General features: G+C 44.7%; 7 protein-coding genes and 1 long non-coding RNA gene across 9 annotated transcripts in view; 5 read left to right on the top strand and 3 right to left on the bottom strand.

Annotated features, from left to right (window-relative positions):
• The window catches only part of Arhgap31 (Rho GTPase activating protein 31), a 114,199-nt gene extending 28,633 nt beyond the window's left edge, over positions 1–85,566 (top strand). Inside the window, exons 2-12 of the mRNA XM_052740684.1 lie at positions 40,635–40,737; positions 44,144–44,288; positions 58,776–58,858; positions 59,804–59,911; positions 60,512–60,654; positions 63,380–63,578; positions 66,181–66,305; positions 72,048–72,110; positions 73,664–74,212; positions 75,881–76,158; positions 79,775–85,566. Coding sequence (XP_052596644.1) covers positions 40,635–40,737; positions 44,144–44,288; positions 58,776–58,858; positions 59,804–59,911; positions 60,512–60,654; positions 63,380–63,578; positions 66,181–66,305; positions 72,048–72,110; positions 73,664–74,212; positions 75,881–76,158; positions 79,775–82,165 — 4,187 coding nt within the window. The 3' untranslated portion in view covers positions 82,166–85,566. The remainder of the gene's footprint in view (positions 1–40,634; positions 40,738–44,143; positions 44,289–58,775; positions 58,859–59,803; positions 59,912–60,511; positions 60,655–63,379; positions 63,579–66,180; positions 66,306–72,047; positions 72,111–73,663; positions 74,213–75,880; positions 76,159–79,774) is intronic.
• Positions 85,567–92,883: 7,317 nt separating this feature from the next.
• Tmem39a (transmembrane protein 39A) lies at positions 92,884–121,466 on the bottom strand. The gene is made up of 9 exons (XM_052740685.1): positions 121,166–121,466; positions 119,971–120,157; positions 112,251–112,473; positions 109,384–109,467; positions 103,177–103,331; positions 98,846–99,188; positions 97,879–98,066; positions 95,948–96,068; positions 92,884–93,406 (listed from the first exon to the last, which is right to left on the bottom strand). Exons 2-9 carry the CDS (start codon positions 120,081–120,083, stop codon positions 93,173–93,175), a joined length of 1,461 nt encoding a protein of 486 aa, XP_052596645.1. The 5' UTR covers positions 120,084–120,157; positions 121,166–121,466; the 3' UTR covers positions 92,884–93,172.
• Positions 121,467–130,307: 8,841 nt separating this feature from the next.
• On the top strand, positions 130,308–154,986 carry Poglut1 (protein O-glucosyltransferase 1). The gene is made up of 11 exons (XM_052740682.1): positions 130,308–130,458; positions 131,124–131,214; positions 132,564–132,707; positions 134,197–134,332; positions 137,213–137,334; positions 141,481–141,540; positions 145,063–145,162; positions 147,690–147,748; positions 149,747–149,914; positions 152,299–152,355; positions 153,147–154,986. The coding sequence occupies exons 1-11, from the start codon at positions 130,374–130,376 to the stop codon at positions 153,301–153,303; spliced, it is 1,179 nt and encodes a 392-aa protein (XP_052596642.1). The 5' UTR covers positions 130,308–130,373; the 3' UTR covers positions 153,304–154,986.
• Positions 154,987–156,013: 1,027 nt separating this feature from the next.
• On the bottom strand, positions 156,014–157,543 carry LOC128112026 (uncharacterized). Its single transcript, XR_008218820.1, has 2 exons — positions 157,216–157,543; positions 156,014–156,112 (listed from the first exon to the last, which is right to left on the bottom strand). It is a non-coding gene; the product is annotated as an uncharacterized LOC128112026 (long non-coding RNA).
• A 143-nt stretch (positions 157,544–157,686) lies between these two features.
• On the top strand, positions 157,687–183,086 carry Timmdc1 (translocase of inner mitochondrial membrane domain containing 1). Its single transcript, XM_052740683.1, has 7 exons — positions 157,687–158,009; positions 159,608–159,773; positions 166,062–166,150; positions 167,351–167,418; positions 174,775–174,853; positions 180,319–180,429; positions 182,541–183,086. Exons 1-7 carry the CDS (start codon positions 157,816–157,818, stop codon positions 182,689–182,691), a joined length of 858 nt encoding a protein of 285 aa, XP_052596643.1. The 5' UTR covers positions 157,687–157,815; the 3' UTR covers positions 182,692–183,086.
• Positions 183,087–185,579: 2,493 nt separating this feature from the next.
• Cd80 (CD80 molecule) lies at positions 185,580–224,850 on the bottom strand. The gene is made up of 6 exons (XM_052740681.1): positions 224,195–224,850; positions 202,837–203,154; positions 199,439–199,720; positions 196,851–196,955; positions 195,442–195,535; positions 185,580–187,691 (listed from the first exon to the last, which is right to left on the bottom strand). The coding sequence occupies exons 1-5, from the start codon at positions 224,295–224,297 to the stop codon at positions 195,444–195,446; spliced, it is 900 nt and encodes a 299-aa protein (XP_052596641.1). The 5' UTR covers positions 224,298–224,850; the 3' UTR covers positions 185,580–187,691; positions 195,442–195,443.
• An 8,883-nt stretch (positions 224,851–233,733) lies between these two features.
• On the top strand, positions 233,734–241,671 carry Adprh (ADP-ribosylarginine hydrolase). 2 transcript variants are annotated; one of them, XM_052740678.1, is made up of 5 exons: positions 233,734–233,897; positions 234,626–234,720; positions 236,186–236,538; positions 239,420–239,780; positions 240,934–241,671. In XM_052740678.1, exons 3-5 carry the CDS (start codon positions 236,226–236,228, stop codon positions 241,343–241,345), a joined length of 1,086 nt encoding a protein of 361 aa, XP_052596638.1. In that variant the 5' UTR covers positions 233,734–233,897; positions 234,626–234,720; positions 236,186–236,225; the 3' UTR covers positions 241,346–241,671. The 2 variants fall into 2 exon arrangements, with proteins under 2 accessions (XP_052596638.1, XP_052596640.1); XM_052740680.1 differs by lacking the exon at positions 233,734–233,897 and adding an exon at positions 233,906–234,016.
• Positions 241,672–248,451: 6,780 nt separating this feature from the next.
• On the top strand, positions 248,452–283,929 carry Pla1a (phospholipase A1 member A). The gene is made up of 11 exons (XM_052740677.1): positions 248,452–248,793; positions 264,263–264,464; positions 266,058–266,235; positions 266,677–266,785; positions 267,208–267,309; positions 269,446–269,535; positions 272,124–272,291; positions 274,759–274,848; positions 279,317–279,425; positions 282,765–282,929; positions 283,501–283,929. Exons 1-11 carry the CDS (start codon positions 248,721–248,723, stop codon positions 283,583–283,585), a joined length of 1,371 nt encoding a protein of 456 aa, XP_052596637.1. The 5' UTR covers positions 248,452–248,720; the 3' UTR covers positions 283,586–283,929.
• The last annotated feature ends 3,661 nt before the right edge of the window (positions 283,930–287,590 follow it).

The following is a 287,590-nucleotide window of genomic DNA, read 5'->3' as shown; positions in this document are numbered from 1 at the left end:
AACCTAGTGAGTCCTCTGGGTTTATCCCTAGTGAAAACAGCAGAGCTTTCAGTAGGCGGAAGAGGGAAAATGATAAAGGAAGAAAAAAAGGAAAGGACCTTTAGTTCCTACATATGTGTGCACAGAGATGCACTGCACATGCATGCACACACACACACACACACACACACACACACACAATTAGTGTAAAAAGATTAAGAGGGGAGGGAGAGAGGTAGGGAAAAGGAAAGGAAGGCGGGCTGGCCCACACTTGGTGAGATCGCTGCGAGAAGGGAAGTCGGGGAAGGGATTTCCCTCTTTCGTGTGCTCTTTTAAATGATGTAAAATTGTTTAAGTAATGGGGGAATCGCCCAAGTACAACTTCTCCTCTCTCCCCCAGGAGAAGAAAGGGAGGGGAATTGGAACCACTGGGAGTTCCTGACAACTAAAAGAGAGCTCTATATATGGCCTGGTAAATTCTACATGTACCACCCAGAGACACTGAGACCTTGGTCCCATTCCTGAAACACGAGACTTCAGCACAGTATATGCTTCATAAATCATTCAAAGTATGATAGGCAGTGTGAGGTTACTTGAGGGACATGCTCCCTTCTCTGTATTCCATCAGACCTTCACAAAAGATGAAATAGTTCTTAAACAAGGTAAAACCTATTAAGTAGTATAGACTCCCGCTGCCACTCTGTGCAGACTTGAAGCCCTCCTGATTTCTCCTCCCCCCCCCCCCGCCCACCCCGTAGAATAGGAATAGGCCCTAAATATGGTGACCGCTAGCTTGATAGGCCCTTTCCAACCTCAAATGGGCATGACCATCATCTTGCTTGGGTTGGGATAAAAATACTTGAATCATGGGTTGGGGAGATAGTTCAGTTGGAAGGACAAGTACCTGAGTTCAGATCCCCAGCACTCCCTTTAAAAGCCAGTTGCTACATCTTTAATCCCAACACTGGGGAGGCAGGGGTAGAAAGATCCCTGGAGACTTCTAGCCAGTCTAGCCAAATCGGTGAGCTCCAGCCTTAGTAAGATTGCCTGACTCCAAAATTAAGGCCGAGGGCCAGGGACATTGCTCCACTAGCAAGAGCACTCGCTTGCTGACAAGCCGGAAGACCTGAGTTTCCTCCCTGAGCCCCACGAGGCAAAAGGAGAGACCTGGGTCCTGCAAGTTGACCTCTGACTTCCACCTGCAGGCCACGGAAGGAGTGCGCGTGCGCTCTCACACACAAGTAAATAAATGTGAAAGAAAAAAAGACAAGGGTAAAAGTTGGAGAGCGACTGAGGAAGACACTTACATGCACCTATACCCAAGAACACATGCACACGTGTGTGCAAATACAGCAGCAACTCCCGGTTAAATGTGAACTCATTCAATGAAGTTCATTGATTTTGAGGTTAGAAAGTATTCTGATGTTTTTGTTTTGTTTTGTTTTTTTTAATCTTCTGATACCATCTCCTTGCTCAGCATGCCCTTTCTTCCTTTCTTAAGTCACGTTGTGACGTATTCTTTGTCGTTAAAGGCTCCATCCCAGTCTCTTCTGCCCATGAACGGGCACGTCCTTGCCAATAAGGAATTAGCTAAAATCTCACCATTTCCTTTTTATGTGTTTAAATCTGAAAGATTTCTCCATGCTTGGTACACCGTGGCGTGTGCTTCCTTTTCGGTTATGCCTCAGACATATAAAAATTAGCATATCCTTCTTAATGTCCATGTGCTCTTTTAAGATACAGAAAAAATGCTCAAAGACAACTTCATTTTTTGCCCAAGGATTAGTGAGGTTCCTTTTCAGCAGTGATTTCAATATATATATATATAATTTTTAAATCATGCTTTCCTATTTTAACTAATAATACATACTTATTCTGAGTGTAGAAAGTCTGAAAAGCATGTCATAGAAAGGAAAAGTGGGCATAATTATATCATTTATAGATGTTCTGTGGGGCGATTCTATTACTGTTTATATGTGTGTGTTCTATATATTGTGATTGTGCTATATAACTTATTATTGTGCTATGTAACTTATTATTTTGAGTCTATGTTTTTTTTATTATGGCCTGTCTTTTTTTATAAGATCACAAATAAAACATTAAGACCTAATAATATTTTTTATATAAGTACCTGTTTTTTCTCCCTGTTACTAGATATTTCACTTATAGACATTTTAATATCATAAATAAGGCCACAGCATATATTTTGTAAGTGTGTGGCTCTTTTGTTATAATAGTTCTTTAGAATATATTGTCCCAAGCAAAATTACTGGATTTAAAGTTATACTATTAGTCTGGACTTTTCTTGGTTATGAATGAAAGAATTCTAACATGAGAGAAAAAATGGGTGGTGGTGGTCACTAACAGAGACAATCCCTTGGTATTACGGGGTCTGGGATTAGGAAGATGGGACCAGAGACCAGAATTTAGATTTCTTTTTTTCTGTATCTACAATGGGATAGCAGCATTTATCTTCGAGATAAACGAAAACTAAGAGTATGCAAAGCGCAAATGCCCCTCGCCTAGTTTTATAGTCAAGGCTTCATTAATGAGCTTGCTTTGCCTAGTAGGTAAGCCTCGGGAGCAATCGCTCTTCCAGGCCTAGTTCCCATACTGCCCTGCTTGCGCCTAAGGGTTAGTTTTGGAAGTCTCCCTGTGCCAGGGTGCACCCAGCACCCCCTCTTTGTCCCCACTACTGCTCAGCCTAGCCATCTCCCCACGGCCCTGGAGAGGCCCACGGTGAAGACAAAACAGTTTCTGGTGGAGAAGCGGCTGAGATAGGAGGGTCGGTCCTGGGCTGAGGGAGCATCCCTTCCCTGCTCCTAGGTCGTCAGCCACATGAGGCCCCTCAGCCTGCCATGGCCTGTGCCTCCCTCATGGTACCCAGGCCCTGCTTTTCCTGCCTGCCCGCTGTGCTGGATCTGTCCTGAGCCAGGGGTGGGGGTGGGGCCGTGCACCCCAGGGACCCTGCCCGCTGCTCCACTACAGTTCAGGCCTGGCAAGGCTGCGCTGCAAAAATGTAGAGTTTTGACTTAGTTGGAGGGGTTTTTGTTGTTGTTGTTGTTGTTGTTTTGTTTTGTTTTGGTTTTGGTTTTTTTTTTTGTTTTTTTGTTTTTTGTTGTTTTTTTTGGTTTTTTGTTTTGGGTTTTTGTTTTTTTGTTTTTTTGTTTTTTGGGGTTTTTTTTTTTTTGCCATATCCAAGGAGAGTCGAAACCTGCCTGGTCACAGAAAGAGAGAGGATGCATCATAATTTAAGGAAATTGTTTAACTGCCTCATGGGACATATGATGAACTGCGGGAGGGAAGGCCAAAGGAAACCACTGGTGTGGCCTTGGGAGCTGAGACTGGGGCCAGGCTGTGAGCTCACCAGGTGCACGGCCTGGAGAGGGTCCTAACAGTGTCGGTCTCCCCGCCAGAAGGAGATCGTCTATACCAGAGAACGTTGTCTGGCCCTTCGGGCAGGGATTCTTTTCATTGTGAAAGTGTTCAAGTTCAGAGCCTGCCTCCTCCACCCTTCCTTGCATGGAAACCGCGTTTCTAGTTTATGTTGGGGCTGCGCGCTGTTTCCACTTCCTCTTCCCTCCTGGGTCCTGGAAGAAAGTGAGACATGAGCTCATGAATCAAAGAAAAGTTAGCACGAGGAGGGCTCTGCCACTGACATGTCTCTTTTTCAGATATCAGTGGGTGGGGCTCCTGGCATCCCTGCTCAGTGACCAAGGACTGGCATCCCCCTTTGCCCACACCGAAGCATTCTGTGGTCTGTACCTGTAGGTGATCCTGGGTAAAATAACAGCTGTAGTTCACTTCTCTGCCCTTTCAGATTACCCTTTTAGAATATGCCTTCCACTTTAGCCCTGGTTCTATCTATAGGACGCCAGACCTTTTCAACTCGATTCAGCCCCTCCTGAACTTTTGAATAGTGGCGCTCAGATGCAGACCTTTATGCAATCTAGAGCCACAGTATATGCTCACCTGACTGTATTCTCACGATTTTAGGTTAGGGTTGCCCTTCCATAGAAAGAGCAGCTCTTTATGCTGAGAATGAGTGTCTTCATAGCTTTATTTATCTTGAACTGTCCATTCTATTATGAAATGGTGGCCATTGTCATTATTGTGGGTTGATGTTCTTTCTCAAAAAAAGCGGGAGAAAAGTCTAGCAATCCTGTATGGGTCCCCCAAATCTTTCAAACTTGATTTGTGAAATCAAAAAGGCGTAAGCACAGTGGTCCCGTTCACCATCTGGTTCAGATGTAAGCAGAAGAGCCTTTCTGTGTCTCCTCAATTCCTTAGTTTAGATCACAGATTCTTAAAGTGGGGTCACATAACTGAATTGGGGGGTCCCCAGAAACCTTGACAACAGTGAAAAATTTCTGAGCACACAGCCACACAAAAATTAATTCAAAATCAAACATGTAACAAATCCAAGGCGTTTCTGGTAACACTCACCAGGGTCCCATCAAGGGACTTTATTGCAGCCTTGGTTCTGAACACACAGCCTGCAAGGCTTGCCCTTTGAGTACTATATCAGACAGAACCAATGGAGACTGCCTGAAACACTTCACCTCAGAGTCAAGAACGCTGTGTGTTGTGAGTTGCAGTGTTTTTACTGTACACAGCACAGTCTTCTGCTCTTACAGAAATATGATGGTTTAACTGCAGGAAACAAAGAGTTTTTTTAATATTTACCTACTATCATGACCCTAAAAGATAGTTCTGCTATTCTAAACTAAGTATTTACAAAGAAGCATTCTCAGGATTGATAATTATAAAATCAAATATCAGTAAACTTGAAAACCCGCTGGAGAGGATCTATATCAGGCATATCAATATTCAGCCAAGATTGAATTCTTCATGTAAAAATAAGTACACCATCTCATCAGTATGGAAATGTGCTTCCATCTTTAATAAATGTTAAAATTATTTGTATAGTCAATAATTGTTTTTAAATTATTAAATGACCAGTCAATGGTTGCTTTGTATGCCTATTTTATATACTTAGATATACCTGGAGTCAAGTAAAAATTTCTCAGGCAAAAAGGAATCATGAGCAGAAAAAGAAACTCAAGAAGCCCTGGTCTAAATTAGAGTAGTACAATTGTAGCTATCCTAACTTCTGGCATACAGCACTGTATGGTGATTTTTTTTAATCCTGTACCAAGGATTGTATCCAGAGTCTCAAGCTTGCTAGGCAAGGGCTCTACCACTAAATTATATCCTCAGCTTTGAAAGGTAAATTTTAATGGACAACTGCTTGTAGTAAAACAGAAATCCTGCTTTAAATAAACCAGAGTCTCTTGGTCTTTCAGTTAGCAGATCAACAGAATAGCTAACTGAAAATGCCGTGCTTTTCCTTAAAAGAAAAAGCTAGGTAATGTGGGTAAGCAGTCTTCAGTAGAGTAGCATGAGAACTAATTTGGTACCATCTTAAATTGAACCTCATTGGTTAATATTGAATACTCTCCTAGTGTTTGGTGCTAATTTAAATCACTTTCAGGTCATACAATTACTTCCAACTAATAATGAACGGATGAAGTATTGATTATTGACTATTGCATGGCTTCTACCCTGCCAATATGGAGACCATATGTATATACTTCCTCTTTGGATGCTATGATAAAATTTTGCTTAAAATTCTTGCTTCTACCTCTAGGGTAGGAGCTACGATGGTTTTAAAATTTGAAACAAGTGTCCTAGGACTATTAAATAAGAGTCCATCCAAACTTCCATGTCTATTAATGCCCTACTAATAAAAATAAATAACACATTCATATATGTTCGCTAATGGTCTTCCCAAGATTGTGTTCACGAGGTGGACTGGAAAGACATCACCATTCCTCCTTTACAGAGAAGGTATTGAAGTGACTTGCCAAAGTGGCCATGAGTCTACCTCCTGCCTCTGCCCACTGCTGCTGTTCCTCATTCTGTGAAGGCTTCTACGAGACCAGTCTCAGAGCCTTGAGCCAGAGGAGGAAGGGTGGAGAGGAAACCAGCCTTTGCTGCCATATACCTAAGACTCTAACTCAGGGGAAGAATAAATGATGTGGCTTTCAGACAGGCTGTTTCCCAGCCTCAGCAAACACAGGTGGGGAGAATTGGAGGGAAATGAAAGAGCTGCTGCTGGTCATTCTCAGACTTTGCTTGCAAAGTGGAATCACCTGGAAAGTTTTGGGGAAAAAACCTCGATGCCCAGTTTCATCGAGACTGACTAATTGGAATCTCAGAAGGTAGGAGCAGGCACAGGAATTTTGAAAGTTTCCCTGGCCTTTACAGGGGCAGTGACATTTGACAATGCGTGCAGAGCTTCTCAGATTTCGGGGTGCACACCTGATCCCTTGTGAGTGTGTTGTAGCTGGAGTTCTGGTTCTGTAGGTTGTATGAGACCCACTACCTCCTAAAGTCAGAAAAAAAAAAAAAAAAGAAACACTGGGTGCTGTGTGGTCAGAAAATGCATAACAAAGAAGGGGGAGTTTGGGTGGGTTTCAAAGGGTACCTGAGATCTAACGCACATGTGTAGGGAGAGGGGTTCTAGACTAGGAGGTGGTACAGTCAGAGTCCTGGGGGTGGGGGCATGTGAGGAGGGGTTCCTGGGACAATGGCTGGTCCAGCATAAATAAGGTGATCCGATCTACCCGATTTAGCACTTGGCAGTGAAGTGCCTATTGTGTGGGGTGCAGATGTGTTCTTTCCTCTTCAAGATCCTGGTGTTCAGGGGTGGGTGTTTCAGTTCTGTTTGTGACACACGATGCTAAAGCACTTGGCAGGGCTTCAGCACATGGCTGCAGCTTTGCTTCTGCTATCCTGCAGGCCTGATGCATGCTGGGACTGGTTAAGCCTATCACCTCCCAGAGGGGCTCCTCCTGTTTAAATAAGATCTCAAGGGACTTGCCCACCCCAGTTAAATGGCTATATCCTCTTTCTCTTCCTTCCCTCCTCCCACACACTCCTCCCTGCTGGAGCCTTCCCTTGTGAACTTGTCACCACGAACTCTATGTTTTAGCTTGTGTATATTTACCTCGTTGTCTTACTGCCTGTCTCCTCCATTAAATGCAACTCCATTTTATTGGTGAGAGAGAATTTTGCTGGTGATAGTCGCTGCTTTCCCTAGTGCCTAGAACAATCTAGATGCTCTGTCCCTGTTTGTTGAATGAATGAATGAGAGTGTGTATATATATGTGTGTGTGTGTGTGTGTGTGTGTGTGTGTGTGTGTGGTTGATGTCAGCACAAGTAAATTCAACATTCATGGACAGGAGAAACTAAGAGAATCCATTTTGCAACTGTTCCATCAAAGAAGAGGAAATTAAGACAGGATTTGGTCATTAGGGAGGAACATTTGAAATAGCCAGTGCATAAAAATAAATTGCCCTCCCCAAGGGCTGGAGATTTGCTTCTAGATGTTCTATGTCAGAAGCCCAGTGTGTGACGGAAGAGCTTCACTATTTAAATTACTTCAAGAACGTCTCATAAACCCCATCAGTGATTAGTATTAATGTATTTTAAAATATAATTATGTCTCAAAGGAAGATAAAAGGTAAAGGCCTTCATGCGACAGAATATAGTCAAATGAGACCTTGGGGAGAGAAAATGGAGAGGGAGGGGCCTTTCTCGTTGGGAATTAACTGATGACTGAGGAAGTCGCCATGCTTGACTCCAGCTAATCGCACATCACCCATTCCTGCCTCTGCTTGGACATCTCCAGCTCACTCCCTCACAAAGCTGACTGCTCGCTCGTGAACAGCTCCAAATACTGGCAAGGCCTTCCTTTGAACAGTTAGCAGTACCCTTCGGAGGGTCCAGGGCCATTCAACCTACCCCACTGGAGGACCTCACTCTTGGGACAACGTTTTTCAAACTTTGAAGACCTCCTTTTCCTCTCAGCCAGCCTACCTTAGCCACAACATGGACTCCGGCATCCAGACTCTTCTTGATGCCGAGGCACCTTGGTTCCTCAGTTTTTTTCAGCCTAGAAACGTCTCCACTTCGTTTTTCTGCACGTTTGCTGTCAAAGTCATATAGATGCCCCTTTAACATTTCAGATGGCTCTGAAATGCCAGGTTGTCTGTACCTCTCTTTAACTGTGTCCCCAAAAAAGCAGCCTGGATGGTGCAGGGTCTTCCACTCCCTCTTTTTAGATCCTGTATTTCTGTGGTAATGCAGCCTAAGATGTAGTGATATCATTGTCAACCACGTGTCATTTTAAACACAGTGTTCCTTGTAGCTGCTGTCATCTTTCAGACGATAGTTTGTGCCCCCAGAGACGAAGATATGATGGCAAAAATTGAATGTACATGTGTGACAGTAAGAGACGTATGAAGATAGTTTCAAATTGAACGCAGTATTTACGTACTACTTTTGCACCAACATATAATGCCGATACGAGCTTTGGAGACAGCCTCAAGTGAAAAAAAAAAAAAGAAGCAATTGCTGCTGCTCTTATTTAGTAAAGGAAATAATAATACCCATTCTAGGATTGCCATTGGAAGGATATGAAGCTATGTAAGCAATAACTGATATACAGTGAATGGGTGATTTAAACAGATGCCTAGAAGATAATAATCATCATTACCATCCCATGAACATGCTATTGGGCAATTACATTGCCCATGATGGGACCTCAAGACGTGATCATATACTTTGGGAAGGACCTAAAAAATCCTACAGAAAAGTAAGTGTGGAGATACAGGTGAGCCTAGAGTGTCCAGTCCCGAGAGAATCCCAGGAACTGGACACTGGGGGACCTGTCACTCTGTTGCCATTTAGGTCATGGTGGCAAACAGTTTCCAAGCTTGTCTGTCTATCTCCCCTACCTCCATGAGCCACATGTCAACCCATCCCACATCGCGTCACCAGAGCTCGCCTAGGTACTGTTGTATAACCAGAGCCACACGCCTTGCCACACAACAGCAACGGTGTTGGAGGGGACACTTGCTACAGTGGATCCACACCTGGTTCAGTCCCTTGCCATCCCTTTCCTCTCCGTGGCGGGCCCAGAAGCCAGCTGTCCATGGCCTCCTTCCACAGAGTCTTGGGGGACAAAGGCCTCTCACAGGCCTCCCACCCCCATGCAGCCGTATCCAAGGCTACCATGGGGAACTTGGGAACAGGCCTTGGCTCGCGGACAGAGGATGCCCTGCGTGCCCGCGCACAGAGCTGGCGCTCATTCCACCAGGCCATGAAAGGACAGCCTGTTCTGTGACCGAACATGAGCGGATTGAGAGGCGTCCATCCACAGCGCCCTCACTGGAGCACCGTCCAACTTCATTGTGCAAGGGCCTCCCTAGTGCTAAAGATCGGGGTAAATGAAGACCCTGTCTGGGTAAACAGGCAGACACTGACCAGTCAAAGAGGAGAAGAGAATGGAGCTGTGTCTTTGCAGGGTGCCTCTTCCGCCATCATCTGTGACTCAATGAACCAGTTGCTTCATATCATCAACTTGGGGGGGGAGGGGGGCGGGGGGTAAGGGGGGAGTACATACTTCAATTATCTGATTATTCCAACTGATCTCATAGTTCCAGCCAGTGTTGTGATGTGTGAAAAGAGCAAGCAATGCTGAAAGGGTAGGAGCTCACTCAGGGAAAATGTAGGAGATAGGATTATTTGTTTCCCTGAGTGCCGTTTCCTATCTTTAGAGGCTCCAGACACGCCACACACACCCCTACACGCCCGGTGATGAAAGATGGTATAGGTATATTTCTATTCTTTGTGAGCTGCTCAGCCTGCTGGCTTCCCAGGAAAGACCAAGGTTGTCACCTGACCCACTGTGAGCACCCCATGGTCTGGGTTGCAGTGGCTGAAACACGGGGTGCAGTGAGATGCTGCATGCCTTCTTCTGAGAGGTGGACCAGTATGCCCAGCCACCAGTGGCTTTGGCTGTCTGTAGGGTTGTTTCGTGTTATTTAGTGCAGATATTTGCTTTCTACAGCCACAGAGTAAACTCATCAGTATCAGAGACTCTAAGCCTGATTGTCTGATGACACTCAGTAAGTCACCTCCCCTCTCCCAGAACCCTAGCTTCTTTATCTGCAAAAAGATAAAGATGGAGACAGCCTCCAAGTACCTATGCTTGTACCAAATATCTGTGCTCAGGAAGGGGGTGGTTGGGGTTCTTGGTGTCTTTATCTTTCACACACTTAGAAGTCGGAACTAAATGGGTGTGCTGTGTGCATGGTATGTGTAGCAGCTCTGGCGGTCTGTGTTTCGATGTGTCTGTGGAGTATGTGCCTTTGAAAGCATTAAAAATAATCTCAGCTGTCAAACTCTCGCCTGGTTGGGGCCCTGGAAGCTGCCATCCTTATCAATGGCTCCTTCACATCCACCCCACTGTGCATTCCTCAGGAGGTGCCATGGCCAGTGGGAGGAGCGCAGTTGTTTGTCATTTTTCAGATTAAAATGTCATTGGGTGCGCCTCTGAAACTGCTGACATGTTTCAAATGTCCACTTCTGATAGTCTGCTCTTAACCAAACAAGCTAGACCACGGGGTCTTCGAACTGCCCCGGGGTCTCTGTGTTGAATAATGGAGCATTGTGTCTGCCCTCAGTCACATTTCTGCAGGGCTCCACGCTTGACAAGAGATAGCCAATGTAACCTTTACAGTTGTGTTTGTAAGAAAAAGGCAGTTGAAATGAGCCGTGTACTCTGTTTCCTTCTACGGTATATCCCTGTGTCCATGAGTGGTACTTGTGTCTGCCCAAATGAGCTCTGAACTTCATAAAGATGAGAGAAAAGACAAAAAATGGAAGGAGCTAAGCAAAGTGATATTAACTACTTAAAGGCTTTACATTTTTAAAAAAAAACTACATTTTAAAGTATTTTCATTTGGGATGAAAGAGTAAATAAACAGGACTATGACTCCATGGTGGGCTGGGGTAATTTGGAGGGTATGGTGGACAACTCCTGGGACCTTGTAAATATTAATTCTATATTAATGACAATTATCTGAGGTTTCTGAATCTACCAACAGTGTTCAGGGGTATTCATTGAACAATCATTTTGAAAAACTTGACATCTATAAAATATGATTTAACAGGGACCAATTTTCACAGGCTTGTAGAAACCAGGATTTTATTAAGGGTTAAGTGATGACAAAGACACCTCATAGGGTATCTGACCCTGTGAAAAATTTTGGAGTCAGGAGGCTGACGGCTTCTCTCAGTCACATGTAGTGACAGGATGCTGACCACCTCAGAGCAGCCTGTGCCCAGGGTGGAGGTGGGGGGGATGCGGTTGCCACGTGATTGAGCTAAACAGTAGCTTCACTAACCCTGACTTTGAGTTCTGTTTTGAGTTACAGAGTCACAGAAACTGTAGCTTCACCTACTTCTACTTAAAACCCTGAAATATTTGAAAACAGCATTCTGCAGTTAGAATTCTCTTTTTCCAGGCTAAATTTCCCAGAGCCCTTAACCCTTCTCCACATGAGGCAGTCTCTTAGTCAGTGGTTCTCAACCTGTGGATTGTGACCCCCCCTTTGGGGGTCAAATGGCCCTTTCATAGGGGTCGCATATCAGATATTTACATTACGATTCACAACAGTAGCAAAACTACAGTTATGAAGTAGCAACAAAAGTAATTTTATGCTTGGGGTGGGGGTGGGGGGTCACCACCACATGAGGAACTGTGCTAAAGGGTCACAGCATTAGGAAGGTTGAGAACCACTGCTGTAAGTAATCTGGTCTCTCCTTGATCCTTCAGTATTATAAAAAGCTTCCTCAAGCAGTGGAAGGGATTTTGCAGGCATTTCATACATAGCACACACACAGGCATCCACACGCATGCACGTTCCAGATCCTGTGCTTCCATTCGTGTGGATTGGCCGTGTTAGCTGTTTTAGCTTCCTAGCCCAGCTGCTCACTCACACTGATGAGTAGCAGATAATTGCCCTGGTCTTTGTCTCTGGCTTCCTGGCAAAGCTAGAAAAAGAGGTCACGGCCCTTCCATTAGGTTGATGAGAACCTGCGTTTCCTCGCGTCCTCTCCTGTGTCATAGAAAGCAGGCAGATGTTGCTTCATTTAACCTGAGAGGTCGACACAGCTGTCCCCATTTTCCACATGAGGACACAGGGGATGAGTGAGGCACTTGCCTAAGGTTTTACAGAAATCAGCCAGGGCCAACTTGGAGCAGAGCCAGGCTCATCAGATGGCAGAGCTCGGGCTCATTTTTGTGTAACATTACGACGCCCTGATCAAAGGCGCTCTTTGGTCAACATATTGGAAATCTATGACCCAAAACAACGTATCCTAGTGTTCTGGTTCAAACAAGATTTTCCTTTCTTCTTCAAAAGGAGGCTCTGAATTTCCACTGATATTAATATCCTATCGACTGGGGAAATGGTTCACTGGGTAAAGTGCTTGGTATACAGGCATGATGTCCTAAGTTCAGATCTCCAGCAACCCACATGTAATCTGGGTACAGCGGCTTGAATCTATAATGCGGTGCTGGGGAAATAGAGAAGGTGGGACCCCGGGGGGCTTTCTGGACAGCCAAATCAGCCAGATCAGGTTTATCGAGAAACCCCATCTCAAAAAAGAAGGTAGACGGGCTGGAGAGATGTCTCGGTAGTTAAGAGCACTTGTTGCTCTTGCAGAGGGCCAGGTTCGGTTCCCAGCATCCGCATGGTGGCTCACAACCATCCATAACCCCAGTTCCAGGGGATCCAATACTCTCTTCTGACCTCCATGGGCACTGTGCATGCATGTAGTACACATACACACATGTGTGCGAAGCACTCGTCCACATAAAATTAAACAAACAAATATTTATAAAAGGTAGAGAGCGATAGAGGAAGACATCCAATATTGACCTCTGACCTCCACACACATATGGGTGGGCGAGACACCTGCATATATGAATACGACTTCATACAGCTCCACACCCCTACACAAAATAGCAATATTATACCCTGAAGCTCTCACCCCCATAGCTGTCCCACACTTTGGGTTGAGATTTATCATTTCCTGTTTTGTATTTCCAGAAGAAGACAGAATCAGCAACTCTCACGGGCACACGACATTTAAAGAGATGATTTCTCAATATTTGGAGTCATCCTTCTTCAGAAAAAAATTAGAATTTGTCATATTTACCTGGACTACAGTCTTTTTAAAATACAACGTTATTTTTCTGGGCCTTTGTCTTATAAAGAATGATGACTTTAGTTTAGAAAGGATAGATACTTTGTTCACCGTCTGGGGGTCAGGGGGGCACTGTGTGGCAGCCCCTGTCTTTGGGATGCACAGTCTCCCTGTCTTCAGTGGACATCTGGGTTAGCAGATGAAGAAATGGACACAAGGGTGTGAAGCGAGTTGACTGAGGTTGCAGCAGCTGACGGGACCTTGCTCTGCCTGCCAGCCCCTGTTCCTTGTTCTCCCACGTCATGCCTTTTTAATGGGGCTTCTGACCGTGCGCGTCACTTGGGAGAAGTGATTCCTGCAGTTATTTAGTGAGACTCGGATCCTTGGAGAAAACAGTCCTCCCATTCTGTTTACAGAACGTAGCACTGGCGCAGATGGGAGACAGCCACGCGGTGGGAGGTTTATGCGGCTCTGCCACTCGGTGTTTGCTCCTTCTTAGCCCCCGACAGTCTCCTTGAGCGTCACTGTTCAACCCTGGCACATGGGCACAGCATCATAGAGGGTGTACCCGGATATATGCTAGACAATGCCTCAATCCTTTTAAAGATGAGGAAGGATGGAGCCAGGCCCCAGAGGAGGGACTGATGCCCGAGCTAGTGAAACCCATTGTCCTTCCGGCACCTTGGTGCCTTCCCTCACGAGTGTGTCCCGGACACCTTGTCTCCTGGCTTCCCTTCACCTCCTGTTTGGCTTGCTGTCTTGGCCCCCATTGCAGCCCCCACCCTACCATTATGTCCTGGCCCCTTGACAAGGCTTCTGCCTGACCAGAAACTGTGTGATCACTGGTTCCTTTGGCTGGGCTCCCTAGACCCTGGCAAGCTCTACCCTGGCTTCAGACTCTCAACAGGAACCTGGGCAATGCTTCTGGAAACATCCACACAGTAGCTCTCAGCTCACTGGTGATACTCTTGACAAAGGCTAGATTTCCCCGTGATTAAGGAGCACTGTCCTTGGATCTGTGTTGACCCTTTGAAGTCTCAACTCTTGGGGCCTGCCAGTCACCCATCTCTAGGTATAACTTACCATCCCCATTTTGGGGAACACTAAGAATGGAAGGGAATGCTCATAACCCCCTCTCACAACACTGCAGATAAACAAGAACTGCCCACTGGGGGAGTGTTCCAGGCGATTCTTACAGGTACCTATTTTCAAGTCAGTCAGGTTGAATTCCCATTTTACATAACAGCAGTATTCCACAATCCCTGCAAGCTGATCTTAGACCATGCAAGGTGCTTAGTACAAGCACGCATTGTTTATGTAATTCTTACAGTAATCTTTTTTTTTTTGTAATGTTGCCTATATTCTACAGAGGAAACAGGGGCTCCAAGAAATTAAGTAACTTGCTTATTAATAATGATTTTGAATGTTCCTAACATGAAAAATGCAGATATTTAGAGCTCTAGATGTACCTGTTACCTGTATCTGATCACTACCTATTACATGCGTGCATGGAAATGTCACATTGGGCCTCATAAATATGTGCAACCACTGAATATCCATTAAAATAAAACTAATTTTATTACATTTTAATTTGTATGTGTGTGGGCATGTGTGTGAGTGTGTGTGTGTGTGTGTGTGTGTGTGTGTGTGTGTGTGTGTGTGCGCACATGCAGGCCATGGTGTCACAGTCAGGGACATCTTGAAAGAGACAGTTCTCTCTTTCCACCATGTGGGTCCTTAGTTGATCCTCCTCTTCCCTCACATGGGTCCCAGAGGTCACATTCAGGTCACCAGGCTTAGTAGCTAGCACCCTTGCCTGCCGAGTCATCTCAACTACACTAAAAATGTATTTTTAAATAGATTCAATACATATTTATCAAGGACCTATTTCTTCCCCAACACTGAGATAACCCAAACAAGAGAAACCATATACTACAAACAAATCTTTCATTTAAATTTAAAGAAAAAAAAAAAAGTAACTTGAAGAAACATCTCATGAGTGATGGGCCTTTATTTTCCAATCCTCCCTTTGGGCCCTGACCAGTATGAGAGACACCAGACACAGCCCCAAATTCAAGATTGCTCCTTTTTAGAAGCACATTCGTATGTTGATTGTTTGGGATTCGAAATGCATTTTCCCATGGTTTAAAATTAAAAAAAAAGAAAGTCTAAAGTAGTGGTTAGGCTCCAAGCCCAACTCACAAAAGTTTGTGCAGACTATAATTTCACTGAGGTCTGCCCCTCTGTACAATACGAAACTGGAACAGGAAGCAGAGAGTAAAAGTTTCTGTCACAGTTCTTGTGTTGATCAACTGTTTGTCTTGAGACAAAGCTCTCTGAGCCATAGACTTTTCAAAGTCAAGACCATGTCTAGCTTCCAATTTTTGCAAGACTTGTAGATAATAATGTACTTAAGAGGTTCTCTTAAAACAGCATTTAGGGCTGGGGGTGGAGTTCAGTTGGTAGAGTATTTACCCAGCATGCAATGAAACCCTGAGAGTGGTCCCCGGCGCCACATAAAATCTGGTGTGGTGGTGCATGCCTGTAAGCCTAGCACTCAGGGGGTTGGGGTAGGAGACTCAGAAACTTAAGGTCATTTTCAGCTATGAGGCCAGCCTGGGATAAACGAGGTTTTGTCTCAAGAAAAAGAATAATAGTGCTTATGATGGTATAGGAACTGGCCACCATTTACAACATTGCCAAAGAGCAAGTAAGGTTCCCAGAGTGGAGACATATACCTCCCTAACCCAGTGGGGTTGCGGGAGAGGGTGGATGGTCAGAATAAGGCAGGGTTGGGAAACTCTGAGGAAATATGGCCTTCCTGGGTGGGGGAGGTGAGTTTGGGGAAAGAATTAAGGAGGAAAGGGGCTTATGGAGGAAGATTCATGGGCTCCAAGGCAGTGGCGTTGCACAGGGTCCAGATTCTGAAGTAAGGACACTGGTCTGTGGTCCAGAGCTGAGATAATTCTGGCTCATGATCTCCACCATTATGGAAATGGGAGCTCTGACTGCTTTGGAACTGGGAAGAACAGCAAGCATTCCCATCAGCATTTTGTTCCCAGGTCCCGAGCACAGAGCTCAGGGGTACAAGAGATCTAGAGGCTGGGTTAAGTGCACTTAGAAAGAGTGGGTTCTAGATCAAACGGGGACAAAGACTCCACGGCTCTCAACCCTCCCCCTTCCAGACAGGGAGCTCACTTTTTCATTCAAAATGTCTTATAGATCTCAAACTGGACTGTTTTCTGCATGTGAGTAACTTCTTCTATCATCCCATCACTAGATGAGCTGTGAAAATGAGAATAGTTCAATACGTAACAGATGGGGAGAGCCTCCCCACACACCTGAAATAAATAATACACACTTATCTGTAAGGAAGTTAAATATGACGGCGTAACCAACTAGGAAAAGCTCCACTTTCCATAATCCAACCGTGCACTCCTAATCCAACAATAACCATGATAAAATATTCTTTGTCTCCAAAATATTTTATTTGTCTGAATTCCAAACAGTTGCATTGTTAACTCTTGTTGCTTTTACAAGACTTTTGATTGAGTCTAATTTACACCCAACACAACTCTCCCACTGAAAGGGTACAGGGCAGTAGTGTGTAGCTGTGCAGGCCCCAACTGCAGACTATTTCAGAATGTTCCACCACCCTCACAGTGACTCCATTCCTGCCTTCCTACCTACTCTTTCCAGTCCTAGGTGACTACCAGTTTGCTGACTGATTCCGTAGATTTCCCTACTCTGGGCATGTCACATGAGTGGGATTATATGGTATGTGATATTTTCGATGTGAGCTCTTGCACATAACATAGTGTTTTCAAAATCCATTTATGCTGAAGCCTGTAATGGTACTTAAGTCGTTTAATAGCAAAGTTTGTATTCTACTGTGTGGATATACCAGAGGTTGTTTCTTCATCAGCTAATGGACATTTGAGTTTTTCCTGCTTTTGCTATTAGCATTTATGATAACACATATTTTGACAATAATATCATTAGTTATGATAATTTCTGTATGAGCATTTGGTTGGGTTTTGTTTCCGTTTTGTTTTTATGAGGTTCTAGGGATCAAATCCGTGGCCTTATGCATTCTAGGTAAACTCTCTACCCACTGCCCTGAACGTATGTTATTCTTTCTCTTGGATGGACATACCTAGGAATGGAATTGCTAGTCACATCTTAAAACTAGGTTAGGATTTTTAGAGCCCATGAATTCTAATAACATATGCAGATAAGATTAGCATATTGGTGTGTTTTTACTAGTACTTTAGGGAAGAGATGAGTAGACTCTTACCATTTATTCCTTAATAAGCTTTGCACTCTCTTCGACTGTGATTTGAAGACCTAGTTACAGTCCGCCCTGACACATGTGGGCTCATTTTAACTACGCACTCACTCATCCTGGCATGAATAGTTTGACGTCACTGCTGGTATGCTCGGTGCTTCCAATCCCTGCTCCCATATAGTATCCACGCAAATAATAATTGTGAAGTTAGCCAAAAGAGCACAATGGTTATAAACAGAGAGAAAAAGCAGAACACAAACTGGTGTGGGACTGCTTAAAGTATTTTTACATAAGCCAAAAACTTAGAACAATAAAACGATGGCAACTTAAAAATATTATATCTTTATTTCACAAATGCAAATCTTCACAGGTGAATTAACTATTTTGTTGAATTTACATAACTTTAAAATAGAATTGGGGGGCTGGTGAGATGACTCAGTCAGTAAAGGCACCTGTCACAAAAGCCCAGAAACCTGAAAATTCCTGGGACCCACGTAGAGGTAGATGGAGTGATCCAACTCCACAGAGTTGTCCTCTCACCTCCACATGTGAACCGCGGGAACAACACCCACACACGCAAGTCAGGCACAAGCCTACGACAATAACGTAGTAATTGGTTAAAGTCAAATTATATTATTTGTTAGCCAATTTGCTTAAAACTAAAAAATGAGATAATAAAATGTCAGTAATTACTGCTACTGGATGATACGCTTGTAACTGAGCATGATTTCATTCCACATTACAGATGATCTGCTCTAGCCCGGGCACAGTTGCACACACTCATAATCCCAGCACTTGGGAAGTGGGAAGAAGTATGGGATCAAGAGTTCAAAGCCAACCTTAGCTGCATAACAAGTGCAAGGGCTGCACTGAGACCTTCTGTCAAACAAAGAAGTAAACAAATGCCCTGCTCTGGGTGACAGATGTTCCGGGCCACCACTGTATACAAACATGCGCAAACCAAGGGAGCTATTTCCCAATTATTTTTTTGCACTGAGTGAGCTTGGGTTGGAAGGCAAGAAACAGACTGGAATTCCTGGCCAAGAAAAGTGTAGAGTCAGGAAGAACCTGAATTGTCAAGACTGAGAATTAGAAGCTCTATGAGCTTGAACAAGAGGGTAAAACCAGGCCTGAGTCTGGAGTAGAAAGCAGTTTGGGATTCCTGAATTTTAAAGCACCCTGTTGGAGGAGAGCTCGAGGTTCACACACATTTAGTGTGAATGGAGACAACAGATGACCACAATCCAAAGAGCAGTTATAAGACTGGCCAGGAAGTACAGGCATTGATTAGTTGCTTATACTCTCTTTCAGGGTGGTAGTTATAAGGATGGAGAAGGAACAGGTTGAAAAGATCTTATAAACTGAACATAGGCAAGGCATCAATTTTCCCTGAAATTGGCCTACTTTGTTGAATACAAGCAGTTTTTTTTTTAAATAAACACAATCTTATCCTACTATTCATGTGAAAAAAACACAGGCCGTGAGGTGGCGAGAACAACCTTAGACAAGAATAAAATATGAAGGATCAGTCTTCTCAATATTAAGGCCTAGTGTGTAGCTACCGTCTAAAGACAGTGTTGTATTAGCAAAGGGTAGATGTGTGGACCAGTGGAGGAGAATGGAAAACCTGGAACAAGCTCCCACACCATCCACCAAGCAATTTTTATAGGAGTATGTAAGTAATGCAGTTAAGGAGACCCTTTCCAAGAAATGGTGCTAGAGAAATTCGCATTGGTGGACTGAAATAAAGCTTGAGCTGGGCATGGTGAACAAATCTATAATTTAGAACTCAGGATGTGGAGACAGGAGGATCAGGAGTTCAAGGCCATTCTTAGATATAGAGGATGTTTGAGGCTAGACCTGGCTATGTGAGACTCTGTCTGAAAACAAAACAAGACAATCTTAATGTATAGTTTATGCTTTATATAAAAATTAGCTTTAAAGTGATTACAGATTTTTAAAATTTTTATTTTTAATAATGTCCGTGTGTCTGTGTGTGGGAAAGTGCACCTGCATGCGGGTTCTGGAGGAGGTCAGAAGCGGGTGTTGGATTCCCTGGAGTTATAGCTCCAGGAGGTTGTGAGCTGCCATTGTGGGTGCTGGGAACCAACTCAGGTTCAGCTCAAGAGGAGTTTGAGTGTACGGCCTTAACTGCCTAGCCATCTCTCCAGCCCTGAAAAGTGATCATAGACTTAAATATAAAATGTAAAACAGCAAAATTCTTACAAAAAATTTAAAGAAAATCTTTGGAACCCTTGGCTAGAAAAAGAAATTCTTAGAGTTGGTGCCAAAGGCATCATCTATAAACAGCAACACGGAGAAACTTGGCTTCACTGAAGATAAAACATTTTTGTTCAACAAAGGACTTTGCTAAGAGACAGAAAGATCATCTACAGAAAGGGAGGAAATATATGCAATATATGCAAGCCACAAACCTGACAAAGGACTAGTACATAGAATGTGGAAAGAAATGTTCAACCTCAGCAGAAAAAAAATAGAGCAATCCAATTAGAAAATGGACAAAAGATAAAAGCAGACATTTCACTGAAGAAGGTGTCCAGATGAGAAAAGACATTTGCTTCATCAGCCACTAGAAAATCAAATTTAAATCCACAGTGAGGCACATGTCTTATAGTATTCTTACTTTGGTTGAGCCATACTTTTGTAGCACATGTGTGGCGTGTCTGGTATGTGGAAATTAGTACTCTTCCCAGTGAAAGAGCTGACCCGGGAGGGGGCGCTCAGCTGCTAAGAGCTACTCTGACTTCGGTGGCCAGGCTAAAAGTCACGTGTTTTCTTGTCATGTTTTTGTAGAAATTAAGTGCTCTAGTAGCATCCTAAAACTGGAGACTCATAGGGGTCTCCCAGTGCATCTCTTCAAAAGCATCTAATTCCAGAAAGGCTTAGTGACTGATTTGATGAAAGAGTGCATTTAGTATTTGTGAAATTTGGCACCATTTGACCCAATGAGCAAGTCTTGTGGGATGGACAGAGCCTGGACCACTGCTCAGCTGTGTGGGAGGAAAAGGAACCCATTTTGCTGACAATTTTCACCTCTGAAAGTGAGAATAATAATTCCTGGTGTATTGGATGCTGTGAAGACTGCACCAACACTGTGGATGTGTGATGGCCTTCCAGATGTTCATTGCTTGCCATGTACACGGCTTCTGTACAAAAGCCAAGGGTGCAAGCTTCAGAAAGAAGTTCCATAAGTCTTTCTGGAGAAGCTCAATTTTGTTGACCGTCTGGCTGATAATATCTAGGATATTCTCAAATGTATTATTCCCCTCTGCTGTTTTCATAAGTCTGCTAATATGTGTCTGGGTATGTATCTTGATTATTTTTCAAAAATACAAGATCTTGCTTCTACCCCATTTCTTCCCTTGTTCATTTAGCTGGTGGATAGAGCTTTCCAAATGTCTGCCCGGGCTTTCCTTCAATGTGTGAATTGTATGGGAACATCGTAAGATTTCTCGCAAGTGCCTAGCAGGGTTTGCACAAAGCAGGCACCTGTAAATACTTGTTGAATGAAAAACAAAAGTTTTGACTTGTAAAAGACTACGAATTGAGAATGGGAAGACACAGATGTTATATTAGTTGGGAAGCCATTTGGAATCAAAGGCAGTCAAGGAGTAGGGAGTCAGGGCACATCCAAGCAGCATTTGGAGAGACTGGAATCAACTAGAAATTACCTACCAAGCAACTACTATATGCTGGGCACCAAGAACAGAACAGCGGTGTTGATGATAATTATTAGGGAAAAGGGAAATGAGTAGCAAGGATGTGAGAGTTTATATTTAGATGGAATAAGAAAGAAGCCCGTACCAGGATGGAGAGAGAAGGGTCATCTAATTGTGGGACACAGGAAAGATGCACAGAGGACACAGCATTCACAGTCACTTTAAGCTACTGCTGCTGCCACCAATGATGATGATAATGGTGGTGGTGACAATGATGATGGTGGTGATGATGATGGGGGTGGTGATGATGGTAATGATGGTGACAACGATGATGGTGGTGTTAGTGGTGGCAATTCTGGTGATGATGGTGATGATGATGGTAGTGGTGATGATGATGGTGGTGATGATAATGATGATGGTAGTGGTGATGATGATGATGGTGGTGGTGATGATGGTGATGGTGATGGCATTGATGGTGATAGCAAATCTGTGTACACAGTGCTGTGACATGCCAGGCACTCTGTTAACTCATTTTATCTACTCAGCAGCTGTGTGAGATGCTTACGCTTCCTCATTTGGCAGATGAGGGCACTAAGGCACTAAGAGGTCAAGAACTTTATTCAAGGTCACACAGACAGCAAGAAGAAACTATTCCCAGATTAGCCTTTCAAATGTGGTTCTAAGGATGAACAAGAAGATCCATCTGCTGAGAACAGCACGACTTCAAGTATATTCCTACAAAGATGAGCAATGTCTTTTAACTTTTTCAATTGACAAACTTTATTGTTTTGAAAAACTTGCAAATCAATAAAAACATCACACACCAAAATTAATCAGATCCAAAGTCTATACAGCTTAATGAACTTCTATACAGTTAGATTAGGCATACGGCACAGAAAGTGTGGAGCTTCCCATTAAATTTTACCCTTTCAGTGTTTAATGTGTTTTATGCACTTATCTACCACCAAACTCAAAAAATTTATGCCAGAATTAGAGTTAGAAAAACAGTTAGCTTTATGCCCTCTTTCATAACTTGTGACCATTACCTGCTTGCAGTTCTTCCTTGTCGGCTTATATTCAGTCTTTCTGGCAATGCCTTTTATGGAACCACTCTACTGCAGCTGTGCACTTGCCCTGGTGGTAGGGACATGTCATGCATGGGTGAAAAGTCCGTCACTGGTGTCATGAGACAACCAGAAATCTGTATGCGATCTATTCCTGCAACTCTCCAGGACCTCCCAGGGGTCCTCTCACTTTCTGTCAAGAGACTCAGGAGTTGTAAACACTCTTGGAATGTTGATCAAAACCATCCCAGACCTGATGTCACAGCTTGGAACCAACCTGGTCCTACTGCTCCTTTCTCAAGATGGTGGGCTTTTGCTTTTCATATTCCTTGTCACACTTCTTCAGAGTAGACCCTCTGTTTCACACCCTGCTGTCTTGGAACTTTCTCTCTCTCTCTCTCTCTCTCTCTCTCTCTCTCTCTCTCTCTCTCTCTCTCTCTCATTCTGTGTGTGTGTGTGTGTGTGTGTGTAAAACAGGATGTGCACAAACTGAGCTTTGAAAGAGCAGCTGTAACCGAGGCCTCAGCTTCAGGGGTTTTGGTTAGGAAGCTCTGCATCTTCATCCAGTCCTAGCTAAAACCCGACTGAGGTCATTCTTGTGTAAATGGAAACACACCAAGAAAAAATGAATACCAAATGTACAGTGAGATCAAAAGAAGAAATAAGTTTCTCAATGGGATACTCAGAACCGTGCAGAGACCATGGGTACCGCTGCTTCACATAAAATTGAAGATCAGAATGTGTTTCAATAAAATCCTTAAAAATGGAAGGACCAGCCAGAGGCTCTGAATTAAGAATTCCAAAAGGATGACCCCTCTCAGAAAACGAACAAACAAACAAAACCCTGTGAATCCTGAATTCCACAGAAAAGTGTTCCTCTTAAACACTTGTAGTGAGTGAGGTAGATGTTGAGAATATCAGCTATGGTACAGGCTCTGCAGGAAAAACATGCAAGGCACCAAATACTGTCACAAAACTGGCAGGCATGAAGCATCTCATCACACACTACTCTGCTAGCTATGTACGGATGTAATACCTGAAACCCCACGCTTGAGAGGCTGAGGCAGAAGAATTGCTTCAAATTCAAGGACACTCTATACTCTAAAAACTTTGATGAATTTTCAAAGCCAAGAATATGGGCTGGTAAGACGGCTCGGAAGGCCAAGGTACTTGTTGCTGAGCCCGATGACCTGAATTTGATCCCCAGGAACCACATGGCGGAAGGAAACAGCCAACTCCCAAAAGTTATCCTCTGACCTCTACATGCCCAACGTGCATGAGAATGTGTGTGTGTGTACGCGTGCACGCGCGTGTACACACACACACAAATTAATAGTGACTTTTTAAATCAAAACATGTAGATACAGTCTATCAATCGTTCCTCTGATAATGACTGTCAGATGAGCCTACAATGTAAACATGCCTCCCTGGGTCTGTTTACATTCATTTGTACATTCAATCGTGCATTCATTCAAAGAATATTTACTGATTGTTTAATCAGTACCAGGGTGGGTACGGGGGGAAAAGGTGGACTAGCAAGCTGGTTTGGAGTGGGATTGGGAGTCAGAGAGACAGTCCTAAAGACCTTCTCACATATGAGCTGTTCAGCAAGGGAGTAAAACTCACTCAGCCTTTGATTTCTTATCTGTAAAATGAAGATACTTATAGTTGCCATACGGTTTACACTGTAGGTTTACTTGACTGTAATTATCAAAGGAATGATTGATTAGATTCTATGTGGTGTGTGTTTGTGTGTGTGTGTGTGTGTGTGTGTGTGTGTGTGCGTGCACGTGTGTGCGTTTGTGTTTGTGTGTGTGGTATGGTGTGGTGTGAGGGGGTGGTTGTAGTATATGTATGATGTGGTGTTTGTGTGTGTGTGTGTGTGTGTGTGTGTGTGTGTGTGTGTGTGTGTGTGTGTGTGTGTGTGCTGTGTGATGTGTGTGTGTATGTGGTGTGTATGTGAGTGAAATCTTATCTATCAGACACGTAGCCCAAGTTTAGCACAGCATTAATATTTTAAGTGAGGGAAGAGGCAGGAAGGTACTTCAAAATGTAATCTCCTTCAACTTAGAGATAGCTCAGTAACTTTCTCCTCAACCCTTTTTCTAAGGCATAGATGTCGGTCTACACACTCCTATGATCAAATACATGCCTGGTAGCCGAGAAGAAACAGAAGCAGGGAGCATGCTGGGACAGGTGGGAGGCAGGGCTCCCATGGGAAGGGAAAGCCTGCTTGGGATGTCAAAGCTGTCTTCATCCTTGCTCTCTTCTCCTGGAGACCAAGTTGAGGACAGCTTCTCCTCCTCTGCATGGGAGGAAGTCCCGGGGCTCATCTGAGCACCCTGAAGGCCTGCTCGCTGAACACACACACATACACACATAGCACACACCACACAACACACACACATACACAACACACACCACCACACACACAACACATACACACACAAAAAAAAAAACACACACATACACAACACGCACACACAACACACACATACACAACACGCACAATACAACACACACACAACACATACACACACCACAACACACACACACACACACACACCAGTCCTTGTATCTGCCACTCTTTCATTCTCCAGTTCTTTTGGGAAGGAGCTACGTCATTTGAGAAGTGTCCAGTGTACAGGCTTGGGGCTGGCCTGTAGGGCAAGTAAGAGCCATTTACAGCTTTGTGAGATGAGACTTCTTGGAAACACTCCTATCTGTCTGGGACTAGATGAGTCCCAGCGTCTCGGGCTAGCCCACTGACCTGCTGTCTTACAGTTGCACCCCGTTATGACAGAGTCTTTCATGAAGCCCTTTGTGTAGGCAGGACCACCCTCCTTGTACAGGGCAGGTGCAGGGTGTGAGGAATACAGAGAAAAGCAAGGAAGTTGTTCACATCACTGAAATTCTAAGACAGTTTGGTTTTTTCTTATTATTTTATTTTTTATTGAAAATAGATTCTTTTCTCATACACTCTATCCTGTTTACAGTTTCCTCTCCCTTTACTTCTCTTAGTTCTTCTCCATTTCCCCTCCCTTCCGGATCCACTCCCTTTTGGTCTCTCGGTAGGCAAGAATGGGCTTCTAAGAGATAACAACCGTACATGACAAAATAGACTATAATAAGATAAAACAAAAAACCATCCCATCTAGGCTGGGCCAGGCAAACCAACGTATGGTAGAAAGCCCCAAGAGCCGGCACAAGAATCAGAGATCCACTCGTTCACACACTCAGGAATCCTGTAAAAACACTAAGCTGAAAGCTATGAGATATATATATATATCATATATATGATATATATATCATATATATGATATATATATATATATATATATATATCATACACACACACACACACACACACAGGGGACCTGGTACAGTCGTCAGCCTATGATTACTGCTTCAGTCTCGGTGAGTTCCTACCAGCCTTGCTTAGTTGACTGGGAGGGCCTTGTCTCCTGGTGTCCTCCATCCATCTTTGGCTCTTACACCCTTTCCACCTCTTCTGAAGGATTCCCTGAGCTCTGAGAGGAGAGATTTGATAGAGACATTCTTTTAGAGCTTGCGTGTTGCGCAAACTCTCTCTCTCTCTCTCTCTCTCTCTCTCTCTCTCTCTCTCTCTCTCTCTCTCTCTGCACATCTGCACATAATGTGTGGCTGTGGGCTATGATTTTCAGCATTTTCCCCAAATCCCAACAACTACCCTTAGGTAGATTTTTATTATTAACTCCAATTTACAAATAAGCAAACCAAACCTTCTCAGTAAGGTGATCATATGGTGTCTTTCCTCCAAATGGGAAGTGTTTGAAAGGGAAAGGAAGCTATCATAAACTGGACCTGCCCCTGCACAGTAGGAGGATGGTATTCTACCTACAGAATACATGCCCTGGTCTCAAGAGTGGAAGGAAGGGTTAAAAACCCAGGCAGATTGGCTCCCGAACTCATCTGCTTAACTGGAAACCAGAAAAATATTTATGTATGTGAACCTCTTCCCACAAGACCCGAGGTTCCCTGGAGGTGAGGATTCCACCCTTTGCTTCTAGCTATGTGCCAGTTCTCAGTCCCTAGGCATTGAGGAGGTGCCAAGAAGTACTTGATGGGTCAGTGAACCTGGGAAGCCTTTGAAGAAGGGTCGCATATGACCACAACTTGCCTCGTGCAGAGGACCTGAACAGTGACCTCTTTTCGCCCTGTTCTGTCCCCTTTCTCAGATCTTGACTAGCACTACAGAAGTTCACTAAGTGAGATCAGCACGTGGTTGCAAATCACAGGGCAGAAACTAGTGGTTTCTTTCCTCGGGTCAGGTCATAAAAGCTATCAGTCCTTGGACATCTCTCCTATGCTGTCACTCAAGGGCCCACCGCCTACTCTCCCCACGACCAGATCCTGTAGGTGGGGAATGGGTCACATCTCCTGGGGCCTGACCAGTCCCCTTGAGCCTCCACAGGGACCTTGGCCTGGGAATACCCTATGGCGCTGATCCCCAGGAATGTCCTGCGGATCTCCTCTTCTCTGCAGTCCTCGGAGCTCTTTCCCGGCACCTAACCTGAGGCCACGCCCTCCCAGCTGTGACCACACCCTACCACTTCCATCTCTCTGCGGGAACTTTAAGCCTAGGACAATCCATTGCCAGCCTACACCCTCCTCAAACAGGAATCCCCAGATCCTTACAAAAATAAACCAACTCCTCCTCTCTGCATGGGATCAGCGACTCGTCTTTTTTTTTTTTTTCTTCAGAACATCGCATATTTACAGAGGAGAGGCACTCTCTGGCAGCCTGCTCCCTTTCCTCTTCAGAAAGATGTCATTAAATCCAGTGACTCTGGCCCACAGCTATAGAATGAACAAGGGCTCTGCCTGACATTTTTGTTCTACCCACTGTTTAGCTGCATGTAATTAAACTAACTTGCAAGCCGAGGTCATGGGCAGTATCTCATAAGGTGTATCTTTGAATCATAGCACAGGGCGCAGCACTTTACATGTGGGGATCAGATAAACATGATTAATTTGATTTGACCACTAAGGGCGTGTCTAAACTTAAACACCCTGAATTACATCTACCATCAAAGTGTGTGTTAGTTTGGTCACAAAAAAAAAAAAAAGCCTACTGGGTAGTTAAGCCTTAATTCTGTAAATTACAGAGAAAGGAAATCTGAAGCACTTGGCAAACCATTCTTGCCCTTCTCAATCTCTCTCCAGCTCGGGGCTTTGCCACTGTTGGGTTGGGTGGCCTTGGATGGGGCCCTGAACTTGCTGGGGCCTCAGGTGCCTGGCACAGAGTGAAGCGTGTTTATCAAAGTCCTTTCCAAGTCATAATCTTTCCGCCTTATTCCTAAATATATCTGGCAAAAATCCCATCTGAAGATAGCCCTGACATCAGAAGAATAAGGGAGCGGATGAGGAGGAAGCAGTCATCAGGGCAGGCCTCTGGATGGGTGCTAGTCTTCAAAGAGGGTACAACCGATGTTTGGGCTGCAAAACTTCAGGACAGAAGCCTGAAAGTGGCCATCCCTCGTGGTTTGAACAAACCACAGATTGCTCCAAGGCTTTGCCTGGTTTTCCAGGACAGATAAGGGGCTCTCTGCTGAGGTGCAGGGCCGGCCCTTCTGCAAAAGCACACTGAGACCTAGTTAGTGATCTGGAGAGGGGGAAGGGTGCTCACCCTTAGCCTTCAGCTCTGTTCCCTAGGGCCACAAAACCAAGACTCAAACGACTCAGGTTCTCATGACTTGCACCAGACGCAAATGCTCAGAAACTTCAGCAAAGCCCAGGGATTGGAGTCACTTTGAAAATGACTTCTTCTTAAGTGGCAAGACTAGCCTTAGGGATGGCTTCTCTCGGGTGGGTATTGAAGAACACAGTCCCAGCAGCTGTTGGGGCTCTTTCAGTCTGGGAAAGGCGTGAGGGGTGGTTTTCCAGAGTCCTGCAAAAAGTTGGATGTAAGTAGAGTGATGTTGAGGGAGGGATCTAGAAGGTCTCTGCTACCTCAAGTGCATACGGACAGACAGACAGATGCTCTTTAAAGAAGATCTTTCCCCAAGGGTGCTCCTGAGACTTTTCAAGGCACTCTCCCTGAGTTAGCATTTTCTGTCAGCTCTGAGGAGACCCTTTTGTACACTGATATGCAGAATTTCCAGGAGGCTGTCCTTTCAGGACGCTGGTTCTGGACAGATTTCCCTGCCTCATTTTGACTCTTGGAAATAGTCCCTACTGCAAGGCCCAAGTCCCGTGGTAAAGTGTATGGCTGGAGACACATCTCTTAAGTCACAAACACCAAAGATGGTTTCATTGCTAATACAGAGGATGAGATTTGGTGGCTTTTTTCTTAATTCATCTGTAGTCTTTTTTTTTTCTTCTAGTAATTATTTGCAGTACTTGTACAATAATAATTTAAAATTTTTTAAATCCATTTTATTTATTTACTTGGGGCTTGGAGGGTACAGAGGTCAGAGGACAACTTATGGTAACTGGTTCTTTCCTATCGTTTGGGGCCTGGGGATGGAACTTAGGTCATCAGGGTTGGCAGCAGGTACCTTTACCCACTAAGTCAACTGGCCAGCCTCTAACAATAATTTTTTTAAAAATGTTAAATAAAATATGTATACTGAGCCCCCAGTATCCTCAATCACTGGACGCGCTTGCTGCCTGAAAAGGGTTACAGGCTGCAGGAAGGTGCCCTTGTTTTCAGCAGGAAAAAGAAGTCTTGTAACAACAGGAAGCACTGGGAGGCCTCCATACCAAGGCTTCCAAGCAGAGCTGTTCTGGAAACAATGGCTGCCTGTGGCTCAGGACTATTGGGCCGGAAATGAAAAAGGTGCTGGGGTGGGGGTGGGGGTGGGGGCACTGAGAAGCTGACAGACTGCTACCTGGCAGGCCTTCCCGGGATGACATCACATTCTCTGAATTCTCCCCATCTCCCCTCGGCAAAACTGATGTCAGAAAAGCTGCTGACATGACAGGAGCCCCGCAGTGCCAGGGATCTGGAAACCATTAGGAAGCTGTGCCACCCAGGAAACCAGAGGGCACAATAAGCAGGAGGGGACGGTGACATCGGTAGAGGGCGGGACCTTAGAAGAACTAAGGACCACGTCCAGTTAAGTCCCCGAAGGACTCCCACACTGGCAGAGTAAATATAGCGTTGGAGTTAATGGGAGTCCAGCCATACCAAAGCAGATACGTTTAAACCTTCTGAGACTGAAGTTTGTGTTTTATTTAGCAGAAATTTCCGTTCATATGGGTGGGGTGAGTTGGAGAGTCCCAGAGAATACAAATGAGAAACAAAAACAAAACGAGCAAACAAAAATAACTGTCGTCCTTTGTCCAGGAAGACCTTGATGTAAACCAGCATGAGCAAGGACCCAAACATCAGCAGGTGGACTGGACTCTAACGTTCTGACCCAGCCTGTCCTTCCAGCTTCATCCAGAAAGCTGACAGATCTTGGGACATTCGTTCAGAAGGGAACATCAGCTTCACTGTTGTTGGTTTTTGTGGCGCTCTTACCCAGCGAAGAAAAGTCACGAAACACGACAGAATCCACTAACAGAGTTTTATTAAGATAAGGGAGAGGGACAGATGTGCACAGGCCTGCAGAAAGACACATGAGTGAAGGGGGCCGGGGAATCATGGCACTGGCTTATAGAGGCTGGGCTGAGCCTGCACACACAGGCCCGTGTGACTATTCTACACATGTGCATAGATCACGTGGTTGTGTTACACACTTTATACAACTGCATAAAGCCACAGTCCTGGGTCACGTGAGACGTTTGACCCAGAAATGACTAGGTGGAAGTGACTAGGTCCCACCGGGCATGCGAGACCATGCCCAACTGTGGGGGCGTGTTGTGAATTCATATCACTCACTCCATCCAGAACTGGCTCCCAGCATAGATAAAAGTGTGAAGCTGGAAGTAGCTAATGGCCCAGGACCTCTGCTGACTCATGTTGCTGTTCTGAGAGTTTCTTGTCACAATTCAAAGAAGGGGTGACTTGTTCTCCTCAAAAGTGTGACTCCTGTGGGTCAGGAAGCATGCAGGCTTCCTAACTCCTCACCTAAGCCTTTGCCTTCATGACTCAAGAAATGCGGTGGTGGCGCACGCCTTTAATCCCAGTACTCGGGAGGCAGAGCCAGGTGGATCTCTGTGAGTTCGAGGCCAGCCTGGGCTACCAAGTGAGTTCCAGGAAAGGCGCAAAGCTACACAGAGAAACCCTGTCTCGAAAAACCAAAAAAAAAAAAAAAAAAAAAAAAAAAAAAAAAAAAAAGAAAGAAATGCCCCGCGTTGTTCTTTTTTCCATTCTGCCCATCCTTGGCCTGTGTCTAGGTTTCCCTGGGATGGGGTTATGCTAATTAAAACCTATTGAAAAGTCCAAGAACTTTAGATGCAGGCAGACTCGTCATGACATCCCAATGCCACTACTAGTTCTTTGGTCTATCATAGTCTTTGTTCCTACCTAGAAATAAGAATCACAGCCTGGGGAGCTGGCTTGGTGGGTGAGTGCTTCCTAGCAAGCATTGATCTCCAGAATCCATGTAAAAGTCAGACACAGTGGCAAATGCCTGTAACCCCAGCACTGAGGGGTGAAACCGGGGGATCCCAGAAGATCGCTGGCTTGCCAGTATGGCCAAACAGCAAGCTCCGGGTTCAGTGAGAGACCCTGTCTCAGAAAATAAAGTCGAGAAATTAGAGAAATGATGAGAACGTCCCCAGATCAACCTCTGTCCTTTACATGTGACCACACATGCACATGCACCCTTGAGCTCTGCTGCCAGGTAAGTCTTCCTAGAGCGCCTTCGGGATAATAACATTCTTCTTTGTCAGTGAGCTCCATGGCTTCCCCAGAGTAAGGTCCAATCCAGGCAGCTCTGGCTTTAAACCTGCTGCCACCTCCTGGGATAGACTTTGAAAGGACGGGACACACAGACACACAGTGTTTTCTTTTTTTTTTTTTAAAGGAAATAAGAATAGCAATGCCTCCTCCTCAGAGTTATGAGAATAAAATAAAATAATAACAAAGGTCATCCCTGCCCCAACCGCCCTGGGGACATGCAAGTAACAGTGGCCTGGACACGTGACCAAGGGAGAAGCTGGCTTCGTTGTCCTCCTGTTTAAGGTGACCGATGTCAGTTAAGCATCCTTTTGAGAAACAGATTTCTTTTCTTGGTTGACTCTCATTGGCCTCCTGGGTTTCTACTCCTCCTCTCCCTGAGACTTTTGGTCTGCAGGTATGTGTGACCACCTTCTATGTCCACTGCCAGGGAGGGCTTTAGCAAATGTGTGTGTGTGTGTGTGTGTGTGTGTGTGTGTGTATGTTTGTATACATATGTGTGTATGTGTATATATATATATATATCTGTATATCTGTGTGTGTGTGTGTGTGTGTATGTTTGTATACATATGTGTGTATGTGTATATATATATATATATATATATATATATATATATATCTGTATATCTGTGTGTGTGTGTGTGTGTGTGTGTGTGTGTGTGTGTGTGTGTGTGTACACATATGGAGACAGGATCTCCCAGGCAAGCTTTGAACTTGACATGCAGACAAGGATAACCTCTTGCCTCTGTCTCCCAAGTGCTGGGATTTTAGGCATGAGCCATCAGGCCTTTGCTTACGCAGTGCTGGACTAGGCCAACCCTCTACCAGCTGAGCCACATCCTCGGTCCCTGCAAGTACAGTCTCTGGCTGGTGGCTCAGAATGATTGTGCTCCTTTAAGCAGGGAAGCTGGGATTCTATGCATTTCACACGATCTGTTCTTGCTTACAAACGGGGCTTGGGGGTGTGTTGGAGGTTGAAAGAGCTCTCTCCCGTGAGCCACCCCAGCCTGGTAGAAAGGAGCCTGCCGTACACATCCCTTAAGAGACAGATAGTGGAAAGGATTTAAAAATAAATAATAATAATAATAATCTTTTCAAATTACACATAGGCTGGCAGCCTCCACTGTCAGCAAACAGACAGGAATCCTGGATTTCTGTGTGCAAGGTGAACTAGCCCAGCTCAAGGCCCCAAGCAGGGTACTTACCCTTACAGCCTCTTCGCTGCACTCCACACTTAGCTCAGCAGCATGCTTACACCCACCCCCACCCCGATACACACACCCGGAGGCGCCCTGTGTCGGTCCTGTCCTCTCAGAGTCTGCCCCTCGAGGCAGCCCGAGATCTAGCCTGGGAGCTGCCTGGATGAGAACTGACTCTAGAGAAGCCATGTGGCACGTTCACAAAGAGGAATACTGCCGTCGAGGTGGCGGTTTGGAAAGACTTACCTGGTTGTAGAGATCAAGATAGAATGCAATCTTTCCTGGCCATCATTATAAAACTCCCCTGTTAACCTGCACCCTTCCACCAGACTGGTCTAGGCCGCATTCCTGGGATTCGCAGCGTTATTTCTCTGGTTCTACCTTGTTTATACCACTCTCTGTTCACCATGCACCGAGTGCTTATTATGTGCCAGACAGTTGACCAAGCACTCTTCAGACACACAGTGCATATCCCATCACTTCAAATCAGTCCTGTTTCAGGGTTAGAATTCCATTGCATGGCTCGGACAGGGTCCGTCCGTCTGTCCATCCCGCCCCCCCCCCACCTTTCTCCCCCCACTTCCCTGCCATCCCATGCCCCGCCACCACCACCTTTATCCCACTTGTCTTAACACAGTAAGCCCCAAGTGTGAAGATCCAGGTTCAGCACTCTCTAACATGATCCCTCTCATACAGCTAGAGTACTGCAAATGCACATTATTTCCTGGACTTGACCAAAACCCTAAATCCCTGCCTATACCCCACCACTGTGCTCAGTCTTAAAAAAAAAAAGACAAAACAGCACCAGTTACAATTTTTTGTGCCTTTCTAAAGCCCTTAACATGTTTTGTTGGATATTTTCCCATTGGCCATGTTGCTCAATACCTCAAAGTTGTGCATTCATTTGTATAACAGGGTGAATAATTCCCTCCTAAAGTGGTTGTCCTGACTGCACCCAGCAATGGATGAAAAAGAGTGACAGTATCCAGGCCCATGTGGCTTGACTTGGCATCTGAGACCTTGGAGGTAGTGAGGGAAGGACCCAGTGAGCCCCCTGGTCCCTGAGCTCTAGGAACAGGCTCATGACTGGAATCTTTCCGGGAAGCCTGGGCAGAACAGGGCCGGCCAGTCCTTGGAGGTCTTGCCAGCAGGTTGGGCAAACACTTCTGCTTAATGAGGGCAGTCGCCTCATGGGATCACTGAGAAGCACTTCCGCAAACATGACATTGCCTCACTGGTCTCGGGAAGCCCTCCAGCTTCTTTTCAAACTTGCTCCTCAGAACCCCAGTTGTAGAAAGCACTGCTCCTTCAGAAAACTTGGAAAAGCAAGTCATTTATTCTCCACCATCTAGACTCTAGATTCTAGAGGCAGTCACTGTTAGTATCTTAGTGGTGTCCCTGTTCCCTTCTCCATCTCCCACCTGCACACCCCCCCCCCCCATTTAAAATATAAAACAAGGTAGGTTTTTTTTCCTTGGTTGGTTGGTTTGGGGTTTTGTTTTTGTTGGTAGTTGGTAGATACTGTTTCTCATACTCCAATCTACCCTTGACCTCCTGCCTCCAGCTTGAATTACAGGGGTGTACCACCACACCCAGTTCTGGAAGTATTTTTCATTTTTTAAAAGCCACTTGTATTCTTCTGCAACCTTTTCAAAGACACTTTAAGTGGTTCCTGAGTAGAGATGCTTAACACCTAGGGTGGCCTGTGGTGGTGGAATTTTTGTCACTCTGGCAGCCAAGGACCGCTCTTCTGTCCTCCCCAGGCAGCACGGCTAACAGGCCCTGTCCTGAAGAGAAAGACTTGGTAGGCCTGGGACTTTCTCCGTTCTGCATCACACCCCAGTGACGTCACAGAAGAGGCATGGCCTGTGGCATCAGACAAAGCTGGGGTTGGAGCCCAGCTCAGAACTGAGGAGCTGTGCGATGTGGGGCAACTGGCCTAGCCTCTCCTGAATCGACTTTCATGTTTCAAAACAGAGATGAACTTCGTCTGTTTGCTGGGCTGGCTCTGCTTCTAGAATAGAAAATGCTAGCCCGGTGGCAGTGGCGTACACCTTTAATCCCAGCACTCAGAAGGCAGAGGCAGGCGGATCTCTGAGAGTCCGAGGCCTTGAATGGAATACTAACAGATCCCAAAGGAGAACTCACCTCTGCGTTTGTGTGCCCTGATCTGTGACAAGCAGCAGTTTGCATTGCTGGCAGCATCGTTTCCTGTGCGTGTGTTAGCAGAGGACCAGGGCATACACACAACATACATTGGAGATAAATTTTCTGATTCCAAAATGCAAACAACAAAAGAAAACAATTAGATCAATTGGAAATTTAAATTTCATCCACAATTAAAACTTCTCTGCTTAGAAGAATACCATAAATATGTGCAAGTATTGCCAATGACAAATTGAGTTTTAAAATTTATATATCTATGTATGTGTCTTTGTATGCTAGCTTAAGACATTCATTTTATCTATTTATCTATTATTTTGAGACACTTGTTTTTGAGACATGGTCTTATTCTGTAGCCCCGGCTGTCTTGGAATTCTTTAAGTAGACCAGGCTAACCTTGAACACACAGATCTGCCTGCCTCAGTCTTCCCAATGCTGGATTAGAGGCTTATACCACTATGCTTGGAAAGATATTAATTTTTAAATGAAATAAATCAATTTTTAAAAACTTAAGTTACTCAATGCTCATGAAGTCATGAATCTTGGAGGAGAACCTACAACCACTACTTTACTAAACCAGCATCATCCCTAACTGCATTCCAAATATTTGTCTTTACACCCACAGACAAGTGTAGTCCTCACCCCTCACCAAGGAAATTTCTCTTTGCAACAGACAGAAACCACTACAGAAAACCACAGCCAGTCAAACTGCAGAGCTGTGGAGGCCGGTTCCAGTAGATACGTCTACAAGACACTCCCGCACCTAAGGCTCAGGGAACATTGTGGATGAGAGAGGTTAAGCCTGTGAGAGCCAGAGGGTCAGGGAGTTTGCAGTGATGCTGTATTTCCCTGTAAGGTTAGAAGCTACACCCATACACATGGCTGACTAGACATAATAAGTTGAACAAGGACAGCACCAACAGACATGCCCAAGTGAGTGAAGAGAAGACCACGAGACTTCAACCCTACCCAGAGAACTTCTGAGAGAGGGAGAAATAGCCTTCTCTGGGGAAGAGCACACCAGTTGGCTATCCGATACCACATTGCCAGCCCTGAAAACATATGTATGAGTTACATTATACAGACTGAGCCGGTTATATTTAGGAATATATATGGATATGCATATATGCATGTAACAATATATAAATGAAAAAAAGAGGCTGTGAATTTGAAAAAGAGCAAGGAGGGGTATGTGGAAGAGTCTGGAAGGAGGAAAGGGAAGAGGACAATGATGTAATTATATTATGACTTCAAAAATTTTAAATTAAAAAAATATTTAAGTATAAAGACAGCCCACCGCTTAGAAGAGAACATTTGCCAAAAGTGGATGCGATGATGGTTTCGCATCCAGAATATTTCAAGAACTATTATAACTGCACAAAAAGACAAGCAATTCAACTAAAAGCTGAGTTGAAAGACAGTCTCCAGAGAAGGTACACAAATGGCCGATCACCCCAGAGAAAGATGCTAAGCATCATTAGCCATCAGCAAAATGCAAATCAAAACCACAGTAAATACCAGCGCATCCCAGGAGGATGACCATGGGGAACGATAGACAATAACAAGTGTTGACAAGGTTGTGGAGTGATTGGAATCCTCCTCGATTGGCCAGTGGGAGCTGTTTTGAAGAACCCTTTGGCAGTTCCCCAAGAATGAAATGTAGAGTTACCCTCCCATTCCTGGATCTTTAGCCAAAAAAATAAAAAAAAACTTTCTGTATACACACACACACACACACACACACACACACACACACACACACACACGGAGGAATTTTCTTTGTTCATATTAGCCAAAGAATGGAAACAGCTGAATTTTCCACCAGCTGGTGAATGGATAAGCAAAATGAAGAATCTGGTTAGAATAATATTCAGTTACGGGAAGGAGCAGAGGGCCTACGCATGCTGCAGTGCAGAGGGCCAACGCATGCTGCAGTGCAGACGGACCTTGAGAATGTTATGCTAGGTGTGAAAAAGCTCATCCAGAGACTACACTTTGTAAGATTCCATTTTTGTAAAATGTCTGAAACAGGGAAACCCATGAAAATAGAAGACTGGCCAAGGGCTCCAGGGAGGGAGAATGGGTAGTAACTATTGAGGGGAGAGGGGTTAATGAACTGTTCTACAATAAGATAGTGTGACAGTTCCTTACATTGTAAATGTACTTTCAAAAAAAAAAACCACTTAATCCGACACGTTAAAAGATAACTTTTATGTAATTTGAGTTATATCTCAAGTTTTCTGCATTTATTTATTTTATTATTTGTCATTAGAGAAATGCAAATCAAAACCACAGTAAATAGCAGTGTGTCCCCAGAAGGATGACCATGAGGAAAGATAGAAAACAGTAAGTGTTGACAAAGGTGTGGAATGATGGGAACCCTCCTATATTGGGGGCTCTCTAGTCCCTATTTCTTGGGATTTTTTTATGTGTAGAATCCAGATGAATCCAGATGAATCCAGAATACCAGATGAACTCCATGGACTGACTTCTGTTACCCATCCTCATGTCCTTGAGATATAACCCTGGGCTTGTCACTTGTTGCTTATACTACATTTTGTTCATATTTATCTATATGTGTATTATATATTATATATAATATCTATAATACACATATATACACACATATATGTATATTAAGGAGTTTTATTGAGGTATAATCCATCACACTTTACTTGAAGATCAGGAATACAGAACCCAGAGAGTGATGACATCTGACCAAAAAGAACTAAGAACAGCGAAGGGACATGCCTGTGCCGCTAAAACACAAAGTCAATTTAATGTGCTCTGAAAGAATGTGGCTTCAACCACCCCACAGTGACCAAAGAGAACAGTGCTTGCTCCCATCTACCCAGACCCTAGCCACCTGGAAACTGAGGCTGTTCATGGTCACGACTTCTGGAGGGACATGGAAAGCTTTACTGTGGCCCTTCTGCTCTAAACCCTTGGAGGAGTGAGGGATCGCAGAGACTCACCACATCGTTTATCAGTGCAAACGTGTGTGTGACTTGTGCCAGGTTAGATGCAGAGAGACAAGGGACCCACGGTGCTCCATAAATAGGACATGTGGAAGACTTGCTCTTCTGTCAGAGCCATCTGCAGAAAACCTTTGTGCTGATTAGAAGTTAACTTCCAAGATTACTGGTCCAGGGAAAACAACGCAAACCAGGAAAGGGAGCTGGAGAAAAGTGCCCACGGAACAACTTAGAGATGGTAACGCCGTATCCTAGCAACTGTGTGGACCTGTGTGGGAGAGACTCAACGTTCTTTGGGACCCAGATAGATCTCACAGACCAAACTCAGTGGCCCCGACCTCCAGAGTCACTCCTCCCCATGCCTGTGTTGACAAGAGAGGCTTCCTATCCATCTGCAGCCACTCAGCTCACTTCTGTCAGCATTCTACCCTGATCAGAATCCTAAACTGTCCTTGAACCATGGAAACAGCAGTCTAAGGAATCCTGAGACTTGAACTCTTGGTGAAGTCGTTTGCGGTGTGTGTGTGTGTGTGTGTGTGTGTGTGTGTGTGTGTGTGTGTGTGTGTGTGAGTGTGTGTGCATGCCATGTGTGTGAGGGTGCCCACAGAGGCCAAAAGAGGGTGTCAGATCCCCTGGAGCCAGAGCTACAGGTGATTGTGAGCCACTCAATGTGGGTGCTGGGAACCAAACTCAGGTCCTCTGGGAAAGGAGTACGTTATAGTGATTGCTAAGCCATCTTTCCATCTCCATCTCTTGGTGGCCCCAGCAACACCATCCCCCCGAATACCATCTCTCTTTAAGCCCTCAATTGCCCTGGGTGTCACTGCTGATTGGCAGCCCAGTGTCACCTCAGAACTTATTCAAAAAGTAAATTCCTTGGCGCTCCCTGCACCCACCCTCTTCCTGAACTGGAACGTGCATGTTGACAAGAAGACTTTGGTGTGTGTGTATGTGCACATCTGTATTTCACAAGCTCTAAGCTAGGCCAGTGGCTTTTCAGTTGTGGTGGCTAAGGGGCACACTTGGCTGTCCTAAGTGGGGAAATGGAGTGATTCCTTTCCCATTGCTGAAAATGATGGAGACCTGCACCTTCCCACCTGGTCCAAGATGGGAATCCAGGACAGCTAACAAATTTGGGACTGGGGCCATGCCCTCTTTCTGGGAGGAATTATAATAGTACCTCCCTCTCACATAGAACTGTGAACAAGGGCTTCCCCTATCTCTAAAATGGACTTCCCCATCTCTAAAATATGTGATACCACTGTTTGTGGTGGTGCATGCTGGTAGGATTTGCTGAAGGAGGCATTTGCGGAGGCATCAGGATCATGAGTTTGAGGCCAGCCTGGACTACACATTTAAAAATAAATGAATAAATAAATAATAAAATATGCAATGTCTCTGTGCCTCAGGGTTACCTAAAGACACAGGGACTTCTCAGAAGCACAATTACTCTCAAATAGGACCAGCAGTCACTCCATGGAATGGAGATGAGTTTTGACAGTTCATTTGGCTGGGAGGGGCTAAGCTTTGTTGTCACCAAGAAAATACAAACTATAAATGCATGTCCTACATAAGCCACAAACAGAAATAACAGCTGTCATTCCAGAACACTTCTGATGTCCAGGATCTGGGCTAAATGGATAATTTCAGTCCTAGCATATGAGGGTAATGTCACTGATGCCTTCATTATATATTCTAATCCCAGGCCACAAAGGCAGTTTGGCATCTAAGTCTGCATTCTCAGCCCTACGCCACATGTGACAAGTTACAGAAGAGCTCTGAGTGGTGTCGGAAGAGTCAGCTGTTGCTTACACAACAGAAATTTCGTGTGTGTGTGTGTGTGTGTGTGTGTGTGTGTGTGTGTGTGTGTGTGTGGCACTGGAACTCTTTGTGTAAGACCCACAGACTTAGCGAAGTTCCTATGTAATAAAGCAGATCCAACTGTACCTTTTCTGCTTAAAGATGGGAGGAGGAAGGATCTGGGAGCCTGGCTTGCTCCCACACCCCACCCCTACCCTCTATTCACTCACAGGAAGTGGATCCACCTCTGTGATCTCTGGCCTCTGATATTTCCAATCCAAAATCCACTCCCTGACCTCTTTGTACCTGGGTTAACTGGAAGGTTCTCCCCAGTTCCCGTCTCGCAGGATAAGCCAGGGGCAAATTAAGGATGTGTTTTTGAAGGGAGAGGTCCTGGTATGTGTTAGCCTTTGAGGGATGGGCAGGATATTTTTAAGAATGATGAACTTGATTAAGTGCCTAGCTTACAATTATTGCAAAGCAGCAAGAGAAAGGAAATGCTTCGAGGACGTTGTAATGGAGAATTCAGTGGTGTGAGGTTGTGGACAGCGGTGCTGTGAGGTTGTGCACAGCGCAGTGAGAGAGTTCTTGCCTTGCATCCAGCAGCCCTGGGTTAGATCCTCCAGCACCCAGTAACAATAATGAGACTGTTGAAACCGAATACCTTGTGTCTAGGTAGAATGTTGGGTTTGAACACCCAGTATCTACCTAGACAAAGCTTCAATCTAAGCCGGATGTGGTGGTGGTGTTTGCCTAAGCCCAATATTTAGGAAGCTTGGTGAGTTCAAGGCTAACCTGAGCTATATATCAAAGCCCTATCTTAAAATGAGAAAGATCCAGTCCAGCATGGACTTGCATTTAGGAGTAAGCTTGTGTAATAAGTATGAATGAATTGGCATTAGTCCAATTCAAGAAAGGTTTGGGTGTGTGTTGGGAGTGCTGGCACAGCACTAACTGATCCTTAGTTCATGGAGGACCTGTGTACCCAGAAGCCAAAAAAAAAAAAAACTTTAGTCTGAGGCTTAGGCTGTCCCACACCCAGTCACCATTCACCACACTTTCACAAGGGGACCTCAGGCAGACTGGTAAAGGGACCCAAGTAGCAAATGACTTGCTGTGCATCTAAAAGACATGTGCCATTCTGTCCTTCTGACTATGCCCCTCAAGGTCAATCCAGGAGAGAACAACACAGCCATTCTCTACCACCAGCACTCTGAACCTGGGAGGGTGGGAATGCAAGAGGCTATATTAGAGTCTTTTAGATATGACCATGTAGTCAGACTTTTATTTGGGCCACCAGCTCACAAAAAAAAATGACATGGAGACTTATTATTAATTATGAAAGCTCAGCCTATAGCTTAGGCTTGTCCCACTACTCCAGACTACAGATGTACAACAGCAGGCCTCAAACGCAGGAGTATTTACAACCTCCAAGGAGCATTGACTCGCACTTATAAGCAACTGCTCCTACTTGTAACTCTTCTGAGTCCCACCCTGTTTCTCTTTGAACTTACCTGGATGGTAAGGGGGAAATCTTTACAGGACAGATTTACATCTAATACTTGGCTGTTTTTCTCTCCTTGTACCTAGTTCCATATGTGCTGAAGAGCTGTGCTGAGTTCATAGAGACTCACGGCATTGTCGATGGAATCTATCGTCTCTCAGGTATCACCTCAAACATCCAGCGGCTAAGGTAAGCCAAAGGAAGAGCCCAGACTTCTCCAGGGATCCTACCTTTCTTGTGTCTCTGCTGGCGCTTGTTGGGAGTCCTAGAAAACTGAAAGATGGCCTCTGTGAGGTGCAGCTGCCTGGCAATTCTAACTCTAATCAGGAGGCTCCCAGCCTGGTGGAATTCTTTCCAAGGAAAACGCCTTTTTCTTTGTCTTGGGTAGGGTTTATGCGTCTTTGACGGATTGGATTTACCTCACATGATCTAAATTACAAGTTAGGAAACATGTTTTTTTTCTAAAGCCCAGTCAGATTAGGGCCCCTCACACAGTGCTCAGAACTCTAAGGCCCTGAGGAGGTTTTCTTTGGATGCGCTCTTGATATTTCAGATGGTTGAGAAATTAGAAGCCTGCATAATCGTACATTTCTCTAATCAATGCTGATTTTTTAAGTTACTTGGGACCAGTGATATGGCGCCACAAGTAAAGATACTTGCTGAGCAAGCCCAGTGGTCTGAGTTTGATCCCTGGAACCTGCATAGGCAGGAGGAGAGAACTGACTCCACAAAGTTGTCCTCTGACCTCCATATACAACCAGTGGCAAGTGTGCCTTTCACCTCCCCCATACACCAGTAATTTTTTTAAATGGATGATGTATAAGAACCTTTAACTTAAAAAAAAAGATATGTATAGAGTGTATATAGAATATATGAAATAAGCTGGGCAGTGGTGGCACACGCCTTTAATCCCAGCACTCGGGAGGCAGAGCCAGGCAGATCTCTGTGAGTTCGAGGCCAGCCTGGGCTACAGAGTGAGTTCCAGGAAAGGCGCAAAGCTACACAGAGAAACCCTTTCTCGAAAAACCAAAAAAAAAAGAATATTTGAAATATATAGGTATTTTTCTGTGATTATTGCAATAGGCTTATTATTTTGCTTATTATTTATAATACCAATATTTAGTGGTTTAAAAAATATATTTATTATATATTTGTTAATTATAAATATCAATTCTAAAATGATAAGAATATACATTTAAAAAAAAAATTTTTTAAAGATTTATTTATTTATTATGTATACAGTGTTCTGTCTGCAGGCCAGAAGAGGGCACCAGATCTCATTACAGATGGTTGTGAGCCACCATGTGGTTGCTGGGAATTGAACACAGGACCTTTGGAAGAGCAAGCAGTGCTCTTAACCTCTGAGCCATCTCTCCAGCCCCCTAAAAATTTTTTGAGACAGGATCTTACTCTGTAGCCCAGGCTGGCCTGGAACTCAGGGCAATCCTCCTGCTTCTGTAGAACACTCACTGCAAAATCAATATGTAAATTGTGACATATTATGCATATTATATATTATATAATTCAGGTCTTGTCTTCTCCCTTCTCTTTGGTGCTTCATCTCCAAATCTCACTTTATAGCAAAGAATAAAACACTTTTATGGATGTTTAAAAAAAATCGGTTTATTACAAATATAGTTGTTTGTTTGTTTGTTTAATTTTGCAGTGCTGGGATGAAACCTAGGCCCTTGTGCATGCTAGCCAAGGGCGCCAATGTTGTGCTATACCCCAGCCTTATTGGGATTTCTTGACTCTGTGTACATGTAATTTAATTTACAAGTGTGCCTTTTGTTATTGTTGTTGCTAGGATTTTGTCTTGTTTGGTTTTGAAACAGGATGTCACTTTGTAGACTAGGCTGGCCTTAAACTCACAGGGATCCACCTGCCTCTGCCTCTGCCTCTGCCTCTGCCTCTGCCTCTGCCTCTGCCTCTGCCTCTGCCTCTGCCTCTGCCTCTGCCTCTGCCTCTGCCTCTGCCTCTGCCTCTGCCTCACAAGAGCTGGGAAGAAAGGTATGTGCCGCCACACCCACCCATTTGTGTGACTTCTTCATTTTTTAAGACAAGGTCTCACTCTATACCTCAGACTAGCTTTGAACTCACAACTCTCTTTCCTCATCCTCCAAAGTCCTGGGATTACAGGTGTGTGCCACCATGCATGGCATGAGTGTGCCATGCCTGAGAATTTCATTTACAGCATTTTTTTTCTTTCTTTCTTGTTGGGGACCAGCACTGGGCCTTGAGCTCAGTCAAGTGCTCCACACTGAGCTTCCCTCCCAGCCTCTACTCCTAGTAGTTACCTCGTAGGGGGTGACTCTTGGTCTGAAGTGCATGGCATGGTGACTGGCATCCCACAGAGACACAAGAGGGAAGTCCTATTCATTTAAAAACTGCCTTAGCCTTGACCAGGGAAAGTTTGGACAAAATGAATGAATATATTCTAGAATATATTCTCTTCTGCTCCCAGAAAAACACATGCACATGTGTTCACAGATTCATGAGACAGCTCTTCTCAAGGCCCATGAATTGCCTTGAGATTCTTACAGTATTAGAGAGAATTCTTTGAAGGGACAGAACCAGAGTAGGGGTAGGCAATGGGCTGATTTGAAAACACTGATTCTCAACATTGATCACTACCTTACTGACCAAGGAATATGCTTAGAAGCCTAACTTCTATATTAAAACTAAAACTTGTCATTTAAAAATCATATATGTAGTTTACAAGGATGTATTATTTGAGGCCGTGCATTCATGTAACCTTGTAAGGGGATAGTTTCTAATTTGACTCCGAGCCTAAACTGGGGCTGGTGACACAGGCCTGGGACCCAACACTCTGGAGGCTGAAGAAGCAATGATGTGAGTTCAGGACCAACCTGGCCTACACAGTGAGTCCCTGTTTCAAAAAAAAAAAAAAAAAAAAAAAAAAATGAAGCAAAAGAAAAGAAAATTAAATAAAAGGAAAGAAAGAAAGAAAACAGCACAGAACCTGGAGCCAGATTATCTTGGTGTTCCTAGGATCCCACTGTGAACTGCTTAGGATGGTCCCACACTCGTGGGACATGCCGGAGTCACCACCAAGCAACCCAGAAAGTTCCACTGAGCATCAGAGAGGTAGTTGAGTTAGGTCCTCAAGCCTTGGGTTTGACTACCCAGATAAAGCGAGTTTGTGACATGGCCGTGGAGCTCGGTGATAAGACATGACACCCACCCTACCCCACTTCCCGGTTTTAGGTCTCACTGATAAAAAGGAGTTTAATTTTGAGTAATGTCTTGAGAAAACTGAAATCTCAACAGGCTCTTTGGGCAAATTTTTCATACCCTTCCCAGTGCTCATTACCAAGGCACAGATATAGTGCCATTGGGAATTTCTGTTCCCAAATGAGTTTTCTGAGCTCAAGTCACAGCCTACTTCCAAGCAAGCTTCAGCCTCCAAAAGTGGTGTCCCTCCAATGGCCTCCTGGTGCCCATAGTAGAATGGAGGTCAAGAGGACAGGCAGATCAGCAATGTGGCCTCTTTTTACCCCCATACCTCCAAGCAGCTGCTGACATGGAGCACATGTTCCCTGGGATTGTTATGTCTCCGTCTGTGTTGTTTCAGGCAAGAGTTTGGCTCAGATCAATGTCCAGATCTGACAAGGGAAGTGTACCTCCAAGACATCCACTGTGTGGGCTCCCTGTGCAAGCTCTACTTCAGGGAGCTGCCCAACCCCCTCCTGACCTACGAGCTCTATGAGAAATTCACGGTGAGTGTTTGGATTTTCATTGTGGTTAGCGGGTGGGATACAGAGACCGGCCAAGGGCAGTTTCGACACTGAAATAACAATAATAAAACTCACCAGCTGGTTGGCATTATCTTAGCATAGTGGTGGACGTTAAGATGGCCAAGGGAAGGAGAGCTGTGGGTCTGTTTGCTAATTTCTTTCTTGGGTTTTTAGAATGATGCTGTTTGTTTTAAGAGCTGGGTGAAATTATTTCTTTGTTTATTCAACTGAATGCGCCTCATTGTACAGGGAGGAAACTGAGAACCAAAGAAGTAAAGTGGCTGGCCCAAGGTCACACAACAGAGGCAGGGCAGGAATCTGAGCAACCCCCTACCCACCATCCCCACTCCCACCCCCAACCCCGTACTTGCTAGATGCCATGATGGTTCATTTTCAAAAGAGTGTTCCTGCTGTGTTTGGGGTTGGGCTCAGGGAGAGAGACCAGTAGGTAGAAAAGGGAGAGAGAACCCCCAAACATCAAAAGATAGATCAGAAAGCTAAGAAGAGAAAGGAAATGGAAAAGTACCTGGACCGGGCCGAGAGAGGATGGGACGGGATGGTGGGCTGCTGAGCCAAGGGCAGAATAGCGGCATCCTAGCATCAGAGGTGGGCTTGACAAGGTAGCCAGACACAGGGAGACAAAGGCTGCATGTTTTCTCTCACATTCTGATGCACGCTCATGGTGTGTGTGTGTGTGTGTGTGTGTGTGTGTGTGTGTGTGTGTGTGTGTAAGTGAATGTAAGTGTAGGTACAGGCTAGGACACTAGAGTGTAGACCCAGAAAGGGGGAAAGAGGTATGCAGGAAGTGGTGGGCAACAGGACACATGGGACATGAATGTAGAAAGAGGCTTTGGTGGGTGGCAGGGGACAAGGGGAGCGCTCAGGCCGAGGGCAAAAAAAGGTGAGACTTGACAAGAACAGATTTTGTTTGACAGTATTATAATGAAAACTAATACCAAGCGCATAGTGATTAAAAGCTTTAATTGAGGGAACCAGCTCCCTCTTTCCCCCCCAGGGTACTCTTGAAGAGGGAGAAGTGAGAAATATTTAGATAGAAATATAGAGGAGAGAGACAGTTAGAAACATAGGATAGCCTCGGGAGGGCCTGGATCAAAACCCACTAGCCCCTTCTGTCTCTACTAAAGGGCTTTTAAGGGAATGCCAAGAGGTGGAGCAAAAGACCCCCCACCCCGCACAGCCAAGTGCAGACCATTCCAGACACCTGGTGACCTTGCACGTGGGCAAGCCATCCCCTAATGCAGCTCAGATCTCACTAGGAAACCATTGTGGGCTCCCACATTAATAAATAAGAAAGTGAAAATCTGGCTTAACTCATACGCCTACAGAGGTGGACTGCAGAACGGGGGGTTAATGGAAAAGCAAAAGAAGAGAGGGATGGGGGATGCTAAAATACTGGACCACATCATCCAGTCTGGGGAGGAAAGAAAGGAGAACAGATCAGAGGAGTACCGGGAAGGTACTTGCTCATCCCTGCAAGGCCTGTGCAGTGCTGGAGGGCAGGGGTCAGGGAATCGCTCGAATTAGCATCATAAATAGAAATGAACCAAATCTGGGCTCTAGTGGTGTGACAGGCTGTTTCTCAATATCCTGTAATAAACTTTTGACCACATGAAAAGTTACTTAGTTCAAAATCATGCAGAAATAAATGAATAATTATTCTTTTTTGGTGTTTTTGTTTTTGAGACAAGATCTTTCTGTGTAGCCCTGGCTGTCCTGGAACTCACTTTGTAGACCAGGCTGGCCTCGAACTCACACAGATCCACCTGCCTCTGTCCCCCAAGTGCTGGGATTAAAGGCGTGTGCCACCACTGCCTGGCATGAATAATTATTCTCAAGAGTTGGGCTTGGAACCTCACAATGGATTTAAGTATTTTCACTGATATAGGAACAAGGTCACAGTGATCATTGAAAAGCAGGGGGGAAAAAAACCAAGATACATAAATGTATATTAAGAAATGCTTGGGAGGGCTGGAAAGATGGTTCAGTCATTAAAAGCCACCTGTAGTTCCAGTTCCTGGAGGCTCGACACCCTCTGGCACCTTTGGGTACTGGCACACATATATAGTACACACAAACTCACAAAGGCACAGTTACATACATATACATGCATCTTAAAAGAAAGGCAGACTTGAGATGGTGCCCACCCTAACAACCCCAGCTCAAGTTCGGTCTCTGAGACCAACATGGTAGAGAGAGAGAGAGAGAGAACCGACTCCCACAGTGTCATGTGACATGCATACATGTGCCATGGTCCACGTGTATACACACGCGCACGCGTGCATTCACACACACACACACACACACACACACACACACACACACACACACACGCACATAATATTTTAAGAAAAAGATAATTTTTTAAAAGCCTGAAAGGAAGGAAATTCAAGAGTGGTGTTCATTTTAATGGTATGACTATAGTATTAGCTCTTTTGTATATTAATTTTCATAACCTGACCCACAGAATACATTGATTTCTAGTGAAAAATAGCCCAAAGCACATGAAAACCTTAATCATAAATGTTCAACTACACCAACCTGTAGTTGCTGGTGTAGAGTTGTGGGTGGCTAGGGGAATTCTTCATAAGAAACTTTAGAAACGATTTCTTCCTAATTCTGTCAATAGCCTAGGGTCAGCTCCTCCGTCCCGCTCCTGCCGTGACAAAATTCATTTTTTGGTCCTTTTACCAGGACTGGGAGAATAGGAAAAATAGAAAAAAGACATGCTGGAAGGCAACTTTTTGTCAGCTTTTCATCTGATTGAAGGAAATAACGTGAGTTTAGACAGTACTGGACACTAAAAAGTAAAATAGGAATGTTTTGTTTCGGTTGCTAATTTCTACAGAGCTAAGGCCTACTGATTAATTATGTTGCAGAATTTGTCCTTTAGTGGATTTATTTGACTCCAGTAATGAATTTGATGGTATAAGCAAACCTTGGGGATGTGAAAATTACAGCTCTATCACACTCTCACACTTTGTCTGACTTACTTGCATGGCTGAAGTCAAATACTACCTCATTGGATTAATAAGAGGATTTAAAAAATAATAATGGAATAATAATGATAATAGCTGCCATGTAACTGAGTGATTAGTCTGTCATAAACTCATGAGCAGCATCTCAATTAGTACCTTTTACTCCTAACTAGGATCTCATTTAGTGCCTTTTACTCCTAAGTAGAATCTCATTTAGTACCTGTTACTCATGAGTAGGATCTCATTTAGTACCTTTTACTCCTGAGTAGGATCTCATTTAGTACCTGTTACTCCTGAGTAGGATTTCATTTAGTACCTTTTACTCCTGAGTAGGATCTCATTTAGTACCTGTTACTCCTGAGTAGGATCTCATTTAGTACCTGTTACTCCTGAGTAGGACCTCATTTAGTACCCGTTACTCCTGAGTAGGACCTCATTTAGTACCTTATGAAGTAGTTCCTACTGTCACCCTCAGCTGAGTACCGGTCCTAGGTGGAGATAAAGATGCAAATTCTGCTCACAGCTCCCACACCACTCATATACAGTGTGGGTTCTGAAAGGTGTCAGCTATTAGTAACCTAACAGAAGACACAGTGAAAGATGATGTCCATGAGCCGTGTTGAGAGCCAGCTACCTATGGGGGAAAACGAGTTACCTTCTTACTGTTTAGCAGGCCTCAGAGTGTTGAAGAGTGTCCTCACAGAAAAAGCAGAGGGAAAAAAAACAAAAGCCAAATTTGACAAATTAAACCACATATACATTATCTTTTCCTATGCTAAAAAATACACTGATAAAATTAAAATGTAAAATATTAATATAAACATTAATAATAAAAACTATTTAGGTTGATGGAGAGATGGGGTGTGTGTGTGTGTGTGTGTGTGTGTGTGTGTGTGTGTGTGTGTGTGTGTATTTTTTCTCCCGTTGGGCTGGAAAAATGGCTTACTAGTTAAGAGCACTGGCTGCTCTTCCAGGAGACCCACATGGTGGTTCACAACCATCTGTAACTCCAGTTCCAAGGGATTCAACATACTTTTCTCACTTCCTCAAGCACCAGGTATCCATGTGGTGTGAGAACTTACATGCTGGCAAAAGCCCCATACACATAAAATAAAATAAAACTTATTATATATATTCTTAAGCAGGGCCTGATGGTGTCCCCGGGTAATCTCAGTGCTGGGAGATGAAGGCAAAGGATTGAGAATTCAGGACCAGCTGCAGCCATATGTCCAGTGAGAGGCCAGTCAGGGCTATATGGATCCATCTGTTAAAAATACACCATTCAGGCTGGAGAGATGACTCGGCAGTTAAGAGCACTGCCTGCTCCTCCAGAGGTCCTGAGTTCAATTCTCAGCAACCACATGGTGGCTCACAACCATCTGTAATGAGATCTGGTGCCCTCTTCTGGCCTGCAGGCATGCACGCAAATAGAGCACTCATGCATAAATAAATAAATATTTTAAAAAATACACTATTCTTAATAAATGACAAAGAGATTAATATTCCTTAATTATAGAGAACTACTGCTTATCAATAAAAAGAAAAAATACATAACACCTCACTTAATAAATGAGCAAAATACTTCAACAGACAATTCAGAGAAACATAATTATGTATAAGCTACTAGAAAGATATATTTGCATGTTAATCTGTTGTTGTTGTTGTTGTTGTTTTGAGATAGGCTTTCTCTGTGTAACAATCCCGGCTGTCCTGGAACTTGCTTTGTAGACCAGGCTGGCCTCAAACTCACACAGATACCCCTGCCTCTACCTCCCAAGTGCTGGAGTTAAAGGCATGCACCACCACCACCCAGCATGCATGTTACTTTTTTTAGAGATTTCTTTGGTCTAATTTATGTGTACATGTGTGCACCCACATGAGTGTATGTGCGCCCACATGAGTGTACATGCACCACACACATGTGCATGCCTAAGAGGGCATTGTGTCCCTGGAACTGGAGTTGCAGGTGGCGGGGAGCTTTATGTGAATGTTAGGAACCAAACCTGAGTTCTCTGCAAAACCAGTATGGGGTCTTAACTGATGATCTTAAAAATACATTTAAATATTACATTTCATGCTGGCAAGCCTGTGAGAAAACTCACTCTTTATAATCTTCTACTGGAAATGTAAATGGGGTGGGCAACCCAGAAAGTCATTTGAAATTATGATCAAGGATCTAAACACATGGTGCTCTTTAATCCAGTAACTCTAGAGCCCAATTTTAGGGTAATAATTAGAAGGTAACAAAAATAACTGATATACAACTATATCCATTGTGGTATTATACATAACATCCCAGTTTTGGAAAATAGCTACATCTCTACCATCAAAGACAAATAAATGGCAAATCTATTGTTTCAAAACTATGTAGACAGGAAAAGACACATTTCAGAAGAATGTTTTACTGGCCACAGTATGACATTAAATAGGAAGAAAGCAGTCTGTGAGAGTGTATAGGCTAACCCTAACCCTAACCCTAACCCTAACCCTAACCCTGAGGCAAGCCGGTGCTCAGTGCTCATACTGGGGCTGGAGGATGCGGGCCAGGGGAGGGGGGTTCTCTTCCACTTCTTGGGTAAGTAGGTTGACAGTGATCCCTTCTAAGTAGAACAATAACAAGCACTTTTTTCCTGCAACTTTCAAGTTACTAGTCTCCATGACTACTGTAACGAATTACCACAAACTGACTGTCTTAGTTTATTTCCTGTTGCTATGACAAAAATGCCTGGACAAAACCAATTTAGAGCTGAAGAGATGGCTCAGAGGTTAAGAGCGTTCACTGTCTGCTCTTCCTCTTCCCGAGGACCTGGGTTCAATTCCTAACACTCACGTGGCCACTCAGTCTTTTAACCCTAGTTCTAGGGGGCTCTGATGCCCTCTTCTGGCTTTCCTGGGCACTGCATGCAAGTAGCGCAGACATACGTGCAGGCAAACTACCCACGCATATAAAATAATAAAATAAAACATAAAAAAGCAACCTTAGGGGTGTGGGGGAGGTACATGTGCTTGCAACCATGCCTAACCAGCTGAGTTCAATCCTCAGGACTCATGTGGTGTAAGGAGAAAGCTGACTCCTACAGATTGTCCCCCGACCGTCACAAGCACCCACAGTGCTTCTTCCCACGTTCAGGAATGGTCTTCTTCCCTCAATTAAGAAAACCCCTCCGAGTTCTGGTGAGGCTCCAGTGAGGCTGGTGTACTGGAAACCAGAGGCCTTGAACCAGACCAGCGGCTCATTGCAATGAACATTTGCCAGTAAAGCTGATGGGACAAGGGGGTGTATCCTCCATGGCACACCAAACCTCCCATGTCACCAGGACGAATCAAGAGGTGTTGGGAGAGGCAGAAAAGAAGGAGAAGCAAAGAGATTTTTCTGTTGTTGTTGGTTTGGGTTTGGGTTTGGGGGGATTTCGGGTTTTGTTCTGTTTTGTTTTATTTTTGTTTACTTGCTTACTGTGTTTCGTTTTCTTTTATGGGGGAGGGGCAGGGACAAGGGAGGATGTGGGGGAACTGGGAGGTGAGCAAGAATTGGGATGCTTGGTGTGAAACTCCCAAAGAAGTTAAATTTAAAAAAAAAAAAAAAGATAGAAAGAAAACCCCTCTGTGCCAGGCATAGTGGAACAGGCTTTTAATCCCAGCACTTGGGAAGCAGAGGCAGGTGAATCTCTCTAGGCTTGATGCCAGCCTGGTCTACAGAGTGAGATCCAGTCCAGACCCTGCTTTGGGCGGGGGGAGGTGGAGAGGAAGGAAAGAAGAAGGAAGGAAGGAAGGAAGGAAGGAAGGAAGGAAGGAAGGAAGGAAGGAAGGAAGGAAGGAAGGAAGGAAGAAATTCCCACAGAAATCACCAGCCAACCCGATCTAGACGGTCCCCTCACTGACGTGCTCTCTTCCCAGGTGGTTCAGACTGTGTCCATTATCGACAATTAAAACTAACCATGACACTAACTTATTCTGTCACACCTCGGAAAGCCAAGAGTTAAAAACAGTGTCATGGCGGTGACTTCCCACTCCCTCTGGGGGCCTTGGAGAAAAAGGCATTCCTGACCTCTTCCAGCCCTAACAGCTATTGACATTGATGGGCTTTTGGGCACATCCCTCAATCTTGCCTCCAGGGTCACGTGGAGTTCTCTTCTGGCACAGTGTCTCTCTCTTGTAAGGACAGCTATAAACTGCATTTGGGGGGTGACCTAGGGAATCTAAGATCATCCCCCAGCTCAAGGTCCTCAACTTAATCACAGCTGCAAAGACCACCACCCTTTTTTTTTTCTCAAATAAAGTATCATTTCCAGGACACAGGACCTGGTATCTTTGGAAGCAATTATTCAATGTACCTTATTTTGCAGAGGAAAGAAAATGCAACATTCATTTTAGGGAAAATTCAAATTTTCTTCTCATTGATCCCGTTAAAATCATTAAACTCAAGTGAACGTTGCTAAGTTGGAGTTCCTAGGGAATAGTGGTTTAACTATTTATTGCATTTGTGTTAAGGTCGTTGGGGGTGGGGGTGCTGCATGTACCTGTGTGCATAAGTGCAGAAGGGCCTTGGGTGTTGCTCTCTTGTGCCCTCCCCTACCCCCTTGAGGCAGTCTCACTGAGCCTGAAGCTCGGCATTTGGACCAGATGCACTAGCCAGGGGGCTCCAGGGACACACTGCCTCCACCAGTCTCTGTCCCACAGTGGTAGGCTTAGAGGCATGTGGCCCATCTCCTTACATGGGGACTGGGAATCTCAACTCAGTCCTCAGACTGTCACGGCAAGTGCTCTGGGCCATCTTCACAGCCCCTCGGAGTCATTTCTTTATGTCCCGATCTCCTTTGTTGAGTTAAAATTCTACCTAAGGACAGGACCGTATTTATCTTACTCATTATTACGCTTCTCCCTTCCAGCTATAGGAAAATATTGGAATGGTTACTCAGCAAATGTTTGCTCACAAGTTTGTTGACTCACATAAGTCACCCAAAATGTAGCTTGGGGCTAATTAGAGACTCAACAATGGCACGTGGTTTATGAGCTCAAGAAAGCTACGGAGCCCGAGGGGTTGGAAGGCAACTGTCGTGGCTTGCCAGCGACCTTTTTTTTTTTTTTTTTTTATTTTGCAATACAATTCAGTTCTACATATCAGCCACAGATTCCCTTGTTCTCCCCCCTCTCATCCCCCTCACCTTCCCCCCAGCCCACCCCCCCATTCCCACCTCCTCCAGGGCAAAGCCTCCCCCGAGGACTGAGATCAACCTGGTAGACTCAGTCCAGGTAGGTCCAGTCCCCTCCTCCCAGGCCGAGCCAAGCAATCCTGCATAGGCCCCAGGTTTCAAACAGCCAACTCATACAATGAGCACAGGACCCGGTCCCACTGCCTGGATGCCTCCCAAACAGATCAAGCCAATCAACTGTCTCACCTATTCAGAGGGCCTGATCCAGTGGGGACCCCTCAGCCATTGGTTCATAGTTCATGGGTTTCAGTGGTCGAGAGACAGCCTGAACTGACCTACTCTGGTGATGGGATGGCCAAACACCCTAATTGTCATGCTAGAAACCTCATCCAACTACTGAGGGATCTGGATGCAGAGATCCATGACTAGGCCCTGGGTGGATCTCTGGGAGTCCAATTAGCGAGAATGAGGAGGGTTTATATGAGCGAGAATTGTTGAGACCAAGGTTGGATAAAGCACAGGGACAAATAGCCAGCGACCTTTTTAAAACTGAAAAGCCCTTGGGACTGGAGAGGTGGCTCAGCAGTGACGAGCGAGTGCTGTTCTTTCAGAGGACCCACGGTAGGCAGCTCACAGCCCAGCCGCTTGTAACTCCAGCTCCAAGGGGATCCAGCATCTCTGGCCGTTTTGGGCACGTGCACTCATGTGCACGTGCACACACGCACGCACGCACGCACGCACGCACGCACATCACACATAATTAAAAATAAAATAGGGAGCTGGAGAAAAGGCTCAGCAGTTCAGCACTGACCGCTTGCTCTTGCAAAGGACCTGAGTTTGGTTCCCAGCTCCAGGGAGTCATAACCACCAGTTGCAGGTAGTCCCATGCTCTCTAGCCTCCTTCAACACCCCAGTGCAAGTGCGACACATAACTCATGCACGCACACACACACACATAAACATAGATTTTAAAAAAACTAATCTTTTTTTTTTTTTTTTTTTTTTTTTTTGGTTTTTCGAGACAGGGTTTCTCTGTGTAGCTTTGCGCCTTTCCTGGGACTCACTTGGTAGCCCAGGCTGGCCTCGAACTCACAGAGATCCACCTGGCTCTGCCTCCCGAGTGCTGGGACTAAAGGCGTGCACCACCACCGCCCGGCCTAAAAAAACTAATCTTTTAAAACATCTTTTTAAAAAGAAAAAAGAAAGACCCTCATCCTCAGAAACCTTTAACCTTGGGCCTCGGGTTGATCCCTGACAGTGCTCATCATAAGGGAGAGTGCTCCTAGGTGGCACTGTCTTCAAGGTGTGGCCCACATGTGGCTGTCTGCCATTTTTAAGGATAAAGCAAAATATTGACTCATTCAACAGCTGTTTGTTGGGACCTTCTACAGGCAGCTGGAAGGCATAGTTCCGGGGCCTGGAGATTTAATGGTGAACAAGACAGATACAATCCTTATTTATTGAAAGTTCTATTTAAATGAAAGAGAGAGAGGAAGAGAGATGATAAACTCTTGTAATACACGGGTGTTTCATGAGAGCTGTTAATAAATACTATGAAGAAAAGTAGCCCAGGGCTGGGGAGAGACAAATGGACAGGGCCTGCTCTTTTAGGGGCACCAGAGTTCTCTCCGTGAGGCGGAATCTGAACAGATAGGGATAGAGTGAGGGGACAGATTATACCCGTATCCGGTGAAGTGGATGACAAGAGGAAACAGCAGGTCCAAAGGCCTGGGCTTGGGGGTGGGGTTGATGCCCAGCTTGAGAGAACCTGTGGAGACCAGTGCCTGGCATGGAACGGGCAAGGTGGCCGTGACGGGAGCTGGGATAGAGAATTCACAGGAGGGCTGGATCACCCAGTATTGATGACATCCAGAGATGTAACAAGGATGCATTCACAAGGACTACCTAGAGGAAAACAGTAATTATCCCCCGGGGACTGAAGGCTTACAGTTCCAAGGAAAATTAACCTCTCTTTAATTTTTTTCTGATCATTACTTTTTAAAAACTTAGTTATGGTGTCAAAGAATTTAATAAAAAATGGTTTATAGTCGTTTTTAAGTAATTGATAAAACTTAAAATTGTAGCCAGGGGGCCTGTGGCTCAGCAGGTAAAAGGCATATCATCCTCTGACTTGCACATATGTGTACACACACACACACACACACACACACACACACACACACACACACACACACATTAATTTTCTAATTGCCCCAGGGTGCAGAGAGAAAACCCTTCTGGCTCATTTGCATTGGGCCGCCCTATCGAGGATGGCTCTCTGGGCAGGAGGAGCTGAGCTGTAGGGCAGAGGTGGCTTCTGAAAAGCAGAGGCCTAGAGCGAGTACCCCACGGGCCTGAGGAGAGAGCCCTGCCTTTGTCTGGCCCCTCAGAGGTCAGGAAGACGATCACCTGAATGGTGATAGAGAGCAAGTAGTGCAGGGCTCATCCCAGATCTCTGAGACTGAAACATTAGCCAAATTGGCCAGCTTTCTCTTCCGGTTCACACACACACACACACACACACACACACACACACACACACACACACACACACAAATTAGGGTGGGTAAAGCTTCAACTCTACTCTCCAAATGCCCACCAATAGGATCTGAGCAGTTGGGATCACAAACCTAAAGTGTATTTTCAGTGGCCCGATCTTCTCCCAGAGAAAAATGAGGATTTAAGCCAAGCTTGGTGTCCCCTCCCACAAATACCAGCTCAGGGGAGGTTGAGGCAGGAAGATTGTGAGTTCAAGGCCAACCTGGCTTACATAGAAAGACCCTGTCTGGTTAAGTAATTCAATGGAAAGAAAAAGAAAGTGAGTTTCTGGATATGGCACGGGTGCCGTGGGGAGAGACTGTGAATATGGAAATAAAAGGTAGTTCTCACTGGGCCCAGCAAGCTTCAAGGGTTAACCTGCCTCTTGGCTTAAGAAAGTAGTTCTCAACCTTCCTAAAGCTGCGACCCTTTAATACAGTACCTCATGTTGTGGTGACCCCCAACCATAAAATTATTTTTATTGCTGTTTCATGACTGTAATTTTGCTGCTGTTATGAATCATAACATAAATATCTGTTTTTTGGTTTTCTGGTGTTCTTAGGGGATCCCTATGAAAGGGTTATTCAACGCCACACACACATACACACACACACACACACACACACACACACACACACACACACACGCAGGGTCACCACCTACAGGTTGAGAACCACTGGCTTAGGAGACCGACAATGACTGAACCGCTCCCTAAAATCCCGAAGGAACTTTCCATGAGGGCTGCTATCTCCACCTGCACCTTTATCCCCCAAATACATCTTTCAGTTTTCCATTGCTGTTGTTGGCAAGTGCCCCGACAGTCAGCTCTAGACACCTCCTATAAAGAGGGAAATGGGCCAAGCGCCGCAGAGCTTGGTCCTGGCTGTGCAGGGACAGTCCTGCAGCCTCCCGGACTCTCCCTGGGTGTTGCTCCGTGGAACCAAACCGTGAGGATCCACGCCCTGTTCTGCAGCCCAGGTTGTCTGGAGGGCTCGCCTTCCCTTTCCATATGAGCTTCTCCCTGCCTGCCGGGAGTGTGGCCCCTGAAATTCTGCTTTCTAAATAATGTTCCAGGAAGGAGACGGCAGGGGTAGGGCTCCTCCATAGAGGCCTCCCATGCCCCTGCCCCCTCGATCATGCACAGGTGCTAGCGCTGGCTCTGTTCACAGCAGGCACACCCACCCGCAGAGTGAGGGCCGTGACTATGACACTCCAACCCACGTTTCCCTCCTCTCGGGAAAAGATAACTCAAATTTTCCACATTGCGGTGTCTGGCTGCCTTTTTCAAATAGTGGGCATACATGTAGATACAGATAAGAGTTTTACTTCCGTTGAGAAGGGGGTGGTCTGGGGAGATAGCTCAGTGGTTAAGAGCACTTGATGCGCAAGCCGAGGACCTGAATGCTGGTTCTCATCACCCACAGAAACCTGGACAAAGTCACGGGCACTTCTGCAGTGATGCAGGAGACGCCAGGACCTCTGGGGCTAACTGTAAAGCTCCAGGCTCAGTGAGAGACCCTGTTCCAGGGGAGTGAGGCAGAGACGGACATGGGAAGCCAAAAGACATACTTCTCTGTCTGGTGCCCGTGTGTGCACAGACTTAAAATATCATAATGAGCCGGGCGGTGGTGGCGCACGCCTTTAATCCCAGCACTCGGGAGGCAGAGCCAGGCGGATCTCTGTGAGTTCGAGGCCAGCCTGGGCTACCAAGTGAGTTCCAGGAAAAGGCGCAAAAGCTACACAGAGAAACCCTGTCTCGAAAAACCAAAAAAAAAATATATATATATATATATATATATATATATATATATATCATAATGAAACCCATCACTCATGTGCTTACTTTAAATTTTAATTTAAAAACAAACACACGGGGGAGCGGGAGCATGTTGACACACACCTTGTTCAGCATAGGAATGGTGTGGGAACGGGGGTGAGAGGGATGGGGGACCCAGGCAGGACCTTAGAACCCTTCTAAGTCAGAACATACACAGCGGATATGGCTTGGAGAAGGGCCCAGCAAACGGCGGGTGTCCAGGAAAGTTCATCGGTTTCCGATTTCAGTGAGCAGTAAAGTGTCTAAAGACTATCGCTGCTAAGAGTATAACACGAATGTTTGTTGTTGTTATTGTTGTTGCTGCTGCTGTGATGTTGTTTGTTGTGTGGTGCCAGAGACTAGGCCCAGGGCCTCTTACATGGTATCCCTGAGCTAGAGCCACAGCCCTTTTTTAAAACTTTAAGACAGGGGACAGCAAGATAGCTCAGCGGTTAAAGGTGCCTGCAGCCAAGCTCAACGACCTGAGTTTGATCTCTGGGATCCACATCATGGAAAGAGACAACCAGCTCTTGCAAGCTGTTCTCAGCCTTTCACATGTTTCTCATGTGTAAACACACTCACACACAACTAATTATAATAAATAGAATGAATTTTGAAACAGGGTCTTGATATGTTTATTAGGGAGGCCCTTGTGCTCACTCTAGAGCCCAGGCAGGCCTCGCACTCGTGGCCTTCCTGCTTCACCCGTCTGAGAAGCCGCAATCACCACCGAATCGACACAGCACAGTACAAGGAACTCTGTGTGTTTGTTTGGTTATTTGTTTTGTTGGGCTGGCAGAGCCCCTTGTGCGAGCTAAAGCAAATGCTCCGCCACTAAGCCACACCCAGCACTCCAGAATCACAGCCCAAGCCAGAAACACCAGCTAACAAATAAATGTAGGCAAACAGTGCACAAAGCCCACAGATTTGAATCGTCGTTTTTGACTCTATTGCAGCCGCGGGTGGTGATTATCAAAGTAAATGCAAGAACCGGAGGCAGCTAGTCCACACTGAGTCAGGAAACAGCAAGAATGCTTGAGCTCCGCTCTGTGTCTCCCTTGTCTTCGGGACACCTACAACATGGTGCTTGCTGTCCACATTTAGAGTGCATCCCCTTGCTCTAATTAACCTAATCTAGATAATCCTTCACAGGCAAGCCAAAAGACTTGTCTCCTCAGTGATTTTTTTTTAGATCCTGTCAAGTTGACCATCCATTTTAATCATGGCACACTGGCAGGATCTAGTCTCAAGATAGGAAACGGGGCTGGAACTGTAGAACCTTCAGGGATGTTGGCGGCACACAGCAGCCTCAGGCTAGTGAGAGATGGACACCAGCCAGCCTGTCATCACATTGTCCTCATGGTGTCGCTGCCTCCCCCTGCAAGGCCCTGCACTGACGGGAACAAAATGCCCACACAGGATATAAGCAGAGAGCAAATCAGGGCGAGGCCACCAAATCCTGGGGACGAAACTCTTATCCCTGATAAGGAAGGCACGTCTTTTCTGCTCCTTGGCAGCCAAAACAGGCAGCAACTGAGGACTGGAAGTCATAGAATAGACACAGGCTAGGTGACAAGTAAGTAGCTGTTCACACCCACGAGGACTGAGTAAACCTGTGTCCCTGTGACATCTCTGTCTAATGTTGTCTCTCTGAGTGTGAGTGTCTATGACTCTCTGCCATGCAAGACACTTTTAGATCCTATACATTCTTTTCTGGACACAAAACAACATCTGAGGGCACACAGAGACACCCCCCTCCTGTGTGCATACAGGGTGAAGACGCTTGACTCAGTGAAACTCAGAAAGAGCATTCGGCTGGCTGCCGATACAGACAAGGGTGCTTCTGGGATGGGATCTGCAAGCACACGGTTGTGAGGCTGGAGGACCTGAGTCCTAAATAAGACCAGGGGGTGCAGGAAGGATGCTGGCTCCTGGGTACTCACTGGGTACTTCATGTTCTTCTCCACAGGAAGCGGTGTCTCATTGCCCGGAAGAAGGACAGCTAGCCCGAATCCAGAATGTTATCCAGGAGCTGCCCCCACCCCATTATAGGTAAGAAAGAACCATTCAGACTCAGTGTGGTCAAACATCAAGGAGGCGGGGAGGTGTGGCAACTGACACAAATGGATGGTGGCTTTCCTGGGGACATTTGGAAATTCCTGAATAGTCAAGTGTTATCAGGATGAGCAGATATCCAACCAGGGACATTAGCAGCCAAGGGCAAATCTGTCTTCATTGGCAGGGCACTCAAGACAGTCCCCCCAAAAGTCATCCCTATCACACAAGCCAGCCTCATGGTGACATCCTTGGTTCATAGCCAGAATTATGCTACAAACAAACCTTTGGAGTCCCAGATGGCCTTAAAGCTGGGGGTGATGGTGACTCTTCAGCGCTATTATCTCTACTGGCTCCTTAAAAATAGCCCAGACATCATCCTCATCCTTTCTATTCCCACAGATTAGCCCACATGGTACTAACTTTCTCAGTGTTACCTACATCCGTTTACCTTTCAAAGTGGGGGTGGAGTTTGATGTGGAGTTAAAAAGAGCTTCGTTGTGATCAACAAATACTTGTCTGTGAAATGAGCCCATTAACAAGAACCAAGTTAGTCTGTAGCTATACGGATGTCCTCTAAGAATCAAAATGAGACCCTCTTTGAGGACCGTGGGGAGGTGAATTTTCCCAAGGTGGAAAAGAAACAAGTTGTTCGCTAACTGCTCAGGGTGTGCGGTCTGTGGTTCCCTGTTCCTGTCTGTGGATCTGCTCCAGCGGTTTCCGATGACATCTGACAACATTGACACCTGCCCCCTTCCTGAGTCAGTGGCCCTGGAGTCGAGAAAGCTACCTTCCTTGATCTCTTCCCACTGTTCCTTTAAAGTTCATAATGCAGATTGTCTTAAATCCCAACCTGGTCGGGACCTTCAAGTGACAGATGTCACGTAGGTGCTGACATGTCTCACTTCGCAAAAAATCCAACAAAGACATGAACTGTTTCAGGACCTTGGAATACCTGATTCGACACCTGGCCCACATCGCCTCATTCAGCAGCAAGACCAACATGCATGCCAGGAACCTGGCCCTGGTGTGGGCCCCAAACCTCCTCAGGTAACTACCACCCCACGGGCTCACAGCAGCCTGCACTGCTCTGAGCAGCAACAAAGCCTGAGTGCTTCAAAGCTAGAACCATGGAAGACAGACCTATGGCTCAGTCATCTTTTTATAGCATATATGAATCAAAAGTGCCTTTAAAAGTTTAAGCTCTTGGCCTGCTAGCTTGGAAACTCTGGTTCCAAAGGCATTTGTTGGCCATAATCCCAGTGTGGCTAAAGTTATGGCTCTGTATGTTACCATTTCTTGAAAAGGCCTTTTTTTTCCCCCCTCCGGGGCTCATCGGCTTTTCTTGGCTTTGGTGAGGTCACAGATGCCTCTAACTTCAATCAGCTGCTTCATGCAATGCATGTGAGACAGCTGGATAAAGGTGGAAGGGAGCCCCATGAAGTAAAAAGAAGTCAGTCCTGTACATTTATGGACAATGTTTATAGTCGTGTGACAGCGATTTCCAGTCTATTTAGTGGGTTTGGCTTCACTACCATTGGGAGTCTCTCTCTCTGGTTGGTCATGAAAAGTTAAAACATGTGGCCTATACAAAAGACTCACTGCCTCCTATTATAAGGTGAAGTCACTCTGGATGTTTCTCCCGCGCAGGTGTAAAAAGATCGAAGCCACTATTTGTAACGGAGACGCAGCCTTTCTGGCAGTCCGGGTCCAGCAGGTGGTGATTGAGTTCATACTGAATCATGCCGATCAAATCTTCAACAGTGGTGCTCCAGGGCCTCTGCAGCAGGATGGTAATGGCTTCCCCCTGGCATAGTTCCCACACACCTAACCTCCCTTATTGCCCTAATCCTAGAGCCCCCCAAAAAAGTGAGTATGAAAGCGGAGGCGGGAAAAGCAGGCATTCCAGGTCAGGCTTGCCTACATAGAGAGTTTAAGGTCAGTCTGCGCTGCTTATGTGAGACACTGTCTCAAACATCTAATAATAAGTGAGGGTGGTCTTGGCTTTAGTTCTGACTGAATACCGTATCATGTGCCAACTGCTGTGTTTTGTTATCTGTGATAATTCACTGTTATAGTGCTGCAGATACTGGCCACTATGACGGTGTTAGGTATGTATCTGTATGATACAGCAGTGGTTGCATTTGCATGTGGATTTAGCACGTTTCTGATCAGGTGCATACATGGCCTCTCCCTGGGATGTGGTGTTGGGGTAGAACTGAGACAATGTTCTCTTTCTAGTGAGTTCTTTATTATGTAAAGGTATGGGCAAGGTTCTTCTCCTTTGTGGTTTTCACTAAGTTTAGAAGAGCCTCACGCCTTCCCCTTGAAGTCGTAAGTGAGCAGAGGCTGTCTACACTTACGTTCTCTGTGCAACCATTTCCCGAACTTTATCCTGCCCTGTATCAGGCAGGAGGCATACAAAAATAATTGTGCTTGTGTGGGGCTTGTAACGGTACAGTGAGCCCTAGGTGTGAACTGGTCTGTGCTGTTTGAATGTCTATGAGCTTCATTTATAAAAATAATAATAATAATAATTACAAAAACAGGCCGGGTAGCGGTGGTGCATGCCTTTAATCCCGGCACTCAAGAGGCAGAGCCAGGTGGATCTCTGTGAGTTCGAGGCCAGCCTGGTTTTCAGAGCAAGATCCAGGACAGGCACCAAAACTACATGGAGAAACCCTGTCTCAAAAAAAACAAAATAATAATAATAACAATAATAATAACAATAACAATAATAAATAATAACAGGAATCTAGTCGATCGGAATTATGTCAGTGACCATTTGTGTTTAAAAGTGGTTTTACAACATACGTGTCTGTCACCTTCACCTGATGATGGATGAGCTTGTGGGGACACAGATTACTGAGCCTCATCCCAAATCTTCCTGCTTTTAACAGTCTAGAGTGTGGCTTAAGAAAAAAAAACAAGTGTACTTCTAAGAAGTCCCCTGTGATGTCAATGCTGTCATGAGAGTCCATGCTGGGAGAGTGTCTAATGTGCTTTCTATTGTTGTGATAAACACCATGACCACAGGCAGCCTGGGGAAGAGAGGGTTCATTCATCTCACAGCTTACTACTATCCTTCATGAAGGGAAGTCAAGGCAGGAACTCAAGGCAGGAACCTGGAGGCAGGAGCTGAAGCAGAGACCCCTGGAGGAGTGCTGTTTACTGGCTTGCTCCTCATGGCTGTCTCAGCTTGTCTTTTTATACCCAAAACCAACTGCCTAGGGGTGGCACCATCCACAATAGGCTGGGCCCTCCCACATCAATCATTAATCAAGAAAGTGCCCCAGATACCAGGTGCCAACAGCTCCTTCACATGCATTTGTAATGACCAAAAAATGTCCCCAGAGGGTGCTAGAGAGGTTGCTCAGTGGGTAGAGGCACTTGCTGCTCTTCCAAAGGACTGGAGTTGGTTTCCAGCAGCCCACAACTCCAGATTCAGGCCACTTAATACTCCTTTTCTGGCCTCTGAGGTCACCTGTACACACATGACATACACTCACACATGTAAATAATAATTTTTAATCAGAAGAAAAAGAAGGAGAAGGGGAAGGGGGAGGGAAAGAAGAAGAGGAGGAGGAGGAAGAGGAAGAAGAAGAGGAGGAGGAAGAAGGAGAGGAAGAGGAGAAGGAGAAGGAGAAGATGTCTTCGTCTCCAGAGCCAGGCATGGTGGCACACACAAGCAGTCATGGCACTGGAGAGGTAGATGCAGAAGGATCCTAAGTTCAGAGTCATCTTTGGTTATGTAGCAAATTCAAGGCCAGGCTGGGTTACACAAGACCCTATCTCAGAAAAACAAAGTGAAATAAAACGTCTCCAGACATTGCCAAATATCCTTGGGTAGAGGGAGGGCAGAGAAGGGAGAACCTTGTACATCAGCCATGCCTTCATCACTTCCACTGTAAAAGGAATACCCTAGAAGAGGGACAACTGGCTATAATATAAACACCACAAGACAAGTAGGTGCTGAGGAAAGAGCCACCTCTCTCTGAGGGAATGGCACAGTATATAAACAGTCTGTCCCTCTAGAGACAGATGCCTAGGAAAAGTAGACTCCAGACATCCACGGCCTTAGAGAACGTGTTCCTCAGCTGTGGGGAGGAAGGGCAGCCTCCTACTCCATCTTAGCTGAGTTAAGCCACATTCCTAGCTGACCAAAGCACTTAGCAGAGTTGTGGGGATTAAGGACTCATTGCTGTAACTCTGGATCACAGTAAGTGCTCAATAAATATTTGTAGAATGAATGAATGAGTCTATGAACAGTCACTCCATGGAAAGTACAGAAAGCAGTTGCCCTCCTGAAGCCCCTCTTTGCCCTCCACCCACTGTGAGCAGGACAGCCGACAGCTTCCTGTGGGCAACCTCTACCCTAGACTCCCCCGTGCCAAAGAAAAGCCACCGTTGGCACGCGGCCCTCTGTCGAGTTCAAGTGGGAAGGGGTATAGAGGAGAGATCTGACTAGGCCTGGAGCTCAGACCTGCCCCCAGCTAAACTCCTTTCTTTGGTTGACAGAAAGCCGTACCATCACAAAGAGCCTGACCTTGCCAGCCCTGTCCCTGCCCATGAAGTTGGTAAGCCTGGAGGAGGCTCAGGCCCGAAGCCTGGCAACAAACCACCCGGCTCGAAAGGAAAGGCGAGAGAACAGCCTGCCTGAGATCGTCCCTCCCGTGGGCACCCTCTTCCACACAGTCCTTGAGTTACCAGACAACAAGTAATTGGCATTCTTACAGAATTCTGAAGGATTTGTGGGTGGAGGGGGACGAAGGAGGTGAGGTGTCCAGTCTCGGGGCCATGAAAATGGATAGGGGTGCAGCCCAGGTGGGGTACAAAGAAATGTTCTGGAAGAGAAGGGAGCTGTCTTCACAATTTTCACTATCATTCACAATGATGCCCTTCACCCACTGCCCCAAGTGGTTACTGCGAGCTCTGGTCTCCTACCAAAGGCCCGCCCGAGGTACCAAGTGAGTCATGAGACTCTTCCCCCGTAGAGTAGACAAAACAGCCCTGGGGTTTACAAAAGTGAGCTGCCAAAGATATCTACCTCCCTCCCCATGACCTCCACCCCGGCCTGACCACTGGGAAAGGCATAGAGCTGAGCCTACGACAGAATACAGGTTGACAAATGGTGCCACTCTAGGCAGAGAGTTCTCGGTGGCAGCACTTGGGGATGGCATGTCTGACTTCCTTGCCTCTTCTCAACCTGCCAGAGAACACAGCCCCTCTCCTTTCTGTGTCTGTCTATCTATATGCACGCTTGTATGTGTTCATGTCGACCTGTGTGTGCAGGCTTGCAGGTGTGTGGAGGCCAGGGAACAGCTTGGTCCTCAGACACTACCTCCCTTTTTGTTCTCTCTTTTAAAACATGGTTCACCACTGGCCTGGGGCTCGTGGAGTAGGCTAGTCTGGCGAGTCCATAAGCCCAAAGGATTCCCCTGTCTTTGTCTTCTAAACACTGGGATTGCAAGCATGTACCCCCATATTCAGTTTGTTACTTGGGATTTCAGCTCCAACTCAGGTCTTCATGCTGAGTGGCAAGCACCTTATTAACTAAGCCATCTCCTGGTCCTTCTCCCTTTCAAAACAAATCATCATTGGTACCCACAGGGCAGCTTCTTTCCTTATTTCTTCTTCTGCTACAACCCTAGTCTCTACCCATTCATTGTACCCCACCATGGAAGAAGGCAGTGATTGGAGCAAGTGTCGTACACTTTTAGTAGGCCTAGTTGGCAAAGGCACCTTCTGTTGGATGGTGTCATCCTTTCTGTTTCATGAGCCAGTCCCTTCCCCAAGATAGCAAGCTGTTTAGAGAGGAAGAAATCTGCCACCCTGGGTAACTAGAGGAGGCGTGTGCTGGAGGAATAGCATGCCTCCACTTCCCTGGGAAAACACTGCTTCCTAGAACGGGTGGATTGTACCCTCTTAGAACTAAACACACAGCACCTCTCTAAATCAACACAGAATAAGACTCCCTCCCAGGGATGAAGAAGGAGATCTCAGAGGGACCATCTCCTGCATTGTCTCTGCTTTCAGCCACAGCGCCATACCAGCTTAATATATGCTGCTCTCTACACCCCAAGGCTAAGTGCGCAGGCCAGCAAGCCAAGGCACAGAGAAACCAACAAGTGTGCAAACTTGTCTCTGACTGATCCTGAGGACCTGCTAAGGCCGAGACCCAGTGCTCGGCGGCGGCGAAGGCCCTGTAGAGAAAGGGTTCCTTATGAGAACCCCCAAGTTACAGGGTTTCACCCTGAACTTCACTCCAGATTGGGACTGGGTGGATCTGCAGAAGGACCTGCCTCTGTGGTGACCCCTAGTGGTACCAGGTTCTCATGAGCCGGCCTAATGCTGTGTCACCTACCCACAGCCCCAGTCCCAGGCCCAAACAGCCTGGTGGGAGACTGCTGATCCTTGTGCTTTTTTTTTTTTTTTTTTTTTTTTTTTACAAAGACCACTGACCTAGCTGGCAGGCCACAGCTCTCCCCAACAGCACCAGAACACATCCTTTTCCTGGTTTACTTTCTCATCCTTCCATTTTGAGTGTTTATCAGCCCTCACCTCACCTGTACATATCCTAGCCCTATGGCCACCAGGCAGAAAGCACAGAACTAGGGTCTATGGTCCTAATTGTTTACTCCTCATTTGTTTGTTTGTCTGTCTGTCTGTCTGTCTGTTTGTTTGTTTGAGACAGGGTGTCTCTACCTAGCCCTGGCTGTCCTGAAACTCACTCTATAGACCAGGCTGGCCTCGAGCTCACAAAGATCCACCTGCCTCTGCTTCCCTAGTGCTGGGATTAAAGGTGTGTACCACCACCTCTGGCTTGTTTACTCCTCTTTTTTTAAAAAACTTCAGCATGTTTGAAGAGTCAGAACTACAGAGCTCCGTAGACTTCTTACCAGATTTCAGAACTGTGCGTTTGCTTGTGAGCTCTGAGCATCCCACTGACCACTGCCTGCCTCCCACCCCCGCCTTTGACAGACAGCCAACTTTGGCTGTTGTTCCGAGGAGAAGGGTCTTTGCCTTAACTTGTTTGGCAATGATTTAGTGCAACTTGTTTGATCACTCAGGGCATCCCCAGACAGGCTATAGTCAGGTGCAAATTGGATTTTAGAGGTAAACTTCTGGAACTATCAAAGCCATTCATGACTGAGACTGTAACTGCAATGTTCTCTCTCAATTTGCAACCCCCCTTGAGAGACTGAGGCAGAAGGGATCATGAGTTCAAGCCAGCCTGGTCTATTGAGGACCCTGTCTCAAAATGAAACACTGCCTTGAAATGACAAGTTCAGCTAACCTGTGTGGCTTGGTTATTTTAGGAGAAAGCTTTCCAGTAAATCAAAGAAGTGGAAATCAATATTTAACCTGGGGCGTTCTGGATCGGACTCGAAATCTAAGCTGAGCAGAAATGGGAGTGTGTTCGTGAGAGGGCAGAGGCTTTCAGGTGAGGATTAGCACCATGGCTTCCGACACACCTGTGGTTCTTAGCCAGGTTTCACACTTGGTCACTTCACATTAGCTAGTTAAAAAAAAAAATCAGATTCACTAGGTTTTTTTTTAAGATGATGATGATTATGTTTTACTTACAAAAGTGTTCAATGTCTAGACCTTCCATGAAATCCCTTAATGTTAACATTACGACTATAAAACCATTATCAAAACAAAACGATAATATGAATACAATACTATTAACTGATTTCTGTATCTTAAGAGTCATACTTAACCAATTGTCCCACTAATGTCTTTTTCTGGACTTTTTCCAAGTTCAAACCATTTGGTATGAAGTACATCTTCAAATGTCCTCAGTCTCCTCCAAGGTAGAAACGTTCTTTAGTGTCTCTCAACGAGATACTTTGGAAGAACACCATCCCTTATATTGTAGAACTGTTCCCACATCTGGGCGTGACTGAGGTTTTCTTGTGGGGAGACTTAAAGTTATAAAATTTCCAGACATTCTACAAAGGCTGTGTCCTGCCCACCTCTGGGTCATGTCGAGAGGTCCATGATGCCGATTATTGTGTGTAAGGTTGGTTTGGGTGACTTGGTTAAAGTGCTGTGTGTCGTGTATTCCAGCAGCACTGGTTAGGTCTTGCCCGCAACAGTTATTTCTGTCGTTTTCCCCAAGTAGCTATTGTCTATTAGTTGGAATTCTGCTGTCAGAAAGGTCGGTCCCTTCACCCTCAGTGTCGTGATTCTAACTGGGGTGCTCCCCCATGGGTTTATTTCTGAGCAAAGAAAAGAAACTGATAAAAGGAGGAACTGAGGGAACCACTACATAATACAGAATCTAGTCAACCCATCCTGAATATTGTGTCAGGGAAGGCCAAGGAAGACCTCCGCAATGATTTAGTGCAACATGTGGACGCACAAATGCAAGGGTCAAATCTCATCTGGATCCTGGTTGGTTGGTTGGTTCGTTTTCTTAAAAAAAAAAAAAAAAAAAAAAAGCTACAAAGACAATAGGAAACTGTGGGTATGCGTTGGCTACTAGGTGATTTTGAAGAATTATTAAATTTTATAGTGTCTTAATGGTTCTTGGGAGGTGTATGTTATAGTTGAAGTACTTAGATGAAATGTCAAAATATCAAGACTCACTTTCTAATAATTCAGGGAAAAGTAGGTATAGAATGGACAAATTCAATACACAGAAAGATGTCAGTAACCATTGAAACTAGATGGCAGGTGTAGAAAAGCCTTTAACGTTCATGAACGTTTGAAATATTCAGTAAGTGTTGGGAAGAAATGAACTCCTATAGGGAAAGTGAGAGGCGATATCTCTAACTCCTTTATGCAGACAGAGTGGTAATTTCAAGACAAGGGCCAGAAAATAGAAATATTAGAAACCTGAGTTGTATTTACCTGCCGTAGGGATGTACAGCAGACAGCTGTCACAGTGATTTCTGCTATAAATAAGAATAAAGTCAGGGTGCTGGAGAGATGGCTCAGAGGTTAAGAGCAGTGATTGTTCTTCCAGAGGTCTGAGTTCAATTCCCAGCAACCACATGGTGGCTCACAACCATCTGTAATGAGGTCTGGTGCCCTATTCTGGTGTGCAGAGATACAAGCAGACAGAACACTGTATACATAATAAACGTTAAAAATAAATAAATAAATAAATAATAAAGTCAGTTCAGAGACAGAACTGGGCATTCCGATAGAGAGAAGACTTAGGGGTGACCTGCCACGATGGCTGTGTCTCCATTTCATCCTGCCTTCCCCAGCTCTTCTCTTCTCTCCATGTCAGTACTACTCTAGACTGCCTTCCTCGGCTGTGGTAACGAGAGACAGCTTTTCTCTTTGAGCATCTCTGTCCCCAAAGGCAGAAGGCATGTCATTTCTGGTAGCTTGCTCAACAGTTCTCATCAAGTATCCTGCCTTGAGTCTTCTCTGTTCCCGGGAGCCTTCACTGGGTCACAGGACCAGTCCCTGTGGCCAAAGGGGTTCCTGGGGCTGATTAACCTAGGTTCTGAACCAACCACTGGTACGAGGAATGGAAATTAAACCTAGAAGTACAAGAACTCTGTAAAGAGGGCAAAGGGAAAGGGATTCTGGGTAGCCAGCTGTAACAGCTGTGTGGTAAACACACCTTTCATCAAATGCAAAACTAGTCCAAGTGACAAGGACTGAGTGTCACAGCATGCTGAACTGATACAAATAAGAAATTAGGACTCTCTGAGGACAGTGTGGGAGGAAATGTGAGTACCTGACAGGAAACGCCTCGTCTATGATGAGAGATTGCCTAAGCACATCAAAGAGAGGCTTTGTTACAGAATGGGAGAGGCCAGAAATAAAAAGACAAAACCCAAGAGAACAAAATGAACAAAGATGAAATGCATGATGGGCTGTGATCTTGAATTAGAAAGAGTTTTACTACCCCCAGGTAATTTTTCAAAAGGCACAAACCCAAGGTGCTGGACCAAATGGTGGTTGAGTTCCTGAGGTGTCATGTGCTCAACAGGGTAGTCTCTCAGAGTCCCCCAGAGAGTGGCTCACAGCCACAGCAGTTTCTGCTCGAGAGGTCTATGGGAAGGGCTGAGTATCCGGGATTTTTAAAAGCCCCCTACGTAGTTCTACCATCCAATCAGGGTTGAAAGTCTAACTTGAGAAAGACAACTAGGAACTGGTTTTAGCGCCGTTTTAGAATCTTTTTTCTCAGGTTTTAGGTGAAAACTCTTGCCAACCCATTGGGTGCCATTTGTAGCTAGAGTTTTCCTGCCTGGCCCACAGTCAGGACAAATCTCTGTCACCCGCCAGTCCCACAGCCGCTCAGACCCAACCAAGTAAACACAGAGACTTATATTGCTTACAAACTGTATGACCGGGGCAGGCTTCTTGCTAACTGTTCTTACAGCTTAAATTAATCCATTTCTATAAATCTATATCTTGCCACGTGGCTCGTGGCTTACCGGCATCTTCACATGCTGTTTGTCATGGCGGTGGCTGGCAGTGTCTCCTTCCTCCTTCCTGTTCTCTCAGTTCTCCTCTCTGTTAGTCCCGCCTATACTTCCTGCCTGGCCACTGGCCAATCAGTGTTTTATTTATTAACCAATCAGTGCACATACAGACCATCCCACAGCAGTGGATGTCGATACAAGTGACTCCTGGAGTCTAAACTAGAGTCATTGTCAATAGAGTGGCCCGATTTAGCCAGAACTGCATTGCTCAGAATGCTAGAAACTAAAGCTCAGGACTGCAAGGTGCGGCTAGTGGACAGAATCTAGACTCAAAGAGAGGCCACAGAAGTTCGTAATGTAATCTCCCAGTGCGGTCGCTTAGTAGCACACAGGGTGGCAATACTTTGGTGTGTGAATACGAAAGGGGGAAATCGGTGGATTCACATATTAAACAAGGTGTTAAAATTTCCATGGCAAAGGGTATTTAAAAATTGTGTATGTGTGTGTGGAGTATGTTTGGGTGTGTGCACATATGTGTACAAGTATGTGTGCCCACGTATGCAGAGGTTAGAGGTTAATGCCAGGTGTCTTCCTCTATTGCTCTCCACCTTATTTTGTTTTGTTATATTAAGACATGGTCTCTCACTGAACAACTTTGGCTAGACTGAATGACAAGAAACCCCACCCCCAATACACACATACATACACATACACACACACACACACACACACACACACACACACACACACACACCTGTCTCTATCTCCCAACCACTGTGGTTACAAACACATGCTGCTAGTCTTGGCTTTTATGTGGATGCTGGGGATCCAAACACTCAGTTGTCATGTTGCAGAGCAAGCACTTTACCTATTGAACCATTTCCCAAGCCCCCGAAGGGCATTTTTAAAATTGATTAACCATGGATACTATTGGGAATTTATTAGGTTGGCAGCGGAGAGAGGGACATGTTCCAGCACATTTAAACAAACTAAACAGATAAGAAAGTGTAAGGGGAAAAAAAATGAAGCAGTGACTGAACACAGATGCATAAACTTTGAAGCAAATTCCAGACACTGGTTTCAATCTTTAAATTTTGTTTTATGTTAAAATAAACTCCTATGCAGAGGAACCCTAAAGTCATAGGGCTGGAGACTTTACCTTTGAGTGAAGGAATCATCAGAAGGGACCAAGACCACAAAGGGGGTGAGAGCTGAGGATATGAAGTTCAGTGGAGTTCTTCTCTGGGATGCAAGACATCCAAGGTTCAGCCCGCCAGCATTGCACAAGTTTTGCATGGTAGCGGCCTGTGATCTCAGCCCTTAGGAGGTAGAGGCAGGAGAATTAGGATCTTAAGGTCATCCTCAGCCATAGAGTTCAAAGACAGCCTGGTTTACATGAGATTATTCATATATTTAAAAAACATAGGGCTGGTGGGTCCAGGAGGCCAGATCAACACCTCGGGCAAAAATATCCTCTAAGTATAGGCGTGAGCCAAGGGGTCCAACTAAGCTTTTAGTTACTACGAAGAGAAGATGCCCTGGAATGCTTGGGAGCTTTCGGTGGAAGCTACAGAGCTTGGATGGATGGAAGGCGCTGACTCGTGGTTACTTCATGATTACCTGGTTCCGGCCCCTTCAGGTCAACACATGGAAACCGGAGTCCAGAGACAGAAAGATACAGGAAACAAAGGCAAAGCGTTTCTCAGAATACACAGACAGACGAGGGACGCCAGCCAAGTAGCTTTAAGATGATAAATCAGCTTATGATCCTATACAAACAGCAGCTCTCGAAGGGGAAAAATCTTGGCATGCTATTGAGAGTGAGGAGGTTGGGGGCTCTTGAGGCTTTGGAGAGCTTGAGGGAAGCAGAGGCTTTCCTCCCATGCAGCAGAGTCAGAGAATCCCCAAATGGAGGAGGCCAACTGTCTAAATCAGAGCCTCTTAGAAGAGGAGCGTTTGGATTAAGGGGAGAAAGAGGGGGAATTCTAAAAAGAGGAATAAAACAAGGCATGAGTTATTGCCCGGTTTGAGTTAGTGCCAACTCCAGCTGCTTCTTGTAGAACAACCGCCTGTCTTCCCCCGCGGTGAGCACTGGCTGGTCGAAACAGTCGTAAACAGTATGCTTTCTTTTGTTTTGTAAGACAGGTTCTCACTCTGTAGCCCTAGCTGGTCTGGAACTCACTATGTGTTATTTTTAATTGAGTATTTATTCTAGTTTAGAACAACACGGTTACTCTATAGTCATTTCTCATTTAGTCTTAGCAACTCCGTTGTCTTTTATACATGAAAAAGGTATAATCTGCTGGGCATGGTGCTGCACGCCTTTAACCCCAGCACTCGGGGGGCAGAGGCAAGTGGATCTCTGTGAGTTCGAGGCCAGCCTGGTCTATAGAGTGAGTTCCAGGACAACCAGATCTACATAGAAGAAACCCTGTCTCTGAAAACCAAAACAAAAAGAAAAGAAAGAGCAAACTCTTAACCACAAAGTCATTGGGCACTTTTTGTACAATTAAACTGGATTCGGGACTTCTCATTTGACAAAATTACAATTACCTTTATTGGTAACATATTAATAAAACTAATCTGTGCCCTCTTGTTATAAGTTCAGTCCCCATTAGGAAAGTGGGGACGTGTAGAGGGGAGTGGGGGCAATTCTGTAAGGAGATAATATGTTATAACTACTTGAAATAGTTTCCTGGAAATTTTTCTCATATGCTGATAGCCTGACCTATTGTCCTGAATGTTTCTTCTTGGTATGTATTTATCAGGGGTATTTTTTCTTTTATCTTTAGTGGAAAAGGCTACTATCCGACCAGCTAAAAGCATGGACTCACTGTGTTCAGTGCCTGTGGAAGGTGAGCATCTTAGTTATTATCCTACTGCTGTGAAGAGACACCATGACCAAGGGCAACTTATAAAGGAAAGCATTTAATTAAGGGCTTGCTTACAGTTTCAGAGATTCCATTGTCATCATTGTCATCATGGCGGGGAGCATGGTGGCATGCAGACAGGCATGGTACTGGAAAAGTAGCTGAGAGCTTTACATCCTGATTCACAGGCAGCAGGAAGAGAGAGAGACACTGGACCTGGTGTGGGTTTTTGAAACCTCAAAGCCCTCCCCCACTTAAGTACTTCCTCCAACAAGGCCACACCTCCTAATCTGATCAGTCCACCAACTAGGGACTAAGCATGCAAATGTATGAGTGTATGGTGGGGGGCGTTCTCTTTTGAATCATCACAGTGAGATTCTACAATTAGTGTCCAGCCGATTACCTGCAGTTACATTACACACGACTATCTAGCCCCAAACTACTCCCTAGCTCATCCCAAAAAGAGATCTAGAGGGCTGGAGAGATGGCTCAGTGGTTAAGAGCACTGACTGCTCTTCCAGAGGACCCAGATTCAATTACCAGCACCCATATGGCAATTCACAGCTGTCTAACTCCAAGATCTGAGAACCTCACACAGACACATGTGCAAACAACACCATTGCACATAAACTAAAAATAAATAAATTGTTTAAAAAAAAAAGATCTAGAACCTTCCCTTTTTCCAACTTTCCTCAGGCCACAGAGGGGATCATAGGAACTTTTCACTCAAAATTAGACCACAGTAATAAAGGTCAACAAGCTAAAAACTAAGACAGAGGGAACCTAGAAGAAAGCCAAACACTGATTTATTCCATAATGATTATGTGTCTTGAATTTGTGAGTTTTCTGACCATGAGTTTCACAGTGCTTCCGTTGACGTTTTGAACTGATAGGCTAGTTCGTGCCAGTTAACACTGACTGATGCTGTGATAAAACACCGTGACAAAAAGCAACTTGGGGAGAAAGGGGTTTATTTATCTTGCAACTGTCTCAGGGAAGTCAGGGCAGGAACCTGAGGTAGGAACCTGGAGACAGGAATTGAAGCAGAGGCCATGGAGGAGTGTTGCTTACTAGCTTGCTCCTCATGGCTTACTCAGCCTGCTTTCTTATGCAATCCAAGACCACCTGTCCAGGGATGATGGCACCACCCATTAGTGAGCTGGGCCCTCCCACATCGATCACTAAATTAAGAAACATGTCCCACAGGTTTGCCTCTAGGCAATGTGATGGAGGCATTTTCTCAATTGAGAGTCTCTCAATGTTCCCAGGTTTGTGTCAAGTTGACAAACGCTAACCCAGCATAGTTGGGTAATTGCTATGTATTCCCTGTTGGAGTAGGTTACATATGAGTTGATACCCATCGCCAAACAACAGGGATTGACATTTGTGCCAGCCTTGGTGGACGAATTGCTGGTTATCTCTTCCACTTTTTGTTCAACAACCATCAGGCCCCGCCTCAAGTTTCAAGGAAAGCGGCTCCCCAAGCCGTGGTCTGCGCACACCCAGGATGCTAACCACCGCTTGCTCTTCCTCACCAGGCAAAGAAAACAAAGGAAATTTCAATCGAACAGTCACCACTGGTGGATTTTTCATTCCAGCCACAAAAATGCACACGGGCAGCGCCGGCAGCTCCTGTGACCTCAGCAAGGAGAGCGAATGGGGTCAGGAGGGGATGCCGGCTGGGGCTGAGGGGGGCTGTGAGGTGGGCGGTCAGATCCGGCCCCTGCCTGAGCAGCTGAAGGTGTTCCGACCGATCGGAGACCCTGAGAGCGAGCAGTCCGCCCCGAAACTCCTGGGGATGTTCTACACCTCCAACGACAGTCCGGGCAAATCAGTGTTCACCAGCAGCCTGTTCCAGATGGAGCCCTCACCGCGCCACCAGCGGAAGGCGCTCAACATCTCCGAGCCCTTCGCGGTCTCCGTGCCTCTCCGCGTGTCTGCGGTCATCAGCACCAACAGCACCCCGTGCAGAACACCCCCCAAAGAGCTGCAGTCTCTCTCCAGCCTAGAAGAGTTTTCTTTCCAAGGTTCAGAAAGCGGAGGGTGGCCAGAAGAGGAGAAGCCTCCAGGAGCTGAGTCTTTTCCAGGTAAAATAGGGACAGGACGGTCTGTCTCCCTCCGTTGTAAGATAGAACACCAGGTTTGAAGTGGCTTTGATAGGATTTGCAAGGCAGTGTGGGGAGGTGGTTGGGACGGTGGGCTCTAGGGCCAGAATGGCTGTTGTAAACCCGTGCTCTGCCATGGATTTTCACCAAGTTAATCCCCTGTGCCTCAGTTTCTTAATGTATAAAATGCTGATGTTAATTAATAATCATACCTTACTTGTAAGTTTGTGTGAACATTTGGTTAACACATGCAAAGATCTCAGAGCAGCGTCCAATACATAGTAAGGACTCAGTAAATGTTACTTACTACTTTATTAGCACACATGGTGAGAACTCAGGAGTAAGAAGTCATGGGATGCTGAGCTACAGAGCTGGAATTGACGGGCCTGTGCTTCTGGGTGTATTTTCTATTCATCCATCCCTCCTCATTTCTACCTCATATCTGCAAAGGATAGGGATAGCAAACCCAGCTGTGAAAAAATGCTTCCTTAGGTTTCATTTCAGCAATCGCAGAGTAAGGCTGATGAGTTCTCACACACCAAGGCTGATACAGTCCCAGAACTGTGACCGTGGTGAGCAGGAGTTTCTGTTGTTGCTCCGGGCTTCTTCCCTTGTAGTCAGGCTGGTCTCCAACAAAGGATCCCTCTGTCTCTGCTTCCCTAATGCTTGGATTACAGGCCTGAACCACTTAGAAAGGACTCTTTTGACGGACGTTCCTAAAATGGAGTAGGGAGAATCTCAACAGAAAGGTTTGCTGACAGTCAAACCAACCAAATGTTTCTATCTCAACCAACAAAGGTGCTTTTCAGTACCCCTTACGTTGTTGGACATAGCCTAAGTGTGTTGCGTGTATAATCTCACTTCTCAAGGCAACCTTCAGAGGCACAGGTAATTATTATTAGATAATCTCCATTTGCTTGGAGAGGAATAAGTAATTTTCCCAAAACCTCATAGCAAGCAAGTGGGTAAACAACACACACACACGCACACACACACACACACACACACACACACATACACATCAAACATTGCAATTTGCAATTCCTGGCACATTAATCTCAAATCTGAACCAGGGTATAACAGCCAGTATTTGTTGGTGTTGCTTGGCATGATGGCAACACAGTGTTCAGAACCGAGACTACCGTGAAACTACAATGCTACACAGTTGAGCACTATAAGGAACGTCAAAGATTCACTGTCCATTTGATTTTGAATTCATTTTGGCTGCTGTCTATTCAGAAACCTTTCACTCTTGCCAACATTTTTACGACCTGCACATTCAGTTACATGACCTCATAGGCGGGCACAACCCACAGCTTCAAAAGCTGTGCTCTAAGAACCAATAAGACTCGTCTCCCCCAATGCTGTGACAACCAAAAATGTCTCCAGACATTACCAATGCCCCCGGAGGGCTGGGGGAATTTGGAGCAAAATGGCTCCCAGTTGAGAACCACTGGACTAGATGATGGCTGGGATCCGAGGCAGGAACGTGGTCAAGAGAAAAGCAGAAAGAAGGAGGGGGCAGTGAGTCGAGAGAAGTCCCCAGTTCCCGTGGAAGCAGGGCTAGGGGGCAGGACAGTGATGGGAGGGTGTTGCAAGTGCCTTCGTGAAGTGAACTCTTTGTACTGATCCCTCACATCCTCACCGCAGCCTCTGTCGCTAAGAAGGCAGCTCCTGAGGACACCATGCCAGAACCCGAAGCCCTGGGGACAGCGGAATGTAGCCAAGGCCCTTCCCTGGTCCCAGGTACCCAAGTGGAGAAGAAATCCTTGGAACTAGCCCTGGGCTCTCAACTTTCAAGGGAAGCAGAGAAGAGGCCAAATGCAGAGGAAGTGGTGGAGGACAGCCAGGGGGCTGGCCAGCTGAAGACAACCGCTCCACAAGAGAGCCTCAGGGCCAGGACTGAAGCAATGCTTCTCCATGAGATGGTAAGGTGGACTCTGCCTGTTCCCGCCACAAATAGTACAATTTAAAGCAGTTTAAAAACAAAAACAAAAACAAAAAAACCACAAATGTTAAGAGTTTCTACAAGAGAGAGTTCTTTAATTAATTTACTTTTTTACGTTTTTATTTCATGTGTGCCATAGTATGTATATGTGGGGGTTAGAGGACAACTTTGGGGAGTCTGTTCTTGCCTTATTTGTTCAGGCAGGGCTTCTCTTATTGCTGCTGCTGCTGCTGCTGCACTGTGTAATGCAGGCTGACCAGGCCCTAGGCTTCCACGCAATTTCCTTCTTGTTACCTCTTATCTCACCACTAGAGTGTTGGGACTACAGATGTGCACCATCGCATCAAGCTTTTGATGTGGCCTCCAGGGACCAGGCTCAGGTTGTCAGGTTTGCAAGGCTAGCATTTCTACTCACCGAGCCATCTTCCTAGCCCCATACATATATAAACCAGCAGCATGTGTGTGTGTGTGTGTGTGTGTGTGTGTGTGTGTGTGTGTGTGTGTGTTATTTATTAAGCGACACAATGTTATCCATTAAGCAGCACTGTTTACTATGCAAGTAAAGCCATAAAGTATGACAAAACCCACTATAAGAGTTTATTAAGGGAAGGGAACAGAAGGGATGTGACAGGCCTATGGGAATGATCATGCAGGAAGAGGGGGAGGGGTAAGTGGGAACTGCTTTTATAGATTCTGCCCACACATGCACATGTGGGCTTACATAGCTACACCACACATGCGCATAGATTGCATGGTCACAATGCACACAAATTACGTGATCATGCAGTGCACAGATTACATAGGATGTAAGACCCTGGGATGACTAAGTGTCTTGCCTGGCTATTGGACAGCGCATGTGTGGTCATATAGCTGGGAGAGTAGCTAGGAGTTCTATATAAATGTTAAGGAGTCCTTAGAAGTCTCACTTCTTAGGCAGGAATGATGGCATACACCTATGATCCCATCACTTAGGAGATGGAAACTGGAGGACCATGGTTTCAGGTCATTAAGGATAATCTGGCATGTATGAGACCCTGTTTCAAAACAAACAAAACTGGGGTTTTTCTGCTGCAGGCCTCTGGGAGATCCCGCCATGATGCAAAGGAACCATTCAGTTCGGATTCCCAAGGCAGACACAACTCTAAATATTTCTGGCCCGTAAACCACTATTCTATCCTTAGAGTGTATGATACTCAACCTCAGACACATCACAAAGGCTGCTCCTTATATCCCAGCCCCATGCAAGATGACCACTCATGAACCTCATTCTCTTTTCTCTGACATCCCAGCCTGGTGTTTGTCCTGGGCTGTCTGTAAAACCCGAGACACTTCCAGGCTCTAGTCTGTGTTTTTAGAGTTCAAATCTGAGCCCAAAGCTGACAAAACTTATCCATTCTTTAGGGGTGGTATTTTCCATGAGTGTTTTTATGAGATGTCTTTACGTAGAAGGTGTGAGGTGTTTCTGGGGACACCCAGGGAGGAGTCCTGCTTTTGTAAGAACCATGACCAGCAGCCTACGCTGAGAGATAAAGGGAGCCTACAGCACTTTAACTTGCTTCCGGAAGCCGCCACCAAGAGGATCATGTCGGGAAGTTAGGGCAAAGCTGAGGTGATGTGGTGGCCTCGGGAGGGCTGAGCAAGGTTTTCCATAGAGCATGTTTGCATTGGCAGAGATTCTGTGGTGGTTGGCGTCTCATGAGGAGAGTCCCAATACAAAAGGTAACACTTTGAGGAAGATAACATCAGTGCAGAAAGAACTAGGGGGACTTAGTTAAGTCACTTACTTAAGTTAGCAAGTAAGGCCTCAGGTCTTTCCTTCACTGAACCTATGTACTAAATCCTCACCTTGTGCTAAGTAAGCACTCTGCTCTCCTGAGCACTAGGGTCACTACAATGACCAAGACTGTCACCCCTGTCCCTGCCAGCCTCACAGGAAAAAAAATCAGGATCCAGGGCAAAGTGGAAGTATGGAAGGGTGAGGAAACATAACAGGGTTTCTTAGTAATTGATGAATGTAAATGTTGAGTAAAGTAAGGAAACAAGAAAAAGGCTGCCGGGTGGTGGTGGCGCATGCCTTTGATCCCAGCACTCGGGAAGCAAAGGCAGGCAGATCTCTGTGAGTTCGAGGCCAGCCTGGGCTGTAGAGTGGGTTTCAGGACAGGTGCAAAGCTACACAGAGAAACCCTGTCTCAAAAAAAAAAAAGAAAGAAAGAAAGAAAGAAAGAAAGAAGGAAGGAAGGAAGGAAGGAAGGAAGGAAGGAAGGAAGGAAGGAAAGGAAGGAAGGAAGGAAGGAAGGAAGGAAGGAAGGAAGGAAGGAAGGAATAAAAAAAAGAAAGGAAGGAAGAAAAAAAGAAAGAAAGGAAGGAAGGAAAAGACTAGTAAACAGAACTGTTCACAATGGAATGCAGCAAAGGAAAACCTAGTTGCTTTTGTCCAAGTAATACTGGAGAGTTTAAAGAGATAAAAGGGAGAATGGGGGCTAGGGGTGTAGCACACTTCATGTGTGAGACCCTAGATTTAACCCTCAGTACTCTAGAAGCAGAGCCAGGTGAAGAGCAGAGAGGCCAGCAGCATATCAGACGCTCACAGAAAGTCACTGGTGAGAGAAAGACATTCCCTGAGATGGCTCTCCTTACAAGAGAATTGCATCTCGAGACATGAAGGGCAAGGAACGCACTATAAGTAAAGTGGAGGGCTCGGGACAGAGCTCAGTGACCGAACACTTGCTGGGATAGACTACAGCATGTGCTCACTGTTGTACCCGTTTAGTGAATCCCCCAGAGACCGCCAAGGAGTCAGTTTCCGATGCAAGCACGTAAGGGCTCTTTTATTGTCAGGTTTGAACCTGGGCCACTGTCAGGCAGATGGAGGGAAATTCGGCAGTGGCAGCAGGCCAAGGGGTAGAGAGTTTTTATAGAGAAAAACCTCAAGCTGGGAATTACATGCTTTGGCAACTTGGGATTGGGTAGAAGGGATATGGGGCAAAGTGATTTTTTGAAACTATTGGTCTAGACTTTCGGCAGGAAACCACATTTGAAACTATTGGGTTGGACTTCTGGCGGGGAACCACAACTTGCTAAGCAGGGTTATCTGAGCTGCTCAGCAGGATTATCTGGATATCTTCTAGGGCCATAAACCACAGACAGGATGTCTGCAGGAGCATACTGCCTTGTATCTGTTCGAGTTGTCATGGCACATTCCTGAGATTCTTCCTGGAACTAAGTACAGCAGGTAGTTTAAGATGGTGGCCCTCCCCTAAGATGGAGTCTGTATTGCCTTCACACAACTGGCTGAGAAGGGAGGTCAGAAGCAGACTGTGTTCCACTGTGGACAGGACTGGATTTCCATCCTGATCTACTGTATGATTCAGGTCATTTGTTGAATCTATTCAACGAGCCTAGTACCTGGTATCATCTCTGAGGGCATTGAAAAAGTTAAAGAGGAAGACACAACATATTTCAGATACCCATGGTTGCCTCCTTATTGGCTGGAGTACGGACCTCACTCCCTTCCCTCCTTGCTCACTGGACTCTTGGTAGACATCAGTACCCAGAGTTCTGGGTTCAAAACTAACCAGCCTCTTCTTGTTTTTCAGGATGAAGATGACCTAGCTCATGCCCTGATCTGGCCCGAGATTCAACAGGAACTGAAAATCATTGAATCGGAGGAGGAGCTCTCGTCATTACCACCCCCTGCTCAGAAGACAAGCCCAAAGACTGAGTCAGGTCCAGCCCCATTTCCCCTCCCAGAGGCGTCTGCGAGCTCGCCCTGTGGCTCTACATCTCTGGAAGTATGGACTAGGGACTCAGCCAACCAGAGCATACAGGAGGCTGCCATCCTCACCAACAGAGAGAAGCTGGAGCCAGTCTGCAGCCTCCCTGGGTCAAAGCCCGAGCCGGGGTTCACCCCAGACCCAGCCAGTCTAGCGCCTCTGCAAATACTTCTGTTTGAGAAGGTGTCTTCTCCAGCTAGGATAGAGATAGGAGGCCCGAGAAATCTCTCTCCTCCACTTCCTCCTGCTCCTCCCCCTCCAACTCCTCTGGAGGAGGAACCTCGGGTCCTGATGTCAAAGGAAGGTTGTGAAAGAGAAGATGCATCTGCGGACTCCAGGACAGATCCCTACACAGAGCAGCCCAAACCCAAAGACAACCCTGGCATCCCTAGCCTCTGTCAGAGAGAGGAGACCACTGCAAGCCCCAACGAGAAGCAAAATGCAAAGCATGCTGTTCCTGAGAGCAAAGGCCCTGGTCTTCCAAGCCCAACAAAGGAGGTGGAAGTCGCCCCACAAGAAGAGGGGGATGCCCCCCACGCAGCCCAAGAGCCTTCAGACTGTGACGAAGATGACACTGTGACAGACGCTGCTCAGCATGGCCTGGAGATGGTAGAGCCGTGGGAGGAGCCCCAGTGGGTGACCAGCCCTCTTCATTCCCCCACCCTGAAAGAAGTGCAGGAGTCCCAGATGCAGTGCCCCCAGGGCCACAGGTTGGAGAGGAGACTTTGCCACAGGCCCAGCCTTCGCCAGAGCCATTCTCTAGATAGCAAAACCACTGGTAAGAGCCACTGGACTCTCGAGGTTCCCTTCTCCAGCAGCTGTGCCAATCTTGAAACAGAGAAGAATTATGAGCCTCTGCAGCCCCCGGCAGCCAGGAACAAGACTGCTGGATGGGAGGAAAAAGCCCTGAAAGCCTTCAGGGAGTTCTCTGGCCTGAAAGGGTTAGAGGTTCTTCCCAGCCAGAAGGGACCATCTGGTATACCACCCAAACCAGTAGAAGCCAACTTCATCAGTCTGGCAGAGGGAAAGGAGCAGGGACCACAGCTGGGACTCAACAACTCTCAGATGACACACAGTGATGTTCCTGAGCCAGGGAGCAGCATGGAGAGTTCACCTAGAGCTCAAGACAGAACCGCACCTGGGGAGCAACCCCTAAAGTCACAGCTCAAGAGCACGGAGGGTGGGCCCTCAAAAGGGAAACACAGGCCTTCTTCCCTCAACTTGGACTCCGCCACTCCTATCACTGACCTCTTCCGGCTTGAGAATGGAGCTTCATTTAGTTCACCTGGAATAGAGCTCGCTGAACTAAGAGACACCAAGGTCACCCAGATGACCTCCTCTCACTGTAAAGCGGCCCCCTGGAACTCCCCGGACATCCAGGACCTGGACATTGTTGCCCATGCTCTGACAGGCCGTCGGAATTCAGCTCCCGTGAGTGTGTCGGCTGTGAGGACCTCCTTCATGGTCAAAATGTGTCAGGCCAAGGCTGTCCCTGTCATCCCACCCAAGATTCAGTACACACAGATCCCACAGCCCCTGCCCTCTCAGAGCACAGGAGAAGGTGGGGCTCAGCCTCCAGAGAGGAACCGGGAAGAACCTGGTCCAACCACCGAGACCCCTCAGAACCCCACCAAAGATGATTCTCCCTCCTCCCTGGAAAGCCCAGAGGAAGAGCAACCAAAGCAAGAGGCAGGAGCCTTTGCATCGCAGAGGAAGGGTAGCACCACACCCTGCATGTCTGAGGGGCCCTTCTGCTCTCCAGAACCAGGGGTATCCAATCTGCTCTCCACACAGGATGCAATGGGGCAATGCAGAAAACGCACATCGGAGACCGAGCCATCAGGAGACAACGTTCTTTCTTCAAAACTGGAGCGAGCGTCTGGGGGGCCTAAGCCTTTCCACAGGTCAAGGCCAGGAAGACCTCAGAGCCTAATCTTATTCCCCATCATGGACCACCTGCCCTCCTCATCCACAATGATAGATTCCAAGGTCCTGCTGTCCCCTATCAGAAGCCCCACTCAGACAGTTTCCCCTGGCCTTCTCTGTGGGGAATTGGCAGAAAACACATGGGTCACACCAGAAGGGGTTACACTTAGGAATAAAATGACTATCCCTAAGAATGGCCAAAGACTAGAGACTTCAACCAGCTGTTTTTACCAGCCCCAGCGGAGATCTGTGATTCTGGATGGAAGAAGCGGGAGGCAAATAGAGTGAGACCTGTGGACCTGCTGGTGTCTGCAGAAACGGCAGGTTCATCTGGAAGTTATTACAGGACCAACTGGCCATTTTCCAGCCACAAGTTATCTAAATTGGGGCTTATTTTGGCCTCTGACTAACCCCCCTCTCCCACTTCCCCCACCTCTCTGTCTTTGACCATACATGAGTCCATTTGCCAGAAGAGTGGTCAAGACAAGGACCAAAAAGTGAGATTTAAGTAAGTCCACAGAAGCAAGTTGGGAAGGTAGGCAGGGGAAGAGGATGGAATGCTTGCCTCGGATAGAAACTGGGGCTCGTCTGTGAGTCACATTATTCCTCCATTGCCATTATCTATTACTGTCAAGAGCTGGCTGTGTTAGTATCCCTTGAAAGAAAGAAAAATTCTTTGCCTGAGTCAGAAAAATCTTCCTGTTACGATTGAAGGTGTCTTTGTGCTTTTTTATGTTCTTTACAGTATGTGTTCTTTTAGACCAGTTTTCTAATAAGCTCTGTAAAAGTGTATTGCCCCTAGATAGAAGCAGATCTGAAAATGCAAACTAACATGCACTTAAGATATCCAGGTGGGGGGACTTCCTTGTGCTCTCTCCCTGGAGTGGCTGCAAACCTGTTCGAGGTGATCCATGAAGTCAGAATTGGTACCACCCACGAACGCTTCCTGGTGCTGGCTTTATTGTGACTCCCCCTGCCACTGTGCTGAACTCGGATTACCAAATCCAGCAGCTTGGCAGACTGAGGACTGCGCCAGGACTGAGAAGTCATATAGGTATGCAGGAGTGACTTGTCTGCTTTCTTAATAGTACCAGAATCCAAGTGCCACATGTCATAGGAAAAGCCTCACAGAACGGCACAACTTCTTTACGGACCTGACGTGTTTAAGTTGGCCAGGCATCAGGGAGAAAAACTGGAGCTCAGCTTTACTCTCCAGCACTAAGCTGTCTGGGCCCAGGATGACAGGAGAGGAGGCAATGAGGCGCCCCAGCAGAGTGGCTGTCACTGTCACTCACATTTGTCAAAGAGGCACTGCCTTTAGCCAGTGGCTCCCTCCCTTTCTCAGTCTCTCACTATCACTCAAGGGCAGGCTTGAGACACCTCTCTCTGTCTTAATTCCCCATCCACCATCCACCTAAACTCAGCCTTGCTGTCTAGACACAAACAGATGCAATAACTCAATCTGCTGTTCCTTACGCTTGCTGGAAGAGTTCTTGTGCTTCCCTTCCAAGGCTTCATAGGGCACTTCTCAGACTCCAGCCTGGCTGAACTCTGTCCGGAAGCTCAGGCGTTGGTCAAGTTTATCCAAAGACTAGCAGTACCTCTGGGCTGACCCCACAATCAGAGTCAGTACTGGACTGGATAGCGGCTAAGCTGAAGTCATCCTGGGGGGAATGTGGAAGCAGACGCCCTATCACAGATGTCATGCTCGCCCTTCCCTCCCTGGTTAACCCTAAAGAGTGGAAATCTTGACCCACTCCTTTTAAGCCAGTGCCTGGGGCAAAGACAACTAGTAAGTCCACTAAGGAGAGTGAGCCCACGTGAGGGAGCAAGGGAAGGTAGGTCTTCAGCCTTTGCTTTCTCATTGGATGAGGAAAGCATTGGACCAACAGCCACTGAGATGTCAACCCCACGAGAAGTCTTAGGACACAGCATTTCCCCCTAGTGACAAAGTGTGAAGAAATATGGTGTAGAGTGTTGCCAGCTTTCCTTAACTTAAATTATCCTGTCTATCTTTTGCCTCTGGGCTTTTCCCATTCTCTCACTTCTGTAAATCTTACTCTTACTCCATGGCTTGTTGTGTAGCTGTGTGGCTGGCCCCTAGAGTACTCCTCCTCCTTCTCTGGCTCGCTCTTCTCCTCTTCCAGATTTCTCATTCTGTCTATCCTCTCTGCCTGCCAGCCCCGCCCATTTCCCTCTCCTGCTTACCTATTGGCTGTTCAGTTCTTTATTAGACCATCAGGTGTTTTAGACAGGCACAGTAACACAGCTTCACAGAGTTAAACAAATGCACCATAAACAAAAGTAACACCCCTTAAAATAATAGTCCCCAACAGTGGAGAGATGAGAAAGGCCATGTTCTGAAGATTTAAAAAGTGCGTTCCTGCCTTATCAAGCTTCATTTCGGCCTCAGTGTACTTATGGTGTGCTTTAATAGACTTGCTCCAGTTAGAACATGAGAGGAAAAGAGCCAACCACCGAAACACTGAAACTACTTAGTGATTATTTTAAGTTGTCTAATACTTCTAGGATGCATTTGTACTGGCAGGTAGACAGAAGCCATCGTTTACATGCTGACAAATGACTTCAGTTCTGAGGATTGATTTCTAAAATGACTGCCATGCTCCTTTAGATACCATTCATTTATGACATCACCTTCAGGAGAATGGGCATGTGGGTGTCTCCATGACCCACTGACACCTGTTTGGAAATATTCCTTACTTCAAGTTCTCTTAGCCCATCAATTCCAGAAAGGCTTGGAGGTTTTACCATCTCAGTGTACTGCTTCTACAGTGTGGTCCTCTTTTCTGATGGTCTTACAGCCAACTGTCACACACATATTCATAGATTTTGTGGGCTGGGTGAGCCTGGCATTGATGAAATCCCATTCCACGGCAAAGAAGTTGTTCCTTGAGATGCCCTGGGGTCACCATTTGGCAACACCTGGGACTCTCATATGGGACCCGTGAGAATGGCCAAGTGGGAATCGGCCTGCTTGCTTCCATCCAGGCCCAGGGGGAAGGACGACTGGTGTCGGGATCTGCTGAGATGCCAAGAGAAGAGAGTGACTCTTCAGAGCAATTGCCAGTCCTCAACATGGGGTAGCTCATTTTAAAGACTGAAGTTCAAGTGGAATGCAGACATGTACCCTTTTTTGGCATGTTATTGTTGCTTAAGACAATAATCCATATTTATTTACAAAATAGTCCTCCTGGGACTTCCCCCCTCCCCCTTTTGCCAAAATGGAGTGGAGAAAGAACATTTAATTTTTATTCTCTACTCCTAAAATATGAAAAGATCTGACCAAGACATCATTATGAAATACACTATTAGCTTAATCTAAGCCTTAATCGTGCCCAAGTTAAAATTCTGGATTCTGGAGACACTAAAAATGTCAATGTCAGCATCCTCATCCAGTAGTTATTGAAAGCTTGGTAACAGGGCGCTAGTTACCTTAGCACTCCTACACGCCTGGAGGAGTCTGAAGAAGAAGAGGAGGAGGGGCACTGGCAAATCGAACAGCCTGGAATAACTGGGAGCAGGGTGAGAACCAACAGATGCCGAGAAAAGGCAGAAAGCAGCAACCAGCACCTTTCAGTAGGAATGCTAACAGTATTCAAATGACCTACTAATTTTAAATAATCTAACTAAGCAGAACTGCAAATCCAATAAAATGTATGAGTGAGACACTTGGGTGTTGAGAACTTTGTTTTTAAAGATCAGAGTGAAAATGAACTAAGTATTTCTGATGGTTTGCATGGTCCTCATTGGTTGTAAGGTCTGTTGGATGTCTACTTATAAACCAAGTAGGATCAGATTCCACACACCTTAAGAAAGGATTTGAGAGACTCTGATCATCAAAAAATGGAGTTAATTCTGTTATTGATGAAGTCACAGATAGGCCCAGGACAAACAGTTAATTTCATGTAGTGTTTAGCACATAACAACAATCACATGTGGCTGAAATTAGGTTGGTAGGTCATTTGTCTACCAGGCCTTATGTTCCTCCCTTAAGAAGCCCTGGAGACTATAAGATTTGTTTGTCTGGGATTGGAATAGAAGATGTTTCCAGTAGGCCCAGTTCCTGCTTACATAGATTAGGACTACCTTCTATCACAGCTGGTCCTACTTGATGACAACATGCATCTTGGGATTTGCTGGCCAAGAGTGTGATTTCAGGCATTTCAAAGAGGAAGGTCAGCTCAAAATGTGTAATGACAAAGAACGTGCCCTCCTTTCCTAGCCAAACAGAGGTGGAAGAGGGAGGAAATGCACCTTTCTAGGCAAGAGGAAAGGGAGATGGCAGAAGGCTGATTGGCTGAGACCAGCACCGGTCCAGGCAGTACAAGATGATTGGCACACAGCTCACTTAGCTTGAGGTACATGAGCAATGCATGAGCAATGCAGAGGTTGGTTGTCAACGTGGGTCAAAAAGGAGGTAGCTAATGTAAGAAGTCATGAATTCAGTCATGTGATGAACCCCAATGCTTTGAACTGACATAATGCCATTGTACTTTCTGGCTTATAATTCTGCAAAGTAAAGCACTTTTTTTTCAAAGGACCCTATTGGCAGCCATATGATTGATTGCAAGCTGTTTCTGAACTCTACAAATGTTTCCAAAGATATAATCAAAATGTTTTCTATTCATTAAAAAATATATTAAACATACCCATAGAGAAATTTAAGTGTAATTAAGAGACTGTTATGCTTTAAAAATGTACTCTAATAAATCATATAAAGTATAATTCTTGGGGTGGAACTATTGGTTAGAGGAGGACATGAGGGTCACCAAAATCAACAGACAAATTAAACCATAAGGCGTCAGACTCACAGTGCTAGTTTCTTCTATCTGACATCATTCTGTTGTTGTTACTACAAGATCAGATCTCACAAATCTTCCATAAATTTTGGTTTTGCTTCTAAAAGCAATTGATGAGAGGGGTTGCTGGAGAGATGGTTCCACAGGGGAGCACTGACTGTGCTTCCAGAGGACCTGGGTGGATTCCCAGCACCCAGGTGGTGGCTCACAACCTTCTCTAACTCCAGTTCTAGGAGATGCCCCTCTTCTGGCTTCCACCAGACACACATGGGACACAGATGCACAGCAAAACACCCATACACACAAATGAGAGGGAGGGTGGGAGGGAAAACAAACTTATGATCGGGTCTCACTCTGTGGATTAGACTGGCCTGAAACTATATAATCCAGGCTGGTCTTGAACTTGCAGCAATCCTCTTGCTTCAGCCTCCCAAGTGACAAGATTACATGTATGGATCACCATGCTCAGATTCCATTAGCTTGTTACATCTTAATAATCAACTGCTTGCAACTTCACCCTCTCACCCCAGTCACTTAACTAAAATACCCAGGATAAATTGAAGTCCTATACCAAGTACAAGCTGTAACAGAAAAAAAGAAGACAGCTAACTCCTTCTTGGAACTCTGTAGCTTAAGGAGAGCTGTGGGCCTAGTGCATAGGTGCAGGCCCAGGTCAAGGACTTCGGTTGTAGGGGTGAATGCTGTGATTTGTACACTTATGCATGTTTACATGAGTGTGTGGAGGCCAGAGACTGATGTAAGAAGTCACATACATCAATTACTCTCCATTTTATTCACTAAGGTAGGATCTCTCACCAAGCTTGGAGCTTGCTCATTAGGCTAGTCTGGCTAATTGGCTCATCTTTGGGATGCCCTAGCTCCCCTGCCAAGGGCTGAGATTAGAGATAGACTCACCACACCTATGCAGCTTTTATGTGCGTGCTGAGAATCTGAAATTGCACAAGTGCTTTGCCCACTGAGCCAGACCCCACCCTGAGGACTGAATGGTCATCCTAGGAAGGGTAAAGCCAACATTCGCTATGCTAGCATTTATCATCACACACAAAAAGGTGGGAAGTGGGGTGGGAGAGGAACGTGCATTGACTAGTCTCTTCTCTGAACTGTTCACTTCCTAGACTTGGAGAAAACTTCACAAGGATACTTCTACTCCACAGACTTTTACAAGGGGTTAGAAGATGACCTCTCAGCTTCTCACTCCTGTTCCTGCACCATTGCTCCTTCCTGTCTCACACAAAACCCCTCACCGTCAAAATGTACGGTCCTAGCTATTGTAACTTTTACTGTTCTTTAGGTATGATGCAGTCAATGCACCAAATGTCCTAGATTTGGCACCGGGCTCCATTTCCCACTACCATGTATGCCACCAGCACCTGGAAGATTTTTATTGTTCTCGGAAAATCTCCCAGTACCCATGCAATAATCATATGGTTATTTTTATTTTCTTACTTGGTACTACTGGGGCCTCTTACATGCCAGGCAAGCACTTCACTGCTGACATATATATATCCCTAGTCCTGCTTTCAGTTCTGAGTCTTTTCCCTACATGTGTAGCTGGTACCCATAGAGCTCAGGTGCCAGGCCCCTAGAACTGGAGTTAGGGGTAGTGGTGAGCCTCCATGTGGTTGCTGTGAACCAAACCCTGGTCCTCTACAAGAGCAACACGTGCTCTTAACTGCTGAGTCACCTCTCTAGCCCTGCAATCCATTTCTTAAAATGACATTTATCATGTGTGTGTGAGCATGATGGGGTTGAGGCGTAAGTGGAGACCGGAAGACAACTTTCAGGAGTTGGTTCTTTCCACCACAAGGTCCAGGAACCAAAAGCAGGTGTCAGCATGGGTAGCAAGTGCCTTTACCACTGTCATTTCCCCAACTCCCCAACTCCTGTACCCTTCTCACTTTTGATTGACAGGGTATGTTTTTCAGACTTGCCTTGAATTCACTGTATAGGCAACCAGGCCTTGGATTTTCACCCTCCTGCCTCCAGTTCCTAAGTGTCAGAGATTACGGCTTGTATCATCAGGCCCACGTTTACAGCTCTTTATTTTTACCCACTTAAAATTTATCTAGTGTGTGTATGTGTGTGGGAGTGTTGAGTGCACACGTGGAAGTCAGAGGACAACCTGCAGGCGTCAGTTCTCTCCGTGTAGATTTCTGGAAACGAACTCAGTTGTCAGGCTTGATGGCAAATACTTTACCACTGAACCATCTTGCTCTGGAATGACTTCAACCATGTGCTTCTAGGGTTACACATAAGGTTATTTCATACTCCACAACTTATTATCCTAAATTCCTGTTTTTCCTCTCCAGAACATTCTTTCTGTTCTTGCTACTTTATTCCATTTATGCAAGATTACCAATGCCTGGCCCACCACTATTCTAACAGCACCATTATCAAACTTGCAATCCTTCTGCCTCAGACTTCTGAGTACTAGCATGACAGGTATACACCACCACACATGGCTTCATTACACCCCTCTTTCAACCTGCCTGGCATCTATCTGCTCTTCTTGTGCCACAAGCTTCAGAATTCAGCCAAACAAGCTCTCAACAGAGGCAGAGTCATGGTTATAAGATCAGTCTAGGGGACTGGAGAGGTGGCTCAGTGATTAAGAGCACTGGCTGCTCTTCCAGAGGATCCGAGTTTGATTCCCAGCACCCACATGGGGACTCACAAGTCTCTATAACTCAGTTCCTAGGGCATCCTCAATGCCCTGTTCTAGCTTCCATGGGTATTAGATAACATATTACACAGACATACATGCAAACAAAACACTCATATACATGAAATTATTTTTTATTTATTACGTAGACAGTATTCTGCCTGCATGTATCCCTGCAGGCCCAAAGAGGGAACCAGATCTCATTACAGATGGTTTTCAGCCACCATGTGGTTGCTGGGAATTGAACTCAGGACCTTTGGAAGAACAGTCAGTGGTCTTAACCTCTGAGCCATCTCTCCAGCCCACAAGAAGTTATTTTTAAAAAGACCTGTCTATCTTCTCTTAATTATCGAGGCTATTTCTGTACACAAGAACCAACTTGGGACCTTCTGTTGTTGCTGCTGAGACAAAGGGTCTCACTATGCATCCTAAGCTGACCTCAGAGTCCTCCTCCATCAAGTTTCCAAGCGCTGAGGTTACAGGCATGTGCCACTAGACCTCACTGAACTGTTAGCCAAGAAAAGCAAAACTGGGTTGGAGAGGGCTCAGCGGTTAAGGGCACTGGCTGCTCTTCCAGAGGTCCTGAGTTCAATTCCTACCAACCACATGGTGGCTCACAGCCATCTGTAATGAGATCTGGTGCCCTCTTCTTGTACACAGACAGAACACTGTATACATAATAAATGAATCTTTCAAAAAAAAAAAAAAGAATTTAAAGAGAGAGAGAAGCAAAACCTCAAGATCCTAAGGAAAGCACAGCAAGATGGCAGCTTCCCTGCCTTCCATTCCTTGCAATTACATTTAGGCTGAACCACTTTAAATAGCAGGAAAGCTAAGACACTGACTTTGTGCTTTTCTTCTTCCTCCGATGTACAAGCTGATTCCTTGTAAAGTCAATTCTCTTGCTGCTATAAAATGAAGTTCTTGGGCTGGCTGGATGGCTTCGTGGATAAAGGCACTTGCTACCAAGACTGACAACCTGAGTTCAATCCCTGGTCCCACATAGAGGATAGAGACATCCAACTCTGGCAGACTGCCAGCTGTTACCTTCACTGTGGCTAAAGTACATACGGCTTTCTCTTGCTGTGTCTGACCTTTGCTGAAAAATCCTTTCCTAGGGCTGCAAGATGGTTCCACGGGTGAAGGCACTTGCCACACAAGCTTGACACCTGATTGCAATCCACAAATCCATGTCAAGTTAGGAGAAAACTCCCAAAAGTTGTTCTCTACCTTGCAAAGACACATTCACTTGTACACACACACATACACAAAATTTTGTTTTTTCCTGAGATGGGGGTCTCTTTGCATAACAGCCCTGGCTGTCCTGGAATTCACCTTGTAGATCAGGCTGCACTGGAACTCACAGAGATCCACTTGCCTCTGCCTCCCAAGTGCTGGGATTAAAGGCGTGTGCTATCACAGCCCGGATCACAAAATAGTTTTAAAGATCTAGAGAGATAGCTCAGCAATTAAGAGAACTTATTGCTCTTCCAGAGGACCTGAGTTCAGTTCCAAGCACCCATATCAGACAGCTCATAACCATCGGCATGTAACTCTACCTCCAGCAGATCAAATGCCTCTGGCCTCCACAAGCACCTGCATTCATGCACACAGACACAGAATTAAAATTGATTTTTAAAAATTCTTTTTAGGGACTAAAGAGATGGCTCAGCAGTTAAAAGCGCTGGTTGCTCTTCCAGAGGACCCTAGTTCAATTGCCAGCATTCACATGGGAACTCACAACTGTGTGTAACTCCAAGATCTGACACCCTCACAGACATACATGCAAGCCAAACACACTGCACATAAAATAAAATAAAGAATTATAAAAAATATCTTTTTAAAAATCATTTCCTAAACTGAATATAGTAATGGATACCACTACTGTGGAAGGAAGCTAAGGCAAGAGTACCATAAGCTCAAGACCAGCCTGGGCTACTTCACAAGATTCTACCTTTAAAAAGTAAAATCATCTTGGCCAGGCATAGCAGCGCATGCCTTTAGTCCCAGCACTCGGGAGGCAGAAGCAAATGGATCTCTGAGTCTGAGGCCAGCCTGGGCTACAGAGCGAGTTCCAAGATAGTCAGGGCTACACAGAGAAATCTGTCTCAAAAAATATAGGTGGATAGATAGATGGCTGGCTGGATGGACGGATGGATGGACGGACAGACAGACAACTGTCTCCTCAGCTAGCCATGGTGATACACTCCTGGAATCTATCATTCCAGAGACTAACACAGGAGGGCTTTGAAAGCAAGACCTTTTCTAAAAGGAAAAAGACAACCAAAGTCCTCCTCAAAGATACCTCTAACAGTTGGTGATGGTGAGCCGTTTCAGTCATTCTCATGGCTTTCTAAATTAAAGTCCTATTTTATTCTTTAAAGGATGCCTTTTATGGGTGCCACTTCCTCGACCTGTTTCCTTGTCCTGACTTTTCTCTCTATTGCACTCACTACTACCAGAACATGTACAACCTTGCTGACTGAATGGCTCACCACATCTCTTCAGGATGAGCTCTTGCATGTCTTACTGTTAAGCCCCAATGCCTACACATACATTTGTTGAATGGTAAAGACTGGTTGTCAAATATTCAAATTTTAGGAGGAGTATCCACATCAAACTAAGAAAGCCATGGTTAGCTGCAACATGAAGGTGGGCAGCTATGCACACATCTATTCCTAGGCTGTGCTTCCTTTGCTAAAAACCTTTTGAGAACTCTTCCTCAAGAATTGTTTGGAGAGTTAAGCTTTGGAACTATAAGATTACTCTTTTGGCTTCATAAGCTTCATACATTTGTATCATCCAAAGCCCAGAAAGTAGGATGGTCTATTTTTGGTCTAAAACAAGAAGCTGTAAATACATCAACTCCCAAGAACATGGGCAGTGGTGACCTAAAACGTTAACGCTCACAAATATGAAGGTTCTGAAGTATGAAATTGATTTACTTACTTTTGAGGGCTGGAGAACAAACTCAAGCCTCGTGCATGTAAAACAAGCACATTAACACCAAGCTGGATCTCCAGCCTTTGAGTATGAAATTTAAAGCACAAAGTTTGGATATAGGTCAGACTCTGAGGACAAAGCAGCAACTTCTCGTCCTTCTCCTCCCCTCATGACTCCAAACACTACACACTTCCAGTCTATGAAAAGCACTATTACATATAACTAAGAGGAAAAGGAAAATCTTTGGAAGCAAAAGTTACGAAAGAACAGGCCAGGTGACAGCAGCTCCCAGAACACCAGGTGAGATTAACTGAAAGTCTCACAAGAACAGATCAGCAAAGACACTAGTTTAGATCCATCTCCTCCCAGAAGGCAACAAAGAGCACCCGACCCGAGATCTGAACCCACTCTGCTGTAGTTACCCCAGCCCTATTAGCACGCTAAATTAAATCAAAGGGCATTGGTGCTGGCAGGTAACTCATCCATCTCTGTTTTCTACAGCAGTAATATGGCCAAGGGAGCAACTAAAGAGAACAAAAAAAGACACCAAAGACACTGTGTCAATATGCAAGACATGTTCCTAAGTGAATGTTACTCCAGAGTCAGACAAACAAGTCAATCTTTTACTGAAGGGGCGACCTCTCATGTATAATATTCAAATATACTACCACATGAAAGATAACATCACCTTGTTTATGGATACATTTAATATCCCTTGCCCTTCCCAACTTTCAAAACATAATAGTATACAAAATATAAAATATCTTAAATATTTATAAAAATCGCAAGAAAAAAATAGATCGTATGAAAATATTTTTATCTGAGTTCTCCCTCGTGTTGAGAGGCAGCTTAATTTGCCTTGAGTTCAAAACTGTTGAGGGGGTAGGAATACGCCCTGCCTAAGACTATTCTGTCCCGGAGGAGCTTAAATAAAACGTAGTAGTTGCAGAAAAGGATGAGCGCCATGGAGAGTGTGTGGTTCCACTTCTCCGACCGCAGCAAGGAATAGAGCTGGTAGAAGACAACACTGCCCTCAATGAGGATAAGCAGGTTCAACAGCCTTAACGGGCGATGAAACAGGAACTGTAAGAAAATTACAAAACACAATGTTATATCGTGGAGAAAGTAAGATTACTGAATTCACTTTCCTAAAACCATTTCATAGTTATAAGTTCACATACCCAATACCAAGTAGATCTACATATTCAGTGTCAAACTATCTTTCTCCTTTCTGTTCATGAACAATGAAATAAATTTTACTGCAAAGCCTCTAAAATGCAAAAAATGATTATACCCAATATGATTTTTCTAACATGGTATCATAGATGTTATTTTATCTAAGACATTCCAAAGTCTATTTATCTAAGACTAGATTAGTAAAAGAACCGCATGGAAATATTTTAGGCTTTGGAACACAGATCCAAAAATTAAAGCTGCAATATAACTATTCAAAAATGTATTGTTAATCTTTCTTAGCTTAGGACCTAATGTAAGACATAAATACCAGTATTAGCCAAGTCTGGGGGAAGCGAAAAGTATTACAAGTTGAACTATCAGTACAGCAGCTTCTCTAAGTTTGCTTTGCAAAGGGGCCTACAATGTATCCCAAGCTGGTTGACACTGGCAATCCTCCTCCCTTAGCCTCCGGTGTGGATTACAGGCCTGTGCCGCCTCACTAGGCTCCAACAGCGTCGTCATTTTCCCTTCCACCACTTGCCAACTCTGCTTCCTGACTGAATCCTCTACCCCATATACTTCTGATGAGCACATTTCCCTTCCCCGGATACTGAAAAATCAGGTACAAAAAGGCATGCAAACAGGAAAAATGGAAAATGTGCAAGCATTAGAGCCAGACTAAAAATGGGACTTCTTATTTTCCCTCATCAAATTTTTCACTCTAAGGGGCTAAATCCTAGCTTATTAATAAAAGGGTACTCTGGATAGAGGTACAGGCTGCAACTTAACATGTAACCATACAATCAGTCCTACATTCAGATGAAGACAGATATGGTCTATACTGCTATGTCATCTAAAAACAACTCATTTGGATGGAATTTCTGTCTCAGGGGCTTAAATGTGGGAATGAAGCTAAGCAGCCTTGGCTGCTCTCAAGGACACTTAGCTTCTCAGGGCAGTCTTCAGGGGGAAGAAAATCTGTAACTTGAATTTTATTAAGATATTCAGCAACACCATGTATGAAACTGGCTCAGAATTACTGTTCTAGAAAGATTAAGAAAAGTCATTTCAGATTCTATGGCAAAGTGTAGTTAACTGTACTAGTAACCTAGAAACTCCTCAAGTCACAGAGTAAAGCTACTGTTAATGGACAAGTTTTGTTTATTAAGTTTGATTTACTGGGTTTTTTACTCTGGAGCCAAAAGCTGGCTGTGAAACTCGTGATCCTCCTGCCTCTACTTTCCCAAGGGCTAGGATTACTGGTGTGAGCTGCCGTCCAGGCAGACAGGGAGGTTTAAATGAATCTGAATGCTCTCACACTTGAATCTGTGTTATCACTTCAAGTACAAAAATGTTCTAAATTTCTGGGCTCCTCCAGGGATTCTGATTCAGAAGTCTAGAAAAGGGGCCTCATCACTGTTACAAACAGGACAGATAATGATATATAGGTAGCCCTAGGATCACTTTTGAGAAGTAGTGATTTACCTATTTGGTCGTGCAAAACCAGCAATTCACTCCCATGAACAGAGGAAAAGCTACTGTCTCCTTTTCAAGGCCCTTCCATTCTCCCCATGCTCTTCCCTTCCACTTGTATTTCCAGGCATCTTGCCCTGATGTTGGTTCCCAGAGGTCAAAGGCCTCTGTAACCAGAAAGTCCATGACTCTCATAAGGAATTGGGAGGGAGAAAGAGAAAATACCTTTAAACAATATACCCTCCATTTTATTACAGAATGGAAAGGCAACGTACTGCACACCTCTGTATATACCTTTCCCTGCCCACACTGGTCAGTAGCTGCCCTTTCTTTAGAAGTCAGAGACTTCTGACTCCAAGAGCCAAAACAGCTAGAAAACAGTTCAATTTGAACACAACTCAAGGCATAAGTTCAAATGGGACAGGAGCTGGATTTAATATGTGCCTACTGCTTTTTCCTCTTTTAAATTTTAACTTTATTTCTTTCAAACTCAAGGTAAACACTTCAAAAAACACCCCATTGTTACTGTATTAAATAGTGCTTTAGGTTTAATGCACAGATCTCGTTTGTTTGTTTGTTTGTTTTGGGACAGGGTCAATATAGGCAAGTCTGACCTTGAGCTTTTAACCCTTCTGCCTCTACCTCCCAAGTGTTGGATTACAGTAATATGCCACCATGCCAGGCTCAGATACACCGTATCTGAAGGACACCCCTAAACCAAACTATTATCAAATTAAATTGTCAGGTGAAAAAGGAAATCACATAATTGTCTACTTGTTTTGAGCAATGGTATGTGGACTTCAAGCTGCCTTTCCAAAGACATTTCTCAAGATCAAGGGCCAGTGTCCCAGTAATAGCAATAATCAGCATGTATTAACTTCCTATAGTGCATTACATACCGTGCTGGGTGCTTACACAGAGTGGCCTCCTAACACTTTTAAGTTTATGCTTGAAAAGTAAGTAAGTGGTACTTGCATAAAAGCGGGCATGGGATACATCTGAAGGCACTGCCACGTTGTAAGGTCCCATGGCTCTATATAAACATCTGCTGTGCCGCACCAACACCCCTTGGGGCCATATTGTGTTTTCTGACCAACTATGGGAGAAAGAAACGCACTGTTAGAATACTGAGAACTAGGAAGACAGTGTTTTGAAAGGCCAGCTAAATTCCTATGGAAGATCAGATTAAGCATTCAAGGCTTCATCTGCCGGAATTCTGAACATACATATAGTAATTCCATAGCCAAGCTCTTAGGAGTTAGAAAGGATCTGTTGTGATAACTTCATTGTTACACAGTAGACAGAAACTACCAAATGATACAGTTAACTCGGTGTTGAAGGACTTGGAGGTGTGGGAGAACAAGCAGGCCAGAAAACCAAGTATAAGAGGCGAAGTGTCATCCGGACCCCAAGAGAGCAGTAAGAGGACACAAACAGGAAGTGACCGCCGCCGAGGACAACAAAAGCAAAAGGGAAATTGACAGCACCGCCTACTAGGAGCCGGAGCCGTTGCTGCGTCACCACACCTCTCTCCAGGGAGGGTTTGCTTATCACACAGACGTGAGAAGCTAGACAGTAGAACACACACACAGATTCCCTCTTTACCGCTTGCTTGGTTCATTTCTACAGAGGTTTCTCTAAGGAAAAGAAGTTAGGGAAGGAAAAGCTTCTTTCTTTCCAGCATCAATGTAATGGAGTTGCAGAAGGGTGGAAATCTTCAAATTAAACTTATTCTTTTCACTTAAATCTAAGTTAATTCATCACTTCCTGATTTTGGAAAGGTTAGTCTCCTAGGATAAGAACTGGGACAGCAGTTTAGATATGTTAACAATAAAAATTACTTGAGCACCCTGAAGCTTTCCCAGTTCAGAACACGTTCCACCGGCCTTGCTCACACTTACCAGCATTAAGGTGATGATACACCTCATGGCCACGTGCCACCAGTAGCCTGAAGATGTACAGTACTAGGACTGTGGATTGTACTTTCAACTGTTATTGAAATCTGTCCTTTGCCCACATTCAGGTTTCTTTGCAGCCTGGCCCAATCTCTTTCAGTTCCTGGGCTTGAAGGCCTGTGCTAATCTGTATCAGACATCAAGGCAGATAATTGAAGGGAGAACTCTGAGGGGCAGAGGGGAAGGGAAGGTTACCTCAATCTGTCCCATTTAATGAGGGGAAACTGGTAGATGAAATTTGTGAAATATTTAAATTATAGAAGGGGGAAGGTGAAGAGGTCCATATCTGAAGATGGCCCAGGCCTGAGAGACAGGTATGACAGTGGGCTCAGAACTGACAGAATGAAAGCAGTGGGGGTTAGGCATTTTGAACCATGCAAAGAAATAACTGATAAAGGTACACAATTAGAGCCAGGGACAGTTTTCATTTATGTACAGGAGAAGCAAGGAAACAACACGGTAAAGAATTAGGAAGAAAAAGGAAGAATTATAGGCAAGGAAAATTATTAGTCCAGATCTGGACTTATTAGAAAATACGAAAGCAGCAAATTCTAGCTACACGGCTGTGGCAGTGAAGATGAGAAGACAAACCTTAAGTCTTACAAGTAGTTTAAAATACATTATATGTACACATGACTATATATGTACACACACACAGATCCCCGAATATATCTGGATTAGGGCAAAGGGTAAAGCTTGAGAGAAAAATCCAGAGTATAATGCACTCTAGAGTGTCTAGGCAGCTGAACTGTGGACCCATCTAAGGAGGAGTTGGTGATGGTGGTGGAAATGAGTTAATGCCCTGTATTCTTTTTAGTATGATGACAAGCATACATGTAAATAAAAACCAAACAACATTTAAAGCCGAGAACGAGAATGACACACAGAGCATATAATCATGACCAGTATCATGAAGAGACATGTTACATGGTTACCCTCTAACCTACTCACATGTGCTGTGGAGCATTGCTGTAGAACCCATGTTCCAACTTCTGCCACTTGCCCAGGTGAGCAGCTGATTTATGTAGCAAATCACAGTACTTGGATGGCAGCAGCTGTGTGGTGAGCATGACAAAAGCATTGATCCACACCATAATGAGGTGCTCACATGACCAGCGCATGTCGTAATACTGGGTACTCTGGAAGAGATCATAAGAGAAACGATCCATGCGCTGGCAGTGACCGGAGGCAGGGAAGGGTGTGTGTGGACATACGCCCTGCAGACAAATGCCACTCTGAGTCAACATGCACTGGTTGTCCTGCTGTCCGTGCAGAAACTTCGGGAGCAAGGTCCTCCAAAATCAACCTGACTTTCTGGCTGTGCGAGTTAGGGCTGGGAGGGAGAGTAATTATGTTCTATGTGCTTCCTTCTGGAAGAACTGAGTGCTTCTGAAGGGCCAGTCCAGCTGCAGACGTGCTTCTGAATAGGCGAGAGGAAGACACTAGAACTTCCCCAAAGCTTTTGGCCCCATGTCATATCCAGACCATTTATCTTTTCTACTGAAATAAATTGAGTTTAGATAGAGGTTAGGTTAAATTCAAGATGACCCTGTTAATATCAATCAGAGCAGGCTAAATTTCATTGAAATCTTGGTTCTCTTAAGCTGTTATGTAATGAATCTATTGTAAGTTCAATCTTTATTTTTCCCAGAAACTTAAAAAAACGTAATTTTTAAAAAAAAAGGGGGAGAGGGAAGGAAGGAAGAAAGAAAGGGGGAGCTACCACGGGGTGCATCACATATATGAAAATACCTATCCGCCAACCAGGAGCGGTATTAGTGCACTCCAGATGCAGCCGAACTCCACCATCCAGGCTGCCAAAGGGGAGACAGAGAAAAGGGGAATTAAACAAGAAATACCCAGTTTATGTATTTGACACACAAATCCAGGGAGTATGGAGAGCAGGACACCTGCTTACCTTCACAAAACACAGCGGGAGAAATGCAACGTAGTAGGCACTGAAGAGGGAGTTGAAGAGAACTTCCTTGATTCTGTGGTTGAAATCTGCTTTCAAACATTCTACCTCATTGCGAATAAGATCGGGAGAGAGGGGGCAGCTGTGGGTGGGGATGGGCGTGGTATTATTAAACTGTTCTTTTAGAGACTCCAGCAATAAGGAGAGAAAATCTTTGGATTTGGCCAAACTGCCCACATTCGAAGCACCTTCCTCTACTGCCTGGTGCTGAACCACATAGTCTGTGAGAAGAAGATGGGCTCTACTATCTTGGTGGAAACAGCAGAGAGGAACATAAACACCAAACCTGTAACACAAAGTGAATATGAAAATGAGACGACTCTGACCCATCATGTAACTGTGTCATGCTCTACCTGAGAGAATGTAACCTCGAGGGGTTTGAGGTTTTGTTTTTTTTACAAAAGCATGTGTATGCACTGCAGAATAGGATAGTACATAAAAGGCCCAATGACAACATACAAATGCCTAGAAACAATCATTTTTATTGATTGTTTTTCAGAATGCAAATTTTCTACACAGTCACTACCAGGGGTCGGGGTCTGAGCTGTGTGTTGCCAGGTTCCTGGACTCTTATTCAAAGAACTGAAATAAAAGCTCACACAGAGCCGGGCGGTGGTGGCGCACGCCTTTAATCCCAGCACTCGGGAGGCAGAGCCAGGTGGATCTCTGTGAGTTCGAGGCCAGCCTGGGCTACCAAGCGAGTCCCAGGAAAGGCGCAAAGCTACACAGAGAAACCCTGTCTCGAAAAAAAACGAAGAGAAAAAAAAAAAAAAAAAAAAAAAAAAGCTCACACAGATACCCAAGACTCAGATTACTGTTCGGGACTTCTTTTCTGGGGTTCAGGAGGATGACATTAGTTACTCAGGACTGTAATGAGGATGGTTTTCTCTTTCGATTGATAGATTAGGATCATATAATCATTTTGCTACTGTGCATGTCCCTTCCCATAATACATCTGACTTTAATTATGTACTCTAAATTATGCATTTGCATAATATGGCAAAGAGAAGATTTCCCCCTCAAATTCACTTCAGGACAGTTTGACTTAACTGATCATCCACCCCAAACCAGTTGAGGCCTGAAACAGTTTTTGCATTCTTTGTTGGGAATATATTTGAAAAGAAACTGTCTAAATCTGGTAGTTGTTAGGGGAGAAGAAACCTATTCCACACACTGCTCAGAGAGAGATGGATATAAAGCTGATTGCAAGTGGGGGTCAAGGTTGCTAGATGCATTATTCAGAGAGGGCTGTGTATACAGTCATACAGGTAAAGGAGCTGGACTGTCAAGTACCTTATCGGAGCAGGAACAGTCCATAACAAAACCAAGTAGAGTCTCACGATACTCAATTATTCCATACAACTGCCTGACTCATTTCCTTGTTATTTTCTCCACAGACTTTACTGCTCCTTGTGTATTTAATAGATTTATTATTTGGGGATGGTATTACTTTCTTGGATTACTTTCCCTCATTACCAATTTAAACTCTACAAAGCAATTTAAGTCTGATTAATTCACTGATGTATTTATTCTTGGTGCCTAAAATAGTTGATGAAATGGAAGTCTCTCAGAAAATATTTGATAAATTAACCAAAAAGTTACAAGTAGAGTAAATTTCTACACACAATACTTGGTTAAAGAATTGAATTTTTTAAGAATTTTGATAACTTCTCTTTCGATCCTAGGGATAAAACTCAGGGTTTAATGCTAATGCTTTATGTTTAATGTTTAATGCACACGCTAAGCACAAATCTACCGTGGGCTGTGTACACCTCCCAATCATCTATGTGAATAACTTAGATTTATTCAACTATTGACTCCTTAAGGATTTTAAATAACCCCAAGTCTTCCTTAGTGAACTGCCATAATATGAATAGATATTGTAAATAAAATGGTCATTTCACTGACATCAATTCAGATATTAAAAAAAACATCAGTAGAAAAGTATGTCATTTATTTCATTTTAATAACAAAACTAACAAATGATACTTGTTCATAATTTTCTATGGAGGGAAAAAGGACAAGCTATTGACTAATTGAGAGTGGTCTGTGGTAGCTCCAGGGTCCACTGTGAACATGCCCTTGAGAGGGTGGGATGGGACGGGGTCAAGAGGCACAAGTATCAAGGAGAAAATCACTTATGCACTTGGAACCAGCAAACAGGTATACTGCCAAAAGTCTGAGGCCAACCTCGGCTACACAGCACATTCCAGGCCACACAGTAAGACTCTGTCTCAAACAAAAACTAATTAAAATCTCAGCTGGGTGGCGGCTCATGCCTTTAACCACAGCACTAGGGAGGCAGAGCCAGGTGGATCTCTGAGTTCAAGGCCATCCTGGTCTACAGAACAAGATCCAGGACAGGCACCAAAGCTACACAGAGAAACCCTGACTAGAAAAAACAAAAAAACAAAACAAAACAAAATCTCTGTATACAAAACTACGATACTACAAGTTTCATTAAATTCAGTATTGCTGAAACACACCAGGCAGTGATGGCGCACACCTTTAATCCTAGTACTTGGGCGGCAGAGGCAGAAGGATCACTGAGTTTGAGGCCTGCCTGGGCTACAGAGTGAGTTCCAGGACAGTCAGAGCTACACAAAGAAACCCTGTCACAAAAACTAAACCAAAAAAAAAAAAATTGTTGAAACACAAGCTGAACATCTAGAAGTGATAGTTAAGAGGCTAAGTGTATAACAGAGTGTGATGGGTACCCCAATTCTCTAGCCATCCTTGAATACCACACTTCCCATGTGACTGTGCGGCTTCATCGGTAGGTAAGGTGATCAACCCCTATCACATGCTAAGCTCACAACATTGGGCCAATTATGACGTCAGCCAACACAGTACAATCAGAAAGCTGAAATGAGCTGTACACAGACTCTTTCTCTTGATACGCTGCCAAACTCATGTACTCATGCCCAGGCTAGCCTGTTAGAGAATGAGACACAGGGAACAAAGGTTAGCACTCTGGTGGTCAGTTAATCCCAAGTTTGTGGATGAACCCAGGCAGATAGATCAGGAGAGTCCCGATTCCCAGCTAACTTCCACATACATGCAATAAATATAGATCACGGTAGGATAGCATGTGCTGAAGTCCTGTGATTTAGGGTAAGATGAGAAGAAGCAGAGGAGAACATCGGACCAGAGAGGACTCTGTAAATTAAAGGATTAATTAAAACATTTTTAAGGGTGTATGTGTATTTGCCTGCATGCATGTATGTGAACCACCTGAGTATCTGGTACCTTGGAGTCAGCAAAGGGTGTCAGATTGCCTATAGATAGTTATGAACCACCAGTAGGTTCTGGAAACTGAAACAGGGTCCTCTGGAAGAGTAGCCAGCGCTCTTAATCACTGAGCCATCTCTCCAGCCCCTCAAGGAAGGATTTTAAAGAAGGGAGCAACAACACAAACACTTCAAATTCTGGTCTCAAACTATGTAGCCAGGATGACCCTGAACTGATCCTCCTGCCTCCACCTTTCCAGTGCTGGGAACGGCCAGATTCAAGACATGGTTAAGAGCCACGGCTTGTCAGACTTGGACTAGTTTACTAAGAATTCACTGAAAACTGAAGGGAAGAAGTGAAGGTGGGTTTTAAAAAAAAATTCCGAATAAATGGAAAAGATGTGGTTGTTCCCATACTCAGTATTTTAAGTTTCTCATATCTTTTTAATTGATGCTTATATAAAAGGTAGATTATACAAATTTCAAAACATAAAAAAGGTAAGTATATTTAAACCTAAGATTTGTTTAAATTATATGTTAATTACTATTGTGTGGGATGTGGAGAATAAATAAGATTGGGGGGAGGGAGTAAAGCAATGTCTCATCATGTAGCCCTAGGTGGTCTTGAACTCAGAGATTCACCAGCCTTTGCCTTCCAAGTACTGAGATTAAAGCCATGAGCTACCATGCTTTGCAGTAAACTTCTCTATAAACTTAAATTAAGAAGTCTGATAGCCATCTTGATGATTGTATTCCTCTTAAACTAGAGACCTTTACTAGGCGATCAGCACTAACTGAAATATTCTCCACTGGGAGGATAGACACATATCTTGGTTTCCCCAGAATGCTCTTGGCTTATACTTGCTTCCCTAACTACACTAGTTTAGAAAACAAACTGTATAGTGAGCATATCTACTGGCTTCCCAATTTTCTAAACTCCTACTTTATGTATGAAGAATCTCATTTTCCTCTCCATTATATCACTTACATAACTCAAATAACGTCAAAAGATCTGCTAATAAAATGTAAAACTGAAATACTCACGGATAGCCAAGGAAGAGGAGATTGAGGACTGAATGGCTTCGGAAGAGATTAACCAGGGTCCAGCAAAGCACCCATCCACACAGAGTAAGTAGCACCAAGCGGGCCAGTATCAGAGCCGTGTAGTGAATCATAGATGCCGCACCTGCCTTAGTGGCCTGCAAGTGTGGAAGCACCGAAAGAAATATTTTATACATTTATACACTGTCTCCTCAACAGCAGTGTGCCTCAGAGTAAGAGCCTGGAATTAGTGAAAACTAAACTGTGCCTCAGAAAAGCAAAACCTTTGCCCCATCCACACCTACCTTCCTAAAGTTGAAAATTCAGACTTTTCTAGGCACTGCTCTTGCCTTCTTTTACTGCATCCCCCTCATGCAGACCTCCTGTAAGCTTGTACAACTATACTTGTTTACAGCTGGCCCAGAATCAGTCATCAGAACGCCACCAGGCCGCTTACTGAATGCATCAATACCCAACAATTTTCTTGTCCAGAAATGCACAACAAGATGTCAAACCGAGGAATCTGTGTGTCAACAATCTAAGTGATTTCACGTACAAACAAGAGGGAAAGGTGCTGGGCCTGGTGGGAAGGCCTAGAGTCCCAGCTATGCAGGAGGCTGTGGCAGGACGGTCACAAGTTTAAAACCTGCCTGAGCTACAGAACAAGTTCAAGGCCAGTCCGGCTAACTTAGATGGGGATTTAGGTTAAACCCCCAGTGCCATAAAAAAGCAGGAACAAAAGATGGAGAGGTGTTGGCTATTCTCTCTTGATTTCCTGCCAGACAACAAGGCCTCAATATTTCTCTTTTAAATCTTTCCTTCTTAACTTTTTGCTGGATTAGTATTTAATAAACTACTAAAGTTCCATAATCACATCTAGAGTACCATAAATTTCCTTTTAAACTTCTGCACACATGGAAACAATGAATTATCACATTTAATTCTTTTTAATCATAGTTGCACAAATATGCCTCTTTAATCCCAAATATTTAAAACTAACTACATATAGCAAGAAAACATCTTTGTCAAAAGTTGAAGCTTTAAATGTCGTATTTTCTTGTTTTGTTTTTCTAAAATGATGCAGCAAAGACATCAGGAATAAGCTGCAGGGAAATCAGCAGGCCCCCATTCACCTCTACATATCACTCCTTCTGTTTGGTCTGGTTGTTTTTGTTGTTGTTGTTGTTTTCTTTTCTTTTAGAGATAGGGCCTCTTACTTTATAGCCCAGGCTGATCTCAAACTCATAACCTTTCTGGGATTAAAGGCACATACCAGCTCAAAACAGTAGTCGTGGGACCCAGAAGAGGAGTAAAAGTGATCTGCAGTCACCAATGCACATTGAGAGGATAGCGTTTTGAGTCTCTCCTTTATATCCATGCCTTAGTTTACACATCAGTCTTAACACAGATAATGTATAGGTACTATGTTACATACTACACTAATGCTCAGTGAAACATTTCAGTTGACTGAATACATTGTAGTGGTTGAATTAAATTAAGGGGAGTTGTATGCTACATATATCACATGCCTTTATCCCAGCTACTTGGGAAGTAGAGGCAGAACTGCTTGGGGCCTGGAGACTAAGGTCAGTCTGAACAACATAGCAAGATCTCATCTCTAAAGAAGAAGTGATTAAATGGGCATTAAAAGCTCCTCTTGTCTAATGACATAGCTGTCGGAATGTCATAGTTCCTAGTGTGTGTGGTGATGCTAATTCAAACATACCTACTATACTTCCAATTGTATAAAAGGACCACATAGTTACATACAATAATGCTATTGGAGCTAGATTATATATCACACTTTATCATTATCTTAATGTCACTCATTATAAGCCTACTGCAGAACAGTACACAGCACAACTCAGGCAGCATCACCTCTTAACTACATCAAGAAGTCACGTGGGGTGACTGACAGCCATCATTCAAGTTTGTGTAAATACACTACGCAATGTTCACACAATGAGAAAAACTTGCAATGTATTTCTCAGATCTTGTCATTGTAATACATGGCAGCATTGGCACGTATGCTTACACACACATACTGTAGATGCACACAGTACATGCAATTAGAAATGTGAAATAGCATTAAATGAATACCATACCTCTGCTTAAGCCTCAAACTGTGGGAAAGGCTCAAGATATTTTAAGTTGTAGCAGAAAAAATGGTTCCACTTCACACCTGAATACACACCCCACAGCAGTGGACCTCACGTGTCAAACCCGGGGGAAGTTATGTAAGCTTCGGGAGCTACTCCACCACCTCCAGTCTCAACTTAAAAATAGAAATGTAGAAGAAGGCAAGCTGGTAGCATGGCACCTACTTATATTCCTAACACTGAGGAGTTGAGGCAGGAAGAGCATGAGTTTGAGGCAGCCCGGGCTACACAGCAAGACGGTTTCAAATACTAAAATAAAGTAAAAGACTGCTTCTGTGTAGTGGCACCAAAATGGATTTGTATTGCTCAGTGATTTTGCCTTATTTCAGAACCCCAACTCCTAACCACCGTGATGTAAGTTACAAAGTCTATATCTAGTCCAGAACCAAGGCAATCAAGACAAAACAGCTCTATGAAGCTACCCAGTCAAGAAACTTCAACAATTATCTTCTAAAGGATGATGAGTGCTACAGGAAAAACCTAAGCTACCAGAACACATGACAAGACTCTTAACGGAAGAATTTAGAGCCCGGCAGAGAAGACCTGTCTGGGCTCAGAGTGAGTTCAATGCCAGCCTGAGCAATTTAGTGAGACCTTGTCTCACAACAGTGAGTAAAACAGGCTATGGCTATAGTGCAGAGGGAGCTCCAGGTCTCTTGCCTAGGTGTGAAGAAGCCCTGTGTTCAGTCCTCAGGGTCCCTGCCCTACGCCATTCTAAAGTGATATTTATATTTAAGCTGAGACCTGAGAAAAAGGAAGCTGTGGCCAGGGAAAGGGTAGAAAATTATTCATAACACTGAATTAAGTGACAAATATATGTTCTCAGAACACATGAAAAATACATAAACACACACACACACACACACACACACCAAACTTTTATGTGCATATAATGATTAGAAGAAATTTGGTTCTTTATAATGGGACTGTAGTCTTTAATTTTGTGCTTTGTTTTTTAGTTTTGTCCAATGAAATACCCTATTTTCCTGCTTAGAGAAATGTTTAAAGAGAGTTGGTTCACAATGGTGACAGTTGAATTTATGTTTGGGCCTGGAGGTGAATAAATAGAGTCTACCTAGGTAGAGAGGTAGTCCCTTCTGAGCAGTATGCAGCTTTCTGAATTAATTACCTCCAGCCTGTCCTTAAAAATGACTGGTCTTTCTCAGGTAGGGATCCTTTCTGTGGCATAAGAAAACAAAAGAAGGCAAACATATTTTAATGGAAGGCAAAAAAAGATGTTGTATGATGAGCTTTATCCATCTAATTTAGATATTTTAGGAGAGAACTATGATACAGCTCTAATCTTTTAATTTTTGAACAGGTAGTAGCCACAGCACTCAGGTACAAAAGATAAATACAATGTTGGTGGCAAAGTCTTGGTATTGTCCCCAGTCACCAACAGATGCCTGGCATTAGTCTATATCCTCCCAGAGACAAGTTTTTCACATCAGCCAACAGACTTTGTTCCTTCTACTTGTCTTGTTTTCAACACTGCCTTAAAGCCAGGGATGATGATACAAGCTTGTAAACTCAGCACTCAGGAGACTGAGACAGGCAGACAGTCAGAAGTCCAAGGCAAACTCGGGTTCCATAGTTAAGTACCAGGCTAGCCAGGGTTGCATACTAAGAACTTCTGTCAAACAAACCCTTTAAACATTCTCTTTAAAAGCCCCATACTACTGCACTGTACTTGAACTTCAACAAGTAAGCACCCTACTACCCTTCAAGAGCCACATACTGTTCCATTATATGAAAGTATTGGAATTACACTCCCTTTGTGTACAGTAAAGTACAGATTTTAGTCTTGGATTAAAAAAATCTGTTTAAATTCAGCATCCTGTTTCCAGTAGGAATGGTAAGCAGCTTTGAAAACAGTTAATGCACACTCCTAACATGGTGCAGAAGCTACTTGATTATTACATCATCAATAAAAGCAGTAAGTGCTTTAAGTTTTAGTAGCTGCAGCAGCAGGTAGAAATCCCAGTCACTGAGGCTTCACACAAGACAGGACATAACCAGCTGATATGCATAGGATCTCATGCAGCCTAGACTGACCTCAAACTCACTGTGTACCCAAGGATAGCCTTCTTTCTGATCTTACTTGCCTCTGCCTCTTGAGTACTGGCATCACAGGTATGCACTACTATACCCAACTAACAACTACCATTTCTAAGTAACTGAAGAATTAAAACAAAAAAATTGTTTAGCTAAAAACAAAAGAACAAAGGAATTGCTCTAAATAAAGTTATTTCTGGGAACATCCAAACTAAGCATCCAGTAAGAAAAAAATAAAGGGGGGGGGGCACATCTAGGCCAGGCCTGTAATCTTAGCTACTTGGGAGACTGAAGCAGGAGGACAGAAAGTTCAAGGTTTGCCTGGTCGGTCAACAGAGTGAGTCTAGGTAATTTAATAAGACTCTATCCCAAAATAATAAGTAAAAGAGGGCTTAGGAATACAGCTCAGTGTACAGCATCTGCCTGGTATGTATGAAGTCATGGTTCCATACCCAGCACTAAAAGAAAAAAAAAATCAAAAAGCATTTATTTTTATTTTGTTTCTTTGAGTATGTAACCAAGGCTGGCCCTGAACTCATTCCAAAGCAAGGCTAGTCTTAAACTGCTGATCATACCGTCTTCCCCTCCCAAGTGTTGGTATGTGGTACCACAGCAAGCTCAGCTACTTGGATCACCTGAAACAAACTTGGTGAAAGGTTTCCCACTGTGGAAATAAAGCAATCTTACTACCACAGCTTTGCAGTTACATTCAACTACTGTGTTCACAAAAGTCCAGTTCTTCAACCCAGGTGGTGGTGGCACACGCCTTTAATCCCAGCACTCAGGAGGCAGAGCCAAGCAGATCTCTGTGAGTTCGAGGCCAGCCTGGTCTACAGAGTGAGTTCCAGGAAAGGTGCAAAGCTACACAGAGAAACCCTGTCTCGAAAAACCAAAAAAAAAAAAAAAAAAAAAAAAAGCTAGTCCGGTTCTTCAGTAGAACACACACATACAGACTTTTATGTCTGCTCCGGAGGAAAACACTGGGGCTGGAGTGATGGCTTGGTGGTGAAGAGCTGGCAGCTCTTCCAAATGACCAGAGTTTGGTACCCCCAGCACCCACATCAGGTGGCTCACAACCACCTTTAAGTCCAGCTCTAAGAGATCTGACCCCCTCTTCTGGCCTCTGTGGGCACCAGCACACATGTGGCATACACTCACACCAACACATACACATAAATTTAAAAAAAAAAAAATCTTTTAAAAAGAGAAAAAGTTGAGTCTCAATTACCTGTGATTATAGCAAATATTCATTTAAAATTTCATGCTGAAATATAATTTTCCAAGATTAAAACTCATGAACCACTTTGGCTAAGTTATCATTTTTGTTTTGGCCATCATTTTCGTGTTAAATATAATAAAACTTATGAAAGCACATTTTCCTCCCTCACCAAGTTTACACATATATGAGAAATGATATCAATGACCAACTCTACCAAGAACATGAAGCTTTTAAAGGATCATTATGGTGCAGTTCTTTCCTCCTCTGTCCACTGAAGCTTGGGTTCTAATTTTCAGATTAATCATACCCAAAATTTAATAGTCTTTTCAAAACTGTAAGTTCTAATAAGCACAAATTGTTTCTTGTTAGGAAATTTCACAAGTGGTATACAAACTGTTTCAAGTGAATGTTATCTGCAACTGAGTATTTCAGATTCAATTATGTATGTGCAAGTAACTCATTACCCAAATCACATCCTGTTTTTAACTAGAACTTTAAAATTAAAGATTGCATTTTTTTTTAAATCTACAAGCTAAAATAAGCTCAGATCCTACAATCCTACAAACTAGATTTCTAATGCTCTTGAAATACTTCACATTTGGACTTTAAACACTGTAGGAAACTTTTTTTCTTAAGTATAGGAACAACTCATACAGAAGCAATTAACTTATAATTGTATTCAAATTATATGTGGTCATTTCACATTTTGAATCTGATCCCATTCTAGCAAGTAAGTTCAGCCACAGGTGACAGAAGATAGTGAATGAGCCAATATACCTCTGAAATGAGGGCCCACACAAGCCTCCTCGCAAGCATCACTGTGATGAATGCTGCCAGGTGATAATCAATGAGATGAAAATTCTATAAGAGAAACAAAGAGTGCGTCAGAAAGAGGCACCGTGTAGATCCAGCTCTCTGCTACACGGTGGCAGCAGAGCCCGCCCTCTCAAGGTCTTCTGAGCCCACTACAGACCATGGGAATTCAGATCCCCCAAAGACTGCCTACCTGCTACTTCTCTTTTCATGACAAACTGCTATAGCTTTCCAAACATTAAATAGCTACCTAAGATGCATTCCCATCTGCTTTTGAAACTATTTTATTGAAAAGAAAAGAGCTGGGCATGGTGATGACACATGCCTGGTCTAGATAACAAGACACTATCTCAAAAAGAAAAGAAAAAGAAAAAAAAGGCAACGTGGAGTTAACAAGTAATAACCTGCAGAATGATGAGAACAATGAATCTAAATGCCACATTTACAGTGTGTCCAATTACATAGAGCAGCTAGGATTCACGAGTTTTTAGGAGTTACTACTGTTCACCTCTTTACCACATTAATCTGAGTATCTACTGCTAAGCCCTCCATTTGGTGCATCTGCTCTGTTCACTTAGTGTTTCTAACTTGATTTAGCAATGTGCTTTGGAGCTGATCTCTTCTATGAAACAGTCTCACCCAGATGCTACAGCTTCTTCTAAGTCTGTACATAGTACTGTGACAGGAAGAAGGAAAGCTTTGGGAACAGTATCCTAGGAACCAAATGGGATATATTTTAACTCTTATGATCAAAAGATCCCCAAGTTTCTACATTGGCTTCCAAAAGTAAAATTTGAATTTCTCAATTAATTCACTTAAAATGTATTTAACACTCAAATGATGGCAGGGACCCTTCCTGACACAACGGACACTGTGCTGAGGAAGACAGTGAAGGCTCCTACTCTCCTGAATCTTACTCTCAGTCACGGCACAAGGAAACGGAACGGGAGAGTTCAGTAGCTATCCCTCTGCCTTCATGACTCCTAGCTATGGTTCCTTCCCCAGATTCCTTTGCAAAAACTACTTCTGGCCAAGGATAGAAAAGGTATATAGTGTCTACATTCAATAAGTTCATAATCCACGTAGAGAGAAAAAAACTATAAAAAAAATAAATAAATAAAAAATTCTGGCTGGGCAGTGGTGGTGCACACCTTTAATCCCAGCACTCGGGAGGCAGAGCCAGGCGGATCTCTGAGGCCAGCCTGGTCTACAGAACGAGATCCAGGACAGGCGCCAAAACAACACAGAGAAACCCTGTCTTGAAAAAACAAACAAACAAACAAACAAATTCTGACACCAACTCATTACAATTCTTAAATTAAAATATGAACAGTCTCATCATATTAAGTGTAAATGGTCAATATGGAAAAGTTTTAACAGTTAATTCTAAGAACAACCAAATTATACAAATATTTAAAACTTTAAAAATATATTCCCATCCCATACTATGCTGAAGATTTAAACTTACATTTCATTCTCATATCTATCCATCGCAGAAAGTTCTCAAATATTTTGTAGTCCTCAATACACACAAATGAACAGGACAGTGGCTTTTTGCTTGGATAACATGTATGTCAAGTCCTCTGACTAGAATCACAGACATTTTATATATAACCTTTACAGAAGACTCTCTCTGCTTCATGATTATCACTGCCCTTCTAAATAATGGAAGGGGGGGGGCTACAATTTGCCTTTTTAAAAGGTTTTTATAATTTTTAATTATGTGTATGTATGTCTGTGTGTGGATATGTGCATGCAAGTGTAGGTGCTCATGGAGGACAGAAGACCTAGAGTTACAGGTAGCTGTGAGTCATGTGTAGGAACAGAACTTGTGTCCTCTGGAAGAGAGGAAACACTCTTAACTGTTAATCCATCTCTCTAGCCCATAATATGCTTTTATGTACTCAATACACAGAGCTAGTTTTTGTGACAAAATACACTTTTATTCAGATTAACAACATAAGCACTTAATGCACATTTTAGCCTCCTTTACAGTTAGGAGCATACATAAAAAATGATGGAGGCATGGCCTGGAAGACATGGTCCTTTAAGAACTGGGCCATAGCTCAGTTGATAAGATTGCTTGCCTGGCATGCATGAAACCCTGGTTTCTAACTCCAGCACCTCGTAAACTGGGCACCTACAATCCCAGCTTTCAGAAGATAGATAGACAGGAGGAGGATGGTTATTTTAGTACACAGTGAGTTGAGGCCAGCCTGGAACACATGAGGCATTGCCTCAAAAAACAATCTCTTTTCTATTTTCCTATGCACACCTCCATTTCTGGGTCACAAAGCTCAACTACATCTACCTTGAAGGTCACACATTAAAAGATGGTAGTTTCCACCCAAGTAGGTCCCTTAATTAACAGTCTGAGGAAGACCTGCCTCAGACTGTCATGTGTTAAAATCATTACATAATTATTCGAATTATAAAGGTAAAATTGGTGCTAGAGATAGAGTTTAGTGATGAAGCATGTGCGTAAGGCCCTGGGTTTGATTCTCATTACCACCGAAAAGAAAAACTTGATGGAATTTAATCATAGTGACATCTGGCAATGCATTTAAGATGATATAGAGAAAGCCAAACATCAAACACTTTCTAATACATTATTAAACATTTCCTGCATCTTAATTTCTACTTTTATTTCCTCTGGCAATATTAATATTTTAACAGTTTTAGGAAGTTTTATTTCTAAAAATAATCTGAGGTGGTAGCACTACTGAGGTAGTAGAATTAATAGTTCAAGACCAGGCTAGGCTCTGTGAGACACTGTCTCCAGCTGCTCTGTTGCCTGCTGACAATGAACTTGAAGGCATCTGAAGACTTACCAGTGAAGTGCAAGATGCAGGATGATTGTATGGATACCACCACACGGTCTTATAGATATTGATGTACTGAATGAACAGAACAATCAGCAGGTAGATGAAGAAAAGAAACTCAAAGAACAGGCTCCCATCAACTGGTAAGTCAGGAATTTGGCAGTGACGAACAGGACCTGGGGTGATTAAGGCTGTGATAGGTGGGACTGGAAGGCCAATAGCACTACCATTCCTGAAAAAGAAATCAGAGTTAACTCAAATGGTGACAGCCTTCAGTGTCTCCTCCACCTACCTCTAACTGCTGGCTTTCCCTTCACCTTACATCAGTGATCTAAAACGGAGCCAAGCTTTCCACTGTCTCCTGGGTGTGGAAGACTAAATTTTATCCACAGAGCCCACCTTGCCTTTAGTCTCGTTACCCAGTTGCCTACTGAACATCTGTGCCACTCATCCCACAGTCCTGACACTAGTCCACAGCTTATTCTGCTGGCCACCCAAACACCAAAATCTAAGCTAGGACTTCTCATCTGCTTCTCCATATTCAACCACTCTCTAAAGGACTGGATTCTGCTTTATAAAATTTTCTTTAGCCTCTCTTTCCCCTCTCAACGAACTATCTTGGTTCAACCATTTACCAACTTTCACCTACATTACTGCAGCAAACCCGAGTCTACCTTCATCAAGCCCTCTAAGCTGTCTTCAAGGATCATTTTAACGGAAATTCTAAAATTGCTTTCTTACCTGAACCTTTAAAATAGTTCTCCATTGCCAATGAAATAACAGCCAAACTTTTTTAGTAAGTCATATGCGGTCCTGTCCTTAACAAAGCGACCTTATCCCAAGTCCCTTCTCTACCTGTGCCACATCTGATGCCCATGCTCTGTGCCATCTGGAACACAGGCATGACTACTTCTGTGCACTTTGTTCCCTTTAAATGTTATTACCCCTCCCCCATAATCACCCTCCTTAAAATCTTCTAGATATTCTTATTCATTCTTCAAGACTTTTAAGGGACTTGGGGTGGCAGGGCTACCTCGGCGGTAGAGTATTAGTTTAGCACATACAATTATCTGAGTTAGAGCTGTAGAATCACAAACAAAGCAAAGAAAAGCCAGCTAGCCGGGAGGATGGCTCAGTGGGTAGAGGTGCCAGCTGCTGATACTGACACCCTAATTTTGAACATTGGGACCCATACAGTAAGAAAAAACAAACTCCTGCAAGTTGTCCTTTGACCCTTACACACGCTATGGCACCATGTATGCTCTCCCTACAGGCACAAGAGGAAAGCGTGGGGGTTGCTTGGAGGATGTTTCAAACATATCCTCTGTGAAGTTTACTCTACCTCAAAACCGATACATCTCTCTTCATCAAATTTAAATTACACCTTTATACTTACATTTTTCTCAGTTTCATCACATAATTTTTGCATATAAATTTATGTCTTAACTACAAAATTATAATCCTGAGGATCGAAAATACTTTCTTTAATTCACGGTTGAAATATATATTTAAGAAGACAGCAGGCCAGTACAGTCAGGAAAGAGAAAGCTCTCTTAAAACACAAAAGTTAGAACTGTTAGTTCCTATCTTCTTGTTCACTCATGCCTGCTTACAGGTCAAGAGAGCTCAGCTACCCCAAGGGAGAAAACAGGGAACAGTTACTGAGATCTAATGGTTGACTCTTATTTATACAACAAGGAAAAACAGGCTTGGTTTTAATACCAAGAGAAAGAACAATATTAGTGTTACCACTCTAAAATTTCCAAATATAGAACTCTAGCTGGTAGGTGGCATTTACAGCACTTTAAGGGACTCATGGGAACATGAGCTTTGCGCACTCTGAAAAATGAAAACACTACGACTTAAATTCAAAGGATTAGCACCACAGCTACTACCTCACTTCAGTTCGCCATAAACGTTGAAATTAGAAATGCTGATGAAACGGTACAAAGCTAGGAGCCTCTAATCCAAACAAATGAAAAATTCTTGTTCCCCTTCAGTCAAAATAAAGGGAGAAAGCATATGCTTTCCCATATGCTATTTCAAAGTTTAAAAGGTCATAAAAATTTCTCTAAGAAAAATGGATTGAGATACTTGTTCCACTAAACAAGTCAATGAAATGCTTGTCTCAAAACAGACATTTACAAAGTATTGACACAGAAGATACACACTTGTGTTATTCTCGGCAGTTTTAGCTTTTAAACTTTAAGCCAAAAGACAAGAGAGAAGGTCAGACAAAGCAGTACAGGGCATCAGAAGGAAAAAGGAAACCAGTCCTACAGAATCTGTCAGAACAAGTCATCTTCTAATCTATAAAGTTGAAAGCTTAAGGGGAGATAAATCAAAAATTCTTATAAACCAAAACTATTTAAATAATTATACAATGCACAAATATATCAAAATACTATATTACACTTCACATATATGATTATACACTAATCAAAAATAAAAATTCTAAAAAGTTTAAAAACAAATACACTTGGTCAATACACATCAGAAAATTAATTACAGAAGTAATATTTAGGAAAAATAAAAATACTATTCCCGGTCTGAGGGTAACAGCTCAGTGGTGGGGTACCTGTCCAACATGTGGAAGGCCCTGGGTTCCATCCCCAGCACAGTGGGAGGAAACCCTTTAATATAATATACATACAGATATAAGAACTCCAACTTTTTTGCTATTTTGGTTGCTGTTGTTTTTAACTCCTGATCCTCCTGCTTCCACCTCTGGAATACCGGAAATTACAGGCCTGTCTGGCACCACCCTAGTTGAACAGTTTGCTGGAGAGCTAACCCAGGGTCTCCAGCAGGCTAGGCCTGCACTCTACCTACTGCGTGCGCTATATTCCCTAGCCAGATTTAAGAATTCTAGTCAGAGTGCACTTAATTCCAGTAGCAGCTATTTGTTAAAATATATGAAAGGTACTGTCTACCAAGAAAGCTCTTTAGAAACTCAAAAACCTAGGTTTTCCTTTCTTTTATTTTTAAGGGTCTCACTATGTGGCCCCTTGCTGGCCTAGAAATCCCTGTGTAGACCAGGTTAGCTTTGAACTCACAGAGTTCTACTTGCTTCTGCCTCCTAAGTGCCAGTACTACAGGCAATGCCCAAGGTTTTCTTTGGAGACATCACAATAGCATTCTCTCTCCTAACCCCAGGCTTCCCAAGGGAATGCTGGCGTTCAGCTAATTTGGCTGGATTTAGAATCACTGAGGAGACGCACCTATGGGCCTGCGTAAGGGCTTTCCAGAAAGACTAAGGGAAAGCTCATTGTGAATGTGGGTGCCACCACCCCATGGCCTGAGATGAAATGGAGAAGAGGAAGCATGAGTAGTAGCAAAGCTCTCATGTCTCCCCAGAAGTGGCGTCCTAGCTGCATGCCCCACCCCCATAACTTCTGCCACTGAGGAGATCCCACTGAGGGGATCACACCTCCTAAACTGTGGACCACAAGAAACCCTTCCTTCCACAAGCTGTCTTTGCTAGACTTCGACACTACAATAAGAAAAGTACAATAGGAAAAGACTTGCTCAGGAGGGCTGCATCTAGTAATGTGATTGGTAAACATCTCTCTCTAATGATTAAAAATAAAACAACTTCCCCTAAATAGTAAGAATGGTTCACTGTGCCTAAACAGTATGCTCAATGTTTATACTGAACTCTTACTTTATTATATCCTTGCAGGCAAGAGATTGGTCCTTATGGAGCCAGCAAGCAGCAGAATTCAGGTAAATAAATGAATAAATCAAGAAAGATTCAAAGGGAAACCAGATTTGGTGGCACACTTATAATCCTGGCACTTGGGAGGCAGAGGCGGCAGAATCTCTGCAAGGGTTAACTTCTTTTTTCAAACTAATCTCAAGGTAAACATATCACAAAATATTAATCAGAGTCACAACAATTTTTAAATAAACTAAATACCTCTTTCATTTTAATCTACTGAAAAACACATTCTTCCATGTCCTCAGCTAAAATTGCAAAAATTACATATATTAAAAGAGGAAGAAAGCTAGAGAATAGTAAATCAAAGCAAACATGACTAAAACCTTGAAAGCCATTAAGAGCTACAAGAAAGAACAGGAAAATACATAGAAACTAGCATTGCTAGACTCAGTTAAAACTATCAACACTGTCAGGCTTGGTGGCACATCCTTTAACCCCTGTACTTAGGACGCAGAGGCAGGCAGACCTCTGTAAGTTTGAGGCCAGCATGGCTTACAGTTTGTTCCAGGCCAGCCAACGCTTCATAGTAAGACTCTGCCTCAAAACACACATACATAAATGAATAAATGAATAAATAATCAGCTTAAAAAAAAAAACAGGGTTTCTCTGTGAAGTCCTGGCTGTCTTGGAACTCACTCTGTAGACTAGGCTAGCCTCAAACTCAGAGATCCTCCTGCCTCTGCCTTCCTAGTGCTGGGATTAAAGGAGATGCCACCACTGCCTGGCAAGTATCAGTATTTTCAAATGTTCCTCTTTCCTCCCACTATACTGTTTACAGAATCCAAGCATAAGCAGAACTATCTAGAAATGAAGCTTCAGTTCCAGGCACTTTTGTCTGTTTGAAATAATGTCTGAATATGTAGCCAAGGCTGGCCTTGTGCTCTAGGTCTTTCTCCCATGTGCTGGGAACACTGGTCTGCACCACCAAAGCTGGGTTTCACCTCTTTTTAAACAGCAGACTGCCTCCTTTCCTCATCTGATATTTTCAACACTCCAGTAATTAAAACATTAAAAGTTAGTCTAGGGGACTGGAGAGATGGCTCAGCAGTTAAGAGCACAGGCTGCTCTTCCAGAGAATCCAGGTTCAATCCTCAGCACCCACATAGCAGAACTCATGACTGTCTGTAACTCCAGCTCCAGGGGATCTGGCACCCTCACACAAACTTACATGCAGGCAAAACACCAATGCCTTTTTCTATAAAAATATTTATAAAAATAAATAATTTTTTAAAAAAAGTTAGTCTAGCTAAGAGGACTAGTAAACCTGGCCTGACTTCAAGGATTTCCTGATCATATTTTCCTTCTAAGCTACCTAGAGCAGATCAGGAAGAAGCAAGGGGGGCAGCTCTGAGAATACAAAGCCAAACAGGAAGAGTAAACAGGGCTGACTCAGCTGTTGGGAGTGGCTAGATGGGTATCCTGGCTACCCTCACAGCTCCAAAGCTGTGCACTCAGTCAAAGAGAATGACCTTCCATGAATGGAAGGTCGGGAGTTAGGTCAGGAGTATAGGAGTAGCTGTGTTCCTCTACTACAACCTCCAGACAAACTCTCAAATATATCAGGAGAGCCTGAAAGACAGGAGTGGTACTGACTGGTGACTCTGGAAACCAAAATCAAGACAAGGAAAAACTCTTTTCAGGGAGGAAACAAAATATTCAGGAAACAATTATCTTGACCAAATGCATGACTAGGCAAAAGTATCTCTGCAGTGTGAGTGCTACAAGAACAAGCCTCCAAAGACACGAGTGGCCCTCGATAAGATCAGCAAAAAGAACTCATCCTGGGCTGGGTATGTAACTCAGCAGTAAAGCACGTGCTTAGTATGCTTTTACTTGTGTGTGTGCATGCATTTTAATAATGGGGTTACTCCACACAGGGCGATGATGCTCCCGCTAAGAGCCATTCACTATCTAAAAATATCCCAGCGCCAAGCATGGGAAACCTCCCTTTGATTGTTGGTCAGAGGACTACAAGAGTTTCCCCAAACAAATGAACTACTGCTGAAAGGGTAAGACTTTCTTGTTGATGACAGCACACACTAAAGACACAGAACTTAGAGAAATCGAGCTGAAACAGACCTGGAAGCTCCTCCCTGAGGACTAGCTCTCATAATAAGAGAAGGTGCTGTACAAGCTACCAAGGGAGAGAAGCCATCTCCCCCAACTCCCAGCTGTAAAGCATACAAACCAGAACCATGACTGAACCACTAAGATACCCACCACGGGTACAATAGTGGCCCTTTTACTTTGGGGTAGCCAATAACTGCCTAAATGAACTTAAAGCCCACTCCGTGAGAGGGAATTCATTCCTGGTACTATAGACATAGTCAACATCAATGGCCACAGAGGTCACAGACCTGAGAAGAGAACCTACTACTGTCATGTCCCCAAACCAGTATTTTCTAACCATAGCCTAAATACTTATCTTTACACCCACAGATAAGTGAGCTCTCATCCCTCAACAAAGAAGCTCCTTTTTGCAGCAGATGGAGACTATTACAGAGATCCACAATTGGTCAAATGCAGTTATAGACTAGGAGACGCCCCACTCCAACTGCTCCATCTGCGACACAACCCCTATACCTAGGGCTCAGGGAAGACTATCAGAAGAGCAAGCAGAGAGAGTCTACAGAATACCTGTTGGCAGACAGTGTCCCCTAGGCATGACAGGAAAAAAATACACCTATGAAATCTCAAGAGTCATGGCTGCCAGAACAAGAGCAGCACAATGTGAGCAGCAGCTGGCACGGCCACAAGGACAGAAGAGATTCCACAGTCCCAACCACAGAAGAAGAGCCTCAGGCGATCGATGACGGCTGAGAAAGGGGGATTAGTTGTCTCCAGGGATGAACTCCTGTCTAGGATGACAGGTCAGCTCTGGACATGCAAGTATGAACAACACTGAATGAACTTAGTAGGCTGTATATACATAGACTGGGGAGGACACAGGAGAAATCAGAGGTGGGAGGGATGAAGATACAGTGCTCACACACAAAGTTCTAAAAAAAAAAAATTTAAAAACTGGACATAGTGGTATATACTGTAATCCCAGCATCCCAGCATTGAGGAGAAGGATAGATCCCTGGAACTCAACAGCAAGCCAAACTGGTAACTTTTTTGGCCACTAAAAGCCCTTTTCTCAAAATTAAAGGTGATGAGTACCTAAGGAATAACACCTGAGCTTGCGCGCGCACAGACACACATACCCCAAACTCAAATTCTAGAATCCTATATATCATGGCACAATTCTTATCATTTTTATGCTATAGTTGACAGTTACTATTAATATCAAACAACTTTTTGCCTGAATAACTTTTAATAATAAAATGTAGGGGGCCAAAGGAGGGGACAAGGGCTTCTGAGTCCCCAACCCTAACTAAGGAGCTATGAACAATTGATGGCTTCTTCCCTCAAGGGCGTGGCACCTGGTACGTCAACCACACTTCAGCAGATGGCCCCCCAATCAGAAGTATATGAACAGCACCAAGTGGACTCACTGGGTTTGTTTGTTTTTGTTTTTGTTTTTGTTTTTTTAAGGGGTTTGGGGCTTGAGAGATGGCTCCATAGTTAAGGGCACTGGCTGCTCTTCCAGAGGACTCAGATTTGGTCCCTAGAATATATATGGTGGCTCAGAAGCATCTGAACTCCATCCACTTCTAGGGGATCCAACAACCTCTTTTGGTATCCATAGGCACCAGGCATGCAAGTGGTACACAGACATACATGTAGGCAAAACATTCATACACATAAAAAATTTAAAAATATTATTAAGTGAGAAATAAAAGAAAAAATACTCTTCTACTTTGTGGTCCCTGTGTAATACCATTCTACCTGCAAAGTACTCTGAAATACTAAGCTTTCAGTCTTCAAAGGCAGAACTTCTACTTCAGTGACGAGAACAAAAGTTTGATAAGCAAATATTTGAATAGAACTACTTTTATATTAGTCTTACTGATAATAGATCAGAAATTATGCAACTATTATGCACATACTTATTTTTTTCTTTACCTGTTTCTCAAGCCTGTTCCATTGCTACAGCCGCCACCAACCAAAGTCTGTATAGAAGGTAAAGCTGTCCGGCTTAGCTGCTGCCGACTAGGACCCCTCCTTCTACTGGGCATGTCCAGGAACCAGTCAGTTTCCAGTACCACCCGCAGTTGCAACCCAGTCTAATGGTCGTCAACTTATTTCAACTCTGAATAACACAAAAGAAAAAAATTAAGTATCAGCTATTTAAAGAAGTCAGTGTAACAAGCAAACATTAAAGCGAAGTGAGCAGATCTTGTAAAAAAAAAAAAAAACAGGTTGAATTTTCAAACAAATGATCCCATTTGTGCAGACTGCTTGGACCTTGGGGTAAGGTCAGAGGCTCAAAATCTGATCTAAGCTTGTTCAGCATTAGGCAACTCACAATTTGTGTCTTTTGTTGCTGACTTCTTGTTATATAAAACACACTACAGTCAGGTGGAAGTATACATGAAACACCACAACTTATTTGCAACCTGATATTGCACATTAAAGTCACTTGAAATACAGGAAGCTTATCACTGTCCAAAATAACAGGTTGTTATCCAGGGATCTGGCTGAGATAAGATATGTCACATATTATCTGACCTTGACCACGTCATTTAACCCCGTTTCTTCAGTTCATTCAAATGGTTGCCTGTTTCAGAAAAGCTACTGTAAAACCACTTCAAAAAATTAATGAAACTGCAAGATTAAAAGGCGACAAAGATCTTCACTGGGAGGAAAAAAAAAAGATTGTTTTCCTCAATTTAGGCAAATATGGTTCTTCCAATATATACCAAATATTTCCTAAATACAGCTAAAAATACTCCGGAAACTACACGTTGAAAAAAAAAAAAAAAAGCCCGTTTTCGAAAAGTTACTACTACAGAGCGATCGGATATTCCCTACTCCAGATCCTCTGTCTCCAGACTAACAACAAACGCCAAGTGGGACAAAGAATCCAAACTTGTTAGAGGCAAGGACAAATGATCCTTGCTCAATTAAAGAGAAAGTAAGGTGAGGGGCAAAAGCTGAGACACAAGAGCGTGGGGTGGGTTAAGGTGGATGGCGAGGAACCACACACTTAAATAGACTAGCCTCCAGAAGGAATCCCCAAGTGGTCCCAGCCCGGCGGCCGAAAGGGCCGAAGCACGCCGGGGACAGCGGGACGACAAAGCAGGTAAGTAAAACTCACGCATGGAACAGGCGGGCCACGGAGCGGGATCCCTGGGAGGAGGCGGTGGCTTCACAGACCCGACCCCAGGCACCCGAACTCTCTTCCTTCTCTGAAGCGCTCCAAAACAGCTGCCGGGACGCAGGCAGGACCCCGCTGGAGAGTCGAAAGAGCGTGTCGGGTCTCTAGGTTACCAGACCCAGGCCGGGAGTCCGTGCCAGAGCCAGAGCTAAAGCCAGAAGCAGAGCCCGTCCCCATCACCACTCATCCTCAGCCTCCATCGCCCAGGAGCTGAGGAGACGTGGCAGCGCACAGTGATGACGTCAGCCTCGCGTCGAGCTGGCCCCCGGAAACAGACTTGCAGCCAGCCGAGCCGGCTTGCCAGCCTCCCGGTGCACCTGCGCAGTGGGATTCTCCCGCCGGCCAGGGGGGGATGGTGGGGGGGGCGGGGATGTCTGGGCTTTCCCGCCCACGCGTGGCTCGCGGTTTTGTTTGGCTGGTTTTTTCTTTGTTTTTTGTTTTTTGTTTTTTGTTTAAACTCCCTGGCTTCAATCAGCTAGTGTCTAGAGGAGTACCCTCACATCAGGAGGGAGAATCGGAGACGCCACTTAAAGGTCACGTCACTCTTAAGCAGACGACTGCTGAAGAGGCTTTAGACTCCAGCCATCCCCTTGCACGAACTGTATATTAAATAATGAACTAGGTAGAATCTAGAAATAAAAACCGAGTTCTAGAAAAGTTCCTTCTAGTAAAAAAGAGGATGCAGCAACAAGGCGCAGTAATGCTGTTAATAACAATAAATGCAAGATTAAAAGTATATCCAAGGTCCTGGTAGGACGTGCAAGATATAGTAGCTGATGAACTCTGGGATGGTGTTACTGTCAATATTGAAAAAGGTTTTCGGAAAGTTTGGCATTTTAGCTGAGACTCCAAAGATGACTAAGCTGTTTTCCTGTGGACAGAAAGTGATAGATAAAAAGATGAGGAGGACTAATGGTAGAGTTTTACCATACTGAGTTCAAGCCCCAACCTTCACCTCACCAAAAAAAAAAGGTGGGCAGCCCAACGATGAGTCCAGAACTGTCTATAGTTTGGAATTAAAACAGTATCAAAATGAAGCCTGGTGTGTTTGGTGGAAGTCAGAAGATCATGAGTTGAAGGTTGTCCTCAAACTACATGGCAAGCCAGTGCTACATAAAAAAATAAAAATTTTAAAAAATGCACATTTTAAAAGTTAAATTAAAACAACCTACAAAACTGCCCATCAATAATTCAGCCAATGAACTAAGCAGATATTTCTCATGAGAAAAAAAAATACAAGGCCTTTAATGCTAGCACTCAAGAGGCAGAGACAGGCAGATTGCTCAGTTTGAGGCCACACTGGTCTATGTAGTGAATTCCAAGCCAGCTGGGACTACATGTTGTGGGTATTCACCAGAGAAGACCACTTGGACGTGGATTTAAGCCAATAGAAAGTCTTTATTAGCCGGCTGGCGAGTACACTGGGTGTTCGGGATCCCAGTGTAGCCCTGAGCCTTTCTCAGGGTGAGCTTTTAAGTACAAAAACCATGTTCTGGATTGACACAGTTCAGCTAGCAAGAACAGTTAGCCAGAAGTAGAGCTACAGAAGCCAAAAAGCAAGGTTAGTACATTCAGAAACTTACCCAGAACTATGGGCTTTGATGGATTAGATCTTTGTTTTAGTTAGAGCAGGTGGTGCGGTCTACTTGTTTTTACAGCCTAAATGGCACTTCCATCATGGAGTCAGTTGTGCTAAGGTCTTGGGGACTCCTAAGGTCTGGGGCCCTGTTATACACTGCCAGACCCTGTCTCAAAGAAAAATGGTAAATAAATGTTTTTTAAAAGTGTTACACATCCCTACCTCTCAGGGAAATGCAAATTAAAACTATTTTGAGATTCCATCTCAGTTAGAATTACTATCAAGGGAAAAAAATGCTAGCTAGGATGGGGAGAGAGGGGGAAGATTCTAATTCACTGTTGGTGGAGTTATAAATAGGTATAACCACTGTGGAAATCATTATGGAAGTTTCTGAAAATTAAAACGAACAAAAACGCTGATCTATGATCTAGCTGTACCAGTCCTGGGCATATACCCAAAGATATTTGCACATCCATGTTTAATGCTGTTTCATTTACAGTAATAAGAAAATTGAGTCAGTCTACATGTCCTTCTTCAGATGAATGGATCATAAAAATGCAGTTCATATACAGTTGGAACTTTATTGAGCTGTAAAGAAAAACGATATTTGCCAGAAAATGGATGAAATCGGAAAATATTATATTAAGTGAGGTAACAGGTTTGAAAGGAGAAATGCCACATGCTTCCTCTCATAGGCACATTAATTTTTATATATGTGTAAGCAATGTATGTCTATGGGGGTGGGAGAGAGTATGGGCATACGAATGCCAGGACAGAAGTGTGGAGGTCATAGGACAACCTTGGCTGTTGGTTTTTGCTTTCTACCTTGTCTGAGACAGGGTCTCTGTTGTTGACTGCTTCTATACCAGGCTATGAGCTTCTGGGGAGTCCCCTGTCTTTGCACCCATCTTATCATAAGCTTGCTAGGATTACAGCTGCATAACTACCACATCCAGCTTTGCATAGTTTCTGGGGATGGTTAAGGCCTGCCTTCACACATGCACAACAAGCTCTTTATCCACTGAGCCTCTCCCGTGCTGGGTATCTTCATTTTTACATATGTGTGTTTGTGTAGGAATGAGTCTGGGTAGCAATCAGGGAACTAGAAAGGGACCCAGGGAAGGGAAAAGGAGGCTTTAAGGAATCAGAGGGTGAGGTGAATAGTAAAATATGTGATACAAAAATGGAAAGGGGAAAAATGACAGAGGAAAAGTACTGGCAGGACCATGAGGTGACGACCAAAATTAAGTATAAATGAAATGTCATATGGAAACTGTGACTTTGTATGTTGATTAAGAAGTAAAATTTTAGGAAAGAAATCACCAAAAAAATCAAAATGAGAATTTATATGAGATGTTCCCCAGACATCTTTATATCAACTGTAGGATTAGTTAAACTTTATTAGGAATTGTTGTGACAGATACTGGACTACATATTTCATTGACACTTCGCAGGCTGGAGATGTAGCTTTAGAGACAGAGCACTCAGCATGCGTGAGAACCAGAATTAAGATTCCCCAGCACTGAAAAAGAAATCAAAACTGCAAGGGATGGCAGCACATGCTTATAATCTCAACCTTTGAGAAGTGAAGGCAGGAAGCTCAAGAGTTCAAGGCCATCCTCAGCGTTGTAGTGAGTTCTAGGCCAGCCTGGGTTACAGAAGACCTAATCTTAAAAAAAAAAAAAAGTCTGCAAACACTTGTTAGATAGCACTGTGATTCCCATTTTATAGAGGAAACCTACAAACTGACACCAAATAACTTGTTGAAAACATTCTGCCTATGCTAAGCCAGAACTGAAACAGGTTTGTCTGAAAGTGTCCTAGCAATAAAACAAAATAGAAACTGTCCTTTGATCCCGTTTCCTTTCTTCCTTTTACTTTATGTCCCTCGCCAATCCTTTTCGCTGAAGGGAAGCCCTCCCTGAGGCTTCATTGACTAGCCGCAAGAGGTCAGGGTCTATTGTGATGTTTCTGTTTGTTATGTTCATAACATGTTATGACCTTCTATACCACCCCCCCCCCAAAAAAAAAGCCAGCTCCATCTCCACTCAGCACAAAGTAGCCGTAACAGAGACATCACTTTCATATCCCCTGGAAGGATTGACAGTGAGAAATGTAACAGCGTAATTGGAAATGGAATGATGCCTTGAAAAATGATTAAGTTGGTTATCTTGGAGGAAGGGGTTGGGATGTAAGGTGACTAGGAGATTTTAGTTTGCGGCTCTCCTTCCAACCTTTTCCCTGTGTCCCATCCTTTTCATGTGACAGTCTCTGCAAATGACCCTCTGTTCTCTTCATGACCTGTTTTAATCTGAAAAGAAAATGCAAAAGCAAGGCATGATGATGCATCCAGGAATCTCCCAAATATGCTGAGGCTGGAGGACTGTTGTGAGACCCGCCCTCATCTCTAAAATACATGTGTAAATAGCAGGTACTGACCACAGGAGGTTGAGCTCTATATCCACTTTCAAGAAGAAAAGTAGATGGTGACCTAAAGAAAAAGTCCCTGTCCATCCCGGGAACTCCCTGTAATCCGTGTCTCATAAAAGTCTTTTCACTCTCTGAGTCTGAGAAAATGGAGACTTGAGATGGAGAGGTCTCCATTTCTCTCAAGTTTGGCCTTGGATAAATCTACTGCCCTCCACCCACTCCTCTGTCTTCCATTTCTGATAATAGAGTAGCAAGCAATATGGACTTTACCTTGCTTTAAAAGAATATCTTCTATCAAAACCACTAAGGTGACCAACCACAGTGGTGCATGTCAGTAATCCCAGCTGGGAGGCTGGGGCAGCAGGATCCTCTCAAGTTCAAGGCCAATCTGAGATACACAGCTATAGATTATCGACTTTTCATTTTTTTTTCCTAAAAGCCACACATATGTTAAAGATTCTACTAAGCTGATTGGCTGATTAGAAGTTTGGATTGTACAGAGTTAGAATTTTGTGAATCCAGAGCCAACTTACTTGGAGCTATTGTGGTGCTTTAAATGAGGAATGTCTCCCATAATCTCTGTTGGAGGCACTGTTTGGGGAGGCTTAGGAGGTGTGGCCTTGTTGGAGGAAGTGTGTCACTGAAGGTTGGCTTTGAGAGTTTAAAGACATCCACCATTTCTTGTTGTTTTTTTTTCTTTTTCTTTTCATGTCTGTAGCTCAAGATGTGAGGCAGAAACAAACAAAAGATATGAGCCCTTGGCTTCCTGCTCCTGTTGCTATTCCTTTTCTCCACCATCATGGACTCTAAACCTCTGGAACCATAAGGCCAAATAAACTCTTTCTTCTATAAGTTACCTTTGGGCATGGTGATAGAAAAGTAACTATACAGATATCTTCAGCCCCTTTAGTGAGCATTCGTGGCCCTCCTCTGTGTCTGACCTACCATTTTTGTGACCATCGTTTGAAACTTTTTTGGATGTATTAACAGGTCACTAGCTTCCACCAACCCCAAAGCTAAGCATGTCAGCAAATAGCGACTAAAATCTATAGCAGAGATTTCCCAGCTTGGCTGTAAGCTACCAACCTGATGTTTCCACTAATGTATTTAAAAAACAAAACAAAACTCTGTGAGTTTGGGGTCAGCCTGGCCTACAAAGCAAGTTCCAGGACAGCCAGAGCTGTTACACAGAGAAAAACCCTGCCTCAAAAAAAAAAAAAAAAAAAAAAAAAAAAAGAAAAGAAAAGAAAAGAAAGCAAGCAAGCAAGCTGGGCAGTGATGGCCAGCACTCAGGAGGTAGGCAGATCTCTGTGAGTTCAAGGCCAGCCTGGTCTACAGAGCGAGTTCCAGGACAGGCTCCAAAGCTAATAAATAAATAAATAAAATCAATGAAAGAAAAAAAAAACCTTGATTTATGATTTTTTGTTTTGTAACTATAAAAATTTCATGAAACGATTACTATATTGGAACACTGCATTTGGGGTAAGCTCAACGCATGCACCCACCTGGGGCCATGGTCACTAATATTTGACTCCAGAAAAAGCTATGTCTTCTTCCTTTTGCCTGTGTGAAGGTTAGCGGACAGCTTGCGGGAATCAGTTCTTTCCTTCCACTGGTGGACCCTTGGAATTGAACTCAGGCTGTTGGGCTTGGCAGCAGGCACCTTTACCCAGGAAGCCATTTGAACAGACCCAAACTAATTTTTATTGGTTTTCCTCCTTCCTTTCTTTTTTTTTGAAAGACCATCTCACATAGCACCAACTACTCTTAAACACCCGATCCTCCTTCAGTCATCTCTGAGTGCTGGGATTACAGGCATGTGCCATAATACTTGGCATAATTTTTTTTAAGGAACAGGTTTTTTTTTTTTTAATATAATTTGTAGCTGGAGAATTTCCCACCAGTCCCAGAGGCCACTTACAAAATAAACACACAGACTCTTACATTATTTAAACTGTTTGGCCATTAGCTCAGGCCTATCATTGTCTAGCTCTTACTCTTATATTTAGCCCATTTTTATTTATTTATTTATTTATTTATTTATTTATTTTTTGTTTTTGAGACAGGGTTTCTCTGTGTAGCTTTGCGCCTTTCCTGGAACTCGCTTTGGAGACCAGGCTGGCCTCGAACTCACAGAGATCCTCCTGGCTCTGCCTCCCGAGTGCTGGGATTAAAGGCGTGTGCCACCACTGCCCGGCTAGCCCATTTTTATTAATCTATACTTTGTCATGTGGCTTGTAGCTTACTGGTACCTTACATCTTGCTTGTCCTGGCAGCGGCTCCAGCCCGTCTTCTGCTCCGCCTTCCTGTTCCCTCAATTCTCCTCTCTGTTAGTCCCGCCTATACTTCCTGTCTGGCTACCGGCCAATCAGTGTTTATTTATACAGAGCGATGTCCACAGCAATAATTTAATTTTATTTCATGTGCATTGGTGTGAGAGTGTCAGAGGCCCTGGAACTGGAGTTACAGACAGTTGTGAGTTGCTATGTGGGTGCTGGGAATTGAACCTGGGTCCTCTGGAAGAACAGCCAGTGCTCTTAACCTCTGAGCCAGCTATCCAGCCCCTACTTGGCATAATTTTAATTTAATAAAACCATTTTATCACAATTGCACTTGCTGGCTAGTTCTATGCCAACTTGACGCAAGCTAGAGTAATTTGGGTAAAGGGAACTTCAGTTGAGAAAAATGCCCTCCTAGGGTTGACCCGTGGGCAATTTTGGCAAAAAATGGCCGATGGAGCATTTTCTTGATTGTTGACTGATATGGGAGTTCCAAGCCACTCTGGATAGTGCTGTTCCTGGGCAGGTGGTCCTGGGGTGTATAAGAAAACAAGCTGAGTAAGCCAGGAGGAGCAATCCAGTAAAGCAGCACTCTGGATTATAACCATACTGCCCAATATTAAATTGCCCACTGTCAAGGGGAAAAAAACCCCACATTTTCAACGAATTTAGTGAACTAATTGTTTTTCATTTGTAATTTATGGGTCTCATAGCATCTTACCTGTGGATCAAGGTGTTCTTGGGCTGGTGAGATGGCTCAGCAGCTTAAAAATAAGTGCTTGTCAAACATCCTGACAACCTGAGTTCACTCCCTGGGACCCAGATATGGAAGGAGAAAACCAATTCTTGAAAGTTGTCCTCTGACCTCCACACATACAGCATGGTTTGCAGACACAAACAAATGGATGACTTTTAAGTGGTGGGGAAGTTATGGTGGTTTGAATGAGAATGGTCCCCATAGGCTCTTACGTTTAAATACTTGGTCCCCAGTTGGTGGAACTGTTTAGGAAGGATTAGGAGGTGTGGCCTTGTTGGAGGAGGTGTGTCACTGGGGATGGGCTTTGAAGTTTCAAAAACCCATGCCATTCCTATTTAGCTTTCTCTCTGCCTTGTGCTTGTGCATCAAGATGTGATCTCTCGAGCTGAGGGGTGGTGGCGCACATCTTTAATCCCAGCACTTGGGAGGCAGAGGCAGAAGGATCTCTGTGAGTTCGAGGCCAGCCTGGTCTACAGAGTGAGTTTCAGGACAGCCAGGACTGTTACATAAAGAAACCCTGTCTCAAAAAAAAACAAAACAAAACAAAACAAACAAAAACAAAAAGATGTGATCTCTCAGCTACCTTTCTAGCATCAGCACTGCCTGCCTGCTGCCATGCTCCCTGCCATGATGGTCATAGACTCACCCTCTGAAACTGTATGTCTCAATAAACTGTTCCTTCTGTGAGTTACCTTGGCCATGGTATTTTAGCACAGCAATAGAAAAAGTAATTAAGACAGACAGGACAATCATTCCCTCAAAAAACACCTTGGGGAAACTCAAAAGCTGAGACAGGGTTTCTCTATGTAGCCCCGGCTATCCTGGAACTCACTATATAGACCAGGCTGGCCTCAAACCCAGCGATCCGTCTGCCTCTGCCTTCTGAGTGCTGGGATTAAAGGTGTGCACCATCACCTCCGAATTCAAGGACACCTTTGGCTACATGCCCAAGTGGCGGTTACACTACATGCAGTTTCAAAAAACAACAACCAGAAATGAAACTTACTCTCCTTAGGATGTTAAAAAGGGGACCGTTTTTAAAAATCATACTTGCCCAGGTTGCATAGGCCTTTTCTTTTTTAAAAAAAGATTTATTTTTATTATTTTTAAACATATATGTCTGTGTGTGGCTATGTATACTTGAGTGCAGGTGCCCTCTGGGGCCGGAGACCAGAGGCTAGATCCCCTTGAAACTGGGGAATTACAGGCAGTTGTGAGTCATGGGACATTGGTTTTGAAAATTCAACTCAAGCCCTCTGTAAGAGCAGTGTGTGCTCTTGGCCACTGAGCCATGTCTCCATTGTGATACTTCTTTGATCGGTTTGCTGTGAGTCTCATGGTTTGTTGTTTGTTTATAAAAGCACAAACCCATTTGAAGTTCAGGTCTGCATTTGGCAAGGTCTGGTGGCATGTACCTACAAACTTTGAAAGCTGAGGCAAGAGGATCATTAGTTAGAGACCAGCCTGAGCTATATAGTAACACTCTGTCTCAAGAAAACAAACAAACAAAAAACCTTATGATAAAATATATAACTTTAAAAATATATTCAATTTGCTTATTGATATTCTGGTTTGGTATGGTCTTTTGGAGCCTACCACAGGCCTCACTACAAGACGAGGGCTTACTATAAATCTTGTTTACCACCGCAGATTGGTGTTATAATTGCTATAAATTCCTGTTACAAAGTGACCTGTGCTAACCTATTTGAAACCCTTTGTGGCCTAACAGTATGCATCCATTCATATGCTCAATAAATAAGCTATTTGGTGTTCTGGGATGACCTAGCTTACACTGTGTGTAGCTGTAACAAGAAGCTACCTCTGACCTTCAGTTTGTCACAGAACGGAAAGAATGACCATTTGTTAAGGGTGCTATCCTAACCAGCTTCCAGGTGCCTCATTTCGCAAGCCCGGTTCCTGCGGGGAAGGTAGGGGCGGGGGGGGGGGGGGGGGGGGGGGGGGGGGAGTGGAGTGGGGTGGGAGGTTCTGGGTAGCCATCTTTGTGCCGGGCAGTTCCCACGTGCCTCGGCGTCCGCGGCCATCCTTGTGCGGGGCGGCGCTTCCGCCGGCGTGCGGGCCGGAATCCGCAGTGGTCTGCGGGTGATGGAGCGGCGGGCGGGCTGTCGGCTTGGGCCATGGATGCTGTTACTGCTGCTGTTCCCGGTGCAGGGCCGCCAGAAGGAGTCAGGTGGGCTCCGGGCAGGGCCGAGTCTGCAGCAGCGGCTCCGGGTGCGCTCGGCTCCCCGAGGCGCTCGCTCCGGTCCCCGGCGCGCGGAGGATGCTGTGTGGCTGCAGCGCGAGCCGGGCGGCCGGCAGCGGGCGGGAGCGAGCAGAGGTGTCTGGGCCTCTGCTTCTAGCCCTGGCCCCTGGACAGTAACCCGTCTTCAGGAACTGGGGGTGGTAGGGAGAGAGGGCTGTCCCCTGTTTAATCACAGAAAACTGTTCCGTGCCTCCCTCGCACACACTCAGGAGAGAGGGAGACTTCTAGCTGTAATGACAGAAGAGATGAGGGAGGGTTATGTCCAAGACTTGGCACTGGGTTCTCTTGATGGGGCTCAGTTTGATTAGGTGAGAATCCGTGTCGAAGTCCACTGTATCCATAAGCCGTTTAAGGCCGAACATTAAGCTTGTGACTTTTCCAATTTCTTAGATACCCGATGGCCCAGGTAGAGGAGCAGACTTGACTCAAGCCCTGACAAGTTACACAAAGAATCCTTCTTGGCATTTCGTTTCCACTACTGGGAAAGGAAGGGGATTTCTGCAAGTGTTGGTCTTCTGTTGCTTCTGCCTGCTGCTTGCAAATAGGAATGCCAAGGGTATTTTGTTAACTCTCATTTCCTTCACTTTTTGAAGGCTCAAAATGGAAAGTATTTATTGACCAAATTAACAGGGCTTTGGAGAATTATGAACCCTGTTCAAGTCAAAACTGCAGCTGCTATCACGGGTGAGTTCCTTGATGTGTCCCTGAGAGCTGGGTTCTTGTCATAAGGACCTTTCCAAAGTCCCTTGAGAGATCTTGATGGCAGTTAACAGTCATCTAAGCATGTCTTGAGAGCAGAAGGGGTATTTCTGCTATATGAAAATGCCCTGGGATGGGAGAGGCTCGATATTCTCCACATGGTCTCTACTCTCTATGGGATTTAGCACACGTGCTTTTCTGTTTCTGCCACAGACTGAAAGCCTCTTAAGGGCCAGAGTTTGTCTTCTTGTCTGTGGTGCTGGCAGTCCGCAATTGCATGTTGAAGGAACAAGCATATTTATCATCTAATCAGTATTTCCTCTTGGTTTTTATCTTTAAGGTATGCAAGTTTGGGCTGGGTTTAGTATGGTAGAAAGATAAGTACATTGAAAGCAGGCCTGAGGAGTTCTCCCACTGACCACCCCATATGGCAAGCCATGTAGCTCCTCTGAAAGTTCCTCATCAGATAAACAGAAGTCATAGTTCTTCGTGTCCTCAGAAATTCACCTGATGCTAATGATGTTTCTTGACACCTACTTTGTGCTGAACTTGAAAAGAGATGTAAAGTAATTTATTTCCTGGTTACTGCAGTTTATGCTAGGGAGCATGAACCTCACCTTTATAATTTAGAAAAATAGGACGTCTGTGAGATGGCAGGGGCTAAGGACGTGGGTTTGCCATGAATAGGAAGGAGGAATACAGGTCATCTCAGGAAGGGGCAGGCCTGATGAGGGGTGGAAGAAGAAACGTTTACTTGCTCTTCCTGTGGCTTTGCTGTGTGTGGTGCTGGAGATCAAACCCAGGGCCTTGCCCATGTTAAGCAAGCACTCTACAACGGCACTATGTCCTCAGCACGTTTGATTGTGTGTGTTGTGTACGTTTGGGTGTGTTTCTTTCAGGTGTCAACTCTGCCTCAGTCTGTTAAGACTAGGTCTCTCACTGAACCTGGAGCTGGATTGGGAGCCAGCAAGCTTCCAGAGATCTGTCTCTCTTCCCTGGGGTTATGGCTATGAACTCTGGCGCTGGGGATGTGAGCTCAGGTCTTTGTGCAAGCCCTCCTACCCAATGAACCACCTTCCCCAGGTTCTGAGTTTGACGTGTGTGTGTGTATGTGTGTGTGTGTGTGTGTGTGTGGTGTGGTGTGTGTGTGTGTGTTTAGTTACCCATGGTGCTTTTGTAGAAGAGCTGCTCATTCCCATCCACTGCTTTCCTTTCTGCTTAGTGGATTCTCTAAACGTGCCTAGTATATTCTCTGAACAAAATACACTTGGGAGTAGCTGGAGCGGCCCCAGTCTCATGGCCTGCTCTCCTCGATGATCTCTGTTCTTTCACAGCGTCATAGAAGAGGACCTCACTCCTTTCCGAGGTGGGATCTCCAGGAAGATGATGGCCGAGGTGGTCAGACGGAAGCTAGGAACCCATTACCAGATCATTAAGAAGAGATTATACCGGGAAGATGACTGCATGTTTCCCTCCAGGTAAGATCTTCTGGAGTCTTCTAATGGTGCTCCACATATAGGCTGACTTCATAGTACTCCTAGATGCCGACTTAGAGGATTAGCAAGTGAATCTTTTCCTCGTGTTTCAGGATAAACTCACCACTCACCTTGCCTAGGATTTTATTATAATTTTATTTTACCAGCTATTTTTTCGTTTTGTTTTGGTTTTTCGAAACAGGGTTTCTCTGTGTAGTTTTAGTGCCTGTCCTGGATCTCGCTCTGTAGCCCAGGCTGGCCTTGAATTCACAGAGATCCACCTGACTCTGCCTCCTGGGATTAAAGGCGTGAGCCACCGCCGCCCAACTGACCAGCTGTTTTATGTAAGCTAGTGTACATCATTAATTATGATGGCTTTTTTTTTCTTTTTTTTTTGGCCTGGTTCCACAAGCTAATGAAACCTGATAGGGTAATGTGGGCTACAGGAGGAAATGAAGTGGAGGGATTTATGAATGTATGTTGTGAGCCAGATATGTGGTTACATAGTAATAACTCATTGTATGGATTTCTTCATTTAGTCCTCTATCAGTGAATATTTAAGTTACTCCTTACAACACCCCTACAAAATTTGGCTAATACAAGCATTGCTACTATGAGCATTCTTATGCATATACCTTTGAGCACACTGGTCATGGACATGTATGTACACATGTAGGCTGAATTCCCAGAATAGGTAGGCTAAGTAATGTGTTTTGTTTTTGTTTCCCATGCTTTCTTAAATATATTTTTATTCATTAATTTACTAATTTATTTGACACTGTGTTTCATTATGTAGCGCTGGTTGGCCTGGAATTTACTACATAGACCAGGCTGGCCTTGAACTCAGAGTTCTACCTGTTTCTGCCCTCTATAGTGCTAGGATTAGAGATGTGTGCCACCGTGTCTGGCTCACATGCTCTTAAGTAAACCTCTAATACAATGCTGTGTATTAGACTTTTAGAATTTTTGTCAGATTGTTAAAAGTTGTCTGCTTTTATTGAAACTTCCTTGTTACTAATACAGTTAAGCATATTACATTTATGAACCATTGATTTTATTGGGTAGTTATCTCTTTGTATGTAAAATATATATAATATTTATAGATAATATTTAATAATTATAATTTTAATAATAAATAAACACTATAAAAATAACTAACTAATACTTATTAAAAATAATACTTATTTGATAGTTATATCCTATATATATATTACGGGGAAGAAAGACCCAGTAATGATTAGAGAAGTGATATGAGTAGAAATGGTATTCTCTTCCAAGTTAGGATTATGGGAGCAACTTAGCTAAGAACGGAAGACCGCCCCTTGTCTAAAGTGCCATCGTCACTGTAGAGGCATTGCTTTCGGGGGACTGTGCAGCGCACCCACGATCTGGGCACTGACTTCTCTCACTTTAACGTCGGGATCCTCCTTGTCCCACAGCCTGCAGGCACTGCTCTGATGATTTTGTGTTTTTTTTTTGGTCTGGTTGACAGGTGTAGTGGGGTCGAACACTTTATTTTGGAAGTGATTCGGCGCCTCCCAGACATGGAAATGGTAATCAATGTACGGGACTATCCTCAGGTTCCTAAGTGGATGGAGCCTACCATCCCTGTCTTCTCCTTCAGTAAGGTGAGCACAGGAAGGGCCACACGGGGGGCAGAGGGGGAGCCTCCGGTATAAGCAAGAGATCTCCGCTAGCAATTTGATGGGTATTGGTGAGGGTGAGGCTGGAGATTCAGGAATGAACTTGCTCTGTGTTAATTCACAATCACTGAACCGTAAGACTGAAGAACTAGAAGTGAAGACCCATGTGTAATGTAAGATTGCCTACATCTAATGTCTAGGGCTAGGGAGAAGGGTGCCTTCAGAGCCTACCACATTCACAGGGGAGTCCAGGGAAATTCATAGGCTTAGTTAGGGAATGCTTTCATTTGAGAAATATTTCTTGCATTTCTATAATATATGTAGTAGTTGTAGAGCTGAGTACCATCTGCCCTATCTCTGTCTGTATCCCAGGCATCCCGCATAGCTGAAATCAAACACTGAAGGTGCTGGGTAACTCCACATGGTTTATGCTTAAACAGTGCATTGTACAGATAGGCCTAGGGTAACCAAGAAGTTAAGTAAGAGGGAGTTTGGGTTCTGTTAGGGAGGATGGAAGTAATTGGGTAACACCTATGGACTTGGAGAATTTGGGACAATAAGGAGCTTGTCTGTACTCAGGTTCATGCAGATGGTGTATTGGCAAGGAATACCTTCTGTAGAAACTAGGTATGAGGCATTCTGAGTGTGAGTGGGGAGGCTGAAAGATGATGGGCTTAGGTTGACCCATAAATCTTTGGGAAAAGGAGCAGGTGTTCTGTTTTGGTTTCTTCAAAGCAATATTCTTTTTTTTTTTTTTTTTTTTTTTTCTTTATTTGGTTTTTCGAGACAGGGTTCTCTGTGTAACAGCCCTAGTTGTCCTGAATCTCACTCTGTAGACCAGGCTGGCCTTGAACTCACAGAGATCCCCCTGCCTCTGCCTCCTGAGTGCTGAGATTAAAGGCGTGTGCCACCATTCCCCAGCCAAAGCAGTAGTCTTAATTTTTTCTTACTTTTTTTTTTTCCTTTTTTGTTTTCGTGAGGGGACAGTTGCCCATGGTTGTATGTGTGTGTACACAGAGGCCAGAGGTCAACCGTGGGTAAATTCCTCAGGAGCCATCTACCGTGTTTTTGAGTCAGGACCTCACATTGGCCTTGAGCTTACTGATTGGGCTACCTGGCAGGGCAGCAAGCCCCAGGCAGGGGTCTACTGTGTGCCACGGTGCCCAGCTTTTTGTCGCTTCGGGGACTGGAACTCGGGTCTTCGTGCTTGCAAGACAAACGCTTTACCTTCTGAGCCATCTCCCAGCCGTCCCCGCTCTTTCTTCATCAAGATGGACTTTCTCTCTAGACTTACTGCCTGCGTTGTAAGTGGTTTGTGCTGCTTTCTCAAAAGCGCCTGCTCCCAATGTGACCGTGACTTTCCTGCCTTTGTTTTTTGGGTTTTTTTTTTTGTCCTTACTTCCCTCTTATTTTTCCCAGTCGCTCACTGCAGGGTCCAGAGGGGCAACTGTAGTCTGTCCGCTTTGGTTAACTGGGAAGTTCCTATTGAACAACTGCTTTCTTTGTTGGAGATGCTTGAAGAGTCACAGGGTGTTTTCTAAGTGTTGGAGAGGGGCCAGACAGCACCTTACACATGCAGTTGCAATGAAGAAACAGTGGAGTAAGGCTTTATAAGTGGCCACATGATAGAGGTAGCCATAAGCAGGGAACGGAGGGTTTCAAACTTTTACCCAAAAATATGTGAGCTGGACTTGGATGGCTTATGCCTGTAAGCACTGACTTATCCCAGCACCAAGGAGGCAGACCTGGAAAGATCACTACATTTGAGGCCAGCCTGGTCTATGTAGTAAGTTCCAGGCCAGCCAGAGTTACACAGCAAATTCCTAGCTAACAACAACAGCATTAGCAGCAGCAACAGCAGCAACCCCTCCCACCAAGATGTGCGTGGCTAGATGACACCTGCCTTCTCCTGTTCTGCCTCTGGTCTTTCTGGTCAATAAACAGCCAGTGTGAGCTCAACAGTGACATCCACAGTGTTAGGTGACACTAGATCGTGCGTACTAAGTAGTCATCAGACACTGTCCTTTTAAACTATTGTAAGTCATTTTGTGTGGAACATAGACCTCTCAGTAGACTTAGGGATATCATTTTTCCCATTACCAGGAGATTGAGGCATGCATACATCGGAGCACTCTGTGGTGAAGAGGAAGAGTCAGCATTCAGACTACTGTGATCAGTGCTATTTCCTGATTCTTACTCTCAAAATAACCCCTGGGAAATAACTCAAAACTGGTAAAGCAGGGGAAACACCAGGATGTAACAGCAGTTAAGTTTTGACAGAACTGATTATTCATAATTCGGAATATTATCCCTACTCCCTCAAAAAAAAAAACCCTCCTGAATTTTGAGGAACTGAAAATCTTGACCTTTAATATGATTAAAAATTTGGGATTCGGATGGTCTGTTACTTTTTTTTTTTTTTTTTTTCCAAGACAGGGTTTTACTGAGTAGCACTGGCTGTCCTAGAACTCACTCTGTAGACCAGTCTGGCCTCGAACCCATAGATATCCACCTGCCTTTGCCTCCTGAGTGCTGGGATTAAAGGCGCGCACCACCACCGCCCAGCTGGATCTATTACTTTTTACGTCTGGTAATTCTTGCCTTTATAATGTCTGCAGTCTAGGCATAAGAGGTGATGTTTTGTGGTGCTGCATATTGTACTCAGGGCCTCATTTGTGCTAGGTAAGTGCTCTTTACGGAGCCATATTCCCACATCTAACGTCTAGGACTTAGACCTTGCAGACAAATACAGTATTTCCCTGGCACCATGAAGGCCTTTGTCGCAACTGTATATAATGAATGCAGCTGGCTGCTTCTCATTCTCCTCCAAAACTTACTCAGGATGCCTTTCTGTTTCTGTCAAAGACATCGGAGTACCATGATATCATGTATCCTGCATGGACATTTTGGGAAGGGGGACCTGCTGTGTGGCCACTTTATCCTACAGGTCTTGGACGGTGGGACCTCTTCAGAGAAGATCTGGTAAGGTAGGTCCTTTGGGAAGGTTTTGTTTTTCCCCTCTCTGTGAGTTTTCTTGAAGTAAGAAGTAGAATATAGTCAATAATGTAAGATTTCTGCCTGGACTGGGGAGATGACTCAGTAGGTAAGAGTTTTAGCTGTGCAACCTAAGGATATGAGCTTGGATATGGAGATCCACATAAAATCCAGGCATGGCTGTATGTACCTGTAACCCCCAGTGTTCTTGGGGCCAGAGACAGGTGGATCCTGGGACCTCACTGGCCAGCTAGCCTAGCAAAAATGGTGAGAGACCTGTCTAATGTCTTCTTCTGACCCTGCTATACACTCACACAGGTGTCTGCACATAAATGTGTACACACACACACACACACACACACACACACACACACACACACACACACAAAACATAAAAGTCAGGGACTGTTATATAATATGAGCAGTTTTGTGTTGGGCCCAAGGGTAGAGCTTAGTTGACACTTGCCTAGCAGGTTGTGAAGCCCAGGGTTCGACCCCCAGCTCTGCATAAACTGGTCATGGTGGCTTATGCCTGTAATCCCAGCAGTAGGGAGGTGGATGTAGGAGGATCACAAGTTCAAGGTCAACCTCATCTATGTAGGGAGTTTGAGGATAGCCTGGAAATCATAAGACCCTGTCTCAAAATTTGAAAATCCCTGTCCAAAAGGGCAGAAGGCTCCTTCCTAAATTGTCAGCAGTGCCTCCAGGGAAGGGTTATAAGAGTCTCTAAGCTTTGTAAAGATCATTTTGTATTTTATTTGTTTGAGTGTTTCCCTACATATTTGTATGTGTCCCACATGCACGCCTAGGGCCCCCTAGTTAGAAGAGGGCATCAGATCCTCTGGAACTAAGAGTTACAGACAGTGAGCTGCCATGTGAGTACTGGGAACTGAACCCAGATCCTCTGCAAGAGCACCACATACTCTTAACCACTGAGCCATCTCTCCAGCACCATTTTCTTTAAATGTTTCATATTTTAAATATTCTCTAACATAGGGTCTCACCTGGTACCCCAGCCTGGCCCGGAACTTGTTATAGACTGCCCAGCCTCAAACTCAAGCAATCCTGTTTCACTCTCTCAAGTGCTGGGATTACAGGCCTGAGCCACCATACCCCACTGTGTATCATTATCATAATAGGAGAAAGTAAATTAAGTGATCCTATTGTAAGGAAGGGTAGATAATTTGTTGAAACAGTCTCACTTTGTAACCGAGGCTGTCCTTGAACACGCAACTCAGGCCGGGCTCAAACCCCTGATCCTCTTGGATACTGGGGTTTTACCAGCATTGTAGGTAGGCTTTTAAAAATTACTTGGAATGTACTTGATAATTGGTACTAATGATGGGTTGTAGTGGACCCTTAAGTATATCAAGGACAAGTGTATTTCAGAATCCTTCCTGTTCATGACTGAGACATGCCTGGGCCTACTGATGCCATCCTACCAGACTTCTCAAGGTCTGGTCACCTACACGTCCTAACCAGCTGTGTTTTACATTCATGATTTTATACAGTATCGGTGTTACTCTAGTGATGCCTGCCCATATAGTCTTGCTATGTAGAACAAACTCATCTTGAGTTTGCCGTTTTCCTGCTTCAGTCTCCTGAATGCTGGGGTTACAGGCATGTACGACCATACCTTGCTTATTGGTGCTTACTTAAGGATCTTCTGGAAACACAGTCATTATAGGCCTTCTCTCGGAGGCAAGGAAAGCATAATCTAATTCATCTTTGTTCCCAGAACCTGTTACCTTTACAAGTATGGCTAGAGATTCAAAGGGGACTGATTAAAACACAAAAGTGCTATATAGACGTGGCCTGCCTTCTGTTACATCAAGCAAGCTTGCTCAGGCTTGGTAATACTGATATTTGGACTGAGTAATTCTTTGTGGTAAGGAGCTGTCCTGTTCTTCTGGGATATTTAACATCCCTTGCCTCTGCCCACTAAATGCCAGTAGCAGTTCCTCAGAAATGTTTCCAGATAGAGCCATATGCCCCATGGGTAGGTAAGAGAACAGAGCCAGTGCCAGTAAGGGCTACAGATGTGACTCAGCGATAGAACACTTGCCTAGCACGTACAAGGTACTGGCCTAAGCATCCAGCACTATGAAAAGGGAAGGAAGCCCCAGCTATGTGGAGAAACGAATAGGAAGCAGTTCCTTTTACTTTATTTATTTTTGAGACATTTAGCCTGGGTTGACCTCAGATTCCCCAGGCAGTGGAGGATGACCCTGAAGTATTTTATCTTTCTGCTTTTATTTCCCAAGTGCTGAGCTTATAGATGTGTGCCACCGCTGTGGGAAAGAAATCCTTTTTAAAATTATTTCTTACATTTAAAGGATGCGTGTCTGTGTGGGGGGTTGTGAACACAAATGCAGTGCCCTCAGAGGCCGGAAGAGGGTGTTGGATCTCTGGAGGTGGAATTACAGACAGTTGTGAGCTGTGGGCCGTGGGTACTGGGAACTGAACTCAGTACCCTGCAAGAGCAGTGCATACTCTTACCTGTTGGGCCCTCTCTCCAGCCCCAAGCCTGCCTTCACTGGAGTCTTGCACAGTCCGTGGCTGTGGGCAGGGAGATTCCAGGTGCTTTTGGAATGCTTTCTGTTTTCCCACAGACTCTGAAACAGTGAATGTGTCATTCCCCACTAAATACAAAAGGACAAAACCCTCCCATCAGTGGATAGTGTTTACTCTTCAGGGGAGTAAGAAATCGTTCTGGCAAGTTCAAGACCAGCCTGGGCTACTGGGCTACACAGCAAGTCCCAGCCTAGGATACACAGTGTGATCCTGTCTCCAAATAAAGGGAAAAGATAGTTTTTCAGTTGGCCTGCTTCTCCAGCATGCAGCACCACTGAAAACCAGGCAGTGGTGGCGCTCATCTGTATGAAGGATCAAGAGTGTGAGACCAGCCTGGGCTACATGTAGCCCTGTAGAAGGTTTCCTGTGTCCCACAGCTGCTCAGTCCCAAATAAACACACAGAGGCTTATTTTAATTACAAATTGGTCTATGGCTCAGACTTCTTGCTAGCTGGCTCTTTCATCTTAAAGTAACCCATTTTTGTTAATCTGTATTTTGCCTCGTGGCCGTGGTGTTATCGGTCTGCTGGCATCTTGTTCCTTGGGCAGCTGGATGGTGTCTGCTCTGACTCCGCCCTTCTTCTCCCTGTCCCTCTGCTTGGATTTCCTATCTAACTCTTATCCTGCCTTACCACAGGCCAAAGCAGCTTTGTTTATTAACCAATGGGAGCAACATATAGTCACAGCATCCAGAAAGACCATCCCACAGCATGGCCCTTTGGTAAAAGGAAAGGAAAATAAAGGGTTAAAGGGTGGGCCAGTTTAGCTGAGGGTCGAGGTCTGAGGGCCTTGGAAATACCACGCATTGCTCTTAGATGAGTGAAAAGAGGAAGCATGTCACTATGTATCTGAAATCTACCTAGACCTCAGAAAGTTTGCATCCTGTGTTCTTCTGTTTCTATAATACAGCCCCACTGTCCCTCATCTAGTCCAGTTCAGCCTTCCCCTTCACAGAGGAAGACACTGCATAGACTTCCCTGTTGGGGGTGGGGTGGGGTGTTCCTGCAAGGGCAGTTGAAAGTGACGTGAACTTTAAGTTTCAGCAAGGAAGGCTGATCATGATAATATCCACTAACTCCTGAGTTTCAGGGACTTTTATCTCTTTTAGAGCATCATGAAGCATTACGAATCCCAGGGTCCCTTCAGATAGCAGAGTACATACATCTGGTGATCCTTGATTTATTTCCAAACATGAAGCCAGGAAGTGAATTCCCTTTCACTCAGTTCCTTTGCATTTCTTGTCACGAGCTAATTTTATTAATAGCCTTCTTCTACTCAGAGAGTAGAACTGTGCCAACTGAACGGTCCTATGCATGCCATTTGGACCCTGTGCACTTTTGTTTCGGTAAGTTAATGTTAGTGGGTTAGTGGATTTGTAGCTATTCCTGGCAAGCCCTTCAGAACACCGAAACACTAATAGAAGGGTTTGTGGTTTCACACATGGCTTGTTTTAGTAGCCTTAAACAGGTTTATTTAAAGGTACAAAGTTCTGAACTAATCTTCAGAAATGGTTAAAACATGTATCTAGAGGAAAGCTCCAAAACTAATCAAAAATCTATTTTCAGGTCAGCAGCACAGTGGCCATGGGAAAAGAAAAATTCTACAGCATATTTTCGAGGATCAAGGTGATTATATTTTCTGACCTTGTAATAACATTTTCCAAGCAGTGGGTAAAATTATGCGACCTTGAGGGTATAATGTATCCTGTTGCTCAAAGGAAAAGCTAAGATAGCCAAGAAATGAATGTGGAATGATGGCCATGGCACAGATCTGTAATCTGGCACTCAAGGGGCAGAGGCAGGACCGATACAAGTTCTAGGCCTGCCTCATCTTCAGTATTGGGTTCCAGACCAGCCTGGTCCACAGGTTGTAAGTTCCAGGTCAGCCTTATTCTCAGAGTGGTTTCCAGGCTGTCCTGATCTGAATAGTGAGTTGCAGACCAGCCAGGGTTATACTGTGAGACCCTGTCTCAAAACAGCCACCATCACCAATAACAACAAAAGTATGGACGGGCAGGATCTTAAACTAGAGAAGAATTCAGCTGTGCTGGTTCGTGTTTGTCAACTTGACCCAAACTAGAGTCACCAGGGAGAAGGAAATACCTCCTTCAGGTTGGGGTGTAGGCATGCCTGTGGGGTCATTCTCTTGATTGGTGATTGATATGGGAGGACCTAGCCCGTGGTGGGCAGTGCCTCGCCTGGGTATGTGGTCCTAGAAAATGTGAGAAAAGTAGCTGAACTTGACCCTGGCTGCAAACAAGTCAGTAAGTGGCTTTCCTCCGTGGTTCCTGCTTTTGTGAGAGTTGCTCCCTGATTCCCTCAAAGATCAACTGATCAGGATATGTAAGCTGATCAGACCCTTTCCTCCCCAAGTTGCTTTTAGTCATGGTGTTATCACCACATGGAAAGCAAAATAGGACATCAAATATTTGCTGAATTACTCACAATTCAACTGAAATTCAAAGAAGTCAAGTCCCCAGACAGTTACTCAGTCAATATTTGCAGAGTGCCAGCTGCTGGGCAGAGTGGATGATCCTCTTCTTGTTTACAGTTTCCTAGAAGTAGCTTGTCCTTGTACCTCAGTCTCTCCTGCTTACCTCAGCAGGGATCATCACCAGGTCTCCTGACTGCCTTGTCCTCAGACCATGTGGCTGCTAAATAGTGTTTAACGGCACAGACTGAGGCTGGGGAATGGAGAGGGAAGAAGAGCAGGTAGGAAGATGGAAATCCCTGTCTGTGTTCTGCCGAGGACACAGTATCTGGGGAATGGGTAAATGGACCGAAAAAGGAGGAGAGTTTGCAGTTTTTATGGTACCACCCATCCTCTACTCACCTCCTGGCATGGACAGTGGACTTCAGAATACAACTGGGTCTAATACCCATTGTTATGCCCAGATCATGGGGACCCCCAAAAGACTACCACCGAGACCGAATCCCATATGTAAAAGCAAAGAGCCTTTATTTTCAAGCTCCGAGCTTGATCTCTCTTATCTGTCCAATGCAGCAGTAAGAGCAGAGAGCCCTGAGCTTAGGCGGGGTAGAGTTTTTATCATAGCAAACGTTGGGGTGAGGATATTTCCAGGGTTAGGGCCCTGATTGGCTGACATTTGTCTAGGTGTATCTGTAAAACAGAAATAGATGTGTGCTAGACTCAGTGACATCGACATCTGGCCATCTTATCTAACCTTATCTAATGATTGGAATGTTTGGGATGTCAGGTACTTTCCCCTTAGATGTAGGCCCTCCCTGGGTAGGGTCTGCTTATGGCTTTTCCTGGGTCTAGGTGTTGTCTGCCAGTAAGCCTATCCTAGAAGCTGTGTCTGGGCCTCTAAGCCTGTCATGGCAGCTGTGTGTTCAAGCTGTTTTGGGACCCCCACACCCATAACTTACTGTCTTACTAATTATCTGATTCTCACCTTTTTTTTTCTTTGAGACAGAGTCTTGCTATATAGTCTAGACTAGCCTTGAACTTGAGACCTGTGTGCTTTCCAAGTAGCTAGGATTATGAGCATGTAATCACTGTGGTCTTACCTTTTTTTTGTTTGTGTATATTTTGAGATGGGGGTCTCACTTTGTAGCCCTGACTGGCCTGGAGCTCTCTATATAGTTCAGACTGCCCTTGAACTCACAAAGCTCCTCCTTTGCCTCCTGAATGCTGGGATTAAAGGCATATGCTACTGTGCCCAGCTTTGTTTTCAAATTTAAATATTATACTGGACTTTACAATGCATACATGTATTAGTCAGGGTTCTCTAGAGTCACAGAAATTATGAAATGACTCTCTTCTTCTCATGTATATATGGAGAGAGATAGAATACCTATGGGAATTTATTGCAATGACTGCAGTCCAACAGTGGCTACTTATGAGTAAAAAGTCCAAGAACCTAGCAGCTGCTTAGTTACATGAGGCTGGTGTCTCCGCTGGTCTCCTGGGATCCCAAAGAAGGAATGGATGTGCTGACAGGAAAGAGCAAACAGGCAAAAAACAAACCCTTCCTTCTTCCGTTGTCCTTATATAGATTTGCCGCAGAAGGTGTGGCTCAAGTTAAAGGTGTGTCTTCATGCCTCGAGATCTGGATCAAAGCCTTGTTGTCTTCTTGCCCCAGATCCGGATCACAAGTGTGCCCTCCATTTCTGGATTATAGTTCATTCCAGTTATAGTCAAGTTGACAGCCAAGAATAGCCATCATAAGACACAACAAAGACCATGTAGCTATTTTGGTGAGTGGTGATTATGTAGCCACACAGCTGTGAAAAGCAGTGATGATAGGTATTGGATGAACTTTCCAAAAAGGAAAATCATTCCCCAAAATATAGCTGTAGTGACCAGGACATCATTGCCTTACGGTTACTGTTACTGTGATGAAACACCATGACCAAAAACAACTCGGAGTAAAGGGTTTATTTCAGTCACAGTTCCCCATAACAGTTCCTCATCAAAAGCCGTGAGGGCAGGAACTCACACAGGATAGGAACCTGGAAGCAGGAACTGATGCAGAGGCCACAGAGGGGTGCTGCTTACTGGCTTGCTCCTTCTGACTTGCTCAGCCTGCTTTCTTATAACACCCAGGACCACCAACCCAGGGGTGGCACCACCCACAATAGGCTGGGCCCCCCCCATCAATCACTAAGAAAACGCCCAACAGCCAGATCTTACAGAGAAAGGCATTTTCTCTGTTGGGGCTCCCTCCTCTCTGATGACTCTAGCCTACGACAAGTTGACATAAAACGAGCCTGTAAAATCATACTCTTACAGACCAGATGTAGGCCAGATGTGGTGGCACACACTTACAATCCCAGTGCCTGAGAGATTACCAATAAGGATCAGGAATTCAAGGCCACATTCGGCTATATAGTAAGTGTGAGGGTAGCCTGGGCTACATGAGATCCTGTTTCAAAACAGTAAAACTGGATGTAAGTAAAGAAAGACTCAATACTCCCCGTCTTTGATGTGTAAAGTGGGAATAGCCTAAACCACCAAAATGCTGCCCTACCCAGGATCCCCTTCCTTTACTGTACCGGACCCAGTGAATTATCTATCCTATCTGTGCTAACAGCCACCACACTGGCCAGTACGGCTCACCTTTTAGGGATTGGGAACGTTATGGTGTAGGCCACATAGATTTATGTTCTGTATTTTCTCTGTAGGACAAGCCCCGAAAGAGATCCTCTCATTCTTCTGTCTCGGAAAGATCCCAAACTGGTTGATGCAGAATACACCAAAAACCAGGCCTGGAAATCTATGAAAGTAATGAGCAACCGTCTGAATAGAAGCAGAGCAGTGATGACTCTAAGAACGTTGCCAGCTGGCTAGACTTTCCGATTAGGTTTCCTCTCAGTGAGGAGATGAACGTGGAGCAGTTCTGTGCACCAGTATTAGCATATATGTAAATTTCTGCTCGCTCTCCAGACTTTACTCAGTACTATGCTGAGTGTGTCAATAACTGAAGAGTTGAGGGTTATGAGCTTCTGAGAGAGGCCAGATAGTAAGTGTGGGTCCACCCAGGTCATTACTGCATGTTCTGCTGTAACAGGGTGAAAGGAGCAGACAGCTTTCACAACATGGCTATTTCCTAGTTATTTTTTTATGGGCACCAAAATTTGAATTTCATGTGAAATTTGAATTTCATGTCATCTGTCTGTCTATCTATCTATCTATCTATCTATCTATCTATCTATCTATTTTTGCTTTTTTTTCAAGACAGAGTTTCTCCATGTAGTTTTGGTGCCTGTTCTGGATCTTGCTCTGTAGACCAGACTGGCCTCAAACTCACAGAGATCCTCCTGGCTCTGCCTCCCGAGTGCTGGGATTAAAGGCTTGCGTACTGCAGCCCACAAATTTCATGTCTTCTATCTTCCCTTTTTTATTTGTTTGTTTATTTGTTTTTGCTTTTAGTTCTGGAGATTCTGGAACTCACTATGTAAACCAGGTTGGCCTTGAACTCATAGAGATCCACTTGCCTCTCTCTGTTTCCTGAGTGCTGGGATGGAAGTCCTATGCCACTACACCTGCATTTCATATAATTCTTACATATCAAAAATATATTTCTTTCCCTTTTCCCCTCAGTCCCTTGAAAATGTGAAAATATCCAGTACATGAGTTCTATACCCCCCACACGGTGGGTTGGAGTTGGTCTGTGGCTGTAGTTTAGCAACCCCTGAGTTAAATGAATGGTGCTCAGTGGCTATAGAGTAAAACCTGAGGGCTCAGACAGTGAGCTAAATGACTAAGTGTCTGGGGCCAGAGTTCCAGGAATCTTCATTTCCTTAAAATATGAAAACTGTGACCTTTTGCTTTGTGGTCCATCGGTCCTGACTGACTTCTTGCCTTCTGTAAGAATTTAAAGTCCTAATTTCCTCATTTGCAGTTTCAATACAGCATATGAGAAAAAAAAGTGTTAACCTTCATGGAGAAAAACCTAGCGTATACCTGAAATGGATGCATTATTTGCATAGGTTTTATTTGGACATTTTTGTTCTTGCCATAGTGGGGATTGAATCTTTGCCTCGGAATGCTAGACAAATACTCTACTAGAGCTACAACCATTAGCCTGTTTTGTTTTGAATTGAAAATTTTTATTTTATGTGTATGAGTGTTTTGCCTGTGTCTATGTATGTGTGTCTGGTGCCTCCAGAGGCTGAAGAGGGTGCTGGAGTTATGGACTGTTGTAAGTTGTCATGAGAATACTTGGAATCAAGCCCAGGTCCTCTGCAAGAACAGCAAGTACTTTTAACCGCTGAGCCATCTCTCCAGCCCGACTCTTAGCCTATCTTATACCGTTTTAGTCAAACAGGAAGAAATGAGTTTAAGAAACCTTAACACAGATACACACAGGAATTCAAGGGCACCCTCAGTTAGTGACTTTGAACCTAGCCTGGGCTATGCAGCCTTATCTCCAAAACAAAACAAAACAAAATGGGAAAAGGACAGCAGAAACCAAGAAACGAAAGAACACATTCATTCAGCATGCAGGTTGTTAGCATCTCCCATGGAGGCGGGCAGTGAGGCAAATAGGAAGGAGCAGCCCCCAATGGCTGCTGCCCAGTGGGATAGGAGCCTGGTTTGCTAGATGTTTATTATTGTTACTGTTACTGTTTGCCTTCAAGGAAATTTAGAAATCTGGATTTTTATGATTGATTGATTGACTTTGAGATAGGGTCTTCAGTAGCCTAAGCTGGCCTTAAGCTTTGGATGTAACTGAGGGTGACATTAAATTCCTGATCCCCCTGCCTCCACCTTCACTTGTGAACTTCAACGGTGAAATCCCCCACTGGGATCCCAGGCTTGGTATGGGCTGCCAAGCCAGGAAAGGGATCTGGGCTTTTGTGAGAAATGTCATGCCACCTAGTGAAATGTTAGCAGTGGCTTGAATATTTATTTTTAAATAATAGGCCCAATGAATGTCTCTGTGAGTTACAACCATGGGCCCCATAAGCCAGCCCGTGTGACCTTCTGTGTGTGTGTGTCGGGGGGGCAGTTCAAGCAAAGGGAGGTGGGCAGTACACCATGACCTCTTAGTTCAAATGAAGATAGCATGACTTCAGGTGAGTTCAGAGTCTAAAACCAGACAGACCCTATGCTGCTATTAAGATCACATGACACTGAGCAAGTCCCGACTTGAAACCTTGGGCTCCTCGGTGGTCTAGTAAATACGATAATGCCTCTGGGGCCTGTTTTGTTTTCATGATACTGAAATGAGGTTACGAAATGTTTTAACAGTGCACTTGCCCGTAAGTGCTCTTGCTAGTGGTGATCGCTTCCTTTTCACCTGCAGGATACCTTGGGGAAGCCAGCTGCTAAGGATGTTCATCTGATAGATCACTGCAAGTACAAGTAAGACTTCCAGATACTTATGTCTGTATTGCTTTCCAAATGCTTCACTTTGAAGACTTTCATCTGAATTATCTTGTTCATTCATTTAGTTGGTTTTCACTGAGGTCTGCAGGGATTGTGGAGAAGAGTGAGGCATGGTTCCTTAATTAATTACCATTGATTAAAGTGTCAGGATTACCTCTCTCCACAACACTCCTTCCAGTAGTTAGATTACATATTTGTCACAATAATAAATGTTATAACGAGGAGCTCCAAATACAACTTGGTATTGGGGCATGTGCTTACTTACCATAATAGAGGCCCCAGGTTCATTCTGATCATTGTAACAAACAGGCAAACATCATAATGAAATTCTGGGACTAAGAATTAGCTAAACAGGTAAACTGAGGCTTGGAGGATGGTTGGGATGGGACTTGGGAGGGAGAGCTCCTCTGTTAGAAACAGACAGCTCCATATATGAGAAATGCTGAGAAGAAAACAGCCCTTTTTTGGTGTTTTGAGACAGGGTTTCTCTGTGTAGCTTTGCGCCTTTCCTGGATCTCGCTCTGTAGACCAGGCTGGCCTCGAACTCACAAAGATCCTCCTGCGTCTGCCTCCCGAGTGCTGGGATTAAAGGCGTGCGCCACCACCGCCCGGCTTAAAACAGCCTTTTCTTAGAGAGCTTTTTCCAGGGAGCATCTCTTCGAGGATTGATTAGCTTAGACTTGTCTCCCCGTACTTTGGAAGAAGAGGGTAATAGATATCCAGGAAGAGGCCTGTCTTTGACCTGACGGACTGCACGAGAGGAAACAAAAAGATTTGGGAGCCTGACTTACTATATGACTCAGTATGTAGCTGGGATGCACTTGAACCCCTACTCCTCCTGTCTACCTCTCAAATGCTGGGATTATAGGTATGTCCCGACATGCCCCTTGTAGAGTTTTTACTCTTTTTCAGAATGTATTTTTTTACATTTACTTATTTTGTGTGGGTGCGTGTGTGCCATTGCATACATGTGGAGGTCATACCACTCAATGGGGTCGGTTCTCTCCTTCCTCCCTCCAGGCTCTGGAAATTGGATGCAGGACCTCAGGCTTGGTGGCGAGCTCCTGCTGAGCCATCTTTACAGCCAAGCTTTGTTACTTTTTGTTCTTAATGTGTATCATTGAACATATTTTTTCATATAGGTTTGAAATCCATAAAAACAAAACAACAAAACCAGCCTATTATTTCTTTCTGACCCTGGCTGTTTTCTACCCAGCACACAGCTGCTGGCTCCATATAACTCTGGAGAAATTATTTCTTTGGTTTACCTGACATTCCTGGAACAACCTGCAGCTCCAACCCAGGGAAAGCAAGAAATTTGTGGAAACTGCACAGATACATACTGATGTGTTTTTGAACGCTGATAATAGGGCATAGTGGCTCAATGCCTGAGTCTCAGCACTTGAGGGGATGAGGCGGTAGGATTTCTGTGAGTCTGTGGCCAGCCCAAGGTAAAGTGTGAGACCATGTTATAGTTAAGAGTTTCTACTACTGTAATAAAACACCATGACCAAAAACTACTTGGGGAGAAAGGCTTCATTTCGATTTTTAGCCTGTAGTTCATCATCCCTGGCATTCAGGGCGGGAACTCAAGGCAGGAACCTGGAGCCAGGTCCTGAAGCAGAGGCCATGGAGGAGTGCTGCTTACTGGCTTGTTCCCCGTGGCCTGCTCTGCCTGCTTCATTATATAACCCAGGACATCCCCCAGGCAGGTGGGCTTTCCCATGTCAATCATTAGTCAAGGAAATGCCCCTCCAGACTTGCCTATAGGTAAACTGATAGAGGAATTTTCTCAACTGAGCATCCTTCCCAAATGACCCTAGGCGGTGTCAAGTTGTCAACTAACCAGCATACTCTGTCTTAAAAAAATAAAAAAGGAAAACATTACAGAAGGGAAGGGGATGGGGGGAGGGGAAAGGTCCCATTTGTGACAGCAGCTCTAGAAAATGAAGTGTGCTTTCTTCTCTTTCTTAGATATCTGTTTAATTTTCGAGGTGTAGCTGCAAGTTTCCGGTTCAAACATCTCTTCTTGTGTGGTTCGCTGGTCTTCCATGTTGGTGATGAGTGGGTAGAATTCTTCTACCCACAGCTAAAGCCATGGGTTCACTACATCCCAGTCAAAACAGACCTCTCCAATGTCCAGTAAGCACTTACCTTCCAACTGAAGTTTCATATGACCATTTCCTCTTCAGTCTAGCCGCTTAAGGCATTTTCTCAGGATGATTTCATTTTCAAGTGAAAGCTTTTTCCCACCTTGAAATATCTGGTCTGTACACATTGTGTACTGTTATGTATTATCTAGGTAGGTTATACATGGGATTTAACTTGAAGTGCTTTAATTTACAGTGCTGTTTCTAACATAACATGCAGATGATGTGAAAAGCTTTGATCTTTCAACACCTGAAGATAGATTTGGCCTTATTATGTTGTTATTCAGTGAAGCCCTGGCAAATATAGTCTTTGATGACGGGGGGAAGATAGAGGTGTGCAGAGAGCTCCGGAAATCCTGTTGAAGAGAGGGAGGAAGGATTGTATGAGTCGGGGGTCAAGGTCATCCCAGAGAGACCCACAGAAACAACTTAGCTGGACTCATAGGAGCTCACAGACCCTAGACTGACAGCTAGGGAGCCTGCATGGGATTGACCTAGGCCCTCTACCTCTGTGTGACAGTTGTGTAGCTTGGTCTACTTGTGGGACTCCCAGCGGTGGGATCAGGTCCTGTCCCTAATGCTTAGGCTGGCCCTGGGGAACCTATTCCTCAATCTAGACTACCTCGCCCAGCCTCAATGCAAAGGGAGGAGCTTAGTCCTACCTCAACTTGATACGCCAGGCTTTGTTGACACCCATGGGAGGTCTGCTCCTTTCTGAACAGAAACAGAGGAGGAGTGGATTGGGGTGATGGCGGGGAGGGGGGGGGTAGGGAGATAGTGGGGGGGGGGAAAGGAGAGTAGGGAGGGGAAACTGAGTTGGGATGTAAAATAAATGAAAAAAATTTAAAACACTATATTGGAAGGAAGGGGGGTGGGAGAGGGAGGGAGAGAGATGTGGAGAAGGGCCAGAAATGTGAACCAAGTTCCCTCCTCTGGCTAGAACAAGAGTTTGGAGACAAATCGGAAATTTTCAATGTTTATGTCTTTGTGTGCGTGTGTGTTGGGGGACACTTGTGAAGGAGCGTATGACATGCCACTGCGTGTGTGTCGTGGTCAGAGAAACAACTTGCAGGAGTCTGTTTGCTCTCCACCTCGCTCGTTTCTGTTGCTGTGCTGCACGCTCCAGGCTTCCTGTGACTCTCCTGTCCCTGCTGAGATGACAGCAGATTGCCACCACATCCAGCCTTTCACAGGGGTTTCCAGGGTAGACTTGGCTTGTCAGGCTGCCACCTGCTGAGCCATTTTTCTGGTCCCAGAAATTATTTTTTATACTTGACTTTTTATGATTATTGTTGTACATTTTTGTGTTTTCCAAAATACATCCCAAGTTTATATACTGGAACATAGTATAATAGATGATGGTGACAGGTAACAATCTGACTTTAACTTGCTTTTTTTTTTGGAGATATGGTTTTATGTAACTCGGGCTTTCTTTTTCTTTTTTTTTTTTTGGTTTTTCGAGACAGGGTTTCTCTGTGTAGCTTTGCGCCTTTCCTGGAACTCGCTTTGGAGACCAGGCTGGCCTCGAACTCACAGAGATCCGCCTGGCTCTGCCTCCCGAGTGCTGGGATTAAAGGCGTGTGCCACCACCGCCCGGCCTTTTTTTTTTTTTGGTTTTTCAAGACAGGGTTTCTCTGTGTAGCTTTGCACCTTTCCTGGAACTCGCTTTGTAGACCAGGCTGGCCTCGAACTCACAGAGATCGGCCTGGCTCTGCCTCCCGAGTGCTGGGATTAAAGGCGTGCGCCACCACTGCCCATCGTAACTCGGGCTTTCTTCAAACTTGCTGTATAGTTGAGGCAGTCTTGAACTCCTGATGCTCCTGCTTCTGCCTCCCATGTGCTGGGATCATTGCGTACACCATGCCCCATGATTCCTGGTTTTGTATATAGAGTTTTTTTCTTTGCTGTTATTTTATTTCTTTAGGCACCCTAATATCTTTGCTTTAAAGAAATTATCTACAACCTACAGATCTCCAGATTTATCTGTTGCCTTTCTTACTTGTTATTAATGAGTGTGATCTATATTTTAAAAGCTTATGATTTTGTGTGTATGTGTGTGTCTGTGTATGGTGCATGTGTGTTTGTTCATGTGTGTAGGAAGGCCAGAGGTCAACAGGGGCCATACATTTTGTTCTCTTTGTGACAAAATCTCTTGCTGGGACCTTGTGCTTGCCTATTAGAATTGGCTGGCTGGCCGGCAAGCTCCAGGGATCCATCGGTCTCTACTGACCCGGGAATTAGAAGCACAAGCCATCCTGCCTGGCTGCTTCTGTGGGTATTGGTGTGGAACACGGGTTCCTGTGCTTGCATGGCAAATATGTTAGCAGCTGAGCCATCTCCCCAGCTTCTACATTGTCATGGTTCTTGTCATTTTAGGGAGCTGTTGCAGTTTGTAAAAGCAAATGATGATATTGCTCAGGAAATTGCTAACAGGTAAGCGCTATTTGTTTGTCCTTTCTTGTCCTCATCTGTCCTGAAGTTTTCCAAATATAGTTACATGATAATGTCCTTGCCTCGGCTTCATTACAAAGGGAATTCAGAGTTACAGCTGTCCTGAGGCAAATGCACACATCCACAAATGATTTCAGTCTTTCAAAGATTCATTGATTTTTAAATTGTATGTATATCTGCGTCTGCCTGTGTGTGGGTATATGCATGTCAGTGCTGGTGCCCAGGAGGTCAGAGGCACAGGACCCCCTAGCACTGGAATTACAGGCAGTCATGAGCAAGAGCAGTACACTCTTAAGCACTGAACCCTCTCTCCAGGCCCAGGGTCTCTCCAGTCATGGAGGAACTAAGACAAATATTTTTAGCTAGGCATGGTGACTCACACCTGTAATCCCAGCAATGGGGAGACTGAGCCAAGAGAATTGCTTTGAGTTCCAGGACAGCCTGGGCTATGAAGTGAATTCTAGGCCAGCCTGAAGTAAAGAGTGCGCAGTCTCAAAACTCCCAACCACACCAAGACAAAACAACAGCAACAAACTTACGTGGTTAAAATGAATATTGGCTGGCAATATTGCTTGTTTTTAGAAACAAACGTTCAGTGCTCTTGCTGAATACATGCATATGGATGTGACAGTTACAGGGTTGGTTGTGAGGTGCAGTTGAGTTAAATCAAATGCTCAGAATAAGGCTCATGATAAAGTAGCATAACAATATGTGGGCTTGTTGTTGTTAATAAAGCCTATGATTTAAAATACTCTTGTTAATCTTGTCTCTAGGGGAAGCCAGTTCATAAAAAACCATTTGCAGATGGATGACATCACCTGTTACTGGGAGAACCTCTTGACTGAATACTCCAAATTCCTGTCCTATAATGTAACAAAAAGGAAAGATTATTATGAGATCATTCCCAGACTTTTGAAAACTGAACTGTAGTAGTCATCAGAGGACTGGAATCCTGACAGTGGATCTGGGATGCTCTGTGGTGAAATACTATGAGCGTGACACCTATATTTTGAACACCTTTGGTCAAACCAAACATCCAGTTTTCCTTATCATGTTATATCTGGAGGGACTCTTGAGAAAGATCTAAAATGTGTTTAATGAACAGAAATGAAACAGCTCAACTCTTTGAAATCATGAAATAAGGATTTGGAACGACATTCTAACTTTCATTTTCTTAGGATCAATCACAGCTTGTGCCTCAGGTCATCTACATGTATCATCACTGTGAAATTGACTGGGTCCAGGCCCTTTGTCCTGTTATTTGGAGCAGACCATCCATCCTTTGGTACAGTTCATATCTGCAACTCTGAAGTCATTCTAGGCTTGATGTCTGTTGCTCTATTTTAATGTAGAAATCTTCTGGGGTTTGAAAAGCCCCACAATGATCATTTCCTGAAGCGTCTAAGGACGTAGTGGCTGTGCCGTGCGGCGTGTTGGAGTTATCTTTTGTAGAGCATAACTTCTTCGGCACTCAGGACGTTTCTCTAATGCTTCAATTGCATGAGTAACTTTTGCAGGTGGATTTCAAGTGCCCATTTTGTGCCTTCGTGTCCTTTTTATTCTCTCTCTAAAAAGAGAGAGATAAAGAAAGAAATTTCTTAATACATTTAGGAAGCAGTCTTGATTAAAACAAAACAAAACAATGTCCCTGTAATACTAGCACTTCTGAAGTAGAGGCAGGAAGAGTTCATGGCCACCCTCAGCTACACAAGAATTCAAGGATAGCCTGGCTACATGAGGTCCTGCCTTATAAACTCTAACTCACCTTTTGCACACCTTTGATTTTAGTAGCAGCAGGACCATCTCAATTTGCAGAGACCATAATCTTCATATGTGAACACATCATAAAGTGGCAATTTATAGAGCATTTAATTTTCATTTTTTACTCCCATAGGGGATATTTTAGCATAAATCATTATTGGAGTACTTCCTTATTCCCCTTCTGAGAAAGATGTACAGTTTATTTCAAGTTACAGCTCCAACATCACCTTTCTGAACCTAATTCTTGGCAGTTAGGGACTATTGTTACAATCTGCTCATGCCTGTATTATGTGCTATCACACTGCGTTGTGGTTATTGGCTGTTTCTTTCATTGTTCTGTAAGCTTATTAATGGTGAGAATGATGTTTCACTGCTCTTGATGTCTCCATTATCCAGCACAGTGCCTCACAGAATAATTACTGAAGAACTATTGGGGGGATGGGTGAGTAGGGGATGGATTGATAACACTCACTTGGCTTAACTAAATTCTATTTTTAAATTGCTCAGTTACTGGCTGAGGGGATGGGATGCATTGTAAGAAATGGATCAATACAGATCCTCACTTGCCCTCTCGAGTAGCAAGGGGTATCTTTGTTTTAAAAACAAGTTACTCAGATTTTATACTTATCTGTGTACCTCAGTGTTGATGGTATAAGAATGACTGATGTGTAACACCATGTAAAGTGTATGCTTTTGAAAATAGTTTGTGTGCTCATACTTCTGAAGATTTTGTTACTATTCATACTAGCTCAGTCTCAAACGTACCATTTGCTCCTCAAAAAATTCATTCTCTCTACTGTGGAAAGGTTACTGTTGTTTTCAATATAACCAAATATAGTATGTTTTCTAAGAGTTGTACTTGGTGAACCTGGCAAAAGGAACTGCTGACCCAAGAGAAAAATGACAACAGAAAAAGGTATTGGGTTTGATGAGCAGAATTCAGCCACACAGGGCTGAGGATCGGGTGGGATCAGGTGGTGGTTCCGAGCAGTGATGATTGAAATCCTTCACTGATGGTTACTCTGTTTGCAAGCTCATGTCCTGAGGATGAAAGAGTGGTATGTGTTAAAGTGTGTTTTGATTACTTCTCACAACAACCTTGTGACTTTGACAGTACTGCTTTGTGACCCTTCAAAATAATCGGTGCAAGATATCTTGCACAATAATACAGGAGAGGCAGAGTGCTTCGTGCTTCCCTGTGGTACAAGAAGGTAAACTCTGATAGCTTGGGAAATATGGAAGGCTGACGGAGTAAGAGAGTTGGAGAGAGATGAGATAGATCAGTAAGGCTGAGCAGTAGCCAAAGTGAATCTTTGGGGGCTGGGATATAGCTGAGTGATATGGCACTTGCCTGGCATAGGTTCAATTCCTAGTACCACCTAAAACAACAAAATCAGTCTGCAGAGTTAGTGAAATCTATCAGTTATCATTTATGTCTGTAGGATACAGGATCCTGGGGATGTTTGAGTTATATATAAATGATTTTGTCAATGTCTGCCCAACCTCTGCCCCGTCCCCATTCCAAGTCTACCCTGATTCCAGAATGACTCTAGCTCAAGTTCTGAGGATCAGTCCCAAGACTTCAAGAATGTCAGACAAATGCAAGCACTCAGTTTTTCCTACAGGTAAGCTAGACAGACAACACATCCATTTGTTGGTCTTTCTGGCCTTAGGACCTTAATCCCAGTGCCCACCTCTGGGGAAAAAAAAAAAAAAAGGACCAAGAAGATGCAAGCGAGAGCCAGGAAATGGGATCTGAATTCTTCATTCAACAGATAATTACTTGAAGCAGGCAGATCTCTGAGGCTGAGGCCAGCCTATAGAGTGAGTTTTAGGACAGCCAGGGCTACACAGAGAAACCCTACCTTTTTTTGGGGGGGGGGGGGGGGTTGTTAATTACTTAACAGCTGCTTCATGGTAGCTTTCCCAACACTGGTGATCCAGAAGTGCAGAGAGATGAGTATTCAGCTTCAGTCCTCTTGAGAGAGATCAGCAAACAGGAAATTACAACAATGCAGTGCTGTGCTCATGTGTGTTCCATTTAAGGCACGTCTCTGGACCTTATCTGTAGAGATGTGCCACAATCAACTCCCTAAATCCTATTTACTATATATATATCCATATGAAAGTCCATAGTTATTTATTCAGTACTCTATGGAAGTGACTGTAGAGCACCACTGAGCTTTCCAGTGTGTGCTTTCAAATGACTAGAAAAGTAGGTTTGCAAAGAGAATATGAGATATGTGGTAACTGCCAAGGATTAAATATTACACAAACAAACCAGGAATATTTTAACTTGGTGAACTTTTAAAAAAAAAAAATTTGCCTTGGTGTTTTGTTTTGTTTTTTTTAAAAAAGGCAAGCCGGGCGGTGGTGGTGAACGCCTTTAATCCCAGCACTCTGGAGGCAGAGGCAGGTGGATCTCTCTTGAGTTCGAGGCCAGCCTGGGCTACAGAGTTCCAGAAAAGGTGTAAAGCTACACAGAAAAACCCTGTCTCGAAAAAACAAAACAAAACAAAAAAAGGCGTGGGAGCTGGAGAGATGGCTCGAGTTAAATGCATTGGCAGCTCTTCCAGAGGTCCTGAGTTCAAGTCCCAGCAACCACATAGGCTCAGGGCCATCTATAGTGGGATATTAGGCCCTCTTGTGGCATGCAGGTGTATATGCAGATAGAGCACTATATACATTTTTTAAAAAATGTGTGTTCAAGAGTCAGAATTGGATGTATGATACTCTAGTGCTGGAGTACAAGAGGTTGTGATATGCCCGATGTAGGTGCTGGGAACCATGCTGTGGTATTGTGAAGCTCGGGTTGGCTGGCCTCATGTATGGCCAAATCAGATCTTGCACTGATAACCCTCCAGCACCACTTCCTAAAGGCTGAGATTACAGACACCCGCCGCTTCATCCAGTGAGGGCATTCCAATGAAAACTAGACTTCGAAGCACGTGTTCTTAGCAGAAGGTAACAGTTCCAGTTATTAAACGATAAAAATTCTAGATCTTTTGACTTCTCAGAGCAGTAAGCATACAAATACTTGTAGCGGAACCCACGATATGAAAGAAAAAAAAAAATGCCCACAGTTGATGCTTCCAAAAGCGTCCTCAAATCTTGGAGCTATTCGGGTGCACCGTAATGTCCAGGGCAAGAGTGGACATTACTCTGCTCGGCCTGGGGATCTTCCAGCCCCCAGACAAGCTTGGTGACGCACGGGCTTAGCTGAAGCGCATCGCCAGTCTCTTTCCGCACTGCACTGTCGCCTTCCTCCCATGTGGGCTTTCTGCATCTTCAGTGAGCACCTTAAGTCCGTTGAGCACCTCAAGCTGAGCGGAGCCCGACCCAGTAGACCAGAGCTACCGGGCACAAGCAACTGAGGACCTCACGGAAAAGATTACCGCCGCCACCTCACTTCCGGGGCACCACCGTCACCCACCCTACCCTGAGCGGAAGGGCTTTCGGCCAGCGTTCCGCTGTCGCCCTGCCCCGCCCCTCGGCCTTTTTGCGCAGCTAGGGGCGGGACTTCCGGTCTCGTGTTTCCGAGTGCCTGCTGAAGTGAGCCGGCCCGGGACCGGATGTGAGGTTCAAGTGTCCCCACTATATCCCCCCGCTCCGCTCTGCAGGTCACCCTCTCCCACGGTGCTCGCCGGCCCCGGGGTGTCTGTCCGCGGGTGGGAGGGCGCCATGGAGGCGCCGCCGCCCGCGCCCCGCAGCCTCCTTTGCCGGGCCTGGGGTCCTCTGCCCCGAGTCTTTGCTGCCGGTGCTGTGGCTGCGGATTCCCAAGGCTTTGTGGAGGATCGGGAGCTGCAGTCCTATGTCTCGGAACCCGGTCCCCCGGAATCCGGATGGGACCGCCTCCGGCAGCTGTTTGTCAAAGAGTAAACATGCCTCGGGTGTGTGGGGAGGGTGTCTCGGGGGTCGGCGCCACCCGGCCCGAGCCCCAGCCTGGGGTCCTAGTGACGCTGAAAGGTCTCTCTGCCCTGCTTGTGTAGAGTCCTTCCGTAGGTGGTTGACACGCTGGATTTTTTTGAGTCCGACTCAAAGTCACGCTCTTAAAACAGTGTCAGACCCTAATTTTATATATTAGAAAGATTGGACCAACCCGGTTGTCATGTAGTAATCACTGGGAACTATATTTAGGAGTCCACGCTAACATTTTTTCATATTTCATTTGGTCTCAAACTTGGGTCTTTCTTGGCCAGCAGTGGCCCTGTGTGTACCTCAAGTGGGAGCTGTGGAGGGGAGGAAAATTGTCAATTTTATTTTATTTTGCACGAGACTAAAAATAGTGACGATATTCTCCCGCCCTTCTCTGCTCTCCCTCTCTGTCCCCGTGTTCCCACCTCCATTTTTAATGTATTGCTCTTAAAAATCTCATGAGTCCCATGAGATGTTTATTAGCTTAGAATTTAAAAATGAAAGTATTAGTCTATACCCAACTCAAAAGTTTTTCTTGGCCGGGCGGTGATGGCGCACGCCTTTAATCCCAGCACTCGGGAGGCAGAGCCAGGTGGATCTCTGTGAGTTCGAGGTCATCCTGGGCTAGCAAGTGAGTTCCAGGAAAAAGGCGCAAAGCTACACAGAGAAACCCTGTCTCGAAAAACCAAAAAAAAAAAGTTTTTCTTTATTTCTAGGGTTGTATTGTGTACTTAGAAAAGCATACCTGAGTGTACTTATTAATGAGTTTTCATAGATGAGCATATCTATGCAAGCAACACCTGAAATAGTTACTGGTATCCCAGGAGCTCGCCTTGTGCCTTTCTTCCCAAGAATAATTACTATCCTAGTTTTCTCATAGCATAGATTGCTTTTGTTTAAGACAAATATGTATTGCTATTTTGTTTGTTTTGTTTTTGGAGCAGGGCTTCATTATGTAGCAAAGGCTGGCTTCAAACTCATGGCTCCCCCTACCCCAGCTGTAGTAAAAAGTTTTCTTGGGTCCTGCCAGGCCCTGCAGTACCACAGCTGCTTATAAAATAATCAGTCAGAGGCTTAATATTATTTACAAACTGTATGGCCTGTGGCAGGCCTCTTGCTAGCTAGCTCTTACATCTTAAATTAACCCATTTCTATTAATCTATGTTTTGCCACGTGTTCCGTGGCTTTACTGGTCTGCTGGCATGTTGCTCCTTGGGCTGCAGGCTGGTGTCTCCCCTGCCTTTCTTCTTCCGATTTCCTGCCTGGCTATAACCTGACTTGCCATAGGCCAGAACAGCTTCTTTATTAACCAATCATAGCAACACATATTCACAGCATACAGAAAGACCATCCCACAGCACTCAGCCTCCTGAATGCTGTAATTACAAGTGTCCATCACTACACCCAACTTGTGCTGCTCTTATATAACTGCACTGTTTAATGCATAAAAGGATTTAAGCAGTTCTGTCCCCAGCAAAAAGTGTAGTATAAGCATTTGGGATAATTCTGAGCACAGTGTTTTGAATAATGTTCCAACGTTTTCTTTTTGGTATTTTAGTGATCAGCAGAGAATTCCAAAGGATGTTGAGTATATCTGCAGGGCAGCTCTTTCAGCAGGCATCATTGGCTGGGCATATGGAGGAATACCTGCTTTTATTCATGCTAAAAGGCGCTACATTGAGCAGAGTCAAGCAGAGATTTATCATAACCGCTTTGATGCTGTGGTAAGTATTGCTGGGCTAATAGGGATACACCAGTTTAACTATTCTCTTTATACTTCATTTTTGTTAGGTCTTGAGTTGGGAGGATTTTGGAATGTCAGGGTGAAGAAATTAGATCTGTACTTAATACCGTGGAGGTACTAATGCTAAAGTACCTAGATGAGTTTTCTATTTCTTCAACTATAATTTTTTTCAGTTTGGCATTTAATAGTAGATTACATATTGAATTTGCCTCATGCCTCTTTAGAATGCATTACTCTTAAACAGTTTCTCTGTCAATCTTGGCCTTGGGCAGTTTTAAAGATTATAGACCATTTGTAGGATGCCCCTCAGTTCAGATTTGCTTGATAGCTTCTGTCTTAGGGTTTCTATTACTGTGAAGAGACACCATGACCACGACAACTCTTATAAAGGAAAACATTAATTGGTAGGCTTATAATTCAGAGGTTCAGTCCATTATTATCATAGTGGGACATGGGGGCATGTAGGCAGACAAGGCGCTGGAGAAGGAGCTGAGAGTTTTACATCTTGATATGTAGGCAACAGGAAGTGGTCTGAGACAGTAGGCATGGCTTGCGCATGATAACTCAAGGCCCACCTCCACAGTGACGCACTTCCTCCAACAAGACCACACCCACTCCAACAAGACCTCATCTGCTAGTAGTGCCACTTCGTTTGGGGGCCAGTTTTCTTTCAAACCACTACAGTTTCTCATAAAATTCAGATTTATGAAAGGCGAAAGGTTTCTATGATCTGAAGAGAATCCCTCCATTTGGGAGGCAGAGACAGGTGGATCTCTGAGTTTGAGGCCAGCCTGGTCTATAGAGTAAGTTCCAGGACAGCCAGAACTACACAGAGAAACCCTGTCTCAAAAAAAAAAAAAAAAAAAAAAAAAAAAATCCGATTTGTGAGCCTTGAGATGGCTTGTTGGCTAAAGATGCTTGCTGCCGAGCTGGACGGACAACCTTTGAGCCTGATCCCCAGGATGGTGGGAAGGACTCTTTTAATGGTGCGGCACGCTTAAACACATATGAAGACAGACAGACAGGAGGGGAAAAGACTTGTTTTTGGCAGGAGTACCCTAGAATTGGTATTTCAGGACCTTGTATGAGAAGCATATCCTATTTGTTCTCTGACTCTTAGTTACTTGGGTAAGATAAGATCAGCCAGGTTCCTAGAATATGAAATTACTATTGTTTTCCTTTTGAAGAAGGAAGTATTTTACAGATTCTTATTAGAGACCTTGAGAGTTTCTAAATATCCCATTTTCATCTACCCTGTGCTCTTAGAATTCAGTTCATTCTTACCCGAAATTGTTTTTACTGTCATGATTGTTGAATGGCCTTTTTCTAATTCTAGCATTTTTTTTTTACATTTATTAGTTAGCGTTGTGCTAAGTAGCAGTAGTTACCCCATTATATTTATTAACTCATCCATTTAATTAAATAATAACAGTAATAAAAGTAATAATGAGTTGTTCTGCGAATCGTGTTGGGTAATTTTGTCATTGTGTGCGTTTCAGAATGGACTGCACAGACTCGGACAGCTACAGGTTCACGGCCGTCTTCTGGGAACACGTAGTGTAGGTAGTCTGCTCACGTAAACAGAAGCACTCACTCGGACAGCTACAGGTTCACGGCCGTCTTCTGGGAACACGTAGTGTAGGTAGTCTGCTCACATAAACAGAAGCACTCACTCGGACAGCTACAGGTTCACGGCCGTCTTCTGGGAACACGTAGTGTAGGTAGTCTACTCACATAAACAGAAGCACTCACTCGGACAGCTACAGGTTCACGGCCGTCTTCTGGGAACACGTAGTGTAGGTAGTCTGCTCACATAAACAGAAGCACTCACTCGGACAGCTACAGGTTCACGGCCGTCTTCTGGGAACACGTAGTGTAGGTAGTCTGCTCACATAAACAGAAGCACTCACTCGGACAGCTACAGGTTCACGGCCGTCTTCTGGGAACACGTAGTGTAGGTAGTCTGCTCACATAAACAGAAGCACTCACTCGGACAGCTACAGGTTCACGGCCGTCTTCTGGGAACACGTAGTGTAGGTAGTCTGCTCACGTAAACAGAAGCACTCACTCGGACAGCTACAGGTTCACGGCCGTCTTCTGGGAACACGTAGTGTAGGTAGTCTGCTCACGTAAACAGAAGCACTCACTCGGACAGCTACAGGTTCACGGCCGTCTTCTGGGAACACGTAGTGTAGGTAGTCTGCTCACGTAAACAGAAGCACTCACTCGGACAGCTACAGGTTCACGGCCGTCTTCTGGGAACACGTAGTGTAGGTAGTCTGCTCACGTAAACAGAAGCACTCACTCGGACAGCTACAGGTTCACGGCCGTCTTCTGGGAACACGTAGTGTAGGTAGTCTGCTCACATAAACAGAAGCACTCACTCGGACAGCTACAGGTTCACGGCCGTCTTCTGGGAACACGTAGTGTATGTAGTCTGCTCACGTAAACAGAAGCACTTCTTATTTTTATTTTAAGAAGGGTCTTGCTTGGTGGTCCAGGCTGACGTTCAGCTCACAGTGTTCCTGGCTGGCCGGCTGAACTTTTACTCTTCTGTTCCTGCTCTTGAAGGTAGCCAACTCAGAGTTGGTTTTGGTTTTGTTTTAGACAAGGTCTCCCTACGTAGTCCTGGCTGTCCTGGAACTTGCTATACAGACCAGGCTGGACTCGAACTCACAGAGATCCTCCTGCCTTTGCCTCCCCAGTGCTGAGATTTAAGATGTGCTCTATCACATCTGGTGGAACTAGAATTTCTTTTAGGGAAGATTGGTATTTAGAAACCAAGACCTGAGTCCTTGGTATACTCTATTCTTCCAGAGTATTACTGCTTTTAGACTGGACAGATAGAGTTCCAAAGTGTGTGTGTGTGTGTGTGTGTGTGTGTGTGTGTGATCATATTCTGTATGTGCATTCAGACACCTCTCAGTCAGTGTTGCTACCTATCTTTTGAAAATATAAGTTCATACTGATACTTTCTTTAAAGATTTATTTTATTTTTTAATTTGTGTGTGTGTGTGTGTGTGTGTGTGTATGGTGCATGTGCGTGTGTGTGTGTGCACCATGTAAGTATAGGTGCCTGCAGAGGCCGGGGGGAAAGCATGAGATCCCCTGAGCTGAAGTTGTGAGCTCCCCTGCATGGGTGCTGGGAACTAAACTCAGGTCCTCTGCAAGAGCAGCAAGTGCTCTTAGCAGCTGAGCCATCTCTCCAGCTCTCCTAGCCCCTGTATTGATACTTCTTAGAGACGTTTTGGCTTGCCCGAGATCATATAGGAGTTAGGATCGTCAGGTGTATTTTCTTATCATCCTCACAAATACAGATTTTACCTCATGTGATAGCAGACCTGGTGGATAATAGGCTAATAGATGAAAATGTACTGTGGAGACAGACAGCATGCCCTTCACTTCTGAAGTTATTCCTTCCCACTGAAAGATGGGGGTGGTAAACTTCCCACTGAAGCTCTAGTTAGAAGTAAAGCACTTTCCTGGGGAGAATGTAAATGAAGTCATATGTTAACTGTTTATTTATTTATTATTATTATTATTTTCGTTTTTGTCTGTGTATGTATGTGGACTGTTGGGAGGACAGTGTTGGGAGTCACCTCTACCTTGACGAGGCAAGGTCACTTTTGTTTCTTCTACTGCTCCATGTACTCTAGGCTAACAGGCCGTCCAGTTCCTAGGTGATTGTCCTGTTTCCTCCCATCTCGCTGGAGTCACGCTTCAGTTCAGACGTGAGCCACTGTGTCCAGCTTCTCCTGTGGGTCCAAGGCTCACACCTGGGTATCAGGCTTTAGTGACTAGCTCCTTTTGGCTAAGCCATCAGCTTCTTTTTGCATAAAGGGTTATCAGTAAAAAATTTTTCCTTCTCCCCCCATATCTATATTATTTTAGTCCTTGCTTTTAATTAAGCATTTCTTTAGCATGCATTTTTTTTCCTTTTCCCACATTTCTCTTGAATGTAAGAAGCATTGCTGTTTCAGTTTTATGGCTGTCAGTGTGTTTACTGCTCAACTGAGAGGCTGGTTGGTTGAAGATAGCACTTCTTTGTTTTGTTTTGTGTTGTCTTTCAAGACAGGGTTTCTCTGTGAAACAGTCATAGCTGTCCTGGAACTCACTCTGTAGCCCAGACTGGCCTCGAACTCACAGAGATCTGCCTGCCTCTGCCTCCCGAGTGCTGGGATTAAAGGAGAGCGCCACCACCGCCCGGCAATTTTTTTTTTTTTTTTTTTTCCTGAGGCAGAGTCTTCCTATGTAGCTCTGCTGTCCTGGAACTCACTGTGTAGATCAGGCTGACCTCGAACTCAGAGAGACCTGCCTGCCTCACAGGTGTATGCCACCCGGCCTGGTGTATGCCACTGTGCCTGGTGTATGCCACTGTGCCTGGTGTATGCCACTGTGCCTGGTGTATGCCACTGTGCCTGGTGTATGCCACTGTGCCTGGTGTATGCCACTGTGCCTGGTGTATGCCACTGTGCCTGGTGTATGCCACTGTGCCTGGCTGGAACTAGAGCTTCTTGAGCCTTTCTTTTTCTTTTTCTTTCTTTCTTCTTTTTTTTTTTAGGTGAGGGTTACAGTGAAATTATTTTTTAAAATGTGTATGAGTGTTTTGCCTGCGTGTGTGTGTGTGTGTGTGTGTGTGTGTGTGTGTGTGTGTGTGTGTGTGTACGTGTGTATACCATGGACATGCCTGCTGTCTGCAGAAGTCAGAAGAGGGTGTTGGATCTCATGGAACTGGAATTATGGATTGTTGTAAGCCACCATGTGGGTTCTGGGAACTGAACCCAGGTTCTCTGGAAGAGCAGCCAGTGTTCTTAATTGCTGAGCCACCTCCCCAGCCCGACAGTGAACTTTATTGATGGTACTAGTAGGACTCCCTAAGCCCCTCCACTTCTTTTGGGCGTCTGGGATGGAAACTGAGGGGAGATGCTCAGTGCATTGGGAGCTGAGTTGGGGCCCAGAAGCCGAGGGTCTTCTTCTTCCTCTTGTGTTCTTGCTGTGATGGGTACTCTGGAGCTTCATACTCCTTGAAGGCCGGGTGGGCAAGGTCCACCACTCTGTTGCCTAGCTGATATTGGTTATCATATCAGAAAATGAGCTTGACAAAGTAGTCATTGAGGGCACTGACCTCTGCCTCAAAGGTGGAAGAGTCGGTATCATCGTTAAAGATTCAGGAGATAACCTAGCATTTAATACAGCCCTGTGTGCCCTATAGGGTGGCTTCTGATATCTGTTTTACTATCTTCTTGATGCCGTTTTATTTGGCCGCTTTCTTCAGGCAGCAGATGAGATTCATGATGGACTTATTGAGGGTAGGAACCTGAAGGCCATGTCAGTAAGCTCCCCTTAGCTCTGATACAACCTTGCTCACAACCTTGGCAACACCAGTAGCTGCAGAGCCGCCCCACAGCCATCATGCTGTAGTTTCCCAAAGGAGCTGTCCATGGTCATCTGGGAGTCATTGACAGAATAAACTGGTTGAAGTCCTTCCATGATGCTGAAGTTGTCATGGATGACCTTGGCCCGGGTTGAGGGTAGGGTAAGCCGTCAGTAGTACAGTAAGTACTGCTTATGACCTTGAGTGAGTTGTTACACTTGTGTGGTTCACCTCTACCATGGGCATGGGATCAGCAGAAGGGGCAGAGATGGTAACAGTTTGGCTCCACCCTTCAAGTGGGCCCTGGCCTTCTCTGTAGTAGTGAATACACCAGTAGACTCTACAGTGTCTTTGCTACCAGCATCGCCTCATGTGATACTGAAGGCATCTCACTCCCGGAACATGGAGATGGCTTTCCCTCTGATAACAAGTTTCTTCTCATTCTGAGCCATGACCATGCTGTGGAACTTGCTGTGAATGGAGTCATACTGGAACATGTAAACCATGTAGTTGACGTCAGTGAATGGTCATTATGGTGACAGCACCTGCTTTTCAGAGTTAAAAGTAGCTCTGGTAACGAGGTGCCAGTGCAGCCAAATATTCCCTTCCAGTATTCACCGTTATGTGTCAAGGATGTAGCTAGCAGTGCGTGAGAAGATAGGGCTGTCTCTCAAACAGGTAGGAACCAACAGCTTCTTAGCCCTTTTCTCTCTGACTCCCGAGTCTTTTGCTCAAGTGTTAGTACTTAATGATAGTTCTAGAAGTTTTTTTTCTATGTTTCTGTTTAGGTGTACCTGAGTAACTTGCAGCTGACATTTCTGCAGTACAGTTTTAGAATAACGAAAATGTCAAAGTATCTTGGGACCTCACAGCATTTTAACAAATTATTTTTAGCAAAATGCACACCGAGCTGCCACGAGGGGCTTCATTCGGTATGGCTGGCGTTGGAGTTGGAGAACTGCAGTGTTTGTGACTATATTCAAGTAAGTTCTCAGTTGTGCAAGAGCGTCTTCATCTTTTGTGGGGGAGGGCAGTGTCTTGCTCTATCTCAGGCTGACCTAGAACGCAGTGTAGTCTAGGCTGTCTTCAAACGTGTGATGTGGCAGTCTGAGAAGAACTTGGAGGAGTCATTTCTCCTTTTGCCTTGTCAGTCCTGGGGACTGAGCATAGGTCAGGCGTTGGCAGTAGGTGCCCTGAACACAGCCGTGCCACTGACCCCAGAATGCCTTTTTCTTAATAACTTGTATGTACATAGGAAAATGGGTCAGTATTAGTTCTGTATCCATGATAGAGCTCTACAACTAGGGTCAAAACAGGGGTAGGGATTCTTTTTTTCTTTCATTTTTTTTTGAGATGGATGTCTTGCTATGTAGCTCAGGCTGAACTTAAACTCACTATGTTGCCCAGGCTGCCCTCAAACTTGAAATCTTACCCTCCCAAGTCCTGGGATTACAGTGTGCACCATGCCCAGAATGGAATCAAAGTTTTGAAGAATGGAAAATTCTGTGGAGCCCTTTTTTCTAAGTTGCTGTTTCTGAATGAATATTTGTTCTAGAAATTTGCCTTTATTGATTCATTCTTCACCAGCTTTACCTAAAAACCCAGAGGCATATTAGTCTAGAACACACTGAAGGGCCTGGAGTAGGACAAGGCTTTAAAATACAGGACTTTTGTGGTTGTTGTTTCTGGGTTTTGTTTTTGTTTTCTTTTTTTTTTGGTTTTTCGAGACAGGGTTTCTCTGTGTAGCTTTGCGCCTTTCCTGGGACTCACTTGGTAGCCCAGGCTGGCCTCAAACTCACAGAGATCCGCCTGCCTCTGCCTCCCGAGTGCTGGGATTAAAGGCGTGTGCCACCACCGCCCGGCTTGTTTTCTTAAGATAGAGTTTCATGTGGCCCAGTCTGGCTTTGAACTTGATGTGTAGCTGAGGATGAGTTTGAATTTCTGATCCTCTTGCCTCCAGTTCCCAAATGCTGGGATTAGAGACACGAGCTACCATGTCTAGTCTGATGCGGTACAGGGATTGAGCCCAGACTTTGTGCATGATAGGCAAGCACTATACAACTGAGCTACCTCTTCAGTCCTAATAGGACGTTTTAAAACGATCATTTCAATGAAAGTAGCAGTCAGGGAGGTGAACGGCATATACTTTGAATGAATGTTTTCTTTTCCTCCCTTCTTCCCAGCACAGTGAACACTGGACTAACTGTATATCGAAATAAAAATTCCTTGAGCCATTTTGTCATTGCTGGAGGTAAGATGTTTTATTCTTGTTCACATTTTAATTTAAAGAATGGCTTAAAATATATAGGATTTATGAATCAGAACTGTGGAATTTTTTGATTGGTTTCACACTATATCCTTTTCGATATTCATATAAAATATGCTTACAAATAACTCATAGTTGACCCTCGGTAGTTATTAAAGCAGACAAGATCATTGCTTTCATTAGATTTTACCCATGAGGATGGGAAAAACAAAACAAAACAAAAAATCCAGCTCCTATCACAGAAAGTTGCAAATAGGTGGAACATGGATCTGACATGGACAGGGTTGTTGAAGGCCTTTCAGGTCACTTAAGCTGACACCTGCAGACAGGAAGGAGCAAACTGCAGGACAGTGGGCTCACAGGGGCATCAAGAGGAGATCTCTAGAGATGTTCTGCAGGAGCAGGGCGATGTTCCAAACACAAGGAAGGAAAATAGCTCGGGTGAGACTGGGATGTGAAGGAAGAAGGACCAGATTTTCTCAGGTAAGAGTTTGGTTTATTTAAAGCTCTTTTCTTCTAGCGGTGACACACCATTTAAAACAAGCATTGAAAATAGAGCATAGGAGCCATGTATGGTGACAGATGCCTGTCATCCCTGCACTTTGAACACTCTGGAAGAGAGCACAGGAAATTCCATATCTTGTTTAAAGCAGTTATAGTCAGGGACTTCTAACACAGCTAGCCTAAGGTTTTGATTCATTTGGGGCGAGCCATAGACTAGCAAACCGGGCTGGATTTCAATGGAGTTATTGAGGAGACAATAAAAACAGAGGTAGCTGCTTGAGAGGCCAAGATAGGAGAATCATTTGAGCCCACGGCCAACCCAGGCAGCATGTGAAGACTCCATATGTTAAAAAAATAAAAACAGAAACAAATAGAGATATAGATGCAATTCTGAACGGTTTTATTAAATAAGAAACACAGAGAAAAAATGCAGAGTTAAAAGCCCCAGAGGTCAGAGAGCAGTAGCTGAGAACCAAGACCGCCTTCTTACCACCCACTGCCGCCGTCCTTCCCCTCAGAAAGAGGCCTACTTCCTGTGTGTCTGTCTTTTTATTGACTTTCTGTTCTGCCTTCTCATTGGTTGTAAACCCAACCACTTGATCTTCTCGTCACTGCCTGTCTATACAGACCTCCAGGTCTTCTATGTTTGGTATTGAGATTAAAAGCATGTGTGTCCATGCTGGCTGTATTCTTGAACACACAGAGATCTGCCTGTCATGTGATCGGGATTAAGGACGTGTGCTACCACTGCCAGACTTCTGCTATGGCTTGCCATTAGCTCTGACCCCCAAGCACTTTTATTTATTAACATACAAATAAAATCACATTTCAGTACAAATAAAATATCACCATATAGAGAGGGCAATAATGGGGGTCTATGTGTGCTCAGGAGAGACTAGTGTGGGCCTTCGCAAGCTGTTTTTCTTTGGTTGTATGTGAGTTCTTGTGGACACAGAAAGTAAAAGCTAGAAAAGATAATGTAAACTGAAGTTTAAATGCATTTTCTAAGCCACAGACAGGTTTGTTGGCCAAGGGTAGAAGCTTTAATTAAAACTTAGGAGGAATTATTAGCTGACTCTTCCCAGGAAGGCAGATATCAGTGTCTGTGTTCTTTGGGAAAAGACATAGATTTTGATCTAGGAAAATCACTACCTAATGCAGAACCTCAGCCATGTGAGGGACACGGTTCAACTCAAGAGCTGCTGCAATATATTGCTTTATGAGTCCATTTTTGAGCTGGACATGCCTGTAATTCCAGCACTTGGGAGATGGAGATAGGAAGATCAGAAACTCAGACTTATTCCTGTCTATGTAGAGAGTTTGAGGCTAGCCTGAGCCACATGAGCCTTTGTCTCAAAAAGAGAAAAAGTTGATATTCAACAGTAATAGCAATAAGACACGGGAAAATGTGCGGTGGGGTGGAAATTCCCAACAGGGAGGAGGAAACTATGTTGGGAAGAGCTGACAGAAGAACTCAGATAATGCCAAATCAAAACGCAATGATAAAGATAGAAGATTTTAAAGTAAGCAAACCAAAATAGCTGGTGTTGGTAACACAGTAATGGAGATTAAGAATTCACTGGACGGCTAGGGATGGGACTCAGTGGGTAAACCACTTATGTGTTAGTGTAAGGGACTGAGTTCAAATCCTCAGAACCGATGTAAGAGCCAGATACACAGCACAAGTATCTATAATTCCAGCACTCCTGTTGTGAGATGGGATACAGAAAATCCTTAGATGCTTTGGGGCCCAGCCAGCCTGCTGCAAGGAGTTGAAAGACAGCAAAGAGACCTCAACTAAGTGGAGTGAGGACCCATGCCTGAAGTTGTCCTTTGAACTTTGCATACATGCTGCACACGCTCGCGCCCCCCCCCCCCCCCCCCCCCCCACACACACACATGTGTAGCACGAATCCTAATTGGTCTCTACTGAATCTTCATCCTGAAAAGGAGCTGAGCTCCTCTCTCCTCCCGCCTTATATTCCTCTTTCTGCCCAGCCATATCACTTCCTGTCTCCACCTCCCTAGTGCTGAGATTAAAGGCTGAGATCCCAAGGGCTGGGATCAAAGGTGTGCTACCACTGCCTGGCTCTGTTTATTTTTTAGACTGGATCAATCGTGTAGCCCAGGATGGCCTTGAACTCACAGAGATCCTTCTGCCTCTGCCTCCCAATTACTGGGATTAAAGGTGTGTGCCACCACTACCTGGACTCTATGGCTGACTAGTGGCTAGCTCCGCACTCTGATCTCCAGGCAAGATTTATTTGTTAAAGCACAAACAAAATATCACCATACAAATGTGCATTTGTACACCTATAAAAATACTTTTAAATTTTTACTGGAGAAGAGCTGAACCATAGGCTTAAGATAGCAGAGGAAGGAATCAGCCAGGCAGGTGGCTCACATCTGTAATCTCAGCAACTGGAAGTCAAAGACAGGAGGAATACCTCAAGTTTGAGTACAGTGTGGGCTATAGAGTAAGACTATGTATGAAAAAAAAATTGTCCTTGTTTTTGTTGTTCCTTTTTTTTGAGACAGGGTCTCTCTGTGTAGCCCTGGCTATCTTGGAACTCACTCTGTAGACCAGACTGGCCTCAAACTCAGAGATCTGCCCGCCTCTGCCTCCCGAGTGCTGGGATTAAAGTCATACACCACCACCACCCAGCCAAAAAAAATTTTTAAGTAACAGAGCTGAATGAACTTGAAAGTGGATCAGTAGAGGTCATTTCTTCTGAAGGACAGAATTTTAAGAGTGAGGAACATACATTGAGTGCACTAACGTGTGATGGAAATACCAGATAGAGAGGAGGCAGGGAAAGTATCTGGGAAAGAAACACTAGCCTCTCCAAATTTGAACATGTCAATCTGTCCATCTAAGAAGTTCAGCAAACTCCAAGAAAAATAACCACAGAGATTCACTCCTGTGCAATTCATACTTAAACTGGCTTGCTTTGTTTTGTTTTTAACCAAGCCTTGACTTTTATGACTTCAAAAAGCTTCTTATTTATTTTGCTTTCTGACTCGGCTGTGCCTTTAGCACTTAAAGTTTCTGCCCCTCGCCAGGCTGTGATGGTGCACACTTTTAATCTCAGCACTTGGGAGGAAGAGGCAGGCAGATCTCTGTGCATTTTAGGACAGCCAAGGCTACACAGAGAAACTGTCTTGAAAAACCAAAAGGAAAAAAAAGAGCAAAGTTTCTGCTCCTCAGTAAGGAGATCCTGCTTGACCCTGTCGGGGACACACTTAGCACACGTGGAGCCACTGCAGGCCCTGCTGATGTGCTTCTCTGCTTTACACAATCTCATAAGGACCATGGGCCTTAGCACAGATGCCTGGAGGTCTGTGCACACCACATTCAGATGTAGGTGCCTTCCCAGCCTTCTTGGTATGAAGTAAACAGTCCTATGGCAGGGGTTCCAGACAGCCTAGTTTTGTTAGGGGCTGCACTATAGGAAAGCCTGTGATGAGGTGTCAGACCCAACTATTTGGAGTGCCTCTGCACACCAGAAAAACTAAACTGGCCTTTTCATCTTAAATTTTAAATGAAAAGTAATCAAATAAAAGTTATAGTTGTTTTTGTTTTAATACAGAACTTAATAATATCTGTCTAAAATGTAGTTCTATGAGCTTAGCAAAAGATTTCCCTAAAGAGTTAGGGATCTTTCCATCTAAAATAAACATGCATAAAATTACAATATATAGAATACTGGGGTTGTTTGCAGACCTGTTGAACAGAATTCAAAGAATCAGAAATAAAGAAAAATGTACAGTCTATCTAAACTAACAGTGATATATTAGATACATGAAGAGAGGATTGACAGTTACTAAATGTGTGGAAAGAAATCAAATTCCAACAGTATTTAATATAATGAAATGTAAGATTCATTAAAACACTTAAGTACAAATTGATGAAATGTTAGGAGGAAATATAACTGTATGTGTATTGGCTTTCTGAGTAGGAAGATATGTAAATATACATATATGTTTGTTTATGTATATGTTTTAAAACATAAAAATTAAGTTACAAGAAATTATGAATAGCTTTGACCAACATAAAAATACTACAGACGACATTAAATGTAAAATGATCCCTGAGTAATAATGTGTTCAGATAGTACTCAATAAAAGCTCTATGTATCAAAAAGAAAAGATATCTTGATTGGAGATAAACAAACAAAAACATGACTTAACTCACATAAGTAACACAGGTGACTAATAACATACCTTTTTCTTTTTCTTTTTTTCTTTTTTTAGTCTTTTTGAGATAGGATTTCTCTGTGTTGTTTTGGTGCCTGTCCTGAATCTTGCTCTGTAGACCAGGCTGGCTTCTAACTTACAGAGATCCACCTGGCTCTGTCTCCTGAGTGCTGGGATTAAAGGCATGTGCCACCACCGCCTGGCAACATACCTTTTTCTACTAGTTAGAGAAGTGTAATTTAAGTTAGCTGCCATTTTTAAAGCCTATGAAAATGGGGAACATCAACTCAGAGTGCAGAAGATCCATATGTGGTTATATACCTTTAATGAGGCACAAGGATCACAAATTTGAGGCCAGCTTGGGCTACATAGTGAGTTCCAGGCCAGTTTGTGCTGTACAAGATCCTCATTGCCCTTACTCAAAAAAAAAAAAAAAAAAAAAAAATGCAGGAGAGTGTACAATTGCATACTTTAAATTGGCAATAACTTTGTGCACCCCGTTTTGAATAGAAGTGTAGTAATTTAAGTTCAAAGCCTTAAAAATGTACATACCCTGGTTTATTAGTGTTTTCTAGGGTAACAACTTATAGAACAAATATAATCTCTAGATATAGAGAAGGAGGATTTGTTATGGTCCAGCTAATCCAACAATGGCTACCTATGAACAGAAGATCCAAGAATCTGGTAGTTGTTGAGTCTATGAGGCTGTCTGTCTGAGCTGGTCTTCGGTGTATGCCAGAATCTCGAAGAAGTGGGCTCCAGTGTCAGTGGACTTGCTAGCCAGGCACAGGCAGGCAGGCAAAGAGCAGGTTTCCTTCTTCCTCTCCTTATATAGGCTTCCAGCAGAAGGTGTGGGCCAGGTTAAAGGTGTGTCTTCCCACCGCACAGATCTGGATTAGAATGGATCTTCCTATTTCCAGTTAAGCAAAAATCCCTCACAGGTGTGCCCCTCAACTTTGGGGGTTTTAGTTAATTCCAGATCTAGTCAAGTTAGCAACCAAGAAGAGCCATCTCACCTGGAGATGACTCAGCAATTAACAGCAGGTGTACTGCCCATACCCTTCCCAAACCCACATTCTGAAATAAAGATTATCTTTAAAGTAAAAATGTTCATACCCCTTGTCCCAAAATTTCATTTTTATGAGTTCATCTTAAAGAAGCCATCAAATGGATAAAGATTCATGTGCAGGAGTGCCTTTATTTAAAACATTTACAATAGAAAACTGGTGTTAAGATAAAAATTTGTGGTGTGTCCATGCAATAGAATCTTGTGGGAAACTTTAATATTGAAAACTGAAAATTTAATGATAATGGAATTTAATAATATATTCAGAGAAAATTAAAAGTTTAATGTATATAACATGGCTTCATTTTGTTTCTTAAAAATATTTTGTTTGGAAGACTGTACTGTTTCTGAGTAATGAGTTTAAAAGTGGTTTTTGTTCTTGTTAATTTAGAAAAATTTTAAATGAATATATAATAGTTAAATAGAAATACAAAGAGATTAAACACCTACAAGTGTTTAGCACCTAAGATGGCATTAGTTGTAAAGTGCATAGTGAAGGGGACCAGCTGGAATGTATTCAGCACCACGTAGACTCCAGGTGGTAGTGCAGGCTGTAATGTCAGCGCTCAGAAAGTAGAGGCCAGAAGTTCAAGGTCATTCTCAGCCCCCTACTGCGTTTGAAGACATCCTGGATTACATGAGACCCTGTTTTTAGAAAGTAAAATTAAACGAGTGTCCTAGAAATGGAGTTCTAGTGGAAAGACATGCACCCCTTGTGTCGGTCACCAGGGGGCACTGTATGCCAACTGCTGCTCTGCAGGTCTGCCTGATTGCACAGTATAGCAGGCAGAGAGACGGGGAGGCTGGGAGAAGATACAGTCTTCTGGGCTAGTGAAGGGGTTGTTGTTGCTGTTGTCTCTTAACTTTGGACAAAGTTGCCTCAAAGAAGAAAGACATGAAAGAGGCTAAAGGTGTGGGAGAAGGTGAAATGAACTGGCAATGTTTAAGAGGAAATGGGCAAAAAGATGAAGTAGAATGGTATGAGAGCCATAGGAGAGACTGAGGGTTTTTATGTTTTGTTTTGTTTTTTGTTTTTTGAGACAGGGTTTCTCTGTGTAGCCCTGCCTGTCCTAGAACTCGCTCTGGAAACCAGGCTGGCTTCGAACTCAGAGATTCGCCTGCCTCTGCCTCCCAAGTGCTGGGATTAAAGGCGTGTGCCACCACTGCCCGGTGAGACTGAGGATATTTAAAATGTTAAAATATTTACAAAGTATTTTCTTCCTTTGGCTGGAGTGGAGAGAGAGTTACCTTCATGGCTGTCACTACACTGTTCATGATGGGTTCAGAAAGCTCACTTAGAGGTCTTTGTTCTTACTGTAAAAGAATAGAAGTCTAGCCTGGCAGTGGTGGCACACGCCTTTAATCCCAGCACTCAGGAGGCAGAGCCAGGCGGATCTCTGTGAGTTCGAGGCCAGCCTGGTCTACAGAGTGAGTTCCAGGAAAGGCACAAAGCTACACAGAGTAACCCTGTCTCGAAAAAAACCAAAAAAAACAAACAAACAAACAAACAAAAAGAATAGAAGTCTAGCATTTAAAGATGGTTTAATATTGCCTTTTTCCTCCCTTTTACATAGCTGTCACAGGAGGTCTTTTCAGAGTAAACTTAGGTATGCGAGGCCTGGTGGCTGGTGGTATAATTGGAGCTTTGTTGGGGTAAGTGTTAACATAGTTTGGTCTAAATAAAGAACAGATTTAGTCCTCAGAGACATTAAAAGACGTCTGTCCTGTATTGACAATGATGTGATGTTCAGTTCCTTATTTTGGGGATATGAGAGGATTGAACCAGATGCTAGTAAATGCTCTGCTTTTTAAAATTGCAAATGTGTATTTTTATTACTTATGTGTCCATGTGTCTGTCTGTGTATGTGCCCAAGGAGTGTTGGATCCTTTGGAGTTGGAGTTCCAGGCAGTTGTAAGCTGCCTGATAGGGTGCTCGGAATAAAACTCAGGTCCTCTATAAGAACAAAATACATTCTTTATCACTGAGCCATATCCCCAGCTTTGACTGTCCACTTGTTTTATTTATAGTTATCACTGTATAATTAAAATAGTAAAAAACAGCTTAGTAGAGTTAAATAGGATGTATATTCAAGATTTCTTTTCACTGGGTAAAATATGTTTAAACATCACCAGTACTTGAAATTATTTGTAATTTAAACAAAAACATTCCTAAGGAGCAAGAAAAATGACCAGAAATTTGTTTGTATGGGATGTGTGTTTTATAATATTTTAAAATGGTATCTGTTTTGTTTAACTGAATACATGTTTTATTTAAGAGTTTTCTTCCCTACCTAAAAAGCTGAAAATTTGAACACTTTCAAACCTACAGAAAAGTTGGATTAATGAGTATATTAAGACCTTACGAAGCCTGGAGTGGTGGTGCACACCTTTAATCCCAGCACTCAGGAGGCAGGGGCAGGCAGATTTCTGAGTTCAAGGCCAGCCTGGTCTACAGAGCAGGCTCCAGGACAGCCAGGGCTACCCAGAAAACCCTGTCTCGAAAAACAAAGGGGGAAAAAAAAGACCTTATGCAAAAACTCATATCAGGACTGGGAATGTAGTTCAGTGACAGCATTTACCCAACATGCACAAGGTTAAGTTCAATCCCTAGCACTACTCAAAAATCAAACAATAAAACTCAAAGACCTCATGTGACTTTTACTTGGATTCACCAATTGCTGACATTTGCCATATTTTTTATTTATATCCCTGTATATGATGAGATACATTAATTCTTCCTTTTTTCCTTTTTTGGTCAAACCATTTGAGACCTCATAAAATCTCACCCCTGAATGTGTCAGCATGCATCTCCTAGGGTGAACTTGTAGTACAGGTACCATGGTAAACATGTTCCAGCTCATCTGTGACAGAAAGTCTGTATTCAAAGCCCTTCAGCCACCACAGCAGTACCCAGAGTGGGTCTCAGTTTGCTTTGATTATTCTTACAATTAGATTTGGGTTAAATGTTTTTTCAGGGATGCTATGTAAGTACAATTGTGCCCTTGTATAGCTCACATCAGGAGGCATATTACATACCCATTACAATAATGTTAACTTTAAATATTTGATATATTAGTTTTAGTCTGTGTTGGCAAGGATGGAGGTGAAAGGAACCCACATGTGCTGTTGGCGGGAGTGTAAGGTGGTACAGATAATATCACAGTCAGTATGGAGTCAGTATGCCTCCAAAAAGTAAAAGTGGGGCCTTGTATGGTGGCACACACCTGTAGTTCCAACACTAAGGATATAAAGACTGGAGTTCCAGGTCATCCTTGGCTACATAGCCAGCTTGGGCTACATGAGCACTTGTCTCAAAAACAAAGCAGTAAACCAAACCCAAAATAAACAATAAAACTAAAACTATTACGTGATATGCTATGCCACTCTCTGGTATGTACTTTATAGGTCTGAGTCAAACTGTATAGGTCTGAGATGTGTATTTCCTCACTGGAAGCCAGACACTCCCTTTCTGTTCCTAGAGACTACCCACATCTTTCTCATGGACCATTCATGTTCAGAATAGCAATACCTCTCCTCACACTTCGGGTCTTCTGCTTCTGTGCAGCCAGAGGAAACAGCTTTTAAAGGGCTCACCCAGATAATCTCCTTTCTGATTAATTCAAATCCCCAAAATCCGTGTTTCCATGCAACGCAGTGAAATCACAGGTGTACTGTCTCCTCATGGTGGAGCGTTTACCACTCTAGAGGTGGTGGGACCTGGGGAGATGGAGCCTAAAAATGAGGCAGACTAAAGTCTCATGCAATAGCCAACTTTATTTAGAGCATCAGCAATTTATACTCTGAGTAAAGTATGCAGTCACAAGGACAAGCCACGCATGTCAAAAACATGGTTTTCCATGGAGGCGGTTGAAAACTAGTGGCATGCAATAGTGAGTAATCCGAAGTAAACTCGCTCCCATCTGCTATACCTGGGAGGAGCACGAAGACACGGTTCAAGAGTAGTTTTGTGTTTCGAAGAAACTGGGGTCACATGACTTTTGTCTTTATTTATCTATCTATCTATTTATTTATTTATGTATTAGTTTCCTCACAAGTGCTCACTTACATGACTCCATTCTTGGACCGTGTTCCAGCAGTGGAGGGATGGATTATAGGGCAGCAGATTGGGGAATCTTTCAGCCTCTCCCTGTCACACAGTTACACGGCTCTCTAGTCAGTCCCCCATGGCAGTTCTTTCCTGGTGATAGGTGGAGTGAGACCATGTCACCGTCCTGCCGTCCTTTCCCGCTGTCTTTCCCGTAGTGGGTTTGACAGTCCATTCACATCTGCTCCTTGGTTACAGGAAGATAGTTCTGGCCACCCTTTGTTTTCGTTAGTTGACATTCTTCGGAATGAGTTACCCTCCCTCTCTGCTTGCCCCCCACCCCACTTTTTCAGGCTTGGGTAACACTGTAGATTATGGTTTTCTTTTTCAGGAGGGTGACAGGTTTGTGATGCTCTGTAGGCTAGGCTAGCCTTGACCTTGTATCATCTTCTACTTTCTGAATGCTGAGATTATAGGCATGAGTCACCATGCCTGGCTAGATTTAAATTTTATTTTGCATTTTTTTTTTGTTTTTTGTTTTTGTTTTTCGAGACAGGGTTTCTCTGTGTAGCTTTGCGCCTTTCCTGGAACTCACTCTGTAGCCCAGGTTGGCCTTGGACTCACAAAGATCCACCTGCCTCTGAGTGCTGGTATTAAAGGCGTGCACCGCCGCCGCCGCCGCCGCCGCCCGTCCTGCAATTTTTTTTTTTAATTTAACAAAATTTGGTTTGTCAAAACCCACTGCTAACATCTTTCTTTCTTTCTTTCTTTCTTTCTTTCTTTCTTTCTTTCTTTCTTTCTTTCCTTCCTTCCTTCCTTCCTTCCTTCCTTCCTTCCTTCCTTCCTTCCTTCCTTCCTTCCTTCCTTCCTTCCTTCCTTCCTTCCTTCCTTTCTTTCTTTCTTTCTTTCTTTCTTTCTTTCTTTCTTTTTTTTTGTATTGTTACTATATCAGCTTGGTTTGGAGGGAAAATTGTTGACGCTAGTGGGAAAAAAATTTTTTAAGATTGGGTCACCAGCTCAGGCGACCTCACGCCGCTCATGTAGCCAAGATTGACAGTGAACTTCTCCTCCTGCCTCTACCTCCGCAGCACAGGGCTTTCTGTTTTCCTGTTTTTGTGCAGCGCTGGGGCTAAAGCCCAGGCTGTGTGCAGTTAGGAACCCCTTTATCAGCTGCTGTGTGATCATCCCAGCAAAAGCATTTCTCAAGCATTTCTCGTTGTGGTTACAGATGTAACATTTACCAATTGACCGATTTACTAATTTTTAAAATTAGCATACAGTGACGCATAATGACATTTTCATAATACTTTGTTGTTCTTAGTGGCCCTCCTCTCCTATTGTCCTTCCCACAGTTTAGCCATTTTTAAGTACTGTTGTACAGCACCTCCAAAATGGTTTTGTCTTATACCTGAAACTCTATATTTATTACACTATAATTCTCCCTCCCACTCCACCCAGCTGGTGGCCACCTTCCTTCTGTCATGTTGACGTGCACACTGGAACCATGTAGTGTTTGAATGATGGAGTCACAGCCTTTTGTCCTTTTGTCACTGCCTTAGCTCACCCAGCATAACATGCTGGGGACTTGTAGCATGTAATGGTTTCCTTTCTTAAGTGTGACATTTTCTTTATCCATTCTGCTGATGTAGTTTTTGATTTCTTTTGCTTAGCAAAAAAAAATCTTTAAATGAGATTATTAAGTTCTAGCCAGAAAGAATTTGACTTATATCAAAGTCAAAAACTTTTTCCTTGAGGACACAGGAAAGAAAATTCTGTTTGTCCCTATGATAATTACCTAAATCAGTTTCTTCTGTGCATATAATGTGCTTTTGTGTACATGTGCATTTGTGTTCATGGGTGGGGAGGCCAGAAATAGTGTTGGGTGTCTTCCTCAGTCACTTTCCACCTTATTTTTTGTATGTTTTTGTGGTACTGGAGTTCAGACCTAGGGCCTTGCACATGATAGTAAGGGCTTTACCACTAAGCTACATCCTCAGCCCCATTCACTTTCTTTTTTAAGATGGGCTCACTCACTGAACCTGGGGCTCACGGATTGGCTAGACAGCGTAGGAGCAAGTCCACACCTGACTTCCTACTTGGGTGCTGGGGATGCAAACTCAAGTCTTTATGCATGCATGGCAAGCATTTTAGCAGCCCTTAAGGAAGTTTCTTTTATTTGACTTTTTAAAAGACTCATTTATTTTTATTTTATGTGTACATATGAGCACCTGCATGTATTTATGTGCATTAAGTTCATGCCTGGTGCCCTCGGAGGCCGAAACAAGGCATCAGGCTCTTTGGAGTCAGAGTCACAGGCAGTGTGAGTCAAACCTAGGTCTTCTGCGAGAGCAGCAAGTGCTCTTATACAACACCGTCTCTCCAGCACCCCAGTCCATCTTTTAGTGCATAACTGGTGATGTAGCAGCTGACAGTCTTAGCAGACTCTAGAGTATAAGATGCTTTGATGGCTCTGTCCCTCAAAGCCAGTAGCATCTTCCTCCCAACAAACCATCCCCACCACATGTCTTGTCCTCCAGGGGCTGGTACTATCCTGAATGAACTAGTCATTTCTTTCTGAGAAGCCTCCAGTTTGGAGCAGCTTAATTGAACTGGTCATAAATATGTATTTCCCCCTTTGTCTTGGTTTATTTCTTTTTTTTTTTTTTTTTTTTGGTTTTTCGAGACAGGGTTTCTCTGTGTAGCTTTTGTGCCTTTCCTGGAACTCACTTGGTAGTCCAGGCTGGCCTCGAACTCACAGAGATCCGCCTGGCTCTGCCTCCCGAGTGCTGGGATTAAAGGCTTGGTTTATTTCTTATTCATGATTTTTTTTTAAAGAACCCATTTCTATATTTGTTACTGTTTTCTACCAGTCAAGGAAGCTACAGTGAATGATTTTCTTTGTTGTTCAGCCTAGGAGGAAAATGGCCACAGTGTTTTTATCTGTTTGAAAGAGATGTTTAAATGGTCATATGCTTCCGTATCTGACAGCGAGCAAGCGCTCTGCTGTTGATGAGCAGGGATACTTGTGTGTCGGCGGCTAATTCTTTCTCCTTGAATTCTGTTTTCCCCTTAGCACACCTATGGGAGGCCTGCTGATGGCACTTCAGAAGTACTGTGATGAGACCGTTCAGGAGAGGAGACAGAAGGACCAAAAGGCTTTCCGTGAGCAGAAACTGGAAGAGTGGTAAGGACTGTGGAAAGACTGCTGCTCTGACTTCCTAGCACAGCCCACGCATGACCGAGGGGCTCTCCCGACTGCCACTCAGTTCAAAGAAGACTTTGGTTTACTGGCTTTCCACTCTTTTAATCTGTATGGTCTTTTAAATCTGTTTCATTAAGGGCCTGGAAAAATGAAAGACACTAATTTTATTTTTAATCTGATCGGGATCTTTCTTTAGATCTGTCTGTCCTTCTTTCCTTCCTTTCCCTTTTTCTTTTGTGACTCAGTGGGTTTAATTACCACAGGAACATGGATAAATAGTTGTTTACAGGAGCAGGACCAACTTACATCAGGCTCTGTGACTGAAGAAAGCGTCTTCTGCTTCCCCAGTAAACATTAACTACCTAGAAATAATACCCAGGGATGGGCAGAGCCTCCTGAGCCCTCCCTAGAATGCTGGCAGGCCCAACCGTGTACAAGTCTTACTCAGGTGATTACAGCTCTGAGGTCACAGCTGTGGCCAGTCCATGCCTGGAAGACAGTGTTCACGACATCCTAGCTCCGCCAGCTCTCACAACCTGTCTGCCTTCCTCCTCTGCAGTATTCCCTGGAGCCTTGCAGTGGGAGATGTAGACGGATCACCATGAGTTCTAGGTCAGCTTGGTTTATGGAGTAAGACTTTAGTCTCACTCACACATACACACAAAGTGAAAATGTTATATGCCAGGTATCCATATCCAATATCTTTTTCAGTGCTGGAGACTTACTAGAACCTTCTCAATGCTAGACAAGTACTCTACCACTGGACCGAGTCTCCAGGCACCTTTTCATTTTCATTTTGAGACAGTATCTCACCAGGTTGCCCAGACTGGCCTCTGAGCTTGTGGTCCTCTCTTGTCAGCCTCCTGAGAGCTGGATTACAGCTGTACCAACAGGCCTGGTTCAGTACTCTCCATTTGACAGGGGCAGGTGGAGAGACTGACGACTGACTGGATAGACTCCGCAGAAGCCTGACTGGCCGCTGCAGTCTAGCACACCATTGCGAGTGTTTATCATGGTTCAGCTCCTGGGTATCTGAGGGGAAATATACTGTACTTGCTGCTGCTCCTCTTCTTCTTCTTCTTCTTCTTCTTCTTCTTCTTCTTCTTCTTCTTCTTCTTCTTCTTCTTCTTCTTCTTCTTCTTCTTATAAATAATGTTAAAACGTAAGAACTGGAGAAGTGGCACTGGCTGCTCCTTCCTCCAGGGACCTAGATTTTGTTCCCAGCACCCACATGGCAGCTCACAATGGTCTGTAATTCCATTTTGGGCCATCTGATACCCTCTTCTGGCATCTGCAGGCACCAGACACTCATGTGGTACATAGACACACATGCAGGCAAAGCACCCATACACACAAAATAAATTAAAAAATTTAAAGTGCATTGCTTACATCTATCATGAGTATGTGTATGGTATATTTAAGAAGAGTTAGTTCAAATGTTTATGTCACTTTTATGTGTCAGCCTCTGTGCTTGAAAATAATATAGAGAAATAGAACAGTTTTTAAAAATGTCCTAACAAAATATAGAGACTGGCCATAGAGTTTTGATAGAAAAATGGCCAAATTTGATTGGGTTGAGACTTTAGATGTAGGTGGCCTTGATAATTAAAGAAAGATACTAAGCTTCTATTTAGGAAAAGGACTGATCTCTTAGGAGTTAGAGTCTCCTCTTCATAAATACGTATCTGTAGTTGCCTGTATGACGTCACCTAGACTGTCAGTGCACAGTCTTCATGAGGTGAGACAAGATCTGGAGAGAGCAGAGTGGCGGGGCTAACGGCCCGAGTCTGAAGGGGAGGAGGACAGCCCAGTTTGAAATGGTAGCTTCAGCGCAGGGTGTATTTGCCCCGACTCTTCACTGGGGAGACGTGCAGGACGCAGTGTGTCCATTTTGGTGCTGTGGAAATCATGGGTAGGCTGAAAGTGGAGCAGGGTGGGAGAGAGAAGAAAGGCTTTGCAGTATGAGTGAGTGCGGCTCATAAGTCGTCATAGCAAAGCAGGGGGGCGGGGACAGATGTTGCCCTTTCGTTTGACGTCTCTGTAAGGACAAGTGCCGAAGCAGAACTTGATACATGTTTATGCTTTGATTGTAGGAAAAGAAAACTGCAAGTCACCAAGCTCCTCCCTGAGGAGATAGAAAGTGATTTAGAGAAGGTTCGGCCTGAGGAAGATGTTCAGAGAATCGAGGAGCTGCTAAACCTTCCTAGGAACCCTTCTTCACCAGATAAACAAAACCAGGACTGAGGAAGAGAGGTCTGTGTACAGTCCAGGAATGCCAAGACCAGGCTACTCCTTGTCAGCCTGACAGATGCCAGTGCTGGCACCTGTGGTAGCAGTGACTGCCCCTTGCCTTTTCTCTCTTTACATCAAGAATTTAGCAGTCACAGCTGGCTGCTACACACTGTAATCCCAACTGCTTGGGAGGCTGAGAAAGGAAGATGGTGTGAGGCCAACTTGAGCTACGTAATGAGACCCTGCTTCAAAAATGTGCGCCCACAAAAACACAACAGAACCAAAAAGCAACCCAAAGAGTTGGCTTACATTTTCTTAGCTATACTGATTGTTGATCCATCTGAATACTTGTATTTCTCTATCTTGCCAGATTTTATACAAGTAAAATACTTCCCAAAAGACCAAAATTGGGTTCTCTAGATTGCCTGTTCACTCTCCAGTCTTTTAGGAAAAGGGACTAGGTAAAAGAAATGGCCTGTGAAATCATCTTTTGGGCCCTTCCAATAGTGTGGGCCTCAGTGCGCTTAGTTTTGGTTTATTAAGAATAAAGGGCAGGGGTTGGGGGTTTAGCTCAGTGGTAGAGCGCTTGCCTAGCAAGCGCAAGGCCCTGGGTTCGATCCTCAGCTCTGAAAAAAAAAAAAAAAAAAGAATAAAAGGCGATTCCTGTGCCGTTTGAATGTGATTTAGCACAATGGAAGCAGGTGGGTATTGTTAAGGATGAAGTCCAGCCTCGTTTCCTCTCCCACATTACAGACAGAGCATCTGTGCTGTAGTGTACAGTGGAGCAGTAGAGGCTCAGCTCCCTACACCAGGAGCTGGCTCCGAGAGAAGCTGTCCTACAGATCTCAGCTCTGGGCAGGGGGAGGAGACAGACTGAACTACATGGGCAGCACTTCACTGGTCTCTGGTTTTGCTTTCTTCAGTTTTAGTTGCGTACAGTTAACTGTGGCCTGAAAATACTAATTGGAAGATGCCAGGATCAATCGGTTCCTAAGTTTTAAGTTTTGTGCCTTTCTAGGTTGGATGATGAACTCTCACCTTACGCCTCCCGAGACAGAACATATTCCTTTGTCTCGCATTCCCCACTCTGTATCTCTCCGTCTGTCACTTAGTCTTGGTTATCAAATCGAGTATGTGGAATGGCATTGCTTGTGTTAAAATAATGGCATTTAATAATGACTCCCAAGTGCATGAGTAGTGCTGCCCACAGTTCACATGCACTAAGACGGGCTGCAGTGTGCCCTCTAAGGGAAAAGGTGAGCGTTGCTGCCATGTCCAGGACCCTGGACTGTATACAGCTTTGGGCATCCACTGTGGTCTTGGAATACATCCTGTAGATCAGATGGAGGGAAGAAATGCTAGCGCTTTAATTTGGAGTTGTACTTACTCATGGGAAGTCAGTTCTACTCTTAAGCAAGGTCTGTAAGAACAGCATAGTGCAGTAGCTAAAGCTAAGGCCTCCAGGGACAAAGCACTCACTTTCCATTTCAGCCAGGAGTATAGCGGCTGTGTGACTTACAACAAGACTTTTTTTTTTTTTTTTTTTGGTTTTTCGAGACAGGGTTTCTCTGTGTAGCTTTGCGCCTTTCCTGGTACTCACTTGGTAGCCCAGGCTGGCCTCGAACTCACAGAGATCCGCCTGGCTCTGCCTCCCGAGTGCTGGGATTAAAGGCGTGCGCCACCACCGCCCGGCACAACAAGACTTTTATGACCCTGGAGTCCAGCATACTCGGCAAGCACTTGGCCAGTGAGTTATAGCCTCAGCCCTGGTGTACGTGAGTCTCAGATTTTTCACTTAGAAGTGTATACTTGAAAGTAGATATTTAATGAAATTATTTGAGGATGGTATTGTCACATTTATATTTGCATGTCATCCTTGACATATAGCTTCCCAAATCCTGGAAACCCACAAGTGATAGTATCTTTATTTGTCCTGAGCTGTTGCACGATGGCTGGAGGCCTCTTGGAGATGAGGACTGGTCGTGTAAAAGTTCCTAGCAGAGTAGAGAACAGGCATTTTCAGTGCCAACTCACAGCTTCTGCTTAGGGAGATGAGCTGAGAAGTGAGCTGCTCGCCTAGTGCCAGAGGTTTAATCACTGCATATGAAGCTTCCATGACAACCCAACTGGACATGCTGGAGAGCTGCTGGTTTCCAGAGGTGGAGCAGTAGGGAGGGTGCAGAATCTCCACACACTTCCTGTGCTTCACCCAGTGCACGTTTTCATTGGAATGTCTTTTATGGCAAACCAGTTAAGTGTGTTTCCCTGCTTCCTGAGATTTGCTCATCAAGCAAATTCATCACACAGAGGAACTTGAACTTCAGTTGGTCAGCTAATTGGTCAGAGTTACAGGACTGAGCCATTACCCTGGGGGAACTGTATGTCCACTCCAAAAGTAATTGTTTCCTGGCTGGCTGGGAGAAACACTTTGGGGGCTACAAAAGTCTTTTATGTGGATAAATGTACAAGAGGAGGGGTGTGTGTGAATTTTTTCCAACAAAAATTTTAGCACAATGCCTATATGATAATAAATATTCATAGCTGTAAGGATAAAAAAAAAACGCTGGGCGGTGGTGGCGCACACCTCTGATCCCAGCACTTGGGAGGCAGAACCAGGTCGATCTCTGTAAGTTCAAGGCCAGCCTGGTCTACAGAGCAAAAATCAGGACAGGCACCAAAACTACACAGAGAAACCCTGTCTCGAAAAACCAAACAAAACAAAACAAGGATATAAAAACCTCTGCACTGATATATTGGCACAGTGAATTGTGTGTTAGAACCATTCTCATAAGTCATGTCTTTTTTTTTTTTTTTTTTTTTTTTTTTTTTTTTTTTTTCGAGACAGGGTTTCTCTGTGTAGCTTTGCGCCTTTCCTGGATCTCACTCTGTAGACCAGGCTGGCCTCGAACTCACAAAGATCCGCCTGGCTCTGCCTCCCGAGTGCTGGGATTAAAGGCGTGCGCCACCACCGCCCGGCATAAGTCATGTCTTTAATTACCCCCCTTATAAACTGATGACAAATTGACTAGCCATTTTATTCATTGTTTTATTCACAATCACATAGGCAAAATCTTTAAACTAAAAAATCATAAAACTAAAGATTTGCTTATAAAAACAATTTTGCTCCTAATCTAAAAAATGAGTAATAAAATCAAAGTAGAGCTCTAAAAAAACATTTATCAAATGTAGTAGTCAATAATTTAATATAATTTACTTGTCAAGTTGCCCCATAGAGTGTTCCTTTTTTTCTCACTAATTCTTTTTTGAGGTCTCATTTGGTTACTCTTAATAATTATTGAGTCTTAAATGCAGCAGCTCCCCCCCGTCCCCCGCTTTTGTTGGGTTTGATTTCAATGTCTTGTCAACTTACTAGTCCATTGCTTTTATCTTTGGTGACTTGTTTTGAGAGCAGCCGTGTAAAAATGGACCTGTTTCTTAGACAGTACAACAGAATCTGGCCCCATCAGAGCTCTAAAATTAAACATCGAGAGACTTGGCTGTCTTCTGATGTCCCAACTCCACATTTTCAGACAAGAATATCTGATTGTCTTGACTTACGTCATATCCACTCCTGGTCCAGTAAGTTGTGGATGATGATTTCAGAGGGAAGAGAACCTTCAACACAGAAGCAGCACTCGACTGCTTCTTGTTTCCCTTTCCTTCGGGGGGCAGGAGAGAGGTGGGTTTTAGACAGGGCCTTACTAGGTAACCTAGGCTGCCCGGAATTCAATCCTCCTGCCTCAGCCTCCCGAATGCTGGGATTACAGGTGTGTGCTACTGTTCCTGACTTACTTAGTGCCTCTCAGTTTTCCGTTGGGAGCAGATCTCTAAATACCAAGGAGCAAAAACAACTGCAAGAGGCTCTATGGAAGGCTAGTGTCACCTCAGTCATTTATGTGAGGACAGATTATACTTAGTAAATAATCTCATGTTACGTGAGAACTTTCTCAAGGATTCTGTAAAAGGGCAAACTAACCTAAAGAGATTGCCAGTCCAATATGAACTAGTAGATTATGAACTGTGCCTCCAAACCTGACTTTTGCTTTGAGGTATGAAAGACATGCATTCATCTTAGATGTCAGCAAAAATTTATTTTTGATCGTTCTGTTGTCTCTTGAACTTGAGGAAATGAAAGGAAAGTACATGAAAACTGCTGACTGAAAATTACTAATATTTTTATTACCCTTGTATGGGTATACATACCAAAATATTTCCTACAAATTACACTCGGCCCAATAGGCCTTCACAAACAAACAGCTGGGCAGTGGTAGCACACGCCTTTTTTCCCAGCACTTGGGAGACAGGCAGGTGGATTTCTGTGAGTTCAGCCAGCCTGGTCTGCAAAGTGAGTTCCAGGACAGTCAGTTCTACACAGAGAAACACTCTCCAAAAACAAAACAAAAACAAAAAACCCCAAACAAACGAAAAAGCACCCAGGGCAGGCCTTATAGATGCTAGGCAAATGTTACCAGCATTTTCAATTAGGCTGTCTATGAGCTCGATCTTGGGGTCTAACTGATGAAGGTTAAGAGCAGTAGAGCCAGGAAATCTGGATTCTGACTCGCCTTCAAAATTCAGGTCCCCTCCTGGAGCCTTGGTGTCCTTAATACGGCTAGTGTTCTGCCAAGTGTGGTAGCTCACGCTTGAAACTGGCACTCAGGAAACTAGTGCAGGATTGCTGCACGGTTGAAACCTGCCTGGGCCACCTATACAGTGACTTCTAGGTCACCTTGAGCAACAGGGTAAGACCCTATCTCAAAACAGTGTGTGTGGGGGGGGGGTAGTGGGGGCAAATGTACTAGTGTTCCCTAATGTCCCTTCCAGACAAAGAATTCAGTCTCTAAACTACTTTCTCAAAATCAGCAGGGCTACTGTGGTATGTTACATTCTTCTCCGTTCTGCAAAACACTGGAGAGGCTTTGCCGAGAACAGATGATGTAAGGCACAGTTGAGTAGTCTTAGATTTCTGAAGACCGTTTACAGAAGAGGCCAGTCGCAGATGTAGTTGAGACCTGAGGAAACAAGAAATAAAGGAGTATTTCAACCCTAATTTTTTGTTATTTTTATAATTTAAAAAAAGTTTGTTTTCATTTTACATACCAATCCCAGTTCCCTCTCCTTCCCCCATCCACTCCTCAGAGAGGGTAAGGCCTTTCTTGGGGAGTCAACCAAGTCTGCCATACTAAGTTGAGGCAGGACCAAGCCCCTCCTCCCTGAGTTAAAGCTGAGCAAGGTGTCCCACCCTAGGGAATGTGTTCCAAAAAGCCATTTCATGCACCTGGGATAAGTCCTGGTCCCACTACCAGGGTCTCCCCAAACAGATCTAGCCATAACTGTCACCCACATTCAGAGGGCTTAGTTAGGTCCTATGCATGTTACCCAGCTGACAGGCCAGAGTCCAGGAGCTCCCACCACAGCTTGATCAACCCTAATTTTTGAAGAGAGAAAATACTATGCTTTAACCTCAAGGCCAACTGTATACTTAACTTGTGGTAACAGTAACCAAGTAATATAAAAATAGCCTAATTTTTATTACATAAAAATGCAGTAAATATTCACCAAGCAAATGTTTATTAAGCACCAGGTACTCCAAACAACCACATATTGTTGCTGCAGATAGTGTTTTATGTGTGGTAAAGATATATCAGACATGGTTGCCTTTTTCAATAAGCTTATGGTCTGGAAAATGATGTGATACCAGGCACATGAGAATAAACCCAAGTAGTATGTGGTGTACTACAGTCCATAGATGGGGCTGCAGGAACTCATCAAGATAGTAGAAGGCAGTACGTAGAAGGGTGGATTTTGGTACAGAAGGCTGTAACATGAATTGCTAAATGGTCTTATTAATGAAAAACCCAGAGCCAGATATTGGGCTAAAAGCTGAAAGATCAGAGAGGCAGAGCAGCAAACCACTAGTTCTTACCCCTACGAAATCCTCCATGGGAAGAGAGCAAGCTCCCCTCTCCAACCTGCCTTATCACTTCCTCCAGTATTTTCTAACAAAATCAATCTCAGATGTATATCAATATACATAATTTGTATACAATATACAAAAATTCAATCCAATGTAAAATATTTAAAATTAGTAGTTGTCTTTTCAGAGTAGATTCAAATAATCTACCATTTTATCTTATCAGAAGGCAGCATGTAGAAAGGTGGATTTTAGTACAGAAGGCTGTGTGGAGAAAGGTGGGTTCCTGACTTGGTTGTGAAGTACAGCATATTGGCCAGAAGGTGTAAGCTGGGAAACTCTTCATCACAGAACTGAAGGGGAGGAACATTGCGGAAAAGGCATTCTAAGGAGTAACATGTTTAACTGAAAAGAAAACAGGAGAATTTAAGACACTGCTTTGGAAAGCATACAGCTAGGCTGCCATAGAGTAGAGTAGCAGCTAGTTTGATTATTGGTTTGTTGCTAGTCTGTGTGATGATTATAGTCTAGATGGAATGTTTTCCCAAAGGCTCTTGTGTTAAAGGCTTGGTTACCAGTGGATGGGCTTGTCAGAAGGAGGAGTAGTAGCAATGGTGGTCATCTAGTTTGATTATTGGTTTGTTGCTAGTCTGTGTGATGATTATAGTCTAGATGGAATGTTTTCCCAAAGGCTCTTGTGTTAAAGGCTTGGTTACCAGTGGATGGGCTTGTCAGAAGGAGGAGTTTGACCTCATAGGACATTGCTGGAGATGGTCGAAAGTAGGAGATGGACTAAACTGGAGGAGGCAGGTTACTGGGGACCATGGCCTGGGAAGACGTTTCTTGCTCCTTGCTGCTTCCAACTGCAGTGAAGAGAGCCATCCTGTCCCACTGCCCCCTTACTATGATGTTCTGCCTCACACAGATTCACAATGGCAGGGCCAAAGAAGAACAAACTGAGAGCTCAGGCAGACCACTCAACCTCTGAGAACCTCAGGTTTATCTCCCATCAGAGGAGACAGAAAGATCTTCCGTATGTCGATTTTTTTATAAGATGGAGATGAAATAGTGATTCTGCAAAAATAGTACATTATTATTTTCTATGATTTTTTGTTTTCTTTCGTTTTCGAAACAGGGTCTCACTATTATAACCCCACCTGTCCTGGAACTCACTGTGTAGACCAGGTTGGCCTTGAACTCAAAGAGATCCACCTGCCTCTGCTTCCTAAGTGCTGGGATTAAAGGCATGTGCCACTATGCCTGACTCATTTTCTTTGTTTTTTAAAAGCAAGTTCTGCAAACTCTCATTTCTTATGCTGGTGTTACCCTAACCTTCAGATTTGAGGGCTCAGCCCTCCATGGAGGTTATAACTATCTTGGACTTAATATCAGCCTCAGATTTTTTTCCTGAGACAGAGTCTTGCTTCTAACCAAGGCTGACTGGAATTTACTCTGTAGACTTGGCTGGCCTCAAACCTGTGGCAGTCAGTATTCCTGCCTCCGCTTCCTGAGTGCTGGCATTAGGTGTACAGCTGTGTACTACCACATTCAGGTCAGCCCCAGATTTCAAAGATCCAATGTTCTCTCACATGAAAGACCAGGGAGTTTTAGGGGAACACAAATTTGACATACATTAACTGTTATTTTCACAAAAGTTGATGCTGTATTCACTCTACTAACTGGAAGAGCATTTAGGACTTCAGTTGTCCTATTTTATGTGTAAGTCATAGGACCAAATCCAAAATGTTAGTTTTCACTTGCTGGTATCTAGTAATTTCATATGAAGTGACTGGAAACCGTGTCATGAAAAACAACGAAGAGAGATGAAGACATTTTTGACTGTGGAGAGGTAAAGCTTTAAAGCTTCTCCTGTAGGCCCTGGGTTCTCTTCTGAGTTTCTGAATGGGAAAAGGACATGGCAGAATAATTTTTCAAATGAAATTTGACTCAGTGATTTTTCAGTAGGATGCTGTCAGTATGAAGGAGAGAACTCAGACAATGTTACTGTTTGTACCAGTAACTCAGCGTTGTCTTCACCAAGAGCGAGAGATGTCAGGAAAGAATGGGTGTTCGGAATAGGAAGTTGGCCAAGGATGTCACCTCAGGAACTCAGATCAGTGTTTTCCAGCATAAGATACCGAATGGCAGACAGCAGGGGGACACAAGATGATGGCAGAGTGATAAACAGCAAGGAATATGTCAGATAAGAAAATGCCATGTATAGAGAAAGGAAAGGGATCCCAGGCTCCTACAGTCTGACGAAAGTTTTTGAGGTAATGCAGAAGAGTTCAGATTTGCTGCCTCTGTTCCTGTGATGATAAAACACTGACCAAGAGCAACTGGGGGTGCAAAGTTTATTTCAGCTTACAGCCTGCGGTCTATCCTTGAGGGAAGTCAGGGCAGAAACTCAAGCAGGAACCTGAAGGCGAGAACTCAAACAGAGGGGGCTGGTGAGGTAGCTCAGAGGTTAAGAGCACTGGCCGCTCTTCCAGAGGTCCTGAGTTCAATTCCCAGCAACCACATGGTGGCTCACAACCATCCGTAATGAGATCTGGTGCCCTCTTCTGGCCTGCAGGTGTACATGCAGGCAGAATACTGTGTACATGAGAAAGGAAGAAAGAACTCAGCAGAGACCATGAAAGAATGCTGCTTAATGGCTCACTCCTTGGGGCTTGCTCATCCTGCTTCTTATGCCACCCAGGACCACCTGCCTAGGGATGGCACCACCAATAGTGGGCTACGCCCTCCCACATCACTCATCCATCAAGAAAATGCCCCGCAGACTTGTCTACAATCTGATGGATTCAATTGCTCAATTAAGGCTTTCTCAGATGACTCTAGCTTGTGTCAAGCTAGCAAAAAATCTAGCCAGCACAATTGATTCCTTGTCAATCTGACTCACAAATACATCTCTATTAAACCGTAACCGTTCTTGTTTATCTCCAAGATCTCATGTTACTATGACAGTACAAAATGCTGGATAACTTTAAAAGCTCCATCACCTTAAAAATTCAATTTACAAGTTCAGTCTAAAAATTCAACATCACTTTGAAAGTCCAATCTCTCAATTGTGGGTTCCTGTACAAGTGACACCAGGATATATTTGAAAGAGAGTAAGGAGGGGTATATGGGAGGACTCTTAGGGAGGAAACAGAAGAGGGAAATGATGTCATTATAATCTCAAAAAATTTAGATAACTAAAAACAAAAACAAAACTAAGATACTTTATTCCAAGCGGTGATCCAGAGCACAATTATAGTCAGATCAAAGCAAAATCAAAGTTTAACAGTAAGAATGCTCAGTGTTCAGTGTCCTGGACTCGCTCATGAGTTTTCTGGCCTCCAAAAGGGCTTGGGCAACTCTATTCTCTAGCTCTGCTCTCTGCAGTAAATGGAGCTTGCCTGGTAGACTCAGGCCAGCCCCCCTCTACACCTGCTGCTGTCTTTGATTGACATTCCATAGGGCTGGTGTCTCCAATATCCTAAGGTCATCACTGCAACTGAACTTTCACTTTCGTAGGTGGCCTCTGACAGTGCCAAGCCTCAGCTGCTCTCTGTGACTTCTTCATGTTTTCAAAACCAGTCCCATATGTGAGCCTCTTAGACATTACCAAGTTCTGCTATCCACTTGAGATGCAGTCTTGCCTCCCGTGGACCACAGCATCTGTGCACCGAGCTCAAGGAAGAAATACTTCCCAGATGCTGGCCTCTCAATCACAGCTGATTTCTCAGCCCCAGCTAACCAGCATCCATCCAGTGCTGACCATCCAGTCCCAGTAAAGCAAAGGCTCCACTTTAGTAGTGCGGATCTCTTGTTAATCACAGCTGACTCGTAAGCCCCAGCAGTCCAGAGACCACTTATTCTTTTTTTTTTAACTTTTTATTGACTCTTTGTGGATTTCACAGCATGCACCCCAATTCCACTCATCTCCCTGTCCCTTTACATCTACCCTCTGTCCTTACAACCCCCCTAAATAAAATAAAATAATAATAAAAAAGACAAAAACAAAATTTCATTGTGGAACCTGTACTGTGTCACAGTGAGCCACACTGTATACACTTTGGTCCATATATCTTTACTTGCAAATGTTCATTGCAATGAGTCATTGGTTTGGTCTGAGGCCTCTGGCTTCTGCTACATTGGATCCTCACTGGGACTCCTCTTGGATATCCTGTTGTTGCCCTGTGTCATGGAGATCCTGCAGCTTTGGATCTGTAGGACCAGCTCCTTCACATGCCCCAGCAGTTCACTGATGGGGTGAGCCAACTCATAGCCATGGATCTGGGTCTGGGTGGTAGCTGAGTTTGGTCAGCCCACCAACTCTCCTGAAACCTCATCACTAGGGTGAGCTTTCCAGCACTGCCCCAGCTAGCTTACCCAATGCCACAGGCAGCAAGGGGTGGGGTCACTTCTCCTCTCACCCTCTCAGGGCTGGCTCCCACACCCACACCACCAGGGCCAGCTCTACTGTGCTGCCCAGGTGAGGTGCAGGGCACACTGTCCTGAGTGCTGCAGCCGGTAAGGGGCATGGCCAGCTCTCCCGCCTGCCAAAGGTGGCAAGAGGGGAGGAGGGCATCGTTCCCTTGCCCATGCCACCACATGACAGGTGAGGGGGAGGGGCAGTTCACCCCCACCACCCCCACCACCACCAACAGGATCAACTCTACAGTGCTGTCCAAGCGAGATGCAGGGCCCGCTCTCCCGAGTGCCACAGCCCGTGAAAGGCAGAACCAGTTCCCCTGCTCTCATGCCTCAGGGCCAGCTCTCTGGCATGCCACAGGTGGCACGGGTCAAGTGGTGGGGAGGGCATCTCTCCCTCACCCACGCCACAGCATGGCAGATGAGGGGCAGAGCCAGCTCTCCCTAGCATTGCAGTCAGTGAAGGGTGAGGCCAACTCTGTGCAGCCCTTGGATATCAGCATGATCCCAGGTGGGGCAGTGCAAATCCGGGACAATCATGTGGCTTTTGGTGGTGATAGGGGCCATGGACATTGACACAGACACCTGATGCTGCATGGCTACAGACTCAAACATGGCCCTCAGTGGCAGCATGGGCCAAGACTTCACCGTGGTCTCAGGTGGCTTCACAGGCTACTCACATCAGGCTGTTCCTCTCCACCTTTATGTCTCCAGACCTGTCTTTTTTCACAGTGTCCAAGCTGTTCCACTTCTCTTTCTCTCCCATCTCTCCAGCCCATACTTCCACACTGTAATGGCTCATGGGCCACACATTGGGCAGGATCTCTGGTGTCTTCTTCCTGCCTACTCTGCATGGTGGTGTGGGGCCTCTGGGTGTCTTCAAGTGTTTGTCCACCCCAAAGCTTCCAAAGGAAATAAATCTGTGGCTAGAGTTAGACACAGCACGGTAAAACTGTAATTCAACATAGAGTCGTCCAGTCTCAAGGTTGAACCGCCACCACGGCCATAGAGATGAGCAGATAGGCTGATGACGAGAAGTGAACACAGCGGAATGTCCAGTCGGTTGTGGGTCTCCATTCTGCAGTTGCTGCTCTTCTTCCTGGGCAAGGATGCAACTCTGGGAGTCAAAGCGACTCATACAGTGGTCGGTTTTCTCAAAGGAAGAAGGCATAGGCCCACTTGCACTTGTCTTCGTAACTGGTTGTATTATGGGCGGTGTAATTCACTTTTTCCCCAAGGAACAATGTTCTCCACAACCTACTTGCTCTCTTCTTTCTTCTCTCCCATCACTCCACCATCAACTCACTCACTTCCCACCACACACAGCTGGGCATCAGGCCATGGTGTTGTCTTGGTGCTTTCCAGGGCTCCCAGACCCTTGTGGACCTGGGTCAGGTCTCTGTGTCGTCCAGGTGCTTCCTGGCATCCAGGATCTGTTTCTTGATGGTTTCAGTCATGGTGCCTGCCAGGGGCAAGTGCTACTCTTGCTGTTTCCCACAGCCTCCTCTTTACAAGGTGGTCCTCTCTTGGTCCTGCCTCACCAGGCTGGAGGAGAGATAGAGTCCCTAGCCGAGCCTACAGCTGCTATAGCCATCACTGAGAACCCAGAGCATTATGCTCAGGCCCAGTGGCCACCAGCGCTGTCTTGATTCTCAAGACCACATATTCTTAACACAAATATACCATACACAAAAATCCTGATAGAATGTATGAGATACTCTCAAACTTCCCTGTGAAACTTCACAAGCTAGACATTCATCATTTGTATTTATCTCAACACTCTTATTTTCCAAGCTCTACAGAACATTCCATTAAGCATTGAACATTCAGCATCAATGGCTTTTCCAGAGTTCAAAGCACTTTCACAATCCTCCCTAAAACAACACGGTCAGGTCTGTGAGTACAACACCCCACTCCAGGTACCAATTTATGTCCTAGTTAGGTTTCTGTTACTGTGATAAAACACTAAACTAAAGCAACTTTTGATAGGAAAGAGTTTACTTGATCTTATAGGTTATAGTCCCCATGATCGAGGTAAATCAGAGTAGAAACTTAAGCAGGAAACAAAGCAGGAACTGATGCAAAGGCCACGAGAGAATGCTACTTACTGGCTTGCTCCCCATCATTTATTCATCCCCCTTTCTTATACCACTCAGGATCACCTGCTCAGGGATGGCACCACCCATAGTGATCTGGACCCTCCCACATCAATCATCAATCAAGAAAATGCCCAACAAACTTGCTCACAGGCAACCTGATGGAGAGAAATCCTCATTTAATGTTTTCTCTTCCCAAAAAACTCTATCTTGTGTCCAGTTGTCCAAAAGGTTAACTAGCACAGTGCTGAAAGGAAGATTGTTTCTCCCAATCCACATAATACCATGTATACCACATGGGTAGAGAAGAGCTAAAGGAAGGAAGATGGGTACCTTCAGACATTCTGTTCAGTTGATGCTTCTACAGGCCCTAGGTAAATCCCATTGTTTTCTTTTCTTCTTGCCTCATTCCTTCTTCTGAAACATACTTGAAGATAAGCATAAATTATAACAACAAATGAGGATCTCATCAATCATCCCTGTATATTTCAGCAAGCCTTCCCACTATCTTACAACTAGACTATGATTTTTAAACCAGGAGAGTTTCCAATACCTCCCCCCAATCTCCAGGGACATTTGGTAATTCCTGAAAGACATTTTGTTGTTATTGTTGTTTTTTTTTGAAAGATGAGGAAGCTTCCTCTTGTAAAGATCTTATATATAGTAGAATACCACTGCAGCAAAGTATTATTTGGCCCAAAATGCCAGTACTAGTATAGGTGAGGATGGCAGACTCTGAATTGAAGAGCATGATTACCTAACTTGTATTAGAAACACTATAAGCCCACTAAGCTTTTGTATCCTATCCCTAATGTGAGCTTCTCATAGCATAGTATCTGGTGACTGCTATCTGAGCTTTGAACTTTTTTTGTTTATGTGTGTTGAAGGTTACAAAGTCAGCAGTTGTTGGTCTTCTAATTTTATTTGCTCAGTGGATGTGAGTCCTAGTCTACCTGATACCTTCTGAGTATTATGGTCATAGGTCTGAAACAGAAAGCCCTCTTTAGTCAACCACTGAGACTGAGGGTAGGCCATGTCTAAGGCCCCCAATTTAAAACCTATAGTGTCCTAGACATCTCTTCTAACCAACTACAGCCTCTTTGATACAAAAATATTTTGAGGAATTGAGAGTTGGTAAAAACCACTTATGGCATCTAGCTTCTCAAGTCTTAGTGACCTCTCTCCAAGAAAGGTTCTGCCTCTAAAGCTTGCCATTTTTCTTTTTCTCCAAATCCAAAGATTAGAATGTCAGTCAGCATTAGAGATGTTTTCAAAGTAGTCCGAAAGCATTGGTGTCTCCAAAAGAAATGGAAAGTTATGGGAAATTGACAGACTTGAACTAAAATGCACTCATCCCTTTTAAGACAGGATCTTACTATGGCCTCAAAGTTTTTGTATAGCCCAGTCCAGTTTCTAGCTTTCTGTCTCCCATCTCGGTCTCATGAGTGCAGAGTTTATAAATGTGTGCCACTACAGTCAGCTTCCAGATCGGAGCTAAGTGACTTCTTGTCTTTGGAATTTGAATGCCTGGGAGAATACTACACATACAGTAGGGATCCAGGAATTTTTTTTAAATGATGAATGAACAGAATTTGGTGAGAAAAATAATTAAGAATCTAAAGTTCCATCAATTTGCTGCAAAATATGATCAAAGACTAGACTGGAATGCCAGAGAGGTGCTGAAACACACTAATGGAGTCTAGGCTTCCAGGAATTAATCATGATGATAAGGAAGTACTTACTGCTGTACACAATGATTAGTATTATTGCTGAGGCCAAACAGAGTACTGTCAAAATTGTGGGGGTCACCTCAATTAGGTAATTTCTACCAGGAGGGGTTTCTGGGGCTGTGGAGAGAAAAGAATAAACATCAGTTGTAATGTGCAGCCTACTCTCAGGTTCCCATCCTGTGCCTCTTTACCATGCACCTGTGGAGAACCTTTGACTCTGCCAATCATCTCACAGACACACAGCTGCCAGCACTCTCATAAACAATCCTACCAAAAATATCCTGTGGGCAACTAACATTCAAATGATAGCTACTGAATGTGAAAAAAGCAACTTGAATGTTTTCATTGACTGAGCTAACTTGGCATGAAGAGAGATTCTAAAGAGATACCTTAAAAAGCTATTATCTTTGTAGCTCATTTCTGTAGCTCTTATGACTAAGTCTTACTAGGGATGTCATAATCTAGCTAGATATACCTACTTTTTTCTCCTCTAGCTCTTCTGTCTTTCTCTTGCATGTTCTCGCCACATCCTTCATCTCCACTGTTATATTCCACACAGTGGCTGCCATAAGATTCAGGAGGTGCCTCACATTCTCTTCAAGATTTATTTTTTGCCCTCCAGCCTTAAGTTTTGGGGAGACTAAAAGAACTAACAATGGCTATGAATTGACATTAGGGGACCATCCTGGAAGACAGCTTTGTGGGCTAGCTTCTGATGAAGTTCTAGTCTCCCAGGGACCACAGGAGAGATACAAAGACTGGTGGGGAACGAGGAGAGACTGGTGTGTGTGTGTGTGTGTGTGTGTGTGTGTGTGTGTGTGTGTGTGTGTGTGTGTGTGTGTGTGCTGCCCTCCAGTCCTCCTCATGGAGGTAGCAGCTAGACCACTTATTTCTCAATCTCTTTGAGAAATAGCAACATCCGAAGAAAGGACAAGGACACAATCTGAAGGGATTATTAGCAACACAACCTCTCTGGCTTCTCTGGATTGGCTTATAAGCAAATATTAAACACCACCTCATTCTTAATTTTCTCCATTACCAAGCCTCATGGATGAAGTTTAGCTTTGAGCTTATTTTGGCATTTGACCCAATAGACCACCTTGTCCTTGGCTTCTCAGACCCCACACTCCTCTGTTTATACTTGTAACACTCATCTTTCTTGGCAGGCACTTCTTCCTCTTAGCTTCTAAATGTCATTGTTCCCATGGTGTCTGTGTGTGACCCTGGTCTGCCTGCATAATCTCATCCACATCAAAGCTTGAAATGCCATCTAATTTCTGAGTTTGAATATTACATTTCTTATCTCATTTCTGGATTCCAGATGTGTTACAGATCCAGCTGCTGACTACATGGCTGGAAGCCAGCTGATGAAAAGTAAATTCATTGTGCTTTCTTTTTAAAGATTTCTTTAATTTTAATTTTACATGTATGGATGTTTTGCCTGCATGTATGTCTGAGCATAATAGGCCAGAAGAAGGCATCAGATTCCTCTGGGACTGGAGTTACAGATGATTGTTAGCCACTATGTGGGTGCTGGACATGAAGAACAGCCCATGCTCTTAATTGCTGAGTCAGGACTTTGGGAGCTCAGTGCTCCAACCCCACACCCAGAGTGAATGAGTAGTCCTAAAAACAAAAATCTGTTCCAAGAAAAGACAATGGTTTGATTCCATGGGACCATTGGAATTGGATATCCTAAAGGAAAATGCCAAAGTCGGGAAATTACAAAGAAGGACAAAATTTAGTGCTTTCAAAAAAGACAGTACATAAACTGCAAAATGACTACCTGATGGTCAGCAGTTATTAGACCTACAAAATTTAGAACATTTATTAAAAGAAAATAAAATTAGTCTAGTAATATCACCATTACACTTGTTTAGTGATGTCAGTAAGTCATAATGACACATCCTATTGTTGGATTTTCTTTACTCTTTACTCTTTGGGCTTTAGTCTTTTGGGGGCCTGCCACCCAGCTCCCAAATAAATTATTCATGGAGGCTTATTCTTAATTATAAATGCCTGGCCTTAGCTTGGCTTGTTTATTGCCAGCTTTTCTTAACTTAGATTATCCCATCTATCTTTTGCCTCTGGGCTTTTACCTTTTCTTACTTCTGTATATTTTACTTTCACTCTTATTCCACAGCTGGCTGTGTGGCTGTGTGGCTGTGTGACTGTGTGGCTGGCCCCAATGTCCTCTTCTCCTTCTCTTGCTCTTTTCTTCTTCTTCTTCCTCCCAGATTTCTACTTTTATTTATTCTCTTTGCCTGCCAGCCCCTCCTAGCCTGTCTCCTGCCTCCTATTGGCCATTAAGCTGTTTATTAGACCATCAGGTATTTTAGACAGGCAAAGTAACACAGCTTCACAGAGATAAACGAATGTAACATAAAAGAATGCAACACATCTTTGCATCATTAAAACAAATGTTCCACAGCATAAACAAATGCAACACATCTTAAAATAATATTCTACAACAACATCTTGTATGTCTGACATGACTAAAATTATCGTCAGAGCCAGTAAGTTCGATTCTAAAATGTAGGTAGCTAGGTTATTCTTTTGGATACTATAGAGTAGACACTTGCCGGAATAATGCTGCTTACGTTTTTCCCAGGTGAAGTTCTTCGACACTTGAGAGTCTCCATACACAACGTGACACACAATGCTGTGGTTGTAGGTCATATTGAAATCCAGTTTGCTACTGACAGTGTACAGCTCAGTTTCAGGATCCTGAGAAATTGTTGTATTGATACCACTTAATTCTTTTCCATTTTCCAACCAGAAGAGGTGAGGCTTCGGGAAACCTCCAGAGGTTAAGCACATTATCCTTTTAATGTCCGCAGATGAATTTCCAAGCTCAGTTATATTAGGGACCGGGTAGTCAGCTAGAGATAGAATAAGCATGCCGTTATACACAGGTACAGAGCTGTGTGCATAGGTGGATGTTAAATAAATAATCAGGAGCCAATAAGAATGACAAATAAGGTCGGATTGCAGGTCTCCATAAGGCGTTAGTAAACCAGCTAGTTTGAACTGGTTGTGTCAGTTGTCTCTCTCTCTCACCTTGAAGGAGGTAGGAACACACTTAGAGAAAGAAATAGGTTCGTGTGGATTAATGTTGACGTACTGCTCACTGTTTGAAGAGGGGAAGAGACAACGATGTTTGTTTGTTTGTTTGTTTGTTTTTTCGAGACAGGGTTTCTCTGTGTAGCTTTGTGCCTGTCCTGGAACTCACTCTGTAGCCCAGGCTGGCCTTGAAATCACAGGGATGAAAGGCATGCGCCACCACTGCTCAGCAGAGACAACTGAATGTTTATTGAGTTCCTGTTAGTTAACTCTGTTTTACTCAATCACTGGGCAAGCCTCAGGGAAACATTTCACTATTAGGATAAGAATTTGCACTGTATCAAGCTGATAATAGAAAAATAAATAAATACATACATACAAACAAACAAAACCCTCTGGAAATCCTTCTCTTTATGACAACCTTAGGAGATTTGGACTTAGATTTAAAAGGTTATGGATCAAGTGAGTGGGTAGTGCATGTCTGCAGTCCCAGGCTGAGGCAGAAGTGTTGCTTGAACTCCACAAGCTTGGGGCCAGCCTGAAAAACATAGTGACACCCTGTCTCCTAAAAAAATTAAAATAGCTAGCCAGGGTGGCACCTTTAATCCCAGCACTGGGGAGGCAAAAGCAGGTGTGTTTTTATGAGTTTGAGGCCAGCTTGCCTTACAGAGGGAATTTCAGGCCAACCGAGGCTACATAGAGAGACCCTGTCTCAAAACAAACAAACAAACAAACAAACAACAACAGCAAACAAAATAAAATGTTCAATAGCACTAACTTGATGTGATTGATGCTTGTAATTTTATTTTCTAAATAAACTAATTTGGGGGAACTCATAACCCTGTAGCAGAATTGAGACCCACAATTACATTTCTCAACACCAGAAGCTGTGGCTTGCTATATATCCGTTTATCTCATCTTGTCTTTCCACCCTAATATTGTAGGCACATAAGTGGCTCCTTATATCTGTTTATTTAGTAAGGAACACTCGTGAAGCCACCCTCCAACCCGAGAACCAGAAAACAGGAGCTTATATGGTCTTGCCCCTGCTGGACCTCTAATTCTCAGCACTCAGTAGCCATCACCCCAAGTCCATGTTCAACACGCCTTGCTTCTTAAAAAGTAAGTTCAGCTGAGCATGGTGGGGCACACCTGTAAGTCAGGTGTACTTTGGAGGCTGAGGTAGAAGGAGTTTGAGGCCAGCCTGGGCTATGCAATGAGTTCCACGCCAGCCTGGGCTAAGAGTAAGACCTTTTTCATAAAAAAAAAAAAAAGACTTGTACTCAGATAAAATAATGTCCAATATGTACAATATTGAGTCTGTAATCTCAACCATGACATTTTATTGATTCCTTGCTACTCTAACATTTTAAGGGACAAAGAGGCCCCCTGGAGTTGACATCATTTGCATATTTGACCTCCAGTAAGACACTGAAGTAGACTCAGAGCCAAGCGTGGAAATATCTTCTAGCCACTTGCTCGCTCACTCAGACATCAGGGATTGAACTCCTCCCCTATCATGTGGGACTCAGTGCCCCCACTTCAGTCCATAGACTGAGCTTTCTTCTTAGAAGGCTGAGTGCTACAGAGCTCACATGAGCAGAGGTCAGAGGTCCCCAAAGTCAGTTCTTCAGCTGAGGCTTGTCTTGTGACTGTGTGTGGGCCAGTTAATTGGCTTTTAGTCTTGATTTGCTCATCGGTAAGATGGGTTAAAATTTTCGTGCTTCCAGGGCTGAAGGGCTGAAATGACACCATTACTAGAAATCACTTAGCACGGAGCCTGAAACACAGGACATATCTAGGTAGATGCTCTCATTTAAAACAGGTTGTCAAGGAACGCTTCTAAAATGGCATAGTGGCATTGGGAGAAATGGGGGAAGGGCAAATACTGACAGGTGACCAGGAAAGGGAAAACCCTAAATTTTGAAGTCACTTTAAACCAAAGTAATAATAACAATAATAATAAATAATAATAATAATAAATTGGTGGTGAATCTCTTTGAGTTTGAGGGTAGCCTCCAGGCCAGCCAAAGTTACATAGTAGAACTAAAAAACCAAAAATAAAACCAAGAAAAAAAAACCCCAACAGTTTGCTGTGTCCCTGAGCTATTATAGTTTGCATTTTTACTTTCTACTTACTAGCTTATAGCACTCAATCCACATAAACTGAGAAACAGTTCGCTCAGTAAGAGCCATCTTTCCCATGTCGGACTGAGCTTAGCACAGCCTCAGCTTTGTGTCCTAGCCCTTCCACAAGATAATCTGTTTAGAATAACTACTCTGAAGCTCTTGCCAGACTCTGAACCATCTAAAGATTAGCCCTTTGGGGCTGGAGAGATGGCTCAGCAGTTCCAAGTATGTACTCTTAACTTACTTTTGCAGAACACCCAAGTTCAGTTACCAGCACTCACACTGGGTGCCTCACAACTGTGTATCACTCTAGCTCCCGGGGATCCAACACGTTCTTCTGACTGTCCTTTTTGATCTTATATGACTCAGTTAACACAAGTTTTGGCCACTCTTCCTGGAGCTGGGTAAGGATATCTTATGAGCAAAGGCAGGGGTGCACATTATTCAGAAAGGTTAAAAGTCTGTGACCTAGTTAGCTTGTTACCCGGAATAGATATTTCTCAGGTGCAGTTCCCTGTGCAGGCATATTACATCAAAGTTATGTTCCTACAACTCAGAAGGCATTTCAGGCCGTTATCGTGCCTGGTGTGATTCCTGTGACCTTCTGTTATACTAGTAATAGAAAAGTACATTGATAGATTTTTTTTTCCACCTTGAACAATCAGTTAGATTTCCTGTAAAACTGGAAACTCACTCCTCGGATATGAAATGAGATGCATCCTTCTTTGACAAAACTGTCACCTACATCAAGAGACATGTGCCTTTAAGGACATTACAAATCGGTAAATCAGAGAATCCTACCAACCTCTGACAGACAGCTTCACAGAAGCCAAGTGTTTCCGTTTGTGAACTCCTCCGTCAGACCTTTGAATGACACAGGTGTATATGCCCCTGTCCGACAGGTCCAGGGACAGGATCATAAGAGAGAAGTTGCTAGGGATGTCAAGTACAGTCCGGTTCTTATACTGGGACCACACTTCCGTCTTCCCAGGGGTGTAACTCAGCACCGCTTTGTCATCTTTTTGCCAGTAGACTCGGAGCCTCGTCAGTTCATCAGGAGAAAACGGATAACCACAGGGCAGTGATGCCACTCCTTTCACTGACTTGGACACATGGCCAATACCTAAAAGGCAAGTGAGAAAAGATTGAACAACCTTTATTGAACAAACCCAACTCATTCTATCAAGTGATGAGTGACTCTAGAATGAATTTTTTTTTTTTTTTTTTTTGGCCCTAACACATTTTGTTGTTGTTTTTAGAGATAGGATCTCTCTATGTAGCCCTGGCTGTCCTGGAACTTGCTATGTAGACCAGGATGGCCTTGAACTTACAAAATCCTCCTGCTTCTGCCTCCTGAGTACTGGGACTAAAGGCATGCACCACCACTACTGGCTTTCATATATTATTTTTATTGTGGTTGAAAAGAACCACAATAAACCACCATGTGTGTAGGATACTTTTAATCCTAGCACTTGGGAGGCTGAGACGGGAGAACAAGTTTGAGGCCAGCTTGTCCTACATTGGGAGGCCCTGTCTCAAAATACCAAAGGCTGGGGATGTAGCTCAATGGTAGAGCACATGTATATCGTGTGCAGGGCCCTAGGTTTGACTGCCAGCACTGAAAGAAATACATCAAATTTACTATATTGACCATTTTTAAGTTTACAGTGCAGAAATATCTTCACATTGCTGTGAGACAGATCTCAGAGCTGTCTGTGTGTGCCATGAATCTCTGTACCCATTAAACAACAAACTCTCTTCCATTTCTCTCACCCCTGGAACCACCATTCTACTGTTAGTTTCTATGAATTTGACGACTTTAGATATGCTGGCCTTTTTGTGGGTGGCTTATTTTACTTAATGTTATGTCCTCAAGATTTATTCACCTTGTGTTACATGACAAGATTTCCTTGCCATATGGTATGACAATAATGATCACAAATAATTTCTGTTTCTCTTTGTCTGTCTGTCTGTCTCTCTCTCTCTCTAGCTATATATCCTTTTCCCAACTTGTATGTTGTATAATCACACACACACATAATTGACAAATCTACTCATCTGTTGATGGACATATGGGCTGCTTCCACCTCTTTGTTATTACCATGGATAATATTGCTGTCAACACGGGTATGCAAATGCCTCTTCATAACCCTGATTTCACAAATCAGTCAGGTTTCAGTCCTACCCCAGGCTAGCCTTGAACTCTCTATGTAGCCAAGGGTGACCTTAAACTCCTGGTCTTCCTGTCCCCACTTCCTGAGTGCGGCAATTACAAGCAAACACCATTACGCCTGGGGCACTATTACTTCTTATGTGCTCTAGCTAACATATTGATCCCCCAAAGAGAAAATGGCCTTGACCAAAACCCTGGTGAATGTGCTGCCATTTGCCTATAGACCATACACTGCATCCTAGTGCCTATCATACCCTTCTTTTTTGTTTCCTTTGTGGCTGGTGGTAATGTCAGAGAAGCAGCAGGTGGCTATTGACTTCAGGGGATCAACCCACCAGCATTCAAAACTCCAATAGGTGAATCTTGGATAGGCAAGGCCCTGAGGGCTTTGGCCCCAGAATGTCTCTTGCTACTGCATTTGTCTTTACATGTTTGCCACTGCCATTTTTCTCTGGTATCTGGCATGGTGTGAATAGGTGTGGGGGGATCTCCACTGCCTTTAATGTGGTGTGATTCTCTCAGGGAAATATCCCATTCTACTGGGCATTTTTACCTGTGGATTATTTTAAAGATGATTTCCTCCTAAGCTGAATTGTTTTAAGTGTTGCCCCCTGCCCCTGATGAAACATGGCTACAGAGGATAGAAAAATAGAACAAGGAAATGTCACACAGCTAGCTTCTCTTGAGGAACCATATAGACTGTGGATTAGGTTAATGATTGAGAAAAACAATTGAGTCCCAGAAGCTAAATTAGCTTAAGTTCTTTTAACGTTGAGAGATGTGTTCATGGGATTCAGTGTGCATCATAGATGAAACAAAGCTTTAAATAATGACTAAGGTTAGGTTAAAATGCTTTTGTTAATGGCTTTGAGGTTAAAAAAGAAAACCTTGAAAAACAATTTAAAGGAATATTTTTAAGAGCTGAGTGAGGTACTTGTTGAGGTCAGGGAACAAGAATAATGACAGTCTGGCTATTGTTGGCTGAAGTATCTTTCTTGCTAGAAGGATTTTGATCAAGGGTGATGATTAATTCCTTGTACCCATTTCTGCCCTCAGCTTCCTGATACAATAAACTGTTGATGAATGGGTGTGCACCCTGAGGATTTAAAATAGAGCCAACTGATTCTTTTTTAATATATAAAAGTTTAGATTTGAGCCAGGTGGTGGTGGCACATGCCTTTAATCCCAGCACTTGAGAGGCAGAGGTAGGTGGATCTCTGTGAGTTTGAGGCCAGCCTGGTCTCCAAAGGGAATTCCAGGACAGCTAGGGCTGTTACACAGTGAAACCCTGTCTTGAAAAATCAAAAAGAAAAGAAAAGTTTATGATTCTTCTAAGATTTCTTATAAGATTACCCTTTGAGATAAATAATAAAATGATTGGTCCTTTCTTTGTAACTGCAAAATGTAGCCTGCAAACAAAAGAATTGGCTGAGAAAAATACCTTGCTTACTTACACTCTGTTTGTCTATAACAAGTTGCTTGGGTATGAACGTATGTGGGTTCTTGGAACAACTTGTTTTTCACCTATAATATGTAACATGTTTAATCATGTAAAGGATATGGAAAACATGATTTTTTTACTTGTATTCATTGTAATCATTCACTTGGATAATAGAATGTAACCACACTGTAATTTTTATATTGCTTGAAAGATTTTGCTGGGGTATTGAGGAAGACCAACTTCCTCTTATTCCCCTAGGGTACTCTTAAGCAGGGAGAAATGAGGAATTTGTAGATAGAAGTATATATATATATATATATATATATATATATATATATATATATATATAGAGAGAGAGAGAGAGAGAGAGAGAGAGAGAGAGAGTTAGAAAACATAGGCTAGCCTCAGGAGGGCCTGGGTCCAAACCCAACCCACCAACCCCTTCTGTCTCTATCAAAGAGCTTTTTAAAGGAATGCCAAGGGGTGGAGCAAAAGACTTCCACCCATCACAGCCAAGTGTAGACCATCTCAAACACCTGGTGACCTTGAATGTGGTCCAGCCATCCCCTAATGCAGCCCTGCTGTGTAAAGTAAGCTCGGATCTCACTGAGAAACCTTTGTGGGCTCCCACAGGTCCCTCCTCTTAATTTTTTAAAGAGCCCCTCAGGCTCCACCAGATAGACTGAGGTCTGTCTTAGGTCATTCTCTATTATTATTTCTTCCATTACCCATCATGGAGATATGCTTTCCATCAAACATACTCTGTCTTAGGTTGGAAGCTATCAAGAGAAAGTTGCCCATCCTTAATTCTCAGCCTCTGATAGGAGGGAGAACTGATCTTAACTCAGCTCTGGCCCAGGTTCCTATTGAGCTTACAAACTCCACAGCAATCTTCATAGCTGCCACACCTCCCAGTACAGAAGTAGAGGATAATAGAGATGGCATTTCTTTTTTGGAATGGGTCTTAAGATGTCTGTAACAGCCTTGCTGTGCCAAGCCCCTTTTCAACTAAAACTCTTGATGCAAACTGCATCTAATAAACTACATCCAACTTAAAGATTCCCTTAGCTTTTTACCAAACTCTGGTTCATTAACCTTAACATAATTCTGGTATAAACATCACCATTCAAACCATTCATATTTACAACTCTCTTTATTTTTATTTTTAATTTTTTTATTTTTTTGAGACAGGGTTTCACTGTGTTGCTTTGGAGCCTTTCTTCGAACTCACTCTGTAGCTCAGACTGGCCTTGAACTCAGAGAGAGCCACCTGCCTCTGCTTCCAGAGTGCTGGGATTAAAGGCATGTGCCACCACCACCTGGCTCATATTTACAAATCTCTTAATTGAACTATTATCACTATACATATTTACACTTCTTGCAAGCTTACATTAAACATTTAGACTTACATTCAACAGTTACACTTCTCACAAATTCACATTCAACATATACTTATTTATATTTCTTACAAGCCTATATTCATAAGGAAATGCTATAGCACTACCTTAGAAAATATCTAGGAAAGATTTCTTAGAAGAACTATAAAGACCCTTAGCAGAACTAACTTACACTAGTAAGAATCTCTTAGCAGAACTTAGTCTGCTTATTTTTTATAGACATACTTCCTACAAGCCTATAGTCTTAAGGAAACTCTATAGGACTACCTTAGCAAATATGCTTCTGAGAACTATTAGAAAGAATCACACAATATCTACCCTAATATAAGCTTACATTCTATAGGACTACTTTCTTAGAACTACTAGAAAGGCTCTCTTAACAAGACAGGAAGTATGCAAATTATTTCTAAAGTTCAGAGTTTATAGTCAGCTTAGATATCATTTTGAAAATTCTTCTGACAGTCGGCCAAATATTTCGTAGCAAGGTTATTTGTTCACCAAAACTGCTACTATTCAAAGGAGTTGAGAACATAGATGTTATTTCATGAAACACATTCTTCATTAGCTTACTCTGAGGAAGAACATTTCATGATTTAGTATTTTTCACCTCATTCATTACCTTCTCAACCCCTGTTATTATTAGCAGCTATAATGTACTCTAACCATGAGTTATTTAACTCAGACTGTTCTCACAAACATCAGTACATTCATTAAGCAAACATTCTGATTTAGCATTGATTTCTTATAGGGAACTTTCAAGTGAAGCAACTATTTTGTGATATGGTTAGATTTTTCTGAAGTTTGATCCCCGTCAATAAAGCAGTCATTTCTTTTTGAATTCCTGTTTCCTTGTCTCTTTATTAGATTTGCAAAGGAATCATTCATTGCAGGCTATTTGTTCAAGAGACAAAAAACTTATTTATTTGTTCATAAGTTTCTTCATATCTAAAACAATGTTCAGTGTATGGACTGCTTTCCCCTGCTTTTTTTTTTTAAGGATTTTAAAGTGGCTTGTTAACAAATGGTATTAGTGTTTTAAATCATCTCCTGAGAGGCAAGCTGTTTGTCTGACCTTAGTTCCCCAGAGGTAAGATTAAGCTTTCTAGCATTGCTTTGAAAAGAAACTTCATTCTGAGCTGAAAAAAAACAAAACAAAACAGTTTTTGGACAGTATCGCCATCTTGAGCCTAAAAACCACCTTTCCCAGAATGCATTTCTCTATATCAGCCCACTTTCGGACTCCATTTCCCATAGTTCCGTTCGGGTCAAGGAGTCAACTTCCGGTTCCCTTTACAGGTCTTAGTTTTCATGGTTTAGCTTTTGCAACGGGAGATTTGAACCAGGCTTTTTGCTATTTCACCACAGGAGATCGAGAAATTTCTGTTCTCCCTGAGCTGGTCTTGCTAGGTGTTTTTCTTTCCTGACACTGTTCCCGAAGCTGAGTGTATTTGCCCGCTCTTGCGTATTCAGGCAGGTCCCTCCATGCTCAAAGCAAAATTCCCTCGGAACTTGCTTTTTTGAGTTATGGGATCAGTGAAAGAAAGTGAAAGCACTCGAAAGAAAGCTATTTCCCAGCCCTTTCAGAGAGAATGTCCTCACACCCCCACACCCCCGCCAGCTTTTCTCCCGGATATTGTCATGGCTTATCTCCTCCCCCAGCTACAAAGCCCCTAATGCCGCAGACACCGGAAGTCGAGAGGCTTGGCTTTCCTGCATTCTCCTTGCCAGTAGCCCTTCCCCAGGTCCCCTACCGCTTCTGTTGCAGCTTCACCTGGGGGGAAGCTGTCCCTGCTTTGGCTTTCTGCCTCCACTCCCTCATTAGGCACTAACCGCAGGGTACTTCTGGCTACTGATTTTACTAGCAGAGAGGATTTGCCATATTCTAAGAGGCTTGTTGTTTCTAAAGCCATTACAGGTGATTCTCCCAAGCATTTAGGGCTAACTTCTATCTAACCTCAGGGAATTCTGACTGCTGCTTCTCCTGTCTTGAAAAAAAGACAGAGCTTAGCAGAGAGGTTTTTGCCCTGTCCAAGAGGTTTGTTGTTTCTTCTTGGAGTGAACCACAGGTGATTTTCCATAGATGTCCTTAACAGGTGAATCTAATTATGTCCTTACAGAAAGAGAAATCTCTGAGAAGCAAAGCTCTAAAAGGCTTTTTATTTTTTATTTTTTTTTTTTAGAGAAAGAGAGAGATTGCTAAGTTTTCCCAAAACTTCTGTTCTCTAAACTTTGGCTTTCATGCCACGAGGAAACTAATTCTTCATCTGTATCTGCCTCAGGGGAAATCTTTTTCCTCTGCTGCTTGGACTTAGCATTTTACCTGTCCCCAGACCAAAAGCTACCATAGTAATCTTTTTTCTGCCTGTTAAGCTCAAAGAAGAGCTTTTTTCTACCCGTTAAGCTCAAAGAAGATATTTTTTTTTCTAGTTTGCATTCATGGCCCCACAGTTAGAAAATCAAGGACCCAATTTCTCTGTCTTGTAGCTTATCTTAGTCCTAAATCTTTTTCTTATGCCATATTCCTAAATTTTCCTACACTGCCTTATATTTTTTCCTTAAGATAGAAAGATAGAGTGGAGAGAAAAAGAAAGAAACCTAGATAGCAAGAAATCTACACTGCAGCCTTATATTCAGACATCCTTCCAGTTCATTTTTTCTTTTTCTCCCAAGGATAAAACCCCTTACCTTTACTTTTACAAAACCAGACTGGTCCAACTGCTTCCTATGGGGCTTTCTTCCAAAGCTTTCACCAAGTGCTCTGGGTGTCCCTGTTCCTGGTGCCATTTGAGGGAGACCAGCTCCCTCTTATTCTCCCAGGGTACTCTTGAGCAGGGAGAAATGAGGAATTTGTAGATAGAAGTATATATAGAGAGAGACAGTTAGAAAACATAGGGTAGCCTCAGGAGGGCCTGGGTCCAAACCCACCAGCCCCTTCTGTCTCTATTAAAGGGCTTTTTAAAGGAATGCCAAGGGGTGAAGCAAAAGACCTCCCCCCAGCACAGACAAGTATAGATCATCCCAAACACCTGGTGACCTTGTACATGGTCCAGCCATCCCCTAATGTAGCCCTGCTGTGTAAAGCAAGCTCAGATTTCACTAGGAAACCTTTGTGGGCTCCCACAGGGTATATAAGCTGTAAGGGAAAAAATAAAGTTATAGAAGGAAGACATCAAGAGAGATAAAAGGATACATCTGGACAGAGGTAAGAAAAGAAAGAACAGAAAGAAAAGATGATAAGAGTGTATGTGTGTATTTTCCCTTTTCGACAGCCCCAGAGAGTTAAGCTTAGCCTCCTCTTCACAGGACCCACAGAATTAAGTTTTACTCCCTCAGATAGAAAAGTCAAATTGAGTGATAGTCCACCAACTCTGTTGGATCACCCTCAATGTGATCCCGGTGCTGTGAGAGGCTGGTCCTCAGGGCAGCGGTACTTTGTAGTCATTCTTTGAATGGGAACAATTAATTGCAAGTTCACCTAGTCCCTTGACCTGGTCTTTGGGATAGAGGTCATAGCACTTTACAGAGACTTTGAGATGTTTAGGAAGCTCAGGGCAGAGGAGACTATGATTCTATGGCCTGTGGCTCTTCATCAGGAAGAATAAGGGAAGCAGTTAAGAGAAAATACGAATTTAAAAGGGCCATATTCTAAATAGGTAATACAACCGAACATCCTTATTCTTGTCCACATTAGTGAATTGGCCTAGTCTCCAAAATTATTTACATTTTATTTGGGGTGTGGCAGGGTCTTGCTATGTATCTTTGGTTGGCCTCAAACTGATGGCAATCCTTTTGCCTCAACTTCATAAGTACTAAGATTACAGAAAAGTACCATCATGCACAGCTCCAAAATTTATTTAGAACCCAGAATCAATACTTGTAGGATTTTAGACATGGACAGAACAGCAAAATATGTGAATGCCAGACATTCCCAACAGGGATAAAATAAACCATGATGGTCTGTCGTCTTACTTCAGCTTTCATACTGCAACAAGGACCGTTTTGTCTGATTTCAGTCTACTTAGTGCCATACTTCGCACATGACATGACTCTGTCTCAACAAAACCAAACAAACAAAAAACCCTACCCAATGGAACTTTCCCTTTCATTTCTTCTAGAGCTCTTTCCCCATGTTGTGTACACACACACACACACACACACACACACACACACACACACACACAGTTGCACAGAGTTGCATTTTGTTTTGTTGTCTGAGACAAGGTCTCCCTAGGTAACTCAGGTTAACCATCTCATTCTCCTGCCTCAGCTGGAGTTATTCCTTCCTGAATTCTGGGAAAGGTGTAAGTTGCCATACCTGGTTTTGAGTGTTCTCATTTTCCTACACTGTTTGATTTGGGAGAACAAAGGCCACTAAACCTACTTCTAGATTAGAGAATGACTCAGAGGAGAGCTGGGATGCTACTTTTATATAAATCTTCTGATTATGCAGCCTAAAGTGAACCCAGGATTCTTGCAGCAACCTTATACATTGGATACCTATTACTACAATGGCAAATAAACTGCCATTTCTCTACCATACATACAACTTAGTTAAGCATCCTGGAATGGTGATGTCACTACAAAGAATTGCCCTGATTCTTCCTCTCTCCCACACATCATATGATAACAAATGGTGAGCATTCTAATGTGTGGAAAAAGCACTTGCTTATTTTACACACAGATCCTAAAGTCTGTGGATGTGAGTCAGACGCCGGGACACCCAATCCTCCAGTCCCAGGAGAGGGCAGGTGGGTTTGAAGAGACCCTAATGAAAGTATGGAGGCAGGTTAAACAATCTGCTGTGCCCCAAAAGAATATGGAGGACAAAGTTGAGGACTGTGAAGCCTGAGAGGCATTACCAACTTTTGTTCTTTCTGTAGCTTATTTTACAGATGAGGAAACTAGGCCAAGGAAAAGGCACTGCCCCAATTTTACGTATCGTATGTGTTTCCTCTCTCTCTCTCTCTCTCTCTCTCTCTCTCTCTCTCTCTCTCTCTCTCTCTTACATTTTTAAAAAAGATAGTATTTATTATGTGTATTGTTCTACCTGCATGTATAACTGCAGGCCAGAAGAGGGCACCAGATCTCATTACGGATGGTTGTGATGCTGGGAATTGAACTCAGGACCTCTGGAAGAGCAGCCAGTGGTCTTAACCTCTGAGGCATCTCTCCAGCCCCCATATGTACTTCTTACTGGCCCAGACTTTTAAGGCCACTCTCTTATTTATGGCTGCAATCATTAGTGTTAGTTGTCAACTTGACAGACTCTAGATCACCTAAGAGACCAGTGTCAGCTTCCAAAGAAACTCAGGACAAATGGCTAACTGTGGTGCCTACTTAACATACCCATGTTGGCCTCCAGGCTCTCTGGGCATTGCAAGTACTGTTACAGAGTCCTGGCTCCTCTCTGCTCTTCTCACCCCCTACCCTAAACCTCTCCAGTTCCTGAGCTTCACTTCCCTTCTCCTTCCTTCCTTTCCTTTCCCTTCCCTTCCCCCAGCTTCTAACTCCTATGTGACCCAGGCATTTCAGCCACACACTCTCTTGGTCCTTGGCCTCTTGGTCCTTCTTCCTCTCCTGGTTCTCTCCTGTCCCTCTCTCTTCTCTTCTTCTCTTCCTCTCTTGACCTCCCTACCCTCTCTCCTCTCATGATCTGTTCAATCCTCTCTCTCTCTCTCTCTCTCTCTCTCTCTCTGCTCTGGATGCTTCCAGATGCCTCTGGATGTACTCTCCCTCATATCTACAATAAAAACCTTTTTCTCAACCATACCTTGGAGTGGTCATGTCCTCATTTTTTTTTTCATTCATTTGGCATGCCTATGGGGAATTATTCCTGATTTCATCGAGGCGAGAAGACCTGCCCATGGTGGGTGGCACCATTTCTTAAGCTGGGTCCTAGATAGTATAAAGAGAGAGAGAGCTGATCACAAGCATTCCTACTCACTCTCTTGACAGGGATGCAATGTGACCAGCTGCTTCCTGCTGTGACTCCCTTGCCATGACAGACTATACCCTGAAACTGCAGGGGCAGAACAAACCCTTCCTCCCTTAAGTTATTTTTGTCTGGCCATTTTATAAGAGTGATGGGAAAAGAAACCAAGATGACTGCTCCCCCCAGTTTTACGATTCAATTCCATAACTAAGCCAACACTGCATTGCTCCATCCTGGCCCCATCACTGAGCTCTTCCACTTTAAGAAAGAATCTTGTGATGGACCAGCAGGAAAAGGCCCCTGCTAACAAACCTGACATCCTGAGTTTGATCCTTGGCGCCCATGTGTTGAAAGGAGAGGACTAACTTCTGCAAGTTGCTTTTTCACCTCTACACAAGTACCATGGGTGTGCCTACAAATAAATAAGGAAGGAAGGAATAAAAATAAAGAGGCGGGCTGGAGAGATGGCTCAGTGGTTAAGGGCACGGGCTGCTCTTCCAGAGGACCTGAGTTCAATTCCCAGCAACCACATGGTGGCTCACAACCATCTGTAATGAGATCTGGTGCCCTCTTCTGGCCTGCAGTCATATATGCTGTATACATAATAAATAAATAAAGAAAGAAAGAAAAAAAAAGATTCATAAAAATAAAGAGGCCTAGGGGGCTGTAACCCAACACTTGGAAGGTAGAAGTAGGAAGACCAGGAGTTCAAGGTTATCTTGGCTACACAGAGAGTCTGAGGTCAGCTTACACTGCAGGAGACATTGTTTCTAATGAACAAAACTAAAAAAAAAACCAACAAAATAAAAAAGAAAGAGTCCCTTTCTTTCCGGGCTTCAACTGACCTCATGGTTTCAGGCTGGAATGACTCACTGCACCACCACAGGACAAGGGCAAGGCCTTCACTTGTGAGCTGTGTCTGCCTTCTCAGCTACCTGATGGCCCTTGCTTCCATCCCATCCTCCTCTTGGCTGTCTATACTCGGTACCTGCAGTTATCCTACCGCTTGGACTTGCTAAGTGGGTTCCATTTGAAAACTCGATCCCTGGGGCTGGAGAGATGGCTCAGCCATTAAGTGCACTGGCTGTTCTCCCAGAGGACCTCTCTCCAATTATCAGCATCTACAAGGTGACTCGTAGCCACCTGTAACTCCAGTTCTAGGGGGTCTGGCACTTTCTTCTGGTCTCTGTGGGTACCAGGCACACGTATAGCTATATGACACATACATGCATGTAAAAACCTATACACAATAAACAAACAAAAATAAATCAGACATATTTCCTCATCAATATATCCCCCTTCCCCCAAAACCAACCTTTCAGTCAAACTCCAACTCATTAGCTCCTAGCAAGTGTCAATACCACAGAATTCCTCAGTAGATTAGACCTCTGGGTTATGACTCAGGGGCAGTGTCCTTCTAAAGCCAAAGTTCTCAGTCCCCCACCCAGTGCCATCATTGGCACCTACCCTGCCTTGTGCCTCCAGAGCCACAAAGATGCCCTTGGGGAAAGCCCAGGTGTGCAGCATTAGTTCCAGGCCCTGTCTCTTGGAAAGCAAGATCTGGGGCAGTAACACCTTCCTACCACAGCAGCCATTATGGGAGGCAGCTGAGCTCTCTCTCAGGCTCCCCTTTAGGCAACTTTGCTGAATGTCACCAGTTCCTACTCTAGCGTCGTAACTGACAGGAGGGAAAAGACAAGCCTGAAAGGCGCTCTCTCTGAGAGCGAAAGGTCAAGCTATGACCTGAACACACTCGGGGGATACAGGAAAACTAAAAGATGTCTGACAGAGCGAAGACTATGTATTCTCATTGACTTCAATTCCAGCCTCAGTTTAGCTACTTGCCGATATATCTGTCTTCTCATCTGTAAAAGGGGTGAGATACCTGCCCATTCCAGAGCACTGCAAAAGTAAAATTCAATTAAATGATATAAACAGGAGGGACCCTGGGACAGACAGCAAGTCTTCTGCAGGAGTGTCTGCTCTTGCTCTGCCTGCCCCAAATCTTACCCTCTAGTTACTTTAATCTCACTTGTAAGGATTATGTCCTTAATTATGTCACCAGCCTGCGACGGTGTCCCAGCCTAAAAAGCAGGCGTGCCCTCTGTGCATTCTCTTTTTTCTGCACTCACTCCTTCCGTTCTTTTCCCTCTGCATGGTCTCTCTGTTTGTTTCTCTGTTTCTCTCTCTCTCTCTCTCTCCCTCTCTCTCTCTCCCTCTCTCTCCCAATAAAGCTCTAGAAAGGTAACTATGGTCGTGACTCTTCCATCACCGATACATCCAGCACTCTGCTCCGTCAGCATGGCTGCCGTGGGCGGTGGCCAGCCACGAGCGCCACCGCTTAACCAACATCACTCAGGGATCATATCAGCTCTATAGAAGTCTGGTCTTCCTGAACCTGATGGACACCGTGACACAAAACAGCCAATTTATTTGGTGTAATTTCCCCTCCCCAGAACCGCTTGTTCCTGCCCTACAGAATGCAATATGGCCAGCCGATTTTTGACATCCGGTGACCCAAACAAGAGAGAAATCATAACCAAAAGCAAAACTGTCTCGTTTCAATGGCGGTTCCTGAGGAGTTTTTGTGCAGTCACATGAAGAGAAGCATGGATGTCTCTCTCTAAAAGTCATGGCACCTCATCAATGGGCTGCTCTCCATTCCTGTACGAGCCCCCCCCCCACCCCATCACCCCCCCAATGCTGAAGAAGAACCAGACTGAAAAGAGGAATCAAAACTTTCCTGTGCGACCTGGAAATTCCCACAGGAACCAGGTCTGCACTCTCGTGCTGAGCAATGAGAAAATAGAAGTGTCTTGGAAGGCTTTCGTCTGTGTCGGTGACTCAGGGGGCCCAGGCCTTGTTAGATCTCTGAGTTTGTCGGGCATGCCACTTGGCACTTCAGTGCCCCAGACAGAGCAAGAGTTAGGGTTCAAACAGGACACCATACTTAACTCTCCTCACCATGCCTAGGATAGGAGAGAAGGCAGCATCTTCCAGAGGAGGTCCACATGGTCCAGGGCTCATGTCACTCTGGGCTGGTGTTCCCTACTCAGAAAGCCTTCCCCTGTTTCTCCCAGACAGTCCCTTCTAACATCACAGATCTAGCCACACCTTAGGCTCTGACCCTGATATGTCTGTCTTCAATTTTTTTATTTGGTTTTGGTTTTGGTTTTTGAAATGAGGTATACCCCTTCGTGTCCTTTATCTGGCCTGAATACTGTGATTACACATATATACACTACGTGTGGCTTTGTCTTAAGTCTTGCTCCATCCAGCTGATATAGGTTACACATGGGATAGACACACACACACACACACACACACACACACACACACACACACACACAATCTGTATATATAAATTGTGGCAAGCCACAAGAATATGTTACAAGGAGTCCAGCTGCATATTAAAGCTATACCTTGACCAGGCCAAGGGTCAGTCAAGTGGGAAGCCATGTAGCATGGACTCTTCAGTGTTCCACAGCTTAATATTCAGCTGTGCCTTGTTATGAATTTCTTGTGCTCACAATTCCCATAGAATGTGTGTGTGTGAACTTCCTGCTCAGGCCAGTACTTGGATAAGGTCACACAGGCAAAGCCAAGCAGGTGGTAGTTGTACAGCTTTGTTTCTTGTGCAAATGGAGCTCAGACCATCCCTTTGCTTTGAGGCCTAGTGGCTCTTCAAAGCAATTGACTGAGAACAAAAGAGGTTTTTATATATCAAGGTAGAAGGTAGGGTGGAGCAAAATTCCTGAGGAGGCAGAGAACCGTGTGGCCAGGGGAAGAAGGAACAGGCTTTTCTGTAGAGGCAGACAGAAGGGCATGACCAGGAAGAAGGGAAGAACACAGAGGTTTTGTAGATGGTAAGGCAGAACTCTTGTAGAGTTCATCAGAGCCAGGAGGAGAGAGCAAGTAGAGATGGAGGGTGAAGAAACAGAGGATGAAGATGAGGCTGGAAGCATAAGAGCTTAGTTGTTAGCACGACTAGGAGAGGGCAGTAAATGAGGGGACAAAAGGAACTGAGTGTCAGGGCGGAACTGAAGCTATGGAGACAGGACTTCATCCCAGAGAAATAAAGTAGATGGATAAAGTAGCTTGGTGTATCTAGATTTATTCCTGCCCTGAATGCCTGATGGAGCTGTAGCTGTATAGATAAAATTTTGTCTTAGAGGAATAAAGTCAACACACGTAGGAGCATAGTGTACGTAGATTTTTTTTCCCTCAGATATCCCATACCGGATGTAGCATCTTCCCCGGACTCTGGGCAATCCATAATAAATGACATGCAAGTCCACATGTGAAGCTTGGCCTGCTTTTCACTGCCACATCTGCAGTGTTGAGAATGGGGCCCAGCCCAGAAGGTACGAAGCGGATACTCGCTGAATGCAGAGCTAAGTAGTAGGGACTTAGATGACCCCAAGTTGGAAGTATAACCTTGAAGACCTAGGTACATCCCCTTGGGCCTCAGGCTCACTTCTGCAGAGTGGGTGTGCTATCTTCCCTTCAGTACACAATTCCACAGCGATCCTAGGACGGAAGCAAGGCGCTTTGTTAACCGTGCCGCGGTACGATTTTTAAACAAAGAATTTTACATTTTATTTTATTTTTTATTTATGTGCGTGAGTGAGTGGATGGATACATGCCATGGGTGTGGAGGTCAGAGGACAAATCTCAGGAATTGGTTCTCTCCCTTTACTGTTGACTGTGGGGATCAAGCTAGGGTCGTGAGGCCTACACAAGTGTTTACCTTCAGAGTCATCACCCCGGCTCTAATACAGATGTTGGTAGGCTCCTCTAACAACCCTACCACATCCTGCTCTGCTGAACCACACCCAGAATGGAACTGTAGAAACTGACTTGTGGTCTGAATGGAAGGCCCACAGCTGGCTTGGGGTGCACATCACGCCCCTTTTAGACATCAGCAGCTGGATCGAGCTGAGGCCATGAGAGGGACTGGGCACAAATAGGAGGCAACTCTGTTTACTTCTGTACTGAGTGGCTTTCTGTGACACAAGCTAGAGTCATCAGAGGAAGGAGCCTCGGTGGATGAAATGCCTCCTCCGTGAGATCCAGCTGTAAGGCATTTTCTCAATTAGTGATCAATGGGGGAGGGCTTAGCCCATGGTGGGTGGTGCCATCCCTGGGCTGCTGGTCCTGGGTTCTATAAAAAAAAGCAGGCTGAGCAAGCCATGGGAAGCAAGCCAGTAAGCAGCTCCCCTCCATGGCCTCTGCATCAGCTCCTGCTTCCGGGATCCTGCCCTGTTTTGAGTTCCCGTCCTGAGTTCCTTTAGTGATGAACAGCAAGGCTGAAGTGTAAAGTCTAATAAACCCTTTCCTCCCCAGCTTGCTCTTTGGTCATGGTGTTTCGTCGCAGCAGTAGTAACCCTAAGACAACTTCTAATGAATATGTGTACATCATTCCTCTGGGTGGTAAACTGGGGACACTAAGCAGTTAGCTTTGGTCTTCCTCCCTTACTGACTTCAACTCCCAGCCACTAGCACCCTGGGAGAGGAAGCGCTTAGTCTACAGACACAAAGACCACTGGTTTTAGTAAAAGGCAAAAGATTTATATGGCCTGAAGAGAAACGCAGAGTAAGACCACTGGTTTCAGACAAACCACTCATCTGTTAGGAACTCGGTCTACAGCAGTGCATTATTATCCATGAAGACAAATGGTGTTCCGATACATACTACAGATGAACCCTGAAAAGAAGCTGGACACACAGTACAGGACGCATGCTTCCACTCTGCCCGGAATAGGCATGGTCCACGAGAGGGGAAGTGGAGTAGCGGTTACTAGGAGACGAGACCAGGGTGACACGGAAGAGTGGCTGCAGAACTGTTCTAATTATGAGGTGTCAAAAATGCTCTGAAACTTCAGAGTAGTTAGAGCTTCATAACAACATGAGACGCTAAAACCCAGCGAACTATTCACTTTAAAATGACAAATTTTAAAGCCCTTCAGATAATTTAACTTTCTATTTACTTATTTATTATTTTTGGTATTATGGTTGGCTTACAGCTGAGGGGCTACATAGTTCTTTCTTTTTAAGAGTGCCATCAGCCAGCCACGGCCGGCTTACGCCCTTTATCCCACCACCACTTGGAGGCAGAGGCAGGTCAACTTGGTGTGCGTATTGGGTTCCAGGCCAGCCGGAGCTACAGAATGAGACCTTGTCTCAATAAAGAAAAAAAAAAAAAGCCCCCAAACCTAAACCAAAGAGTACACACTTTTATATTTTTCAGAAAAGGGTGTTTTGGATGAAAGTAAGAAAAGAATAAAACGAAAGTAGTAAAATAAAAACCAATGAGATGGCTCCATGGGTAAAGGCACTTGATCTACCCCTGATAACGTGAGTTCCATCCCCAGACCCACATGGTGGAGAGAACTAAATCCTGCAAGTTTTCCTTTGGTTTCCAATGAGAGTTGTGACATGCACACGCGCACACGCGCACACACACACACACACACACACACACACACACACACACACACAGGCATTAAATTTGGAAAGAATGAAAGGGGGAAAAACATAAATATTACCCATCATCCTAACACCTGGAGATGTTAATGTCAGTATTCAGGTTCACAGCCATATCACACCAAACGTGCCCCATCTCTTCTGATCTTGGAAGCTAAGCAGGGTTGGGTCTGGTTAGTATGTGCATGGGAGACTGATGTTTGTGCACAGCCTTTTCTGTGGAAGCGATATTATGGGGCACTTCTAAGCTTTTCGTCAAGCGCATACCACAGGTCTGATGTTAGGCCTGTGCAGAGTTCCAGCAGTACAAGGAAGATGATGTGTGCTGGCACACGAGCCATTGGAAGACTTCATTCTTGCCCCTGATTTTTCCCTTCAGTTTAGATACAGCCCCTTATAGTGTGCAGAAATCAGATCTTTATTTTTTTCCCTTAAATTCTAAATTATTAGAACGTTGAGATTTGGACTACCGTTACCAGGGTAACAATGGCAGTAACGATGGTAACTCTTTTTTTTTTTTCCTGGAGACAGGATTTCTCTGTGTTGTTTTGGTGCCTGTCCTGGATCTTTCTCTGTAGACCAGGCTGGCTTTGAACTCACAGAGATCCGCCTGGCTCTGCCTCCCGAGTGCTGGGATTAAAGGCCTGCGCCACCACCGCCTGGCAATGGTAACTCTGAGATGTGCTGGCCAGTTGTGTTCAGACAGCAGGGTGTGGGTGGGAAGTTGCTACTTGTGACACCTTGAGGATGCTTGCTTTTTCTCTACCTCAGAGCTCCTAATGCATTTATATCCAGCTACCTCAGGAAGCTTTTCCCCAGCCCTCAGAGCTGAGCCATCTTGAAAGGATCCCAGCCCCGAAGGAAAGGCTGCCCACTTACGCTTCCCTGATGGTTGCTTCTTAGTTTCTGGAATACAGCCATGTGTTTCTGCCTCAAGAGACCATGCCTGAAACCTGATGGTGGAGAGGCTGTGGCTGGGTCCTATCTTATGAAAGAAAGAGGTCCACTTGCCCTGGAAGCCAATGGCTGGAGAGTAGTAGGGGAGAGGGGACCACGCCACCAGGGTGTGGCTTCCTGACCCAGGGCAGGCTTGAAGGTGTGGCATATCCACAGCCCCCAAACAGCCCTCCATCATCTTACTTCCACCTTACACCATCCTGACCGAACCCAGGGCCTTGCGCTTGCTAGGCAAGCACTCTACCACTGAGCTAAATCCCCAACCCCTTGTTTTGTTTTTAAGACAAAGACTCTTGTAGTTCAGGCTGGCCTCAAACTCACCGTGTCCTTTGAGAGTAACTCTGATTTTCTCATCTTCCTGTCTATACCTCCAAAGTGCTGACATCACAAGCATGTGCCACCGTGCCCAGTTTATACCTTGCTAGAGATGGAGCTGAGAGCCGTGTGGATGCTGGGCAAGCGCTCTACCCACCAGGCTATATTCGAGTCCATGCTTTCTATTTTAAGACAGGGTCTCACTAAGCTCTCCATGCTAGCCTTGAATTTGTTTGTTTGTTTTGTTTTTCAAGACAGGGTTTCTCTGTGTAATAGCTCTGGCTGTCCTGGAACTCTCCTTGTAGACCAGGTTAGCCTGGAACTCACAGAGATCTGCCTGCTTCTGCCTCCCAAGTGCTAGGATCAAAGGTGTGCTACTACTACCCACCCCCCACCCCCCCACACCCCCACCAACCGCCTTGAATTTTTGATCCTCCTGCCTCAACCTCCAGAGTAGCTAGGATTACTGACACCAGTGTTAACATGTCTGGCTTCCTGCTTTTCTTTGAATATTATTTACATACAGACTTACTTCTTAAACAGGGCTGTATAGTCAATCCACCAACCTCAACATCACCTGGATGATTGTTAGAAACGCAGAATCTCGGGCCCCGGTCCAGACCCACCTAAGCCGAAGCAGCATTTTAAAGTACAGTTTTAAACTGGGCATGGTAGCCCACATACATAATTCTTGTTGCTCTGGAGGCTAAGGAGGGAGTTGGAGGCAAGCCTGAGCAACATACTGAATTACAGGCCAGCTTGGGCTACAGAGTGAGAGCCTGACTCTAATCACCAAAACCTAAGAGATCTTGAAAGTATTTTTCAGAGCAGTCTGAGGTTCCCAGGAGAACCGGGTGGACAAACATGAAGGATGCCCACAGGCCAGTCCTGTCCTGACCTTTGAGCTTCCTCTATCATCAACATGCCATGCCACGGTGACACATTTGTCACACTCCATGAACCTGTGCTGACACATCCTCCTCACCCAAAGTCATGGTTTAGCATTCTTCCTAGGAGGTGTGCTTTCTATGGGTCTGAAGTGTCTACGGTTAATAGACATATCATTATAGTATTATACAAAACAGTTTCACTTCTCTGAAAAATCCCCAGAACCAGAGACGGCCTTTCAACACCCCCCCAGGTAATAATATGCATAATTAATGTATGGGACAGTGCCATCTCCCCCTCCCAGTGCAGTATGAATGACGTTCAGGTTCCCGATGGTGACCTGAAAGTCCAGGTCCTAGGCTTGGCTCCCTTCCGGTTCTCCTCTATCCACTACTGTCTGTCTGCAGGTCCTCAGCAGGCGAGAATGGTGCCTCTGAACAATACCTTTTCTATGACGTTCTCATCTCTGTGGTAGTCACATATTTAGTGCTTTGATCAATCAGATTGCTCATCTTTTTCCTTTCAGTGACTCTAAATTCCACGAATGAAAGAGCTCATAATTTGTTCCCAGGACCAATAAACACTTCTTGTACCCAGAAACTGCCTGGTCTTTGTTGAATTAGATGTTTAAAAAGAGTGAGCTAGACGGCTATGGCGTAGCTCAATTGGCAAAGTGCTTGCCTGGAATGCCCTCTGTTGGATCTCTAATAGTGCATAAACTGGGCATGGTGCTGCATGTCTGGAATCCTAGTACTTAGGAGATGGAGGCAGGAGGACCAGGAGTTCAAAGTCATCCTTTGTTACCTAATGAGTTAAAGGCCAGCCTAGGCTACATGAGATTGCCTAAAAAGGGGAGAGAGGAAACTTGTGCTGGTGTTTTTCACTGTGGTACCCTGCCCAGAACCCTTCTTTGCCTCCATCAGGTCCTCCAGTGACCCTGTTCCCTCATTTCTCAGAACCTGGGCTTTGGTAGTCAGGAGCTCCTACTTTTCATATTTCTTGTGGGGTTAGTTCCAGGGCTTACATATGCAAACTTGTTTGAGGGCACGCATCGCAGGCTCAACTACTTTGGGGGTAAGGTGGACATGCAGAATAAGATGTTCACGGTCTAGAAATTGGTTGCAGCGGTAAGTGCATGGTGCTTTCCTAATGGCTAAAAATGTATGTCTATGCTCTGTTTCTGACTTTTTCTGGTGCAATTGTCAAGCCTTGGTTTAAATGGTGCTTGCTTTCTCTCTCTTTTTAAGAGTTTTCTACCCCACCCATCAACTCCCAAGCCCCATTTCTGGGTGTATGTAGTTTCTCCAGAAGACTTGAGTTTGGGAGTACTTCCCTAACCTCCAGATTACGCATGGTAACCTCCAATTACACATTTTTAACTGTATAATTGCTGACTGTGCACAGAACTTGAGATATGAATGGACACTTAAGTCTTGGTTCTCTGGGTTCTATAACCAAATTTCACAGCTTGGGACAGAAAATTTAAAACTGCTACTACTGTAGCAGGTGGCCTGCGCATCCTTCATCCTCTTCCCTTCCCTCTCCTTGTCTCTCATGCTCTTAGGTATTCTGGGCGGGATTTTAGATGAACGGCTTTACATCAGGGCGGTTGAAAGGCCAGTTTCTGCATTGCTGTGTGGCACTCTAGCTCCCTCCTTGTTTGTGAGAAACAGTTTATATTCTACTCCTTAGAAAGCAGATCTTTTGTTTCCTGACCTTAAAAAAGTCACATAGACCAGCTACCCCTAAAAAAAGAAAAAAAAAAAAAAAAAAGGTCATGCAGGACGTGGTGGATGACAGTTCCCAAGCAAACCATGACCTGCACGGAGCCCCCAGCCCTTGATAGTGCCCAAAGTCCAGCTTCCTTAAGACAACATGCATAGAAACAGAATCACCTTGAGGACAAAATACTCTTTGAAGAACACATATGAAATACACAGTCAGTTAGAAATAACTAAAAAAAAAAAAAAAATCATTTTGTACTAACTCCTAGCTGCCCGATGCCGGTGTTGACACACTGAAAGAAAGGAAAGCTTAAGAAGAAACATTAAGAGAAAGATCTCACACTAGGAAAATGACATTTCTCAACTACCTGCCTTCCCCCGAGTGGAAAAGGTCATCGTCGGTTGGTCTTAGAGGTCCACATTAATTGAGTTGTACCGTAGAAACATACTTTGGAAACTAGAATCCCAGACCAACTCTGTTGGCACGTAACAAGATGTAAATGAACATCTAATACAGATGGAGGAGGCCACAGCTCTAAGCTGCTCTCTGGCTTTCTGTGTCATTAAAATAATACTGTCCCCACCTCTATGTTAGAGTTGAAGCTCTTAATTTAACTTGGCTTCTGACTTGCCATGTGACCCTACATGTCCTTTTACCCTCTTCCGAACGAGAACTTTCTTAGCTTTAAAGTGTTCTGGGATCGCCCTGAAGGGTTCCTCCAGTTCTCAAAGTGAGCAGGAGAAGATGGCCACAAAGCAGGCCGAGCGAGACAGTACAGAGAGAGAACGGCGTCATCTTCCTCAAAACCCCGGAGAGCTTAAGTCAAGTTCCTGAAAGTTCCTTCCTTACCTGAAGACGTTCGAAAAAGACCGAACATCAGCACCAAGAGATGAGCGAGCCTGAGATGTGGGTACCTGGGTCGGGATGTATCCTGCCTCGGTTGGCAACCCATAGCTTCAGATGCTTTGGATAGACGGTGAAAGCCAAGCAGAGCCTGGGCACCTCCTAGGCTCACAAAAATCGGGAAACAGAGCAGTAGAGAAGCCTGGATGGTACACACCAAGCAGGTACTGAAGACAACTCTATTGCTCCACAGAGATGGGACAGAGTTCTTGAGTCGCCGAAGGTTGTGTTTCACAACCTGAAAAAGAAACTAGTAAGAGTCGCTCAGTTGTCTGCCGTGAGCTAGACAAGAATGAGTGAGAGTTCTTAATCTGAGCGGCCTCTAAACCAGGGTGTGGCCATGAGGGGAACTCAAAGGTGGAGGGGACTCTAGGGGAGGTGACTTGTCCTGGCCTGTTCCGAGAACCAGCCACAGTTGGGTGAAAGGGTTCTCTGTTTGGGGGTGTGGCTAACGTTGTTAGAACACAGTGAGGCCCCCATTTCACAGACAACAACAGCAAAAAAGCACAGAGACCCTTCAGTATCAGCCAATTCAAGAAAGCTTAAATCCCCCCCCTGGACACATGCACAAATGCAGAGTGACTGGCCAAAGTGTATTTGTCCAAGGCTGCATTTTAGTTAGGAAAGGACATCTTGTTATATTAATCAAGAACCTCAGATCTTAAACACAGTAAGTCCTACAGGGATATCAACCAATAGAGAGATCTACTGTAAAAAGTGAAGAAAGACAAGACATAGTACAAACACTGCGTATTTAGACTATGCAGTATGATGTGAAGAGGCTTGTTGATGTTTTTTTTTTTTCTTCCAGTAAATGTGTCAAAATTGAGAAATGAAAATGAATGATGTCACACCTACAACTGGCCAGATGTGTGACTCTCCTCTTTTGGAGCTATCCCTGAGCCATACCGGATTGTCTCCCTAGCCACACTCTCACGGGTAAGCTTGAAGAGACTTTCCCATTAGCATTCTATCGATTAGAAAAACTCAAGTCCAGCCTACAGAAAAATCGGCTAGCATCTGGGAAATGCAAAAGAATTCTGGTGGTGTTTTTCTAACCGTGTTGGAATGCCACAGCCGTGAGAATAAGAGACCACAGGAGACTCCTGTGAGGGCAAGACACAATCATATGTTGGTTTTAAAAGCAGTGACATTGAGGCTGAGGAGATGGCTTTGCTGGTAGAATGCTGGCCTGACATGCAGGAAGCCCTGAGTTCGATCCCCAGAGTTGTATAAACAGTGTTGGAGCACTGGAGGTGTGGAGGCAGGAGGATCAGAAGTTCCAGATCGTCCTGGGTTACATAGCAAGTTTGAGGCCAGCCTGGGATATAGGAGACCCCGTCTTTAAAAAAAAAAAAAAAGTCAGGTTGGTGTTAAATTGTTCTACTAAGACATCCCATGGTGTAATAAATAATAGTAAATGCATTTACTTACTGGCTGAAGCAGATTCCTTTTTTCTTTTTTCTTAAAAATCAAAAGATGGGGCCCACTTAGGAGCTGTCCTCTCTCTTCTTGCTGTCTTTATGACTAAAACAGCAGGGAGGCGGAATTTCCCCTTTCCAACTTCCCTTAACTGCAGCCTGGAGGAAGCTCCCTTGCTCTCTGAGAGAGTGTGACTTGGGCAAGTCGCCCAGCGGGCTGCCCTCACCACGGGGGCGATAAACTAACCATGGTGACAGTTTTGGGTATCTAAGAAGAAGAAGAAGAAGGGCAAGGGACAGGCACTAGCTCGGCCTGCACAGTGATGTATGAGCTTCCTGACCGCTTCTGCACTGCTCTCGAGTTACGTTTTTATACTCAGAGTTACTCTTTTCCTGCCCATGGTAGGACTGCTGTGGGAACAGGCCGCCTGGCTCATACGTAGTAGGCACTTTTGGGGGGGGCGTGTTCTCTGTATTTGCATCTTGTCCATTCTCAAAGAGTGTGCTCCCTGAACTCACATTGCATGGTACGCTCCACTCACCTTACCACAGCTAGTACAGCTCAATGATCACAATGAGAGCACCAAGGGATGGGGTGAAGAAGGCTCCAGTCTCCCCTACAACTGCTATCTGCAGTCAGTTTGACACCCTGGGAACCTAGAGATGGAATTTTGGAGGACCCATCGACAAGCAGCCAGCCAGGCCGGACCGTGAATCTCTTTGCACATGTAGACACAGGCAGACCCTTCACTGAGCCTACACTTTTCCACAGTTGGCTTCTGACCCACCTAGACCTCCTCAGCTGCCTCACATGACAACAGGTTCTCTTAACTTCCATGTTGCCTTGCAAGTTCTGTGCCCAAGCGTGCGGAGGAACCTTAATTGCGGGGAAGTCGGGGTCTGTGGGACTACCCTTGACCAAAGGAGCTGAGAATAGGTAGGCAGCTGCTTCCACGTTTGTCCCCAGGTAGAAGTTCTTAAGGCCTTTCACGGGACTCCCAGAAGGCCCTGGGGGATGGATTAACCATTGTCTTTATTAGCCATCAATTTGTTAAAGTTTTTTTTGTATTGGATCTCATCTCTCTTCTTTACTCTCTATCCATTCAAGTTTCTTAATTTTGACTCGGGTTCTTTGTCTCTAGCATAGCTTTGCAGAGAACCCAGAATAAGACAGCAGGAGTCCGAGTATCTTAGAGACACGTAGTTTTCCTTCTAAAGTAGGGGGCGTTTATAGAGGGAAAAAAGAAAATGATAGTAGTTATGGTGCATGAGTGTGGCTACATGGAGAATATGGTATAGAAATGTCTAAAATAATGACTTAATGTACTAGGAGACAAAGTTTTTCTGACCAAAAAAAATCACAATTTAGGTTACTATCTATCCTCTATTTTTTCAGTGTTACTGAAGGCACTGTAATCTGTTTAACTGAAAGACTGATGGAGAAGTATGACAGGAGTCTGAGGTCAATGGGCTTCCCTAGGACAGGAAGCAATGGAGATAATACAAAAGGAAGAGGAGGGAATAAGGCTCTGTCATGTCAAAAACACCCCTTTGCTCTCAGGCCTGGGCTGTGGCAAGCACTGGCTGGCTGATGGGACCTGGTGTGTCCACCTCCCAAGCATCATTCCTGCTGGTACCCTATAAGGCATCCAGCTCCTGGCCAGAAGACTTATCAGGAGGACAAAGACAGGGTCTTCCAACAGAGGAAGCTGTATCCCTGTGGGCACCCTTTTCAAAGAGTGTAGCCCCGATAATTTTGAGAAAATCAATTTCCAGGTTTTTACTTCTTTGTACATTCTTTCTAAAAATTTTCCTACAGTGAGAGGATTTGGGTCTTGCCCCTATTTAAAAAAAAACACATTTCACCCAATCTGAATCTTATTGATGGGGATATTCTGGGGGCTTCTTGTTGGGGTCTCTTGCTGGCTCTGGAACCTGACTGGTCCCTGGCTGCAGGATTTCAGGCACTAAGAGTCACATTTGGCAGTGACACCCCATCCGCTGCCCAACAGAACATAGATGCAAATGCCACTCTTTTTACTTCCTGATTTCATATTCTCTGAGAATGGAGTAAAGAGACATGATCAGGCAGTAGGAAAAGTCAGAGAGGGTCTTGGTGTTTTGGGGACAGGACATGGCGAGTGTGAGTTTAAATGGCTGTAGAGTGCAGAGCCTGATAAAGACTTAGTAGGGTGTTTACAGCTCAGACTGGCTATTTGCTCCTCCCTAAGATGAAGCAAGTGCCCACTGTCCCCTCCCTCCCGTTACCCTTCCCTTTTCTTTTCCCTTCTTGGGTATTTTTCCTGAAAAGTGAACCAGACAGTTGCCTTTTTATCTTGCATTCACAACATAATATCAACATAGCATTATAAATATGCTCTTGAACAAAAGGTCATGGTTTCCAGATTTCGTTAAAAAGGGAAACTTAATTCTGTTCATAAAACTAAAGAGAAATTTCCTGACTTAAAGGAAAAGGGGAATTTCCCCCTGTACTAATTCTTTCGAGGGAGAACAAGTTTTAATAATTTATGTACATGGTTATTTGCTTTTAATAACTTTGTTAAGATATCATTAAAATATACTAAAAAGCAGCCAGACGTGGTGGCACATGCTTTTAATCCCAGCATTTGGGAGGCAGAGGCAGGCAGATCTCTGAGTTCGAGGCCAGCCTGGTCCACAGAGTGAGTTCTGGGACAGCCAGGGCTACACAAAGAAACCCTGTCTTGAAAAACAAAAAAACAAACAAACAACAACAACAACACACACACACACACACACACAGTAAAAGGCTACAAATACTTAAAATATTAAGTTGGATACACACACAAGCCATCACCAGTGGAGATAGTGAACACATGTATATCACCCCTAGCATTTCCATGGGTTCTGAAATTGTCCCCTCCCAACTCCTGCCTCTCTGCCTTCTTCCTCTGTTGAGTCGTTTGCACATTTGGAACTGTGTGTCGATATAATTACACAGAATGTTCTCTTTGCCTACTGTCCTAGCGCAATATTTTAATCATAGCTAGTGAGGACCCATGTAGCCAGTTTTTTGCCCGCTGGAAGGTTCCGCAGGAGGGTGGGGTTCATACTGCTTCAGAGCCTCAGATGGCATCTCTCCTGAGCCTCCTGCTTATTTCGTTTGGGGGTTAGTTGAGTGGCTCCTCAGATGGTCTATCGGTGCTTTCAGGGGTTCCTTTCAAAGAACAGTTTTAGGATGGAGTGTGACCCAGGAGGGAGGGACTGACCCCTCCAAGGGTGGAGGAACAGACTGGAAAGACGAGGCAACTCAATGTCTCCTGCTAGAATTTCTTTGTGTGTGTCCAGGAGTCTTCTAGAAACAGCCGTGAGAGTGGACTAACCGTGGCTAGTCCAGGCTGGTCAGTGAAAGCCGCTGAGCACAGTGGGTGTGGAAGGAAAAATCACTCAGACAAAGCACCCGTTGTTCTTGTTCGTTTTCGGTTTTCTCCTGAAGGCTGCATTTTCATCTACCGAGAGCCCAGTGGCCAGTGAAGTCCCTTAGTGTGTGACTGTGGCAGGGGCACGGAAGGCCTTTGCAAGTTCGGGAAATGAAGCTGGGTTTGAGGAGCTGGGCGTGCTCCCCTTCCTGTGGGAACTCCATCAAAAGTAAGAAGGCAGCAGTAGAGGCCACCTGCTGGAACTCTCCAGAGAAGATTTCAAAATGTACTGGCGGGTCTCTACCAAAGGCTGGGAAGCCCTGGCTTGTGGAAATACGCCACCACACTCGGGGAGGCAGCTGGGGGCGGCGACAAGGACTTTCCCAGTCTTTCTGTTCTGCTTGGAAGCTCGAAGCTTTCCCTAACTGTCCGACACCAGTTCATCAAGTGTCACGGCCACCAAGCCTCCCTGCCTGTTTACTCTCTGGAATTACTGTCCACTTCTTAAAATTACAGCGCATATCTAAGTTTTGCTTTTTTATGTAATATTTTTTTAAATACTACTTTTACATGGTCACATAAGGGATGCTTAAGCCTACTTTGGAGGGGGGGCATAAAATATAAAACATAAAATCAGGCTTTGTGCCCTGAACGTAATCAGTGTTTAACTGCAAGCCATTTCACATATTTTTTCCCTAAGTGGCAGTATGGGGAATGGAAGGGCTAACTCTGGGTTCCAGGCCTGACTCTTTCTGTGCCCCTGGGTCACCCAAACTCTGAAGAGCTCTCCTCACTGGCTTCGGTTTCCTTGTCGGAATGAGGTGAACAAATACTTCCATGAAACTAACATTTGATGACTTAAACCACTCTTATGGACGTGTGCATTCTTTTTTTTTTTGCCACGGCTTTGAGGCAGAGTCTCCCTCTGTACCCCAGGCTGTCCCCAAACTTGCTTTGAGCGTAGCTGGTATTGTCCTCGTTCTGCCTGCTTTAGCTTTTTAAATGCTGGGATAACAGGCATGAGCCACCACATCTGACTGTATTCAGCCAGGCTGGCCTCACAGAGATCTGTCTGTCTCTGTCTCCAGAGTGCTGGGATTAAAGCTATGTAGCACCATACCTGGTGTATTCTTCGTTTGTTTTTTTTCTTTTTTAACCTTTTATTGATTCTTTGTGGGTTTCACATTATGCATCCTGATCCCACTCATCTCCCTGTCCCCTTGCGTTCACCCTCTGCCTTTGCAACCTCCCACCAAAAACAAAACGCAATTTAAAAGAACAGCCAAATAAATAAATAAACAAATAAAAACTCTTATGGGTTCCCCAGGGATGGTGTCCAGAGAGCCTGCTTTCCTTGGTTGAGTCGTTCTTCTAGTCTTTCCCCAAGTGTTCTTTAGGATTTTCGGCCTTACATATGATGTGTTTGGAATGTCTTGGTAAACAGGAAATGAGAAAGAACGCTAATGCTATCGTCTTAAAACTCAGGACCTGGTTCAACTCTGGGCCTAGCAGCTCTGCATCCTTCAGGAAGGAGATGCTAAACTAAACCTGTGACTTTGCTTTTATTTTTAATTTCTATTCTGAGGCACAGCCTCCTTATGTGGCCCAGGGAGGCCTCAAAGTCTAGATCCTCCTGGCTCAGCTTCCCAAATTCCCAGGATTACAGGGTTGTTACCATGGTTAGCTGGCTTTGTTTTATTCTTTTCTTTTTAAATAGATTTCCCTGCATTCAAGCAAGCAAGTGTGTGTGTGTGTGTGTGTGTGTGTGTGTGTGTGTGTGTGTGTGTGTGTTTGTGTGTGTGTGTGTTTCTTTCTGTGCTTGTAGTAATTTTATTTGCTTACCTAATTGTCTTCAAACATCAGCTCAGGTCTAGTTCTCTCCATACATCTTCTCTGAGTTTAATGACTGACTCAAAAATGTTTCTGTCTTCAGTCACCAACCTGCGAACCTGCGTAGACATGTAGACACATCTTCTATTAGTCTGGTTATTATCTGACCTCTCTACTTAGTAAAGTTTGGGCACATTTAGATACTGTGTAAGTCAAGGAACCAGAACACACACACACACACACACACACACACACACACACACACACACACACACACGGGGGGGGGGGGGAGAAGAAAAAGAGACATCCACTTTAGGAATTGGATTTGTTAACCATAGCACTTGGGGGGCAGAGGCCGGTAGATCTCTGTGAGTTTGAGGCCAACCTGGTCTACATATTGAGTTGTAGACCAGCCAGAGCTACACTAGGTTTCTACATGATGAGGTTTGGCAGACTCAAAGTCCGAAGTGTGGGCTGCCAGCCTGGAGGCCCTGAGAGGGAGCCAAAGGTCCTAAGGCAGTCAGTTAGCAGAATTCTTTTTTCTAGGGGAGGGGAATCCTTTCTCTTAAGATCTTGAACTGATTCAATTAGGTCCGCCCACATTATGGAGGATAATCTACTCTACTCAGTGTTCACCGATATAAAGGCTAATCTCAATTTTAAAATACTTTCCCATCTGGAGATTTGAACAGCTATCTGAGTGCTGTGGTCCAGCCAGGATGTCATAGAGGGAGCTGCCCAGATATTCTCTCGGTTGTCTTCTTCTTCTTCTTCTTCTTCTTCTTCTTCTTCTTCTTCTTCTTCTTCTTCTTCTTCTTCTTCTTCCTCTTCCTCTTCCTCTTCCTCTTCCTCTTCCTCTTCTTCTTCTTCTCCTCCTCCTCCTCCTCCTCCTCCTCCTCCTCTTCTTCTTCCTCCTCCTCCTCCTTCTCTTTTTTTTTTTTTTGAGACAGGGTTTCTCTGTGTACTTTTGGTGCCTCAAACTCACAGAGATCCGCCTAGTTCTGCCTCCCAAGTGCTGGGATTAAAGGCGTGCACCGCCGCCACCACCACTATCACCGGACCGCTTTCCTGTTTTCATATTGAAGTAGGGTCCTAGCCTGTGCCTCGTTCTCCTTTGACCCTTGCTGCTGCTTGGCTGTCAAGCTTTGCTAGAGAGCCCAACGGACTCTTGCATATTAACTACTTCCTGTTAGTAGGTGTTTTCTAAACCTTTAGCTGTCACTGTATAAACGGGTCTATGTCATGTCAAAGCTTTGTTTAACTGACCTGTTTTCTGATTGTCAGTGAATCTGTTCTCTTAAGACAGCTTTAGTCATGAAGTGGTGGGGGAGCCATTGGGCACCGGGGCCTCATACTTTTATTGTATCCAAGTAGAAGGGAGCTTATCCCGTAAGCATTAACGTAGGTGAACATTTGGAGTCCCGTTAGTGGCTGAGAAAGCCAGTTTTTAAAGAAAGGATATGAAATTCTATTTACAAAAGGACCCCCCTGTTTTTGTTTTAAAATCATGTGCATACCATAAAGACTGTAAGTATATATAACCAGAGTGGTAGCCTGTGGTTTCTATTTTTTTTTTCTAAAATTTCTTTATATATAAAATATAGAATATTCTAAAAGTTGTAAGCCAGGTGTGGTGTTACAAAACTGAAATTCCAGCATCTAAAGGTGAAGACAAGAGGATCATGAGATTGAGACCAGCCTGGGTTGTAGTGAAACTCTGTCTCAAAAACAATAACAAAAAAACCACCAAAATTTAAAATTTCCTTCATCTCTCTCCCTGCTCAGAAAACTCCTTGTTCCCCCTCTGAGAAGCACTTGTAATTATTTACAATTTGATGCTTGCCCTTCCAAGCAGCCCCTCCACTGCTTTATTAACATATATTCATCATCCTAAAACTTGATTTGTTTGCTTAATAAAAATGTCCCCAAACTCCACACGAACGCCTCTTTTATTATTTTTTTGTGATTAACAGAAGATTTATTTATGCAAGAATAGAGTCATCATTGCCAAAGTTAATAAGAGAGGTTAACTATTCGATGCAATTTTCCTTCCCAGATAAGTCTGCCTTTCACTCCCTGTTTTTTTTTTTTTTTTTTAAGGGACAACATTTATTCCTTTCCCAAATGTTTCACTCCATTTTGAAAACGTCGGACGAGGAGGCCCAATTCCCAGCACAGCTCCTAAAAGTGAGTTCTTGGGAGTGGGTCTGCAATTAGGATAAACAGCTGTTGATCCTGCTCAGGTCCAACGAGTCAAGGCAGGATCTGCGATGTGCGTTTGGGGTCGTTGTACTGAAGCAGATATTCCCGTTTAAGCCGGGCCCTTAAGCTCAAGCGCTCGACCTGCGCCTTTCGGGTCTCCGGAGACACGTCATACTCGGCGGGGTCGAGGGTGCTGGGGAGGGTGGCCAGGGGCGAAGGCTTATACTTGGACCCCGACATCCTGGCTCACCTTGGTACACCTTCGCTACCTTAGGGTACTAATAATTCCAGAATCATAATTGAGGGGCGAGAAACCAAGCGTTCCCGTTAGAAACCCTTCCGTGAAGAGCACGCAGAGCCCAACGAGGGCTGCGACCGACGAGCCCTCGCCACTCCAGGAGCTGGGTGCCACCGTCAGGCCCGCTGACAGCGAGGGCCGGAACCCGACAGGGCGCTCGCCCGCTCGCCCGCCCGGGTCCTGCTCTCCGCCGACACGCCGAGCAGAGCGGTTCCCAGGCCGCTCCTTCCGGCCGCCCCTCCCCGGGGCCCGGACGCCGCAGCAGCCACTGTTTCCGCCCGGTGCTGATGGCGAGGAGGAAGCGGCCCCGCCGGAAGCCGCTCTGCGTCCGCCCCTCCCCAGCTCCGGGGGCGGGCGAGCGGCTCCGCCCCTGTTCGGCCCCGCGGCTCCAGCTTCCGACCACGAGGCTCCCGCGCCTGCTACCCCTCTTCCTGCTTGGGTCGCCCAGGCTCCGGGAACCCCCTCGATCCCGTCCCACGCTCCCAGCTCCGCCCCGGCAGGTACTGGCAGACTTCCCGAACCACTCTCCTCCCGTTGAGCTGGTACCCGCTCGGGCCCGGGGCTCTCACCTCCAGAGTGGGGCCAGGCCCTCACTGTGGCCCCCCGGAGACTACCCAGAGTGCGTCGCCGCCGTCTCCCCATTCCCTCCTCTTCTTTCCCTAATTCCTCCTTCCACCCAGGACAGGAAAACACAGGGTTATCTGGAAGTAGACTTCCGTTTTGATTGTATAGTTCGATCTCTATGGGACCTGTACCGGTTTCGAGTGGGTTAAGGAATAATGACTTCTGAAGGCTGGGACTCGGGCAGTAGGGATGCGTGTGCCAGGGTGAAAAGGAATTTCAAAGAGAAAAGATGGCTGGGCTGCTTCCCCCATGGACTTCCCACACGCCTGGGTAGAGCCCCGGACAGCTGCAGAAAGGGAACCTAGCCTCAGGGAGGGTGTGGGTGTTCGTCCTCGGCTCTCAGAGGTCAACAAAGCTTGGGCTTCAAAAACCTGGGCCAAGACAGTACCTCGGAGAACATGCTATCTACATCCTTCTCCTCCCCCACAGATGGGAAACAGTTCCAGAGTGAATGGCTTGGGGTTTTTTTGGTCACACTAATTCAAGAGAGTACAGAACTCTAGTTCCTAGGCCTTGTTTCTACATAAGAAAATACTTAGATGACGTGATTAGGAGCTGGCTATTACAATGCTCAGTCTGTCTTTATCCCTTATTGCTTCTCCAGGTCTTTGCTGACCTACACCCTAGTTCTGACCCGTGTGGCTCGATGGAGGACTGTGGAAGTGCCTGGACTTGAACTAAGTCTAAAATAGCATTTAGGTAAGTGGAGGGGAAGAAGGGCAGTTGGGTGTGGGAAGAGTTTGAGCTGAGGGCAGGGGGCAACTAGTCTTTTTGTCCCTAAGAGTGTTTGCCCCTGTACCTGGGGTAGATGGATGGATGGAGTGGGCAGACATCGGAGCCGTTGAACCTGAGTGTCACAGGGAAAGAGTGCAGTGGGGGACTGGCCTCAGGAGGAGTAGGATCTCTTAAAATGCATGCCCAGGGGAGCCAGTGCTTTAGCAAGGATTTAATTTGTGGTGGGAGTGTCATTTGCGATCCAGTACTATACAACTTATACCCTATAGAAGACAAACGGGCTGGAGAGATGGCTCAGCAGGTAAGAGCACTGACTGCTCTTCCAGAGGACTCAGGTTCAATTCCCAGCACCCACATGGCAGCTCACAAATGCCTATAAGTCCAGTTGTAGGGGATCCAACACCCTCACACAGACACACATGCAGACAAAAAGCCAGAGCACGTAAAATAAAAATAAATCATTAAAAAAAAAAAGGAAAAACTAAATATTTCTGGTAAAGGGAAGCATGCGGGCAAAGTAGTCTAGCTTAATTATAGAACTGGTTGTTAACGAATAATAATCTCAAAGTTGTGCTCGCTTATGTACTTTATGGAAACTCATTCATTCCTTGTAACACGTCTGGGAGGTTGGTGGTTTTTTTGTTTTGTTTTGTTTTTAATCATTATCATTTTACATGAGCCATCAAGAAGTTGCCCAAGCCAGGCGGTGGTGGCACATGCCTCTAATTCCGACACTCGGAAGTCAGAGGCAGGTGGATCTCTGTGAGTTCCAGGCCATCATGGTCTACAAAGTGAGTTCCAGGACAGGCTCCAAAGCTACACAGAGAAACCCTGTCTCAAAAACCAAAAACAAACAAACAAAACAAACAAACAAAAAAAAGAAGTTGCCCAAGGTTAAGGCCAGGGCTGAGTCCATGTAATGTGATACGAAGCATTCTGGCAGGGAACCAGAAGCCTGGGGTCTGCACGTTTGGGCTATCTATGTGAACTTAGCTTCCCTGAGTTTCCGTTTCCTCATCTTGAACACTTACCTGTAGTATCTTATCTACGTAAAGGAGAGATGCATGTCACCAAAGGAGAAAACCACAGGCCTGGGTTGGCTTGTAGGACCTAATGGGTGTGCCGCTACCCAGGTGTCCGAGACGCAGAGACGCGGCTTGGGAGTCAGTTCTGTGGTAGAGTCCTACCGACTCCTTAGCTCTGGGGTCTGATTCAGTTCTCTCAGTACTTACAGAACGCCATTATCTCCACGATGCTTGATTTACTCGTGTTTAAGATGCACCTAGTAGCAAATCTCTCATAGAACAGTTATGAGGATTAAATGGGAAATACTCAATATGGTGCCTACAGGGATAGTGCTCAGGAAAACACAGGTTTTTGTTTGTTTGTTTGTTTGTTTTCTGACTCATCTTCCCCTGTCTTCCTGCAGGTGTCTGAGTTGCCCCGAGACCGACTGTGCCAAGCTTAGCATGGGTGGGGGGCTGATAGAGAGGTATGTGGCCGCCATGGTGCTGAGCGCAGCAGGAGATGCCTTGGGGTACTTCAATGGGAAGTGGGAGTTCCTCCGGGATGGGGAGGAGATACACCGACAGTTGGCCCAGATGGGTGACTTGGAAGCCATCGACGTGGCCCAGTGGAAAGTCAGTGATGACACGGTCATGCACCTGGCTACAGCAGAAGCTCTCGTGGAAGCTGGCACCTCCCCAGAATTGTCTCAGCTGTATTCCCTGTTAGCTAGACATTACCAGGACTGCATGGGCGACATGGATGACCGGGCACCAGGTGAGTGCTGTGTCGGAGCTTGCCGACTAGTCAGCCGGGTAGCTGGGTGGAGGCGTGCCGATGGTAGAGACAATGAAGAAGACAGAAAAGAGTTGAAAGGACTGCCAGTCAATGCCGGACAGCCCCGAGTTTATTTCACAGCCAGTTTATACAGTTTTGAAGGACAGAGGTAGAACAATGCATAGCACAGGCATTCAACCATTATCTATCCCATCCTTGAGTCAAGAAGCAGACAGTTTCATTTTCTGTCTCAATGTACCTCCGGCTGGCATCAGCAGCTTGCGTCTAGCTAGATAGTGTGTTCCTTCCCATGGGGTAAATCAAGGCTTTCTCACAGCCCTGGAACAAGCAAGCCTGAACTCTGTTGACTCAGAATAGACTTCAGATTCAAACTGGGAAACTGAGTCAGCTGTGGGCTCCCACAGTGCTGCTGGGAGGAGGCTCCTGAGGATGGAGAAACAGGTCCAGGGAAGACACAGAAGTTTGATGGGGGCTAGAGAGTGGTGATGAGCCTATCATCCACACCCAGGAGGACTTTGATTTCAAAACCAGCCGAGGCTCCATAGTCAGATTTTGTTCCAGAGACTCGAAAGGAGAAAAAAAGTTGTGGGACATTTAAATATCAATGAAATAGTAGTGTAGATTTGAATTCTTGTAACTTACTTATGGTGGCACATTCACGGTTTTGTAAATTCTGCAGATGAATAGTTACTAATATGGAAAGGTTTTATTTATAAAATAGAAAAAAAGTGGATTTCAGGACAACATGTTATGAAAATAACTTTGCTAAAGTACAAAAGTATGCCAGGTATGGTGGTGCACACCTGCAATCCCAGCACTTGGGAGATGGAAGCAGGAAGATCAGGAGTATGGGGTGATGTGGAAAGTGCTGAAGATGTGACTCAGCAGATAAGAACACTGGCTGTGCAAGCTTAAGGACTGGAGTTCAAATCCCCAGCACCCACATTAAAAAAAAAAATCACATGTGTAACCCCTGTGCAAAAGGAGACAGAGACAGGAGGATCACTGGAGCTTGCTGGCCTGCTGTAGACCCTGCATCAAGTGTCTGAGAAAGAGAGGTCACCTGACAACCTCCTCTGGCTTCTGCATGCACGTGGATGCATGTACATACACCACAAAGAACAATTGCGTATTTCCATTGAGGGAGGTCTGGAAGCATATCCATGAATTTGTTCACAATTCTGCCTAAGTTATGGAAGTAGTCATAGTTTATTTTTTTTTCTATTTGTATTTGCTCCCTTTTGTTGTGAACAATTACAAAGAGAACTGGTTTTTGTTTTCTAATTTAAAAACCGATGGAGACACTCTTTGGTTCCAGTTCTGTCACAGCGGCTCTCACCCACTTTGGGGACTTTGTGTGGCCCCCTGGAGACCACCAGGTTTAGGTCACCTTTTCCCTGACCCACCTCTCTTCCTGTATTAGTCATCACAAAGCATTATAGGCTGGTAACTTAAACAGACATTCCATGTCCTGGTTTCTAGAAGCCTAAGCCACACAGCATTAAGTTGGGTGTGTTTTTGGAGCTGCTCTCCTTGGCTAACAGATGGACACCATCTCTGGTCCTCATGTGGTCTTTCTCTATGCATTGCATCCCTTGTGTCTATGTGTCCATATGCTGCTTGTTAGATTGGATTAGGTGTCATCCTAATGGCTCCTTAGCTTAAACATCTTTAAAAGGCACTATCTCCAAATTAAGTCACTGCGTGTTACAGGTTCAACGTATGTATTTGGACTTCAACATGCGAACACAGTTCAGCCATAATAACTCCTGGTTGAAGAGTTCCTCACCATCAAATGCAGGACCTCTTCTGATCCCAAGGACTGGGTTTAAAAACCCATCTCTGCTCATCCTTTCTTAACATCTGCTACCCACTGAGTTTGACATGTGGATTTATTTGCCTACCTGTGTCAGCCATAGATATTGTGTATAAACTGCCCAATAAGGGGACAGTGACATTGCGTTTCAGAGCATGCTGCAGCCATTTCTTGGCTCCTTTTGTAGCACTGTCCACTACAAAAGTGGGACAAGCCTCCTTCAGCCTCTTGTCATGTAGGGGACATCCATAGTTCCTGATCTAAGGCCAGTGTTTCTTCTGCAACTTGGAGTTTCCTTCTTACAGTCAGGAACCCCAATAGGCTCTTATTACACTCACTGAGGACTTCAGCTATGGAGTCTGATTTTTTGAGATAGGGTTTCTCTGTAGCTTTGCGCCTTTCCTGGAATTCACTCTGTAGCCCAGGCTGGCCTCGAACTCACAGAGATTTGCCTGTCTCTGCCTCCCGTGTGCTGGGATTAAAGGCATGCACCACCACCTCCCGGCTGTCTGATTATTTTTTGATGGTTACTGACTAGCTGGTTCTGTGACCTTAATTTCCCTAAGTTTTGAGTCTTATCTTATTCATTTGAAAAAAGAATAATACATAGTAGTGCACACCTGTGGTCCTAGAACTTGGGAGGCAGAAGCAGGAGAATTAATATGAGTTTGCGGCCAGCCTAGAATACATAGAGAGTTCCAGGCCATCCTGGTTTATGTAGAAAGCCTTTCTTTCAAAAATAAATAAAAGCAAATATAGTACAGCTACCTTTTGAGATACTGTGAGTTTTCTAATAATTGGAGAGATTCCAAGGCTTACTCTATGTATATGCTGCTTTGTTAGTTAATATCATCACACTTGGGATTTCATATATAAAGAAGGCTTACTGTTGGGCTGGGGTTTGAAGTTGTGGAGCCATCCCTATCATATGTTCATGGCTTCCCTTTTGTTTCAGAGAATCTTGGGAGTCTGTTTAGTTCTTTATTCTCACTGGGTCCTTTGTTTTGGTGACTCTGACCCTTTGCTCTACCGACTCATCCCTAGGTGTTGCTTGCATGCAAAACGCCATGAGGCTGGAGCCCAATAGGGCCGATGGCTGGAGGATTCCTTTCAGCAGCCGTGAGGGTGGCTGCGGGGCTGCTATGCGTGCCATGTGCATCGGGCTGAGGTTCCCTCACCCCAACCAGCTGGACATGCTGATCCAAGTGAGCATTGAGAGTGGCCGGATGACCCACCACCACCCCACAGGCTACCTTGGAAGCCTTGCATCAGCTCTTTTTACAGCGTATGCCGTGAATGGCAAATCACCATGGCAGTGGGGCAAAGGGCTGCTGGAGGTGCTTCCAGAAGCCAAGAAGTACATTATGGAGTCGGGCTACTTTGTGAAGGAAAATCTTCAACACTGGTGAGTCCCTGTGGATGCTCGTGCACCATATGTGTGCCTAGGGTTCCGAGGTCGCGGCTGCCATCACAGTTCTTACAACCCTGCCTCCTCCAAGGTACCTGCTAAGGATTCAAGTTCCTCTCCAGTCATGGTTGCCTAAAGCAGCCAAGTGTGTAGGGACCTGTAGACATCATCTCTTAAGTATGGGTTCCATTCTGGATTCCATTTTTCTATAAGTTTTATGACCAGCTGATGCAGAGATGCACTTTTCTTGCCCATTTCCTATTTCCCTAAGGTTTGATTTTCTGGTATTGCTTTGAAGCAATGTTTCAGAACCCTTGGTTAGAATGCCCAAGAGATAGGTTTCTCCAGGAGCTAAGTGAGCAGGCCACTCTTCCCCTTTTATTTATTTATTTATTTATTTATATTTTTATTTTTGTGTTTTTCGAGACAGGGTTTCTCTGTGTAGCTTTGCGCCTTTCCTGGAACTCACTTGGTAGCCCAGGCTGGCCTCGAACTCACAGAGATCCGCCTGTCTGCCTCCCGAGTGCTGGGATTAAAGGTGTGCGCCACCACCGCCCGGCTCACTCTTCCCCTTTTAATGACTGACTTCACATTATCCTTCTTAGAAGAAAAAGGCTCAGAGGCTGTTATTCTAGTTGCCCATGGTCGCTATGTCCCAGAGTTTCCCCTGGAAAGACAGAAAGATACTGCTCTGGACTCAGAAAAACAAATATTTATTTCTCGTCCTATAGCCTAACACATATCTTCCTTATTGAGCAACTTTGTCCATGCCTGGTTTCTGTGGGTAGTTAGTTAAAAAAAATGTGTGAATGGAGCCAGGTAGTGGTGGCGCACGCCTTTAATCCCAGCACTCGGGAGGCAGAGACAGGCAGATCTCTGTGAGTTCGAGGCCAGCCTGGGCTACAGAGGGAGTTCCAGGAAAGGCTCCAAAGGTACACAGAGAAACCCTGTCTCAAAAAAACCAAAAAAAAAAAAAAGTATGAATGACTTGTAGAGTTATTTTAGGGTTTCCTTTTCCCCCCCTCCTCTGAATTATGGCACCAGTATGAGGAGTTGAAGTCATTGTGGACTTTTTTCTATTTACATATCGACCTGGTGCTTTTCCATATAGCTTTTGACATTAGTTTGTTAATTGATTTCCCCTCCGCAGGTCCTACTTCCAGGAAGAATGGGAAAAGTACCTGGAACTTAGAGGAATCTTGGATGGCAAGTCAGCCCCCGTCTTCTCTCAGCCCTTGGGTGTGAAGGAGAGGGATCAGTTCTACATCTCCCTGAGTTACTCGGGCTGGGGCGGCAGCAGCGGACACGATGCCCCCATGATTGCCTATGACGCCCTCCTTGCTGCAGGGGACTCGTGGAAGGAGCTTGCCCACAGAGCCTTTTTTCACGGTGGAGACAGTGATTCCACAGCAACCATCGCTGGCTGCTGGTGGGGGGTTATGCACGGTTTTAAAGGAGTAAGTCCTTCTAACTACGAGAAGCTAGAGTACAGAGAGCGCCTGGAAGAGGCAGCCAGGGCTTTGTATTCTCTTGGGTCAAAAAAAGATACGATTGGCCCCTAGGGAGAGGGTAGTTTTTTTTGTTTTTTGTTTTTTTTCCTCTGGTGGTTCCTTTCCCCGAAACTGTGATTCTGCTCAGTTTCTTCAACCTTTCCAGAGTCAAGAATCCTAATCTCACCCTCAAAGAGTTTTGAGATGACAAGTTCCTTGGACGTCTTTAGCTGCACCTTCCCACACTCTCTTCCTGTGTTCCCACACTTCCCTGGTCTCCCTGTGTTCATCTCTGTATTGGAGAATCTTTTTATTTCAGTTGATGACGTCCACTTTTCCCATTCCAGAAACGCCTTGTATTTGAGTCTCTGTATTTATCATGGAATTGTTCCAAAGGCTTTGTCTGAGTTTTCCTTGTTTGGGTCCCCCACCTACGCTAACTAGACTCAGGCAAAGCTTTGAGTGCAAGGAGTTTGTGTGGGAGGCAATTCCAGGAAGTAGAACAGGAAGTGAGACCAGGAGGAAAGGGAGACCCATGGGGTGTGTGAATGAGCAAGAATCCCCAGCCTTTTGGGGTGCATTCTCTCTGGGTCCTTTACCGAAGGCAGCCTGGGGAAAGGCCATACCAGTTTTGAGTGTATATCCCCTGACTTTCACCTGATTGGTTAAGGCTCACCCCCAGGGATGCTGTTAACTCCCTGGGACTTCTCAGCTTGCTGTGTGCAAACCAAACGTGAATGTCTTCATGTAACGACTCAGATATTCTTGCAGTGGCAGTTATAAGGCATGAGAACAGAGGGCCACAGTGGGGATCCTAAGACATCACTGTCTTAGTGTTCTGTTGCTGTGAAGAGACACCACGATCACAGCAACTGTTATAAAGGAAAGCATTTAATTGGGGCTTCATTGCCGTTTCAGAGGTTTAATCCGTTACCGTCATGGTAGGAAGCATGGCGGCACCCAGGCAGACATGGTGCTGGAGAGGTAGCTGAGAGTTCTACATCTGGATCTGCTGGCAGCAAGAAGAGAAATACTGGGCCTGGCATGGGCTTTTGAAACCTCAAAGCACCCTCTTCCCCAGTGACACACTTCCTCCAACAAGACCATATCTCCAATCCTTTCAAATAGTGGCATGCCCTGGCAACTAAGCATTCAAATATATGAGCCTTTGGGGGTCATTCTTATTCAAACCTCTGCAATCTGCTGACTGTTCCACATCCAGATGTACTTATGTATATTACTTCCTTTCTGCCTCTATCCTTCCCTCTTGTGACAGGGTCTTTACCTAGGCTGTTTCCAACTCCTCAAGTAACTGAAGATGATCTGCCTGCCTTTACCTTCTGTGTGTTGGGATTACAAACGTTCAATGCCATGCCCAATTTATTTGGTGCGAGGAATCAAACGGACCTTTGTGCATGCTAGGCAAACATTCTGTGAGCTGAGCTACATCCCCAGCCCTGTACTTTAAAACTATCATCTGCTCCTCCTCCCTCTTCTTTTTGAGACCAGGCTTTAGTATGAGTCCTGGCTGGCCTCAAACACAGAGATCTCTCTGCCTCTGCCTCCCGAGCACCATGATAAAAGGTGTATGCCACCAAGCCCACTCCTGCATCTCTCTCTCCCTTGACATCATTGACACTGACTTTCTCAGTTGGATTCCTGCAGTCTCCGAGCGGTGCAAGCTTGGCAGATGCTGTTGTCAGGTGTTCTTGGGACTTGCCGTCACGACTCCTCACACATTGTGTTACCATCTGTTGGCTTGTCTCCATGCTCCACACAGACACTTGCACAGTGCCCAGGTACAAAGCGGCCACTTCATCAATATGGATTAAGTGAACATTGCTAGGTAGCCTCCCACCCCCCACAGCTCTCCAAGTTACCTTTGCAACTAGGCAGCTGACGGCACTGAGCTGCTCGTTGTCTTCCAGCAAGCCTGTCGCCTCCTTTATATCTTGACGCTGCTTTTCTGTCTTCTCCCTCTGTTCCAGCTCACCCACAGCCCTAATTCATAGCTCTGTTCCCACACTGAATCTGTTAGGAGGTGGCTGGGTATCTTTTTGGTCAGTCTCAAGGGAACACTGCCTGGCAATGGTCCAGCTACTACAGTGAAGTCCATAGGGTTACTCAAGTCTTGCAGGAGGCCTCCTCACCTGGCTCACTGCCAAGGGTAAGGACAGGAACCCATTTCCCGCCCTTCTCACTACAACCACAGAATTCTGACTCCTGCAATTTCAACTTCGGTTTCCGGGTGTAGACTGGGTTTGTGGGACAGAAGGCTCATCATACTAGTTTGGGGTTTGCCTTTCCAAGCCCTTTTAGGTCTCTTTAAAATGCAGGGGAGGAAGTTCAGGAGACTTATGGGTGTTCTAGCATCTGTTCAGATCTGAGGTAGGGCTTTAACCACTGAGACAACAAGAGAAGACCCTGGACATCCTGTTTTGTTGGTGCGCCGAGTCTCACTTCACCACAGGCACACTGGGAAATTCCAGAATTTCAGATGTCTTTTCTCAAACCTCCTCCTCAAGCACTACTCTGAACTTGTGACCTTGGAAAGCAGGGAAGGGAGCGAGAGGAAGGATGAGAACCAAGAAAAAGGTGATCAGTTAGATGCATAATGTCCACGCAGGTCAGTAGAAGTGTGGTCTCACCATTATCCCATCACATTTATTATCCACATGTGCTGAAAACCAGGGCAGGCCTGGACAGACAGCGCTCTTGATGGCGTCTTATTTACTGCCTGATAGGGGAACGATTTCTTCTATGTCCTGCAAAATTTACATTGTCCTAAGCCCCGTGTTCACCACTCTAACCACAGTCACCACCGTCCCTCAATCTCTACCGTACTGGAACAAGAAAACCTTCGTCTTTCATTAGCAGCTATGGAGCTACTGCAGGGTAGGACTGGAGCCCATCAGCCCAGTGCATCCAGATAAGGAGTAGTGGGCAGCCTTGCTGTTATTACTATCATCATTTAATCTTCGGAATTGAGGAGTGGCCTCTAAGGAATAGCCAAGGGTTTTTCCACATGGCAAAAGGAAAGAAAGAGGGCAGGGGGACGATGACAAAGTGTCGCCCTGTGTTAAACGGTTCAGAGCAAACAAACATGACAGTGGGGCAGAGTGCTGTTGTCTATGCAAAGTCACAGATGGGATGAGAGCAAGCTGGGTTTTGTGCCCAGATTTGACTGTAAGAAATGGGTTAAGCATTGGAGTGCTTTCCTTCCTCCTACACCACCTGACACTTAAGCAGCCACCTGACACTTAAGCAGCCGACCTGAGGTGGTTGTTTCCCCATACCCCCAGCCAATCCCCAGAAGACACCAGCTGCTTGCCCTCAAATCCTGTGCTGATGCCATCTACGTAGAGTTAGCATCAGATCTGCAGGTTGAGGGTGCCAACCCACAAGACCTTCCCATTTCAGGGTCCCTCCTCACATCCCGGACTGACCTGTGTGTGTCTCATGACTGTAAGCCAGACTTCCCACAACTTCCTTCTTATGTCGGATTAAGTGCTGGGGCAGCTTGCCCTCAAAGACACCTTACTGCACCAGTTTGTTATAAAGGCTACAAATGGGGAGCAGATAGAAGAGATGCACAGGGCACGTGAGCAGAGAATCCTTTGACATCTCCTGTCTGTGAAGCTGGGGACTGACATTTTCATGTACTAATAAAGAACAGTGCTTCCAACCACAGCGTTCCCCAGCACACCTTTCCCACGTTGGTCAATGCTAGTAGGTGATGGTAACACTGTACCTGTCAGCCCACTTCAGGGGCTGACTGTGTTTTCTTCATATAGGCATTCTAGATGAAAGACATTTATGAAAGTTTAAGCTGGGCACGGTATTCCATGCCTGTAAGCCCAGCATTCTGGAGGCAGAGGTAAGAAGATCGCCATAATTTTCAGGCTAGCCTGGGCTACATGGTAAATGTAAGATCAGCCCGGTCTCCATAATGAGTTCCAGGCAAGCCTAGGCTCCATACTCTCAAAATACCTCTGCCCACCCCACAAAAGCTTGTTTAAATAAACACTTCAAGTTCATGTTAGTACAACTGGTAAGTGGAAGAACGTGGCAGTCATTGAGAGGGAGAAAACAATAAAGGTGATTGTTGAACATGGCCTTGAGGAAAAAAAAAAATCTCTAACAGGATAACCTCTGCCAGAGACAGCCCAGTGGAGGTGGCATTTAGGTTAAGGGGGGCTTTCTGGGTTCCCCAGCCTTGAATGCAGGAGACCTGTGCAGTTGACACTTTTCTCTTGCTTCAGGGACGTGGTGTCAGCTGTATGGTTAGACTTAAGGAAGGCATACTCTGATACTGTGCAGAAAACTTTGCTCCCAGGGCCTCACATCACTAGGACTAATGGAGGTAGGGTGACGCTGCCCACCTTGAGGGCTGCTGGGAGGTGATGTAATACCCATAACAGTATCCATATTTAGTGGATAAAAATGCAGTCGCTGATGGCAGCTTTTTAGATTGAAAACTTGCCCTGCTACTGTGTGTGGACTTGGGAAAGTTATTTAACCTGGCTCTGCCTTGATTTCCACACGTACAAAAGCAGAGGTAGTAGCATCACCTGCCTTGTGGATTGTATGTTTTGCATGCACACATATCTGACATATGACAAGCCCTCAAAGGAAGATTAGCAATGTGAAACTGTGCTATCTAAATGCTAGTGACATGTCTTTAAAAAGTGCATCTGGTGTCTTCTTTCTGCCAGCCTGTGATGAAATGGGAGATACAGGGAGATCCCCAAACATACCACCTCAAGCCGGTTTCTTCTGCCACTCGGGAAACTTTTTGACTCAATCCAAGGGACCCACATGCCTTATTTCCCGAGGCTGTCTCTTGCCTCTGCCTTGTAGTACTGAAGCCCCAAAGATAAGCCTGCAAGACTGACAGTTTTTAGTTTGAGAACAAACATTAGCCATAGAGTTTTAGCACCAAACTTTCATTCCAAAGCTGCAAACGGTTCTCTGCACAGTTGGAGCCCTGGAGTCATCTGTGGACTCGGCATCTTTCTATTCCGAGAAACCCCACCCCTCCCCTGTGACCTTTTGTCTGCACAAATGTAGCATAGCTCTCCATCGGTTTGTTCTGGGAAAGCAGGACTATTGCTTTGGAAATGGAAGTTGTGGCTGGGGATGGAGCTTGGTCTCATAGCCCTTGTCTAGCTTAAGCAGGCAATTGTCAACACTGCCCTGGCTAAAAACAAAACAAAACCAACCAACCAACCAACCAACCAACCAACCAACCAGAAAGGGGTCTAAAGCCATGTGGTGTGGTGAAAGATCATATGGGGCTTTCTTTCTCCATAAGACTTTAGATGGTATGAAGTGGCTTCACTGCATTCCTGTTATTAACTTGCCTTAGACCGGAGACAGGACTCCCTCTCCTCCTCCCAAGTTACAGGAAGTAGACTTATTACCCACAGAGCAGGGAAACCACAAGCCTAGGATGCATTTTTAGCCATTCCCCACGACTCAGGAATGCTGTCCCCTGTATGTGTCCCACTTCACAACAGCTCAGAGACTCATTGCAGTCCACCCTGGGTTTTATACACAAGAGACACATGCTTCTGTGGGCTAAAACATCGAAGATCCTCCTGTTTCTGGGAAAGAGGAGGCGGAAAGGCTGGATCAGGGCCCAGATTCATCTGGCCAGTTCTCTACTGTTTTGGTATGCTATGTTCCCTGCATGGTCTGCAATTGCTCTTGAGAGCTCCCAGCAAGAAAGTTGAGCTGGGTCAGTTGGAGATGGCTCAACTATCTCTGGCTGTCTTCACTTACAGTACCTTGTTCTGAAGTATGTGTGTGAGCATGTGTTCACATGCTTACATGCAGGACATACAGGGCACCCAGGAGTGGGAACTCCAATGTCATACCCTCAACTCAAATTGGAGAGGAACTTGGGGGAAAATTAGGCTCCCGGGTGTTGTAGGATGGGTGCATTTGAGGTGGGGCCCCCAAACTTTATGGCATGGTCTATGCATCCTGGAAACAAGAACAAGGAAGCTCTAAGATACATTTGTGAGCTTGAAAAGCAATGTCTGAAAGATCTGTGGGGCTGCAGAGATGACTTAGTGGGCACAGGTGCTTGCCACCAAGCCTGATGACGTGTGTTTGATCCCTGGGTCTCACAAGGTGGAAGGAGAGAACTGACTCCTGCAAAGTGTCCTCTGACGACAACATGTGCTGAGTCATTGCACACCACATGCACATTCATGCACTCCTGTGCACATACATGCACACACACACACACACACACACACACACACACACACACACGGTGTGTGTAATAGGTTAGAACTGTATTGTTGTTCTAAAAGGCAGGGGTGGGAGTTGAGATAGACCATCTCCAGAGGACTTAAAAGAAAATCGTGACCATGTGGCCTTCTGTGCACTCTGAGAACTAGAAGTAGGGGATAATAGTGGGTAGAGACTCCTTTTTCATCCTACATTGAAAATTTTAAATATTTATTTATTTATTTATTTATTTATTTATTTATTTATTTATTTATTGTGTGTGTGTGTGTGTGTGTGTGTGTGTGTGTGTGTGTGTGTGTCTGTGTCTGTGTGTAGAGCAGAGGTCCATGTCTGCTGATTTCCACTAACTCTATCTTTTAAGACAGGCTCTCTCACTGAACCAGGTACTCACCAATTGACGAGGCTGCCCCAGAGATATTTCCAGGGCAGTAGTTCAGAGCCTGTGTTTTGGGTCTAACCTGTCTTGCCCTAAACCCCCTACTCTGCATCACTTTGTATAAGTTTCCTAATGTTCTCTGACAGGGCTGTAAAGCAGACACGTCAACCACATTCCCTCAACGTTACCACTTCCACTGGCTACTGGACCTTACGTTTTAACCCCAAGAGGCTGTGGTGCCGCACTCTGCAGGACCACATTTGACCTCCTTTCACCCTGTCCGGTAGATGTACACATACGGGTGTTGCTGGCTGCACACCGGGTGAGGCCCCGGGCATCCAAAAGTGAAAGAGGTTTTCAGGCTCCAGCTGTCCTGTCTTCCCAGGGCCAAACATGTCCACAGAAATTCCATTACAGTGAGAGTTTTGTAACCACAGGGAGATGAAAGGCTGCCTTGGTCATCACTGACATTTCATAATGGGAAATGGGAGAGGCGTGGAAAGTCATTTCCTGATCTTGTTTGGCACAGAGAGGAAGAACAGTGTGTTTCAACGTCCCCTGGTTTAAGAAAGGGGGAAAAAAAAGTGTGGGAAGGGTGCTCATTTTCATTGAGAAGAAGAAACTGAAAACTCTAAAGGTTATACAAATAGGAAGTGTTATTTATTTATTTATTTACTTACTTATTTTATAAGCCATGGAGCCAGCTAATGATCACTAAATCCCAAGTGGGTGTTGCATGTTCAGTGCGAGGCCGGACTGTGTGATACTCAGGTCTCTCCTTCACACTGGCTCCAAGACTCCAGCCCAGCGATGCCTCCTGCCCTCTGGGAGAGATGCTTCTGGTTGTGGGGACCGCTTTTGTGGCTCAGCATTGGAAGCTCAGGTAAGCCAAAGGTTGGGACCTTGGGTGGAGTCTTATTTCTTAACCTGCCGTCTTACACAGCACTGATCTTGGAAGGTCCCCTAAAAGTCCTTTATCTCCCCAGGGGTGATTTTAAAAGAAGGGAAAAAAACCATACTATCATAATGGGAACGACGGTAAGATCAGTGCCTTCTCCGCTTACCAAAACTGAACTTCCCCTGACCTCCTGACTCATTTTCCTAACACCCGAATTACAGTCCTTTTCACCTTGTGCAAGTCAAGGTGATTGTAACAAAATAAACTTTGATTTACTCTCAGATACGTGTTTTCAGCCTACAAATAGCCACTGTTTTGAGATGCAGTTAATTTTAACTTTGCCAGACGAACTTTGGAAAGCTGTAAGAGCAGTTTTGTCATTGAGATTATTAGATGTTCTAATCCTAGGAACCCAGCTCAGGCATAGGTCAGCCGTGTCCGTTGGTAGGATCATGATAGGTAGTCCCTGCTCACCACAGATGCCGGGCAGAGTCGCTTCCCTCAGATGCCATTTGCATCAGATCTTTCCCCTGGTGAGAATCAGAACATGCTACCCACGTTCTTAATTTAGTAATTTCACATACACACACACACCCCAAGTGCAAACGCATGCAGACAAATATACTCACACACGTGCACATGCACACGCATGTGCAAACGCATGCACACAAATACACTCACACACATGCACATACACACATATGCACACACACATGCATGTGCAAACGCATGCACACAAATACACTCACACACATGCACATACACACATATTCATACACACACACATACACACACACACACACACACACACACACACACACACACACGCTGAGGGAGGAGCAGCATTCTCAGAAGGGTCCCCCTCTGCCTCCCAAAACAAACTGCTTTTTTGCCCTTCCTTAAATGTTTCTCATCTCTCAGCTTCTAAACTCCCACCTGGAGTTGCTCAGACTTTGGGGCTGTTTCTAGCCTTCACCTCTCGAAAGGGGTCTTTCCTACTCCCTTGTCCCCTCGCAATAGAATGGATCTAGTCTCTCCTAGCAGCCTGGGTGCCTTTTCAAGGTGCTGCTCCCCCATTTGTTTGTTCCCACAAGGGGAGGGTTTGGGGCTCTCCAGTCTCTTGCAAACACTTCGCCCAGTGCTCTGCATGCAGGGCATGCTCAGTGAGTGGTACTGCATTGCTGGGCAGTGGACAGCAAGGTGAGGGACAGAGGGAGCAGGTGCTGAGGTGGCAGACACTGATGGACTTTGTGTCTTAGTAGCTGCAAGGCTTTGAGGAAGTGGCTTTTCTCTATCTGTGTCCTTGGTGATTATTTGTACCAGTTGGGATGCTGTAAAGGACTGAACGCAATTTGTGTGTAGATTTGACCTCTGACAGTTGCTTATGTTCAGGTGATTTTTATTATTAGTGGGTAGTTGGTGGGATAAAGGGGGACAGAACTGCCAGAAGCCATTTTGGAAAAGGGATAGAAGGGATCCCTGATGCTCCAAAGAGAGCTGGGGGCGTGGCTGGGAGAAGAGAGCTCAGTAGGCTCCTTGGCCACCACAGGGCTGTTCTATCCCTGCTGAGGGGCAGGAGGCATTCACTGCGGGGTGGGCTTTGAAATCGGAGGGTGGGAAGATGGAAGGGAATTGTTTTCACACTTTGTAACCTTACCTCTCAGCAAGCTCAGAGGCTCAGACACAGAAGGAAGGAGATCAGAAGTCCTGAGCCAGGTACCTGGTTGGGGTGAAGGCAAAAACGAATCCAGTTCTAAGTGTGGGAAGGATTCCAAGTGCCCGTGCGAGAAGGGAGTGGGCAACAGTTGCCAGCAAGATCTCAGGAGTCCTCTCCATCTGGCTTGCCTATGTCTGCCCCTCTTTCTTCACACAGACCTTGCAGGCCAAGGTTTTCAATTTCTCAGCGACGACTTCTCTACCTTCCCTCCTTAACTGCTGTCAACAATGACCGTGTTTACTGGATTCATGTTTCCTGTTGTTAAAAACTGTGTTTACAAATCCAGAGGGTTGGTGGATAGGTGGAGATTTAAAGGGGAAAAGAGCATAGTTGTTTTAAGGCCAGCCACAGGAAGAAGAGAGGAAAAGGGGATTAAAGGATACAGAGGGGTCAAGGCAACAGAAAGGAAGAGATCAAAGGGGCGTGAGGGAGGGAGGTGGCAATGTACCTATTGACCAAGGTGACCCCTCTGCCACCCACCTTGCTGTCCTAGCTGGGCACCTGCACAATTCTTCATGGCCACTCAGGGCATAGACTCAGGTGTTTTCTTTCTTTAAACATGTTTATGAATTACATTAATTGATTGTATGTGTGTATGTGTGTGTGTGTGTGTGTGTGTGTGTGTGTGTGTGCATGCACACACATGTGTGTTCATCAGTGATCATGTTGAAGTCAGAGGACAACTTGGACATCAGTGGGTATCATCGTAGGTCATCAGGCTGGGTGACAAGCAGCCTTAAGTGCTGAGTCATTATGGTCCCCGAGTGTTTTCTGAAGTCACTCTAACCTGAGTCAGATGCATTCCAGGTGTGTTTTCTGAAGTCACTCCTGAATCAGATGCATTCCATGTGTGTTTTCTGAAGTCACTCCTGAGTCAGATGGCACTCCAGGTGTGTTTTCTGAAGTCACTCTAACCTGTGTCAGATGGCACTCCAGGTGTGTTTTCTGAAGTCACTCTAACCTGTGTCAGATGGCATTCCAGGTGTTCTCTGAGCACCACATTTCCTAGCCACAGGCCTCATGGTCCAGCTTCCCACAGGTTTCATGTTTATTTACACTTTCTCAGCAAAACTTTGCAGTTTTTGAGAGCCAGTGTGGCTGGTATCTTATCCTTGAATCCTTTGAGCCTGGAGTTTGGTTGCTTAGGAGGAAAAAGCTGGGTGTGGGCCTTCTTTCCATTTCCTGACATTTGTGTAGGCTGGCTAAATGATCCTAGCCCTGAAAGACTACTTCATCCCCGCAAAAAGAGTCCCTAGGGTGGCCCACATTCATTACTGCTGACAAAGTGACCCACAGACCAGTGAAGAGCACAGTTGTGTTCTCTGGGGAGGCTAGAGGCTTAGTTGGGGTTTCAGGAAGCACAGGGCCTATAAGTATTGAGCTGAGGCAGAAACAGCAAAGAAAAAGTAAACAGTATGGCCTGTGATACCCATTCCCTCCACAGGCAGCTGAAGGGGATGCCATCCCTTGCGTGTCTGGCGGGAGCCCAGCTTCCATTCAGCTATGGTGGGAATCTCCACCCTTCTCCACTTCTGAAGTATCCTCAGGGCCATGTGATGGAGGGAGGCCACTCCTTGGAACATGGAAGTATCCTACAAGCTCCACACTTGGCCAGCCAGTATTTAAGTCTTCATCCCCCTTCCTCTTGCTTACAAATCCCCCGCCAGCTGGTAGGCCACCAAAATGAAGACAACCAAATAAAGTGAGAGCCACAGTTTTTAAGATTTCAATTGTAATAAGGTATGAAGTTATATTCCAATTATAGAAACAGCTCTGAAGATATAGTGTGATCCTTATGACAGACATTTTATGTGTGTAAAATACTTTTATATATGTAAAATATATGTTCTGTGCCTGGGTGTGAAACCCTTCCTGTGGATATAGCTCGTGGTAGAGCTCTTGCCCAGTATGCGTAGGATCCTTGGTTTAATCTAGGCCAAATTAATTATTCGTTCATCTTAACCCAAAAGCAAGGTTTGGTGGTCTTGGGACAATGACCCTTTCACATCTCCTAAATAGACAAGATGCTTTTATGTGTAGGGAGGGCATCTAGGATGATGATGAAAGATTTTCATTTTCAGTTTCGTCAACTATCAGCCTAGATTCTTCAGACCTCACTCCACATGCTGGTCTAGTTTGTCCAACCTCACCCAAGCCCTTGATTCCCACGGCTGAGGGCCTGGACCTCCATCTGCTGTCCTTGCCTTGACATGTGTGTACTCCACCCCATCTAATCTGCCGAGCTCTCCTCTTCTCTTGGACAAGAGTCTTTCCGCACCAGGCTCTCACTCTCTCACTGGGTCCACATTAATGCAGGGTCTCACAAATGCTGACTTGGCCATTTCTCACCAGAGTGTGATCCCAATGAGGGCAAAATTGTGTGATCCCAATGAGGGCAAAATTATGTCTTCCTTCTCACATCATTTCCCCCGTGGCATAGCTAGACAAACAGCAAGGCTCCCAGAGCTTTCTTGAGATCCACTAACCCTGAGAACGGGCTGGTGGTGAGCTCTGGAGGGAATGCAGCCACCCTCTGGAACTGAATACAGCTCCTTACTTTGGCTAGGGGGAAGTTCCAGTGGACTTTAGAGAGTGATGACTGGAACAGCCATGAAGCACATTTTTGACATGAAACACGCCACTACCCAAAATCAAGGGGGCTGGAGTAGGGGAGGGGACTATGTGGAAGAGGGTGGATGGAATTCAACTTGGGGTAGCTTCCATTCTGTATGCCTGACCCAAGAAGCTCTGTGTGAACATGAGGATGAAAGAGATAGAGTGCGTTCCTCCCCGGAGCCTGGGAGTTACGCCACTTGACTTGTTATCTGTCAAATCTGTTATCCATGAATTTTCCAAGTTCCCTTTACCAAGGCCGAGAACTCTGTTTTCCCAGGAGTGAAGGTGACCAGCACAATGTGGTCTGAGAACCTCTCGTGGCCTCAGAGGAATGCTGTGGACAGGGAATGGTCCTGGGTATAGACATGTCCCCTTCCCCTTGAATGAGAGACAGACACTGTCTTTGGCTGACTGGTTGACTTCCAGGTCCCCTTGCCTTCATAAAGTCCTTGGTGTGCCGGGAACTCCCGAGTCTGCTTAAAAGGGAAATTCTGGCCCCCAAAGCCTAACAGCATTGTCAGAGTTGACCATCCAGAGAAACTCCACCCCAGGACCAGAGAACTTAGAAGTCCAGTTCTCCATTCCCAGGGAATTTGGGCTCCATTACCTGGAACACTTTCTTACCTCCTTCCATTTCTTCTTACAAAAGACTACCCTGAAATGGCTTCTACGATCTTTTCTCCCATCAGCCACTTCTCTTTTCTCTGAAGAGTCTTGTGTTCTGAGTTGATTGATGTATTCTTGGAGGCCTAGTGCTTTTAAGTTTGCAGAATAGATTTTCCCCCCTCTTTGGTTAAATTCTAGGTATTTTCCATTACAAAACCAATATCAACTGAATACATAAATATATGCAATCTATTCCTGCTAATATTTAGTTTTTCTCTGAAGGTTAAAAAAAAGATAATAAAATGTACATAGGAGTTACCTCTGGGGAGAGGGTGTATGGAGAGAAAAGTTTAAGATTTTTAATTTTATTTTTAGGGATGTGCAGGGATTTTCTGTATTGATAGGTTATATACTACCTCCAGTACCCCCTTTGCACTGTTTTGAATCATTCATTTTTTAAGTAATGGAAGGGGCTGGAGGGATGGCTCACTGATTACAAGTACTTGCTGCTCTCACAAAGGACCAGGGTTGAGTTCTCAGCACATACCTGGTGGCTCATAACTGCCTATAGCCCAGTTCCAGGGCATCTAACAACCTTTTCTAGACTCTCTGGGCTCCAGACATGCTTGTGCTACACAAACATACATGTAAGCACTCACATATACACATAAAATGAAAGCAAATAATTTTTTTTTTAAAAAAAGGAATAGAGACTTGGGACAAAAGTTAGAAAATACATTAAATTGTACATAAAAGTTATGTAAAACTTCAGTAAAGTAGTTGGGAAAATACTGCCTATAGCCAACCACACAGACACAAATATTTAACCTTTCTGACTTTTTTTTTTTCGAGACAGAGTTTCTCTTTGTAGTAGTTTTGATACCTTTCCTGGGTCTCACTCTGTAGCCCAGGCTGACCTCGAACTCACAGAGATCCACCTGGCTCTGCCTCCACAGTGCTGGGACTAAAGGCGTGCGCCACTGCTGCCTGGCCTAAGTGAGGGATGTATTTAACCCCTTTCTGACTTTTTGATGCTTCCTTCCATGGACTTTTTGCTCCTTTAAATGTGAATGTAAGAAAATTATAAAATAACGAGGATTTAAAAAAAATCATTAAGAAACCATGACAGTCTTTTACCAACGTCCTAACCATCCAAACAAATGAAGAAATGTGAACTCGTTTTCCTCCAGATCCTCTTCGATTTCACATCACAGGTTAGTGAATCACAAACTAACACAGTGTTTCTTCACTTCTCTCCACTAAAATGCAGCTGGATCCTCCCCAGACTTTTTCCCTGTCATGTACATTGCTGCAATGTGGAACATTTAAGACTGCTTTCTGAAAACGGAACCACCGAGTCCCAACTCAGTGGTCCTCTGTCGTTACCATGAAGTTGTTCTCCAAAGTAGTTGACTCATGCTATAGCCCCGCCTGCACTATGTCAAATCGCATTTCTTTTCTCGCTAATCTTCTGGATTGTTGTACGGTTTGGTTGTTGCCAAACTGATGCCCATTGCAGATTTCTTTAATTCTTGCCCATCACTCTCAGAATTTTTGATCTGAGAAACCAAACTTCTTTAGTTCTAATAATTACCTTTATAAACGTTTCTCTTCTCATTGTCTTGCTGAGGTCTTTTTATTCTGTGTTTTGAGACATGGTCTCATTATGAACCCTGGTTGGCATGGAGCTTGCTGTGTACGTAGACCAGGCTAGCCTTGAACTTGCTTTGGTCCTCCTGCTTCTGCCTCCTAAGCCGTGAGCCGCCACATGTGGTGGCATCCCCTTCCTTCAGAGAGCTATGACTAGGTGAGTAGTAGAGCCTCTCCCTCTTGTTTTGTTTTGTGTTTATTTTCTGGTGGTGTTGCACATTGAACCCAGGGTTTCACATATTCCAGGAAGCATTCTACCACTGAGCTACAGCCTCGTGTGTGTGTGTGTGTGTGTGTGTGTGTGTGTGTGTGTGTGTGTGTGCTCATTGGCACTAGGAATTAAGCCCCACATTTTACCTCCAGACTCCACACATAGCTCCTACACATTTGCATTTTAAAAGTTTCTAATACATCCATGCAGGATCTGCAGTGCTGATTCCTTTCTTATTTCGATGATCGCCGTTTTCATTTTCAAATGAAACAAACTTAAAAAAAATTCTTGCTAGAGACTTTAAAATAATAAATATACTGATAATACAAAGGGGTACAAAAAATGAAGATAGAAATGTTATAAAAATAAAAATAGGGGGCTGGAGAGATGGCTCAGAGGTTAAGAGCACTGACTGCTCTTCCAGAGGACCTGAGTTCAATTCCCAGCACCCACATGGTGGCTCACAACCATCGGTAATGAGATCTGGGGCCCTCTTCTAGTGTGCAGGCATACATACAAGCAGAATACTGTATACATAATAAATAAATAAATATTTTTTTAAAAAATAAAATAAAAATAGGCACAATGACAAGGATGTATATAGAAAAAAAAACTAATTGGGAAATTGAAACTGAAAATACAAAGGGTAAAAGAAAAAGTGAAGACAGAAAATGTTACAAAATAAAAATAGGCACAACGATAAGAATGCATATAGAAAAAAACCTAGTTGGAAATTGAAACGAAAAAGAACAAAGACCACATCACGGTCAGACAGAGGCTAGTCCAAGGAATAAAGGGATTTTTAAATTGTAATTTCATTCTTCTTCTTCTTGTTACTGTGTCTGTGTACTTGATGTGTGCGAGGGCTCTGCATGTGGAGACCAGAGAACGCTTTGTGGAGCTGGTCTTCTCATTTGACTTTTCCCTTTGGATTCTGAAGACTGAACTCTGATCACCAGACTTATGCAGCAAATGCCTTTACCTGCTAAGTCATCTGGCCAGCCCTAAAGAGACTGACAGTTTAAACGTTAGACAATGTAGTGATCTAATTCACACACAAGCAAACTGAAGAAAAAAATAATAATATGCACACCTCAAAAAATGGAAAAGCCCAAAGCACAAATAATGCACTTGATGGAGAATGTCTACCAGATTCTGGCAGCAAGGACTATGTCTTTTTCTCTTTCTTTCAATGCTCATCTGTCCTCCATGTTTGGTTTAAGAAAGGGCTGGGTGCATGGGAAGCATCGGAATATGGTTCACTGAGTCGGGTCTTAAACTCTTAAGTGACTGGCAGTTTTTAAAAATTAAAAATAAAATGTGTATGTGTATATATGTGTGGGGGCATATGCACATGAGTTCAGGTGCCCACAGAGGCCAGGAGAGGGCATCAGATTCCCTGGAGCTGGAATTACGGGGGCTGGTGAATCATCCAGTGTGGGTACTGGGAACCAAAGTCAGGTTGTCTGAAAAGACAGAAAATGCTCTTAACTTCTGAGCTCTCTCTCCAGCCCATGATCAACAGTTTTATCATCTTTAAACACTGGCATTTTCCCTCTCTCCCTTGTCAAATTCTATAATTTATTCCACTTTATTATCTTGTCTCATTGGCAAGGACTAGGACCTCCATATAATATTTAACAAAGGCAACAGCATAGATGACTTTCTTATTTTTTGGGGACAGGGTCTCTCTGTGTAATTCAAGCTGGTCTAGAATTTAAGATCCTCCTGCCTCAGCTTCCTGAGTACCAGGACTCCAGGCACATGCCACCACACCCACAAGAACAGATTGATTTTCAGTTTTAAGTGAAGTCACATCTGTTGAGAAGAGCATTTTATTTTTATATTAATATTACAAATACTACAAAAATACGTTGCTGTTACAAACACTTTATTTCTTGCATTAAACCCTGGTTGGCCATGGTGTGTATGTGTGTGTGTGTGTGTGTGTGTGTGTGTGTGTGTGTGTGTGTGTGTGTATTTTGTTGGTTTTGGGTTTTTGTTTGTTGGTTGGTTTGTTTTATTTTGTTTGAGACAGGGTTTCTCTGTGTAACTGTCTTGGCTGTCCTGGAACTCGCTCTGTAGATTAGGCTGACCTCGAACTCAGGGAGATCCTCTTGCCTCTGCCTCCCAAGTGCTTAGGTTAAAGGCATACAGCACCATTGCCCAGCAAACATGGTATATTTTTGTGCCCTTTGTTTTTGTTATCCTTGATGGATTTGATTTGCTGGTATTTTATCTAGATTTGATAATTTGATTATTCTCATAAAATGAGTTAGTATTCTGTCTCCCGTTTGTGTTCTCTGGAAAAGTATATGAAATTGAGGATTTGGAGGTTGATAGAAGCCCTCTGTAAGTCTTTCTGGCCTGTTGAAGTTTTATTATGAATGATTTCAAAACTACCATTTCAATTCTTTTGTGCTATAGTTTTAAAAGTGCTTTGACCGGGCAGTGGTGGCACACACCTTTAATCCCAGCACTCAGGAGGCAAAGGCAGGAGGATCTCTATCTCTGTGAGTTTGAGGCCAGCCTGGTCTACAGAGCGAGTTCCAGGACAGTCTCCAAAGCTACACAGAGAAACCCTGTCTCGGAAAAAAAAAGAAAAGAAAATGGAAAAAAAGTGCTCTGTTTTTGTTAGTTTTATCTTTCTTGACTAAGTTTTGGTAAACTGCACTTTTCCAAGAAAGTATCCATTTTTAGAAAAATCTATAGCTTCAGTTTCTGGCTGGGTATAAATGTGTTCTTTGATGGTTTGAAAAAGAATCAGTTGTGTCTGTATTGATTGCCCTTTTCTGTTCTTGATATTGTTTACCTGTGACTTCCTCCTTTTTTCTTACTCCGTCTTATCAAAAGTACATCTGGTTTATTATGCTTTTTGGAGAACCAGCTCTTGGAGTGTACTGTGTGTGGCAGGTGCTAGTTAAGCATCAGAGTGTACAGAATGGATACAAAGCCTTGCTTTGCCTTGCTTGAAAATCTATTCTAGCTGTTGCTGATGCACAGCTTTAATCCCAGCACTTGGGAGGCAGAGACAGGCAGATCTCTGTGAGTTCAAGGCCAGCCTGGTCTACAGAGCGAGTTCTAGGACAGCCGGGGTTCCACAGAGAAACCCTGTCTTGAAAACAAAACAAAACAAAACAAAACAAAACAAAAAACCCCAAATCAATTCTAATGCAGGAGATAATAAAAAAAAAAAAAAAACAAGTCCCATAAAAAGTGCAGAGTAGATTAGAAGAGGATGGTTTCTACTAAAGTAGAGAGATCAGGGTAAGAAAGATTGAGGGGATCTGAGGGGAGGTACAGAGGAGGAGAGAAAATGGCATCTGACAGGCAGGCTTGATGGGGCGGAGGGAATTAACCATGCAGGTGCCTATCAGAACATTCCAGAAAGAGAGGACAGCCAGAATCAAGAGCTTCTGACAGAAGAGAGGAGCAAGGGACACCTAGCTGGAACAGAGTGTGCAAAATAAGATTTAGGGAAGTGTGGGGGGCACAGAGGTCTCTGTGCTCACAGACGTGCCCTGGGGGGATCCCAAGGGCTGACTGAAGGTTCTATGTCCCAGCTGCCTTTGTTCCTGTGCCATGCTGGGTCATCAGAGACCCTTTGTAGTTTTAAAGGCTGTACGGACGGCCCATGACCAATGACGCCAATAGAAGGGGGTTATACTTTCCTGTATTAGAATTATCAGATGATTCACTAGTTGCAGTGGTAGTATTCCTTGCATTTGTTGTAATATATCTCTTCCCCCACAAATTGTGTCAAAGTCCTGAGGCTGCACAGTGCCAGAAGAAGAATCTTTTTTTTTTTTTTAAAGATTTATTTATTTATTATGTATACAGTATTTTGCCTGCATGTGTCCCTGCAGGCCAGAAGAGGGCACCAGATCTCATTATAAGTGGTTGTGAGCCACCATGTGGTTGCTGGGAATTGAACTCAGGACCTCTGGAAGAGCGGTCGGTGCTCTTAACCACTGAGCCATCTCTCCAGCCCCAGAAGAAGAATCTTTGTCAGCCCAATTTAACATGTTAGTACATTTTAAAGAATCCTGTTGGCCTCCAACAGCTTGTAAAGGCCAGCCTTTAGACATTGGCCAGTGTGGGGGCCATTGTTGTTAATTAATAACTGAATGATTTGTCCCAGTGTCCAGAATGCCGCTAAAGTGATAGTTTTCAATGTATAAGGTCAACACGGGACACCCATCCACCGATAACCATCTTGTCCATAAAGTCAAGGGATTTAATCCCATTGCCGTAGATCCTGTTGTTCCTCTTAAATAACTGGATACTGCTTTTGAGTCTAGTTTATTTTTGGTTGTCTGGGTCAATTTCTGCCTTGATTCTGAGGCTGGATGTTGCTCCCTTGGGAGTTTAAAGGCTTACCATCCTTGTCAAATTTGGATAGACATTTATTAGCCTAATGTTTTCCATTTTTATCACGGGCAAAGGCAAAGGCCAAGGCCCAGATTACTAGATTTTTTTTTTTTTTTTTTGCACTCATTTTTCCAAGGTCCTTTATTTTGGAATTCCAAGCAAGATCTCTTTTGGAAGATTTTCAATAGCTGCTGCAGTGACTGTTGCAACACATGACAAGCTGCCAGGGTCTTGAGTGGCTGCACCCCATTAGAAAAACCAGCATGCTACGGCAGCTCCACACTCTGGTAGCTCCATCAAACGTGAGCTGCCTGATGAGGATATTCTGCAGCATCCCCCTGAGCTACTTTCTTTTGTTCTGCTCTCTCAATGAGAGCGAGAAACTCAGGCCACGGCTTATTAACCTTCCGTTTTAAAGTGGCCAGAGAACACACTTTCTCTATGATCAGTATTTTTCCAGGCTCACAGCGCACAAAGGCATGCTTGGTCAAAATATTGGGCGGAAGCATTCATTTGTACTGGAGTATCGCTATATTGTGCCGCTCCCTGAAGCCTGTCCGAATTAATAGGGAGGTTATTGTTAAGGTTTCTTTCTGCCTGTTCATCATGTTCATCGTATTAATTTGCTTTCCATGTTAAGTATTGTCCTGAGACTGAGGAAATTTTAAATACTTGCTTATAGTCCCAAGGAGCAACAATACCTCTCTTTAAATGTTCCGACATTATATCAATAAATGGAGCATGTAGGCCATTAGCGGAGACCAGTTTTCTGAAATTTAAGAACTCAAAAGTAAGTGGACAATGTTGACGCACATATGGGTTCTGAGGATTTAAAATCACAGGCATCGTAAGAGCCGTCACGATAGGGCATTTGGTCCAATCATTTTCCTGTTGGTTATGTCCCTCATCTTCCACGATAGTCTCTTAAAGTGAGGGAGTATATGCAGATTGACGAGAATGAATATTTGTTGTAAATGTATATAATGTGGGGTGTTTGAAAGGGGAGGCAACATGTCTAAACTGGTCTCCTTGAATGCAGGCGCAGTAGTCCCCTGCGGAGACGTGTGATCCTCCCAAAGAGGGTTCAACCAAACATAACTACAGTCTAGATTGCAAAATGATGACAGGGATTTTATCCCCCTCTTCATGGACTCTTTCTATATTAACTCCTATGTGTTTCCATCTGTCAACATCAATGGCTCCCTGTTCAGGAAACAAAGGATGGAATTTTACAATCGTCAGTACAAAGTTACAGAGCTGTTGCTTTAAATATTTTTGCTCCCCTGGATCTGAACAGACATCTCAATAATTATATAACATTATTTGTCTCAGCGGACTGAGAAGAACCCATGCTATTTCACCCTTTCAGTTAGGCTCATGAATCCTTGGGTGAGAGGACCAAACTCCTACCCTCTGCTTCCAGTTAGAGAAAACAATGTCTGCTAGGGCCGAGCCCCACACATTGGGTGCCAGTTGCAGGGGTCCCTGTGACCTTCACTGGCAGCTGAGAGACAAGCCGTGAGAGATAAGAAGGCAGTTCCACACACCACCACTCAAGAGCCAGTGAGTCTGACCTGAGTGGTTTATTTTAGGCTTATTTAAACACAGCACAATCTGGGGAAAATTATTCTCGTGATGATTAACTCAATCCCACATTCACACAAAGCGTACTAAATCTTTTTGAGGAACAAAATAAGCGAAATACAGACCAGGCATGACTACGAAACCTCTTCGTAAAGTACATGCGACACCTTCCATACACGTAGATTCTATAGACTGACTGAGAAAACAGTTTCTGAGAACGGGTCTGGAGGAGGGTCTGGTGCCAGAGAGTCTCCAGCCACACAGATTACACAAAGGTGTCCAGGCTAGAAAGCATGTCTGCTCCAGCCTTCTGGGAGAAAAGCAGGTTTTGCATTCCTTCCCTTGAGGGAACAACCCTGGGTACTTAGCATTCCAGATTCCCTTAGTGCAGTGGTTCTCAACCTTTCTGATGCCGTGACCCTTAAATGCAGTTCCTCATGTTGTGATGACCCCCAACCATAAGATTATTTTCATTGCTACTTCATAACTGTAATTTTGCTACTGTTATGAGTCATAATGTAAATATCTTTGTTTTCCGATGGTCTTAGATGACCTCCGTGAAAGGATCATTCGACACCCCCCCCAAAAAAGGTCATGACCCACAGGTTGAGAACCACTGTCTTAATGCATGTCTGTGAACACAAAGACCTCTATGCCCTCTACAGGGCAGGACTCTCAAAGGGTCAGACAAGATCCTTGAGAGGCTCGTAGTCCATTCTGTGGACATCAGCTTCTATTCGGAATGAAATACCGAAGGCTTTTGCATAGAGGAGCTTATCTTGGTCACTGTGCTATAATTAGACCAAAGGGACCGCAGTGTAGGCAGGAAAAGCAGCAACAAGCTATGGCAGTGAGCTTGAGAAACAGCTGTGGCTCAGCCCAAAGTGGTAACTAGGTAGGTAGAGATGGTTGAACTCGGAATATGCAATTCTGATGACAAAGCCAATGGTGATGTTTACCATTCATATGTGAGGAGCAAAATGAGTCCAAGACGTTTGTCCTCAGATGCTGCAATAACTGAGTTGCTGAGGGTGTTGCTCATATCTCATGTGTTCTATTTCTTTAATGTCAACCGGACCTTCCTGTTTCTTTCCCTCTATCTGGAGTAGCTGTGTTATTCTTTCCTTAAAGGACTGACTTGCATAAACAAGCTTTGAACTCACAGAGATCCACCTGCCTCTGCCTCCCAAATGCTGGGATCAAAGGTGTGCACCACCATGATTGCCCTACAATAAAAGTTTTAAAAGATGAACAGTTCCAAGAAGCTATTTGATTGGTTAAGGTGGGCTTGAAGTCCCTGGCCAGAGGTGAGTGGGTTGCTTCTGGTTGGTAAGGCCTAAGTTCTGTTTCCAGCTCTCCAAGTGTTGCATTGAGTCTCTATTTGCTAACTTGGGAACCAGTCATCTTGGTGCAATGGCCTCCCCGTATGTCATGTTGATGCTGCATTAGCCACTATACACAGAGTTGAACAAGGGTTTGTTTCTCCGCCATTCCGTTTTTGTTTTTTTTTTAGGTATTTCGAGACAGGGTTTCTTTGTGCAGCTTTGCGTCTTTCCTGGATTTCGCTCTCTAGACCAGGCTGGCCTCGAACTCACAAAGATCCGCCTGCCTCTGCCTCCCAAGTGCTGGGATTAAAGGCGTGCGCCACCACCGCCCGGCCCGTTTTTTATATTCTTCACTTTCCATCGTGATTCTTCTTTCACGGGCACGCTGCTTAAGAGTGTTCTTATACTTCCCGTGTATTTTAAAATTAATTTTGCCGCTGGTCTCTAATTTTGATATTTATTTAGATGATGCTGTCTGAGTGATGTTGATCCTTTTGGTGACTTCGAGGCCTTGCTGTGTTAGTTAGTTTTACAGTTCTACAACAAAAATACCCGATGCAATTAACTTTAAAAGAAGTGAGTGTCATTTAGTTTTGGAAGTGCAAGTCCAAGACCAGGCAGCCTTGCTGGCTGGGCCTCGTCTTTGAGTGGGATGCCATAATGGAAGCACATGTAGGAGAAAAATGTCAGGGGTCAGGCATAGAAAGAGTTAATGAAGAGTCTGAGGTCCCACCATCCCCTTCTAGGGCGTGTCTACAGCGAGCCAAGGACCTCACTAGGCCTCACTATTTTTTTCCAGTGCTGCAGATCAAACACAGGCCTTGCACAAGTGCTCCACCACCGACCTACCTTCCCGGCCTTTGTTTCTTGAGATAGGGTTTCACTATTTAGCCCAGGCTGACCCGCAATTTGCTATACAGCCCAGTCTGGCCCCAAGATCACAATTCTTCTGTCTGCTTTCCAGGTGGCAGAATGACATGTGTGTGCCACACACTTGGGTGGCCTCCACTTCTTAAAAACCCACTGTACCTCTCAATACTGTCATCTTGGGGACAGAATAGGTTGGGGGGAGTGGAATACCACAATTATACTCAAGCCATAGTGCTTACTGAGGGGACATACTGTTCTTCTTTGAAAGGACTTAGTTCTGTCAAAGGTGGTGACACACATCTATAATCCTAGTATTCAGGAAGCCGAGGCAAGGAGCTCATGGATTTGAGGCCCATGTGGAGTCCTGTAAGAAGATCGGGTCTCAGAAAACCATCAGGGCTAGTGCTGCAGTTCAGTGGTAGAGTACTTGCCTAACTAACATGGTCCTTCTAAAAAGAGATGGCCGCGCATGCTCTGAGTGTTCTTTTGCTTTGTTTCCTCTAGGGAATGTACCTCCTACCGCCCAGCCAAAGTGCACTGACTTCCAGAATGCCAACCTCCTCCGAGGCACCAACCTCAAAGTCCAGTTTCTCCTCTTTACCCCTTCCGATCCCAGCTGTGGGCAGCTAGTAGAAAGAAGCAGTGACATCCAAAACTCTAAGTTCAATGTCAGCCTGGGAACCAAACTAATTATTCATGGATTCAGGTGAGAGCTAAGCAACCAATAGTTAAGAACCAAAGAGACCATAATGCCATGGGAAGATTGTGGGGAGCCTGAGGAGGCATGGATTTACTGCCCGTCACATGTTCCATCGCTCACGTCCTTTAAGGTGTCTCATGTGAACTCTGCACACATTATGTTCCCCATTCTTTCTAGCACAACATTAATCCTCTACCCAGTCTTTATGACCCTGGAAAAGCCATTCCAGTTTCCACATCTGGATTAAAGAGGGGGATATAGGAATAGTCTCCATGGTTCTTGGGCAAAAAGCTGTGCTGTTATCCCCCAAAGTGTGGTTGTACAGCATGATTCATCTTGGAAAATGAGGTCACAGGTTTTACGCACTCACTTGAGGATAACAACATGGTACTTTTTGCCCAGGGTTTTGTTTCCTCTTTTTTTTTTTTCTTCGATTTTTTCCATGATTTTTTTTGACTGGAGAAACTTTTGTGTATGGTTCTACTTCCATCATACCCAGGGGTTAGCATTTCTCAGGAGCCTGATAGTTCTGCAGTTTCTGGTACCCTACTGTCCAATTCAATCACAACTCTTCCTTCAAACATATTTTCCTCCAAAGCCCACTGGCAAGGCAAAAACAAAAACAAACAAAAAAACAAACAAAAAAACAAACAAACCCAGAGACAGTTTCTGAGAAGAAAGGGAGAAAGAGACTGCAGGGCATATAGAGTTGGGGTAACCATTGAAGAGGTGCTCCCCACTTCTTCACATCTGGCCCCTCTCTGCTCCAGGGCCCCAGTCACATCTGCCTTGAGTTGTCACTTTCCATTCTTTTCCCAAAGTCATTTCTTTAACAAGTCTTATATTCAGTCACTATCCCTGGTAGAGTGTGTGTCTCCAGCCCGGTCATGGCTGATGGAACCAGAGCATTCATCAGGCCGCTCTGCTCTTAACCTCAGGGATCACTTTCCAAAGTGCATGCCCCATCTCTACTCCTGTCTCCTTGTTTGTGAGCATGCTCACAGTGTCCCACAACAGGAGCTGGAGTGTCTTGCCACACTGTTAGGAAATCTTTCTGAAAATTTCCTAACATTATCTTCCTGGAAAAGTCTTAAACTGTAGGTTCTAGACAGACAGGGACTTGTCTTTATTTCTTGGAAATCCCCCAGCATACCCTTAAACCCATAGGTACTCAATTAAACATGCTGTGAATGAATGGAAGGGCACGTGGATGAATGAAAGCCTCCTCAAGGAAAGAACCTATCATTTAGAATGAGAATTTAGACTGCATGTTTTAACTCTAAGTACAGAACTATCTTTCAAATAGTCCAGAGGCAGAGCAGTGAAGACAGTCTACAGAGCTTTGTACAAAGGGGTAGACTGAAGGGAAGTGTGGGTACAATCTGCCCTGAGTTCTCCATTCTGCCTGGAACAAGAGGCACTTTCAGATAATTCACATGAAGATTCCACATATACTGGTGACTCTGGAATGATGTTGCCCCTCGGCACTGTGTGACTGGCTGTTCTCAGTCTTGACTTCTCTAGTTTGGGGACTAATTGGGGTTTCTGTCAACGGCTATCAGTTTGGCAATGCTCCTCTGTATTTTGACCCACGTCTAGGGCATTAGGAACAAAGCCTTCTTGGATCGACAAGTTCATTCACACTCTCCTGCGGGCAACAGATGCCAATGTGATTGCAGTGGACTGGGTTTATGGCTCTACAGGCGTCTACCTCTTTGCTGTGGAGAATGTGGTCAAGTTGAGCCTGGAGATCTCTCGCTTCCTCAGAAAACTTCTGGTAGGTCAGGAAAGGTTTGGGATAGTTTTGGGCAGGACACAGCAGCCAGAAAGAAAAGGATCCCCCTTGAGATTAGGGGCAGGAGCAGAGCCACCCAGGGAGCTGGTTTTCATCTTAAATCTGGAGCTAGATTCTTGGGGTGCTGACAGGCAGGGCACTGAACCTCCCCCAAGGTCCTCAGGCCTCCATAAAGCATGTCACTGGACAATAAATAGTTTGCTGACCCTGCAAAATTTAGTAGTCTCTCCCAAGAAATGACATGGTCATTGTGTACTTGGAAGTGAGGGAACTGGGGGGGTGCAGAGCCCAGCCCAGAAAGAGGAACAGTGATTGGTGGATGAGAGGTCTTTCCTTGTTCTGAAGCATGTGGGCAGGTGCATGGTGCCCAAGGCCTTTGTTTCAGCCCAAGTGGAACCCACCGTCTACCATTGCCCATTCCAGGAGCTGGGTGTGTCGGAGTCCTCAATCCACATCATTGGTGTTAGTCTAGGGGCTCATGTTGGAGGCATGGTCGGACAATTGTACAAAGGCCAGTTGGGACGGATCACAGGTAAAAAAAAAATCCTCTCTATCTTTCCTCTCAGCTGTTACAGACAGAGGGAGCTTTCTTCAGAGACTCTTCTGAAGTGAACGGAGGGAATGTTGAGCCCACATCCTTCTGTCTCATAGAATCCTCCAGAGAGGCCCTGTGGGATGAAACCAGTTGTCACTGGTTTTTCCAAATTGATATTATTGTTGTTATGTTCATTTTAGAGCCAGAAACCTGGGCCATGGAGAGGGTACCACAGCAGACAACAGAGTATGGGGTTTCCTGGGTAAAGTGGTCCTGGGCTGCTTCTCCCAACCCTTGGTCCTGGATGGAGGATTCTATGAGCTGAACTGGAGGGACTGCTGGGGAGGGCAAAGTGTAGATCCATGGTGTTTCTGGGAGGTGAGAGGAAAAAGGATCCTAACAGCGGTCTGTCTTTATAGGGCTAGATCCTGCTGGACCAGAGTACACCAGAGCCAGCCTGGAGGAACGCTTGGATGCTGGAGATGCCCTCTTTGTGGAGGCCATCCACACAGACACTGACTGTGAGCTGGAATGAAATACCTGGGATGAGGGAGAGCACATGGGTAGGGTTTAGGGCGCACCTAGTGGTGTGGCCCTGGCCAAAGAGCCCCTGTTCCTGGCAGAGCCTCTGTTAAACAGTGAGGAATTTATCGGGATGATTTTGAAGGTCTCCTCTAGCTTTGAGATCATCTTTGGCTGTCATTGTCCTTGTTTTGACCATGGAGATTAGTAGTTTTATTGTAAGCTACCAGTGGGCCAGAGGACTCTCACTCATGGACCAAAATTGTTTGTTTGGTAATCTCACTGATTCAACCCCAAACCCTGTGCTGATGGGCATTGCTGTCTGGATCACATATGGGGAAATCATGTTGCTTTTTTAGGCTGTATGTGTCTGGCCCCTGAGGATGGGGGCATTCCACTCCCCAGACATGCAGGCCAGTGAGGATTTTCCTTTTCCCCAGAGGACAAGCCCAGTCCCGGGTCAGGAGAGAGAATCCCCTTCCAATAGTCACACACACAGGAAAGTCCACCTCAGTCCACCTTGTCTTTCTGACCACCTAGGAAAGGATTAGACAATCATCTTTGTTTCTACAAGAAATGAGATGTCCCTATGGTGTGCACTGTGCTCAGTGTATTGCAATGAACAAGAGAAACAATGTCAGTTTTAGACCAAAAGGGCTTACCATTCAAGGGAGAGAGACGTCTATGTCGCATCCCTTTAGGTCAAAAGCCTTTCAGCATCCAAAGCACACAAGGCATGAAGAAGCCCGTGCAGCCATATTGTCCAACCCCTGTTCCTACCTTCTGCACAGATATATACCCAGATCCCTCAACACTTCCTCTATTAGGAGTTTATCTTGCCCATGACCAAGGCAAGTCCTTTACTTAAGAGTAGTCACGTTCATGGAGACAGAAATGCAATGATGAGTAACAGAGAATGAGGGAGGAGAAATGAGGAGCTGGCACTTAGTATACAGTGTCAGTTTGGAAGAGTGACGCTTAGGCAATAAAGGGTGGCAATGACTTCTCAATATAAATGTAGACAATCAGTAAAGGCACTGAGCTGTCTACTTAAAAATTAAGATGGTAGCCAGGCGGTGGTGGAACACACCTTTAATCCCAGTACTCGGGAGGAAAAGGCAGGCGATCTCTGTGAGTTTGAGGCCAGCCTGGTCTACAGAGCGAGATCCAGGACAGGCACTAAAACTACACAGAGAAACCCTGTCTCGAAAAACAAAAAACAAACAAACAAAAAAAACAATTAAGATGGTAACTTTTTGCTATGTGTCTTATATGATAAAAATTGAACCATTGTTTTCATATTAAAAAAAACCCCAAATTTTAAAAATGAAGTAGAACTCTTCTGTCCCCAAACTTACTAAATATGTTTCATGTTAGATTCATAGTTCCCTGGCTTAGGTCTCTTTGGCCTTTTGAACTTGGAGCCTCTTCTGTATGGGACTGAAAACAATAATTCTGCTTATTCAATCAATATTTACTAAGCAAGGTAGCTAGTCCTGAGAATACAGTAATGAGCAGGGACATGAAGTTCGGCATCTGTTCATTTATTCACCCAATAACTACTTATTAGTCACTCACTGTGAGCCGGGTATTGTGGTAGGTAGGTGTCAAGGACTCAGAAAAACAACAAAAAGGTCAGGAAAATACCTGAAGGCTTCATTCAAGGAAACAGACCCAATTCCAGACTGTCCTTATCACATGCATGTGGTCATGATATGCTGTGTAAGAAAGGGTGTTGACAGAGGGTAACTTCAGAGGGGGTCTTCTTCAACAGGATTATTGAGTAGCATTTGTGCAGTAGACAAGGCTCAGTGGAGAAGAGTGAATCAGGCTTGGGAAGAGAGCTAGGAGAAGAAGATGGACAAAGTAAGGCCTAGATGTGGACCGGTGCTTGACTTGTTTTAGAAACAGGAAAGAGGACCATGTGGTTCAAATGTGATGGAAAAGGAAGACTGATTTTATTGGGGAAATCTGGGGATCCTATAAACTGTAGTGTGCTTCCTCTCAGCGTGGTTTGCCTTGTGAAGTGGCCCAACCCATTGGAGTGAGGAAGACCCTGACTCCCAACCACCCTGACGCAGGACCAGGAAAGTATGCTCTGAAGCACGAAGCTAACAGGGTTCTGCCCCTTTCAGATTTGGGTATCCGGATTCCTGTGGGACATGTGGACTACTTTGTCAATGGAGGTCAAGACCAGCCTGGATGTCCCACGATTTTTCAAGCAGGTCAGCAAGCCAGGGAGAGTTAGTATTTACCTGCTCCACAAACTGAAATTCACCATATCTTCACTCTGAGCAGCCAGTGTGGGTCACATGGTGTCTTCCTGATGATGCCCTCTATGTTCTACAGTGTCTTAGCATGTGCTAGTTATTTTTGGAGCCCATGAATTCCGGAGAGTTGTCTCTGCTCCTGGAAGCTGGCCTCACATTTGTGATGTCATCCCATTTTATGTTAGGCTCTGCCATGATCTAACGTCAATCGGGACAATAACCTCTATTCCTTCCTGAGACCTAATCTGTGGCAAGGCCCCAGCAGCTTCAGAATGGAACTGTGGCAGAAGTAAGCCATCAGACCAGAGATGCGTGGCCGAAGGCTCACTGCTCAAAACTGTACAGCTCTTTTTTTCTCTCTTCCTTCCTTCCTTCCTTCCTTCCTTCCTTCCTTCCTTCCTTCCTTCCTTCCTTCCTTCCTTCCTTCTTTCTTTCCTTCTTTCTTTCCTTCTTTCTTTCTTTCTTTCTTTCTTTCTTTCTTTCTTCTTTCTTTCTTTCTTTCTTTCTTTCTTTCTTTCTTTCTTTCTTTCTTTCTTTCTTTCTTTCTTTTTCTGTTTGTTTTGAGACAGTCCTGACTGTCCTGGAACTCGCTCTGTAGACCTGACTGCCCTCAGAACTCACAGAGATCCTCCTGCCTGTGCCTCCCAAGTTCTGGGATTAAAGGTGTGCTCTGCTATACCCAGACTCCAAAATTATCTTAAAGATAATTTTTTAACATATTCTCTCCTAAATATATTCTTCTGGAATTCTCATTTTGAAAATATTTAACATGTATTTTAAATTATAAGTGATTTAAATAACAAATATATTTAATATGTTTTAAATAATACTAAATCTGTCAAAAGCTAAGCACCAAAGAGTGTTCAGCTTTATATTTTGCTTACAACTAAAATCAATATATTGGCATTTCATTTGGAATATTAAATGCGGATTTCTGTATATTTGTAGTAGTCTCTTACTTCACCAAATTCTTAATATTTTAAGGATTTTTGTTTTGTTTGCTTTTTGAGGCAATATCTCATGCTATAGTCCAAGCTAACCTCAAACTCCCAGCTGTCCTCCTGCCTCAGCCTCCTGCACCATCACACCTGACTCCATTTTAGTGATTCTTTTGACAGTTTTATCAAATAAGTACTTTTTTTTATTTTTGCCAGATTTACTGGTTTTTCAAAAATGTGCTTCTTAGAAAACTTTAATAACATGTCAGATCAGGAGGGGTGGTTTGGTTTCACTGATTTTAGAATCTCTCAGTGGCATTTTAGTTAGCTACTTCTCATTTCTTTATAGTGCAGTTTGAGAAGGAGGCAGCTAGCCTGTCTCAGTTCCCTGGTAATGCTAAGAGGAGCGTGGCGGTAGAAAACCTCCAGACCACAGGAGAAAGGACTGTGAACACAGTTTATCCTTAATTGTCAGTCCAAGAGAGTATGTGGTGTAGCGGGGGCCAAGTGGCCCCAAAATGCTGTAGCTGCGCCTTGCTCTTTACCTTTTAACTCCAGCCTTATGTGGATTGTGTGTGTATGTGTGCATGTGTAAATGTGTGCGTGTGTGCATGCGTGCATGCGTGCGTGCGTGTGTGTGTGTGTGTGTTGCATGCACCAGAGTGGTTGTAACTTTTAAACAGTAAATACCAGGGCTGGGGAGATGGCTCAGCGATAGAGAGCACTGGCTGCTCTTCCAAAGGACCCGGGTTCAATTCCCTGCACCCACATGGCAACTCACAACTGTCTAATTCCAAGATCTGACATCTGCACACGGACATACATGCAGGCAAGACACCAATGCACATAAAATAAAAATCATAGTAAATAACCACCATAAAATCAAGTTGGAGTAATTGGGATACTTGGAAAGCTCTTTAGATCAGTTACTAGACTGGGTAAGTTACAGCACATATAATTCAAAAGACTTGTCATGAATGGCTGCTGACTCTAGGCCAGGGGTTCTCAACATGTGGGTCGTGCCCCCTTGGAAGTTGAACAACCCTTTCACAGGGGTCATTGAAGACCATCAGAAATATCAGATGTTTACATTATGATGCTTAACAGTAGCAAAATTGCAGTTATGAAGTAAGCAAAAAAATAATTTTATGGTTGGGGGTCACTACAAAGTGAGGAGAAACTGTATTAAAGGGTCATAGCCTTAGGAAGGCTGAGAACCACTGCTCTAGACTATCTCTTTGCTGGGTAGGAAAACTGTTTGGTGGGTGTTGATGGAAAAGACAGACAAGCAGAGAGACTACCATCTTGGCTGTGGGTACCCCCAGCTCTGCATGCTCCCTCTTTACCAGAGCGTTTGCCTGATCACGTAAGACACGATCTCAAATCAAGCAACTGTCTCGGCTGGCAAAGCTTCTCGGGAAAATTAAAAGCGAAAGAGAGACTGAGGTACCCATGTCCGTTAATGTTGCTAAGGTGTGGCTCAGGGGACAGCTGTCTATTCATAGGCTTCTACGCTATAAAACCCAGGAGAGTTATAGTGAGCGGCAGGGAGAGAGTTCCCGCCCGTCTGGACTGAAACCTTGATGTGGTTTTTATCCCTCTCAGGTTACAGTTACCTGATCTGCGATCACATGAGGGCTGTCCATCTCTACATCAGCGCTCTGGAGAACACCTGCCCACTGATGGCCTTTCCCTGCGCCAGCTACAAGGCCTTCCTGGCTGGAGACTGTCTGGATTGTTTTAACCCATTCCTGCTCTCCTGTCCGAGGATTGGTAAGACCTCATTCCCCTGGCTTCCCTTGGCAATGTAGGGGAGTTCAAGGACTAACCATTCGCTACCTCTTTGGGTTTTTAAATAGCTTAGAATTAAAAAAAAACTAATTTTTTTTCCTAGCACTTCACATACAGTGCTGTATTGACATCATTTTCATCCCTTCCTCTCCCGACTCCAATGCCTCCTGCTCCCTCTCCATCTCAAGGTCAAGATCTCTTCTTCTATAATTATTATTGTCAAACACACACACACACACACACACACACACACACACACACACACACACACACACACATATGCACGCACCAATCCATCTAGTGCTGTTCTCACGTACACACATTTAGGACTGACCACTCAGGATTGGATAACCTATCAGGTTCATCCTTGGAGAAGAATGATTCTCTCTTTCTCGGCATTGACTGCCTGTAGTTCTTTATCCAGGGTTGGGGCCTTGTGAGATTTCCCTAGCTTGTTGGCATGTTGGCAGGTGCTGTGATTGTGCTCACCCGGTTTAGACACCACGTTGTCAGAGCACCTCTGACCAAGAGTCTGTCCATCTGGGAAAAGAACTAGCCTACCAAGTGCTCAGCCCGCTCTCACCCAGAAGATGACAATTGGTGTTGGTTGTCCGCCCCCATCACCTTTTATGTGCTCCCCGATGGCAGGCTGGCTCTGTGTGTATACCTGGTAGGGACTCCCCAGAGCTGCACACAGGCCATCTTTAGAAGTGGGAGATTGTGGTGGCCACGTGACATCTGGGATAGGGGTGGTGACTCGTTGCTGGGCAGCTCAAGGGTGTTTCTGCATGATCCAGGCCAGTCTGGGGAAAACACTCTAGGGAGACTGAGGGATCAGACTCCTGTTTCCACAGTGTTCCACTCCCCACCATCCCTGGCTGCCACTCAGAACACAGCAGCTCGTCGCTGCTCATATGGTGACATGGTACCAGCTTGACAAAATGTGAAAGGCAGATAGTGCCCCATAACAACCTACACTGGCATTGTTTCCTCCTCCATGGACAAATGTCTGGCCTCCCTACAGAGGTGATGGATGAAGCTGCTTCCCACTGTCTGGCCAGTGTAAAATAAATTGCTAAACGGTCTTATTAATAAGAAAAAAACTCGGAGCCAGAAATGGGGGTTAAATATGAGAGATCAGCCGGGCGGTGGTGGCGCACGCCTTTAATCCCAGCACTCGGGAGGCAGAGCCAGGCGGATCTCTGTGAGTTCGAGGCCAGCCTGGGCTACCAAGTGAGTTCCAGGACAGGCGCAAAGCTACACAGAGAAACCCTGTCTCGAAAAACCAAAAAAAAAAAAAAAAAAAAAAAAAAGAGAGATCAGAGGAATAGAGCAAGCCACAGCCAACCTCACCTTACCAACCCTCAGCCTCCAGAGAGACCTACTGTATACCCAGGCCTATATATGCCTTGCTGTGCCCTGCCATCTCACTTCCTCTCTCTGCCCAGCTACATCACTTCCTCTTCCTGCCCAGCTCTGTCACTTCCTGTCTGTCTGTACAGACCTCCAGACCTTTATGGTTAACTAGTGTTGGAATTAAAGGCGTGTGCCACCATGCCTGGCTCTGTTCCCAGTGTGGCCTTGAACTCACAGAGATCGGGATGGATCTTTGCCTCCCAAATGCTAGGATTAAGGGTGTGTGCTACCATTGCCTGACTTCTATGCTTACTATAGTGGCTGACTTTTTCCTCTGTTCCTCAGATAAGCTTTATTGGGGTGCACAGATAAAATATCACCACAACCCAGCTTTTCTCTCTGCTCTCCCTCACACTGAACCTCAGAGATGCTGGCCACATACCCTTCCAAGTGTGTTATCCAAGGTTCTTCACCCTGCGGGTCCTTGTCCTCACTCTGATCTCATCTCTGAGCACATTCTATCCGACTGTCACCTTCCAGTCTTCAGAGCAACAGGATGCAGGTGCCATTAAAGCAACCATGATATGATTTGGTTTGCAAGTTAGACACAAAACATTGCGTTTCTTACAATGATCTACCAAGAATGGGTCAAATGAGGGCAGTGAGATGGCCCGGCAGCCAGCTTCTCGCCATCAAAACCTGAATTTCACCCCCAGGATCCACACGGTGGAATCAAAGAATTGACTTCCTACCCATAAGCTGTTCCCTGACCTCCACATGCGTGTTATAGCATCCAAGTGTCCCCTGGTGCCCCCAACACCCCCACAAAACAAACAAACAAATACATTTTAAAAGAAAACAAACGGATGTGGGGAATGACCCGAAGAATGCACTTCCTGTCAACTTTCATGTTTACACCCCACTGAACTTCGATTGGCTCTCGGGACTCATCACGTAGCATGAGCCCGAACACACGTGCAGTCAAGTATCTGCGGAACATAGGATGCATAAGTGAGTCCACCCTTGACTGGGGACTCTGGGTCCTAGAAATGGCCTTCTCAGAACTGTGCCATCTTGGCTTCTTTATTTCCAGGGCTGGCGGAGCAAGGTGGTGTCAAGATTGAGCCGCTCCCCAAGGAAGTGAGAGTGTATCTCATGACTATGTCCAGTGCCCCGTACTGTGGTGAGTTGGAAGGAAATAGGTATAGCTGTGCTGGTGGGAGGCTGGGGATGTCCAGGCTTACCAATTGAGTTGCATCTAGCCCAGCGTAGGAGTCTAGATGGGAGGTGGTGGGTTTGGGCAGAGATATCCTGGGAGGTCATCTCAGGCAGAACCAGAACTGTGAGAATACATCCAAGCAGTATCATTACAGTGAGGACTCAAGACTCAAGAGCATCTCTCTGATGGCATAGTCACCCTCCTTGCTCCCCTCATTGGAATTTGTGCCCAGTTGGTTATGACAGCTCACGCCTTTGATCCTAGCACTCAGAATGCAAGGACAGGAGACTCTCTGAGTCTGAAGCCAGCCTGGTCTGCAGAGTGAGTTCCAGGACAGCCAGGGCTACACAGAGAGAGCCTGTCTTGAAATGACGGAAAGGAAGAAAGGAAGGAAGGAAGAAGGGGAGGGAAGGAGGGAGGAGAGAGGGAGGGAGAGAGGGAGAGAGGAAGGAAGGTAGGTGTTTGTCTCCCTCCTAGGGGTACCCCTGACTCTGGGATACCTGACTCAGGCCATCCTTTATACTTCTCTCCCCCTCCTGGTGCCCACACCACATACCTCTCACTCTAGCAGAGCCTCCTGGGTCAGAACCCAGGGGTTCATGACCTTTGCCACCTTCTCCTCTGTAAACACAATCCCGCTGTTCATAGATACTGCTCCCTGCATTTCTTTGAAGCTAAGATGCCAATGATTATAAAGGATGCAACATTAGCCGGGTGGTGGTGGCACACGCCTTTAATCCCAGCACTCGGGAGGCAGAGCCAGGCGGATCTCTGTGAGTTCGAGGCCAGCCTGGGCTACCAAGTGAGTCCCAGGAAAGGCGCAAAGCTACACAGAGAAACCCTGTCTCGAAAAACAAAAACAAAAACAAAAACAAAAACAAAAACAAAAAAAAAAGGATGCAACATTAAAGTAAAAGTTAGTCTTGGAATCCGTGAAACCATTAGACACCAAGCCAGCACTCTTCCCATAATTCTTAGCTTCACTGGGGTGACTCTATTTCCTGGCTTGCGTTCATCTTCTTGGGGCCCTCCTGTCTGCTCTACGATGTTGGCAGGACCAAAAACATGCCAGCTTGGATGATGAATTATAAAGTCACCTTAATTTGAGCTGATTTTCTCATCAGCTTGTGTTGCATTGTGGGAGAGATCTTTGTGGCCACAGCCTTCCATTTACTGGACAGGCCCAGTGATTTGGAGCTCAGAGCTCAGACTCCGTGGCCACACAGACCTGGATTTGAATCTCAGCTTCTCTGCTTTCCAATTGAGTAATTAAGAGCAAGTTACTTCACCTTTCTGAAACCCAATATCCTGCTGTGGGAAATGGGAACAATAATAGCACCCATTCGCAAGAATCAACTGTGAGGATAAAATAGGGGAGAGGAAGTCAGCGGCGTGGTGACTCAGAGCCAGGTATCCGATCGTTCCCTTCCCTTAGGCAGAGAATTTGAGACCTAGATGGGGATGTTTTGAGTTTCGTGGATGTGGCTATGTCTGAAGAACAAAGCGGTCTCAGTCACAGGTGGAATTTTCATGAGGTTCTGAGAGCCAGTGCCTGAGGCACACAGCTGGGTGAGGAAATCAGGATTCCACATCTGGTCTTCTGACCCTTTTCCATGTCACCTCATGCCACCATACCCGATTCCTGGTTCCTTCTTGTCACTCTCCTGGCAGTAGTGCCGTCAGAGGTCAGCAGGAAGGCTGCGGGTGTGTGGTGGCAGAGACAGTACTTCTGAGCCCAGATGTCCTGGCTTCTCATTCCAGTCAGGGCAAGTTGGCAGCAACCTCAGCAAGCTCCTCTGTGTCTGTGTGGCTAAGAATACACTGGGTAGGGAAGCCTGGGGGAGCTTGGAGCTTCTGAGGGTTTGAAAGGTCCCTGCTGAGGCAGGGTCACAAGAGCATTTCTGGTTTCATGTTTGGTGCGAACTCTTTCCCATAGACCCGCAGAAACACGTTCCTATCCATTCAAACACCACAGAGGGACACAGGAAACCAGCCAGTGTGAAAACCCACTTGCTCCCAAACTCTGAGCCTTTCTTTCTAAGGACAGATACAGGGTACCATCCTTTCCCTAGGCGAAGGCTGTTTAACTAGGCTTCATTGGGGCCAGGGGGTGGGGGGGGTGGGGGGCAGCTCCAGCTCTCTAGACACTCTCAGGCCATCATGGCGCTGGACGGCCATGCTCAGCACTCTTAGCCTGTTTCTACCTCAGCACTGCTCTTTGGAATGGTCCCCCTCCCCGCACTGCTTCAAGGGCTGATCATCTACCAAATAATGAGTTTAAAAGCAATATTAATTTCCTCTTGTAGAACAGCTTTTCACTTCCTCCACTCTTCACCATCGTCAGGTAAAGGAACCGAGAAACAAAGAGGTTGAGTGATTTAGACAAGATGGCGCGGCTTGTCAGCATCGGGGCCTGGCCTTAAGTTTGTGCCTTCTGACTGCCCACCCAGGGCTCAGTGTGCCACCAGTTGAATCATCTTCCTGTGCCGTTTTCATTTTCCTGGCGATTCCCACTCACCCAGCAGCAGCCCCGGCTCTCCCTGGGTTTCGAGGGCAGTGTAGAGAAAAGAGAAACAACCTTAAGAAACCGTCTCAACAAACATAGAAAGAGATGACATACACTATATGTTAAACTCAACCCAAGGAATCACATTCCCGAAGGTCTCAGAAATCATCTAACGTTTTCTACTCCTATTCAGAAACCTTACCCATCCCAGAGCAATTCACACCCCACAGTAGTCAACTGACAGACAGAAGCCACGTGACACTGAATGTTTTTCTCTTTGGAGGGGACAGGATGGCAGGTTCCTTTGTCTCATGAGTTCTTAGCATGTTGGCAGCTGTCAATGAGTCTGTTTCTAAGCCCACTGGACTCAAATGGATCACACGACTTTTCTAAGTTAAGCCTCGGTACCTGCATCCATTGGCAGTTTCCCCAACAGTCAGACGGCAAAAGTACACACAGGTGAGGGAGGAGTGAAGGATGATTACACCTCTAACTGTGTTCCCATCACGAAAGGAGCCAGGGCAAACAGTGGAGACCAAAGTGACGGCAAAATGCTACGAGGTGCCTCTACCCCTTAATAAAGAGAGAGAGAATGTGTTAGTGACATTGTAATCCTTCCTTACCCACCCTCCCTTATCAGACAGTCAGCAGCTCCTTATTACTTCGTGTCACCATGAGCCAAGATGTTGATGACACTCACCTTGAGAGCCCTAGCCTCTATGCTGCTCAAGGGAGGGTCAGGGTAACAGCCACCAACGCTGTATGTGCGAGAGGAAGAGGGATGCTGCTTTTTGTTCCATGAGTTGTTTATTTGGTGTATGTCCCTGTTTGTTTATGCTATTGTAATAAAATATCCAAGACTGGGAAACTTACAGAGAACAGAAGTCTACTTTCTCAGCCTTCGGAAACTAGGAAGGTCAAGATGTTGCTGTTTGGTGTCTGAGGGCTGTTCTCTGCTTCCAGGATGGCATCTTGCTGCTGTCACATAATAGAGGGTAGAAGGGCCAAAAGGTCCCTAGTAGGTCCTTCCTCTTCCGTCCCTCGTATGAGGTACTGATCTACTCAGGAAGGCTCTGGGGTGCTCACTGAACCTGACAGGCTAGCAACACACCAGTGAGATCTGGGGACCTGCCTGTTTCCACACGCCCTCCCTCGCAGCAGTGGGGTTTCCGGCCAGTGCTGCCACACCCAGCTTTTTGCATGGGTGCTGAGGGTCCAAATGCAGGTCCTCATGCTTTCACATCAAGCACTTGGCCATCTCCCCAGGGACGAAGTTTAAGTATGACTTTGAGAGGGGTTATGGGCATTCAAACAATAGCAGTATTCAAACAATATGATGCTTCCTCTTTGATAGTCTCAAGATTACATTACCGCCATCAAGATGGGTTGGTGGGTAAACTCGACTATCGCCAAGCACGATAATCTAAGTTTGTTCCCTGAGACCCAGATGGAGGAAAGGGAGAACCAATTACTGCAAATTGTCTTCTGATTTCCACATGTACCACATGGCACACACACACACACACACACACACACACACACACACACACACACAAAGTAAACTCAAGTGTAATTTTAAAAACATTATGTCACCGCAATAAGGTCACCGAACAGGGAGGCCTGAACTGCTCTTGCATGACAAGCAATAATAAAAATTAAGGCTTTCTGAATGTCCTCCAGGCAAGGACACTGTCCTCAGGACTTTGCATACATTGATCCACTCAGTCCTCACTTCGGCCTGTGGGATAACTACTTCCACTTTAGGAATTTTGCACTGGAGGAAGCAAGCAGGGGACCCCTGGTAACAAGAAGCCCGTGCCTCCTGCAGTGCCTTGGAGGTAGAGAATCCCAGCCTCGCCACTGTGGGACTTTCCCCTCTGGCACCTGTGCCGTCTGCCAAGCCTTTGCTGTTCTTCGGTTTCCTAGTGCATCACAGCCTCGTGGAGTTTAATTTGAAGGAGAAGAGGAAAAAGGACACCATCGTCGAGGTCACCTTCCTTAGCAACAATATTACTTCCTCGGTCAAGATCACCATGTACGTAAGTGTCCCAAATGGCTGAGCCCCTCTTTCAAGTGTGTTTACGCCCAGGTCAGGCACAGTGTGAGTGCTAAAGGCTGGCCTAGCCCACCAAGCTGGAGACAGTGCCCACTATAGATCTCCTCCCAGATACAGACCGCACATTTGGGATCCGAACCACCCTAAGTGCAGTGTATTCAGAGGCGGACAAGCAAGGCTAGTGGGCAGCGCCAAAGGTGATGAGCCTGTAGTAATCCCGTTCTGAGTCGGAAACGGTGCTCAGGGATTAGGTAGAATTGTATTAGGGATATCAATGAAGGAGAGACTCAGCCACGATCTCTGCAGGGATGACCAGGGCCTGAGGAGCCGCTCCATGTTGGAGGAGGAGCGGAACTGGGTCTGAATGGAACCCAAGGCAGAGGCCAGTTAAAGTATGAGGTTAGAGCCGGAAGGGGTGGCTACAGTGAGTGAAACCAGAGCCTGTCATTTCCGTTCCTTTTGGAGGCAGATTTGGCTCTGGGGAGGTGGTGGGACCAGACTTGGATCCAGAGAGCAAAGAATTACAGATTCAGGGGGCTACAAGCCTGGCAGGGGATGCCAAGTCTGGAACAAGGGTCTATGTTTCTCTAAAAAGCAACCAAAAAGTTAGTCACAAGCCAGCAGTAAACAGTCTATCATGTATCACTGATTCTGTTAAGGTCCAGTCAGGAAAACAGCTGATGCAGAGGAGACCCTGTAAGGGATGTGACAGAGTAAGCGAATTACAACTGTCCTGGGAAAGCTGAGGGAGATGGGAGGCAGGGGAGAGCTTACCACAGTAGGGGTAAACTGGCAAAGCCAGAGGACTGCCTCCCACCGAACCTGACCACAGCAGAGGCTGCTGGGCAGGAGCCGGAACCCCACTGGAAGTATCACCCTTGCCCAAGCCCTGCCCAAGCCAGAGGCCCTCAGAGGCCTGTGCCCACTTTCCTGGGTCAGCCTTTGCCAGAATCTGCTGTGGAAGCTGCTGCAGACAAAGGTTTGCAGAGTGAACGGAACGCAAACGGGGACATGATCAGTGAACGGAACGCAACCGGGGAAATGATCAGTGCACACTCCTTTAAACATTCCCTGGTCCACTGTACAGAAGCTACTAGAGGACACGGTCGATGCCTAAGTGGCTCCGAGGATGTAACAAGAGAACATTTGCAGGAGTGAGCTGGACAACGGGTTCGTGAGAAACATAGGTGTGCCTGAAAGAGAAGCCAAGGTGTGGGATCTGGGACAAGAAAAGGCTGGAGAGACAAATCAGGCTTGGAAGGACAAACTAGAGATCGTTTCTGTTCTGAGAGGAGCTCAGGGAGCCCTTGGGCATTTTAAACAGAGGAGAGTGACCACTCTGGGCTCTGGGTGGGGAACATTCTCAGGCTGCCCTGCTGAACTGCGCTATGAGAGAAGACAAGTTCCACCAGGAAGAGATCCTTACTCCTGAGCTCCCCAACATCCTGCCACTGGACGGTGGTCTATCTGAAAATACGGGCCCCTCTGGGTCGCACTGCCACATGAATCTGCAGGTACTCACAGCAGCTTGTGGATTTCGGGGGGGGGGGGATCCAGCGAGCTGAGGACTTTCCACTGTGTGTGTTCCAAGCTGTGTTGCTTCCAGAATGGTTTCCCATAGTCTCTCCAGCCAGCGGGTAGATGAATGGATTCTAGCAGAGTCATGGCACCAACATGTTGGGTCTTCTAGAGGGACTTAAAAACACTGCCCCCTCCCACCAGTCACTGGAGACTCTGGGCACAGTGGACCTCACAGGCGGTTAGCCTTCACCCCCAAAGGAAGATGCAGGACTCTTGAAGAAAGACACGGAATGCAATTGCTTTAGCCTTCATTTACTATTTTTTAATTAAAATATCAGAAATCAGAAGGATGAATGCCGGGAAGAAGTGTGTTCTTTCCCAACTTCCTATTGTTTTTGTGGAACCCCAAGATTTCCTTTTATGTGGAGAATTTACCTAGGCCCAGCCACCCACACAAAGCATCTTTCATATTCCTTTTAATTTACAAGGCCTTTGAAATAAGCAGTTTCTTTCTTTCTTATTTATTTATTTATCTATTTATTTATCTATTTATTTATTTATTTATTTTGGTTTTTTGAGACAGGGTTTCCCTGTGTAGCTTTGCGCCTTTTCCTGGATCTCGCTCTGTAGACCAGGCTGACCTCGAACTCACAAAGATCCACCTGCCTCTGCCTCCCGAGTGCTGGGATTAAAGGCGTGCGCCACCACCGCCCGGCTATTTTGTTTTTTTGAGACAGGGTTTCTCTGTGTAGTTTTGGCGCCTGTCCTGGATCTTGCTCTGTAGACCAGGCTGGCCTCAAACTCACAGAGATCTGCCTGGCTCTGCCTCCCGAGTGCTGGGATTCAAGGCATGGGCCACCACTGACCAGCTAAGCAGTTTCTTAAAGGAAGAAAATCTGTTTTTTGTTTTTTTCTGACGTATTATAAAACACTCTGATCAGGGGCAGCTTTTATATACCTAAACAGACTCTTGATGCAAAACGAGGAAACAAATTGTATGCCTAGTTCTGGGTGATAAAAATACACCAAGAAAGGCCGGGCGGTGGTGGCGCACGCCTTTAATCCCAGCACTCGGGAGGCAGAGCCAGGCGGATCTCTGTGAGTTCGAGGCCAGCCTGGTCTCCAAAGCGAGTTCCAGGAAAGGCGCAAAGCTACACAGAGAAACCCTGTCTCGAAAAAAAAAAAAAAAAAAAAAAAACCAAAAAAAAAAAAAAATACACCAAGAAGAACTATCACTCTGTAAACGGGAAAGAAGCAGGAAACTGGGCTGGCGAAGCAGGACCCAACCTACTATGAAATGGAGAAGTAGCTGTACCCTGTTCCATTCCTTCTTTCTCAGATTCCCCCACTGCCTCCGAGGCCAGGAGGGAAGGACACACCCACCGTCCACTGCCCAGGTCCCAGACAACCAGTTCTTCCCATAGTACAACTGAATTAAGCATCTTTCTTTGAGAAAGAGCTGTTTCAGAACAGCTCTTGAACTTGAGTGACCTCGATAGACAGCAAAGGAATCACACGTGAAGTCCCTTAAATAAACATTTATTGACTTTCCAATCATTAAAAAAAAAAAAAAAAAAAAACAAAAAAAACAAGTATTTACTGGGTCGTGTTCAAAACTGTTCTTCTATGGTCAGAGGGACCAGTGAGGGCTACACAGAATGCTGTGTCTCCATCTTCAAGGAGCTAGTGCCTCTGTGCATGAGAGTCAACCAGGTTTGCCAGCAGAGCCCCTTGGAACAAGGAGGAAGTGAAATGCAGAGCCGCGGTGACTCATCCCCTCCCCCCCTTTCCTTTCAGACCTAGACAGCAACTGGAAGGGAGAGGAGTCATTGCCCACCCCACCCCCCAGTGCCAGATAAACCAAGTGAGGCTCAAATTCCACGTTCCTAGCAGGGTTTGGAAAAAAGACAGGACTACCATTGCTGGGACTTTCTGTACCGCCCCTCTGCCGGTCAATGACAGGTGAGTCATAGAACCCATCCCCGGGCAGGCATCCCCACACCACCACCAAGTCCAGTTCTGGACCTTAGGGATGTTGTTGGGTGAAACTCACCCTCACTACAGTGATAGCCATCTTCGAAGAGGAGTTGACTGAGACCCTGGGTTTTCCTGGATCTTCTGTAGGGTCATATTGAGTTGAGAGTTTTAGGAAGGAAGCCAGAGAAGCTAGTCTTAATTCTCCTCCTTACTTTAGTACATGAAACTTTTACATCTGCTTTATGCATTTGGTTTGAGTTAAGATTGTATCAGAACATTTATCATGGTGTACTTCTCCTGCCTCAGCCTCTACTTCAAATGTGCCATTGGCCACACTCTTGGGTGTGGGGTGTAGACTCTTTCCTCTGGATTGAGTAGGCATTTCAATGATTAGCCTTACCACCTTATGATTAGCACACTGAGGACAGGAACAGTCTCTATTGTAGGAAAGCACAGGCCTCTTCCACTAGACATGAGGGGACAGGAAAAGCCATACAACTTCGAGCTCTTTCTTCTGGTCACCAAGAAGCTGTCTGCTGTTGCTCTTCACATACAGTAAGAAGACAGTCTGCATACCTGAGCCAGTGAATCTGCAAGCAAGCATGCCTGTTTTTCAGGACCTGAAAATAGCCTGTGGGTAGACCCAGCCGACACAGAGGCACTGGCCTGGATTTTTTTTTTTTTTTAGGGCAGTGTGGGAAGAGATTTGTTTGTGGGCACCTTATTCCACTCCATTCCTACTAAGGGGGAAGGTCAAATTCTTGGTGGTTTTCCCTGTAAGTAGTTAATATGGAGGGTACAGATGACTCATCTTGCAGAACTTGATCTCCATCACCAACTTACAAAGCTTTGCATAGATCCCATTTCAGCTTCCCTGTTTCTACACAATTGCAGTTGTCTCACATCCTTAAGTATGTATGCTTAGGATTCAACAGAAAATATACACAGAGAAATGTTTTAAATAAACTATCATGGAATATCTGAATCATTTTGGTTGTTTTGTTGAAATGTCATTTTACTACACCCACACAATTATTTACAGGGCCACTGAGATCACACACTGGTGTGCATGCATACACACATATACATAGAAATAGAGAGAGTTAAGCAAATACATGTTTTTAAAGATTAAAAAGTTATTTACAGAGGATCTGCAGTTCATCTTAGGAGAACATGTCCATTTTGTAATGGACAGCATATCACAGAGACATATTTATAATTTGCTGTATTCCTTTTAATTCTTTTGACAAGGCAATCTTTAGCGGTCTTGGGCAGAGTAGAAATTTAATTCTGGCCATAACCAGACTGAACTTAGAAGTGGAAACATTCCAGGTGGAGCAAGCAATTAAAAAAAAAAATCATGGACCAGGCATGGCGGCCCTCACCTTTTATCCCAATACTTAGGAGGCTGAGGCAGAGAGTACCAGGCCATCCAGGGACACACAATAAGACCCTGTCTCAAAAACATAACAAAACAATGTTCAACAGTTGCCAGAGTAGATGAAACCTTCTGGAAAATTCTGCCTGTTTTTGGGTCCTTTACCCATAAAAACTGAAAGACACAGATTTATTGTTTAAGCTGTTGTTCTTGGATATCTGTTATAGAACATAAAAAGAAGTGCAGATTTGATACCTGAGAGTGTTTCTCTTTTTAAAATGGAAATCTATCGTCCATGGGGTAGGAGGTAACAACAGATGTCGAATTCTCAGGTCTGCACTGGCTTCTTCCAGGTGACTGAGGTTTGGAGGATGAGATAGCTTTGGGGGAAGAAAGTGGTTTTTCACTGGGTCATTACTTCCCAAATTTTGATCTTTAAAGTAACTTATATGAGCCACAGCTCAGCGAAACTCTGATGGTAATCTCACACTGGGTAAGTTGAAGAGAATTTAAGAATATTTTAACTAGGCTGGTGGTACGCACCTCTGAAACCTAAGAACTTGGGAGGTAAATCCATTGAGGCTTCGGCAACTGTCCCGCCTACAAGGCGGGGCCAAGAGAGGACCCTGAAGACCCGAGATCCGGATGGGCCGGCTCTCTTGGTTCCTGGACCCTGGACGCTGGAGGTAGACCGAGCAGAGTTCTCCAGAGAACACCGTCGGACTGCGCTACACCTTTCCCGGACCCTGTTACCTATCCCTTCACTTGTGAGTTACCCCACAAAATAAACCTCCCTTTTAACTACGTGGAGTGGCCTTAATATTTTAAGCAATATACTTGGGACGCTCTCAAACAAATGAGAAGGAAGACCGTTTACAATAATCCTGTGGGTGAAGTTCCAAGGAACTGTGCAGTTTTCTGTGGCTGGTGGAGTGAGAGCTGCCACGACCCTGACGATTCAGAGAGAGGCTGGGGATGCAGAGCTGCAGGCACGGATGAAGGGAAGAAGGCAGCCAGAACGACTCTTCCACCCCACTCTTCTCCCCTCTTCCTGCTCATGACCCCCGCAGAAGCAAGAGGAGAAGAAACTCATCAACTTGGTCCATAGAGGTCCAGGGCATCCAGCAGATCACAGAAGGACAGAAGACACTTGGGAATGAAGAGATTACATTCACCCTTATTACTTTCCTTCCTAGATATTTTTTTTTTTTTTCGAGACAGGGTTTCTCTGTGTAGTTTTGGTGCCTGTCCTGGAACTCACTCTGTAGCCCAGGCTGGCCTTGAACTCACAGAGATTCGCCTGGCTCTGCCTCCAAGTGCTGGGATTAAAGGTAAGCGCCACCACCACCCGGCGATACTTCTCTTTTTATTTTTTATTTTTATTTTTATTTTTATTTTTGGTTTTTCGAGACAGGGTCTCTCTGTGTAGCTTTGCGCCTTTCCTGGAACTCACTTGGTAGTCCAGGCTGGCCTCGAACTCACAGAGATCCGCCTGGCTCTGCCTCCCGAGTGCTGGGATTAAAGGCATGCGCCACCACTTCTCTTTTTAAACACAACTCAAATACATGTGCTTTGGAGAAACTGCTGACTTTTGGTTCACTCGGTCACAAAGGCAGGAAGAATGATGTAAACCAGAAGGTGTGCTTACATCATCTGGGCAGGTCATGCAGGGTGCAGAAGCCACAGCTTCAGCCTTTCTGAGCTCTGACAGTGCAAGCCACAGGACAAGTGACGCAATGCTCACCCATGAGCTTCCTTCTCCACCTGCCACAGCCCATAGGAAAATGTCACATGGGAAGAAGACTCCACGCATTCTCCAGTAAGCGGGCATGTGATTTCCTTCCTTTTTAAAGCCTCCAAACCAATCTTTTACACCCTCTTCTAATACCCAACATCTCGTGGATTTCCCTGGAGGTGACCTCAGCTGGCTTGGGCTTCATCAAGCTGAGGTTCCTATGGTTATAATTCAGAATGGTTGGCCATCCTGGGAGACACTACTTAGCCATACTTCTTCCTCAGTTTTCCCTTATGCTTGTTACTTTCTTCCAAGTATGGATGAATCATATTACACTTCTGTGATTAAAAAAATTATATCATATGCTGCTGTTTCTGCTACTCTGGTTAAGCTTTGCACTGTCTTCGGGGAACAGCTGGTGTTTCTTCACTAATGTTGTCTTGTTTTAAAGCATCGTTAAATGTACCCACGTGTTATTGTGTGTCCCATCAGAAGCATTGGTTCATTACCTTAAATGGGAAACTAGTTTCCCTTATCATAGACTAATCCGAGAAATAAATACAATGTGAACATAGCAATGTTTGAAATTCCAAGTAGATGTTGTGGCCTGCTGGCCCCTGAGCTGCAGACCCTCTTTTTCCCTAACTGAAAACAAATGTTAGCAACTTATGAGAGAAGTTTTCAAAACTCATCCACAGGGCTAGCAAGATAGCTTGGTGGGTAAAAGCACTTGATTCCAAGCCTAATGCCCTGAGTTCAATCCCCAGTACTCACGCTGTGAAAGGAAAGAGCCAACTCCTCCAAGTTTTCCTCTGACCTCCATACATGCACTGTGATGATCTCACACACACACACACACACACACACACACACACACACACACACACACACACTCACTCACGCGCACACACGCACACACACATGCACAGGGGTGTGTGTATAAAAAGAACTACATCTCCTGCTAACAACACATGTAATCAGTGGACTGGAAGACACGTAAAGCTTCCTTACTATGAGTTTTCGTACCACACAGCGGTAGATCTGGGCACTTCCTAAAAGTGTCCTGTCCAAGCACATAGTCTTCTCTTTGAGAAACCTGGCTTTAAGTAGCTGGAATGTCTGTGGGGGTAGTGAGTGGTGAGGTCGTCGGTGGTGGGGAAGGTTGCTAGCAGGATGCAATGCTTGATGCATTCCTCACAGAACCCTGTTGAGATCTTCATGATTGTGGCTTAATTCAACTCAGAAGTCAGATTCACCAAGTCTACACAGCTAGTGAAAGATTAAAGCAACTTGATCCTGGAACGGGGACACAAGAGGATCAGCTAAGGCTGCACAGTGCTTTGCTGTGGTCCAGACATCATCTGAGTTAGTCTCGTGTCTTACTATGTTCTGTCCTCTCCTCACACCTGTGACACACGTGCATCGATCACCCCAGTTCACACAATGAAGAGCGTTCAAGGTCACAGGTACGCAAAGGAGCCAGGACTCAAACGCCAACAGTCTGGTCCCAACACAGGGCATTAACAGAACTGT

Source organism: Peromyscus californicus, unplaced genomic scaffold, assembly GCF_007827085.1.
Source record: "Peromyscus californicus insignis strain IS unplaced genomic scaffold, ASM782708v3 Scaffold_16__1_contigs__length_79575227, whole genome shotgun sequence".
NCBI lineage: Eukaryota > Metazoa > Chordata > Mammalia > Rodentia > Cricetidae > Peromyscus > Peromyscus californicus.
The sequence above is the reverse complement of the archived record's forward strand: the minus strand, read 5'-3'. Positions and strand labels throughout refer to the sequence as shown.

Excerpts from the sequence above, each read along its gene's own strand:
- Poglut1 (XM_052740682.1), top strand. The coding sequence starts at position 130,374 with ATGGAGCGGCGGGCGGGCTGTCGGCTTGGGCCATGGATGCTGTTACTG. Across the intron at positions 132,708-134,196 it reads GACTGCATGTTTCCCTCCAG|GTGTAGTGGGGTCGAACACT; the intron begins GTAAGATCTTCT and ends TCTGGTTGACAG. Across the intron at positions 141,541-145,062 it reads GCATATTTTCGAGGATCAAG|GACAAGCCCCGAAAGAGATC; the intron begins GTGATTATATTT and ends TTTTCTCTGTAG.
- Adprh (XM_052740678.1), top strand. The coding sequence starts at position 236,226 with ATGGGTGGGGGGCTGATAGAGAGGTATGTGGCCGCCATGGTGCTGAGC. Across the intron at positions 236,539-239,419 it reads CATGGATGACCGGGCACCAG|GTGTTGCTTGCATGCAAAAC; the intron begins GTGAGTGCTGTG and ends ACTCATCCCTAG. Across the intron at positions 239,781-240,933 it reads AAGGAAAATCTTCAACACTG|GTCCTACTTCCAGGAAGAAT; the intron begins GTGAGTCCCTGT and ends TCCCCTCCGCAG.
- Cd80 (XM_052740681.1), bottom strand. The coding sequence starts at position 224,297 with ATGGGTTGCCAACCGAGGCAGGATACATCCCGACCCAGGTACCCACAT. Across the intron at positions 199,721-202,836 it reads TGTGAAGCTGTCTGTCAGAG|CTGACTACCCGGTCCCTAAT; the intron begins GTTGGTAGGATT and ends TTCTATCTCTAG. Across the intron at positions 196,956-199,438 it reads GAACTTCACCTGGGAAAAAC|CCCCAGAAACCCCTCCTGGT; the intron begins GTAAGCAGCATT and ends TTCTCTCCACAG.
- Pla1a (XM_052740677.1), top strand. The coding sequence starts at position 248,721 with ATGCCTCCTGCCCTCTGGGAGAGATGCTTCTGGTTGTGGGGACCGCTT. Across the intron at positions 274,849-279,316 it reads GTCCAGTGCCCCGTACTGTG|TGCATCACAGCCTCGTGGAG; the intron begins GTGAGTTGGAAG and ends TCGGTTTCCTAG. Across the intron at positions 279,426-282,764 it reads TCCTCGGTCAAGATCACCAT|ACCTAGACAGCAACTGGAAG; the intron begins GTACGTAAGTGT and ends CTTTCCTTTCAG.
- Tmem39a (XM_052740685.1), bottom strand. The coding sequence starts at position 120,083 with ATGCCCAGTAGAAGGAGGGGTCCTAGTCGGCAGCAGCTAAGCCGGACA. Across the intron at positions 112,474-119,970 it reads GGAACAGGCTTGAGAAACAG|GAATGGTAGTGCTATTGGCC; the intron begins GTAAAGAAAAAA and ends TTTCTTTTTCAG. Across the intron at positions 103,332-109,383 it reads TGTGGGCCCTCATTTCAGAG|GCCACTAAGGCAGGTGCGGC; the intron begins GTATATTGGCTC and ends CCACACTTGCAG.
- Timmdc1 (XM_052740683.1), top strand. The coding sequence starts at position 157,816 with ATGGAGGCGCCGCCGCCCGCGCCCCGCAGCCTCCTTTGCCGGGCCTGG. Across the intron at positions 167,419-174,774 it reads CCATTTTGTCATTGCTGGAG|CTGTCACAGGAGGTCTTTTC; the intron begins GTAAGATGTTTT and ends CCTTTTACATAG. Across the intron at positions 180,430-182,540 it reads GAGCAGAAACTGGAAGAGTG|GAAAAGAAAACTGCAAGTCA; the intron begins GTAAGGACTGTG and ends CTTTGATTGTAG.